The 261,752-nt window shown below is 45.9% G+C and overlaps 11 protein-coding genes, 1 long non-coding RNA gene and 2 other non-coding genes across 24 annotated transcripts; 8 read left to right on the forward strand and 6 right to left on the reverse strand.

The window, feature by feature from the left end:
- The first annotated feature begins 3,966 nt into the window (after positions 1-3,966).
- Positions 3,967-32,875, forward strand: DOC2B (double C2 domain beta). 2 transcript variants are annotated; one of them, XM_019287488.3, is made up of 10 exons: positions 3,967-4,522; positions 14,312-14,391; positions 15,655-15,678; positions 19,539-19,613; positions 21,761-21,870; positions 28,028-28,154; positions 28,361-28,518; positions 29,827-29,908; positions 30,100-30,196; positions 30,814-32,875. In XM_019287488.3, exons 1-10 carry the CDS (start codon positions 4,189-4,191, stop codon positions 30,948-30,950), a joined length of 1,224 nt encoding a protein of 407 aa, XP_019143033.2. In that variant the 5' UTR covers positions 3,967-4,188; the 3' UTR covers positions 30,951-32,875. The 2 variants fall into 2 exon arrangements, with proteins under 2 accessions (XP_019143033.2, XP_039418870.1); XM_039562936.1 differs by lacking the exon at positions 15,655-15,678.
- Positions 32,876-33,417: 542 nt separating this feature from the next.
- LOC104691013 (pinopsin) lies at positions 33,418-37,503 on the forward strand. 2 transcript variants are annotated; one of them, XM_010402356.4, is made up of 5 exons: positions 33,418-33,870; positions 34,412-34,594; positions 35,055-35,200; positions 35,389-35,628; positions 36,089-37,503. In XM_010402356.4, the coding sequence occupies exons 1-5, from the start codon at positions 33,438-33,440 to the stop codon at positions 36,224-36,226; spliced, it is 1,140 nt and encodes a 379-aa protein (XP_010400658.3). In that variant the 5' UTR covers positions 33,418-33,437; the 3' UTR covers positions 36,227-37,503. The 2 variants fall into 2 exon arrangements, with proteins under 2 accessions (XP_010400658.3, XP_019143013.2); XM_019287468.3 differs by lacking the exon at positions 36,089-37,503 and having other exon boundaries at positions 35,389-36,038.
- Positions 37,504-38,719: 1,216 nt separating this feature from the next.
- On the reverse strand, positions 38,720-64,699 carry TEX14 (testis expressed 14, intercellular bridge forming factor). Of its 7 annotated transcripts, none has more exons than XM_039562950.1 (31): positions 64,641-64,699; positions 64,129-64,282; positions 61,104-61,218; positions 60,675-60,840; positions 60,207-60,343; positions 59,509-59,590; positions 58,955-59,085; positions 58,010-58,123; positions 57,587-57,710; positions 57,035-57,213; positions 56,427-56,578; positions 55,573-55,763; positions 55,227-55,377; positions 53,976-54,916; positions 53,202-53,305; positions 52,149-52,228; positions 51,296-51,562; positions 50,626-50,726; positions 50,240-50,353; positions 49,796-49,886; positions 49,010-49,100; positions 47,842-47,904; positions 46,679-46,803; positions 45,772-45,905; positions 44,478-44,529; positions 43,913-43,984; positions 41,410-41,527; positions 41,126-41,221; positions 40,366-40,484; positions 39,912-39,975; positions 38,720-39,726 (listed from the first exon to the last, which is right to left on the reverse strand). In XM_039562950.1, exons 1-31 carry the CDS (start codon positions 64,683-64,685, stop codon positions 39,690-39,692), a joined length of 4,410 nt encoding a protein of 1,469 aa, XP_039418884.1. In that variant the 5' UTR covers positions 64,686-64,699; the 3' UTR covers positions 38,720-39,689. The 7 variants fall into 7 exon arrangements, with proteins under 7 accessions (XP_039418884.1, XP_039418883.1, XP_039418885.1 ...); XM_039562949.1 differs by having other exon boundaries at positions 45,772-45,962; XM_039562951.1 differs by lacking the exon at positions 40,366-40,484 and having other exon boundaries at positions 45,772-45,962.
- On the reverse strand, positions 61,915-62,128 carry LOC120411045. Its single transcript, XR_005603432.1, has one exon. It is a non-coding gene; the product is annotated as a small nucleolar RNA U3 (small nucleolar RNA).
- On the reverse strand, positions 63,143-63,356 carry LOC120411038. The gene has a single exon (XR_005603425.1). It is a non-coding gene; the product is annotated as a small nucleolar RNA U3 (small nucleolar RNA).
- Positions 64,700-64,774: 75 nt separating the features above from the next.
- RAD51C (RAD51 paralog C) lies at positions 64,775-80,910 on the forward strand. The gene is made up of 9 exons (XM_039562955.1): positions 64,775-64,959; positions 65,629-65,887; positions 66,130-66,296; positions 67,286-67,419; positions 69,828-69,959; positions 72,063-72,129; positions 74,798-74,858; positions 77,084-77,144; positions 80,590-80,910. The coding sequence occupies exons 1-9, from the start codon at positions 64,842-64,844 to the stop codon at positions 80,695-80,697; spliced, it is 1,107 nt and encodes a 368-aa protein (XP_039418889.1). The 5' UTR covers positions 64,775-64,841; the 3' UTR covers positions 80,698-80,910.
- Positions 80,911-81,011: 101 nt separating this feature from the next.
- Positions 81,012-88,655, reverse strand: LOC109145006. Of its 2 annotated transcripts, XR_002046121.2 has the most exons (3): positions 88,289-88,655; positions 82,110-82,207; positions 81,012-81,451 (listed from the first exon to the last, which is right to left on the reverse strand). It is a non-coding gene; the product is annotated as an uncharacterized LOC109145006 (long non-coding RNA). The 2 variants fall into 2 exon arrangements; XR_002046122.2 differs by lacking the exon at positions 82,110-82,207.
- A 156-nt stretch (positions 88,656-88,811) lies between these two features.
- Positions 88,812-149,527, forward strand: PPM1E (protein phosphatase, Mg2+/Mn2+ dependent 1E). 2 transcript variants are annotated; one of them, XM_039562722.1, is made up of 7 exons: positions 88,812-89,310; positions 136,999-137,117; positions 141,379-141,578; positions 142,985-143,173; positions 143,684-143,827; positions 144,091-144,184; positions 144,452-149,527. In XM_039562722.1, the coding sequence occupies exons 1-7, from the start codon at positions 88,907-88,909 to the stop codon at positions 145,513-145,515; spliced, it is 2,214 nt and encodes a 737-aa protein (XP_039418656.1). In that variant the 5' UTR covers positions 88,812-88,906; the 3' UTR covers positions 145,516-149,527. The 2 variants fall into 2 exon arrangements, with proteins under 2 accessions (XP_039418656.1, XP_019143143.1); XM_019287598.3 differs by lacking the exon at positions 88,812-89,310 and adding an exon at positions 121,708-121,811.
- An 818-nt stretch (positions 149,528-150,345) lies between these two features.
- On the reverse strand, positions 150,346-171,680 carry TRIM37 (tripartite motif containing 37). The gene is made up of 25 exons (XM_039562721.1): positions 171,494-171,680; positions 170,135-170,236; positions 168,780-168,820; positions 168,090-168,206; positions 167,724-167,811; positions 166,768-166,890; positions 165,503-165,626; positions 164,713-164,780; positions 164,117-164,241; positions 163,376-163,426; positions 163,031-163,112; positions 161,586-161,662; positions 161,000-161,179; positions 160,355-160,469; positions 160,021-160,233; positions 159,499-159,635; positions 158,707-158,804; positions 157,543-157,743; positions 155,606-155,917; positions 154,859-154,987; positions 154,193-154,376; positions 153,418-153,536; positions 151,829-151,981; positions 151,212-151,290; positions 150,346-150,915 (listed from the first exon to the last, which is right to left on the reverse strand). The coding sequence occupies exons 1-25, from the start codon at positions 171,512-171,514 to the stop codon at positions 150,912-150,914; spliced, it is 2,943 nt and encodes a 980-aa protein (XP_039418655.1). The 5' UTR covers positions 171,515-171,680; the 3' UTR covers positions 150,346-150,911.
- A 935-nt stretch (positions 171,681-172,615) lies between these two features.
- SKA2 (spindle and kinetochore associated complex subunit 2) lies at positions 172,616-182,192 on the reverse strand. Its single transcript, XM_039563077.1, has 7 exons — positions 182,085-182,192; positions 177,342-177,431; positions 176,582-176,758; positions 175,329-175,415; positions 174,237-174,276; positions 173,495-173,627; positions 172,616-173,072 (listed from the first exon to the last, which is right to left on the reverse strand). The coding sequence occupies exons 1-7, from the start codon at positions 182,115-182,117 to the stop codon at positions 172,946-172,948; spliced, it is 687 nt and encodes a 228-aa protein (XP_039419011.1). The 5' UTR covers positions 182,118-182,192; the 3' UTR covers positions 172,616-172,945.
- Positions 182,193-182,660: 468 nt separating this feature from the next.
- Positions 182,661-187,378, forward strand: PRR11 (proline rich 11). The gene is made up of 10 exons (XM_039563172.1): positions 182,661-182,808; positions 183,502-183,613; positions 184,032-184,179; positions 184,373-184,495; positions 184,762-185,004; positions 185,145-185,243; positions 185,745-185,854; positions 185,949-186,026; positions 186,115-186,211; positions 186,553-187,378. The coding sequence occupies exons 1-10, from the start codon at positions 182,661-182,663 to the stop codon at positions 186,616-186,618; spliced, it is 1,224 nt and encodes a 407-aa protein (XP_039419106.1). The 3' UTR covers positions 186,619-187,378.
- A 125-nt stretch (positions 187,379-187,503) lies between these two features.
- Positions 187,504-192,252, forward strand: SMG8 (SMG8 nonsense mediated mRNA decay factor). Its single transcript, XM_010402582.3, has 4 exons — positions 187,504-189,188; positions 189,944-190,089; positions 190,476-191,351; positions 191,890-192,252. Exons 1-4 carry the CDS (start codon positions 187,505-187,507, stop codon positions 192,085-192,087), a joined length of 2,904 nt encoding a protein of 967 aa, XP_010400884.2. The 5' UTR covers position 187,504; the 3' UTR covers positions 192,088-192,252.
- Positions 192,253-193,585: 1,333 nt separating this feature from the next.
- Positions 193,586-211,449, forward strand: GDPD1 (glycerophosphodiester phosphodiesterase domain containing 1). Its single transcript, XM_010402351.4, is given in 11 exon segments — positions 193,586-193,828; positions 193,830-193,869; positions 198,104-198,146; positions 201,039-201,174; positions 201,783-201,828; positions 202,377-202,495; positions 203,110-203,199; positions 203,928-204,061; positions 204,570-204,629; positions 205,405-205,456; positions 205,966-211,449. Coding segments are annotated over 11 exon segments (939 nt in total). The 5' UTR covers positions 193,586-193,732; the 3' UTR covers positions 206,089-211,449.
- Positions 211,450-224,703: 13,254 nt separating this feature from the next.
- YPEL2 (yippee like 2) lies at positions 224,704-246,550 on the forward strand. Its single transcript, XM_010402350.4, has 4 exons — positions 224,704-225,003; positions 239,392-239,435; positions 240,167-240,275; positions 241,551-246,550. The coding sequence occupies exons 1-4, from the start codon at positions 224,887-224,889 to the stop codon at positions 241,638-241,640; spliced, it is 360 nt and encodes a 119-aa protein (XP_010400652.2). The 5' UTR covers positions 224,704-224,886; the 3' UTR covers positions 241,641-246,550.
- Positions 246,551-261,752: the final 15,202 nt, after the last annotated feature.

Here is a 261,752-nt window from a genome sequence, read left to right on the forward strand (position 1 = left end):
GAGCCAAGGAGCCAGGCACATGTTGCTTTTCAATTAACCCCCTTCCCATGCACACAGCCATGCTGGAGCTAGGCTCATTGGAAGGAATAAAAAATATGTTTCATAGCTCCCAGCCAGGGGAACTGAAGGCAGTGTCAGTCCTGAGCCACCCTGGAGGGATGGAGGGGTCTCTTCCAGCAGTGTTGGCATCCCCTGGCAGTGTTGATACCCCCCAGTTGATATCCACCAGATTGAGCTGGTGGTATCTGCTGGCACCCTCTCCTGCCTACAGCTGTGGGTACTTTCAGGCTTAAAAATGGTTGGGAAAAGCAAAATCCCAGCTAGGGCTGTGCAGGGTGGTGCTGCCTGTGTCACCTCCCTGGGGACACTGAGAAACCTCCCTGGCCCAGCCCTCCGAGTTCAAGGATGAGATCCAGAGGTAGTGCCTCCAAATGAAGGCTTTAATTTGGCATTATCCCTTTGTGCTCTCTCCAGGCTCTTCTCCAGCAGCACTAGCAGAGCAGGGGGGTTCCAAGAGATTTTGAGTTGACAAAGTAATAAATAAAGAACCAGTGGGTCAATCACTGAATCCCTGGCAAGCAGTGGGATGTGCTTTCCATTTGGAAAGGAATTGGTCAAACTGGAATCAGCCCCTGCTCTCATTGATTCAACCCTGGAACAGCAGAATTTGATGCTTAGCATTTGTAAGAAAATGGGTTGAACTGTGTCCTTTTGGATGCGTGTTTAATCCATGTGCTGCAGTTTTGGGGGCTGTAGGAATATCCCTTCTGTTTGCCCACTTGCAGGGCAGTTCCAGAGGAGGAAGCTGGGCTGTGGCACAGGGAGAGTGAGTGCCACAGGCTTTTTCTGGATGTGCTTTGTGCCCCTGTTCAGGACAACATTGAAATTAAAACCTGGGGGTTTTCGGAGCCTGGGTTGGAGTTGGAGTGATGGTTCCTGCATCCCACGTCCCAAGTACACTGTCACAGGTGCTGAACAGGATCTTGTTTTCTTGGGAGAAAACATGGCTTTTGACAGGCACAATTGCTCTTCCCCCTCATCCCATCCCTGCTTTGATGCTGGCCCTGTGATGGCCACCTCCACCTTCCCTGAAGGATGCCCCCACTTCCTACAGGGATGGATATTCCCTGTCAGAGTGGCTTTGCTTCCTGCCAGGCAGAGCTCTGGGTTAAAACTGGCGTTTTAACATTTAAACTCTGTCTCTTCCCTCTTGGGGGGCTGCTGGGGAAGTCAAATTCCCCCTTTCAGGGCAGCAGAGGCCACATGCGTGGGCACAGCAGCAGCTCTGACTCGCCCTGGCAGAGCCAGGGATCAAATCAAGTCACATTCCAGGGCATTAGACAGACGGTGGGAATTAAGAGCTTTACCTGGAAACTGGCTTTGTATCTGCAAGCCCTGCTTTTGTCTTCCAGCCCAGCTCTCTATTTTTGTCCCTTTCACCTTCCGTGTTGTCGTGTGTGACAGTGTGTGCTGCCAGCCCCAGTCACGCTTGGGGAGCCCTCGGTAGATTTGGGGCTGTGCAGCCCCCAAGGAAACACTCAGGCAGTAAGGGAAGGTAGGAAAAGTGTGGTTTATCAAAACCAAGCTGATCTGGGACTCATTAAAAGCTAAGAAAAGGCTCCAGCTGCTTTCTAGGCTTGGGATAGGGTAGGGATGAGAAATCCCACCTGGGCTATTAGCAGTGAGTCTTGGTTTTTGTTTATCTCAGTCTATGAGGCTGGTGATGGGGTGTTCCTTGAGGCCCACTCTTGCCCTGCTTCAGGGAGTTTGTCTGCTTCAATTCTGCCTTTTTTGTTCCCTTGTTGCTCTTCTGAATCCCTGGGTGAGCTGAGCATCTCTCAGTGGGTGCCGCTGGGCCCTGATCCTGGCTGTGGGCGGTGGATGCAGGAGGAGGAAGAGCTCAGAGGTTCACCTTCATTCCCAGAGCCTCGATTTTCTGTCCTATAGAATAATCCCTGCCTATTTGGGTCTTGTGCTCTTTGAGGAAACATTTGGAATGATGATGACGCTTTTGTAATGGTAGTAACGGCATTAGTCTCTCACACGTAACTTGATTTTATTCATTTATTTATTTGCCCTTTCTGAGAGGAAATTGCTGCAATTTTCTGGGCATCAGGCCCAATTTCTGCCTCGTTCTGTCTGAGTGCACACCACATCCTGGATGCTGCACCCAAAGATGGAGCCTGTGTGGATGAACACACCCGAATACGGAGGCACCTCCTTGCGCTCGCCGTGATGTTCCCACCCGGCATCGGCCCACCTGCAAGATTTTCAGCCTCCATGTGCAAAGCAGGTGGTATTTCCATCTGAATTAATGTCCTGGGAGTCCTTGGATGTGGGGAGGGGATAAAACTGTCTGAGAGTGGATCTGCTGTTAGACCTGCAACAGGCAGGAGCCACCTCCGAGTGAAAATATGGCAGGGACACAAAGGAGCAGTGAGCTGTCTCCTGTTCTCCCAGGTCATTAGAGCGTCCTTAGATGTGCTTCATGTCTAGGTACAGAGCAGTGACAAGTTTGGATGCTTCAGGAGAGAAACAGTCACTTCCCTGTGAGGACTAAATTAGGTTGGTTTGCCTGGTGTCAGCGTGTTATGACTCAGGGACGTGCGTTAACATTTACCAAAATCTGAATGAACTGAGCTCTGCATTAGACAGAAAGGTTGGGTGTCATTTTGTTGGGATTTGGGGGAAATCCTCTGAAGAACAGAGCTTTGTTTTTAATAGACACCTGCATGCCATGCTGCAGGAGACTGCAGCCCTGTGTGCATCGCTAAGGGATGTGCCAGGCTACCTGGTGGGCCAGGCTGTGGGCAGCTGGACATGGTGGTGGGTGACCAGAGCACACCAAGTGTCCCAGCCTCACTCCAGACCCGCCAGAACTGAGCCAGCAGAGAGGCTGCACGGGGGGTGCTGCTCCTCTGAAATATTTCAGACACATTTTCCTGGGCAGGGTGAGTTACCGGGCAACATTTGCACCATTTTCTCACAGTGTTTCTCTTCTGGCACTCCTTGCTAAAAAGTCCACTTCCAGTAGCTTGTGAAGGCACAGATTTATTGATTTGAACGCAGGGGGAGGTGAGTAAAAACAGCAGTTTGAGACCAGCTCCCTGAGCAAAGCACAGCTCAGCATTTTCAGGGGAGCCTGTGGCAGGAGCCTGTCCCTGTCCTGGCTGGTGCTGGGGCCCTGGCCGTGCCCAGGAAGGAGCAGGAGGGGTGCTGAGCATGGCCACACTGGCACTGAGCCCTGGCCCAGCCCACGGCTCGCTCCTCTGTGATGCTGTACCAGCCCCATGGCACAGCCACACGCTGGCTGGCAGAGGCTGTGCCACCCGGGCCACGAGCAGGGACCATGTGTTGCTTCGCCCCTGGTGTGTTTGCAGGAGCTCGTCCAGCTGGTGCTGAGCTCTGGGGGGACACTGCTGTGGGCTGGGGCAGCCAGGGCAGCAGGGATCTGAGTGGGGCTGTCCCTTCCCTGCTGAGCCACGGGGAGCGGGCAGCGGTGCCATCAGGATGTGGCACAGCATCTCCCTGGCACAGCCTGCGAGGAGCCGGGAGGGCAGGGGGGCTGCCACGGTCCCTGGGGGCTCTCAGGGTCTCTGGGGGCTGTCACGGTCCCTCTCCACGGCGCGCCGGGATGCGGCACAGCAGGACGATGGCTCCTGACACTGCCCGGTGACCTCAACCCCCTGCAGGGGTCTGGCAGGGACCAGCCCTGCTCTGGCAGGGAGGTGAATCCAAGCCCACCTCCCCACGCCCCATCACTCCATCTTCTGCCGGCTGCCCCCGGGGGTCCGGGGCTGTGCTGGGGAAGGGGCGGGGGGCCGGCTGCCCACGCTGGTGGCCGTGTGGCCGGGGCGGCGGGCCGGCCACAGCCCTCATTCCTCCGCTGCTGGGTACCGCTTTGTTGCAAGCTGGTGACATCACCCGAGAGCCCACCCCCTGCCTCTTATCCGTCTCTGTGTCTCGCTCATTTATTCCCAGGCAGCGCTGGCAGGATCAGGGGCTGTGCGAACGCCAGGGCTGGCAGCAGCAGCATGCGTGCGGCGACCGAGGCTCAGGGCGCGACAACCACGTAAGGGGCCCGCCGGAGCCTCCCTCCTCACCTGCCTCCGCAGCCCCCGGCAGAAACTTCCCTCTCCCGCACGGTCCGGGCTTCTCCGGCAGGGCTTGGCAGCGACAGCCGCATGCATGACACTCCGAAAAGGAGAGAAAATGACCATAAGTATCCAGGAGCACATGGCCATTGACGTCTGCCCCGGCCCCATCAAACCCATCAAGCAGATCTCCGACTACTTCCCCCGCTTCCCCCGCGGGCTCCCCGCCGCCGTCGGCCGCAGCAGCAGCGCCCTGCGCCCCGCGGTCAGCCAGCCCTCGGTCAGCCCCGCCGAGGCGCCCCGGGAGGATGATGAGGATGTGGACCAGCTCTTTGGAGCCTACGGAACGACGCCCGCAGAGCAGCCGGCCAAGAGCCAAGCGCCCGAGGAGGTGGTGGACCCCGAGGGCTACGAGTCCGACGACTGCAGTAAGTTCCTAAGTTTCCATGGGAGTTTGCTGGGTGCTGAGGGCAAGGGTGGGTGTTAGGGCTGGTTGCCCATCCTGGTGCACCCTTCCAGTCATGCTGGCCGTCCCTGGGATCACACTGCAGCAGTAAGAAGCCCCCAGGTTTAGCCGGGGAGGCTCTCCCTGCGCTGCTCCGGGGTGGAACGGGGCCCTGGGAGTGTCCGTGCCGCAGCCAGGCTGGCTGCTGAACCCGAAGTAGGGAAGTCTCCTAAGAGCCACCAGTTGCTGTTGTGGTTGGTGCACTTCTCTGCCTCGTCCCTGCTCGGCTCCGTGCCTCCAAGGGCTGCCAGCTGGGCTCAGACCCCTTTAATCCGGCTCGGTGGTGCAGGCTGCTCCAGCCACCCTGCTGATGAGCTGGCGATCTGCTCCAGCATCGCCCGGCTCCACATCGGGGAGATTTGTCGGGAATCACATCCTTCCGGGCGATCTCTGCCCTCTCCCTCGGCAAACTCTGGCGTGTCATCTCCCCATTCCTGCAGAACTCTGCAGGAGACCAAGGGAGCCTTTGGAGCAGAAGCCTTTGGTTCTGGAGGATGCAGGTGTTTGCAGCAAGGGTTAACCCCTCCCCACCCAAAACGTCCTTCCCACCCGGCGCCGTGGAGCTGCAAGGCAGCTGCTGCCTGGCTCTGCCAGGCCACCGGGATAACACGATTTCCCTTGGAGTTAGAGAAACCCCAAGGGCTCGGTTCAGCCCAGCCTCCGGGGGCCGGATCCTGCGAGGGGCTGAGCACAAAGTTTGGAGCCGGGAGATGCCGAGGAAGGGAGTGGGTGCTGCTGGGCGCTGCTGCGTGCTCGTCCTGGGGGAAGGGGAGGCTGAGCTGTTTACGGCCCAGCGCCGGGCAGGCGGTGGCTTTGCCTTCGCACAATGTCACAGCCCCTGCCTCGGCATCGCTGCCTCGCTGCCGGCCACTGGGCTGCTGCCATTGATTCCACAGCCCGGAGTGTGGCCCCAAGGAGGGCTCCCCGAAGGGCTCTGCTGCTGCAGGGTTGGCACGGCTCTCCCTGTGCCCCCGAACGGGCACAGCCCCGGGAGAGGCTGGGTGCCAGCCCCGAACTGCCACAGCCTCTGTCCCCACGCCGGTGCTGGGGTCACGCTCTCCGTGGAGAGGCGACAGCTCTGGCACTGCTGGGGAGAACATCTCTGCTAAGCCGTGTTTGTCCCAGCCGGGCAGTTAACGGGGACTTTAACCGGCTTTGGGTCATTTGCTGCTCTAATTATCCCATCGTCTTGGCTCACCCTGGAAGTAGAAACGGGAGCAGCTGGGCTGCAGGCCCAGGGGTGTGTGTGGGAGCCAAAGCACCCGGGGCCCCAGAGTGCAGCGTTTCTCTGGGTGACTCACATGGAAATTGCCCAGGGCGCTGCATTCTGCATTTATCCTTCAGCGATGCTGGATCCTGGATGCAGGATGCTGGATGCTGGAAGCAGCTTGGCTCCATGCCAGGGCCGGCGGGTGTTTCTCTCACCCTGGCTGGTGCTAGGAAGTGTTTCTTGCAGCGTAACAGGTGTCAGGAAAACTGCTGAGGCTGTTTTGCCAGAGGTGCTGGGGTTTCGGCTGGCAAAGGCACAGCGGTGCCAGGAGCAGAGCGGGGAGGTGGCAATGCTGGTGTCACATCTCTGGGGACAGTGCGGGATGGCCCAGACACCCTGAGGACACTGGCTGGCATGAATGTGCAGGATGAGACTGTCACTCCCCCATGTTTAGCAGCCGAGTTGTAAATCCAGGCAAGAGCTCCCTGCACCCATTCCGCAGCCTGGGAGCAGGGAAGGGATCTGTGCAGCGTGACTCGAGCCATCAGCTACGCTGGGGAATGTCGTGGAGCTCTCCCACACCTCTGGAGGGTGATTCAGGGCAGCTGCATTAATCACCTGCACTAAATTTCCCCTGGAGAACCTGTCTGTGCCTGTATGCCAGGACAGCGCTGGGGTTTTGGTGGTGCCAGTCCCCTTGGGTGGCACGCGGGGTTCAGGGAGGTCAGGAGGTCCCCGGGGATGGTGGTGTCGGAGCCCAGGTGCAGCACCCACAAATCGAGGTTTTGCCAGGCACATCTTGCCTCACTCCTCAGAGATGCTCCCAGCCCCAGAGAGGCGCAGGGAGAGGGATTTTGCCGTGGCAGGATCCATCGGGAGGAGGAGGATGAAGATGGAACGGCTCCCCCCTCTTTGTCCCACCTGCCTGCGGGTTTCCCTCCTCCAAAGCCAAGACGATGCTGCCGCTGGCTGGGTGGGAGGAGGAGAGCTGCCCCTGCCTGGAGAAATGCAGCAACTGTCTGGGTTTCCCCAAGCTCCTTCCTGCCTGGAGTTACTGTTCCAGCCTGGGGGTCTTGGGTTTTTCCAGCAGGACCGAAGATGCCATCCCAGCCCGAACTCCAGAACCCTGTCAGGGCTATGGGGAGTGGGTGCGCTAGGTCCTGCCCGGCCCTGCTGCAGCTCACCGGGCTGGTTGTCTGCACCCTGTTCCTTAATCCTTTGCTGAGTTGTGCTCCAGACCCCACCAGCAAACCTTGGAGTGTCTGTGGAGCCAGTGGGAACTGCCTTCTCCCCAGGATCGGGAGTGTCTGCTCCCATCCAAGCAGGGCGGCCTGACCCAGAGATTCGGCATCTTCAGAGAGCAGGGATGTGGCGGGGGGATGCGAGCATGGAATTGGTGCTTTGGAAAACTGAGAATCCCCAGGCTGCAGGAGGTGGGTGGAATCCTTCCAGAGCTGGGCAGGGGCCTGGCTGAGGTGGGAGGACAGGTGGGGCCAGCCATGGGAGGTGGCTGCAGAGGCTCAGCTTTGTGGCTCTGGGCACCTCTCCAGCTGCCTGTTGAATGCAGCGAGAGGCAGGGAACAGGCAGGGCCAGGGAACCAACACAGCATATAATGAGTGGAGACATCTGGGCTGACTCTGGGATCACTGGGAATTGCATGGAGCCAGCTCTTCCCATCAGACCTGCCAGCAGCGCTGCTGTGAGGATTTGCAGGGTTGCGGTGGGCACCTGCTGCCATTCCCTGGGAGAGGGACTCATCACAGGACTCTTCCTGCAGCGGGTTTGTCCCCAACAAAACTGCTGAGGAGGTGGAAGGAATGAGGCAGGAGCAGTGGGAAATGTGTATTTGGTGCAGAAGAGTGGTTTGGTGTTGTTGGACCAGCGTCTGCTGTGAGCTGAGAGGACCGGGCAGGAGGCTGGGAAGGGGGGATTTGCTCCTGCTGCCTCGGGACACATGGCTGTCACCTCATCTTTGGTTCCCCTGGCTGGTGCCCTGTGACAGCAGCAGGTCCCTGGGGTCCCCAGCCACCAGGGATGCTTCCAGTGCACCCAATCAGGCAGCACAGTGCCAGGGAAACTTGGTTTGCAAGGAAAATAAGCAAATGCCAGCTAGATGGCAATGTGCCACCTGCGAGGAGCTGGCTCTCGCCTCCCATCTCCACCGATTTCACCCAAATGCTGCTGCCCCCTCCACTGTCTGCACTTTCCCCTTCATGGCACCAGCAGGAATTTGTACCTGAGGGATTTTTAAAGGTCTCTGGAACCTCTGCACAAGCAGAGGTAGAGACAGTCCCCGTGAGGCAGCACTGCCAGGGCTTCTCTCGCAGGGGACAGCTCTGGAGGGAGCAGCCGTCCTCCTTTAACAATCAAGTTTCCAGCCCTTGGAGAAATGCCCCATTCCCTGAGCTGCTGTTTGGCTTTGGAAAGAGGCTCTGGTCACAATGGAATTTCCTCCCTTCCCAAATGTGTTTGGCTCTGGGTTTTCAGGTGCAGAAAGAGCCTGAGAGCTGGGAGCCGGTATCCCTGGAAATGCTGCCCCATCCTGCTCCTGCCAGCACTCTGGGACTGTTCCTAAATGCACAGACCCAGCCAATTCCACGGCATGCCCGGTTTTATTAATGGAAGAGCAGGCTCCTGGTCTCTGGAGCTGCAGCAGCATGAAAACCACTTCTCCAAAGTGCAGCTGAGAGGCCAGTTCTGGTGCGCGGTGGCTCGTGATGCCTGCAGCGCCACACAAGTTATTTAGGAAGACTCTTATTTTGAGCAAAGAAGATAATTAGGCAGGCAAAGCCATCTTGGAGATATTAATTACTGGCTGCTTGAAGACATAAAGAAGAAGGAAGGTCTGAAGGTGTGCAGGGTTTGCAAGTCACCTGGCAGTGGTTTTGGCCAGACAGGGGGAGGCAGAGGAGACGGCGAGGAACGAGCAGGGTATTTACTTCTGAAACGCAGCTCCTTAGCATATGCTGCAACTGCTATTTATAAGCTTTGAATCGTCTTTTCAATCCAGATAAGGCCAAAAGAAGTATTTTTTTCTTGCTCAGGAAACTAAACAAACTCTGATTTCGGCAGAGCACAGCTTTGCCAAGCAGAGCACAGCCCGAGCTGAAGAAATGTGTGCGGGTACAGGGCAGTGTCACACCCCGGTGTTCCAGGGGAGCCTTGGGGCATCCCATGGGGTGGTAACTGTGGTGACTCTGGATTAGCTCCTCTCTGGTTTCCTGTGGGATAGATGGATATTTGGAATGTGCTGGTGTGGGTGAGCTCTCACTCTTTCCCACTGACCGTCCCAGCAGTGATCCAGGTGCAGCCTGCACATCCTGGTCCCCCAAGGAGCCTTCCTCTTCCCAGGGACTGACCATGGCCAGGGACACCCTGAAGTGCTGGAGAGGAACACGGAGCAGCAGGAGAGGAAAGCACACGAGGCTGAGAAGGGTCTGTCCAGGCATCCCTCCTCCAACATCCACGGAAGGAGCATATGGGCCATGGCCTCTGGCATCTCTGCTAATGAAGGAACCACACAGCTGCTGGATAACGAGGTTCCCTCCTCCCACCAGCCAGCCTGGCTGGCCCTTCACCTTTCCCAGTTTCAGGGTGCAGGAGGAGACACAGAACTGACACCCCTTGCTCCACCATGCTCGAGATCAAGGGGTTCCCAGATCTCTCATCTTTGTATTTAACACTGAAGGCAGTTTTGGGGGGTTGTTAATTGCAATGCTGTATTTCATTAAAGGAGGAGAGAGGGAGAGATTTGAAGGCCATCTCTAAACTGAAATTGCTGAAAGTCTAATTGCTGCTGACATCAGGGACCATTTAGTGCTGTAAAACATAATTGCATCTCTGAACTGTTCTGAGCAGATAAGTGTTCCTCTGAACACTCCTCCTGGAGAAGACAGAAGAGCTGATGAGCATCCATCAACCAACCTCATGAAGAAGCCATGTCTCCAAAACGAAGAAATATTCATTGCTGCAGATTTTAAGTGAAAAACCCATGGCCAGGCAGGGAGCAGTTGCAAGAGAGAGAAGTTGTGTTTGTTCCTTGCTCCTGATCCTGTTGAATTCAGCCACATCCGTGGATCTCCTGAGGAGGGAAGGTCTCCTGCCTGTGTGTTGGATCTGGTCCCTGCCGGGGTTTTTTGTGGGACTGGGAATGTCCTGCCCTGCTGGCAGCAACAGATCACAGGCTGCAGGAATTGATGGTGCTGTTTTCCAGGCATAACCCTGAGGGTTTTCCAGACCTCATGGAGCCAGTCCTCCAGCTCTTCCCCATCGTGTGCCACTGGACCTGGTCAGGACACCAGGGAGGCAGGAGCACACACACGGCCACCCACCAAAACGCTCTTCAGCAGCCCTGCTTGGAAGCAGCAGGAGGTAATTTCTGTTCCTCCCGAGGAGTCATTTACCAACATTTTATATGGGGCTGTAAGTGCACAGAATTACTTGCTGCCTTTCAGGACCTTTAAAATTATCTCCATTGCAAGGTAAAATTAAAGCAGTGGAAGAATAGGGACCTATCTTTTATAGTGCATTAAAAAATACCCAGTCTGAAGGTTACTGAACCTGTGCTTTCTGTAAGGGAGAGCTAATCCAGACAATCCCCAGCAGCCTTTTTACTGCTCCACTCTGATCTCCCTGGCACAAAATCCGTGAGCAGATTATCTCGGGAGCAGCAATGCTGATAAGCAGGGGGACTTAAGGCTTTTGGACTTCTTTTTAATTAGTTCTATAGCGGGGTTTTTGTGTGCACACCTCAACTTCTCCCGGCGTAGAGCTGTGCTGGGCTTTCTGATGGCAGTCACACCTGCCTTGGGAAGGGAAGGAATGTGCTCCATCATCACTTCCAGGCCTTGCTGAAGCTTTTTCTGTGAGTGTCAGTGGCTCTTCCATGTCTTGGGATGAGAAGTTCTTCTCCTTGGAGCATCCCAGGCTACAGAGAGGGTGGATCTGCCACCCAGGCGCCTGCAAGGGCAGGGGCTGGGGAAGGGAGCAGAGCACAGATTTATCACCACGTTTTGCCTCTCATCCCCCAGGTATAGATAGAAGCTCCTTCAGCCTCGTGTCACCCTGGGTGCTGCTGGGAAATGTCAGCAATAAACAATTCCTGCCGACTCTGGCGGGCTGTGCCGGGCTGCCCACGGGCCCGGCCGAGCCCACGGACACATCTGCTGCTTGTGCTGCCCTCTAATAATTTCCCGACCCCCTGAATTAATCAAAACGCCCAAAAGTCAGTGGGAGAAGAGGCCACCTTCCCATGCAAAAGGGATTTATTTTCCCTTTTAGAGCCCGTGTTAAAAGCCAGGCCCTGCCCAGCACCTTCCCATCAATCTCTCCCAGTTCATGAAGAGGAAAGAGGGTCAGAACCTGCTAATGAGTTCAGCTTTCCTAATGGTTATTTTATCATTGGAGCAGAATAATTGTAATAATAATGATACATCCTGCCTACTGTCTGGAGAGCGCCAAGCTGCCTTTGTAATGCCTGACAAAGGCATTTATTTATATTTTTTATTTGCAGCCTCTGTGATTAGAGGGCAGTGTTCAGAATAGCCCAGTCGAGTTAAATAATCCTGCTAACAGCGCTTTGAGTCTAATTGCTGCCCTTTTCTTTTTTAGGTACTTGCTCCCCTAATTAATATCACAATCGAGCTGCATCTCATGTGGCAGCAGGAAAGCAATCAAAGAAGGGGGATTGGGTTGCTCTGCAGAGGTTTTGGGCCCAATTCTGCCAGCTGGGGATGCAGGATTCCCACAGCCAGGGCTGGATGTGCCGCTAGGGTTTGCAGGAGTGGGAGCAGTGAGACAGTGCTGGTGTGGTGGTGGTGGTCACTGTCTCGGTGTGCTGACCATTCCAGGAGCACAGGGCTAAGGAGAGGCTCCTGAGGGTTCACAGGGTGCTGTTATGGGGTGCAGGGGTGGCTCCCACCCCTGGTGCAGCCAGAGGTCTCCTGCCACCTCCTCAGCCCCGAACTGGAGCTCCAGCCTTGTCTCTGCCTTCACGGCTGTGCTGGATCCATCCCTGGCTGCGCATTCCCAGGATGGAACAGAGGCTGTGGGACTGTCACCGTGCCCTTAATGTGTCCCGTGAGTCCTGGGCATCTGCTGGCTCCTGGCTCTGGTGGCAGCGCTCACCTCCAGCTCCACAGCAGCACCTTGGCTGCCAAACCCCAGGTTTTCCCCATCCCGTTTATAATCTCCAAACAGCCACGTTAGCAAATATTGTGCTGATGTTTCCACATCCCTCTGCCCAAAGGCAGACCCTTCCTTGGCAACTGAGACTTACCATCCACCAAAAAAACCCTCTCTGTTTAGAGGGAAACCCCTCCAGGGTGGAGCAGAGCCAGGGCTGGAGCCTGCCAGTGCTGAGGCGAGCCCTGCACCCCTGTCTGTGCCCTCCCATCGCTGTCAGCTCCGGGAGGAATGGGAACTGCGGGATGTTTGCTCATGCACTACCAGTGCTGGGAGCAGGACCCGAGTCCCCACTGCAGAACAAGCTCCAGCTGCTGTGCTAAGGTGATTGTAGGTTTTGCCCATCTTGCTGGAGCAGCACTCCCCGCTGCCCTCACCCCTGGGGCAGGCTGGGGCTTTGTCAGTGTTTCCTGGCCGAACTCTGTTTGCCTGCCAAGCTTTTTAATTCGTTTTATAAATTGCCAAATCCAGCAGGCTGAACCGCGAGCCCCCTCCTGTGATAAAAATAAAATAACAGCTTGAACTCGGAGGGCCGAGCGGTGGGGCTGGCAGGAAGCACTGATTAAAGGGCAGGTGGAAATGATGAGGCTCCGAAACCGGAGGTTTCATCTTCCGCTCTTGAGTGAAAAATGCAGATCTGGGAAGTTTTGCTGGCTTGGTTTGTGGAGCCTCACACTCCTCACACTGCCATCCTTGAGCTCCCTGTCCCCAGAGGCACTGGGGACACTGCTGCTCCTTCTTCCCTGCGGGATGTGCAGGGGGTTTAGCTGGGAATTGCTCTGGGAATGCTCATTTGAGCCATACCCAGAGTATGGTACCGCAGGTTTGGCCTCACCCCTCATCTTTGCCTGGCAGGTAAAACCCCACTGATTTGTGACTTACCCAGACCAGGAGCTAATGTGCCATGAAATTGCTCCACAAAGGAGGCGGGGGGGGGGTACATTATTCTGGCTGAAACCTCTCTGGGTATTTACTCTGCTATGAACTCAAGATATTTGCTTGGGAGAAATGAGGGTTTTTTTGCCAGCGGGCAAACCTGTAGCTCCTTTGCCTTTGGGCTGGGAGATCACTGTGAAATTGCAGCAGGAAGGTTTCAGTCCCCTGAATATCCTTAAACTCCGTGGGTGCCTTGCTGCTATCGATGCTGGGGGGGGAAAAAAGCACCTTATTTCCTGCCATAAAGTTTGTCCAACTCCCCCCAAGGCAGCAAACCCAGCTTTGATATTAAGCAGAACTGTTCCAGGTTTTATTTTGGATTTTTTTTTCACGTTCTGAACGCGGCGGGAGGGTGCAGTTACCTTGGAAACAGTGGTGGGATGCTGTGTGGTGGCAGGGCAGCACTCAGGCAAGCCCCTTTTGGGAAGGTGGGCATGGAAAGGTGGGGGTTTGCTGGGTCCAGAGCCACCCTGGAAGTTCCAGGCTGGTGTCGGGTAAAGCTGGGCCAGGAGAGAGGCTGCTCCATGTCCAGGCTTTGGTGTGCAAATCAGGCCTGGGAGCCTTGGAGAAGGTTAAGCCATGTTTTTGGAAAGCCTGTCTTTTTAAGGCTTTTCCTCTGCTTTGGATTAGTGAGACATGCTCAGACGGTCCAAAGGGAAAGAATTTCTCAAATCAAAAGTACTTTTGCTGCTGAGGCTCCTCTGGTTTTGTTCTGGTCCCCTGCCCCATCCCTGTGTCCCTTCCCTGGAGGTGCTGCCATTCCTGGGTCCTGCGGATGCCATAAAGGAATGCTGCTCTGATTAAAAGCTGTTGGTGTTTTTCATTTTAACCAGAAAAGCATTTCCATCCTCACTGGGTTTAATTTACAGTTTGCAGCCAGATTGGAGCTGGGAAAGGATCCCACTGGTGGCTCATTTGTTTGAAGGTGTCACTATACAAATACACGTTCTGGGAATGCCAGCGGCGCTGGAGGGGAGGATGTGCCAACAGCAGCTCTCGGCTGTGTCCCAGCCATTCCCAAATCTTCCCAGAGGACACCCTTCATCTCCTGGGGGATGGGAAGCTCCTGGCTGCAGTGAGGCTGCTGAGGGATGGGGATAAACCAGGTGAAAGCCCACAGAAGCAAAGCCAGCGCTGGGTGAGCTGTACCAACTCCTCCCTCTCACTCTTCCCCCAGGGCCGTGCCAGCCAACCTGGGAATGGCCACCAGCCTCCCAGCACGAAGCCACGTTTCATAACAGGGCTCCCAGCAGGATGTTTTATGTTTTATAACGTCTGCAGCCTGCTCTTCGGCATCTCCATGCACTCCTTTTGTGCTCAGAGGGAGAGCAGCCCGTGCTTGCTGGGTGCTGCGGGTTAATCACATCTCCTCTCCCTTGCAGCCACGCTGGGGACGTTGGATTTCAGTTTGCTCTACGACCAGGAGAACAACGCTCTCCACTGCACCATCAACAAAGCCAAGGTACGGCTCAGAGCTGGGTGACAGCAAGGACTGGCTGTGCCACAGGAACCCAACCCACGGCTGTGCCAAGCATCCCTGGCTTCCATCGGGGGCTCTGCTCTCTCCGACCGCAGCCACTCCTTTGCCATCCCAACACCTCTGCCCTCTCCTTCCCCTCCACCCCGGCCTCTCAGGGCGTTCCCAGCAGTCGGGAGCCGGCTGCTCATCCCCCGTGACGAGCTGGGATTGATGCTTTTTAGAGCAGCCCATCCCGATGTTGTTATTTACTTGACGCTGTGACCGGCTGTCGGTTTATAAATGGCTCTTTTAAATGCTGCTAATCACGGCCCCAAAGTGCTGCGCCTCAGCGCCTTTGCCGTCTGCGTGATTGAGGCAATTAGGGGCTTTTTGCACATTTGGGAGCAGAAACAGGGAGCTGAGGGCCTGATTCTGCCTCCGGGCCTGTGGAAGGTGCTGCTGGGTTCCTCTCTGCGTCACTCAGCCTGGTGACCAGAGCAACGAGGGCTCCAGGTGGGCTGGGGGGAGAAGACCTCAATCCCTGCGGATCTCGGGAAGAGATGGAGGGTTTTTACAGAAGGCAGGAGAAGAGGCTGTGAACTGAGCCCCAGAGGGTCAGACCACGCTGTTTGCCCTCAGAGGATGCGCCTCTCCCCTCCATGGCAGGTTTGCAGCCCCCACCAAGGTTCTCCATGTCTGGAATACAGCCTGTAGCACCAAAGCTTGGGGATTTTGGGGATGAGCGTGGCAGGATCCGCCCCAGCCCTCCTGGAGCTGCTCCTGGCTAGGGCAGTACCCCCAGCTCCCCGGCAGGACAGCCAGGGCAGGGCTGAGGCAGACACTGGGCTTTGCTTCCCTCCCTGTCTCCTGTGAATCCGCCGGCAGCCTCTGGGTCAGGCTTCCCTCGGCGCACGCGGGAGCCGTGCCAAGGAGGAGATTTCTAATTGGGTTTGGAGTGGGTGGAAGACAGGGAGGAAGGAGAGCTGTGGGCAGCAACTGATAAATCTCACATCAGCGAGAGCACAGGCAGGGCTGACAAAGGAGAGCCCTGGTCCCTGCCGTGCCCACCCAACTGATCCCATCCCAGGGGGTGTGGGGGTACCCCGGCATCGCCCCCGCCCGCAGGGAGGGCAGAGCCCCCCTCGCCACCCTGACATTCAAGCTCTCGAGTCCTGTTCATTTCCATTCTGCTCTCATTCTCCCATTTTTCTCTTTTATTTACATTGCCATCTGCTCGCTCTCATTTCATCTCTCGCCTGGGGAAAGCTGCCAAAACTTGACTACAGAAAGGTAAGGGCCAGGACCCCGCTGCCGGTGGCGGAGCCGGAGCTGGCTCCGGGGGTGTTGCAAGCAGAGCTGGAGAGGAGGAGATGGGGGAGAGCCCCAGCAGTGCTGGGATGTGATTTACCCTTGGACCAGGTCCTGGGTACCTGTCTCAGCCTCCAGGGAAAACGCCCTCGGGATGTGTCCAACTCCAGCAGCTCCTGGAGCCTCGGTTGCTGCCAGCAGCCCTTCAAACCTGGGCTATTTCAGCCACGTGAGACATGTTTTTCTTCCTCTCTGATAACCCCACACAACCTCCCTCTCTCCCTTTATTTCGCTTCTATTTTTTTTTTAATCCCCAGCACACTCATATCTGCTGCTGTTCCTCACGAGTGCTGTTATCAGCTCCTGGGGAGCAGGACAGAGGGGGCAGCCACCAGCAGCAGGTTCAATCCAACCTGTTGTGCCCCACCACCGATTCCCTGCCCTGCAAACCTCAGCTGCTGGAGGCTGGCATAGTCACTCCGTGTGGGAATTTACCCTGGCGCTGACCCTGGGGACGTGTGAGGGGTTTCTCGGTGTCAGTTCACAGCAGGATCTGCGAGATTCTGGGTGTCACCAGACAGGTGGGAGCAGGCAGGAGAAGACAGGAGCAAGCAGGAACAAGGAGGAACAGGCAGGAGCAGCCAGGAAGAGGCAGGAGCAGCCAGGCTGCCAGCAGCCACCTCGCACTGATGGCTCTCGGCGCTGGCAGCAGCCCCGCCTGTCACACTTCAGGCACGGCTGAACTCAGGTTTTGTAGCTCAGCTCGGATCAATAGGAGGATAAATCAGGGCATTGTAGAAGCTCGTTCCTGGACTGCAGAAGCAGCCAGGCTGGCAGGAGGGCTCTCCCTCTCTGCTGCTGCCCTGCACGAGCCCTGGCATTGTGTGGGTCTCTGCTGTCCTGTGTGGGACAGAGCTGGGATGGGCTGGGTGCCATCCCCACCTAGGAAATGGGGTGGAAAAGGATTTGATGAACGTGCAGGCACTGGTTTTGTGCCCTGCCATGCCATGGCTTCGCTGAGGGTCTCACTTTGTGCTCAGTCTTACAGAGCCCAAGCTGCTACAGGGGATTTACAGGGGCGTGCAGCAGCACAGACACAGCAGGCTGTGCTAGCCCATAGCTCCAGTGGTCTCCTGCTTTTGGGAGAAAAGTGCCTGGGACAAGCCTCAGGGGGCTGTAGGGCAATGGTGAAGGAGCTCCTCGCCCCAGACAGGCCATGCCAGGCAGCTGCTGCCTGTGGGAGCTTCCAGAGCTGCTCTCCCTGCACCTCTGGCTGGAAAACACCCAGGAGTTTCCACCCCACTGAGCATTTGGCTGCTCCCTCCCTTCCAGCCGAGGCAGTGCTGGAGGTCTGCACTGAGCATTACTTATGGATTGACTCATAAATATTTATCACTGCAGGGAAGTTCCTCCAGCTGTCTGGCTCCTTGGGGCTGTCAGGGTGGAAACGCAGATTGCCCCCTTTCAGAATGGGATGCCTCAGCCTGGGAGTTATCCAGGCTGGTTTTTGGGCAGGCAGCTCGTTGTGGGGTGAAAGATGGGATGAATCCATCTCCTGTGATCACTGGACGCCTCTAGCGTGGCATTAATCAGCAACCCGATTAGCCCAACTTGTAATTAAATCCTATTGATTAGCTAAATGTCACTGGCACGGGGAGCAGCTGGCAGAGCCTGGATGAAGGAAGCTGTGGGTCTCCTTAGGACTGCGGCAGAGATTTTGGGGTCGGGTAGAGGAAAAGATGAAATGAAATCTCAGCTCCATAAGTCAGTGCAGCAGCAGGAATTGTTGGAGCCAGTTGGATCTGAGGGGAGACTCTGCCTCTGTGCCTTGTCCCTCTCTGCCTCTCATCCCTCTTGGAGAAGCTCCAGGCTGGTGGTCCCTCCACACAGGGGAAGCAACGTGGGCCCTCTTGTGGGAGGGATCATCCCCGCACAGGAGCAGCTTTGCAAAGCAGAGCCCTGTTAAATGCAGCTGTTTGTGCCAAACACGTATCAAGTGACACGGGAGGGAGGTAGACGTGACATTAGGAGCCATTTCCCGGGCTCCTGTCATTCCATCTTCCATAGCACATCTATTAAAAAAGCCTTTAATAGCCTCCTCAGAAGGTAATTTAATTGAGCTGAATTGATGGGTGAATTACAGAGCTGCCTGTCATTCTCCATCCATTTTCCCGGGAATCTGCCTGCTTGGTTCTGATTTCATTTGCTGTGCAGCCCAGGCAGGTTGGGCACCTCTGACCAGGGAGGTTGGGGAGAGCACAAGTGGCTTGTGCAGGTGAATCCCTGAGGAGTGGGGACAGTCCAGCCCCTTCCTGCCCTGTCTGCCCATCCTCAGCATCTCCTGGACCAGGGACATCACCCCAGAGGCTGCAGTTAAAGCAGAGCCGTTTCACCTCCATTCACTGCTGATATTTTTATCCTTTGGCTCTGCTGTAGAAGCAAAATCCTCTTTGCTGGGCACCATTTGGCCTCCCTTGCCCCAGGGCAGCGCATTTGTGTCTGTAGCAGAGCCCTTGCTCCAAATCAGAGACACTCCCAAGGTCAGGAGCATCCTGGACCGAGTTGTACAGCTCAGGGAGCGCCCTGTGGTGCTGTGGGTCAGGCTGGGTGAGTTATCCCCTACCTGGGAAGCATGGAAGTGATTCCCCCAGCATTTCCCTCCTTGGTTTGCCCAAATCCTGGATGATTGCATTCCTTCTGCACACAGCCATTGCACCAGCATTCCATACAAACGCTCCCCTGCCGCTGGATCCCTGGCAGCTGCACACACTCATTATCCAGGCACTCTGCTCATCACAAAAAGGGTGTGAGGACTCTTCAGCATCCCCCAGCCTTGTCTCCTTCCCCGGGCTGGAGCCAGGATTGGATGGGTACCTCTGCAGAGAAACCCTGCTCTGATCCAGGCACAGGATTGCCTTCAGCCAGCCCAGCAGTAATTCCTGCAGGGATCCCACAGCCAGGCTGGAAATAATCCAAGGACTTCCACGATGGAGCCATTCTCATTTCTACTTAGGACTGGTAAAATTTAGGCTCAATTTTTCACGCTCCTGCCTTGCTTCCCTGCCCTGTGGAGTTTTTTTTCCATGCAGCCTGTGCAGGTCTAGCTTTGGGCTGGGTTTGTGCATCACCCCTGGATAATTTTCAGGTGGTTTAAAAGAGGAACAGAGGCACAGCTTGTGTTCTCCCTCCGCCCAAAGCAGGATCAGCTGCTGGGCATCACTATAACCAGCCTGATCCACATCATCCTTTACGGGCTTGTAGAAAATCCATCAGGAATGGCCACAGCCAGTGTTTCCTTGGATTGGTGCTCCTGCAACTCCAGAATTCTCTGCAAACACCACAGCATTTGGCTGGCACCAGCCTCCCACTGGCCTGGAGCTGTTCTTCCTTAATATCTGGGAGTAGGTAGGTGCTATCACACCCTCTGGGAGCGCTTGGAAGTGGCACCACAACAGCAGAGGTGTGTGTTTGCTCTGAGGCAATTATTAAATGACAGAACCCTGTAATTTCAAAGCTGGGAAATCGCTGTGCTGATTTGCTTCACCCCCAAATTAATCGTGATGAGGGTGGCAGAGTCGGCTGCTGGGAGGGAGGAGTGGATGGTGCCACGTGCAGGTGAGGAGCTTCCCACAGCCCCTCCCGGGATCCACAGGCACCGCTGGAATGCTGAGCCTGGATCCTGCAGAATTCATGCTGCCCTTCTTCCCCAGTCCTGGGGAAAGCACAGCTACTCCATGGACCAGCGATATCCCAGGGAAACAGGATGGGCTCAGTGAGGCCACCCTGCCTGCCCAGCATGCCACTGTTATCCTGATTCCTGCTTTTTGCTGTTCCCTCTCCAGGGCCTGAAGCCAATGGACCACAATGGTTTGGCTGATCCTTACGTCAAGCTGCACTTGCTCCCCGGAGCCAGTAAGGTGAGACACTTTTGCACTTCTTCCTTTCCTGGGGCTGCACTTTTTCCTTGGAAATCAGGCCTGGGAGGAGCTCCTCACCCAGAGCTGCACCAGACCTTGAATCTCTTGAGCAAAAGGTGCTTGCAGAGAGCTGGAGGTAGGAATTGGGGTTGAATCCATCCTCATAGGGATAGAAAATGCCTTTCTGGGAAACCACTGGCTGGCAGCCAGGTGCCAGCCCTGATTCCTTACCTTGGGAGCAGGAGGTGGGAATGCTGCAATCCAGGAGCCCCCGGGAAGCACCGAGTGAAACAATCTCAGCTGTAAACAAATCAGACCCTTTTAATTCTCTTTTTTTTTTTTTTTTTTTGCCCTTACTCTTTTGCATTTAAAACCCCTCAGATCATAATAAAACAGAGTATAAATCATAAGGGAAATATTTCCATCTCCTTGGGTTCAGCACTTGCTGGAGAGAAGAGTAATTAAAGATATTGATGTGTGGTGAGAGCTCGGTGCGAGTGATGGGGACGTGGAATTTAAATGCTTGATGTGTGTGTTAGGAATATTAATTGCACTCTTATTCCACGCAAAAGGAAAGACCTTTTTTTTGGGGGAGGTGTATTTACTTGTTACGGTTCAGCTGGATTAATTCCTAATGTTCAGGGTGGCAGAGGGAGTTTTTCACTACATCCCGAGTTTCTGCTGGAAACAGAGCCGGGAGCGCTTTCATCAGCAATATTATCAGTCATTTCCATGTTTTGCAAAGCCATTGATTAGCATTTCTGCTGGAGCTGGTGGAGACTGGAGAGGTGGGAGGGGAGGGGACGCAGGAGCTGCCGGTTCACAAGCCACGGGGGTACCCTGTCCTCACCCCCTCTGCCTCTGGATTGCCCCATCCCTGTGCTTTGTTTCCAAACAGCACTGCCCGGATCTGCCCTGGGAGAGGGGAGCAGCCCTGGGGGCATCGTGGATTTGTCCTGGGCTGGATGCTTCTGCACAGCTGTTCCAGCAGCAGCAGGACAGTCCCTGAGTCTCTCAGGTGTTTCTGTCACACATTTGGGCTCTCAGGCACCTGGGGGTGTGGGAAGCAGGGCTGGGCTCATGCCCCGTGCAGAGCTGGTTGCTGACACCTGAGTCATTCCAAATGGGAGAAAAAGGCACTTCTGGAGCTCAGCTCCTCTGATCTCACTCGTGTCCCTTCCCAGGGCAGCTTTAGCAGCCGGGTGATGCTCATCACGTCACCCCCTTGGCTAAACCCACTTTCCTTCCCAATCCCTGGAGCCCCAGCCCCAGGATCTGGTACCCACAGGTCTGAGCAGGCCATTGGGGCACTTTCCCTGCTGTCCTTGTCACTCAGGGCTCGTGAATCCAAGGTGGGGAAGGCAGAAGCTTCCCATAAACATCCACAAGACAACTTTGAGGTATTGATGTGCTGAGAGTTTCTTATGCCCAGCAGCAGCTGAGGCAGGGATTGAGTTGTCTGACACCTAATTAAAGGGAAAATTGCTGCTCTGCCAGGCTGTGCCAGGCTGGGAGCCTGCTGGAGAAGCCCAATCTGCAGCCTCAGCCTCTTTCTTCTGCTCTCGCCAGAAGTGAGGAGGGCTCAGGGTTTGAGGAGATCAATGTCCCCTGAGCTGGGGAGTGGCTGTGTGCCAGGATGTCCCATCCACGCAGGGGACACAAGCCCTGCTGTCCCCATCCTCCTGCTCAGCAGAGCTGCTGGAAGGAGCTGCTGGTGCTGACAAAATGCCTGTCAAGGAAGTTGTTTGGAGTCAGGCAGGATCAAGAGCTGTGCTGGGAGCAGGAGTGCAAGCAAACAGCCAGAACAGCAAATTGGCATTTTTTGTTGAATCCAAAAAGGATTTTTTCCCCCTCCCTTGCTCTCTCCTACTGCTTTAATGAAATCCTGGTCCGTGCTCTGCCAAGGTTCTCACTTTTCTGGCTGTTTCCAGGATGTGGGATTGGGTTGGGTTGGTTTGGAAATGAGGGAGTTGCTGTGTCCCTGCCCCTCTGGTTTTTGCTGGATTAGGGGTGGATTTGGGTGACAGCACTGGGGCAGAAGAGTGGCAGCACCCATTGCCCCTTCATCTCCAAACTGGGCTTCCTCTCCTGCCCAAACAGCCTCCTGGGGCCCATCCCACTGACCCCCACCTCCTTTGCTTTTCCAGGCAAACAAGCTGAGAACCAAAACGCTGCGCAACACCCTGAACCCCACCTGGAACGAGACCCTCACCTACTACGGCATCACCGACGAGGACATGATCCGCAAGACCCTGCGGTAGGGCCCGATTCTGGGGGGACACAGGTCCCTTCCCCTCCCTCAGCCCTGTGCCAGCTGTCCCTTCCCATCCCAGTGACAATTTCCCACAGGTTCAGCCCCACAGGAGGGTCCTGGAGCTGCTCACAGCAGAGCAGGGCGGAGTTATCCCCCAGCAAAGCTGAGAGTTTGTGTGAGTGCCCTGCACACATCCATCACCCCAGAGCATGATTTACAGGCAGCCTGGGCTGGGATAACCAGTGAGGGGCCTGTTCCTGCTGCATCATTAACTTCAGAGCTCTCTGGCTGGCTCCTGCCTGCAGAGGTGCTGTGGTTTGGGTTTAACCTCTTCATGCCCAGCTCTCACTGGCACACGTTGAGGCTTTGCAGTCGTGTCTCGCTGAGAAAATCTTCTCAGGGCAGTTCTGGGCCCCTTTCAAAGCTGAGCTTTTTGGGAGGAAGCTGGAGGCCTCTGTGAGCTACTGTCCAACTAAACAAAGAGTGCAGGTCTTTATTTTATTATTTTATTCTGTTGGTTCAGTCTGTGCATTCAACATCTCCTGGCAGCATCTCCCAGGGGCTGAGAGAGGTTGTGTGAGGATGGGGAGGGGCAGGGGCAGAGCTTGGAATGATGCTCTGCAGGGATCTGAGTGTGAAGATTTGCATGTTTTGGCCTCTGTCCCACCTGGATGAGGGCAGGAACTGTGGGCAGCCTCGGCTGCTCCATCACCACACTGATCTGCGACCCTGCTGCAGGCTTTGCTGTAAGATCCGCTCTCAAACAAAGGATTCTGCATCTTTCTCCAAGGACTCAGGGCTTTGCCAGCTCCGTGGCTGGAATCCCACCCTCCTCATTTGCAGGTGCCCTGGGAGTTTGTGATTTTCCCTACACCAAGAGCACAAAGCTGCCTTGTGAGAGGTGCTGCTCGGAGGTGAAGCGGGGCAGAACCCACCTGTTGCCTGCAGTGTGCAGGGAGAGGGGAAATTCAGCACCATGGATTATTATTTCACTTGGAAAACGTTAGTCACGCTGCAAGGGCTGCAGGCTGGTGGGGCTGGGAAGCCTTCAGTTTGTTGTTATTATTGGTGGGTATTTTTTCACTCCAGGCTTTGAAGTTTTCAGCCTCCTGAAGCGTGGAAATCGGTTTGTAAGGAGATGTTGGCTGAGTTGTTTGCTGGAAGGCAACAGGGAGCAGGAGGGCTCGACCCCCACTCTTTCAGGGTCCTGGGAGCTGCTTCTCCCTTGGGAAGGGCTGTGATCCTGGAAGCTGTGGGATTGGGGATGCACCAAAATATGTGTGAGGCTAGATTTGCCTTTCTCCCCACAGAAATCCTGTGCTACCCCATCCCATTCCTGCCTGCCAGCCTGGGTGTCATGGAGCTCCTTGTGCCCTCCCCAAAGCTCAAAACTGTTCATGGACCCCTGTACCCCACCTGGGACCCCTCAATCTGCAGGGGAATGTGGCTGGATGGACTTTAAAGATCATCTCATTTGGGCAGGGACACCTTCCACTATCCCAGGCTGCTCTAAACCCTGTCCAGCCTGGCCTTGGACACTGCCAGGGATCCAGGGGCAGCCACAGCTTCTCTGGGCACCCTGTGCCAGGGCCTCCTCACACAGAAGGATTCCTTCCCCATATCCCATCTAAACTGACCATCTGTCAGTGTTTTGGTGTGGCTTGAACTGTTTCTCTTCTATGAGCTGGCCCTTCACTCTCCCAGTGCCGCTTCCTGCAGGACGCATCTCCACACATTGTCCTGCCTTGGGTGCTCTGCTTCACCCATCCATCTTCTCCTCCAAATATCTCCTTTTCCATCAGGAAAAGCCAACTTCAAAGCCAACAGGATGCTGGTTTTCCCTGTGCTAATCAGGAGAGGCTCCTGCCAGGCAGCTGGTGCTACTTGAAAGAGCATTAGTGATGCTTCCCTAGGTCTGGGTGGTGACCATTCCCCAGGAGCCTCCCTGGTGCTGAGCTGGGCAGAGAACTCAATTCCAAAGTCTCTTTAATGTAAAAATAAAGGCAGAGATCAAAGCTGCCGCCAGCCTTCACCTCCCTGCAGCCTGGAGATGTGTCAGGGAAGCTGGAAAAGCACCCAGAACTCTTCCCTGCCCACCTGGTGGGACGTGTCCAGCATGGATTGGCAGGGTGGTGCTGGCATGGGGCACTCTGCCAGCATCTGCAGCCTTTTTGGAGGGGACAAGTGGCATTTGTCAGAGCAGCTGGAGTAGGGACATCCCGGAGAGCTGGGAATTGGATCCCCTCCTGCCCAAGCCCCCCAGCCCCAACCCAGAAAGGTTCTCCCTCATCCCTGTGTGGCCTTGTCCAAACTGGTGGAGTGACTTTGCTGTCACAAACGCCAGGAGCCATCAGGGTTCTCCTCCCCAAGGCGAAGGAGAGGTGAAGGCGGCACTGGCAAGCAGGATTTTGTTAATGAACCAACCCCCTCAAAAAGCACCAGATATTTGGGATTTCGTGGAGCGTGGCAGGTGGGAGGATCTCGAAAGGTCTCATCCATTCACTGAATTAAATATCCCTGAGCGTAGCCCAAGGCTTAGCAGGGATGAAACCACCCACCAGCCTGGGAAAAGGCAGGTTCAGAGCCATGCAGAACACACTGCAGTGCACAGATGGATGGGACTGGGGACAGATTCCCTGCCAGCACTGGGGGGAAATCCCACCCTGGAGCCCCCATTCCCACCTGGACTCCGACCACAGGGTACAATGTCAGGGGAAGGCAGAGAAATGCTGCAGGGGAAACTGGAATAGGCAGAATACAATCGCCTCCATTTAAATAATACATGTAATATGCAATAAATAAATTGCATTCATAATAAATACCCGAGCTGGCCAGATATTGGATACAATTATTCATATCCAGATATATTGGCGAGTTGATGCATTATTCATGGCGTACTCAGCTAGCCCACGAATGCCAGGAATTCTTTGTTTAATCATGTGTTTGACAAACATCATGACTCATTAAATGTATTATTCAGAAAATACTATTCGATCAGGACTAATGAGCGGAGTGCAGCCACTTCAAGGTTTGGGGTCCCAAATTGCTTTACTCTGGATGAATGGGGTTTGCTTGGAATTGCAGGTGCACTTGTAATTATAACTCACTGCTGCTGTGGTTTCTGCACTCAGACTTTGAGGCATTTTGTGATGGAGCCCAGGATGGAATCCTCCTTTTTTTTCTGGCCAACTGGACTTTCCCAAGATATTATTTTTGTCTCCTTGCCTTTGTCTCCTGTCCTTAAACCAAGCCAGCATCACCTGCTCCTCATGGAGAGCCTCCTGTGTTGCCATAAGGGATCTTGGACACAGGGGATGCATCTCAGGCTCTGCTCTGTGTGGTTTGTGTGGAAAAGGGTCCTTGCTGACCCCCATTTCCCCCTTTTCATGCTGGGAAAGAGGCCGAGGAACTTGTGTGAGGGAGCAGAAGCCATGAGTCAGCTGCTGGAGCTGAGCAGTGAGTCAGGACTCTAACCCAGGAGCCCGGGCTGAGTAGGAGGGAGGAGAAGTTTAATGAGCAGTGATTGTTCATTTGCTGCTTAGTTCCCTTCCAATGTGGTTTTCACAGCCCTTAATGTAAAGATCAGGACCCCACAGTGAGGATATCCAACCCAACACCGGGCTGGAGGGATTGGGATTAATAAGGAGAGATGAGAAAGGGGTGATGCTCCAGTTACAGGCCGGGGATGGAAGGTGAATGAGGCTGCCAGAGGCATCTCGTGCTGCTTGTCATGGGGCTGATTTTCTAACCCAAGGCATAAAAATTCCATCACATCGATTTCTTGTAATAAAATCCAAGCTGCTGTGATTGCATTACGCCTTTTCCCAAAGGGAGGGCTGGGGCTGGAGCTTCCTGCTCCTCTCACTCAAAGCTCGCTGCCTTCACTGAAGGGCCAGGGCACTGCAGAGCTGGAAATCCCATTCCAGTGGGGATGAACTGCAGCTAGGAAGAGGAACTGGGACTGGGGGCTGAGCCTGAGGCACTGGGAGAGCTGACACAAAACCCTCTCTGGGCGTCACACACAGATGGGCACAAAATGTGGGGACCCACCTGAGAGGTGACCAGAGGTGCCACAGGGACAACGGGGCTGGGAGGGACCTGGAGGTGTCTCCAGCTCCATTGTGCTGCTCAGGGCAGTTCCCAGGTCCTGCAGATGTGCCAAAACCTACTTCCTAAGGGACTTCCCATGTCCCTGAGGGCACTGAAACAGGGCCCAGTGGGCTCTCTCCCAGTGTGACACTGGAGATGCCTCCCCTACCACCACCACTGGAGTTTTCCATGTTTCTTTCCTGGGCTCTTGCCCATCCTAAGGCTCCTGCGTCTTCACAGCAAGCAGGACATTGTGTTTGGGATCTTGCTGTGCTTCTGGGGTGTATCTGGACATTGTCAGCAGAACCCTTACTCACATTTTTGAGAGTTAAACCATCCCAAATCCTGTCTCCCTGAGTGCCCAGGAGCCAGCACCGCTCCACAACCGCTGGGTGTACACAGAGATCCCGGGCTGCCAGCTCCCTGTGAGGCCATGTTCCCTCCTGTCCCTCCCCATCTCTGCCCAGATGGAGTTCCACGTGCCTGGCAAGTTGACTCTGGAGCTGCTGTTTCTCCTTTGTAGGTTTTGTTCTTTACAAGAAAGACAAGAGGAAATGGGGAATATCGTGCCTGCATTTGAGATTCTCTTTGAGGATTTTACCGTGGTGGTGGGGTGTTTTTTTCGTGGGTATCTATAGTAACGCTGCATCCAGCCACAGTTTTCTGGAGAGCAGCATTCCCTGTTTTCCTACTCGATTTTTTTTTTCCCAAATCCCTTTCCTCTGCTGCTCCCCAGCCTTGATGATCCTTGTCCCGTGGCTTCCTTGCTTCCTTGTTACTCGTTTGTGAGCGTGAGGGTGATCAAACCATCCTTGGATAAGCCACTAAACCATCCACAGATAACCCATCCATGGATAAACCGTGCAGATGCTGAGCAGGCCAAAGATGTGGTGTGCAATTCGTTGCTCTCAGGTGGGATCACAGGGCATTATTTATCTTGAATTGCTTTTCCCCCTTCCCCCAGTGGTCCCTGGGGACAGAGGTGCCACCCATAGGAGATGGAAACCAAAGGGAGTGGGTGAAAGAGGAAACAATCAGGTACCAAAAGGATGAGAAGACTCTGTAAGAGCATTTTTTTTAAAAAGAAGAAAGGATGTAAGGGCAGGGAAAGGAAATGCCTTCATGGGCAGGGAGCCCAGCCAGTCCCTGCATGGCTCCAGAGGGGATGCAGGATGCTCCCTTTGGAGGGGGGTGGGGTGGCTTTCCCCATCACCAGCACTGCTGGGGAACAGCTGCTCCCTCAAGGGACCCTTCTGGCCCTCTCTGGGATTTCGGGAGCTGCAAGCAGAGGCTCTCTACAAGCACTAACTTTGCTCTTCTGTCGTCTCTCCTGACGCCCAGAGCGGGCTGGGAAGCAGCAGAGGAATGACTCATTAGCTGCCAGCTCAGGGAAAGGCATTTATAGCTTTTTCATGGAAAACAGCCTCGGCTCAGCACCACGTCACTGCCCTCGGACGCAGCTGCCGTCACTGGGACCCCAGCGGCGCTGGGAGAGCCTCACCTGGCCGGGGTGTGATGCTTTCCATGGGCTGGGTGTGGAAATCACTGCTGGCATTGCGGGTTTGCTGGGACAGGAGGTGGCAGACCCGCTCTGTGTCCCAGCCAGGTCACCCTGGGAGCTGCCACGCTCCGTGCAGTGCCTGAGCCCCTCGGGAAGGGGCTGTGTGGGAAGCAGGCTTCTCCTGGCCTTGCTGTCCAAGGGAGGCTTGAGGGAGAGCCTCCATGGCGGGGCAAAATGCAGCTCCAGCAACTCCGAATAATTTTGCTTTAGTCACTGATGACTTTGATGTTTTAATGGAGGAGTCATTAGGATGGTTGAGGCTCCAGCTCAGTTTTCTGACAGTGCCTGGGCTGGGATGGGAGTTTAGACCAGCGACTCACACCAAGAGCTGCCCTGGCTGGCCGTGCCAGCAGCTGGATGCATTCCAGCTGCATTCCAGCTGTTTTCCAGCTGCCTGCAGAGGAGGTGCCCTGTCCATGGCCTGGGGAAGGGTGACCTCAGCTCTTCCCTCACTGGGGGGACCTGCAGTGCAGGGGGGCAGCCCCTCCCCTCAGCCTGTGCCCATTGCAGGATCTCGGTGTGTGACGAGGACAAGTTCCGCCACAACGAGTTCATCGGGGAGACACGCATCCCGCTGAAGAAACTGAAGCCCAACCAGACCAAAAACTTCAACATCTGCCTGGAGAAGCAGCTGCCGGTGAGTGAAGGGGGTTCAGAGCCTCACCCCACCATGGAATCACAGATACAGCAGCTTCTCCTGTGGCATGTGGGAACATGGAGCTGTTTGGCCCCTCAAACACCATGAGGGACGGGGAGAGGGGAAGAGCATCCCTTGGCTGAGGAGGTGTCTGGCTGTGGCTGTATCCCAGTACAGCCCCCAGACTGGGTGCATTCCCTCCCCAGATAGATAAAACAGAGGACAAGTCGCTGGAGGAGCGTGGCAGGATCCTCATCTCGCTCAAGTACAGCTCACAGAAGCAGGGCCTGCAGGTGGGCATCATGCGCTGCGCCCACCTGGCTGCCATGGATGCCAATGGCTACTCCGACCCCTACGTCAAAATGTGAGTGTGACAAATGTGAGTGTGACCCACGGCCACCCTGCTGTCCTCTCCCTGCTGTCCCCTCCCGCCTCTGCCCGGAGCAGGAATTAATTGCTCTCATTAGGAGATGCAAATGAGGCCGTCACGGCAGCAGCTTGCCTCCGCCTGGAGCATCATTCCCTGGCAATTATTTTGGCAGAGCTTCCAGGTGAGGTGGGCGCAGGGCTTGGTGGCGTGGGGCTGTCCCTGCTGGTTTGGCCCTGACTCACCACAGCTCCTGGTTTTTGGGGGGATGGCATTTTTCAAATTCTCTGCAAAGAAGGGGTGGCCATGGCGAGGAAGGACCCTGTGCCTGTCCTGCCTCCCTGTCCCCACTGTGCTGACTCAAACTTGGGCACTTTCAGGGATATATTTGCTAAGGCAGAACTACTGGGATAAACCACACCTGGGAGACCAGGAATGGAGTTCAGCAGCAGCACACTTTCACCTTCTTATTGAATTGTTTTTTAGGGGTAGAGGTGTTTGTATAAAAAATCCCTTCTTGCTTTTTTAGATGCCCATGGGAGGCTCAGTCCCTGAGCAACACAATTCCCATCACACCCAGCCAGTTTTGGGTGCCCCCTGTGCCATCCACTGGAGATTGCATTTGCAGGGCTGGGATCAGAGCAGATAGAAAAGTGATGCTACTCAGTACAAGCCCTAATTTCTAAATTATGAGCAAGATGTGGAACGTGTAGCAAGGAAGCAGAACCGATGTTTAAAGGCACAGCACCAGCACAAACCCACAATGGATTGACTTTGGCCTGGCCCATGTTTTGGGTCCCCTCTCTTCCTGGTGACACTGTAATCTCCTTTGCTGTCCAGCTCTGGTGCTGTGCTGCAGAATACCTGCAGAGAACAGCTCAAAGCTGCTCCCTTCTGCTCCCTTTTCCACACTGATGTGGTTCCTGTCTCCTGGAGAGGTTCTGGATGAGCAGGGCGGTCACACACTCCTGAGTGTGCACTGGTCCTGGGCTGGGAGTGATGGATTTGGGGAGCATGTGTGCAGTGCCAGTGTCCCCTAGGGACTGGAGATGGGATAATCGGTGCTCTCTGATTGCAGCCAGCAGCTGGCTCAGTTCTAAGGTGGGGAAATGCTGCCTCCTCCCAGCCATCCCCAGCATTTTGACAGGGGAGAGCAGGGGAGGAGGATCTGGAGGTTCAGGGGGCTCAGCCACCCACCTCACCCTGGCTCTGCTCAGGAGCTGGTCCTGCAGCCACAGATGTCCCCACCCGTGGCCTCCTGCCCTCCTCACTGGGACTCATTGGGCTGCTTTGGTCTCGTTGCAGTTACTTGAAACCAGATGAGGACAAGAAATCCAAGCACAAGACAGCAGTGAAGAAGAAAACGCTGAACCCCGAGTTCAATGAGGTGGGTTTGGGGTGGGTGTGGCTCTCACCAAGGGGCTTTTCTCAACCTCAGACTTAAAAGATAAAGAAACCCCACTTTAGTCACTGTGTGAGGGATTGGGGTTAGGATCCCCATGGGCAGCAAAGCCTGAGGAGGAGGATGGACAGCCCCAGCCCCTGTTTCATCCTGACTCTGCCTCTGCTCCCCCACAGGAGTTTTTCTATGAGATCAAGCACGGTGACCTGGCAAAGAAGACCTTGGAAGTCACCGTGTGGGACTATGATATCGGGAAATCAAACGATTTCATAGGTGAGTGGTACACTCCAGAGGGTGTCCTTGGCCTCTTCTTTATTTATCTTCACTGTCTGTGCCTCCTATTTTTCCTGCACTCCTCCAGCCTCCCGGTTTGTTCTCCATCCCCACATTCATTCTCACTGGGTTTTGTTTCTGCTTTTATCCCTCTCCTGCACCTGAGCCTCTCAAGGAGCATCCAAGCAGGGAGAAAATGTGTCTGCCTCTCCCCTTCTGTTTTCAGATGTTTTCCTCTGAGTAAAAAACATCTTGAACAGGGAGGTTTCATTTATCTCTGTTGGATGTCCTGGCTTGTTGTGATTTTGTTGCTGGGCACTGTGATTTATCACTAACAAGTGCCCGGTACCTCTGACAGCTGCTGTGATTGCAGTGAGCCCTTGGCACAAGGGACAGGGCACTGCCTGGGACAGGGGCACTGCCTGGGACAGGTCCCAGATCACAGCCATGAGGGGGTGGGGAGGATGGGCTCTATTTCGCATCAGGTTGGATGCTGTGAGGATGCTGAATCACCCGGCTCCCTCCAGCATCCCCTGGCATCCCTCGGCATCTCTCAGCATCCCTTGCAGGGCTGATGCTCCCCCCCCACCTCTCCCTCTCTCTGTCTCTCTCCCAAGGCGGAGTCGTGTTAGGAATTAATGCCAAAGGGGAGCGGCTGAAGCACTGGTTTGACTGCCTGAAGAACAAGGACAAGAAAATCGAGCGCTGGCACACGCTGACCAACGAGCTGCCAGGCGCCATCCTCAGCGACTGAGCCCCGCGGGGCTGCAGCTCCACAGCCTTTGGACTCCTCCCAGCTTTGGCTAACGGGGGATCCCGGGACAGCCAGGAGAGCAGGACACCCCACAGCAGGGCCTGGCTGCAGGGAAGCCCTTCCCAGGGGAGAAGGCACAGGTGATTTGCTCCAGCGGCCGCTCCCGGCTCCCAAGGCTTTTCCAAAATGCCTCTTTGCGCCCTGCCACACTCACAGCCCCACTCTCGAGCATGCACGTGCACACACACACACACACAAACACACACAGGTGTGCACCCCTGCATGCACTGCAGTCTGGCTCCTCTCCCAAATCCTGGCTCTACTCAGTTACCTTCTCGCTGCCTTGCAAGTCAGTGGCAACAATGAATGCGTCCGTCTGCGTCCGTGTGTCCGGCATCGGCAAAAGGCGTCCCTAAAAACACACAAAACCCAGAACTGTCTCCTCAAGGCAGCTTGTGCCATATCTCTGGTGGTTTGTCAGTCTCTGTGGTTTGGCCCTAAACAATCTTTTATGCATTTAAAGCTCCTCTGTTGGAATGATCTTGTCCCTGGTAAACCTGGAAGGAGTGTTTGCTTTCCTTCCAGGAATGTTGTGCTCGTCCTCTCCAGTAACTCATGGGAAGTCAGCAGAGCTGTGCAGACCATGGCTTTCCTCCTGGGATCGGGCAGCCTCACGTTTGGGAGGCAAAATAAAAAGCTCAGTGGAGCAGCCTGGCTGTTCCTGCTTCCCAGGATCAGCAGCAGCCGCTCTCCTAATGAAACCATGCCATGCAGCAGCACGGCTGTTTTTCCAGCAAAGCCAGCCTTCAGGCTGAAATTGTGTCATTTTTCCCTTTTTCATCCCTTTCCAATTCATCCGTTAAATAATGAAGATGCTGAGCCTCGGGGCTGAGCTGGGGTTGTGTTTGTGGTTCGGCATGGCCATGAAGTTGATCCGTTTTCTGCCTCAGACAGCATCCAAATCAAATAAATTTCTGTGTATGGCACAGTAATATTAATATGGCACACTAATAATAGATTAATATCATCATAATAATCCCAGATATCATCCTCTGTGATCCACCTTGGCTGGTCTCTTCATCCTCATGCCACCAGACATCTGGTGGGATGAGCTAAAACTTTCTAGGAAATGCTGCACCGTTCCCAAAATTTTTGGAAGCCTTTAAACAATGATTTCTTAGGAAGAGCTGCTCTTTCCCTACAAGTGTCAATCACCCTCAGCTTCCAAGCCCTGTGCACGTGTTGCCAACTTCTTTTATTTTTTTTCCTGGGAAGCAATGGAATCTCTGGAAACCTACGTTTACTATTCCCAGTGAGGATTGTGTTACACCTTGTTTGATATGGGGGGGGGAGAAAAGATAAAAAACCAACGTTCATAGGGGTTTTTTTTTTAATAACTTAATATTTGTAATGCATCCTGCAGATCTGCATGGATTTTATTGGAATGCTGGCAGCCTGTCAAGTCGGATGTTCCCACTAATCCTTTCTGGTCCAGCACCTTAAAACCTGGTTGGGATCTGAGCTTCCAGGGAAGCTCCAGGAGCACCAGGTTTGGCTGTGCCTCCCTTTTCTGGCAAAGTTCCTTTCAATCCATCCTTTGTTCCAGCACCTCAAACTGGTTTATGCCTGAGGTGGAGTAGGACATGTGCGTGTGGGCTCCTTCACTTTGTATCCCAGCCTTTTCTAAGTGGACACTCCGTCCGTCCGTCCGTCTGTCCCAGCTGCATGCAGAGTTGGTGGTTGTCATGCCAGGCCTCGTGAAATGTTTGATACCAATGTTTTGCTACCATGTGAAGGCTGCAGAAACCGTCCTTCCCTGCATCCTGAGAGACTTTTGTATTTCAGTATTACCTATCTGTGTACTTTTGGTCAGGTTTGTTAATATTTATAATAAGAACCGAACATAAAAAGGTTAAAAAATAAAATTAAAAAAAAAAAAAAAAAGGTTGACGCTGGTGCTGCAGCTTTTGAGTTTGGGGGATGGCAAGGATTTGGGGATAAATGGTTTTTAAACCAGAGCATTGGGGGCTGCTTGGCCCAATATAGCATAAATACTATATATGTACTTTAAAGTATTTATAAAAATATATATATGGGGATATCTATATATCTATATGTCTATATCCATATAGATAGATAGAGAGAGAAAATACGTATATATGGCCCAATGAAGTATATATACCACATGTGTACTTATATTTATTTATGTTTATGTTTGTATTTAGTCGCCTTGAAGCCCAGCCAACCCAGGGCACAGGGAACGATGTCCAGTCCCAGGTGCCGAGGCCGGGCTTACAGGAAACTCCAGCTGGAAAGCATGAGGAAAAAAAATATTTACTCAATTAAATTATGCTCTGTTAAGTCATCAGATTTTTGTTTAAGTCACTCTTTATCCCCTTGGGAATAAAGAGCTGATTATAAAAAGAGGGAGGGAGGGAGGGAGGGAGGACAAACCCTTCAGATTAAAATAAAGCTTAAGATATTTGAATGCCCAGCTGCTCTGGGGCACGTCAGACCCTCCTGCTCTATAAAGAGGCTCCGCTTTTGGGGAGGGTCACCTGCTCCAGGTGCTGCTGCTCCATGGACAGCTCCTGGGAGCCCCCAAACAACGGCACCCCGGGGCCTTTCGATGGCCCCCAGTGGCCCCACCAGGCCCCCCGGGCCATGTACCTGGCGGTGGCCGTGCTCATGGGCCTCGTGGTGGCCTCGGCCTCGGTGCTCAACGGCCTGGTCATCGTGGTGTCCATCAGGCACAAGAAGCTCCGCTCGCCCCTGAACTACATCCTGGTGAACCTGGCCATGGCCAACCTGCTGGTGACGCTCTGTGGCAGCTCCGTCAGCCTCTCCAACAACATCAGCGGCTTCTTCGTGTTCGGGAAACGGCTCTGCGAGCTGGAGGGCTTCATGGTGTCCCTGACAGGTAAGGAGATGAACTCTACACCTGCCTTGGGCTGCTGCTTCTGGGTTTAGCAAAGGGGCTTTGGAGATGTTCACCACCTAAAGTCGACGCTTGCATGTTGTGAAACTTGTGTCCTTCAGCTCTTTGTTAGCACAGGGAAGGGCTGGGGAGACTGTTGGCTGTGCCAGGTCACCACATATCCAGTCTTGGTCTTCACAGAGTGGGAAATGCCGCTTGGGGGCATGGGGAATCCTTGTTCGGGATGCATTTCATGGGTGCTGTCTGCTCTGTCAGCACTCATGGGGCTGGCTGTGCACCAGGGACAGGAAACTGTGCAAAACCCCTCCTCGAGGACACTCTGTTGTTGTAACCACCAGGCATCCCAGCCACCCATTGCCATCTTCATTTCTAAGGGCCAAATACCACAGCTCTCCCTGCTGTAAGAAAAAACATCTGACTTCTTGTTCAAACAACATTTACTTGAACTAAATCATCATCTACCCAGTCCCAGCAGAGGCAGCAGAACCTGTCCCTGAGACACGACCCCTCCCTGTCCCCCCAGGCATCGTGGGGCTGTGGTCCCTGGCCATCCTTGCTTTGGAGAGGTACCTGGTGATCTGCAGACCCCTGGGAGACTTTCGGTTCCAGCACCAGCACGCTGCCAGTGGCTGTGCCTTCACCTGGGGCTGGTCCCTGCTCTGGACAACCCCACCACTCCTGGGCTGGAGCAGCTACGTGCCTGAAGGTAGGGGAGGTGACAGACTCCACCGTGTTGTCCTCTGGCATCTTGTTTTCAAGCCTGGGGTAGCTGGAGAGTGTCTGTGCTGGAGTTTAAAGGGCTAATGTCTCCTGTTAATATCTGCTGCTTGCCCAGCCAATAATTCTCTCCTGGAGGCTGTTCTTTGGAAGTTCCCCACCACAGGACACTCTGCAGCCACTCTTATCTGAGTCAGGATCTGCTCTGGCTGCTGGAGCAGCACCCAGCACACACCCAGCCCAAACCTGCTCTTGTAGGGGCTTGGCACAACTCCCCAGCAAATCACAGAGGGCATCTGGCCAGCCAAAACCCCACCGTGCCTGATCTCCAGGCCCTTGGGGATGGAAAAGTGAGAGGTGCTTGGGTGCCATGGCTGTTCTGGAGCCCATTCCTGAGCCTTTATCCAGGCCCGTAACTGGTTCAGGCTCATTCCCGACCTTTATTCCAGGCCTGAGAACCTCCTGCGGGCCCAACTGGTACACGGGTGGCAGCAACAACAGCAGCTACATCCTGGCCTTGTTTGTCACCTGCTTTGTGATGCCCCTCAGCCTGATCCTCTTCTCCTACACCAACCTGCTGCTGACCCTGCGGGCGGTAAGTGCGCCCAGCTCAGGGGAATCCGCGCTGTTCCTCTCCCAAAGCGTCCCCATCGGCATGAAGGGCCTCAGGGCAGGTTTTGGCAGAGCTGGCACCTCCTGGTGCTGCCATCAGGGCTCCCAAGGAATGGAAGTGCTGTTCCAAGCTGCTGACAGGCATCTCCCTCTGTCCCCAACTCCCCGCAGGCCGCGGCGCAGCAGCAGGAGTCGGACACGACGCAGCGGGCGGAGAAGGAGGTGACACGCATGGTGGTGGCCATGGTGGTGGCCTTCCTCACCTGCTGGCTGCCCTACGCCACCTTTGCACTGGTGGTGGCCACCAGCAAGGACATTGTCATCCAGCCAGCCCTGGCATCCCTGCCCTCCTACTTCTCCAAGACAGCCACGGTTTACAACCCCATCATCTACGTCTTCATGAACAAACAGGTGAGAGAGAAAGCTCCAAACAAACAAACAAGCAAACAAATCCACCACAGCTTCACTGGGGCTGCTGGAGAACAGCTTAACAGCCCCAGAAAAACTGGAGGAACTACCTATCCTATCTGGAAGTGTGGCCACAGGCTCGATCCCAGGGTTGCTGTGTAAGCAGCAAGGATTTGGGGAATAAAATGGAAAGGGAGGGAGCAGCCTGCGAGCCCGAACAAGAGCTCATTTTCCGCTTCCATGGTTTTATGGGGTCAGGCAACTTAATGTTGGATCACAGGCTGCTCGTTGAAGGCACTAAGCAAACAGAATGAAACTTTTATTGTCCATAAACTGCAAAGAGTTGGGCTGGGAATAGACAGAGATCTTTCCCAAAATATAACCAGTGTCCAACCCGCCGAGTCTTGAGGTGACGCCGGGTTTCTGTTGCCACAAATAACCTGCTCCTTCCTTCCCTGCCCAGTTCCAGAGCTGCCTGCTGGGAATGCTGTGCTGTGGTTACCACCCCTGGGGGCTGGGGAAAACCTCTCCAGCTGCCCCCAGTCCCCAGGTCGCTGCAGAGGGGCTGAGAAACAAGGTGACACCATTGCATCCTGTGTGACGGCTGCCACATCCTGCCTGCACCAGTGCCAGCTCCAGGATCTGCCTGTTCCACCCACAGCAGCACAGAAGGGATCAGGGTGCAGCTGATGGGGGGCTCTCAGAGGTTGGAGAGGTCCCCAGCAAAAAAAAAGACATGACAGTGTCTTCTTGCTGGAGAGAAGCCATTCCATCATGGGAGAAACTGCAGATTTTCACTATTTCACTCTCCTAAGGAACCCACTCCCTCCCAGCCCCTCTCCTTGGAGCCTTTCAAGAACACAAAATAAAAATTTTTTCCACAGTGCACAACATCCCAGGTTGCTGTTTGGCCCAGAGTTGGGTGGAACGTGGTCTGTCACCATCCCCAGAGAGAGCAAGCCCTGCCTGCATTGCCTGGTCCTGTTGTGAAGTTCAGGGTGATGCTGTAAGTCTGGCATAAATCCAGCAGGAATGTTTAAGAGCCAACTGTGTTAATAAACACCAATAAATACTAAGCAGTTCAGCTGTTTGGTTGACAGAGGGCTGGACAGAAAACACATCCCCTCCTGCTACCAGAGCTGGCACATCCCTCATGTCAAGCGCCACAAACATGGCTACAGAAAACCAGAAAAAACCCAGTGCAAAGACACAAAGTTAATGGGTTTTTTATAGTTAAGGCAATAGGAAAAGGTCTTAGTCCACTGATTTCCCAGCAAGGCTGAAAACACAAGCGGTAACAGCCCCCAAGGCACCACTGCCCATTAACAGCAAACAAAAAATGCCAAAGCCTGAAAGGATAAAATAAAAGATAAAAAACCTCCAGGAGGCTCTGCAGCTTCATACCTCATCTTGAATCTCAAATCACAGTGTTTATCTACCCCAGCTGCAATCACATATCTGGTTTTGGAGGCAGATTCTGTCATTTAGGAACCCAGGAAAGGCTTCTAAAGGCGGTACTGAAGACAGCAAGTCGCTGAAACCGGGTTTCACCCAATTCCTCTGTCTCTAAAAAAGCCTGCCTGCCTTCAGAGTTGTCTTACAGGTTTTTGAGCCTGAACCCCTGAATTGCTTTCAAAATGAGGTGACCCACAGCCAGGCACCCCAGCAATTTGCACTGGGCTGGAGAATTATGAGATCTGGGAGACTGAGGGGTTTGTTTTTTCTCCATCTGAGATCCTCTGCTCCAAACCAAAAACAAAACAAAAATCCCCAAACCAGCCCAGTACAAAGGAATGAAACACGTTCGATGGAGCTTGGGGTGGAATTGAATTATCTTTATGATCCCTTCTGACCCAAACCATTCCATGATTCCATGACCTGGTGTGGGGGGACAGGACACCAATCCCCATCCCCGTGTCTCAGCCTCCTTCTCTCCTGCTGAGCACAACAGCTCAGCTCACAGGGCTCAGAGAGGAATTAGAACAGCTCAGTATCACTGTTTTAATTTAATTAATTGGGCTTTCATTCTCGGGGAAGCTGAAAAGCAGTATTAGATGGGCCCCTCTGATCTCCTCTGCTGTCTTGCACTGGTCCTTGTTTAATTGTTCCTGTTAATTACAGCTTTTGTGCCTTTGCTTTATGTTATCAGGATGATTTACATCCATGCTAAACTTAAATCTGGGAAAGTACAAGCAGCTGAGAAACTGAAATCTCTGTTGTGTTCTGGCCCCGATAAGGAGATCAGACAGGCTATGGGGCTACTTGAAAGGCCCTCCACCAACAGAAATAAAAATTCTGCACATTAAGATTAAAAAAAGATAGGGAGATGGTTCACAGTCTGCTCACCATTTGGTCCCACAGATAAAATAGAACAAGAAATGCAGGAAGCTGAGATTTCACATGTTGCAGCCCAAAATGATGGATAATTCTGTGCGTGTGAAAACGCTCGTGTGCTGCTCTCCTCCACACTGCTGCAAGCCCCACAGGCTTTAGCTACTTTTTATTCAATTGAACAAGGCTGAAACACAACAAAAACATTGCCCAAAGTGAGAGGAAATGACCCTCAGTTCTGAGTCATGAGCCACCAAGGACAGGATCACACAATAAAAATTTGCAATTTAACTTTTGCACTCTGTCCCTGCAGGTAACACAGCCCCAGGGCCATGGGGAGCAGGATCTTGTTCCAGCAGCTCCTACCAGGAATAAAAATCCTTCTGCCTGGAGCACAAAAGTCCCACACAGAGAATCCAGGTTGGTACAAGCCTGGGTTAGAGAATATTAAACCTTTTTTTGGACAGAATTGTGTCACAGCCCGGGGCAAGGCCTGTTCTAGGCCTTGCTGTTATCCTGAGGCACCGTCACTGCCACAACAGGACAAACACATGAAAGATTTTTATTTTCTCTGATCTATCCTCAGAAAGCTCCCCCACCTCTGCAGCATGCTCCCTGGATACTGCAACTGGATTCTCTGTCAGCATCTGGTTGTATCATGGTCTGATGATGGGAAGCAGCGTTAAAAACAAGTAAAAAACCCAACAGAACAACCCCAAAAAAGAACCTCCCAAACCAGAAAAAAACGCACATGGCAGCACAATAACCTTGGAAACTTTTATTAGTGTTGCAAAACCAAATTAACAGGTACAGAACTGGAGCATTTCCTTGCAAAAACAGGAATGAAGATGCAAAACTTGGCACACCCAGATGTACAAAACCAGCTCAAATCCCTGTGTCTGTCACACAGGGAACAGGACAACTTTCACTCCTGCACCTGAACAGTATTTATCACAAGAAATGTTAAATATGAAGTTGCTGTGCCCATCAAAATTCTAATCCAAAACTCAATTATATCCAGGGATTTTTGGGTTTGTTTTTTTGGATGAGGCCTACCAAAAACGGGGTTGAATTAAACATCAGGTGTCTTCATAACAAGCACATTTTTTTCACATTCTTGTCTGATGCTGGCAGGGAACATATTGCTGCACTTGCAATCTCTGGAGAACACTGCCTTTTCCTCATTAGCTTTTTGCACAGCAATTAATCCCTTTAATCAGTCAAATCAGTTCAACACTAGATCACAAAAGCACTAAGTAAAGAGAAAACAAGAAATTACCTTGTTAAATTTAATGAGCAAGGAAAAACAGACACTACATGGGCTGTAACACTCCAGCATGGAAACATTTCAGTGCCTGAGCAGCACCAGCAGCCCACAGAACTACAATCATTTTGTCTTTAATGTGAAAACTGCATAATGCAACAGAGCAAGAAATTCTTTAGCTTCTGAAAAAGTGCACATGCAGAATAAAAAACAGTTTCATAAGGATGTGACTGTAAAAAACAGTTCACTTCTGCAACACTGACACTGCCTGGGCATGCAATAATGGCATAAAACCAGTACAAACCATATCAGAGCATAGAGCATTAGATTTTCTTCTGTACCTGCTGCTGTTAAAGGAAATCTGAGCTTTACAGGTACTTGTGTGGCCAAAAAGGGCTGTAATTCACAGACTAAACACTGTGCAAGCAGCAGCAAGCAGGTGATGTGTAGAACTTATTCACTCTGTGTTTTAATCATGGAGAGAGCTCTCATCCAAAACAATTATCCTGCAGGGGACAAAAAAAAAAAAGGAGGGAAAAAAAGGTTATGCAGTTGTTTTTTTCTGATATAAAACTACCAGTTGAAGGGAATGGGACTTCATACTGCCTCTTTTTCATGGAAAACAGGAATGCAGCTCATGCAACACATAAATTTCTACCACAATTCCAGTTTAACTCACAGAGAGCCTCACCTGAAGGGTGGAGCTGGAGCCAGCTGCTGCTGGGGGTGGGGTTTCTGATCCTCGGGGTGCTCGTCTAAAAAACAGGGAAATTCAGCTCAGAATGTGAAAGCCACACAACACTCCAGAGACAGCAAGTGAATCAAGTGCTACAGGTCTTTCTGCTTGATTCCTTCAGCCACATTTGGAATCAGAACCCAGCCCCAGCTCTGGTGCTCCTGGTGCATCCCACAGGAGCCTCATCATCATCAGAAACCAATCCTCATTTCCATCCCTGAAGCCCAATCCCAGCTCAGTGCTGAGGTCTGACAGAAAACAGGGGCACAGCTGCAAATGCTGTGCAATAACAAGCACACTGATGTCACCTCCCAGACTTCTACCTTTAAAAACTACCATCAATATTTCCAAAAGTCACCAGAGATTTGGGACATTTCAAACTTTGGGTGCATCCAGCAGCTCTACAGACCAAGAGCACCTGCTGAAGTCCCTGCACAGCTTCCTGGTGCTCTGCCTCCAGCCCAGGCTCTGCTCTCCTCTACTCCATTCTTCCTTTCAGCATCTTCTGGATCCTGCAGGCTTGCAGCCCTTGAATGACAGAGTTTTGTGTATCATCCTCATTTTTGTTTTTTTTACAGGATGAAACAGAAAATTCTGATGCCAAACACAAGAATGTCTTATGTTCCTTAGTGAGACAGAAGTTAGGGATGACTTATGGCCACTCACTGTGGAGCTGTTCAGAGTTCCTGGGCTCTGATCTTTAGTTCTAAGAGGAAAAAAGGTTATTTGGGATACAAATTTTTACCTTAAAATGATGTTTAAGTGACTTCTGCCATGTTCTTCAAATTTCCTAATATACTGCCATGAAAGCAGAACCATTTTCACAAACTCTTCTTTATAAAGAGCTTTCATGATTCTGTTCTCTTAATGCACATTTTTTCTACCTCAGAAAATTCTCCCATTCTGTCAAATTATCTCTGGTTTCTGTGAAGACCAAGCCCTGCCTTCCAAGCCTGTTGAAGTATTTGCTTTCTACCCACAGGAAACTGTATTAACAAAACATTATTTTCCCTCTCAGTTTAGTAGGTGAGTTCATACTGATGTCTCCAGGCAAGTTCCCTGACACTACTCCCTAAGGAGTCACAGCCCATTTTCTGAGAAGTGCTGCCCAGATCTGTACACACCACACAAAATAAACCCTTGAACACAAATATAAATTATCAGCTCACCCAAGAGTGAGTCCCCGAGGTTGTTCTTGGATCTCCCCATCTCCAGGAACTACATGGAACATTCTTTCCAAAACATCATCGAGGCTGGAGTGAGCTCTGTTAAATAAAAGATTCAAAAGTGATGGTGACAAAGTTCATGCTGCAAATTTCCAAATAAAACAATCACAATTATCAGGGTATTTAAAGCTTTCTGTAAGCTTTGAATCTTGTTAAAATATGCTGAAAAGAAAATTTTACATCTTTGTAACTCAAAGCCAAACATGCCTTCCCATCCTTTTTCATACCTTTCTGTATCCTCTGCTAGATTAAATGACTCCTTAGTCCATAAACTCTGATTTGTCTTCTCATTTCTCTCAGATTCTTTTTCTGACTCTCTGTTTTCCATTTTAACTTGATCAGGAGCTATTCACATAAACAGCAAGATTTTAGTATCAAAGGAAGACAATAAATACATTAAAATGTTGTTTACTGCACTTGAGGAATTTCCAGTTGCCCACTTCTCAATCACTCTTTCCCCAGTGGCCTGATTTTCTGCCAGTTATACAAAATGCCATTATCTGCAGTCAAAGGTGGCCAGCAGAATAAATATTTCACTCCAACACATTTCCAGATTCACAGGACTCAACATTTTGTTTCCCACTGAAATCAAAAATGTATGTGGAAAGAAATCTTTAATCTTTCCCTTTCCAATCCCAGATATGGGAGAGAAATCAACGGGAAACCTGAGGATGGGAGCTTGGTTAACCTATTTATCAAAATCCAGTGATTTCCCCTCAAAGACTGATTTATCAGCAAGTTCTGATCCCCACAGAAATTAGGGTTAGGGTTGGGTTGAGGGTTGAGAGAGTTAAAGACCCTACAGCTGCAGGAACACTGGGCTGGAAAGGGCATCCCATGGTGATCCAAGCAAGGCCCCAACATTGCTGCTCCTCCAACTTTCGGATCTGGAAATTCATGGTGATGGGGTTAGACTTAGGCTTAGCCTAACGGGGGATATTTCAGCCCCTTCTGCCGGGCTGAGATAAGCAGGAGGCACGAGGCTGCCACAACAAATGGGAGTCTGAAATAGCTGTGCTTTATGCAAAACCACAGTGATTGAGCAGCCAGCAAGAGCCTGCTGCAGTCCTCTCCACCTAAAAACAACAAGCTCCAGTGAACTTCCATCCTTCAGGATAAGATTTAACAAAGCTGTGGGATAACCAAACATGTGCCAGCATCATTCTCAAGTGACTGTGCTATTTAGCTTTTTACAGACTTAACTCATGTTCTGCCTTTTTTTTTGTCTTTTTTTTTTTTTTTTACTGCTGCTCACTTTGTGACTCATTGAGGAGAAAAAAAAAGCACAGCCTATAAACATTTAGGCTTTCTGCTCCTCTGACACGACTTGTTGTACATCTAAAAATGATTCCCACTTAGCACCATTTGCATTTGCAGCAGCACAAAGATTCACCACTCGGCTGTCTTTGTAACAGAGCAGGAAATACAATATTCATTACCCCAGTGGAAGCTATTTTCTTACTCTGTGAAATCAGAGGCATCATCTCATGCTGGAGAATTAGGAACATTAACAGGTAGGGTGCACTGGCCACTTTCTGAACTGAATCACCCTCCCAGAATGGAAACTTCAGTGGTTTTGACATCACCTGCCCACCACCTCTCCTTCTGTGGGTGTTGTCACCTGTGTTTCAACACAGCCCAAGCTACGGTGGCATAATAAAAGCAGAAAATTAATTCTCATGGTTAGACCTGCAAACCTCCCACACCAGCTCCCTGTGGAGTTCAGAGGGAACGCACAGGGAAAGGCAGCAAACACTGGTGGGGGGGGACCAAGCTAAAAAGTGCAGTTTATTGTCACAGCTGAACACACAGTGACAAGGACTCAGAGTCATTTTGCAGCACAGCAAAAGGAATTTTCTATTTTTAATCTCTACATTGGGACTATTAGCAACAAACCATTCATTTGCACTCCAGAGTCTTGGAATCCCATCCCTTTCAAGTCTGGAGAGAGGGAATCTTGCTGCTTTAAGTGTTCTGTTAAAAACAGCATTATTTCCATATTGATCTTGGTTGGCTATACACTAAAGTACCAGATGACTTTATGCACCCAACTCTAGAGGAAAACCTGTACATGAGTTATAATTATTTTATTTATTAACCTACAAACTGCCCCTGACCATCATCAATGGCATCACTGATGATGCCAATCTCCACAGGTTCTTCTTTTGGTGAATGAGGAAATTAAAATAAGCTCAGGATGTGTCTGGGTGTCTCATTTCTGAGAGAGCTGCGGACATTTTAATTATCCCAATGTCTGGTGTTAATTTAGGAAGAGCTCAATGAGGAATAAGGAAAGCAAACTCTTCTCTAACACCCTCCCAGTGAAAAAAAGGCAGAGTTTTTACACTTTCTGCCTGGAGATGTGAGTACGAAAAGAAATGTAAATCACTGAGCTCTGCACAGACACCCGGGGGGGTGCAGCTGCCTCCTCTAATGGGGAACATGAATTGCTCCAGGACACCTTTGAAAAATTCAGTGTACACCAAATTCCTCTCTGTGTTCAACTCCACCTGCACTCAGTGTGCTGTCAGCAGCAGCAAGGAACCACTCAGTGAAATGCAGAGGCTTCAAGAACTGCCAGTTATTTAAGCTGTTGATGCCCAACTTCCTAATCATTGACTGCAACTAATTTGGAAGCTCTTGTGTATTTTGGCAGTGAATTGTTTGGGAGAAATCCTGATTGAGCACAGCTGGAAAGCCTCCCACCGTTTGGGGTGAAGTGCCTCTTACCAATTTCATCCAGCAGCTCTTGGGCTGGTGAAGGCAGCTCATCAATGGTGGGGGGAGATGCCTCTGAGAGTGCTGAGACAGAGAAAAAAAGCATTCTAGTTAATTAGCAGTGATTAATCCTTAATAACTGTGACATAGGCTTACACTCTGATAGCATCTTGCTTACATATTTCATTTAGCAAGAGCCTGGCTCATTCACATTTTATCGAATTTCCTTAAATAATTCCATAATGGAAAAATCATTTCGAGCCACACTCGTACATTCAGCTCTCAATGCTGTATCAGAATTTGGAGGCCAGGAATATTTACACTTCAAACAGAGGTTGATTTAGAGGCCAGAGTTCTTGGTCTGCAGGTGCAAACACAAAATCCACAACCCAATTAGCACCAGCAGTACATGGTTGCGTGCAAAGCGATTTATCCCTCTAAAAAGTGACATCCAGGAGCAAAAAAAGAAGGGGAAAAAAAGGGAAAAATAATTAATAAACTGCAAAATTTCCTTTCAAGTCTGTTTCTCTGTTTATTGAACAATTTATTTTGGCTGGGGTTGGGATAAAAGACTTACCAGGTGCCTGCCTGGTGTTTCTCAGGGATGAAGCAACTGGTGGCAACCCAACCTGTGTGAGATCAACCAGAACGAAACACAAGAAGGTAAATTGAAAAACTGCTGGCCTTCAATCCTCTCCTTCAACATTCTAAATCCAAAACGAGGTAGAACCTTCAATTAAAGCCTGAGCTGACCATTAAGTTTTAAACTAAGCTTTTCAATCTGTTCAGAATATGAACTAGAGTAAGATTGATGTGTCAAAAATTTTGCTTGGGCTGCTGTGCACCCCTATTTTAGCTTTAAGATACCATCAGTTACATAATCTTTATTTCAGTGCTCTGAATGGACAGTTGGATGGGAATTTTCTGACTGGACAGTTCCAAGATTTCTTCAGTTCCCATTCTCTGCTTGGAATCTTTCATTATTAAAGCCAGGACAAAAATTAAAAGCCCCCCAAAATTAAGAATTTGTAACCAGAGGCAAATCCCCACTGCCCTCAGAATGGAAATATGCACTTAATTCTGGAATAAGATTTTGGACAAGAAGCGACACCATCGGCAGAGCCACTTAGGGCAGCTCTGCCTTGTAAATGAACTTAATGAATTCCAAGTGTTCTGGCCCAGGAGCAGCACGACACAGAGCTGCCTGTGCCAGGTCAGCCACACAACGAGCACTCCCTGCTGTCCTGCCCGAGCAAACTCTGATTTCATCTTTAAACGACAACCCCGGCAGTGAAAATAATAAGAAAGGTGAAAAGGCAATTATTTTATACAAAACTGTCTGCAAAGACAACTGAGATAATTCTGTGTGGCTCGGGAACACCTTCAGTGCCAAAAAGATCCCTGGAAATCACTGCAGTGACCTTGGAAACTCTGCACTCCAAAGGGAGGGGTTTTGACAGAACAGAGCTGATGAGATTTGGCACATTTGATGTGCAGGAAAAGGACAAGCCCCTGATAAAAGGGCTCATTCAAGCCAAGCTTTTCACAGGATTTTATCACTTCGCTGTTCTGGCATTCCAAAGGCTGGGAAAGGGCAAGTCCTTACAGCCAGAGAAGGGATGGAGGGCAAGGAAGGGCCACTTGGAGAGCGGCCAACATTTATGAGCAAAAGGAGCCCAAATCTTTGTATAATCAGTGGCAGCACTGACTTTTATCATTTTATCAACAGAGCCACGATTCCAAAATACAGCGACCCACAAGCATTTCTCTACTTGCATTTATTTTTAGGGAAAGTATTTTCAAAAATATTTTCATGGAACATCAAACGAATATTTAAAGTAACTCATGGCACAAGTTATTTTCTGACTTACAGGCTCTTTCAGTCCAAATGGGCAAACTCTTGGAGCCACCACTGGAATTTCCATGCTCCTCTCCCCTTCACAGGCTGTGGTGAAAGTATTGAACACTGTGGAGGAGGTCTCTTGAGAGTCAGAAAAGGAAGAATCTGAAGAAAATTCATGGCAGTGTTTGTATTTCTCAAGGGCTAATGGAATTTTTTCTTCTAGAATTAAAAAAAAAAGGAGAGAAAAAAAAGAAAAGACAGCGAAGCTGGAGAATTATTTTTGGAATTTTTGTATCTCTATCACATTTCAACAGAAGCAGAAAAAAGTTTAAAGGGAACAGGCACCTGCAGAAGAAACTCTTGAGAAACTGTTACCCATAAAAGAGAAATCTGATAACCCAGGAGTTCCACCTCAGACAAAACTTTGCCAACTGAGAAATTTCAGCCACTGTTACACCAAATTAATGAAGCACAAATGTTAATTCATTACCCTTAAGCACTTCAGTTCAACAAACGTTTATCACCTTATTTAACTTCTTTTCCACACTCAAACCACACGGAGTGCTTATTAAATTGCCTTTAAAATGCTGAAATCCACAGGTATCAGTTCGAATTTCAGTGATTTAAACAATTTCTGATTTATGAAGGCTGCCAAGTAAATATCTTCCAGAGACCTTTCAGGCAGGGTTTTTTTCAGCTGTGCCCCTGTAAATTGTCCTTTAATTCAATGTCTTTGGACAATGAGATTTCAAACAGGAACAGCAGCATTTCTTGTGGTTACTCACTGCAAGCCTGACATTTCTGCACGGTGTGAGTGGAGCTTCCATGATTCACCTTGATGATTTGAACATCAAAAAGTCCTGGCAGAAAGGTCTGGCTGGCACAGAGAGGTGAAATCATTCCCTGTGAATCCTCTTTTCCCCTCCCTGCATTACCTGAGCCCAGGGGGGTGCTGACACTGGTGGGAGCGTGGCTCAGCCGAGGTGTTTTACACTCCACACCCCTCTGGAAGTTCTGCTCGCAGGGGATGCTGGACAAATCCTGAATATCTGCCACTGATCTGAATTATTGAGAGATGTTCTGACAGTTAGAATGGCCACTTCCTGCACCTGTGAATCACCAGATCCTGCTATTTTCAGAGTCTTGAAATTTTAATTTCGTGCAGTCTTATCTAGTTCACTGGAACGGAGGGAGATGTTCCCTTTGAAACTTCCCACAGGAATCTGGGAAGGCCCAAAATCACCATCTTCAGGAATGTTGCAGAGGCAGAAAAGGTTAATTATTTGCTTCCCCTTCCTTTCCAGGATTTCTTAAATAATTCTCCTATAGAACCAGCTCAGGAAGCTGCCTCCAGAAAGTGCAGGAAATACAAATGTGAACCAAAAGGTGGAAAAAACTCCCCAAAGCCAAGGGAAGTCCTCAATGGTTAACAAAAATTAATGGGTCATTAATTAAGACTAAATCTAGGTCTTGAGAGCATTTAAAAGAACGACTCTGATAAAGTGAGAGTGCTGAAGATCTGCACAGACACTGACACACACCCAAGTGACAAAAATGAAATCCAAATTAATCAAACCAACATTTTGGGGAGATACACCCTGGATTACATCGTCCTCAAAGAGCCATGAAAAGAACAGACACCTCCTGTAATCAGTAATTACATGCAAATCTCCATTAGCTGTAAAAATAAATTAACGTTATTAGTTGAGTCACAAACATATTCTGCTATTTTTTTTTCCCTGAGAATCACAGGACTATTTCTGCAATAAAATTTATTTGGCTCCACACGAACTATTTGCTCTTTAAAGTGATTTTATTTCCCCATGCCATATGGAGAGAAGAAACGAGGAATCCTCACACTTTAATGGGAAGAAGCACAGACAGATTAACACCACGTTAATTACTTATGAATATGAAAATATTTCACACTAAGGACAACTCATTTACACCAATCTCACAACTTTTCACAGGAAAACACTCTCTCAATGCTCTGGGGCGTTTTCTCTTGGTCTGTCCCATCTCCCTGTCTTGCACCAACACATTATTTTGCAGTTAATGACCAATTTGCTGAAGTTTTGCTATAAAATGTGGCTCTTACACATCTTTTGCTTGGCACTCTTCCTGTGGCTCCCACAGTGTTGCTTCTCGTGCTGCATCCACACTGAAATGAGGGAGGAAAGGTCATTTTCACCCTCAGAAAATGATGGAAATAGAAGGATTTGGTTTCCTTTCTCTCAGGAAGTTTAAGCACTACCTTCTCTCTGAGGTAGACTGAAGCTTTTAAAACTTATTGCTTAAACATGGACAGCAGTAGGAGAAAAAAGTCATTTTCAAGAGATTATGGATTTGTTTTCAGTAAGGAGAAAACTTCTAATTGACATTTGCAGCTTCAGAACAAAGCTGAAATTAAACAAAACAAATCAAAATCTAGGAATACACATCACTCCATTGTTTCATCATCCTTTGATCTGTCTCAGACTGTGCTGAGCCCACTCAAGGTCAAAGAGGATTAGGCAGATGCTCAGAGAGCAACATCCCCTCTGTCCTGCTAGCAAAAGTCCCTAAGTGAAGGGAGCAACCAAAACCATTCTTTTCTATCCCAAAGCCAAGTGATTTCCATTGCTGGTGCCTCCCTTTGGCCCAGGGAACTCAGCTCCTGTGAGGGGAGGAGGGAGCCCAGCACAGGGCTCTGCCCAAATATTCTCCATGCTGGTAAAATACAAAATTTACAGGACAAGAAACCTTCCTGTTTTTCAGAGGAGACAACCAAATCTCCAAGATTTCAGAGGCTGCCAAATCTGATGTTACCCCCAGGCAAGATCCAGTGAACGTTCCTGCACTGGGCTGGGCTGATCCCACTGGAAGGGAGAAGGCAGGATCTTCATTGCACTTGAGCTCCACAACCAAAGCACAACAAAATTAAAGCAGATGACTGAAGCCTTAATTTGAATTATCTTTGCTCTGTTTAAGGCCGTGGTTTATCAGTGGAAAAGGAATTCTGATACGTACATGGCTTTTTCCCCCTATTTTAGCTCCCTCATTAAGGCAAAAAACCCCCACCAAACTCTGCAAAAGACAAAAACCCCTTGAGACTAGTGAAAAACCCTTTCAGTATTTTCTTGGCAAGGAGCTGAGTTATGTAGATAATCATTAAAAACCACCACTGGCATCTCATTTGAATATTAGATATGTAAGCAGAATTAATGAAGAGAGCACACTTTATAAGCTAATTTATGCCTGGAGGAACAATGAAAATCAGTCTCTACCTGGCCACAGGCACTTGGCTCAGCTGATTCACTCCCAGCTTGTTACTGCCACAGCTCTGTGGGCTTGGGCTGCAGAAGGGTATTCTTCCTCCTGAATACAAATAACAAATGTTCCCTGTTACTGGCTTTTGCAAGTACAAAAGAAAACAACACAACTCATTGAGCAGGAAATTGCAACTTTATTAAAATTCTTTTTCTGGTTTTGTTTGAGTTCTTGCGACCCTTGTTGTTATCGAGAGACAAATGTGTTTTAAAGATGCATTTTCATAAACATGGCACAGCTGCCAGACAGTCACTGAAGCACTGGGGAATATCACAACATTTACAAATTCGAGCTAAAAGAGACAAGAGAGTAAGGAAACAACAATGACTCCTCCATTATTCTGCACACGCACTCTGTCAGCTCTCACTGTTTTTAAGCCCAAGATCCTCCCAGCAATGAGAATATTAATGTGTAAATACAACTCTAATTCAGTTTCCAGCTCCACAGCAAGTTGCATAAAAAGATTAAACTTAGCCCCAGGGTAAAAATAAAAAGGTTTCAAATAAGTTTTTGTTTTGGCTTTTTAACTGAAACACAGCAAGTACATAAACACTGCATCTGGAATTATTTCAAACCCAAATCCTGAGTGTCCTGAACTCTCCCAAAAATAATGAGGAATAAGAGATCAATTAAGCCTGAAGAATGAAGGTCCAGTCCTGTGACAGGAGAGCTGCTGGCAAAAATATCAATGCAACCACTCTGTGTCCCTGCCTCAGAAGTGCTTCAAGAAAAAGGACATTTACCTGGAGCCTGAATTCCTGATCCTGCATTTCCAGGTAATTTCTGTAAAAATCCTTCACAAATATCTTCTGCTTTGCCCTCAGTGTTTGAGGCCTGGAAAGGGAAAGGAATTAATTAAATTTTTGACACAGAAGCTGCAAAGGGCAGGACAACCCTCCCAGGATGATGTTCCCAACAATGAGAGTGAAGAGAGAAACTTTTCAGGAGGTCTTCAAACAGCCCAGACGGGATTTAAAAGTAATACAGAAAAGTTTTGCAGCTTCCAGAAATTAATGAAGATTAATTTGCTTACTCTTATCAAAATCTTTATTTGCAGGTCCCATTTCAAAAGAAAAGAATAACAATTAAAAAAAAATCTCTCATTTTCCACAGCTCTCTTCAAACCAAATGGGAGCACAATTAAACCACGTGTTGTGGAACTTATGTCCAAAAAATGTTATTTTTACCTCTGGTTCTGAACTTCCCTCAAGAGTAGGAGGAAGGAAATAATCAGGAGTGAAGAATTCTTCAGTGACATCAGGAGGTGAATTAAGGGAACAATGTAATTCCCTTGAACATCCCTGTGAAAGACATCACCTGAGACGATCCCAGTAACAAATACACACTTCAGCCAACAAAACACTGAAATTCTGAAATTCTATTTAATTTGTTCACTGACTTTCAACCCACCTCCTGCTCCTCGAATTACCTCGGCGGTTGACAGAACAGAACAACATAAAAAGGGGGAAGGAGGAGGGGAATTGTTACTCAGATCAGCACAGGATGCGACACCAGGCTAAAGTTTTCCACGGATAAGCAGCTGCAACTAAATTCCTCGGGTTTCTGTACATACTCTAGAGAGATTCTCAGCTTGCTGAGGAAGGACTGAACTCTTATGAATGGCTGTTCCAGACTCTGCTTGTTCATCTGGTGCTGGGGACTGGCAGCTCCTCCCTAGGATGTCAGAATTGAATAAAATTATTAACCCAAAAAAAAAAAAAAAAAAAAAAAAAAGTGATGTGACGTGAGTGATCTGAGGCACTGCTGGAATATCAGTGAGAGCAGACAGTGACACTAATTGTCTGTCAGGAGCACGGAGAAATAATGACATTTAAATGCTCACCTCATTAATTAATCTAAGCAGGGGAACCTTGCCCTGTTCCTTTGTCCTGAACTTTTTCAAAAGCTTTGCCCACTGAGCTGCTACAGAAGAAGCAGCTGTGTGGTGAGACTGGAAGAAATAAAGTGTGAAAGCACACTCGAGGGTCTGAAAGCTTTGGGTTTCTCATGCTGATAACAACAATCAGTAATGATGAAGGTCTCCAAGTTCTCATTCCCTCCACCTATTAACACCTAATACTCATCTCTGTTTATGCCCATCAAGGAGTGACTGACCTGCTCTGAGATAAAAACTCTGGAAGATAGAATGGACAATTCTTGTAAAAAATCACAGAAGCAAAAATCTGATTGGAAATGGAAAGAGACAAAAAGAGAACAGAGTATTTTTTGTTTCTCAGCCTCACCTGTAGAACTCCTGAGTGAGGGCTCCGGATCACTCTCCCCAGATTCAGTTCTATCCTCACTGCCCAGGTCCCAGGGCTCAGCAGCATCACCTGGCTGCCACCTGCACCTCTGCTGCTCGTGACTTTTTGGGGCTCTAGCAGGGACATGCTGGGAGGTTTCCTTTACACTTTCTGCTTCACTTTCAGACGTGCATTCACTGGCAGGGTACAGACAGCTGAGCCCCAGCCGTCCTGAGGCCGCTCTCCGGGCCATTCGCTTTACTTCAGCTACACAAAAAGAACAAAATTACCACTTCACACCACAGAACCTGGACCTTCAAAGCATCCCCTGTGTTCCATTGTGCCTGCAGACTTGGAAATGCTGGTATGCATTAATGCTCCAGACTTAGAGCTGGTATGAGGACAGCCTTTGTCACGGAAAGAGCTAAACACTTCCTTCCATTTTAAATAAAGCTTAAAACCTGCACAGATTGATATGGACGAGTCTCTACAGGAACCGGGTTTGTTAAGTTTGATTCTCTATTATCCATGCCCGTGCTGCCATCCACTGGGCACTGCCATCCTGCCCTTCCTGAATCCACACACTGCCGAAAACCAGGCTAGAAATTCCTTCAGCTCCACAAACCAAACCACCTCAACGTGCCTGGGATGATTTTATGCCTGGAATGTGCAAGACACGGGATCCCACTCACTTGGTTTCCATCCAAGAAAGACCTCATGGAGCTTCAGCACTAAAGGCACAGAGACCAAGGCACAGAGACCTTCCCTCGTGTTAGGGTTTAATGCAATGCACTGCAGCAACATTTCTGATATTAATGCTGAGTTAACACTGATTTAACACTGATTTACTCACTCCTCCATTCCGACTGCATCACCCTCCTCTTCTCACTGTTTTTTTTGCTGCAGAACTCAGCCCTTGGTTTTGGATAGCACCTGCAATAAATGATTGTGAAATGCACAAACTCCTTCAGAGCACGAGCATATTGTGTCAAGTATTCTCCAGCCAGGAAAAGGCTCCAAGTTGTTTTAACATTAATTAGAGCACGTGTGCTCTCAGCCTTTTAACAACCCGGCAGAACCAGCAGATTGAGCTGCCAGAAGCTTAGAAAGCACCGACAGTTATGTGGGTCTATTACAGATTAACCAGACAAGCTGTACACTCATCTCTGCATCTCAGAGCTGTCAACTGTCTTCAGCTGCTGCAGCTCCAAAACCACACCATGGATGGTGTGGGGATTGTTTTATTGAGGTGATCACAATTTTAGACCTGGACAACAACCACTTTCCCACCAGAGTTCACTCCCTGACCATCACTGACCATGTCAGCACCTGGAATATTTCTGTTCTAACCTTTAGCAACAGGTCTTTCTGATCCAAACAGGTCATGAATCCATTTTAAAACTGCAACAGTTTTCCTGATTTGACCCAAACACTGAAGTAGGCATCTGTCCCCCTCTCTCCAAGATTAATCTGCACAAGTTTTGCCAGGTAATTTTAACGTGTGCTTTCCACTCATGCTTAGAAATACAAAGAGATGACATTAAAAGCATTTCTACTGGGAATTGAAGGAGGCTGTGCCCAGAGAGGAGAACCACCTTTATTAATACCTTCCCAGATTGCTCTCCTTAGGCACTGGTGCAGTTTTGGACCACTGACCTCCATCCCAGAGGCATGTGAAATCTTTTTTAACACCAGTCTTTAACACAAACTGCCCTGTCACAGCAGCTCCCCAGCAGCTCTGCAGCTGACAATGACTCACAGCAGGCTCCTCTCTGTACAGATGGTTTTTGGCTTCCTGAGAAACATTTAATGCCAGCCTTGATCCTGATGTGCCTCCTTCTGACAGTGTCTCTCTCCAGATGAATCTGTCAGAATTAACTCTTCTATGAATAAGATCAAAACTCACCACTTCTCCTCTTCCCTTCTCGCTGCAGGATGTGAATCAGCTCCTCTCTGACACTGCAAGTTGAACTTTTCTTGGCATCTCGCAGACACGTGTGGGAGTAAATGCTGAAATGAGTCCAACAAGCCCTGATTCAGCACACACTGGGCATTCTGCTAATTACTGGCTGAGCTGTCTGTGAGGCAGCCTAAGAACAGGACAGCACAAACTTTATTGCCCAAGTTGTATTTTAGCTGCTCTGCTCAGGAGAAAGGACAACAGCCCCAGGCCTCGGCCTAGCAAAAACCCTGCCCTGCATTTATAGCAGGTTTCAGGTGCAGGCAGGCAATCAAAACATGCAGCTTCCAGGGGGGATGAGTGGACCTGAATGACTCAAGATTGTCCCCACAGGAAATACTTGAATTTCTCTCTTTCTCTTCAGTCTATGTATTTAATAATGAAAGTGATCCAGAAGCCCTTCCCTGTAACAGCTTAGGCCTCAACACAAAAATATTTCTCCACTGGCCTTTCCCTGAGAGTCCCACCTCCATTTTAGTGCAAGATTTGGATTTTAACCCCGCCCTGAGCCACTGGATCAGTGTTGTCCTGGGAGGAGAGGAGAGAAAGAGGAAGTAACACAACTGCACTGCTGAGCTGTTTTCATTCCTGTATATAACATGCATGAATACATTTTAAAGGACAGATTCATCCCTCCTCTTGGACACCACCCATCCCTACATCCCATGGCCTGCTAAGAAATACAGAAATGATAAAAAGGCCTCCTGCTCAACACTTTACCTCCCAGTTTAGGCTCACTTCATCATCCAGGCCCTTCCCCACGCTGCAGCCGGGATCACGATGCTTCATCGCAATTTTACTCTTCCACTTCTCATTTTGAATGGCCTCTATTTCCTTGGCTATCTTGGGAACAGCCTGGAAGCAGTTTCTGCCTGGTGCCTGACACGTTATTGGTGGTGGAATGTAGTCCCTGGATGGTGGAGCTACAGCCTTGTGTAAAAAAAAATCAACTGCAGAAGGAGGGTTGTTGGTATTTTGCGAAGCAGCATCAGACCCATTCCAGTGCCTTCCTTGAAAGCTTTCCTTAGGAAGCAGATTCATCCTGATTTCCTGGAGCAGCTCCTTTTGCTTTCCCGTGGCCTTCAGCCTGTCCAGTTTCTCCCCTGCCCTGCACAGGGAATCTCCTGCCTCCTGCAGCAGGCTCTGCATAATCTTGAGGTTCAGGGCACATTTGCTGATGTGCTGCTCGGTTTGGGAAGGGCTGCTCAGCCTCCTGCCAGCATCTCCTCTCACCTGTGACAGGGCAAAGGCCTCTCTCACCCTTTCCTCTTCTTCTTCCTCCTCTTCTTCCTCCTCCTCCTCCTCTCCAGTGAGCCCTGTGCTGGACCCTGAGGATTCCCATTCCTTCTCACCCTCCCACGGGCTCTGATCTTCCTTTTGCTGCCTTTCTGTATCCTTTAGAGCTTGGCCTAATCCAGGTCCTCCTTCCAGGAAGTCTTGGGGACCTTCTGGATAACTGGCTAAGATTTCATTCATTTCGAAGCTGCACAGGCTGCCATCCACATCACTCTCACTGGAGTGAGAAGCTCTTGTCTGCAGTTGAGAGGACACATCGAGACTTCTGTCCTGTGCAGCTGGCGCTGCGCTGGCTGCTGCCTCTTGCCCCACCAAACCACTGTTCTCCTTGGGAAAAACAGAGTCTTTGGGGGCACAAAAGCCACCTGAAAAATTCAATTTTAAGCATTAAGTCATTTCTCCACAAGTCTGACAACCACGCTGCTTTTGCACACTTAGGAAATTTTTTTAGAAATTTGGAAATGCTGAAAACTGTACCTGAACAAAACAGATTTAGAGCCTTGAGTCTACATTAACAATTAAGTGGTAGCTAAAATCCAAAGCCAACTGCTTCCTATTTTCAACTTACAACATCGTAAAATCTGTGAGTGCCCCCATTTCAATGATTTATGTCAGGCTGTTGTGGGCTGAGGAACACGTGAAGGACACGTTGACACCCTGCTCCAAGAAACTCACCAGCCTTGCTGATCTCTTTTCCCTGGAATTCCACTGTTCTCTTCTGGAAGCTAAAAGCTGATGCCCAGCAGATGTTCACATCTGCAAGAACAGCAGGTCTCTGTGCTTTGGACATTTCATCAGCGTGGCCACTTTCAGATTTAACCAAGTCCTGTAAAACAAAAACAAATGGAATAAAACACAACTGTATTTGACAGCTGTGTGTCCCTGCCTGCTCTTCTGAGGGGGGGGTCAGCTCCATGGTCAGAACACTCAGTGTTGTAGCACTTCCTCTAGATTTAAGCAGAACAACTTGAATCTGAATGGACACAGCGTATCCATCACAGGTGACAATGCTGGGAGGCACCTTTAGGTCGTTTTTCAGGATATATTGAATATCCTGAAGTTTCATGGAACGCTTCCTCTGCTTGGGTTCCAGCCCTGACTTGACAACATCATAATAGATCAGGGGGAGTCTGACATCTGCTTCCAGCTGCTCCCCTGACAGGATGAGCTGCTTAACAGCTGAGTCTTCCACACCTTTCCAGGGAGGGCTCTCTGCAAGACACAAGTACAGAGTTTATGTCACCAGCTGTACATTCATGTTAATGGAAATTAAAAAAAAAAAAAATCACATTATTCCCTGTCCATTCCCTAATTTACAACTGAAAACAAGCACTGGCATCTCCTCCCTGTCTTACTCCAACAGTGGATGCTTTAAAGGGAGCTGACAGAAATATCTGGAGGAGAGTGACACTGCAAACAACCCTGCTCTGGATTCTTCAGTGGGATTAATTTTTAGGGTAGTTGTTTATCCCATTTCACTGTCAGAATAGTCCAAGTGAATACAAAACAGACATTATCTGTAACAACAGCAACAATACATTATAATAATAGAGTAACAATAACTCATCTCTAAGCTAGCACAGAGATCAAAAACATGAAAGCTGCACAAGCTTGTTCTGAACACTGAAAAGATTTAACTGAATGTTTTGCTGTGATGGTAGGAAGAAGAAAAATAAACAGTGACAGAAATACAGAAAATCACTGTACTTCTCCCATATCCACCATTAATTTAATCTTTTAGCCACACAATTTTAAATTTTCTGATCATATTTACAGAAGTTCCCAATAATCTTTGTTATTGTCATTAATTTTTGGGGGTTTTTGCCTGGTTCATTTTTGAAGTTAAACCATCCCAGCCCACAGCTGTGGATTCACCTGTCAAGGCCTCCTGCAGCACTGCACAGAAGCTGAAAACATCTGATTTGACTGTACCAGGTTTCTCCAGGATTATTTCAGGGGAGCACCAGCGAAACAGCTGGACTGGGACAGGAATTCGGGTCAGATCACTGTGCTCTCCACTGTCTTTGCTGCAAAAAGGGAAAAAATTGTAAATTAGGACATAAAACACATTCAACTACAAGGTTTATATTTAGGAATTAAAGACCTGAGTGTGTTACAGCTTTTAGTTTAAATACCTTAAAGGTTAAGGGCACGTCTGCAAACAGAAATGTGCAGTAAATGTCTTTTGGCAGGGAAAGCAACACCTCCTTTAACAAATTTACACTAAAAAGAACTAAAAAAGAGCTGAACATTTCCCATCAGGAGCTTTACAAACAGCCCTTTAGCTTTGACCATGGATAAAACACAGGAAGCCTGTAAAAATTTATATTTCCATGTGTCCAGAGGAGCATTTCAGTAATAATTTACTGAGGTGAAATGAGTGGGGTCTCTCACACTCTTTATCTCACTTAATTACCACCAGTCCAACGAGGTGTTGGACGTTCATCCACACCTTTCACAGCAACCCTGAGGGAGTTTTTCACCTCTCTATCATGTACTCCAGGTTGCAGAGCTTGGCCTCCCCAGAGGACACAATTTGGATGGCATAGGAGGAGAGGGAGCGATGGATAAATCCCCGGGAGTGCAGGAAACGCAGAGCGTCGATGATCTGGAGCAAAATGTGCAGAATGGTCTCAGTCTGCAGCACTGGGAATTCTGTACGCTGGGGAAAAAAACCCAAAAGCACCAAATTTGCATGGCAGGTCTTTAAACTTGATGTAAGAGAAAGTTGTTATTATTTATGATGGTTATTATTTGCTGCAGAAGGCAGCAAAGAGAGCAAACAAAATTAATTGGAGGAAAAAGAGGAAATACATTTGTTTGCTCTCAATACCAAACCAAATAACATCACCTTAAAAAGAAGAGAAAGATATCAAATGACAACAATAAAACACAGATAAATTGATTTAAAGAATAAGGAAAAGAACCAGAAACTCAGATACAGACTGAGGATTTTGTCTTCTTGAGTAAAGATGTCAGATGTAGTCACTAAACTTCTAATTAACTATTATTTAGAATTCAAGCATCCCAGTTACCCTTTCATGGAGGATGCTGTAGAGAGAGCCAAAGTGAACCCTTTCATAGACCAAACGAGTTTTCTCCAGGTCACTGGACAGACAAACAGACATCAACTGCAGCAAGTGAGGGTGGCGGAGTTTGCTGCAAAGGGAGAGGAAAAAGCAAATTTGCAAGGCAAATCTGAGATGAAAAGAAGAAAAGCCCTGGCCTGCTCAGTGTTTTTATCAACAGGACATGAATGTTGGGTTTTCATTGGAATATATTTCAGTGTAAATGCATTTTTCACCGAAACACTCCATTTTAAAAGATCAGGAGCGGGAAGAGACAGAAAATTGTATTTCTGATCTGGGGAAGAAGAGCAATCCCAGACTAACAATTCCCCCAAGGTTAATCCCATTCCTCCCACCCCTGGAGACCCCAAACCCCAGAGCCTTTCCCACCTGCTGTGCTCCTGCTCTGCCAGGAGGAGATCAGCCAGGCGCAGCTTCCAGCTGCTCTGGTGGGGCTGGAAGCTCAGCTCCTTCACTGTCACTCTGCTGCCTCCCCACATCAAGCTGCAAGGAGAAGAGGAATTCCTACCAAATGCTTCCAGCAGTGTTTTTCCCAGTTATGTGGTTATTTACCAAGAATTTTGTGGTGCTCTGGTGCTGCCTCCCGCTGTCAGGAATTTTAATCTGAGGGTCCTGCTCTTTCAAATGGACAATAAATTCATCCTGCTGAAGATTGATGCAGCAGGGCAGGGTCACTGCCCCAAATCCCACCCCTTCCATGACAAGGAATCCCCCTCACCAAAGGCCATCAGCCCCCTGTGACATAAATCAGAGTTTTGGGGACATTAAATCCCCAACCTGTCAATTCTCTGGCTGCCTCTGAGACACACTTGCTTAATACACAATAATTAGACAATAGAATATTATTATAATTGTTACCAATAATTACAACAATTACTGGATACCAAAGTTTTTCAACCAATGCTCAGCCTGCCCTTGCAACTCACATTTCACCACAGGTTTGAGCAAGTGGGCTGAACACCTGGATATCCAGAGGATTTCTTGGACCAACATTTACAAGGATTAAATGCTGAACAACACAATCTGTACAACCCCAAACATTATTTCCCACCACAAAGGGATCAATACTGAAACACTGGCATCAATGATTAGCCATAATTGGGTTAATACTGCCTGTAGGGTTGTTCTTGGCCTCTCAGATAGCAGAGTCTGACTCAGATATTAATCAATGAACAGCAGAAAACAAGGTGCAAAGCAGGAAATGGGGAATAAATATAGAAGAGATGTGGAAAGTTACCCAAACAAAGCACTGGTACAACAATTTGCTGTGTAATAGTAACAGAGAGGGGCTAAAATCCCTTTAATTCCACTTACTTGGTCATGACCATGTAGGGCCCAACGTGGTAAGAAAATGCTGGCTCATCATCAGCCTGAACCACATCTTTCTCCCCAGTAATTGGGAGAGAGGCCAGGTAGCCCAGGTGGCCACTGCCTGCGAGATAGAACTGAAAGAGGGCATCACCAAAAGGAAAATCCCACAGTTCCCAAAATCCAGCAAGTTCATTAACAACCTGAGTGTAATCAAGGGCAGCATTAGCTCAAAGATCACCATGAAATCTGAAAAATCAGTGCCAAAACCTAAACTTCCCAGTGAAGCTGGAACAGGCAAAGCAGAAGTAGCCCTTAGGAACCCCCACAGGGGACATTTAACAGGAATTTCTCCAGTTCCAAACGAAACCAGGACCTGTTAACCACCAAAGGCCTGAATATTTGTGCCCTTCACGGGTTTGTTCCCATCTTTTCAGCAGAAATAAGAATGCACTAAAAGTTAAAAATAGCACAGGTGGGATAATTACTGTGAGGAATAGGAGATTCTGGGAAAAAACTGCTCTGATATCATTGGAAAATCACTCCCCACAGCATCTTACCTTCCCAAAACCAAAGCTGTAAATGTTCTTGGCCACACTGGGTTGTCCTTTCAGTAATTTACCCAGAGGACTGTCAGCAGTTCTAAATATCAAAAACAAAAGCAGTAGGAGTAACTTACTGACTCCAAGGCTTGGAGTAAAATACAAATACAGACAGAGGGAAAAAAGCAGAATTTCTGCCAGAACCCTGCATTTGATTGGTCCCACACACAGCATGTGGATGTTAAAATTCCAAGTTATTGTGCAGCTCATTAAAACTTTTTAGGTGCACTTTCATGATTGTTATTTATTTAAAGCAATATAAATAAATATATATATGCACACACAGAAGCATCCTGCACTGCTTTTTTGTTCACAAGTTTGTATTTTTCCCAACATGTATCTGACACAAAATCCCCTGAAACAGCTGGAAACACCCGCCAAGAAAGATCTGCAGTGACCTTAAAAAGTCAAAACCCAAACTACTTCATGTTACCACTTCAATGCTACTAAAATCCAGTGCTTTTAATGCTGGTTTCGAGTTTATTTAATAAAGTTTCTCTTAATATACAGATATTTACAACTATCAAGTTTCTGTTTGGAACAGTCACGACAGAAATAAAATTTATCACAGTGGATTGAAATCTACTATTGGCAAAAAGACACAAGAACTGGTTAATTCTAAGAAAATAGGATATGGAAATAGAATCTATTGTTACCCTTGGACAAGGCCACCAAACCTCGAGGGGCTGCAGATCAAGGCCTTTGAGGAGCCAGCTTTCCTGAGCAGATCAGAGGGAAAATTCCAAATGGCAGCCTGCATGTGCAGTGTGCACTGCTGGATAAATTCCAGCATCTGGGCAGGAGGAGGAGGGAAAAACAATAAAAATATGGCTTCAGAAGAAGAAAAACCATTTCAGATTCATAAATCAGGACTATTGAAGAAATAACTGGTTACTCGCAGTGTGGAAATGGACATTTTGAGAAATGCATTAAGAGAAAAAACTTGAGGAAAATCAATTACATGACAATGGGAGAAAAGCTGACTTCAAACAGGCCACAAAACTTGAAACTTCACCTACAGAAACTCGTAATTTCGGGTTTCTTTTTAAGAGGAGTGCTGTCATAACAGGAAAGAGGAGTTTTAAATCAATATTGCAGTCAAGAATAAGCCTTGACACAAATACCTGAGCACTGCTTTCCTTCCTGGCTGACAAAGCCCAGTACTGGGGAGTTTTCCCCTCTCTGTCGTGGACTCTGAGATCTCCTCCTTCATCCAGTAACTTGCTGAGGATCCACTGGTTTCCCGAAAAAGCAGCTGCATGGACTGGGGTGCTCCCATCATAGCAGCGACTGGGGAACAGCAAAAAAGGTTCAGCTGCACTCAGCAGGGGGAAAAGCAGTATCCTGGAATGCTTATGCGCTCCCAAATAACAGAATAAACCATGAAGAAAGGAAAATTATTTCTCTATTTACCTCTGAGGAGCTTTGGCTAAAATACCAATGTGCATCTTAAGCACTTGTTCATTTAAGCCCAGGGAATTTTGTGTTTTACACCAACTAAACCCAAAGATTGATTTCTATTTAAAAAAAAAAATAAATGTTTGATACTTAACTGATTGGCATCCGAGCCATATTCCAGCAGCACATCCACTATTTTACCCAGCCCCAGCAGTGCAGCAGTGAAGAGAGAGGTTTGGCCCATGGAATTCACGGCATCCACAAAAATTCCTGCAAGGAAACCGAAGATTCCGAGGTGGTGCTTGTTTTAATAAAAGCAGGTGGTTGATCACCACTCAACTGACTGCTCTGAGGTGCTACAGATACGAAAATACAGCAGCAGAAGTTGAGAAAAAAAAAGAGCAAATGATGTTTTTTGTGACTTTCTATAAGGATTGAAGGCACTGCTCGTTCACGAGGATTTTAAATAAGGGTTGTGTAAGTAACAAATGGTACTTTTATGTGTTGTGTAAGGAAGTAGTAAGTGCTTATACGTACTGTTTAAATCAGAAACATGGATGTATAAGTATATATATAGAGATATATATACATATATATGGATATATGTATCTCCATCATCTATACTCATACAGATGATGGAGATATATATGATGGATATATAAGGAGAGGTGGATGAGCACACAACACAGGAGGACAGAATTAATAAATAAGTAAGGAATTGCTGAGAGCATGGTGCTGATAACACCGAGCTCGTGGGTTCAATCCCCTGCATGGGCCATTTACTGAAGAGATGAACTCTGCTTGTGGGTCCTTTTCCAATCAGAACCCTCTGGGATTTCCAGTGCTCTGTGACTTTGATTTTACTCAAACAGGACAAGGATGGGTCTGACACGCCAGTGGCTGGGAGAGGTGAATTGTGGGAGAATTAATCTGTTTTTAAACCGAGATAAAAAAAAAGGGCCACAAACCACTCAGCCCGTGCTCTCTCCCTCCCGAGCCCCACCACGAGGGCCGGGAACGGTCATCAATGGCGAGCGGCTCCTGCCCAAGCAGCGCCGCACGCCCGCTTCGCGCTCAGGAGAGAACACCCCGCTCCTCCTCGTGGCTTGTGACGCCGGTCAGGTGCGATCACTCTCCTCTAGTGACCAACTACAGAAATGATCCCTGAAAGTATAGTCTTAACCCGCTCCCCGCACACCCACAGCCCCGCCCCGCGCGCACCCGCGCTCAGCACACCGCGACAACCGCACCCCCACTCCCCGCACACCCGCCACGAGCCGGCGCGGCCCCGCCGAGCCCCCGCGGCCGCGGGAACGCGCCCCGAGCCCCTCGGGAGCGCCCCCGCCCCGCGGAACGGCCGCGCGTGGCGCCCGTGCGGGACGCGCCCCCCTGATTTGCATGTTCTGCCTGCGCTGGCCAATCAGAGGCGTCCTCGGCGCCCGGAGAGAAGCGCGGTTCCGCTCCCGCTCTCCGCCCCCCCCACGAGAAGTGGCGCTGCCGCCCGAGCTCGCGCTGTGACGATTGTCGCGACACGACAGAAGGCACCGTCACAGCCCGTGCTGCCGCCGCCCCGCGGCAACAAGAGCCCCGGTAGCATCACCAGCAGCGCGGCACGACTGTCGCCTGCCGCCGCGGCGGTGCACTGGCTCCCAGCCGCTCCCGAGGCTTTCAGGGACACACGCACGAACCCACCACAAGCACCCCACAGAGCATCGTTTAATGAACTCCGGCCTTTACATCTCTGCACTCAGCCAGAGCACCCCGGACACCCGCACCACGGCCGACTGCTCGCTATAAAGAGCACAACATGGAGCGGTTTCTCCCTAACCGCCATCAGAATCTGCAGCCTGAGCGACACCAACTTCCACAAGCGATGAAAGGCAAACCCTGAACAGATTCCCCTCAGTCCCGTGTCACCTTCTGATCATCACCGTTCATCAGAGACGACTCCACCGCCCCCAAGAAGTTCCGCTGCCCTGCACTGATAGATGGATCGGGAATACCATCGGCCTCAACACCCTCACCGGACATTAAAGCCTAAATCCGTGCGGCTGCTCCCGCCCTCTCCGGGGATCGTCCACAGCGAGAAGCGGCGTGTTCCATAGGAGGAGAAGGAAACACCCCTAGCAGGGAACATCCCCCTTTACTCAAAGCAAATCTTTTTTTAGAACCAGAATAAAAAAAAGGGCCACAAACCACTCAGCCCGTGTTCTCTCCCTCCCGAGCCCCACCACGAGGGCCGGGAACGGTCATCAATGGCGAGCGGCTCCTGCCCAAGCAGCGCCGCACGCCCGCTTCGCGCTCAGGAGAGAACACCCCGCTCCTCCTCGTGGCTTGTGACGCCGGTCAGGTGCGATCACTCTCCTCTAGTGACCAACTACAGAAATGATCCCTGAAAGTATAGTCTTAACCCGCTCCCCCCACACCCACAGCCCCGCCCCGCGCGCACCCGCGCTCAGCACACCGCGACACCGCACCCCCACTCCCCGCACACCCGCCACGAGCCGGCGCGGCCCCGCCGAGCCCCCGCGGCCGCGGGAACGCGCCCCGAGCCCCTCGGGAGCGCCCCCGCCCCGCGGGAACGGCCGCGCGTGGCGCCGTGCGGGACGCGCCCCCCTGATTTGCATGTTCTGCCTGCGCTGGCCAATCAGAGGCGCGCCCGGAGGGAAGCGCCCGGCCCCGCACTAAAAACCGGCGGCTCTGGATCAGCACAACCCATTGAGATCTGTGATCCTAAAACCGAACCAGAACGGCACCAGGTATTGGGTTTCATTTACAAAATCCCCTGTTCCTATGTGGTACAAATCTGGTTGTCAAAATCCCCAGTGTCTAAGCCGTCCCTTAAGAATTTGGCAATCCCAATTAAAATCCCATTTAAAGAGAATATTCCAACACCTGACTTTCAGAATTTTAGTTTTACAATGCCTCTATCATTTCCTTATGAGCACTTTACTAATAAAACATCAGTTTTCTTTTCAATTGACTTATTTTAATACATTTTTTGATTCAAGAACTATTCCCAGTTAACTGAAAATGGCAGCTGTAAGTCATTTTGTTAATATATTTCGCTCAGAAAACTGGGTTCTAGAAGCAGTATGCTGACTATTTTTTACCAGAAATAACAGAATACAGGAAAAAGTAAATATTTTCTGCCAGTACTTGTCTAAACTTAGTTTTTACCTTTCTTCAGAAGCTTCTTCACTTTCACATAGTTCCCTTCCCTGACATACTCATGCAGCTCAGCTTCCAGGGAGTCTCCTTTTATACTTCCAAGCTTGACTGGGCATGGAAAAGGGGGAGGGATGGGATGAGCCATCTTCTTTCCTGAACAGAACTGGGGAAAGGTAGGAAACATTATCAAGCTGCAAAGCACTGCAGCTTAAGTAACTTATTTCTGACTTCAGAACCTGTAGTAACTTAAAGTTATGGCTGCTTCCTGCAGGAATATCCAAAGACGGAAGGGAAAAACAGCCTCCTGCCTTCCCTAAGAGGCTCCTCTCGCACCGGCCGGTGCGGGAGCACAGCGGGGACGTGAGAGGCGACAACCGGGGAATCACAGAACCTGCCGGTTGCAGCGGCCTCTCCGCGAGCACACCGGCGGAACGCACCCAGCGGCATTCCCGGGTCGGGAATGACCGCCCAGCCCCTTCCCGGAGCCCGCGGCCACACGCGGCCCACGCGGTCCCGCTCACCCGCCGCTCCAACGGCCCCCGACACGCGGGCAGCGCCCCGCGCATGCGCAGCGGCCCCGGCCCGCCCGGTTCGCGCCAGGGTGGGGCCGGGGGCGGGGCCGGGCGGGGCGGGGCCGGGGCCGGGGCGGGGCCGGTGCCTCTCGGTGCCGCCCGGTGCCTCCCGGTGCCTCCCGGTGCCTCCCGGTGCCTCTCGGTGCCGCCATGCAGCGGGAGGTGGGCACGTTGCCGCTGGCTCCCGCCCTGCGCTCACGCCTCGCCGCCGCCGGCTTCCAGACGGCGCAGGAGCTGCTGGACACCGGCCCCTGCGGCCTGAGCAAAGGTACCGGCGGCCTTCGGCCCCGCGGGGCCTCCCCTGGATATTCCGGGCCCTTCCCCCTTCCCCATCCCGGTCCCTGGGACGCCCCAATGAGGCCTCTGGGAAAGGGGCACAGTGAATAATAATAATAAAAAAAAGACGATTCTGGTAAAAGATCAGCTGACACTGAGTGATGCAGGAAAACGAAAGGGTTCTGTTAGGCTCATTTCCTCTTCTTTCCCCAGCTTCCCTCTTGTTTTTACTATGTGATTTAAACAAAATAAGCTTCTTTGATGTCAGAAAATTGCCGTTTTCAAGGAATGTGTCATGATTCCTCCCTGTGAGGGTGGTGAGGCCCTGGCACAGGGTGCCCAGAGAAGCTGTGGCTGCCCCATCCCTGGAAGTGTCCAAGGCCAGGTTGGATGAAGCTCTGAGCAATCTGGGGTAGTGGAAGGTGTCCTAGGATGGAACTGGGTTGTCTTTCAGGTCCCTTCCAACCCAAACCAGTCTGGGATTTTGATTATGGGTAGCTTTATTATCTATGATAGTAAAAGTTTAAAAATCACACCGTTAGTGCCAGGGCTGTGTGCATGTTGTCCTGAGAGGGTGAATAAGAATCATTTTGTGTCATGCTGCAGAATCAGTCACTGCTTATAAAATAAAGGTGGTGTTTTGTGGTTTTGGCTTCTCTAGAAATTGGAATCTCGAGGGAAGAGGCACTGGAAGCGCTGCAGGTGGTGAGGCAGGAATGTCACAGGGATGCAGCAAGGACGGCTGGGGAATCAGGTGCCACCAGGAGGTGCACAGCCCTGGAGCTTCTGGAAGAAGAGCAAACTCAGGGCTTCATCATCACCTTCTGTTCAGCACTGGACAACATCCTGGGAGGTGGTGTGCAGCTGACAAAAATCACAGAGATCTGCGGAGCACCTGGTGTTGGCAAAACACAGTTGTGGTATTTTATTTTTCCATGATTTCTATGCAAGCAACAATCACTTTTTGTTTCACTCAGCTATGAAATGAGTTCATTTTTCTTGTTGTTGTGCCTGCAATCCCTGATTCTTCTATTCTTGTAAATATAATAATGGCTGTACTGCTCCCTGTTCCGTGTATTCCTCAGCAGGAATATCACTCCAGGAGTGAGTTGGGACAGCTCTGGGGTGTAAATATTCCTTTTTTTCCTGTTTCCCATGGCAGTATGCAGCTGGCAGTCGATGTCCAGATCCCAGAGTGCTTCGGGGGTGTTGCTGGAGAAGCCGTGTTCATTGACACTGAGGGGAGCTTTATGGTGGACAGAGTGGTGGACATTGCAGCTGCCTGTGTGCAGCACTGCCACCTTATTGCTGAGGCTCAGCAAGAAGAAGGTACGTTGCTAAGTCATTTCTTTCTGCCTAGCAGGCAAGGATGGAGTGAAACAAGTGTCTCGTAGGCTGCAGTGTTACTTTTGGAGTGTTTGCTGACAGCTTTTTATTTCCACCTGTGTGTGTCAAACCCTGAACTACATCTGTGTCTGGAGAAGACTGAGCTGGTCTACTTCAAAAATAATTATTTTTCTACATGGAGATTTTGTGATCATTTTGATCTTGGGGGTTTTAGGTGCTGTGTGAGGTTTTGGTGTTTGCTCTTCCTCCCTTCCTCCCTTCTTCCATTTTTTTAATACCTTAATGATCATGTTTGCACCAACACTCAAACCCAACTCTCCTGAGCAAAACTGAGTGTTTTGTTTCAAAACACAGGAACAGGTGGGGAAAGAAAAAAGGAACAGCAGAATTTTATGAGGCAGTGTTGCTGCTGAAGGCCCATACAGTAAAACCATAGCTGGAATTCAGCTCCTCCATAAAGTCAATACAGCCAGGCTGCATTTAGTAAGAGTTTTCTTCTCTAAGTCATCAGTCACTTGGGGATAAGGACACAACTTTTATGTTACTCATGGAGAATTTATGCACCAAACTTCTGTTTGAACTGGGGTAAAAAGACACTGTATTAAACGAGCTACTGCCTGTATATTAAACAAGGGATGATTAAGAGTCCCTGATGTCCTGGTGGTGTTCTGGCTTGAAAATGATTTACTGGAGAAGTTCTTGCTTCAGAAATAAATTTTTCATTGTTGGAGGCCTCCTTTGGAGGCTCCAGTGTGTCTGTGTGCAAATGCTGGGATAGCATGTGCTCACCACCTTCCTGACTTTCAAGCCAGATGGAAAATATGTTTCCACACTCCTTACCTTGCTTGTTCTGTTTCTGGGGGCTTTGCTGTTGCTATGTGTGGAGGGCAGGGTTTGGTGGGATGATGAAAGTAACAATATGCTCGTACAGACTTCTGACTCATTTACTCATCTGTTTGTTTTGTTCTCAGATCATCGGAAAGCTTTGGAGACTTTCTCTCTGGAAAATATCCTCTCTCACATCTATTACTTCCGTTGTCGTGACTACGTAGAGCTGCTGGCCCAGGTCTACCTCCTGCCAGAATTCCTGTCAGAGCATTCCAAGGTAGGGGTTATTGCAGGCTTGTCAGGAGGTGTCACTCATCTTCACGCTGAAGATTTTTGTCTGCTGTAGTAACATGAGTAAACACCTTGGTACCTCGTCAGCTTGGCAGTAAAATATTGGCTGATAGCAGAGTACAAATGTAAAGCCTTCTGCTTGTTTGCCTTTTCATTCCCATCCCAATTACTCTTGAGAGTAATTTGCTTTTGCCGTCCTCCTGAATTTCCACTCTGAGTTGAGGACACTGGGTCTGTGCTGCCACATGTTCCATTTCTGTGAGCACTGAGCTGTGAATCACCACAGAACTGCTCCACACAAGAGCCTCTGAGCCAGGGGGGTGTGTAGTGACCATGAGGGTGGCATCAGAAAGGCTTAGTGCCACTTTTTTTGCCCTAGAAGATCACTGAGGACCAGAGACATCCTGCACCATCTGGAAAGTGACTCTTCTTCTTTACAGTGCATCTTCTGTTGCTACAAGCAACCAGAGCCTGCAGCTTGACTCTTGGGTGGACTGCAGCCAGAAAGTTTCCTAGTACCTAATGTCTTAGAGAAATGCTATTGTAAGGCAGATTTTCACCACCTCCCCTCCAGATTTCTAGGCTCTGCACTGCGGATCACTCCCTGTCAGGATCTGAGGAACATGACTGTGCCTCCTTCTATCAGAGCACAAATCAATGTTGGATTAGATTGTCTTTTGCATATACTCCAAAATTTTTCATTTATGGGAGCTGCTGTGTTCTTGAAAACACAGATGGGAGCCTCACTTTTGCCTGGTGTAGTCTGGTATTTCCCTTTCCCTGCCAGGTACTAACGGTGCCCTGTTGTGTTTGCTCTTGTGGAAAGTACATGGCTTCATTAGCACAGTTCCACTGGGCTGCAGTTCCCTGGAACCATCTGTGCTGATTATAAGGGCTTGGCCTGCAGCCTGGAGTTGGTTGCAGGAGAACCACAAGACCTTCCTCTGATTCTTTGGACAGGCTAAGAGTGACTTGACAGATTGCTCATTGCAGTCCAGCTCTCATTAAAATTAGTCTGATCCCTCTGGAGCCAGGTCTGGGATCACAGGAAGCCTCCAGATTTTAGGGGTTTTTATGAGAGAGACAAAGTTGTAGAGGTTTAAGGATAAAAAAGATGTAGAGTTAGAGATCCAAATGTGCCGTTTGGAAATAAGAATTAGTTTGAGATCTTGTTAATAATATGAGAAAGACTGTTAGAAAATATTCTTGTCATAAAAAACCCAATTCTTTAAGGTCTGCTAGAGCCAAGCTGGCATGGACAAGGCAGGTGTTACCAAGCTCTCTTTATACTTTAAATACTTTAAGTTTTCCTGTCGCCTATCTTAAAACAAGTGCAACTGGGAGAAATTTAACTAAATTGCATCCTACCTGGGCAAATTTGTGATAGCCAAGTTATATAACCATGTATACATACCTGTCCAGCATGTGTCATGTTGATGCTGTTAAACTGGTTGTTCTTAAAGAAATGATACATGAGGAAGATGTACAGACTCATGGGAAAGAATTTGCAGGAAGGAGGGGAAATGAGAATACAGATGAATATCTTCTTTTAATCCCAACTATTTAATCTTCTTTTGCAAATTAAGGGTCTGTTTTTGTCAGCTGGAGGCCCAGGACGATCTCATTGTGATGTTTTTGCAGGCTTGTATGTTCCAGTCATAAAGAGACTTCCCAGTAATGAGTTAAATCAATAATGCAGAAAATCAGGATTCTCGTGTTGTTTCCAATTTGTTATCTTGTGCAGTAATGCAAGAACTTGTAGACATTAAGGATTTGAGTGACATCTGAACATGCAGGCACTGTAAGACCATCCATCTCCCTCCTGTATTTCAAACTTGGGTCATCAAAACAGCCACAACGAATGAAGATAGAATAAATCAAAATCCCAGACTAATGTTTATACAGTGTCTTGAGGGTGATGAGCCAGCAGCTGCAGTGCGCTCTTGACTTCAGCTAATGATTGCTACAAAAGAAATAATTGAGCAAAGCAAACATCTTGAGGCAAGATAGATCCTCAGCTCCAGTGCAGTGTGCCTGGAATATCTTTAGCATCTGTTAAACTCTGTGTTTCCAAGACAGATCACTGATAAGAGCTGAGTTATCTCAGCAGTGGCTTCAGACAGCGTGTATTCTGATTTTGATTTGGATTTGATTTTTTAGGGAGAAGGTGAAATAAATTACTGTTTCTGGAGAGTTGACTGAAGTACAGTTCAGATGTTTAATGAATATTTTCTCCAGCTTCTCCCCTGCAAGGCTTCGAGTCCAGCTTTGCCCATCATATTCACCTAAGTCGGAAACGAAACATTCCACTGCACTTAAAAACAGGTCTGGCTGCTTTTTGTCATTTTTTATAGGATGGTAATGGCAGTTTTTTATCTTTTCTTCTGCATTTAGGTCCGGCTGGTGGTGATTGATGGAATTGCCTTTCCCTTTCGCCACGACTTTGAGGACCTGTCCCTCCGCACGAGGCTGCTGAACGGGCTGGCACAGCAGCTCATCATCATAGCCAACGACCATAAATCAGCAGTAAGTCCAAGGCAGGCTTAAATCCCAAAAGATGCTACTTTTTTTTGCAAATAATCAAGGAGATGTGATTTGCTTTTGTCTCTAAATAGCAAAATAAAACTGCAGTAATGTCCTCTGCCTTCATTCTTGCCAGTTTAAATGTAGAGGGATCACAAAGGCAAAACACCTAAAAGGTGGGAAATTCCTAGACTTGCCCAAATAAGTAAAATTTGCATCAACAGCATCCTGTGGATCTTAAGTAAGTGGTAGAATGGCATTTTTAATGCTGTTTGCCATCATCTCCAATGATTTGGTTGGACAAGGGATGCTCCTCTGATGACTTTACCTACAAAAATACCTCAGAGTATTCAGCAGTTCCAACACAACTTTCCACTCTTTGTTTAAAAATGAACTATGGAACCACTTTATCTGCTGGATTGGCCTTCTCTTCTGGCATCCATGGAAACCCAGAGCTTCCTTCCTGGGCATTGTTTCTACGTCACTGATGGTCTGGAGGCAGCAGAGCCGCAGCCAGCAGATGGCACTGGGAAGCTGCAGCTGTTCCAGAAGTTGTTTTGGAAGTCTCTGGCAGCTCAGAGAAGCATTGTTCCGGAATTAGAGCTTCCCCAGCCCTCAAAATGGTGTTTATGCCTCTAACAGTATCCAGGTGACTTGTGACCTTGTCACCCACAACCCTCTGGCGCAGTTGGCTTTTGTTCCAAGCAGCTAAAAATAAAACTCCCCTTGTGCTTCCTCTGGGAGCTGTGGGAAGGGAAGAGCCCAGCATTCCCAAAGTGTCCTGCCATGAGCTGTGGAGCTCCTTCCTGCTGCTCTGGGCACCAGGGAGATGATGTTCCAGGGTCTGCAAAGCCTCAGGTTTCCTGAGTGCTTTCCATCACAGCTTGGTACCTGGTGACCTTGAACAGCAGCTGCTGTCATTGGACAGTGTTTTTCTTTGGTCAAGGATAAAATATATAAATTATTTATTCTCAACCAGGCAGTAGTTTGGTGCAAACTTGCTAAATAAACTCTTGCTAAAGGAGTCAGAGCTTCAGGAATGGTTTTGCTTGGATTTGCCCTCTTGTTAGTGGTGTCTGAGTTAGTTCCATGAGCTGTGAGCAGGCTAAATCCAGCCTGCATGCCAGGGATTGCTTGTCAGGCAGCCTGGATGCTCTAATATGGAAGGAAGTCAGATCCTAAACCTGGACTTGGAGTGAGGATGCCCAGCCCTTCTCCAGCAGGGAGATGAGGAGGCTATTTGGGGCTGTTACCATGCACTTGTGATGAGTTACTTCTCTAAAATGTGCAATATCTGTGCTGAGCTCCCAGCTGTGTAAATGTTTTAGGGTGTGCTCAGCAGAATTGTTTCCTCTCACACACTTTCCTGAACTGCTCCAGCACGAATCCTCTGAGCATGTCAAACAATGGAACTCTCTAGGGTCTAAGATGGGTACAATTCTTCATTTTTAATGAAGTTTGTGATTAATATTCCTGGCTCTTTTCTGTCTCACCCACCCCCACTTCTACCAGGGATCTAACCTAGACTGTCTGTGAGCCTCCTACAAGTGATTGGGGCTGCGAAAACACTCCCCCGCTCTGTCTGTTCACTTCCATTCTGCTTTGTGTTGTACCCACTTGTGCATTTTTAGACTACAAGGCACAGAAATTCAGTTAATCACCAGGCTAATGCACGCTGTGAGCAGCACCACCAAGTTCATTTACCCCAGGGACTGAGAGCTGGCTCCTCATGGAGCAAGTCACCTGCAGCTAAACATAGATCCAAACAGGATTTAGGACAAATGTTGTGGGATAAATAAGTTGTGTGGGGTTTGCATCCCTTGGAGAGGATGAAATGGAGGTTTCTTTAAAGTCTTGAATGAAAGAAATCTCCCATTCAAACCAAAAATACATTTTGCAGGGTTCTCTTAATTTGTTTTGAAAAGATGAGGCACCTTTACAGTTTCTCCTCATTAACACAGGAGCTTCATCACCGTTGCCAAGAGTTTTGCCTGAGTAACTGCTTCATCAGTAAAAGCTTTTTGAAAATTCCCTCTCTTCCCTCCCACCAGTATGGTGCTTTTCCAGGACATTTTCTTATTTCTTTGCTTCTGCTTCCTCTTTCAGGTGGTTCTGACAAACCAAATGACAACAAGGATTGGACAAAGCCAGTCCACGTTGGTACCTGCTTTAGGTAAGTGTTTAGCTTTGAGTTGAAAATTGATATAGGACTTCCTTTCCTTTGGCTTTATGTACAAAGAAAAATCATCCAAAAAATGTACCTGGGAGGAGTAATCCTGTAGCAGGAATGTGGTGAGGAAGAGGTTAAATCACTAAAAAAGAACCCAGCTTAATGGTTTCATACCCCAAACTAAGCTGCAATTTCCTAAATTCCCTGAGAACCATTCACTGCCTCTCCCAAACAGTTTAAATTGTTTATTTTCCCATTACCCTTGAACATGTTCCATTAATTATTTGCAAAGGCATTTCATATTTGCTGCATCACTGGAATTCTCTGCAGTTATGATGTAGAGGGAAGTTCTATGTGGGATCCTCAGGCACAGCCTGCCCTGAGCCAGGTTAAAGAGTTTTTTTTCTAGCTGCTCAATTTTGCCCTGTAATGAGCAGATACCTCATCCAGACCTTTCTGCTGCAGTCACAGGGGAAAATAAAACAGTTCTGAAGTGGAGATTTCTACAAATTAAGGAAAGGTTCAGCATTTAAATCTTATTTCAGGCTGTAGCTTTGCATTATTTTATGATTCACTTAAAGGGCACAAATTCTTCAGGTTCTGTGAGCTAAGTAATAATTCCCTTGTTCTGGAGAGGAGGGAGAAGGGGACAGTACAAAGGCAAAGATGTTCCCAGAGTCTGTACAGGCACCAAACCATTTGGCACAGATGTAGAGTAAAATGAATAAACACAGCCCATCTCCTGCAGGGATGTGAAGAACATGGAATTTGGAGCTGTGCAGGCAGACCCAGCTCGCAGGATCTGACCCTTTTTGTCAGTTTTGCCTCTTGCTCTCTGATGGATTATTTTTGGCAGCCTTTCTTGCTACAAACTCAATTAAAGCTAATAGAGTCTGTCTTTTTTTCACTGGCCAGCATTGTTTGGGAGATGTTGTGTTTATTGAGTCATGGGGACAGTAAAGAATGTGAAGACATTCAGGGGAGGTTATAATTCACAGATATCCTGCATTGCCTTGTGCATATTTTCTTTCACAAACAATTAATTTGACATGACCTCCCATGGAGCTGACTGTGACTCTCCCCAGTGTGTGTGACCACAGCATTGTTAAACTGAGTAGTGTGAACTCTTCCAAAAATGCAATTTGGTACCAGCTGGTAAAATATTTAACCAAGTGGTTTTGATGCCCTGCTCTGAAGAGATGGTATTTCAAAAGTCTCATCATAAAGGCCTAAAGAGCCTCCCACTCCATGGTTTGGTAGAGCCAAAGGAACTGTTGAGGGAAGGGTCAGCAGCAAATCCCCAAGTAAAATCAATCAATCCTATTGCCTCCACTAAATAGGGTTTTTTTCCCCCATTGATTGGTAAGCCTGAAAAACAGCTTTTTCATGAAAGCATTAATCTCTAAACTCTTATTCAGCTCCTGTGCAGAAGGGAAGATCTTAATTATGGGGGGGAAGGGGGGGGGGAAGAAAAGAAAAAAGCACAGATGCTGCAAGGTATTAAGTCAAGAGCTTTATGAAGGGGACAGCTTTCTTTCCCACTAGTGATAGCTAAGCTGGGTGTTCCTAAACATTTCTACGAAATATATTTAGAAAGGAGGTCAAATATTAATCTACAGGCAGTTCAACTCAGAAATATCTCATTTTACAGTAGCATTTTTCACTCATATTCAATGCAGTTGGAAACGTGCTGGTGTGGAATTTGTAGCCATTGTAAAATGTGTTTTGATCTCTGCCTCAGAGCCATATCTGAGAGCCAAAATCTTTAATCTCAACTCAGATGTAGTGGAGCAAGGTCTGGCAAGATGCCTAGAGGGTCTAGGTCTTCATTACAGTGGGATCATTTTTTTCCTTCTCTGTGCTCTAATAAATACCAGAGCACAGGGGGCACGAGGGGCTGGGGGTGTGGTGGAGGCCAGGGAGGGATGGACAGGAAAGAGCAGGTAGACAGGGGAGACTTGACTGGTTTAAAGTGCAATCCATCTTTGGACTGCTGACAGGGATAAACAGAGGAAAAAGCACCCAATAAAGCTGTCTGTACATTGATTTGTGGTCAGGTGGGAGCTGAAACAAGTGACTGTGCCCCTGAATCAGGATAACAATCCAAACTTCCTTCTCTCTTTCCACCACACTTGCCTACTCCTTGCTTTTGGTTGTGTTATTTTGCATTTTGCTGTCAGAAGCAGAAGACTGCTTCAGGGGCCCTTAATACTTTAATAATCATTGACTTTCTCCCAAAGCTGCTATCCCAAAGGGAGTGATGTTTGCTCATAATTATGCCTGAGAGACAGAATATTGCAGTTCTGAAGTAGGATTTAGACCTCCTCACCAGACTTTTTCAGTAGTAATTAGACACATCTCTTCTTCAAGCTGCCTCTGTTTTCAAGATTTGTCTAGTACCTGTCCTTTATTAGGCATCCATAACATTTTTCTACGAATATGGAAGTATTGCATCAAGATTTCTATAAAACACACTGACTACAGAAGTTATTTCTTGTCTCGGTGTATTTGTTGTGCAATCCTTGCAAGTATGAAAAAGATGTGATGCATCACTGCAAGAAGGACATGTTTTGTTTTAATCATGGGGGGTTTTTGAAGATTAATTTCATTTCAGCTTGCTGACAGTGGTGGTGGTATAAGAGATAATGATCTGTCATTTTGTGTCCCTCAGGAGAAAGCTGGGGACACGCTGCCACCGTCCGTTTAATCTTTCACTGGGACAACAGTCAGAGGTGAGTGAAAACGTGAGGAAAATCCATGTAATGACAAGTGTGGCACTGGAGAATCTTTCAGACTGAAGCATGGGTTTGAATTTGGCTCCTTGCCTTGCTTTGGTTGGTTGTAGCCACTAAAATTTCTTTGGGTAGAATTTTTTTGCTTCAGTGTTTTCATCCCCTGTCAGTCCAAAGCTAGAGATGCCAAGGAAGGCATTAAAACCACCTAGACAGTGACCCTCAGGACAGGCCGCTGACCCTGAGCTTCAGGGGCAGCCACTGGACCCTTCTGCTTTGGAATGCAGCAGGATCCTGCAGAGCTGTGCAATTCCTGGTTCCAGTGACCTGCAGAGAGGCAGAAGGGGCTGCATTGATGGCCAGCACAGGGCTGAGGTGTGGGGGGTGGGTTGAACCCTTCTAAAAACAGTGTGAAATTCTGTCTGTTGCAATGAGATCTCCTCTGTTTCCTGGTTCTCCTTTCCCCTCTTTGCATTGCAAGGTCATTTCTCGTTCCTGGTCAGTTAAATTTGTCCTGTGTATAATATCACCATGCAGCAGCTTGAGATTAAGGAGCTGTGCTGCAATTCCCTAATCTTCTGCAGTGAGCAAAAATGCTGCAGGAATGTTGTTGTGCAGAGTTTTGCTTGTTGAATTTGAAAGAAAAATGCGGTGACACTTTCTTGGGGAGTTTTGTTTTTAAATTCTAAGTTTGAAGGCAATGCAGAATGATTACAGCAGGCTGTTTAATTTGGAATTAAATTAACATCACTGATTAGTTAACAGTCTTTTTAGGACAAGTTGCATCAACATAATGATTGCAGTGAACAAAAGTTAATTTTATATATGAAAAGAACTTTTTTTCTTCTGCAACACAGCTAGGAAGGCTGCAGATAGAAGTTGCAGAAAACAAGCCAAGGATAGACAAACATGGCTTATTTGCTGATGTAAATCTGCAGCTAACATGGAGTGGGGCCTGCAGAAACAGCAATTCTGGATACAACTGTAAAAGCAGAAATAGCTCAATGCTGTCTTATTTTTGCAAAGGCTGCCTATAGCTGATGATCCATTGTGGTTTTGTTGTTTTTATGTCAGGTTATTGGGCACAAAGATCACTTGAGGATCCATTTGCCTTTTTTTAAAAAAAATTTAAAATGTGCTTTGGCCAACTCTGGTACCTGTCTCCTCCTTTCTGTCTACTACTGAAAATATCAGAGCTTAATTCTAAGGGTTCTCTTTGCTGGGAGGAAAGATCCTGTTGAGTCAGAGGCTCCAGCTGAGCTCTTGTGAAAGCCTGGCTTCTGCAGCTCCAGATTTGGGCAATTTTGTCAAGTATAACCCAGCATTTGAGTGTTCTGAGGAATTCCCTGTGTAGCTAACATGAAGTGGCAGCGTTCCTCAGGCTGTAATTACGTGCTCTCTAATAGAATGGCACCTCAGGGAGGAAAAAAACCCCCAAAAATAATTAACAGGATTTTTGGCAGGGTGTCTTGCTATAGAGAGCTGAACACTTTCTAGATTGGCTTATGTAAGTGTGAGTTTTGGGGAGGTGGGCACGGTGCAGACCAGCAGCACTGGCAAGGGTTGAAAACCCCTTTGCTTTTGAGCTGCTTTGCAATTTTCTCTCTGTATTATGCAAGCATTTACTGTAGAACACAAATCAAGGTGTATTGCTTAGAGTCTAAATGCACCAAATCAGGGAAGTGTCAGAGGAGAAATGAAAGGGGAACTACTTTCTCAAGGTTATGCTGTGTGTCAGTGGCAAGGGCAAGCATAGAAATAGAACATCTTCTCCAGCCTCTGGGTTATATTGACAGGCTTGTGAAATCTCTGGAAAAAGCCTCCCTAGAAGTACTGGAATTCTTGAGGGTCTCTCCCAGCTTTGAGAAGTCAGTGAACAAATGATTAATGGAGTAGGGAAGAGTTGTGCTCAAAACCTTTTTTGTTTGCATTTTAAGAAAGTGACATTTGGATTTAATTCATAATGAATATTGTTCCAAAAATGTCATCAAATTCTGTGATGAAACAAGGCTAATTAATCATTCACTCTTTTTAGTAGGTCTAGATTGTGTTTGAGCTGACAGGTCACGTAAGGATGAGAATCCACAGTTTGAATGACCTATATGAAAATACATCCATAAGAATTCCACTGGTACTGTAGGAAAACTTGGGTCTGGTCACTGAGCTATTTGGAATTTTTATTACTCTATTAATTAATCATAATTACCTGGGGTTTCTTTTACCAGGTTGGCCACATTGTACAAATCACCGAGTCAGAAGGAGTCCACCATAGCCTATCACATCACAGTGAGTATTCCGCTGGGGATGGAGATTCACAGATGGGAGCACATTGTCAGCTGTAAAGGAATTTTCAGACAAATCTGAGAATGGTCTTTGCTTTTTTAGTGTTGCTTTTCAGCTGCCTTCTGAAGGGAACCAGTAATACTGGGATATCTCCAGATTTAGGGGTAATTTGCACCTTTTCTCTTTAGAAAAGTGACCCAGTATTTTTTCCTCTCAGAGTTAAAATGCTTTTGATTTCCAGATCAAACTTCCAGGCAGCCTGTCCCCACCTGTTCTGCTGCTAGTGCTGCTTATTTTATCTGCCCTTGGTGTTAACTTTTGGCCTAAGTGCAATTACCAAGAATGATCTTAGCCTTCATTTTGGGAGACCTGAACTGTTTTTTCCCTGGTCAGGTAGGGTGTTGTTTCTCAGGTGGTTCTTTGCATCTGTTCCAGCTGAGTTCATCTTTTTAGGATCAGGATGACCAGAATTCAACCCAGTATTCCAGAGGCCTCACCAGTGCTTTGTTCCATAGGTATTTCCCCATCTCTGCTTTATGTGTGGTATCAACCATGTTGTGTTTATCCTACACTGACCCTACACCAGCCAATATACGCAGAGTTTTCAGCCACTATCATGTAAGGAGCTTCCAGCTTATGGCTGGAGTCCTTATTCGTCCCTAGTTAAATCCTGTGATTATTTCCTATTGTGGAGTGCTTAGATACATATTAATGAGAAGAGATGCTGTCTAAGCTGTATTTAGGTTTGAAAAGACAGCACCACTCAACTCTTATATCCTCAAACATCAGATCCATAGGTACAACTCCGTAACTATTTGCTGCATGTCCTCATGGAAACACGTTGCCATAGCATTTTCTGCAGATTTTAATGCTGCCATCAGGTGAGATCCTCAAACTTTCAAAGAGAAATCAGATTTTTTTTTTTTCCCCCCACTCCTGAATGTGTTCACCTGGACAGAAGAAATACTGCAAATATATACTTTGATAAAGATTGGAAGGGGAAGTGGGATTGCATCCCAAGGTTGTTTGGATCATGTGATGTGAGTCCTTTTTTCTCCAGCTGACAAACAGATGGATTTTATCTCAGACAGTTTAATTGCCTTTTACTTTCACTTTTATGAGCACCATAAAACACCTATGCTCTCTTCTGTGTGAATGCACACAATCTTGAAATAGAGTTGAGAGTGAATCCTAATCAAAGATTAGTTAAAATTTAAGATTATCCCTGTGTTTTTTCCCTTAATCCTGATGAACTGCTTCAGCAGATGATTTCTTAAGTAAAAAATGTATTATCCCCATCTCTTTCATGAAATTCAGGTCTGAGAACAGTCTGCTGTTACCATTTCTCATTCCATAGTAAAACTGGAAGATGTCAATACATCCAGTGTTTCCAAGTCAGATTTGTGTATAACCAGCATACAAAAAAAAGATATTTAAAAACCAAAAAATAAATTCCTTAGGACTTAAAAATGTTCAAATGAGGTGCTTTGGTACCATTGGCAAAGTGGCTGCTCAGTGCCCATGAGCTGATGAGATGTGTAAATTCATGACTGAGCTGTGGGGTTTTTTTTATCCCTGTCCTTTCCAGCACTCTGGCATCAGTCACCACTCTGAGGGGGCTGTGGAACTCCTCTCCCATGAAATCCTTTCTTCCACAGGCTGATAAGGATTCATTCTTAAATGCAGAGTATAGAAATGGAAATTGATTTATGCACAAGGGAGTAAGCTCAGCTGATTCACCTGAATTTCCCAGGAATGTGACCTGATTATTTCATAGTGAAAGACAGAGACCCAGGATCTAAATTCCAGGGAGGAATTGTGTTTCCCTGAGCTGTGGAGGGTCTGCCAGGCCAGCAATGGGAACGCTGCTCAGGTAACAAACCCATCTACCCTTGCCAGTCTTGCTGCAGAGGGTGTAAATCCAGAGGACATTAAGGAACAATTCAAAATGACAAAAGTCTGAGCTTTGTCCTTGGTTCCAGCAGCCGCCTCCTCACCATCTAAAACCCACTCCCGAACCTCACAAATATACACAAAATTCTTGTGTTTTCAAGGTGCCTGCCTGTAACCAAGTACAAGATAACCATCCTGGGCAGTCTACTTTATGTTCTGGCCCTGATAACCCTTGGAATGCTTTCACTGGGAGTCAGCATTCTGGATTAAGTGGATAGTTGGCTACAGATCCACCTTTGTGCCTCAGGGAAATGGCAGAGATTAGATGCAGCGAAACATTAAACTTGAAGATTCCCCATTATGCTCTTTAGAATAACACTTGAGTTGCTTATAAATAGCAGAGGGGCTGCACAGATCCTGCCCTTGTGGCACCTCTTGTTGGTTGTTCCTTTAAAAAACCCGGGTTGGGTGAGGTGAGGCTTTCAGAAATAGAAATACAGGAAGGGGAGACTTAAACAAGACATTTTGCTCGGGTTTGGGATTGATCTTGGTGTGGGACACACTGGCATTTGGGAAGAGTCACGTCTGATGGTAATTCTGCCTGCTTTTTTCACACTGCACCAACCCAAAATGTCAGCATTCCTGAAATGCTCTTGTCCCCACATTGTCTCTACCTGAGCGTTTTGGATCAGCAAAGCAATTTTGTGTTCTGATTAATGCCTTTTCCTCTCTAAGTCTGCACTGAGAGTCTTCACTGAGCTGTCAGCAGTGCTCTCTGCACAGCATTTGTCTGGAGATGGGAATTCAGACAGTTGCAGGCTTCACACAACGTCTCATCATCTCCATCTGCATCCATGACATGTTTAACTAACTGACTTCGAGGTCTTTCATATTTTAAAATGGTTAAAAATTAAATTGTGAGCTACAGTAACAGAAAATATGAGTGGTACTAGGCCAGCTAGAACACTTCAAGCACTCTCCTGGGTAGCAGCATGTAGTTTTCACTTCTACATTTAGTTTTTGGCAGTCAAAGGTTTTCATCCTATTGTGTCCCATAAATTACTATGCTGGAACAGTCTTTGCAGTCTAGAGGCAGATTCAGCTCTGCTGTTCTCTTACAATGTCTCATTGATGTTTTCAGTTCATTAAGTAGGTACATGGAACAAAAATATCCTAGGTTGTAGAAATTCACAGTTTTGTTTCTGAAAATGACTGAGGCAATTAATCCAGTCATCTCCTTGCTTCTGTGGGAGCTGATGGATTTGTCTTTTGATTTATTTAAATAGGCAACATAAGTTAATTTACAGAGAAGCAGTTTTTCATAGCCATAGGGGTGATAAACAGTAAAATGAAAGTGATAGCCTAGTTGGTGAAAATAAAATATCTTTAAAAAACAAAATGAGGCACATGTGTTGTAAAGTATGCAGTGCTGAGCTTAACCTGGTCTGTAAACATAAATGGCAGCATCATCTCTCATTCTGATCTTTTGGGAACTGGTTACTCATGCTTTCTATCCCTACAAGCCTTAGCTCATGCTTTTCCTTCCATCTTCCAGTCCCATGGCTTCCGAGATGTGCAGCCTCCAGCTGTCACTCACAGCACAGAAGGGACTGAGATGAACCCTCGGAAACGGCCACGGACAGAGGAGGAGAAGCAGCAGTGATTCCAAAGTGGAATGTTAAAAACCTGCAGGAGAGCAGTGGCAGAGTGGATGTGCAGCCAAAGGCAGCCTGAGAGACTTTCAACTTCAGTTCCTGCTCTGGACTTTATTTTAATATTAAGACTGCAACGTGCAAGTTTCTGCAGCACAAAATTCCTTTGTGTATGGCATAATTGTACTTTTATAATAAAAATCTATGTTTTCTATAACAAGTGGCTTCAGCTTTGGCGTTGGGTTTTTTTGTTTGGGTTTTTTTTGGGGGGGGGGCTACAACTCCATCTTTTCACACTGGGTAAAAAGACAATGAAATGAGAGCCTTCAGCACAGCACATTTAATGACAGGCATGTGGATCAGTCATCTGGCTTTGTGTGTACCTGAATTTTAAGGAGGTGGATGCAGCACTGTGCTCACCACAGGCTCAGAGCAGGACACAAGCAGTGGATGCTGGAAGAGAAATGCAGCTTTCAGTGCTACACCAGAGTGGGGCTTTAGCCCTCACCTGCTGCAAAGTCCTTGGTCAAGGACAATCAAAGCTCTGCTTTGAACTTCTCATTTATCCTGTAGTGGCAACAACAGAGATGAAAGACTGGATCTGAAGGACAAAGGATTTAATCCAGCACGATAATTTTATGTTCCTGTCTCAGTAAGTGGGAATATTTTACCATGACTCAGGCTTGAACCAAACTGCTGCATAGCTCTGACTTCCATGTTCTTCATTTCATTTCAGGCTGTAATCAGGATCTCTTTTGTTCGTGGCTGTAATAAAAAGGAAACCCAGACTTAGGCACCAGCAATATCAGCAGCTCCAGAATCTAAACCCAGAGAATGAATGTACTCTGAAAGCACAGCAGCTTTTTGTCCTCTTTTTATTAAGAGAAAACAAATCGAGGAGATTATTAGAGGAGAAGAAAGGTGCTGCACTGCAAAATAGTAATTACTTCAATTATGAGAAGTGTTTGTACACATGCACAGAGATGACCCCTTTTGGCAGAGCATTCGGTAATGTTAGAGCTGAGGAAACTCAGCCAGCAGCTAAATGGAGAATTCAAGTTGTGGGAGTCACTATCTTAAATTTTTAATTTAGTATACACTAAACTGACTTTGCCTTGAAACAAAATTCAGTGCTGAATCTGAGTCATAAAATCTCTCTATTCAAAAAAGGCTGCAAAAAAAAAAAAAAAGGCAGTGTTTTTTGCATCATTATAAGGTTTAAATAAAAATTACATAATAAAGTATTAAAGGGAAAAGTATTGAGTTGCCATGCAGCAAACTGGGCTGTGTCAAAATTTAAAAACTGTGAGTCAGGGAGAAGCTCTGAAGCAAGCAGCATGACATAAGGGAAGGGAGGCAGCGGGATCTGTGACTCAGACAAACATTTCAATGCAGAAGACACAGGCAAACAAAAGGATCCTACCGCATGTGATGTCAGCAAGCAAACGCTCCCGTTTGGGAATAAAGGCTTCCTACGTATTGCAGTGCGGGAGGAGGGGGGAGCTGGCACCGAGCTCTTGCCTACGTAGCCACAAGGAAAACCATCCATTAGGAATGTTGGAGCAATATTTTCAGGAGCTCTCCTGGTTCCTGGTGATAGCTGCTATCTAAGGGGTTTGGTAATTATGGAAAAATCCATTTCTCTCAATGCATTGTGCTGGGATTTAACACCCGCCCCACGTCCTTCCATGTGTGAGCAGAGTAACTGTGGCTCCCATATACTATTAATTTCAGCTGACTGTGGTTTTAATTTTGTTTGTAGTAGAGTAGCATCCAAAAGCCCCAGCTGAGATGCTGATCCTGTTATAACAAGATAAATGGTTTTGGCTGAGTAAATGTTAGAGCTTCCAGTGTTATGGGCATCATTATTCAAATAAAAAAGATGCACAGTTACTGGTTAACAGTGGGAGCTACAAAATGTCCAGAGGAAACATTGGAGGCTCTCTATGCTGAGATTTTTAAATTTTTCTCTCTTTTTTTCCTATTGAAGCTATTATAAAAATCAGTTCTGCAGACCAGAACTGAGAGAAGGATCTGTTGGCGGAGACAAAATTAGATTAAATGAGCCAGATTTCGTTCTCATCTGCTGGAGACAAGGAAGCTGTTCCAGGCTCAGAATTGCAGAGAAAGAAAAAATTTGACCATTGCCTCACCAGTAAATCTTCCATGGCAAGTTGGTTTTTTTCCATGTGCGCCTGGAATTCTCATGCATGTCACAGCATCAGTGCCCAACAGCGAGGGGCAGAAGAGAATTTTATTATTGCACAAAAAGTAAGATTCTAAGTAGCCAACCTCATGGCACTGCATCAAAAAGAAAACGGGTTGTTTGATTTGCTGCTTAAGTCCCAGTTTGCTGAAAGCCAAGGGCTTTAACTGTCATGCTGAGTTTGAAATGATTCCATTTTTTGTGGGGACGACATTTACTTGCGGTGGAGGAACTTATTTTGTCACCACAACAAGAATCCAGATCCCACCACAGGCCTTGGCAACAGGCAAACACTGCGGTCACAGGAGAATTCTCAAGCCCTGAGTCCTGCTTCAAAACTCTTTCGTTTGGACAGGGAAAATAACAATTTATTTATTCCTGATTTGATGTGTTCTGCACCTTTTCCATTATGAAATACTGAGGAACCAGCTAGCCTCTAAGTAGAGTAAATATAAGAAAATGTGGAGAAGAAGTAGCTTAACTGGAGGTACAAAGTTGTAGCCAAGGTTCAAGGTAGGAAATCGGTCTCCTATTGAAGTCAATCACAAAGTGATTGATTTGTGTGGAAAGGAGATTTGGCCTCTAACCTGAGTGTTGAGTACAGAGCTGAGAAAAGTACATTTAAAATATAACAACCGTTTTCCTGTTGAATTTCAGTTACTGTTCCTTTACTTATTTTACAGGGGGACTAAATTTAGAATTAGATTTATTCTCAGGTATTTCATGGATTAACAACAAAGGTGAAATCCTTACTGCCTGCTTTTTGAACTCCACCCTTTTTCCTGAACAAAAGAAGATAGGAAAGTTGGAAGGACAAGTCATTGTGCTCCAGCTTCCCAAAAGAGACTGTCTTTACCACGTTCAGGATAATAATTCTTTAGAAAGGCACATTAAGATGTGTTGTACTGGTTAATTCTATGTGAAATATATGTGGTAAAGTTTGAAGTATGGTTTGATGCTTTCTTATCCTTGAAGGAAATGGAATAAACAGAGCGCCGACATGGCACTAACACAAATATTACAGCAGAGCACAGAAGGGAAATAACAGCTTTTTAAAAGGATGAGACCCAGGGAGGTCAGTCTGTGTTCCCAAAGCAGCTCAAGCACAAGGGCCCTGCTAAGAGCTCGCCCAGGGAGCCTGGCTGCAGGGGAATGTGGCGCTGGCACTGTCTGGGAGCAGCCCGGCCAGCCCTCCTCCGCACCAGCCCCTCGGCTCCAGGAACCAGTGCCAGCTGCTACCTGCTCCGGGCTTCCCTCTGCCTGCTCCCCAGCCTGGGCACTCAGTGTCTCGTGGCTCCTGGCCATGCACTCATTTGGGATGATTAGGGTCAGGGGAGTTGGCTTCCCTTGGCTGGAGCAAGATGCCTGCATTAATGTTCTATCCTGAAGAATGAAATCACCGGGAACTGGCCCCTTTCCCAGTACTGAATTTCACCCACAAATGCACCCACTGTTAAACTGTCAGCTCCTGTCTTGCTTCCCACAAGCAAGAAATATTCCTACAATATCCACTATCTATTAGAGAGCCTAAGCTCTACACATTTTTAATTCTATTGAAATAATAAATGGCATTAAAACCAATAGTTCCATCATTACACAAGTAGTAAAAATGTTAGATGATGTGCCAAAGGAATGCATAGAAAAGTGTGTATTTTACTAAGTCATCCTTCAAGAATTATAGCCAATTCTGCTCACTTTATTACAAGAATTACTTGCCATTGATTTAAACAGAGCCAAAGAAGCATCAGGATATTAAAAAAAAATAAATCACATTTCAGTTTCAAACAATGAGAATGGGGAATGTTTAAAATATTTTATAACATATATAGGACAGTAAAAAAGAAACTCTACAGATCCCAACAAATGGTTCTAATTGGATCTGGATGTATTTCTCAAAGGCCACAAATATGCCGTTCGACTCAGTTTGCATTATTTTGGGGGCTTAAATTTCTGACACATATCCTTCTAATACTCTTAATTTATTTAGTGTGAACCGCTGCAAATTTAGCAACACAGTTACAACTACACTCACTCAGTAATTCTTTTTGTATCATATATGTTACTAAATTAAAATGTTTTGGGCTAAAGAACAAGTTGAGTCCTTAGCAAGAAAATAATGCCTATAAAGTGCAGCATGTCAATACTGTAACACTTCCTTTTACTAGATAAGCTTACTGCTTACTATGCTTTTGATAGTAAATGTGCTATGTCACATAAATCTATCTCTCTAAAGTTATTCATTCATTAATTTTTTGAAATGAACACAAGTTTCTGTGGCTAAATCATAGGGTTTGAGACTGTGGAAAGAAGTTAGAATCAGCTGCATCAATGGGATTTGAGGGGGACACTAATTCAAACCACACCCTTTCCTAAACAGGGGTTTGAATGGAAGGCCAAAAATGGAATTTTCCTTTGGGATGGGACTGGAAATTTCCATGACAGCTGGAAGTGGGATTCAGGCCTGAAATCCCGTGTTTTGCGAAGGATGGGGATATTTCAGAATAATCTTTGACTATTAATCTGGAAAAGCTGACTTGACCTGAAAAACTTTGAAGAAAAATAGTAAGAGAAAGAAAAAGAGAGAAGAACTTTGGTGTTTAGGAACACCCCAATACAGTATTTATTATGGTAAAGGAGTCAGTAAAATTGTGGTGACAGAAGTTACTCAGCTTTTTAAAGCTGCAGTTGAACAGACTGAACCTAAGAAAATTAACTGGGGCTTGATGCATGTTGACTCTGTCAACAAGAGTCTTCTTGCTGTATTCCTTACAAATTCTTGCTTCAGTCTTAAGCAACTGAATTATTAAAACTGAATATAGCTTCTAAAATTAATTCAGGTTTACTGCAAAAGCCCTACTTTTTAAAGGAAGAAGCCCTACTTTGAAGAGGCATTTACCATTGGATTTTTCCCATTAAACTCATTTGTATGGTATCAGATCATATATCACAGGTATGCTGAGTATTGTCAAAGCACTCTTCATGACCCTACATGTCTTCTGTTTGTCAGCCCACAGGAATCACTTCCAAAGGTGACAAAGAATTAAAAAGCACTTCTTTTTACCCACCATACAATTCAGGCCACCTCCCCAAGGCCTGTTCAAACCCTGCTTATTTCTCAACAGCAAATGAGAAAGAGGAAGGCATTGTTTTAAGGCTAAATTAAAACAGATTTCTTCCAAAACAATACTGTAAAATGTTCTTTTTTCAAACAAAAAGCAACATGATTAAGCTGAAATGGATACAAACACCCATGTTTCCTTCTCACATCAAGTTCAAACCTTATTCTCCATACGATTTGCAATGGTATCAGACTCACATGTTGTGAATTGTGAGTTTATTCCATCCACTTTCCCTCATCCCATAGGAACCATCCACCCAGCTGCTACCCAGTGATATCCAGAGTGTAGCCAGGCACTCTAAATTTAGCTCCCAGAGTTCCTGAACACTCCAAACATTTCGTAACAGCACCGAGCACAGGCTCTGAGGGATCAGTGGGTAGCACATTGTGCTTAGAGCTTCCTTTTCTGGGCAGCACTGAGGAGCAGGGTGGCTCCTCCTGGGGGAATTGCCCACCCTGGTGGCCCCACAGAGAGCAGGGCCAGCAGGTTCCTCCCGCCTGGCTCAGCCACACCACCCACAGTGACCATATGCTCCACTTTCCAGCTTAATGGGAATGGTTTTCCACCTTTCCCTCCCAGAAACCAACGTCAGCATGGCTGGGAGCCATCAGCTCTCTATTTAATATTAGAGCAAAACAATCCCGACTTGACAGTAGTGCCAAAAGTTGACAAAGTGTCCTGAGTGTGGAGTTCTACTCTATTTCATTTTAATTAGTGTCTTCTGCCACGAGACAAATGATGAAAAGCACATGGGGACTGCCAAGATGAATCAAGGACATCTGGTAACTTTAACATTTCAATAAGAAACGGAGTAGGTATTACTCCCAGATTCTCTTCTGTGCTGTTGGAAACAACTAAAAAATACATAGAATTAACAAAAATTTTAGAGAAAGGCTGCCTAAAAGCTTTTGAATCTCTTCTTAGATAGTTTTAATTGCTGTTTGTCATACAACATGAAGCTGATCTTGCATCTTGTTGAATTAGCTGTTACTTCCCTAAGACATTGTTACAATAGGAATTTTTATAAGTCAGATCATATTACACCAAGGTTATCTGGATTATAGTTTCTTAGAAACTCCAATTGCCTCTGGATTCCTAGTGAAAAACAACTAATCATGAAGTTAAAACTGCTTTGTGATACTTGCATTGCTATTCATCCTCCCAGGGCTTGTGACTCACTGATGATGCAGAACACACAAACATAAAAAAAACCAAACCAAAATCCAGCAATGACATCGTCAGCTGCAACTGGGAGCTCTCTGCTCAAAAAGAACTGCAATGTTTCTTACCCTTCAGTGTTTCTTACCCTTCAAACCTACCTGGCACCCCTAAATAAACAAGTGTTAAACTGAAAATAAAGAAATGGTATAAAGAAAAATATTGCTTAGAGATAACCTTGCAGGAGAAGCGATGTGATTTTCTGTCACTGTCAGCTGTGAAAGACCAAGACTAACAGTGGCAATCACATTTTTAACTGTCAGGGCTTTTACATATTCACAAGATTGCAATATGATCAGCCAATGCAGGTTGCCGGAAATATTCTAAAATTAGTTTGGCTCTAAAATAATTCACCAAATAGAAGACAGATTTACAGGAGCACCTGACATGCAGAGGTAATTACTACAATGCAGAGAACAACAGGTTTCAGCAAGATACTGTCCTTGTTACAATACATAAAAATTTGAGGATCTTTTTTCATATGAGGCTCCTGATTTGACCATTTTTCAAGGTATATCTGACATTAAGGATATCGTTCCCTCCCATGTGTACAAGCTATTCTAAATGTGTGGCAATTATACCTGTTCATTATTGGTATTTATGGACCTGATAGCTCTGAAAATAGCTTCCAGCAGCAATGAATAAAACAAGCCAAAATGCCTTTCACAAATGAAAGACATTCATTAGACAGCAAGAGAATATTCAGTACAGTTTGTCTCCCACTGACGGGCTATCTTTTAAGTTTTGGTTGGAGTAGCATCTTCAGCTTCTCACAAGTTCTCCTTTACCAGAACATGGAATGTGTAGATACTGCATAATACGTAGTTTATCATAGGATCATGGAATGGTTTGGGTTGGAAGGGACCTTAAGGATCATCTATCCAACTCCTGCCATGGGCAGGGACACCTTCCGCTGAACCTGGGTGTTCAGAGCTCCATCCAACCTGGCCTTGGACACTTCCAGGGATGGGGCAGCCACAGCTTCTCCGGACAACCTGTGCCGGGGCCTCCCCACCCTCACAGCGAAGAAGTCCTTCCGAACACCTAAACCAAACCTACCCTCTTCCTTTCTCATGGCCAGTTCCCCTCACGCAAACACGCTCCGATGTCAAACCCGCTCTCCGCGGCTGCTCCTGGCCCCGGCTTGGCGGGACAGCGGCGTCCCCTCACGGCGGGGTGAGCCCGGGCCGCCCCCCGCTGCCGCCCCGGCCCCGCGCACCCTCCGGCAGCCGCGGAGGCGCCGACGGCGGCGGCGGAAGCTCCAGGGAAGCCCCGAAGGAGGCAGGGATTAGGTAACAGGCGATGTGCGCTCAGGTTTCCTCCGGGTTCCTGTGAGGAACCTACGCGTCTGGCTGCCTTCGCATGACTCATCACAGCGGCGCGGCTGCCGCCGCTCCCGCTCCCCCGCCAGCGCCGCGGCCCGAGCCGCCCCCTCGGGCGGCCGCCGGACCCCGCCGGGCCCCCCTCAGCGCCGCGCGCGCTCCCGACGCCCAGGCGGCCCCCCCCGCACCCCCCGCGGCGTGCGCGGCCCCGCGGGCTGGGCTCGGGAGCGCGCGCGCAGGCGGCGGGCGGGAGGGAGGAGGAGGAGGAGGAGGCGGCGGCGGCGGCGGCGGCGGGCAGGGAGCTCTCTGCGGGTGCAGTGCTGATCCGCCGGCGGGCGGCCGGGAATGCGAAGCGATGGCTGCGGGCGGCTCGGGCAGCGGCGGCGGCGGCAGCGCGGAGGAGAAGACCTACCGCCGCTTCCTCGAGCTGTTCCTGGGCGAGTTCCGCGGGCCCTTCGGGGCAGAGCCGGAGCCCGAGCCGGAGCCCGAGTCGGAGCCGGCGGCCCCCTCGCCCGCTGCCGAAGCCGCGGGCGACGCTGACGAGGAGCCCGGGGCAGAGGCAGAAGCGGGAGCGGCCGCCGAGGCGGAGGAGGGAGAAGGACGCGAGGGCGAGGGCGACGCCGGCGACCCTCAGCCGCCCGCCCCGCCGCCGCCGCCCCCGCCGCTGCCCTCGCTGCCCCGGCCGCTCTCGGAGTACATCACGGAGGAGGAGGTGGAAGGCGAGTGCCTGGACCTCTGCCTGCAGCAGCTCTACAAGTAGTGAGTGCCGGGCTGAGGGGAGCGGGGCAGGGCGCGGGGCTGAGGGACCCCCGCGTGTGGGGCTGAGGGGACCCTCCTGTGTGGGGCTGAGGGACTCCCCAGTGTAGGTCTGAGGGACTCTCCAATGTGGGGCTCAGGGGAACCCCCCCAATATGGGGCTGAGGGAGGGAAGAGAGGACAGGGAGGGATCCCCGAGGCAAAAGAGTTCAGGACTTCGGTGGTGCGGAGCAGCCCGGGGTCACAGCGTCCTGCTCTGTGCGGCTGCCCCTGCCCCAAAGAATCGTCTGCTCGGTGCTTTCTCCTTCCCTCTGGCCGGGACAGGCGAAGGGAAGAGACAAGGGAGAACCACGAGCATCCATCTGGAGAGCAGCTTGGTGGAGAGGGAGAGCGGTGGGGGAAATGTCTCACGCTCTGGTGCCAAAGCAGGGGGGGGATTGCCTGTGGTTGATTGTGCTGGGGCTTGAAATTGAAATGTTCCCCCTGTGAGGTTTGTAAATGGGGAAACCTCTGCCAAGAATGGAAAAGAAGGGGCAAGAAAAGAGAGGTGGTTCACCCCACTCACCCTTCCAAAAAACCACCGCACATGGAGAAAACCACACCGTGTATTCACGGAGCCGGGAGAAAAGAGGAGTAGAAAACCTTGGGAGAGAGCTATCCATAATCATGGGGATTTTTCTGCCGTCAGCTGGGGAAAGCCGGCTATACTCGGTTCTGTACGGAGGCAGTTTCCAGATCTGTGCTTTCTAAAGGCTGGTGCATAAAGAGGAAACAGATGGGATCTATTCCCAGTGTGGAAAGTCTGTGGACTGAAACCTAAAGATCAGTTACCAGTGCCTTGTATTGTGCTCAGCTCCGGCTTTGAAGGCTCGAAATAGAAACGGTTGTTAGTGGCGATTCTTTAGGAACCTTTTTAAACTGATGGCACAGGAGGAGACAAATGAAGCTGTGAAAATCTGCACAGCACACCGGGGAGCTTTTCTGCCATTGAGCCGGTAATTGTAATGAGAGGTGTTACTCAGTCGCAGAAATAAATAAATAAAGAGAGAAAAGAACCGGGTTTTACAACTGCATGGTCTGTTTCTATCCAGTTCTCATCTGCCCTCTGCGTTTGTGGACGGTAGAGACAACACAATGATAGCTGCAGAGGACAAAGCTCTCCTATTCACACATGCTCGCCCTGCCACCTTTGGAAAGTCTCTGGAATACAGCAGCACATTCATAGGATGTGGTAGAGAGCAGTGAGGCAAGTCCCTTCTACCTATTTAGGACGTGTTTTGTTGGGTTATTTTTAAACAGGCTTGTGAAATCCAAAGTCACGTTAGTGGGAATAAAGTTTTAGACGTGGAGCAGATTATTTGAAAGTATTATTTGAAGTATACCTATGAAATGAACTGGAATTCCTCCCCCATCCCTTGTCTCTGCCTGTCCCCATACTCCAGATTCCCCAGTTTCTGAAGCTTGTATTCATGGCTGAAATTAATAAGCAAAAAATAAAAAAAGACATTTTGAGAGGTTTCTTTTTATAGAGACAGCTCATGCCAGGTTGTGGTTCTTTGGGTCGTTTCAGCCTTCAGTATAAATCTTTGGATGGCCACTGAATGAAGCATCCCTTGGCTTTGTTTGTGGTGAAATCAATGCAGGCTTCCTTCTCTAGACAAAAATCAAGGTCCACCTCAAAATTAGGGGAGCAGGGGATCATGTTGTAAGAAAATAGTTTCCTATTTAATAATATTATAAGACAAATTGAACAACTTCTAAGACAGAGCTAAACTGAAATAGCTTTTTCTTGAATGATGGTGGAATCTGAGGTAAGTGCAAATATGCAAAAGTATTCTTCAGGTAAGGTACTGTATTTTTAGTTCACTCTCCAGTCGCCAGAGAAACTTAAAATGTGATAAGACTATAAAAGAGGCAAAAGCAGAATGTTTTCACCCTTTACAGCCAAGGGTTCAACTGGTCAGATGCTTCCAGAGGTGGGAAACTTCATGCATATGAGTAAAGCTGCTCTTGAGCCAAACAGCTGTGATAGTGTAAAAAAAAAAAAAAAAAAAAAAAAAAAAAAAAAAAAAAAGCAGATTAAAACTCATGTAAAAGGGACTATTTCCTTGGTTTGTCATTAGCAGGAGAGACTATTCTGAAGGCATGTTTGCTGCAACTATATATTAGTCAAATGACTGGTTTGCATTCTATGTAGCATGAGGATAAAACCCATTGCTGTGAAAAATCCAACAGCTGTTTTTCAGCTATTTTAAGCACAGGGCTTTAGATCTTTTTGAGGAAAGTAAGACCATCTCAGAAATGAGAACATATTGCTAATCATGACAAAATATAATGGTTTTCTGCCACTGTGTAGATCAGTATCAAAGAGTTCTTATTTATGAGATTTTCCTGCCCTTTTCCAAAAGACTCATGTTCCCCTTTGAGGTTTCCAGTTCCTGTTATTTTTTCCTAGAGGCAACATATGCTTGGAAAATTAGATTAATGTAATCTTTGTATCTGTCTAAATGCCACAAAATGGGCACTGTGTATTTTCTTAGTGACCCTCCACAGGATGAAACCCATCAATAGGAGGTGCGTTAGATGGAGAAAATAGTTAAAAAGGGATTGCCTTGGAACCTTGGCTGATAACCACAAAATGAGCTTTCAGGCTATAGCTATACCATGCTATTCAAGAGAAAAATACATAATTTACATGGTTTCTTTGTAGAAACAAACATACCAAGGCCTTAAAACTTTAACTCTGAGACCTCATCACTTGCTCCTGCTGAATCAGGAGCAGACCTGATTTCTGACTCATTTTAAAGGAAGTTACTAACTCGATGTAACAAAGTTACGTATCATGCACTCTTCTCTTCCTCCTGATACTTCTATTAAATCTGATGCATTTAAAAATCTGGTTCTCGACAAGACCTCTGAAAAACAAGTCAGCAAAGTTGTGCTTGCCAAGAGAGGACACAGCCAGACTCTTACAAGTTGTGTCACCAGGAAGAACAAATTTGTCTTGCTGCTATGCTTTTTTTCCTGTGCAAATGAAATACTTTTTAAAATTCAACTGTATATTCTTCTTGCTTTTCTTTTTCTCTTTTTCCCCCCAAGCTTTGATGGGAATAGACATAGTTGGTATCATTTCTAGGTTCAGGTTTACTTACAGTGATTTTGGTGGTTCAACAGTTTTGCTTTCAAATGTTCACTTAGGAATTCCAATTTCATTTGAACAAGCTTAGGAAGTAGCCCTGCTTCTCCAGTGTTGAGTTTGCAGAAGATGGTAAGTAAGATAAAACTAAAATTTATTGTTCTGTCATCTTAAGTGCTTAACTAAGTCCCTGATGACAACGTGATTATTTTGAGGACTGCAAAAATCTTGCTTTGACTTGGAACATGAAAAGAAAAACTTCTAAGCACTGCCCTTTTTGATTTCTTCACAGAATGCTGTGCAACATTCACAGAATACTTAGATTCCAATAAAATGCAGTATTTGAAGTTGGTTTTTTAATTGATCCTTTCTCTTAAAGAGAGAAAACATTTTTTGGTTATGGATTTCCCACAGTCTTACTATAAAAAGAAATCAAGAAAGGCAATGTAGGCTCACCCTTTTAACACTGGAGTTACATAAAATGTGGGCACTAAATGAGAATGGAGGTTTTGCCCCTCAAATTGCAATTTTAAATTAAAGAAGACCTTCTCATGGTAATTTTCCATGAGCAGAAATCCTTTTATTTATAAAGTAAGCTCTTGAAAACTGTTCTTCCTGCCGTCTCCATCTCTTGAGTGGAGAGATGGAATTCTCTCCCTTTAAAAAGCAGATACACATGTTTTAAACTTGCTCTCTTAACCCCTATCATATGAAAGCTGTTGTCACTTTAAGTTGAAATTCATATATGGTGCTGGATTGGCTTTCTTAGCATCATATTAAATAGGCTGTGATATTTTACTCCTTCATAATTTGTCTTTTATAATCAATTCTATTGATTGCAATCTCAAAGCCCTTTTAAGAAATATAATTAACTACTTGCCATGTCTAATATTAATCACAGGGACCAACAAAAAAGTCATTGCATCCTTTTTAACATAGTGCTTTTTTCATCATCTTTTGTGAGGTTTTACAATAGAAATGATAATGTTGGCCTGTGCCCACAATGAATGGCAGGAGTGGATATTGGGTGCACCTGGTTGGGGCATTTTCTATGGTTAATGAGATTGGATCGAGAACATTCAATTTAGACTCCATATTAGGAATATTTAGACTCCATATTAGGAATATTTAGTCTAAACTTGGTTTGGATTAGATATTAGGGAGAAATTGTTCCCTATGAGGGTGGTGAGGCCCTGGCACAGGTTGCCCAGAGAAGCTGGGGCTGCCCCTGGATCCCTGGAAGTGTCCCAGGCCAGGTTGGATGGGGCTTGGAGCAGCCTGGGACAGTGGAAGGTGTCCCTGCCATGGCAGGGGTGGCACTGGATGGGCTTTAAGGTCCCTTCCAACCCAAACCAGTCTGGGATTTCCCATCCCCAGGTTGTAGCTGTGCTAACATCTCCCAGGAGCCCCTCCATGATTAGGAATCCCTTCCAGAGGGTGGTTGTTGAGCTGGCTGGGTATGGCTGAGAATGCTGACATCAGACCCAAGGGATTTTGGTGCTAGAAATCCAGTGTTTCTCTGTAAAGAAATCCTAAATCATCCCACAGGAGTGTGTGCAGAAACTCAAGAGCTTCAGTATTGCTGTTAGTGCGTTGTCACTCTCAAAAAGAACCCGTGTGCTGGATGCTGGTGATGTCATGGCAGACACATTTCATCCCCTCTAGCCTGGAAATCATTATAAAAAGAGGTGGTGTTTAGAAATAAACATTTCAAAACACAACTAATTCTCTACACATTGAGGGATTCTTCTTGTTGTTTCTATTCAGCTCGTGCTCCCACGCTTTTAAAAATACTGAAGGAAATAAAATATTTTGATACTCATTTTAAAAAAAGGAATATCAGCTCAAATGAGCTATCCAAATTGCAGATTTACATTTCGTAATGGTTAACATATAAGGTGACATTTCAAAACTTTCTACTTAATGATTAAAAGGATGCTGAGTTTTTCAAGCATGAGGGTGACTATGCTTGGAAGTTGCTTTATATAGCATTAAAAAAATCATTCTTGGTGAACAGATTATGGAAATATATTCATTCCAGTGCTTTTATTTCAATGAACGTTGCTGGTAGTACAACACATTAAAGGGAATTAATGTTGTTAGGAGCTTTTCACACCAAGATTTTTTTTGACCCAAGAGCAATTTGCACAGTTTCTGCTCCTCCTAAGTGAGGCTGTTTGCTTTTGAGCACAAACTGACTGAACAATTAGATCTGTGCTAACACATTCTTTTTTTGGACCTTACACAACCACTTTTGAAACTAAAATCTTATTGGCCATCGTGTGAAACTGCTTTTGACTCTACCTTTTGGATGTGATGAGCTTCATTCCTCTGGAGAGTTTGTTTGGTAATTCTTTTTTGCACAAAATACTCTGCATAGAACAATTTTATCCTTAAAATCCCTCATTGTAATTGCCTTCAGCAGTGGCAGAGTATTTTTCCACCTGTTCTTTGAAGAACTTAGTTGTTGTTCTTTTCATATGCGCTGGTTAAACTTTTAGAAGGTTAAATTTTTAGTTTGCTTTGCATTATGTGAGCAGAAGTTTCACTGCCTTGGCTGCTGTGTCGGTGATGTTTGGTCTCATTCACTTTTGTTGTCTGGCTAAATTGCTTACATGATCACATTAAAAGCAAAAGCAACAGAGCATGCAGTACACAGGTAATGAGAATACTATTTATTACTATATTTGATACTCTGAAATATTCTCTGGCTGTTCCACACCATTTTCTTTCTTCCCATTGTTTGGTGCCTGCTTGTTTTTGGTTTTTTTTCTTCTCGCTGTCTAGGAAAGACGTGAGAAATGGGATGAAATGGAGTTAGCAGTTTAAAACATTAGATGTTCTTTGAAGCATGCTGCAAGACTGTCTTATGCAATGCAATCACAATTATGTAATGCAAATTATTATAAAAGTAAATGTATCCTGGACAATATGTGTGTGTGACATGTTAGAAACCCATGACACCGCTAAATGGTCATTGCTATGTGTTGTAGTTTATGCCTCCTGTTTGGCTTGGCTGAAATCTCAATTACTAACCAAATATTCCAGATTTTTGTTGTTATAACACGCTAGTGATTAGATAAAATGATTGCAGACTGTGGACTTGTTTTACAGAAACATTTCTGCCATGCCTTTGTACTTCATTAGGAAGAAACAACATTACCCGCCTTTAATAAGACATTTCATAAAGAAGTAATCATCAGAGCCATAAATTAGGAGTGCGTGGGAAATAGCTGCCCTTGGGTACTTCTATAATTAATACAGAAGTTAAACAAGTTAACCAGATTGGAGGATTACCTCAGTTTATGTTTATATTGGATGGAAAACAGCTGAGGGCAAGTAATGATTGAGTAACTGAAGTAGCATTTGAAGCTGTGGTGCTGCTCACAGCTCTGAACTCTCTGTGCACTCTGAAGCTGGATGGGTTTTGGTGGCGGAGCAGGATTACAAAGTGGGCTGCTAAACTTTGATCATGGGGAAATGGGCTTGGGTGCACACAAACCTGAAGTGGGAAACTGTAATTACAAGAAAAGGAATGTTTGATTAATTGGGTAAAATTGTGGGCAGCTCCTTCATTTTCTCAGAGGATATGATTTTGAAGCTGTTTTTGCTGGCCTTTGATGATCCAGTAAAGCCTGTTAAATTGTACATACCAATTTTTCCAGTTTATTTTCTCCTGCTCTTCATTTACAGTGAAGAATTTGAGTACTTTCTCTCATTTGAGAATATGATTTTTTCATAGGCTCTGTACTTCCATCACGGTGTAACTAAAAATAGAAGCAGCGTGTAAAAATAGGCCCTTGGCATTTTAACTTCTTGGCACTGTCTCAAGGGCTGTTCCTTTCACCTCAGGCTACGACCTTCTTACTGAGGTTCAGAGAGCTGAAATGAACATGGTGAGTTGTTCCTCGTTAGTGTTACAAACACAGTGCTCTGCATGTTAGATTAATTAGCTGCCAGAATGATTCTGTTCCTTTCAGTCCTAACTCAAAGTTCTGCGAGGCTGAAACCCCCATGCTCTAGTTGAGAATTCAACACGTTTTTGTTGTTTTCTTTTTCTCAACAAAATAAATGTTAAAAATCAGGTGTTTGGTTTGTTGGTTTGTAATAGATCACCTGAAAATCCAGGGAAACATTCAGTTCCTATTGGAACCTCTGGGACCAGCTGACAACAGTGATAAATTATCTAAAATTCCAACCTGCATAAAAAGTAGGAATTTAGTAAGTTATAAACTAATGGTACACAACATGACATTTATTTTAAACTAAGCCTTTTCCAAACTTTTCCTATAACTGGTGTCATTCTGTTTGTCATCTCATTGTTGTGTTTAAGGCAAATATGATTGAATTAATGTATTTCTTTATAAAGATCCCTGTCTAAAAAGAGTTTATGCTCTCAGCTCTTTTATTACCACTTTCTTCTGAAAAGCTGGGTAAAAACCTAAATGTTTGGTAATGAGAAGTCAGAAGCTCAATATTTCTGGTGATTAGAGCAACAGTCCTGTTTGGGACAGATGCATTTCGTGCTTGCAGAACATGGGGGTGTTGGGTTGTTCTTAGTTCTGCTTTCTCACTGAAGTTTGCTCCTCAGAGAGTGAGGGATCTACCTGGTGTAACATGAACTTCATGTCTCCCCTTCTTGGCACTCCAAAAAATTCAGATTCTAAAATATACAAAGTACCAGGTTTTAGCAGAAAATTAATTGATCCAAAGCTGAAATGAATTGTTGGTCAAAGTGTCCCCAGTAGAAATAAGCATTGATAAAACAGAAGTGTGAGCTTTTAACCTTTTACCTCAGTGGTACAAACTGTGTAAATCAATGGAAATAATTATCTTCTATATAAACAGAGAGTGAGAGTTATCACTGTGTAAAACTGGTGCAATTCCCGCTGGGGTGAGTGGGAAATGCAGCTGCAGGTTCTGGGGATGTGTGTCCAGGCTGGAGAGGAGCCAAGCCTGCATTAAGTAACTGCTCCCCTTCCCCAGTGCATTGCTCAGCTGAGAACCAATTTGAAATGCTTTAAACTTTCCTCATTGCTGTCAACCTCTCTCAGTTTGGCTGATTGGGAATGACCCAAGTGATCATACAGGATGCTTCAAATCTCACTAATTACATTGTATACTAATTTTAGAGAAGCATTTTTGGCTTTCAGATACTTTTGGTTTAGCGCCTCACAATTCACATTCACATTGTTTTCCTAAGTGCTGATGCTGTCCATGACATGCAATAAAGTCATCTCCAAAAATGTGAGCCAAGCCACAAAGTTCTAAATCTGGCTCTGGGGATTAGAGAAAAAATAGTTTATCCTACAAAGTTACTAAATAACCTAAAAATATTTCTCTCCTCCCCCAAATTGTACAAACTCTTCCTGTGTCTTGGGAGATGCAAGTAGAAAGGTTTGTCAACAGGGAGTATATAGAGTAGAATACAGTAAGTCTGAAAAATACTTCTTTAATTCATCCTAGTTGAAAATTCAGTGCAGAACACAATGAACTCTAAATATTTAGGTTATCATTCTTTTAAAAAGCTGTTCTGCCATTTCTGTTAATGTAATTCTATGTTAAATAGCTTTAAAAAACCAATTACAATATATATTTTTTATATATTAGAAAATATATGGTTTACTTAATAAAAAGCTGGTTTTGCATTAATATATTAAAAACTATTCAATTTAATTTATTGTCCTCTGAAAACTGATGAAGTTGTGCAATTCCTGTTTCCATGCTCTGTCTGTGCATCTTAACAGGAATAAACCCCTAAAATATTAAATCTGGAATTTACGCCTTGTGGAGACAGTATTATTTTTTGGTTTTCTGAAATAGAGATAACAAAGAACATCTGTTGAGGAAGTACAGAAAGAAAAAGGAAAGCACTTTGAGGAAGTCTGTTTTATGTTTGTAAAGATATGAAAGCCAGCTCATCAAGGTAGTGTGAAATAATAAAACAGAAAGAGGAAGAAAGAGTTAAATAATACCACAAACCTGACCCACCCATTCGTTCCTTAGAGAATCACTGTCAGTCTGTGAAAGGGGTTTGCAAAATAGAGAAACTCCTCAATTTCTTTGTCATGGCCAAGTTCCTGAGCTGAAGTTGGTTACCCAGGGCTGTGTTTGTACTTTGACATCACTGTGAGGTATCGGGGCTCTGCTGTTATTTTAATTTGGAGAAGGATCTGGTGCTTTTTCATGCTCTTGCTTTCATGGGGTTTGCTATTAATATCCTGCTACCAGCTCCAGATGCTTTTCAGGCTGCACTCTAAGGTTTTTTGGAAAGACTGATAAAATAATTCAACTGTCTCCTTTCAGTGGTGTACGAGGTATGACAGTGTTCTTTTTGCCTGTGGCTGTCTGGCAGATAGAACAGAAAACATTCAGAGGTGTTAAACCTGGTAGTGATCCTGGTAGCAACAATAAACCTGGGAAGTTCCAGGAAAATGCCAAGCTACACAGTGTGTGTGTAAGTTAATCCGCATTGTTAGCATGTCAAGGACTTCCAAGTTATGTCAAAGGAAGTTTGGGCTAAATAAAAAGGCACAGGATATGACCCTCAAAAATTGCTGCTTTTAAATCCAAGAATAAACTAACACATCCTCCAGTTTCATAAAGCCTTATGTCTCAGAACTGAGTTAATTAATTTACTCTATATTTATCCTTTATTTTAAGGAAGATGATTTGTTTTACTTTTCTAGGAAAAAGGAAGGATAAATACATAAAGCAGGGCAGGAGGTTGGAAAAATTTATAGGGGAAAAAAAAAAGAAAAGAGCAAGTCAGTTTTGGTTTAAAAGTAAACATTCAAAAATTCTTCTCCACTTAAGAAAATCCTTTTAATTCTTGATCTTTTCTTCCCGCCCTCTTCCTGTTCCATGATAAAGTTTTCATGCCTTTCTGTAGTTATAAATTAAATGATAATTATATTGTGCTGCTGCTACAAATACTAATCCAGTTGGGAGTCTTGTTTGACAAGACTCTAGAAGAGTCCCATATAAAAATGGCATTAAAAAATGCCTTAAAAATTCCTACAACCAGAATGTGCAAAAGAAAAGGTGAGTTAGAAAGTGCTGCCAAACTAAGTAATCACTGTATCACAACTTAGCTCAAAATGATACAACTGATGTAAATTTAAAATAATTGAGAAGAAACTCTGGTGTTGGGTTTGCTTCTGAAAAATGTACTTCGAAGCATTTTAGACTTTTACTCTGCAATCAAAGAGCTTGGAAACTTGCCTTAAAAAAAGAACAGTCTGAAATGTCAGTGGGGTTGTTTTCCAACAGACATGGCAGTCACCAATTAACACTTCAAGAAGAAAGGGGCAGAATGAGAAAATGTAATAGACACAGTGTCAATTGAAAATAATTTTAAAAATAAAATTGTGAGAGTAATTAGACCTGAAATGTTGGATCAGCTCAGACAATTAAAAGGATGATCACTTCAGTTACCTGCCAGCTCCTCACCTAACAGGCTGTGTTTAAACCTCCCAGTAAAACACTGATTGCACCTAATCACCCAATCAGTTCCAGTTAAAGGCTGGACAGCTGAAATCGATACAAACTACAGCACTTCTCCCTCTGCAAGGTGAAAAATTGGATATTGTTTGATTCCTTGGGGAAAGCTGCACCTTTTCCCCAACCATACTCCTTAGTCAATGATGTAGCTGTAGTGCAACAGCTGAAATATCATAACTATGGATTTGTAGAGTTGTCATCTTCCTTAAGTTTCACCATTCTCTTTTGCCAGAGTTAAGTGTTTCTTCCGTGGCAAAGGAAGTCTGACAAGGTAAACAGATGGTCCAAATTGTCTTGTTCATTCAGTGTTTCTGTGGTCTAAGCAGCTATAGATGCTTTTAGATTTCCAGGAGTAGCTTGAAAAGATAAATCTATCGCTCTCTACCAGTTCCTATTGTTGTTTTATACATGGGAAATAAGAATTTCTCATATATTGGAAATCTCATAACAAACAGAAGGACATTGACATGGCAAGTTACCCCTGAATGTGGTGCTGATGAACTCACACCAGTTCGGATGGGATTGGTCATTTGTTCTTTCTGATATCTAAGAGGAGTTGGTAATTATTAGATTTCTTCTTCCTCCTTTGTAAGGGATCTGGTTCTCTGCTTGTTGCTGGCAGAACTGAAGTGTGGAATGATGTGTTGACTTAATATCAAAATAAGGAATTTGCAGTATTAAGTATATTTATATAGTATATACTCTATATAGTATAGTATATTAAGTATATTTGTAACTCCCCCAATTCCATTTTTCTTTTACAGGATATCCAACATATCCTGTAAAAGAAAACATTCCACAAGTATTATTCTTCTCCACAGATTCATCTGTTCTTTTCCACCTCCTGGATCCAAAGATAGTTTACACATCTCTGTTGTGTGAATGCATTCAATTGTATGAGGATGATGCCTCTCTGTATTTGCTTGCAAAGGTTTATTATTCATTTGTTGTAACCATAATCTGAGAAAAACCAAAATACATGCATGATAAGGCAGTATTTTTAAAACAGATACAAGGCTGATTAATTTTACTGACACTTTTACTGCTGCTTTCTGTGTGTAGTTATAAAACCACTGTAGTACTATCTGTGAAAAGAGGAGAGACTACTACTGCGAGTATGAGTAGCAAATACAAGCTGCCAGTCTCACTTAGAGCAAGGGGAAGTGACATGATAAGGAAATTTTACACTGAAGTGTCTAAAATCGTTGCCCTCATCATAACACTGGTAGGAACAACCAGGAAAGTTCATGAAAAATGGCAGCATAAACAAAGCACTTTGGGAAGTGTTGCCCTTGAGATCAGGCTTGAAAATATCGTTCTGATTATTTTATCTCTGTAAAATATTGGCCGTGGTGTTCAATAATAAGAAAAAAAGCACACAAATGCACAGCCCTGCTCCTGTCTGTAACAGCTTTTATCTGTAGCCAACAAGCTTTTCCATGAGCCACCAGTGAGATCAAATGAGTTTTCTTAGTTAAAAATAACCTGATTGGAAGCTTATTAAAAATATAGAATCGGTTAAATGATGCGTTGGCGTGTGTATGTGCAAGGTCTTGTGGTGGGTTTTTTGTTCTGAATTAAGAATGCAGGAGAATTGTGACGTTTTCCTCTCCATTGTGTCTCAGGGAATGCCGTAGGAACTGAAATAAGCTGACCATGCTCTAAGGTGATTTAGAGTAAATGTGAGGGAGTAAGGAGTCAGAGGTGATGGCTTGGTCAAGATTTAGGCCTTAACACCAGCAAGGAACAGAACTCTCCCAATAAAGTGTATGAGGCACCTTATGGAATGTCCATTTATGTAAAAAACAGTGATAATCTGTGGGACTCTAAATCCATTTACTGTGCTCTTCAACTTCACCAGATTTGCTCCTGTGATAACTCTGAGCTGTCATTTCCCTGTTCCTGAAAGATACCAAAACCTGAAGAATCCAATCTGGCTGGCACGTAATCCTAAATGGCCACATTGGATATGGATTCTGCCTATCAGTTCTCTCCCTGTTTGTCTGGATAAGTTTCATTCAAGCCCTATTGATCACAATTAAGGGTTGAAATTAGAAATTGACTTTCATTAGCTCAAGGCAAATTAATCTCAAGGCACTGGAGGAGGTTGTACTCACTTTCTGTTAGTGAAGTTGACAGTCAGGTTCAGCTGGAATCCAAAAGTGCAGTGGGAAGGCTGTATCCCAATATCTTAATGTGACAGCTACCAAGGGAATTACTTTCAGAAGCAGAAGAAGGGAAACTGGAAACACTGAGGGGGTGGATGCAGACAGATATGACAGGATTCTAAGAACCTGGGATTCCTGACAGCGTAGGCCTTCAGAGCCCACCCACTGAGCTTTGGCAGGTAATAATCTAGGCAATTATAATACACTTATTTTAAGAGAATCTGTTGAGATGTTTGATCCGAGATCTTCATTACACATACAGCAAGGCTTTTGCTGCTGGAGCTCTGTTAATTTTCCCAATTATATTGAAGGCAAGAAGAGATTTCAGAATGGATTTCGTAATGGTGTAGCATCCAGTGAAGTGAGCACAAGTCTGACCACATTCTGCAGAACCTATCATCGTGGTATTCCTGTAGGAGAAAAATGTTCAGTCAACTTAGATGTGCTGCTCCTGAATGGAGCTGGCTGGGATCCTTGTGCTCTGCGTGTGGGTAATGATAACGCAAAAACCTGGCACGGGGAGGAATCACTGCAACTAAAGAGCTGAGATTGAACCCCCCAACTGCAGTGTTTCTCCACAAACTCCTCATCTCAACAGAGCAACCCTGTGCAAATGATGGGAATGAAATGTTTACAAACGGTGGAATTTGTGTTGTACTACTCAGCTCATTCCTCTGACACAAAGCCACCGGACAGCTTTGTCTTACAGCTCACCAGATTAAGCACAGGGCTGGATCTCTGTGTGCTCTTGCAGAAGCCTTCCATCTCCCCTGCCTCCAGATCTTTGAATATATTCTGAATCTGGAATATAAAGCAGTGTGTATGTAATTGGGGAAAGAAATGGAATATATTTACTGGTGACAGGGGAGTTCAGGCTCTGGTGGGACAAATGGCAGCGCCTTTAATGAGCTTCACGGTGCAAGATTTAGTGGTATCGTGGAGGAATTCCTGTCAGAGTGGGGCTCTGATAGGACTTATCAAAAGTACATGCTACTTATCTGTCTTAGGCAGGGAACTCTAACTCCCTTTAACTGTCAGCACATCTATAATCCTTCCAAGTCTGGAATTGTTGATAGAGTGCCAAATATCTTGGGTTATGGATTGCCAGAAAGAGGGAGATCTGTGTTTGTAATCTCAAACAAAGCAAATGCAGCTATTTAATGAAATTCTGCTGAGCTTTCAATATGCCATAATGTAAGCGTGGTTTGTTGTGGGTTTTTTCAGTATTGTTGTGGAGATAAAACAGAGGGATTGGGATATAGAGAGATTTGGGGATTATAGCTACCTATCTACAGATAGATAGCACAGGCAAACCCAGCCATTTATGTTGTTATTTTTGCATGATGGAAGTCTTAATACACACACTGGAATGTTCTGGTCAATTAGTACCTTTGTGGCATTATGAACATGGTGTTAAAGGACACTGGAGATGAGACAATGTTGTAGCATTCAGCAATGAAAAAGTAACATCAAATAGGACAAAACAGCCTCGTGCTGAATGGTGTAATCAGCAAGGAGGCAATTTTAATTCTAACTCTCCATGAATCAACATCTGTCTGCTTGCTGGTTTATCTTTAAAGGGATACACACACAGATGTGCATGCACAGGCTCTGGAAAGAAATATATGTTAATTTCGGGCTGATTGAGGCTGTGGTTTCACTCCTGAAACCCAAGTCCTCTGCTAAATCTCAGCACAATTTCTGCCAGCTGCAGTACCAGGGGTTAGCTCAGCGTTCCTGCTCCCCTTCCCCAGTCAGTGCTCATCTAAAATTTCACACCACTGGCACTTCTGCTGGTGATTTACGTGGTACTGACAGTGGCACATGAAGAGCCACAACAACGTCACCAATTCCTGACTTCTCAGTTCCTTGTCAAGTGAGCAGAAGCTCATCACTTTCAGCTCTCTTGATGCAGCTCCCATTAACTTTGGAGGTTCTTATTGTGAGGGGCAGTGCACCTTCTGCCCTCACCCTGCTGGAAGATATGGCTGTTAACAAGAATAATTACAGCAGATGAGTAATTCTTGTTCCCTGATAAAAACAGAAAAACAAAACAGAAGGGTTATCAAGCACTGGCACAGGCCGCCCAGGGAAGTGGCTGAGTCACTGTCCCTGGAGGGATTTAAAAGCAATGTGGATGTGACACTTGGGGACATGGGTTAGTGGTGGCCTTGGCAGTGCTGCGGAACAGTTGGACTTAATCTTTAAAGTCTTTTCCAACCTAAATGATTCCATTACTTTTTTTTTCCTTCATCCTTAACAAAGCCCTTGGGAGAACAGCTCCTACAAGCCTACATTTTTCTTCATTTCCTTTTCAACTCAAGAGTAATAGCAGTTAAATCTAGTAAAATAAATGTTGATTGATGGAGTTTATTCATCATGCCAGGCTAATGAGGCATCATAAATATATTTGTGAATGTGTAAAATCCATTGGGGGCAATGGCTTCAGTTGGATAAAAAATACAAATCTTCTTGTTTCACTTGTCTTGGAGGGAGGAACCAGCTGAGCGTGTCAGTGTTGATTCAGATTTTTTCAACCTTCACTGGTGCAAATAGGTTCTTTTTCAAAATTCTCCAGAGGAGAAACATGACAAAGCAAGCCTGTCTGGTTTTTGAGTTTATCCCCAGAGATGCAGTCAAACAGCAGAATCAGATCCTGAATTTCAAGAAGGAAAATACATGAACATTTCCATTTTCCTTCTGCTGACATATTTTGTTTACAGAGTTGTGGCTGACAGGACTTCTGTGGCTCATCAGTGTCCTTGTTTCATTAACCCATGTTTGCTGTAGAGCTGGTTTCTGTTCTATAGGAAAAGAAAAGGGTTCCTATATATACATATCATAGTGTATACTGATAGTAAACCAGGGATCTTGACCTAAAAAAATCTGAAAATCTGCAGTTAGTGGTTAGAAAATGTCTGCCTGTGTTTAGAAATGTTTGTCATAATACAGGAAATTACAAAGGCAGTTGGTAGGCTGGAATTCCTTTCACGTGGGCTGCTCGTTTGCATTTTAATGAGATGCTTTCTCATTAGTCCAAGAAATGCAGGTCAAAGAACCCGGGCAAAATCTGGTAATTTTGCTTCTTTGTATCCCTGTTCATCTCAGGAAATTTGGTTTGAGTGAGTGAATATGGACTGTCTGTTAATTATCAATATTATTTGTGCAGAGAGGAGCAAATTAACCTTTCCTTGCAAAAATACCTCACCACAGTATCAGTGCGTTAAATCAGTGAAAGGTTTGTTATTTGTGTTGATATCTCACTGTGTTTGGCAAAGTTCAAGAGAAGAATATTTCAATATCATATTCCTTTGGGGATGGTGATTGTGCTAGTTAAAATTTCCTGTAAATTGAAATGTTACTTTTAAGGTCATTATTCTTCATGCATAAGAATGGAAAGAACATGATGCATTTGTAATGGAACAGAGTATTGCTGTGGAAAATGTCAGGGTAAATTGTTCCTCTCGTGTACACAGAGGTACTGATGTCAAAGGTAAATGTTCTGCTATTAAATGGAATTTCTTTAGCTACAGAAAATGTTCTTAGACTCAACCATTGTCTTCCGAGGATCAGCTTGTCTGATCTGGGACTCAGCTCCGAGAGCCTGACACTCACATTTATCATGAGTAGCAAAGCCAGAGCAAGTGGCAACATCCTGACTTGCCAGAGGAAATTTTCTTCCTGTCCTTCTTCCAGTCAGGTTTTTAATGACCCTTCTGTCCTGGGAGAAGTGTTCAGGTGTCCTCCTGGCCCGGCCACAGAACAAACAACTCCATGCAATAAACAAAGGAGGGCTCTTATACTGGATTTTAAGGTAGTTCAGGTGATCATTTTCCATTAGCAAAAACTGGAACTATATCCGACTGGTTTGACCCTAATTTTCCTGAGATGTGACCATGGAACTGAGACATTTACACTGAATTGTGCTAAGTTCTGTGCTGACTGCCCTAGTTTGGCTTTGCCACCACAAATGGGCTGCATCCCATAACATTCCTGACTGGAAAAGGCCCATGGCATTCCTACCCACATTCCTGAGAGCTGGAGCCTGAACATGAATTATTGGACTGTGTGAAACACAGATTAAACCTGCAATTAATGTGATGGGGTGAGCACACTGGAGGGGAACTGCATTTTTAAGCTCTGAAAATGTTCTCAAGACTTAGGTAAATCTTTGTCAGTCTGTCAAGTTTAAACATTAGCTCCTAGATCCCAAAACTTGTTTCTGCCAAATTCCAATTAACATTTTTTGAGGGGAAAGGTTGAATTTTGGGTTTGCCTTACAGAGGCATGCAAGAGCACACAGCATATCCAATATATTTACTTTTTAAACTGTATAAACTCTTAGTTCTGCCTCCAAGAGCAGATATTCTACTCCTTTCATGGTTTATTATTGCCTTCTGTGTACTTTTTGCTGTCTGTACTGGGAGGGGAAGTTGTAAGGAGAGAAGCTGGACTGAGATCCCAATCAGAGACAATATTCACGCAGGGTTTATAAAGTAGGATAACAACATCCCTGTTTCCAGTAACTGCCACCACTCTGTTGGCTTTATTTTCCTTTAGTGAAGAGTAAACTGCCTTTTTAATAGACCTATTCATTATAACTCAGAAGAATGCTTCTCCCAAGAGGCAATACTCTGTTCAGAGCCCACTGTTTTGTATGTGAATTTAGGATGGATGTTTCTTCCCCTCATGCATCCCTTTACATTAATCTACAGTGTGATTTTCCTGCCACTTTGTCACCCTCACCCAACAGCATGACATTTTTGCCACTAAGTTTATTCTACCCTGAGTAAATATTATATTAATAAATGTCGCTTAAGAGAAGGTGTGTATAGCACTGTTTAACTTTTAAATGCTTAACAGATCAAAATAATGAAAATAAATTGCTCCTGAGTTAAGTATAGGAGGAGGCCCATGAATTTTAAACAACTGGCCTCAGTTATCCTTCCTCCTGTGGTGCTTCCATTCAGATAAGCCCGCAGCAAAGCACTTGGCCTAAAGATGTTCATATGCTGTGGTCTCTCCATGGAAACAGTCTTAAACCAGAGAAAACAATTCCATTTTTAAAAAGGCTGAATCTCCTTTCCAGTTGGCTCCTAAAATAACTTTGAGCTCAGCCTCACACGTGCTAACTGCAAGTTAACTCGGCAAAGGCTGAGGCATGTTGTTAGAACCATTTTAAGGAAAAGTTGGGGACTCTGCTGTGACAATCACTTCAGCTGCCAGTGTGGCCTTAAAGAATGATCTGTTCCTTTACCACTGCATTTTAATGTGGCAGCCCTTTTGGAAACCTGGGGATTATGAGCTTTCCTAAACTCATATTGTGGAATCCTGTCACCAGTTAACCATTTGCATGCATGCAAGTTCAGGTTCTTCCTTTGAGCTCTTTCAGCAGCTGAAGGTGAATGACCTTGTCTGTACTTCCCTGTTCTCTCCAGACAAACCCAAATTTTATCAAACACATAGGAAAGGGAAGGAATCAACACTTTGGTTTAGTCATAATTAGCCTGAAAATTAAGCCAAACAGAGAGTTTCAGTATCTATTAGAATTAAATATGTATTGTAAGTTCCCTTGGAACTGATTCATTTTGTGTAATTTTCCCCTCCATAGCTCTTGCAGTAAATTTGCCTTAAGAGAAGGTTGTATTTAAGAAAACAACCTAAATTATTCTGACCATATGTCAGGGATACCCAGCGATGTGTATTTTACAGAAATGACAGCTTTATCCAAAAGACATAAAAAAGTCATTCTTGTTTTGGTGATTTTTGGCAGTGAGTGCTGTTGTGAACAACCTGGCTATGTGGCAATACACTGGTGCCACACAAAGCCCCCACTGTTCACAGGGTTGGGAACTGGGACAAAAAGATAAGTCAAGACTTTCCTGACTGGATGCCAAATCCTTTGTGAACTGTCTGAAATGCCCAGATTATGTTGATTCCTTATCACCAGGAGAAATAGCAAATGCTGTACAATTGCTTCACTCACGTTGCCAGGACATTACATCCTTTGGGTAAATTATGTATCCTTTTGGAATCCAAATTATTTTCATCCTAATTTTCAAGGTTCTATCTTATTTTAGTCAATTTGTTTCCTCTCTGTTGATGACCTGTGCTGTGCCAGCTTCCTGCAGGCTGATGTTCCCTTGTGCAGCCATCAGTCTGTTCACCTTTCAGACCCTCTGTGCCCATTATACCCTCTCTGATCTTTGATGATTCTGTTTTCCTCTCATCCTTTAGCTTTCTTCAAGATTAATGTTTCCATCAGCCTTCCATTGCTGACTCATTCCTGATCTCCTCACTGACCTGCTCCCACAAACTGTAATATGTCAACCTATGAAAATAATTTACTTGAGAGAAAGAATGACCAGGAAAATAGATGGATAATTAGATAATCTTATCATTTCTCTTGCTGTTCTGTCTGTCAGGTGTCCTCCCCACAAAGTTTAAAGCTACACCCTATTTTTACCCGTATTACTGCACATATCCAGCCATGGGCCTACAGAACTGAGGCTTCATTTGCTCTTTTTTTGGAGATTATTATCCTTTGTTCACAAGCTGTACAGCTCCTTTCCTTCCTGACAATTCTGGACATTTTTCAAGTGTTTCTCATCCAAGAGTTTTCAAACTCATCATTCATCTCCATGACTATCCCTACTCACATGGATTAAATTTTGTCTTGAGTTATTTCTTAGCATGGGGAAAAATAGGATTCTGGAATTGATTGGTTTACCAAAGAAAACCTGTATTAAAGCTGAGCACAAGCCTGAGTTTTCTTAACTTCCTATCCTGGCTGCTATACTTTCTTCCTATGCCAAGCTAAGACCTAGCAAATAAAATTCCAAAGGGTTTCTTGGGTTTGGTTACACAAATTTTAGCATCATTTTTGTCCTGGGGGAATATTGTCTCTCTGTTTACTCTGAGATACTTGGAATCTCTCAGGAAAATTAAATCATGTTGCTTCCTGTTTTTCTTCCTTGACTTCTTTTGTGTTTCCATAACCTGGGAGGGCTGAATAAATCTGGAAATGATTGTCAGCCTGAAGGACTTGTTGGACCTGGAATCAGAGAATTTGTGAAGAGTGAGCACTTCATGCTTTGGTTCTGTTGTTCAGGTGTCCTGGGGATCAAATTGGGGTGCAGTGATGCCAGCCTGCCTTCAGAGGTTTGATGGTGGCAAAGGGACTGCAGGATGAGGAAAGTAATTTATCTTCATTAAGGTTTTTTCAGTGGCTAGCAAGTGAAAACTTCCTCTGAGGAGCAGGGTGATAACAGGAGATGGAAGCCAGTATGTTCAGTTTTGGATGGCTACTGGAGCTGCTGCTGCAGCCATCTGGAAAGAGAGATTTCAAGTCTGCAGCAGGAGAATGAGCAGGAGATGAGGAGATAGAAAGAGTGAGAACTGAGGCCCCAAAGTGTCCTGCTGTGTCTCTACTCCTAAATACCCTGGCCTGTGAGTAGAGGAGGAGGTAAGAGGAAACCTCTACAGCTGGAGCTGCCCTTTGAATTGATATTTCACTTCCCAGGCCAGTGCTTTTCACATGCCCTAAAATTTAAAACAAATTGGAAATATTTCAGAACTGTGAGTATACACAGCCTAATCTGTTTAATTGCTGTCTGACAATATGAAATCAGTTCTGAATGTATACCATTCAGTAAAATAATAATTACCATAGCAACACACACTACATCTGAAACATAGCTCTTCCCTACAAAAACCCAGAAACAGAAAGCCTGAACTCTTCACACAGCTCTGAGAGCAATTAGCGAGGTTTCTTCTCCCCTTTCAAATCACTGTATTTGAAAGAGGCCGACAGATGTCGAAAGGTAAATAACAATCAAATGTTGTTTCTTTACTTCATCCTTAATTAGGGATAAATCAGTGCATTGTATCTTTCATGGCAGAGATTGTAACTAATTCTGTGCCCCAAAGAAATAAGTGCAGTAGGGACAGGAGGGCAGCAGGACACCATCCTGGTGCTTCTCAAGTCCTGCTCCCATTTGACCCAAAGGAAAATACATTTTCTGGTACCATTTCCCCAGGTTCTTTGTTGCAATTATTCTGCTCCTGGCTCAGAACTGGCAGTGAAGGTGCCCACCAGGATGTTCAATGGGAATGTTTGTTGCACATTAGAATTTGAAACTGTATTTCTGGAGATACAGTGGTTCAAATAGAGAGGTGACTGTATTTTACTGGGGCACTTTTGTGTTCTTCTATATATAAAGCCTTGGCTTTGTGTGTGTGTAGCTAAAGTAGATTGGAAAACAGGGTGGCTTTCTGTGAGTATCCTCACAAAATGAGGTAAAATGCTTCAGTTTGAAAAATCATATGAATTTTCCTTCACCTGTTTTTTTCTTTTTCCCCGCAAAAAAAGACCCATTAGATCCTGCTAAGTTCCATGTTTCTATTTCTGAGTTTTACTAAAAGAGTATTAAGGAGTTTGACAGGAATTTGGAGCTAAAGGTGTGTGCAAGAGCATAGAATCAACAAACCAAAGTTAATACCAGTAACTGAGTGCAGTTCAGTCTTTTTCTGTAACTACAATGATAACACCTCTGTGAATATTGCTTGATTTTTATTTATTTATGTACAAATGTATGTGCATGAAGAGTTCAGTGATTTTCCTTAACTGGTACCATTACTGTCAGCACAGTTCAGATCCCTGAGTTCAGAGTTCCCAGCCACAAAATCCTCGATGCGATTACACAAAATGACTTAAAAATTTGGTCTAAGAAAGAATAACCCCCTAGTCTGAGGTGTGTGATTTGTTCCCTTCTGTGGTTTAAAATGACAGAAGTGAGGATGAAGAGGCTTTGCCCTGCAGGGAGTAAAAAGCTCCTGAGCTGGGTGAGTGATGGATGGCTGCAGTAAAAATGGTTTTCTTTCCAGAATGAATTTAGAAGTCACTGGGTCCATAATGTGAACTCTGTGGTCTGCTGCCCTTGGGGGATTTTTTTTGGTGTTTTGTTTTGGTGAGGAAGAGAAACTGTTTTCAAAGATTAGCTAATTTAGAGAAGTGCTTATTGGATGTGTGCAGTTGATTTCCTGCCCATTATTCCATCAGCAGCAGTAATTGTTCAGTAGGTGCAGGCAGGATGTTTGGTGCTAAAACCGCTGAGGATTCAATGACAATCTACCCCCTGAATATTTAGAATTGATGAGAAACCCTCTCTTGTCTTCTTGTTGATTTACATGTGCAGATGATCTTTGCTACAAGTGAAAAATCCATTTTTTTTCTTTCTCAAGCAGTGGAAAGGTGTTTTCAGTGCAGGCACCTCTGTCCTTCTGTAGGGAAAGGGACACTTTTGGGTGCTCTTCCCTAAAGGATCCATCCTGATCCTGAACTGACGAGTTCCAGGATACCTGAGCAGTGCAGATTATCCAGATACATAAGAGCATTATGCCATTAGCAGGACTGATTTGTGCCATTTCATTGAGCATTCTACCTAATGGTAGAATGAGAATTTTAAAGCCAAACTTGGTTATATCTGTGCACTTAATTACCATTCTTTTTGATGCAACTTAGGGTTGTGTCAGGAAATATATTTTAATTAACTTTTCATGTGCAAAGCACTATAGACTAATAGATAATGGAGATTTTTGCAGTCTATTCTGCATATTCAGAGTAGCTTTGTATAAAACAACCAATATTTCATAAGTCATTTATGTTCAGAGAACAGAATTATTTCTTTGGCTACCTGCTCAAAATGTATGAAATGCAAATACAAATGTGGGAGAGGAGCAGAGAACTATTTTTCTCCAGATAAATACAGAATCCTGTCCTTTCCCACCGCTCTATTGATTACTTAAAACAGAATGTCTGAAGTTTTCTGCATTTTCAGCAAACTGCTTCTTTGTGGGTGTGAAAACAACACTTTGATAACTCCATCTGTTTTTTTTATTCCTTGTCCTGTTTATTATTTTGTTACAGTGGATTTCAAATTTTATATCTGTGTTTCTCTGGGGAAGAATTTGTAGTTTTCAGTTGCTTGGATGCGCAGCATCAACAAAATCCTTTGGAAGGACTTTTTCCGGGAAGCAAGGACATGTTTATACTTGCAGTTGAAATTGCTTCTTTATTCACTTTTCTTTTTCCTAGCCTGGGCTTTCTGGGTTTCCATAACAACACCAAAACTCTTTCTATAGTGCCTTAGTATTTTCTCAACAAAATACTTGTTTTGTTTCCCCTCTTTTCTCCTCTTATTTTTTTTTTTTTTATTCATCTCAAAATGAGCATAAATTGGAACCAACAGTGGGAGGAACTTCTTTTAGTAAGGAATTTGTAGGTCAGGATTGCTGCTGACTTCCTGTGATCAAATATGTTTTTTCCAGGGAACATGCCCGCAATCTTCACATTTTCCACTTTTTTTTTTCTATTATTCCATAGAAATATATCAGAGCAACCCAGCCTCCAGCCAGAGAGATCTGGGAAGAGCTTCCAGCACTTCTGGGAGCTCTGACAGGAGGGGATGGCTCAGGACAGACCCAGGAGGTTTAGGAACACTCTGGGCTCATTAAGTGGGATCCTTCCCAGTCAGAGTGGCCAGGCCTTGGAATCAGTGTTGGCCTTCACTGGATGCACCTTTTGGCAATGCTTTCTGATTAAAAAGGCTTAATTTTATTATTTTTAACCACTCTTGTCAGTTTGAAGGCATTAATTGAATTTTCCCAATGTGTTTATATCTCCAGAGAGATTATTTGTGACGTGAAGGATGGAACACTGAGAAATTTCATGGCTTTCCACTGATTTCTTTTTCCCCCCAAGCTATCCTCTGTTCTTATTTCTGCTTTAAATTTCTTTAAACCCTAGATTTCTTAAATAGCATTAAATTTATGTTGCAACTTTTGATTTCAGCTTGAGGATCACATAGTAATTGGGAACAGAGAGCAATGTCATCTTGAAGTCACTAGGTTAGAATTTTTTTCTTTGGTTTTGATATTAAACAATTCATCTGGAAAAACAGCAGTAAAGAGATTTACTAATGCTGTGGTGTTACTTTGATCCTTTTGTTTAAAGGTAGCTTTTCAGAATTTCAGCACATGGGGGATCATTGTCACTCGTGTTTTGAATGCTGGTGGTCTGCAAATGAGGAAAATTCAAGTGTTTTCTATCATGTTGAGGCCTAATTCAAGGTCAGTCACTGTTGGCAGCAATCCTCTCTCTGCAATTCAAACCCTCACAGGGAAGAATTCCTTCCCAACACCCATTCTAAACCTCTCTCTTCCTTTTCTAACATATGTATTTTTTCTAACATTTGTGCATAAGCTTTTAACTTTTAAAACATTCATAAAATCACCAAGAATATTAAACCAAAGGTATTTATAGTGCCTGCAAGAGTTTTGTATTTGTGGGTGCAAATTCTAATGCCTGAGCAGATGGTAGCACCTGCAGGGTTACAGATGTTTGTATCCCTCTGTGCAAAACCCAAGTCCTGTTGTGTTTCTAAAGATTGATTGCTGAGAGTTTACTTCCAAAACCCATTGTAACAGCCACAGTAAATATAAATAGTAGACAGGAAAGGCCACATTTTGGGAAGGTTATCCAAGAAGATGTGTGTGAAGGTTACTACAAAGAAAGACCAGTTCATTTTCTCTGTGTTTTGCTCTCGTTTTGTGTGTTAAAGCTGCAAACTACACTGTTAAACTGTGAGTGTATTGAAGTAATTTGCTTTACAGGATGTGTTAAAAGGTTTTGCTGCATATAGATCTTCTTTCACGTGGTGTTAAAATGTTTCTTTCAGTTCCTCAAAATTCAGTGTGGTTGTTGTTGAAGACTTCTCCACCAGGCTTTGGCTCTGATCACTATTCCTTACTCCATTTCATTTTCCACTTTCACTAGGTTCATTAAGTATCTCGAGATGAGGATTTAAAAGATGGGTTGGAGGTCACATCATCCTCACCAATTTGTAATTATGTCCCTATTATCTCTAAAATCAAGACTGATCTTATTAAGTAAGGAGATTTCCCTCCCACTCCCTTGGGCATGCTAACCTGATTAACACAAGGTCATTCTCCAATTCTTTAAGTTGCTTGAACTACTTGTTTTTTGCAATATCCTAACAAATAAGTTGCTTTCCACTCCCTGCCCATCCTGTCACATCCCTACACTTTGCTGGGTCTGTTGGCCTCATATTTTGAAGATCAACAGAGCAATCAATTAATGAGTGGCCCTTCAGGTGAGCCTTCACATGGATCCTGAATCCTGGGACAGAATTTCTCTACTTTGTCCTGGCTGCATTCCAAGGCAGTTTTATTCTCTGTGTTATTTTCCTTTATTCCCTTACTACCAACAGCAAAGCATCCAGGTGCTCCTCAGCCTGGCAGAGTTCAGATATTAAATTTCAATTGTTTCATATCCCTGCTCTTAATCTTTTTTTAGGGCTTGGTTTGTTCTGTTAGAGAATTGTTGAAAAACTACTGCCTTGGGCCTTTTAGTCTCTACTTTCTGTGCTGCTTCCTGCATTGTGGATAAACCTGCATGGAAATCACTCCTAAGCTGAGCACTGTGTCCAATTCTCCAGCACACAATTTAAACACAGACTCCAGTAGGCCTGAACAAAAGGTCACACTTCAAAGCCTGGAATTCCTGTCCAAGAGATGAACAGCAGCACCAAGCATGTTCTTTGATATTTACTGGGTAATCGAATGCTTCTCCTCTCTTCAGGAAGCTCTCCAATAAATTCAGCTTAGAAAGTGTCAACAAAACTATTGTCTGCCACTGGGCTGTAAATCTCCTTGACATCCAAGTCATACTCAGTACTTTTGCAGTGGGAACTCGTGCATCTTGATATGGTGAGCAATCAGCTGGAAGCAACTTATTAAGAAAAATTTTGAGACTGGTTTTGCCTTTTGTGTTGCAAACTGTTGCTTTAAACTGTAGGCGTCTGTCTGAACATGAAGTGTCCTGGGGTGAAGCACTGGCAATTTACCTGTCTCTGCATGAAATTGGTAATTATTGATCAGCACATGCAATAGGAACAGTTCTGTGCTGGTTTAGAAGTTGTGTAGGTGTTGAATGCATTTACAGTAATTATGTATTTACAGCTAAAGTCAGAAAGAAAAAAGAGACAGGACCCTGCTCACAAAATGTCATGCCCTCCTCTCTTTTGTTTGAAAAATAAAGCAAATATTCTCCTAAACCCTGCACCCCAGCATAGGTGCAGTTCCTGTCTTTGTGTAACGCATATATTGTGTATTTGCAACATCCCAGTGGAGTCTCTGTGCTATCTCTGTTTCTGATTTCAGTTAATCAGTACCAGGTCTTTTTGGAAACAGCAGGAGGGAATTTTTCAGGAATCCACGTAGCCTTTTGTGACTCCTTGTACTCTGAAAGGCTCTGCACCACTGGAGGCTGCTGCGCTTGGAGGTGCAGTGATGCAGCTTCCAGCAGGCTCTCCCCACACATGGGAGCAGTGCTTTGTAATCAGCATCAGGATACAGCTCATTCTTCCCTAATCCTCAAACAATTCACTCCAGGGATTCGTGCTAATGATCCTATATTCTAAATTATGTGCAATAATAATAATAATATTAATAAATACATCCTGCACAACATAAAGTGGAGTTTTCAACTAAAATGGCCTTCTCTCAATGCCAATTTGGGTGTTGCCTGGTTGCCTGAACCCCAAATTTCTCCTTCCAGTCTTACAGATATCTGTAATTTGGGGACAAGATTACACAAAGCCTAATCCTGCAAGGTGCTGGGAGAGCTCAGTTATTTATGGAGAAAACTGTGTGTTCATCACTGACTTGATTTGCTGCTTTTATTGTATGAGAAAGTTTTGTAGAGAAGGATGAGAAAGGTTGTCTGTTACATTTTCGATGGATTTGGGCAGCTCAGAATGCTGGATGTTCCCAGGTGCCTGACACACCTCATTCTACAGGAAATTGCAAGTCAGACTCTTGGTCTTCTGTACTGGTAAATTTTAGACAAATTTCAAGTACAAAGGTGGCATCTCCTGAGATCAGAGATCTCATTTTTAAAGACTTGTTGTGCCCTTGTTGTTCCAGTGCTAAATGTGGGAGGAGGAGGTGTCTGTGCATGGGGGAGTGTGAGACACTCACTGCTTTTTATCGAATTGTTGCTTGATTTACAGTTTTGCCATGTAATCCATGTTTTATACCAGATTATTCAGCTACTGAGCCTGCTGGGCTCTGACATTTGTCATTATATTAAAAGCTTGTTCAAAGGCAGCAAATAAAACACTTTTTCTTTCACTAAGTGAAATTCAGACAGACAAATCCAGCTGTTGCCTGTAAAAATAGCTACAGATGTCCTCAACAGGAAAAAGGTTTTCATGCGTTGTTATAGCAACAGAAATTCAGGAGAACTTTAAGATTAGGTATTGGCTATTTTTTCAAAATTCCCATTAAAAATACCCATCACAAATAATTTGCTTTTTAAAGAACCACTCTGATTTAATAGGAAGAAATTCCGCAATATAAAATGAATTCCAACTTGCAGGTTATATCTACCACTTTTAGATTACATGAAACATGATCTGTTTTTAATAAGTGGTCCAGTATCAGCTTGAAATATACTTCATGTTACCTGTGTGGCATTTTTTAGATGTCTTGATGTGGGACGTCTGTTAATTCTACTCTCACTAATTGTTAACACGCACACACAAAATTGTGTAATCACGTTTTTCACAGAAATAGTTGTGTTGTGGCTGAAAGTCTGGAAATACAATGAGGGATTTATGCAGATATTTGGCTTTTCGAGTCTGGTATTCTGACTTGAAAGCATAAATATTTCTCCTCTGATTAATGGACTTTTTTTAGCAAGTGTCAAATCAGCTCATTTTTTGCTTTGCAGCTGCTTTTGCCTTGAGTCCAATTTATATTCTGGGTGTTCCTTTCCCTAAGTTTAGGGATTGACATATGTGGCAGCAAGACTAATATTTCATTAGAAATCTTATCATTCTGAGTGCTGCTAATTTGTAGCACAGTTTGGTTGTGGATTAGACCTCTGTGTTTGGAAGTTGCTCTTGTTACCTGTCCTAATTTCATAATAACAATCTAAACAATATTTGAATAGAAATCAACATCCCAAAGAGTGGAACTAACCTGGGAGGCAAATCATTATTCTTTTCATGCCTTTAGTGCTTCACTTCTCTTGCCCTTCTTTCCTCTCCTTTTGACTGACAATTTCAATATTGAAATTGTAACTTCCTCGGGTCATGAAGCATTTTCTGCAGGGCTCAGTAGCCACCACTTGCAATTCCAATGGAATGCAAGAAAAGACAGCCCAGATCCCGGATCTTCCAACACATATCTGTGTATTCCTGGACTTCTAGGGGGGACTAGGGCTTTCCATCACCACCATCCCTTGCTCCTGCTTTGCCTTTATTGCTCCTTTACCCTGTTCAGCATTTGGAAAGTGCTGTTGCACTTGGTGTGCTCCTCATTATTGTGGAGGTGACAGGGATGGTGTCCTCAGAAGTGCTGAGTGACAAAGATGACATCATTGGGATTCTTGTCACTGCCACCTGCCAAACTCACGGACAGAGCTGCAGAAGGGCTGCAAGGGGCACATGCAGAAGTAAAGAGGGCGAGGAGGCAGCACAAGAACCAAGTGCTGCTCTGTTATGCTCATACACAGCCCAATTTCTTTGTGGTGACCTTATTTACAGAGCTACCTCAGGAATTTGTGAGAATGGTAACAAAAAAAATATGGCAAACTCCTACAGAGAATTCCAATTAAATATCCAAGTGCTGTGCCATTTGAAAGGTCTTTGCTCTTGTGTCCAAACAAACAATTATCAACTACCTAATACCTGGAAAATGAATGTTTGAGACCTAACTGGAGACTATTAAGCACATTTTAGTGCCTCTTCAGTGTCACATTGCAGCAGCAAGTTTGTGTATTTACACTGCTTTCTTTTTTTCATTCGGATTTGTTTCCTTAAGAGACTTAATCTTGGAAATTTTTTATGACTAATGAAGGTAATGGTACTCCTTAGGTCATCACCTGAGAGAGCTTAGGTCAGCCTTGTACACTGTAGGAACATTAAATTGAATCATCTGAGCAAAAATAGATCATCAGAGAACAGCAGATGAATCCATTACCAGGAAATCTGCTGCTCTTTCCAGTCTGGACAGGAGAGTAACAACCTCAGCTGAGGGCATATTACAAAGCCGGGAGAGGAGAGAGACGAGGCCATGGGAGAGAAAGGAACACCAGCAACTGATGTGAGAAGAACTGGATATATCCCTTTTTAAATAAACGTCTGTAGAGGAAGATAATGCATCAGTTCTCCTGATAAAACCAAACCTCATGAACCTCTGAGATCATCTGCCATAAGAACCAATTTATGGCAAATATCCATGTGGTCCTGGTTTTCTGACAGTTCTGTGGTGCTGTAGCTGTGCAATGTTTGATTTTATGTAGAAAAGGAAGCTGAAAATGAAGTATGAGAATCCAGGGTTGTGGTAATACCACGTTGTCTTTGTGGATTGTGAGAGCTCCTACTCTTGTGTCTGGATACCTTCATGAATCAGCAAAAGACTCTTCCAAGAACAGAAATTGCTTCTAGTTCTTCCATTTGAGATATCTGTGTGTTTGTGGTTATCTGTGATCAGGGTCATAAAGTAATCCTGGGTGAGTTAGGAAAGTGTTCCGTATGCCTCTGAGTCCAGAGAAGAACTGGCTTTGCAATCAGGCTCCTCTCAGGTAATAGCTTTTTATCTCTGCAGTTTGATTCCCTTTCTGTGTCATGAGGACATAAAGATGAAGGTAAGAACCTTTTGGAAATCAGTAAAAACTTGTATTTACTTCTTGCCTTGCATCCTTGTGTAATTACCTTTTAAAGCCTTTAGCTTAAAATAATAGAATTAATTCATTTTTATACATACAGCAAGTGGTTAAAAATAACAACCAGTTTTCAAATTAGTGTTGACCATACAGTTAAATAAACAGATGAGTTCTAGGCCTGTTGAACTGTTAGAAAACAAACAGTTAATGAAAATGGGGTGCATAAAGGAAGGGGATATAAAAAACACACAGTTACTTGACTACTTAGCCTTATAAATAGCACAGAAATCATGTTACACGGAGTTGCATACGAAATAAAGCAAAAATATGCAAATGCTTGCCTTGAAAAGACCCAAGCATGAAAATAGCTTTCCTTTTCTTCTGTTCCCTCCTATCCAGAATGGTTTTTCTCCAGAATGTTTACTCTCTTCTACGTTGTTCATCAAGGCTTTCATGAACAGCATGGATTTTTCTATTTAGATCTGGTTCACATGAGGATAGTCCATCAGAGACATCCTGCCTGGCATGTAATTAAAACAGTGTCCTACCTGAGAAAGGATCCAATCCTAGCTGAGGGCTGGGCCTGATTCTGTGGAATCACTCTGCACCTTGGGAAGGATGTTGCCAGATCCAGTTCAGTGTCATATTCTCAATCAATGGCCTTGTGTTGCTTTTCTCATTCCATGCCTTTATTAGAAATTAATAGTCCAGTTTACAAATACTGGTAAATATTCCCTTTAAAACAAAATCAGTAAAGAAGCATTAAAATCTACTTCCAGTTAAATATTGAATGCAGTTGCAGTTAATGCTGTCATGTTCATTCAGTGGGACCTTGCCCAGTGCTTAGTAAACAAATCTAAACAAATGGGTGTGCGAGCTTTCAGGGTGAAGCTCTCCTGGATTGCCTGCCAGGCTTTCCATTACTCATAATCAAGGTATTTTTTTTTTAATAAGTTGACCTGTTTAATGATAAAAATGCCTTTGAGTATAATTAAATTGAATTCTGTGTTTAAAGTGACCCTCTGATTCATGGGCATTTGCAGCAGAAAGAGCAAAAATAAAATTAAATCCTTATTGAAAGGTGCAGTAATTAAGTCTCTCAGTTCTGGCTCTCAGCAGCTGGGATGAGAGCAGGGGATCAGCAAAGGGTGTTGCCTGTAATGCACCCAAAGATCTGCCTGTGTGGGAGATGCTACCCTAAAACAATGATTTAAAATATTTTTTTTAATAGGGCAGAGAAGTCTTAGAAGAATTGAAATCATTACAGAATGATTCTTTACAAAGAGATGTAGAAGAGCTGGTTCTTCAGTCCTGTAGCATTTTACAGCCATAAATGAGCAGCCCTGACTGAGAACAACCCCAAAATGTTACAGCCAGTGCAGATGCCTCGTGGATTTTGCTTTGACTGAGGGTTGGCTTCTCTTCCCTTGGGAGTTCAGTGGAAATGTGAGACTCTGGGCCTCAGAAAAAGATGCCTTTTCCCAGGCAGTCAATATATTATTGGGGGCCTGTTTTGAATTATTAAGCAGCTAATCGGATTCCAAAGGCATGTCTTTCTATTGCTTTGGATTAAAGGCCTGATTACAATTCCTAATTAGTCACCTCGATTCCCATTGATTTCCCAGAGTTAGGCCACACCACTCTCTTTGTGATCCAGCTCCACATTCCGTAGGCAGAAGACACCAGAATGTAGGGCAGGTGCTGGAGGGGGAGTGCACCACACTGCGCAATGTGACTGCAGGTTACGTTATGAGGTTAATTAATTAAGGACTATGCTCTGGAGATCCGGTGTCTCTTGAATTACCCTCCTTGCTTTAAGGAAAAGAGCTAAGGGAAATTTCACATGTTTTAATAGAATAGAAAAACCATAGAAAATAGGGCTGAAAAGCAGCTCAGGAGGTCATTGAGTCCATGTTTCTACCTCAAGGTAGAACTCACTAAATCTAAACCCATCCTGGGAGCTCCTTTTCTGACCTCACCTCAAATCCTGGCAGTGGAGATCCCACAACGTCCTTTTGCAAGGCTATTCCAGGTCTTGGTGATGGGAGTTACAGGTGGAAAGTTTTCCTAGTGCCCAGTCTGAATCCCTCCTGTTAATTTTGTCAATCATGTTTATCCCTTCCTCATTAGCACAGGAAACAATATCAAATCTTCCTCGGTCTCATTGTTCCATGGGAATTCTGGTGTTTTCCTTGGCCATCATCATTTATTCATGGGCAACATTTTCTAAACTTTAGGTCCTTCTCACTGCTCTCTGATTTGCATTCATAAAGTTAAAATCTTTATTGCAGCTGAAGTAATTTAGTTGGAGAACAAAATATCAGAAAATAGACATTATCCTTGAATCCTGTAGGATGCATGGAATGGCTGCAGCTTGAGGAGTGAGGAAGCACAGCCTGTGCAAGGCCTCTCCTCTCCAGCACACGTGGGACAATCCGTGATCCTTGGGCTGGAAGTCACTGGAGGGGCTCTGCTGGCGTCACTGGCGTTGGAACGAGACCAGGGGCCCAGGAGTGAACTGGGGCGTGCAGGCACTCTTCAGCCATCTGTTGTTTTTTATTGCAGCCTCCAAAGCCTTCATACATTCATCTTACACGTTTCTTTTCAAATCTGAATGTGGTTTGTTTTTTTTTTTTTGTTCCCCCAAAGGGAAATGAAATTGTAACCAGAAAAAAGATGGGAGTGGCTGGAAGAACACACCTTGCACAGGAGTTGTCTGGCTGTGAGGATTGTGGTGCATGTCTGGGTCTTGTTCTGCCACTTTCTCTCTGTCCCTTTGGTAAACTCTTCACCAGGTATTGCTGGGTGTGCTCCTTCCTATTTCCATCTTGGATCTCTTAGAAATTGTTCGTCGAATGTTGGGATTTTTGTGCCAAAAAAGCAAATGGATGATTCTTTTAAATCTCTTCTGCGTTTGGCAAGCTGAGAACCTTGGTATCTTTTGGTGAGTGTCTTATGCTTCACCTGGGTCTTTACCAGATGAATTTCTTATAGAAGAATTATTAGAATTTGAATTTACTGGCCATTATGAGGAAAAAATCCTAAGTTATTACCTATTCCACTGTATGATGATGCACTATATCAAGTTGAGTCTAGCAGAACTCTTAAATAAATTCCACTATCCATTTTGAAAATTGTGTGTAGTTTTGCATTAAATTATATTAACTGCTGAGTGTTGCTGTGATATGTGTACTGCTCCTTTTAAAAGGGTAAAAATCATATCATATCAGGAATGGCATGGAGTCATATTTAAAATTTGTGTGGCAATGATAAAATGGACTTAAAAGCAAGGTAAAATAATAACTTAGAGTTGGGGCATATTGTGTATGAACAACATGTAAATATTGTGCTAATGTTGTAAAGGGGCGGGCAATGATTGAATTTAAGGACATCCTCTGAAGTTAATTATGAATTTTTGCCTGAGACTCAGCGCTGTGTCTGTCTGCAGCCTGGAGTAATTTCTACTGGAAGACTCAATCCCAACCATGCAGTGCCATGGACTTACTCTAACAGCATTTTTCTGTCTCAAATTTATGTAAATCCAAGTGTCTCCCTGACTACTCCCACTTACTAAGGGTTTCATCAGGAAACAACCTCGTATTAAATACATGGAGTGAGAAATCTGGGGGTTTACTTTCCTTTTTTTTTTTTTAATTGGTTGCTGCTTTTGATTTTTAAGAATGTGGTATTTCAACAGGCATTTTATTCCAATAGGGAGACTTCGAAGGAAATAGATATAGACTGATTATTGGAACAACCTGGAGTACAGCCAGGGGTTTTACTCCTCTAATTTCCCCTATTTCCTGACCATTTCACATCCCGTGCCTTTTTCTGCACCATCACTTCACAACAATCCCTTTTGGAGGGAAGAGGTCTGGCTGGAAGGATGTGCAAGGAAAATGTTGGGAGGTCTCTGTTAATTGTCATCCTTGGGTAACACAAGGCAGAGCTGATTTGAATTGTGTGGGCAAGGGCTGGGATGTGGGAGGGTGAAAAGATCCATAGAAAAGACAGAGAGGAGAAATGTCCAATTCCTGTTGCCATCTTGCTCCTTTATCAAAGGTAGATCCAGGATGCAGAATTCTTTGCAATCCTGACTAAATGTTATTCACTGTTTCTTGCTCTTATCAGTCTTCTGCACTATTTTCCTTCAATATAGTCCAGAGTGGCTGAAATGGAAGAGAAATCCATTCTAACTTGGAAGTAAAATATATCAGTGTGTCAATCTCCCTCATGAATGGGATGCCTGAGACATTCTCATGATAAGAAAGAGGTCTTTAATTACTGTAGCAGCAAGTAGGCAAATTAATCTCAATCATTCCATTAATTTTTTCCTTTCTTTCTATTTCTTTCTTTCTCTCTTGGTGAGGTTTTGCAGATATGAGAACCTGAGCAGTTACTCAGATGTGTCTTATTGGACTTTATTGTTCTTTTCCCTGCAAATTTTTCATGTCCTCTGTTCTTTTCTCTGCTAATTTTTCTTGTTCCCTGCATCAGAGAAGAGCTTTGATCAGTGAGGTGTTAAAATCAGTAATATTCACTTTTGTTTTCGACCGAGATCACATTAAACTGAACACATGTACTTGAAGGGCCACATATATTCCTTTTTTAGCCTAAATGAAACTTGCTATCAAAATGGGCATTTTCTTTCTTACAAGATTAGATCTGTGTTTAAGAAATGGCTATAAATGCTAATTATTTCTTTTCAGCTTTTCCAGTTTCCTTGCTAGGAAGATTGGGGCAATACATTTTGCAGGAGGAAGAATCCTAAAGGAATATCCCTTTCTTCCTTTAAGCCATTTCTGCAGGAAAGTACCAGAGATACAAAGTTCTCCATCAAACATGGAAACCTCTTTCCCTCATGCCCAGGAATATGATTGATCCCTGTGAAGATTAATGACATTCTCATAGTTCTTTTAAAAAAGGGAAGATGTGAGAAATACAACCATAAATAAATACATAAATAACGTGGTCCCTTAAAGGCTACATGAGACCTTAAAAAAACCAGGTAATTTACTCTTCTGTGCTGTCTAAATGAAGCTCACCTTTCCCTAATGTGATGGTGACTCAGAGCTGAAGGCTCAGGAGGAACTGTGCAATTGTTCTTGACAAGTTCTTCTAAATATCAAGAAGAATCCAATATCCCTGGAAACAGGGAGCCTGGGAAGTTTCCCTAATTGGATTTCTCAGCCTTCCTGCCACAGGCTGTCCCTGTGGGTGAGAGAGCTTGGTCTGTCTGGGCTCTCAGTGGCAGAGTGAGGTCAATTCCACTCTGCTGGGCATCAGTTTTTATTTTCTTTGGTGGTTTCTTATGTCTCTATTTTATTTTCCTGAGCATTTTCCTTTGCTGCCATCTCAGCCAGGTGAAAGTAAATCAGTGCTCAGGCTCCAGCCTTGCTGAGCTTTATTTGGGAATGAAGTGATTGTCTCCCTGTCTTTGGTACTTCTAAAAATCTACAAATCAAATGAATGATTTCAGCAAAAATGTGGGATGGCTGATGATGATATAAACAGCCCTGATCAAAGAAACCATATTAAATATTAGAAAACACCAAGTTTTGATAAAAGTGAGCGTTTTGCCATCAGTCCATTATTGTTTTTTAACATCTCTAAGTCAAGAAGTGCTGTGGAATCGTGAACTGAAACAGGACAGAAACAGATGAGAATTCACTGAACAAAATACAGAAATATTTTATGAGGCAGTGGTAACTTTGTAAATACCTTGTCATTCCCCAGCACCTTCTGCCCAAGGATTAAAGCATAGTTTTCAGGTATTAATAAATTAAATTTCATGGTATTCTTCCAAAGTTTTAAGGCAATAAACCTCTTTGACTCCTAGATGGATGGATGTGCAGGGATTAAATGATTTGCTGGCAGAGGTGTCATTTGTCAGCCCCAGAACTGGGAGCAGTGCTCAGGCTCCTATCACGTTACATCTTCCAATTTACCACTGCTGGGTTATTATAACTCAAATCTTGCTTTAGCAGTAACTTCTCCTGTGTTATCTCAGAGCTCAGCTGGTGTTCCTAATCTTTAGTTTTATCTTGCTATATTATTTTCAATCTAACCCGTTGCAGTTGTGTCTCTTGTGTCGCTTCCATGCCTCATTAAAAAGCTCACTCAGGCGGGTGCACCACCTGTATTTTGATTTGAAAACTCTCTGCCCTTGAGGAATCTTGGTGCTGCCTGACTGTACGTGTGATAGATCCAATTGTGTGCTATTAGCAGTGTTTTACAGATAAACCCAGCAAAAATAATTCATTGTCATTTCCAGTGTGGATTTGGAATACTGATTTTATTTTTTACGTTTGGTGCTTTGTTGACCAATAAAAATTCTTGCACTTTCATGGCTCTTCTCCAAACTCTTTCACAGAAATCTCTGCTCCAACTAAGAAAACCTAGTTGTATTTGATCTTTCCTTGATTGCCTCCTCCTGAATTTGTTCTTTTATGTGTATATAATTATTACTCTAATTTACTGCTGCCCTTAATCCAGAGCTGTGCCTTGCAGAGGCCCATTTGTTTCTTTATTTTTTTAATCATTGTTAGAAGATTTTATCTACCAATACCATTACCATAGTGTGTTTTGGAGACAGAATTGATCGAATTTATTTTCAAAACATTACTTAGCCCAGAGTTCTAATAATTTCTGAGTTAGCTACGTGGGTTTGTGTGACCTTCGATGTTCTACCTGCTCTAGGAATCTTCCTTCTTCCTTTTCCCAAGGAATCTGTGGTGATTGCTTATATTTAAATACATATATGTGTGTATATATATATAAAATGTATTTCAGCTGCAGATGTTGAGTATTTTCCTTCAAGGCAGTGTCTCAGTATGGTGCTAAAGAATGATGAAAGAAGGATGATGGAGACTGAGGATGAGATATCAAGGCAGACAGTTCTAATTTATATCCCACCACAAGTGTAGAAAATCAAGGTAATATTCACATTATTCTGGTTAAATTTTAGCCTCAATTTCTGTGTAGAGTCCTGCTGTTCTTTCCAGCATGGTTCATTTCTTGCTGTTTGTTCAAAACAGTTGTGTAATATTGCTATCCATGGTTAGCAATTTGCTGCTTTTCATCCAAGGTAGCTTGGATGTCAGTGCTGGTAGAAGTAATAATTTATTTTTAGATTCTAAATCCTTTGGGAATGCACAAAGCACTGTAGACATAGAAGATAATAATTTGTCTCCAAAGGTTCCTTATTTTTTATTGATGTTTTGATTTTGTATTCTCTCTGTCTGGTATCCCTGCATATCCTGCATATCCTTACATATCCCTGAATATGTATTACCGGGGTAATTGATAGTGTGGCTCCTGAGGAACTCTCTTAACTGTTGATTAGAGCTGTGACACTGCTCCATTGGAAGCAGCTTTGAGCCTCCTCATCACGGGGGTGAGTCAGTCCTCACCAGTGCATTATTTACAATCCGGGTTCAGGCAGCTTCAAACAAGTCCTCCTTGTGTTTGAGGAAGATTTCTTCTGATCTCAGTAAATTTCTGCCACATCCTGAATCAACTTCCAGATAATGTCACCTGTTTGCATTTGTTTATCTTCCACAGAGATAAACCCTTAAGTTTTGCACATGATTCCATGTTCTCTGTGGGTTTGGCTCTGCACAGGATGGACCCAAGGCCTGGCACTGGGCAATGTCACAGATTTCCCTCCCTTTTCCACTCTTGATGGACTCAGGCTCATGTTGTCTACAGGCTGTTGTGTGCTGCCTCCTTGCTCAGGGTATTATGTAACAGATTCTTTCTTATATTTAGAGCTCGTCCCTCTTCTGAAGAGATCACAGGTTTGATAATAAGCTTAGGGGAAAAGTTGGCAATCTTCTTTGTGGAGGGGGAGAGGGAAAGCAGAGCTGTTGGGTAATTCTTACATGAGCTGCACTGGATTGAGGCAGAGTTGTCACCTCTGAAATGGGTGATTTGAAGGTGTTAATCTCATAGAAAATCAAATGCAACAAATAAGACTTAAAGACAAGACTGATTATGCTGCATAAACAAAGTCCCAAATTTTGGTGAATAGGCAGGATTTGTGTGGGAGAATTTGTGTAGTGTTGGAAGTCCATGGTAAAGAACCAACATCCATAATCTGGTGAGATTTGTAATGTCACAGCTATAAAAGGTGACAGATCTTTTTTTTTCAGTTGACCTTATAACAGTGATTGGAAAATGTGCAGAGATTTGTTTTTAAATGGGGCTGGGAATAATTTTAAGACATGTCTCCCAAATTTTAAATAATCCCCTGTACCTTCCAGGACAGGAGAGAGGCCACAGCACTGCAGGATTGATCTCCAGTTTGTTGGGAATCAATTCCTAGAGCCTTTGTGAGCAAAAAGAGCTAAATTTAGCTGTGTACTGCAGGCAGGCTCTGTGTTCCACGGGCTCAGGACCTGCCTGGCCCCATGGAAAACCACATTTCTCAGCTTTGGACCTCACAGAATCTTCCCCACCTTGGTAACCTCAGAGTGTGGATCCTCAATAAACCTCGGAACTGGGAGAGGAGGGAGGCTGAGCCAAGGAAGGGGGAGCAGGGAAGCACAGAGATCCTGTCACTTGAGCCTGCCCCTCCCTGGGATGCTGTGCCTCATTCCTACAGTCTGACATGTCATGGAGCCACTTCCAGAGGCCTTAATAACCTGACATTGCCTCCAAGTGTTATTCCTCCTCCATTTCATCAGTATTTGGTAGGAGAAAGTCTGGTTGGATTTTTACCTCTCCAGATTTTCTTTTCTTTTGTTATTTTTTAATTCTTTTTACTCCTTAGAGATGCTACAATTTGCAGCATTTCCTGCTGTAAATAGATCCATATAGAAAGTGGAAGGTGAGCTATAAAAGGAAAACTGTGTGGTTGAAGCTTATGTTGCTACAACTACTCCCCCAGTTCTTCTCCCTGCAGCATCTGAGTGTAAATCTCTCCTTGGCGTTTGTGGGCACAATTGTCCTTGTGAATCTGTTGTACAGTGAATTTCCCGCTGGTGCAGTCCCCTGTGATGTCAGCACAAGGTGGAAAAGTCAGATATTCCCACAAATTTCCACCCAGGCACTGCCCAGCAGAGGCACATTATCCCAGCAACCCATCAGGACAGATACTGGAATGCATCTTTTAAGCTACAAAGAACATTAAACTCAACATCTGTGTGTAACATAATTTGTCAAGTTAATGTCAAGATAATTTCTGTCCCTGTTGTTTTCTGTGTGTTCAATGTTTCATGATGTGGCCTCTTAAAAAGGAGTGACAGGGGCTGGGATTGCCATGCTCCAGCCTGGAATGGGAAGTTGGATTTGCCGTTGTAAAATGTAGGTGATATTTTTCCAGCTGAATGGAAGGGGGATTATAGGCAAAGGGAGAAGAGAAACATTTAAATTTGACACTATTTTAAATAATTTACTGGAAGATTTAGATCCATGCTAAATGATATGTAAATAAGTAAGTTCTGCTTATTTATAATAATTTAGGATTAATCCTAAGTAGCCATTTAACCTGTCCAGTGAAATCGAGCTTTCTGCCAGTGCTGTATTTGGGAGAGTCTCTCACCTGCTGTTCATGACTGTGATTATTGAAGATGGACGGCTGGACGTTTGGCTGCTGCCTCTTTAGGAAATCTTTTAAACCAGGATTGGTAACAGGATATTTTACAGCCTGGTGAAAAACATCTAAAGGCTGCCATTGTGTCGTTCAGGCCAGAACAACCCAAAGCCCTAACGTATTTTATCTGCTGTTCTCTTCCTCAACACTATAAATAATTCAGATCTGTTGGCTTAACTACTACTGGCAACTGTTATTTATTAAGAATGACTGAAATAACTATGTGGCTGAGTAGAACAGAATGCATTAGGGACTGTAATGTGAAACAGAATAGCTAAAACATTTTGATTATCCTTTAAAGAAAAAGCCTAAACCCCTAAACCTGCCATTATCCTTTGCAATTTTGCAAAGGACAAGTGACAGTGGGAATTAGGATGGGATCTTTCTGAGTGACTAAAGGGTTTTTCCTTTAAAGGAGCACTCACCCCAATCATAGAGCCTCTTTTATCCCTCTAGCATCTTGTTCCGTGGGCATCAATGTCAGTAATTGTGAATTTGAGGTTCCAGTAAAGTCTTTAATGTGCCCCACTGTGTAATCTTTGAATCTGCTTGTAGTTACATATCTGCCTGCAAAATTATTTTTAGAGGTACTGCATTGTTTATTCATGTTTGCTTTAATTTCTTTCTCTTGCATGTTGTGCACAAGAGCAGCAGGATTTTCTGGGAATCAGTGCACGGGAATTGCTGTTCTCTTGCTCCATCCCCACTTTAGGTTTAATTAATAATATCTGGCACTTCATCATTGGCTTTGAAATTGCTTTCCAGAGGTCAATAGCATTGTCCCTGTTTTGCAGACACAAAATTCCGTGCTGGGAAGGGCTGACATCAGGCAGGCCATTGGTACAGCACAAACACAGCGTGTTCCCGCACGGAATTACATCCCGAGATGTATCACTGCAGAACACCAGAATGCTTTTGCAAGTCCACTGATTATAAATGGAGCATTTGGAATAAATTTTTTACCACCAAAAAGAGTTGACATCCAGGACTTGGATGAGTAATTATCTAATCTTACATCTGGCATAAACACCCAAGCCATTTGTGTGATGAAGTGCATTGCACAGCAGTGAGAAGGCAGCGAGGGAACATTCGCTGCTGACTCAGTGGCCATAAATCTTCCGGGGTGTGTTTTGCCTTATATTTGATATTTGTTCAGTGGGTTGAAAGAAGTTAAGTGATCAAATGTCATTTGGAAATCCTGGCCTGTAGCTCTTATTTTTTCTCAGTTACATGAAGACAAATGTTACAACAGGAGCACAGAGCTTTGGGGCCTGGCTCTGTGGGGTGTTACTGAGAGCTGGGTGTTTGAACAGGCACCATCTTCACCCTTTTTTAAAAAGTCATTTTACGTTTGTTTGCCTTAATGATGATCTGCAGGAGAGAGCAGGGGATGTGTTGCTGTGGAGCGTTTTATTTCATTTATTTGAAATTAAGTCATTAGCTATAACAGCAAAATGCATTTTTCTTTTTGACAGAGGACTTGGGTGTGTTAATCTGATCTCTAATAAAACAGAGGCTCTGCATTGGGGGATTCTTATTTAATTTGTATTTCTGGACATATCAGATCTGTATGGAATATTCCTTCCTCTTAAGGGAAGTATCAGTGAAAGTTTATTTATAACAGAGAGAAAAAATCAGGGCATGAATCAGTGGTAAGTAAATGATGTGCCTGAACTCTTCTGCAAGTTTGCTGCAACATGAACTTTTCTAGAGACTGTGTCATTAATATTTTATAGCAAGGAGAGAAATCATCAAAAACTCCAGCTAGGACATAAAATATCTGAAATAATAAGAATGTATATAAGTACCTTCAGAGTGAGCTTGGATACTCTCATTGATTTTAGACAGCATCTCATTCTGGCTTGACAAAACGCAGAATTCATAAATTAAATCTGATGTATACAGTGTACGCTTTTATGCTGATGTTGGCACACTTTCAGATGTAAAATTAAATTACTTTTTCCAATAAGGCAGCATAGATTGAAGCATGGAATCCTTTCTTTGCTAATGGAACCAGGAGAAAGATATTGAATTATGCTGACTTTCAAACTGACTGAGCACCAAAGAGAGAAAAATCAATGACATTTTTAATGTCCTGTGGAGCTTTTAAACAGGCCTTGGTCTGGCAGGGAAACTCAGTGTGAGGTAACTGCTGTTGACACTGGGTTTCCAGTGAAGAAATTTACTTCTCCAGGGAAGCAGCACCTGGCACTGATGTGGCTTTGTCCCCATTCCAGTCCCAGCAGTGCCAAGTGGGCACTGAGTGGGTTTTGGAGCACTCTGGACACGCTCACACCCTGAGCAGAGAATGTGCTGTGTAAACATGCAGGATAATCCTTGTGAAACAACAACAAAATCCAAAAGGATCTTTCCTCTCAGTATAAATCCCTGAAAGTCACATGAGTGGGTAATACCAATAAATTACCTTTCTTTTGATGAATTAATGATAGGGTAAACACAGATTTATTTTCACTATGTGTTTGCATTTGCAAAGCTGAATACTAAGGATCTAAGCTGCACAATCAATGCCCATCAAATAAGTGGCTTGCTGGGGTTTTTTATATTTTATAATAATATTTTTATAATTTTGTAAAGGGCATTTCATAGCAGCAATTAAAATTTTATTAGAAAACTATCCTGATCCCTCAGAATCTTGCTCCTCAGAAAATATTCTGATTTAGATGGGGGAGAGTCTATATTGGTACATCCTCAACATCTTGGTGTTATACCAAAGGTTCATGGATTGTGGTCCATTTTTCTCTGCATTTCTTCAAAGCCCAGGTTTCCCTTTCTTTTAATAACAGATGGATACAATCTGGCTGTGAAGTGCTGGGATATGATTTTCAACAGCAAACTTTGTATCTTCAGCTCTTTGCTGTAATGAAGAAAACCATCCCACAGTCACTTCTGAGAATTCAATTTCTTGCAGTTACTTGGCTTCCAGCTCCTGGCAGATCCATGCTCGGTTTTTAGGGGTTGTTGGTGCTACAGGAGGTGATTTCTGTCATTTTTAAAGCAGCCATGCCATCAGCCCCAGAGACTGGAATATGAGTAACCTCAGAACTTCCATGCTGTGAGGATGAGTGAAAGAATAGAATTTGGTTTCAAAGATAATACCCAGGCAATTTATCCAGCCAGGAGCTTGGGAGAGGCTGGTTTGTGTGGTTTGGATTCTTCACAGTTCACCTCTGCAGGGTCAATGGTGTTTTATTGACAGTCATTAAATCACAAATGCTTATGAGTGGTTTGTGGGCAGCAAGCATTTATATTTTAGATACATGCTGCCCTTCATGACATTGTACCTCATCAAAGAGACAAAGGTGACCTTTTTATTTTGTCTTGCTCGCATTTTGGTGGTTTTATGTACTGTCGTGTGCACTTCACCCTCTGGAGAAGGGAATGCTACACAGCAGAAAGTGCATTAGAGGTCTGAGCCTAATTCACGTGTTGAGAACAGTGTGGTAAAATCCAAGAGTTTCCCCTGGTGAAGCATCTTAATCCAGCTGTGGCAGAGGTTTTCTGATGAGCAGTGCACCTCTGGTTTGGTTATTTTTTAACATCCAGTTTAGATAGACTTAACTACAGGAACATATCTGTATAACATTGGTCTAGAAAATGTCAGTGAGCAGAATGCAGAAGGTTAAATATTTGGTAAATGCAGTGTCTGCACAGACATGGGTATGATAAATGTACCTCAAACAGTGTCTTTTTGCAATGCTTGTGTATTATATTTCTGTTGCTTACAACTGTCAGCACAAGGACAGGATCGCTGGGGATGTGAGCAGGCAGCTGTCTCTGGGAAGCCTATAGATAGCAGCTTCCTTGGGTAGCACGTTTGCAGCTCCTTCAAACAGATTTATCAAGCATCTTTACTGTCTCACCACTGCCAGCTCAAATGACTTCTCAAGGAGCTTTGGTTATGCAAGCTTTTAAAAGGTGCATTGTTTTTTCTATTTGTTTCTTTTTGTGTTTGTGTGTGTGTGTGTGCCAGGGTTTTTTTAGTAACTCACTGCAGCAGATAAAATCTAGTGCAGGGTTTCGCCATGTGTTAGGGGAAAAAAAATAATACTCCATTTGTCCACCGTGACCAGGCTTTAAATAAGCATCAAAACTTCCAGCAGCTGTGCAGAGCAGCAGAACAGCACAGGTCAGAGAGTTGCTCTGGGAGTGAGGAGAGGAGAACCTGCAGAGATGGGAGCTGGAAATAGCATCCGCTTGGCAGAACCAGAGGATGCATCCATAATCATTTTGGGGTCTTGGAATGCTTCACAGAATATTCCCCTCTGAGTCCTGGGTGACCTGGAGGAGTTTGGAGACAAACAGGAGCCCCTCAGCTGCCTCCAAGTCCCTCTGGATGGCCACGGAAACAGGAGGTGGAGGAAGGGAGGGCTGGGGAAACAGCCAAAGGAGCTTCCCAAAGAATTTCTCTGCTCGTTACTGCTGCACTTCACAGCATGGGAACTTTCAGTAATAAAGATTTCAAAGGCTTCTTCAAAGAGCTTCCAGGCCATATCCAAGGCTCCATCTGGAAGAAGTCTCATGAGACTTTGGAATGTTTTGTAAATACAGGCAGGGGACAAACTAGGTTTTTCTTAAACTGAATCTAACAAAAGTTGCTTTCTAACAAGAGCTTGCAACAGGCCACGTGAGCGGGAGTGTTTCCCAAACTGCATCCCTGGTGGAAGGTCTTTTGGAAAGGGTGCCGTCAGCTTGTCATCCCTACAAAGTCTTTTACTAACACAGTAAATTATAGGCCTTTGGGGAATGTGCTGTACTTGGTTCTTTTCAGGTCATGTTCTTGGTCTTGGATTGCTGTGTGAAACCAAATATGCTGCTTTATCCTGTTTGCCTGTGGATTTGTTTTGTGTTCAGCAGATTGAATAGCATTTCTATTTCAATCATTCCTCATTCTAACTAAAACAATTGCTGTTCTGTGGTGTCAGGGGATTCCTGAGGTAACAGGAACACTGTACCTTTTGTGATTTACTGCCCATTTTGCCCCTTGAAAGCCCCAGTTCGTTTCGGTCCATTTTCCCTGCTTTGTTTGGGTTAGTGATGCCTCATCAGCTACCCCAGACCATGACAGCCTTTGGGATTTTCAGCACTGGTGGCCCTCGTTGTGGATTTTAGGCAGGGGCTGCAACATCATTTTCCCATCAGCAGTGCTAATGCTCCAGAACTACAAGTTTTAAGAACTTGAGGTCTCTCTTTGCTGGTTTTCCCCTTTCCTGCAGCTGTTGATGACACTGTGAGTTATCCAGAGCTGTTGTTTGCCTGTGTGTTCCACTTAGCACTTCTGGCAGTGTATGAGAAAAGAGTGAGAAAAAGCTAGGAAGGCTATCAAAAGTATGAAAGTATAAATCTTCTATAGATTGAAAATATCTCCCACTCTCGTCTTTGTGTTTTTCCCTTCAGTTGTGCTCTTATCAAGAAATTCCAGAATACATCACAAACACAGATTTAGGCCTTCTACAGCCTTCCTCCTCCTTCTCCTCTCGCCGAGGGAATGACATTCTCATCCCTTGTTTGCAGATGAGGAATGAAGGTCTGAGTGGTGAAGTGACTCGTCCAAGGTCAGCTGCTGAGTTAGTGGCACAGCTATGAATAGACAAAGGCATTTAGCTCTCAGCTCTCTGCTAAACAAGACAGAGCCCTCCCAGTTTCAAACTTCATGACTATTAACATTTGAGCATCTAGAATGTGGCAGAAGAATTTATTTTCAGTAGCCAGCAGGTAATCCCAGGGTGGAAGCTCCTCCCTGTTCCCATGGATCCTGGTGATACTTTCTGGGTTTTGTGAGGAGAGGGGAGAACTGCCCTCCTTGGATTGCTGTTTTGTGGGATGCTGTAGCTGCTCACCTGAGTGCTCACTTTGGTGATGGAAACAGAGATCCAGAGCTGTCTCTTCATTTGTCTTGGTGTAGCAGTAATGAAGTGTCCTTAGAGCAGTTTGCCTTCAACAGCTATTTTAAACCTCCAGTGCAATCTGCTGTTCCTTGAAGGGAAAAAGTAATTCGACTAAAAGTGCTCTGAGGAGCCAAGTGAGAGAAGTAAATGTTGAGTGGTGCTAATCAGGAAGAGGAAGTCATCTGTCTGCGTGTGGTCACTTCCCTGCTCACATGGCACAGCCCTGGAACAGCTGCATAAGAAGCTTTGTGATCAACAAATGTCAAGGGCAATTAATTCTTTGGCCAGCAGCTGCTATTATTAGGACAGAGAGTGGCCAGACATAGAAGGAAAGCCTTCAGCTGATTTATTTTCTCTGCCTTTCCCCTCGAAATTGATCAGTTGCTCAAACCCCCGTGGTGAAACTCCCATGCAATAAGAATTTAAAATTTGCCATCTCTTTTTTTTTCAGTAGGAGAGTTTGTATTAGATTCAGAGCACAGAGGAATAGCTCAGGGAAGGCGTTTGGAAAGTCCTCCCCACTTTAATGCTATCAGGATGGAGAGGAGTTGTGTGTTAAGCTGGTAACATAATAATATGTGGGCTGAGTTAAACCCACCTCAGACTGGTTTTCTCAAACTTAATTAATGGAAGCAGAGCACTTTTAGGCTTGATTTAATACCTTCCTAGAGTTATTTCAGGATTGCTGCAATGCAACTGTGGGTGGTCTAAACACACCTACGCTGCCAGAGAATCAGGAAGGATGTACTTAAAATCCTCTAATTTATCTAATAACATCTTTAGCGGCTTTTTGTGTAGGTTTAGCATTGTAATGGAAATGCACTCTTTGGCTGGATAAAGAGCTGCTGTGTGGAACTGCTGGCTCTGGCTGTGAGGACACGTGAATAGCACATGGAGCTGGTGGGGAAAATACTCTGACCGGCTACACCCCCTGTAAATGCACCTTTCAGTTGTGTCATCGGTCACTGCAGTTAAAATAGTATCTCAAATTTCAGATACAAGTGTTCATGGCTCTGGGTATCCAAAGACATTGCTGTCCCCCCTCCCAGGCAGAGTTCCTCATGTTAGGGATATTTTTTTTCTCTGCTGTTTAGATGCTGAGTCTCTATTTTAGGCGCTGTTGTTGCCCCAGTTCTTAACCAGGCTCCCTCTTTGCCCAGTGGATGTTCCTGAGGGGTTGTTTGTAAGTGACACAAAACAAGTTTGGTTTTTCTAAAGAGTTTCAGCACTGAGCTGCTCAGGGGAAGCCTTGGACTGGAAACAAGCTCAGATTCCTGCGGGTGCCCTGCTGGTAACTGCTGGCATAATTATTCTATCCCGGGCATTGCAATTTCTCCCTTTTTGGAGGGAATCTCCTGTAACATGAGCAGAACCAGCATCACTGCATGAAAAACCTGCTCTTTTTGAGCTAAATAAAGACAGAAAAGACAAGACAGAAAATCAGCTCCTCCACGTGCCAGAAGCAAGGGATATCCCGGTGTGTTTTCCTGTGGCTCATCGCTCCTACACCGGGAATTGCCGGATGTAAGTAGGATCAGAGCTGAGCTCTGCTGGGACGAGTCGGCCCTAAGGCAGCTGATTTCCGCCAGCAGCGGAGCTTCCTGAGCGCTGCTGAGGCTGGAGCGGAATGCCCGGCTGCGAATTCCAGGGAAAACCTTAGGATGGGGCCGCAACGAGGTGTGAGTGGCTCTCTGTGTGACTTCAAGGGCCAGAGCTTGTCTCATGACAATGTTGGACAAAGCTATTTATTGCTAATCTTATCCTTCAATCATTTATCGTTATGTTAAACAGAAGGAATAGGTTAAGGAATGTTTGTGTTCATTGCCTGTTCCCTGGATTTCTGACATGGAATTCTGTGGCTGATGGACAATTTCTGGGCTGAAATCGGCCCTGTGCCTCTCTGTGACCCTGTGACAGTAGAATGTCTTGGGAAAGACATTGTTACCCCAATAATATCTGTGGAAACTGGAGGTTTCACGCTGTGTCAGCAGGAGACACCTGGAGAAATTCAGGCTGACCAATGGGAAATGCAAAGTCATACATAAATTAAGAGGTATTAAATTCCTCTTGAATGAGAGAATGTACATTAAAGTGGCCTTGGCTTGCTATAGATTAATTAACCTTGGGGGATACCAGGTGTAATTAAGCTAGAGTGAGTTAAAGCCACTTTGCTCTGGATAGAAATCATTCCTGAGGAAGCTTTTTAACCTTATGCACATCAGCTCCCTATGGGTTAAACTTAACTTTCAGTGCCCCTTGGAGAGGCTTTGGACACTTTGAAATCTGACGAATTCTGGAATCCTGACTCCAATTCTTAGGAGAAACTGGACTTGAGTTAAAAGTGTATCATACATATGTAAAAAATGTACAGTCATGTGACAGACTCTGGAGGGCTCAATCTAGATTTGAAAAGAATTTAAATAGAGGTTATGAATTGAAACATTAAAACTTAAGAAACAGGGAACACAGGAGTGAAAGAGGGCAACTGAAATCCATCAGAGAGTTTGAGGTCTTGCTGCGGGGTTGTGGTGCTGTCTGGCGAAGAAGAACCTTGGTGAAAAATACCTCTATGTTACCTTACTGAATCACACTAAAACATCTTTTTGTGGATTTCTCTTTTTCTTTTCCAGTAATTGCCCTTCATTCCTGGCCTCTGCTTTAGCCAGAGCAACTTCAGATGAAGTCCTGCAGAGCGACCTCTCGGCGCATTTCCTGCCCAAGCATGTGGACAACGCCGACGGCATCATCCGTAAGTGCCACCTAAAGGAACCTGGACAGGATTTCTGGTACAGGAACATCCCTTGTCGATGTAAAAAGGTTAATGGAGAGCTCTCCACCACTCCTGATAGAGCTGGAGGTCTAATTTCTCAGTCAAAGCTTTCTCAGCTTTGGAATCACTCTTTTAAGTGCAGCTTCATGGCTGTATCTGATGGTCCTGAATCTCTCTCTCAGCACTTTATACAATGTGGTTCTGCTGGCAAGTGCCAGTTGTCCTCCCTCATCCTTGGAGCAAAGTCAAATATATGTGGGAAGAGATAATTTAATTCTGAATTATTTCAGTCAGTGTGGTTTTTACTATGGCTTGTAAGTTTTTTATATGGTTTTAGCAAAAGGTAGTATAAAGAGATTTCATTATTAAAAGGAAGAAAATTCCTTTTCCTCATTTATCTGTGTTGGCTGACAAGATTTTTGCAGCATCTAGCTCAAGGTCATGCACCCTAAATCATTTCAGGACTCTGCTGGCCTAACTAACCTTGAAAATTGGCTGGGTTGTTCATTACAACAAAGACCAAGGTATTGACAGAAATTCTGTCATTTGATCTTGAAAATACAGTCCCCAAACCACTTTGTCCATTCCTTCCTTTTTTGATTAAAAAACCCCCTGTAAATTATTCTGGGGATAAGGAGGATCTATAAATCTGGCTCTTCAAAAAGGAAGATGCTGCTGTGTTCCCCAGAGGCCCTTGGAAACCTGAGAAACAGAAAAACATGCTCTGAGTTCCCTTTCTGTAGGTATTGCTGCCTCCTCCTGCTGAGCAGGTAAATGGAATAGATTTGTCATTGTTCTGGCTGAGCAGCCTTCATTAATTTCAAAATTGAGATCTCTGAAACTTGCATAAATATTTGACAGTCTCCAAGAAAATGTTGACTAAGCCTCCACACAGAATATCTACAGAATTCAACAAAAAAAAGGGAAAAAAGAAAGGAAAAAACCCTCACACCTACAGAATTGCCATTTAAATATATCTAAGTCTGTAAGACACAGATGCAAACATAGATTAAGATGGGACCAGGCTGGAGCAGGCACTAAGCACAGAGCTCCAGATGCAGTTTGTTGAGGTGAATTGTCATAATGAGGGTACTTGGAAATAAAATATCCCTTTGCTGATGCAATGTGAAGTGTTAAATTGTGAGGCTTTAAGGGGAGAGGAAGAGAGAGAACATCTTCTGGCCTGTAGTAAAGCAACAGTTTCATAAAAACCCTGCCATTTCAAATAATCTAAGCGATAATTTTCCAAAACAGAACATCAGCTCAAGTGTCATAGAAATGACAGAATGGTTTGGGACATTAAAGATCAAGTCCCACCCCCTGCCATGGGCAGGGACACCTTCCACTATCCCACATTGCTCCAAGCCCCGTCCAACCTGGCCTTGGACACTTCCAGGGATGGGGCAGCCACAGCTGCTCTGGGCACCCTGTGCTCCATCAGTGCTTCATCAGCCACGGGTGCAAGGTTTGGCCTAGAAAACCCAAACAAAACCGGGGGGAGCAGCAGCTCCATCCTAGAGAACCTTCCCAGGGGAGTCCCTTGAGAAACCTGGGCTGGTGCTGAGAGGAGGTCTGCCCTCAGTGGTAGCATACAGGGAGACTTTCATGCTTTGGAAGAAAGCAGAGGGAAGTGTGGCAGGTGGTGAAAATGGGATTTCTACATCTTGAAGTTTGATGCTCAGAGTTCGCTGTGCCCTGATGCTGTTCGAGCTGCTGCAGAATGTGAAACCAAGCTGAATTTAGCTGGCTGGCTTTAATATCCAGTTCTGTGTCAGGTTTTTTTATGAACCCAGAAAGATTTTTACTCTGTGTAATACAAGGAGACATTTACCTGATTTGCCTCAAGTTTGAATTTGCTGGAAGATAAAAAAAAAAGCTATTTCAAATTTCCTTAGTGGCACATTTCACTCTGAGAATTGCAACGTGACAAATCATGTCCTGTACTTAGGAGAGTTCTTGGTGTGCTGGTGGAAAGGAAATGAGAAGCTCCATGACAGAAGAATGCAAATCTTAGAAGAAGGAGAACTGGCTGGAGTCCACAAATACAGGATTGCAAGAATAGGGGTCTTTTATATCTGGGGTGACCATGTGTCTTTGAATATCTGAGTCACAGGCCATGACTCTTCCAGCTGCACTGGAGAGGAGCAAGAGATTTTCCATGAGAACTGAATGATGTTGGATTTCTTTTTGGAAAGGTCAGGTTAAGGACATTTAGGTTTGGGGTTTTTTTGTGGAGGAAGAGAATCACATGGAAGTTTGCCATTGTTAAGGAGCCACCAAAGAGGATGGATAGCAGGACCGTGTGACCTAGTGGTGGTATCAAATATCCAGGAGATGTCACAAAGCAAATCATAATGTCCCATTACCCAGTTGTTCCAGGTTCTAGGAGATAGATCCTAGAGATCTCCAAAGAAATCTAGAGTTCCTGGATTAAGGAAAACCTTGGCTGTTGGTTCTGACCCTTGTTGTCACACTGTCCATGTTTTCAACACAGCTCACGAAATATGGCACTACAAAGCAGGATCTGATTCCCCGTATTCTTTTCATCCTGGTTCAGCCCTGCCATCTTTGGGAGCAGCAATGCCTGGGCTGGATTTGCCACTCACTGTGGTGCAGCTCAGCATTACTTCCAACCTTGGGGATTTGGGAGCAGCAGGAGGGAAATGAAATTCTCCGTGACACAACCGCAGTGACAGCTGAGTCAGCTCTGGCTCAGCACGGCAACATTAACAATTGATGAGTAATTTCCAGCTGTGAGGGGGTGGTTTTTATTGTGGTATTTTATTATTCTCCTGTTTTAACCTCACGAGCAGTTACTGATGATGCTGACAGCACGCAGGGTCCCCTGGGAAGGGTGTTAGGATCTCAGCAGGGCCACTGGGTTCACTGCCATCCTCCTGCAGAGGTGCCACAGCCACGTGACTCTGACATGTGCCCACTTCCCTTCACCTCTGCCCACTGGGGAGAAATCGGACAGCAAAATCTGTGGGCTTTCCTCTGGAAAATAGCACTTGGACACATCAGGCTGGATGAGTTCCCTCTTTAAATACATTACCCAAAGAGATTTCTGGTGGCACCAGGGAGAGCAGTACAGGGGGGGTGAGGAACCCCCACACTGTGGCAGTGGTGGGATGAGCCAGTGGTTTGATTTCCACCCCTTGGTTTTAAAGCTGTGTGATCAAGGAGCCAAGACTCCTTTTGGTTATTTATCCAGTGTATTTCCAGCTTAATGCCTCTTGATTGAACCAGCTCATAATCAACAGAGCTGGGACAGTATCTTGTTCCTAATGGTCTTGGCCCCTTGGTCACTGCAGACCTAGGACAGAAATTAGTAAACGCTGCTTTTAGGCTCTTCACAGAATTCCTGTGAACGGAGAGATGCTGTTAACTCTCCCCTCTCCTCCCTGCATGTGAGCCCCTCCTCCTCCAGCAGTGATTGGCACCCCTGGATTGCTGCTGTTTAGCTTTGAAGATCCCTGGCTTTGGTGAGCGATCATGAACAAAGAGATTTGGATGTGTTCAGCTCTGATGCTGACTTCCTGTTTTCCTCTCCTGGATTTCAGAACAAATGTCAAGTGCCTGAGTTTTCATGTTTTAAAATGACAATTTCTCAGGAGTGACAGTTCAGCATTTTCTTAAATGTGAGGCCTTTATGGTTTTCTCATTTGCTCTTGCAGATTTCTCTGACACACCGTTGTCAGGAATATGGGAATAATATGAAATCTGGAAATAGCTAAGAAGGCACCTGTGCACTGCTGAAAGTGCACAAAACATCTTAAAATGACTCTACTAATTCCTGCAGATTTTTTCCACTGTCTTGCCTCAGCTCTGCAGTGCAATGGTGTTTAGAATAGAGAATTTGGTCCAAACCCAGTGTGTCATTGTTATGGAGGGGGGGTTTTGTAGGTGGCACCCTGTGCCATGACAAAGTCCCTGTCAGGGCCACGTGAGGGATCCAATGCCTTTCGTGCCTTTCATTTTCTGTGCTGCTGCAAATGAGTTCCCCAAAGGCATGGGGAAATGTTTAAGTTAAAAAGACAAACAAACAATGAGCTGCTTACTGATGAATGCTGATTATGGTGAGTTTGGCTTCCTCTTTTCATGCATCAGAGCCCAGAATTTCCCTGCTGACATCAACTGCTTGGCTAAAACGGTTTTGTTTCATCTTTATAATGTATGCAAGGGAGAAAACTCTGACTTTATAACATTCTCAAGGCTTTGTGGTTTGTGCCTTCCCTAGAGATCGAGACAGTGAAGTTGGCCCGTTTAGTTTACAGCAAACTGCACGAGATCTGCAGCAATTGGGTGAAAGATTTCCCTCTGCAGCCCAAGCCCCACCGCTACTACGAGACCTCCATCCACGCCATCAAGAACATGCGCAGGAAGATGGAGGACAAGCACGTCTGCATCCCTGACTTCAACATGCTCTTCAACCTTGAGGTAAGCACAGAGCACGTGGGAGACACAGATTCTATGAGCAGTGGTTTCCATTCTGGGAAACCAGGCAGTTTTCCACTGAAAGGAAGTGAAAGGTGATGGACCTGAGGAGGGTTGGCAGTTGGTGTTGACCAGGTCACCTCACAGTTCATCTCTGAAGCCACTTGGCAGCTGGGGGTGGGTCTGCTCTGCTCTTCAACCCTTCCTCCTGGCAGGAAGAAGCCAAAAGCAAAAATAAGGAAAGAAAGTAAAAAAACCCCAAACCAAACCCAAAACTTACAGGACTGTGGGGTGCAGCTCACACACAGTTCTAGCAATGTGAGTAGTTTGGTGGAACTGGGGCCTGTCTTTCCTTCCATTACTCTCTTGATGTGGCCATTGGTCAGACACTCATTCTTGCTCTCCCTTGAGATATAAAACTGGACACTGAGGAATGGGAAATATAAGGAAGTGGCAAGAATTTTACCTTAAGGATTAAATTGCTGCATAATTGCTTCTTTATTACACCCTGTCACTTTAATAACCATCTTCTGCCCCATCCACATTCTTACCTTTAAATGATATTAATGCAAACAGAGGCAGATGTTTCCTTTGCCTGTCAGTTGTCAGCTTTCTTATTCCAATTTGTGTTGGAGCCCATTACCTAAAAATTACAATGTGCAAATATTCCAGTCACTGAGCTGGCTGTCAAGGTTGAATTGGCTCTGTCAGTGGGTTGGTGTTGTGTGTGTGAATAGGCACAGGAGTTTCTGTCTCCTGGTACTGCGTTGTTTCTCTGAGCAGAGATGGGGAAGCTGAGAAAACTGCCTTGAGGATGAGTGATTTTGCTGTATTTGATTTGTGAATGTAATCACAATTTTCTGATGAGAGAGCACATACAGTTTTTTTAAAACACAGGCATCTAAGATGATATGTTTTAGAATTAAGAAAAAAGAAGAGTGAAAGCAGAGGCTGGCTGGCTTCACATTTTAACTGTACTGGCATTTCATCCCCGGTGGATTCCAATCATGATGTAGACTTCATGCAAACCGTATTGGATGTTATTCTCTCTGTGTGGTTTTCGCAGTCACAAAATCTCCTGCACAATTTGATGAGAATGGCACTTCCTATTTGAGTTGTGTGACTGAGCTGTAACAAATGGGACCTAAGGAGAACTGAGAGCACTGCACAGGGGATTCTGGCAGGGCATCTCTTGCACTTTGCAGGTAGAATTCAACAACAAGGTGGAAATTTCCCATTGATGCAAGTGCAGGTGGTCAGGGTACTTTGCTTTTCCAGTGGAGACGCTGTCTCTAATTGCAATTTAATGAGGACACCACAAATCCCAAGTTCAAAGGTTTAAGACAATCCAGTGAGCTGCTTGCATTGCTTTCCCCTGAGTTTTTTCCTCCCTGTGTTTCCACTGGCAGGACCAAGAAGAACAAGCTTATTTTGCGGTGTTTGATGGTCATGGAGGAGTGGATGCTGCCATCTATGCCTCCATCCACCTGCACGTGAACATGGTCCACCAGGAGATGTTCCAGCACGACCCAGCCGAGGCTCTGTGCCGAGCCTTCCGCGTGACTGACGAGCGCTTTGTGCAGAAGGCAGCCAGGGAGGTGAGGGGCTCCCAAAGCGTTAACCTCTACATTCTGCCTGTGTCAGAGGGGGGCTCCAAGCACAGCCCAGGGTCAGCACAGAGCTGTCCATGCACTGGTCCCCACTGGTGGCTTTCTGTCCATAGCTTCACATCCCATAAAAATGTCAGCTCCTGCTTCTGACAGCATCCAGCTCCTCTTAAGGATGCTACTGCCATTCCCACACTCACCTGCTGACCAGGCTCAGTCCTTGGGTTCAGTAACACACAGGTGTTCCTGTCAGTGGCAGGAGGCAGCCAGAGCAGTCCCAGCAGTGCCCAGCTCCTGGCAGGTGGGTCCCATGCAGGGATGTCATGGGGAAAATTCGTGCTCAGCCAGGTTGGCTCCAAGGGGCTGTTATTGAGCAGTCGTAGCCGTAGGGAAAGCACTGCCTGTTCCTCCCTGGGAATAGGCTCTGTGCTGCAGTTTCAACGTGTTCTGTCCCTGAGTTAAGTAAGAAAATGCTTTGAAATGGAAATGTATTTTTTCCAGAGTCTGCGCTGTGGAACCACCGGGGTGGTGACTTTCATCCGAGGGAATATGCTGCATGTGGCTTGGCTTGGGGACTCCCAGGTCATGCTCGTGAGGAGAGGCCAAGCTGTGGAACTGATGAAACCTCACAAACCAGATCGAGAGGTGAGAATGGCCTGCCTAAACACTCCTGGGCAGTGACACCACAGGTACCAGCTTTGGGGGAGTGCTGCCATGCCAGGATCTCTTGGAGCAGCAGTGTGTGTTCCACTTAGCCTGCTTTGTTTGGATCTGTAAATCCAAACAATGCAAATCCTTTGTCTCATGGGGCCTGCTGTGTCTGTGAAAAACCAAGTACTTACAGGAGAGTTGAGTGTGTGATGCAGCTCTGACTGCTCTGTCCAAACCTCTCTTGTGTTGCTGTTCAGGATGAGAAGAAGCGCATCGAGGCCCTGGGTGGCTGCGTGGTATGGTTTGGAGCCTGGAGGGTGAACGGGAGCCTCTCTGTCTCCAGAGCTATTGGTGAGTGGGCTTCCATTCCTTTTTGAGACTTTCTTTGCTTTTTAACTATAAAATTTTTATTTTCTAGTCATCAAAATTTGAAATACAGCTGAAGATAGACCTATGAGCAATAACCTCAATTTTTCCCCCTACAGTCTAAGGGAATAATTCCCACATAATTGCTTTAACTTGGGGTAAGAGTCATTGGCTCCACACTGAGTTCATAAAGGGCTGATGGAAGCTGTGGCTGCAAACCCACAGTTGTGTTTCTCTGCTGCTTTTCCACAGGGGATGCTGAGCACAAGCCATACATCTGTGGGGACGCAGACTCTGCCTCCACGGTGCTGGATGGCTCTGAAGACTACCTCATTCTGGCCTGCGACGGCTTCTATGACACAGTCAACCCCGATGAGGCAGTCAAAGTGGTGGCTGACCATCTGAAGGAGAATAATGGTGACAGCAGCATGGTAGCACATAAATTGGTGGCATCTGCTCGGGATGCCGGCTCCAGCGACAACATCACCGTCATTGTGGTGTTTCTCAGGGACATGAACGCGGCGGTCGCGGTCAGCGAGGAGTCGGACTGGACAGAGAACTCTTTCCAAGGTGGGCAAGAAGACAATGGGGAAGACAAGGAGAACCATGGAGACTGCAAACGGCCGTGGCCCCAGCACCAGTGCTCAGCACCTGCAGATTTAGGCTATGAAGGACGAGTGGATTCCTTCACCGACAGAACTAGCTTAAGCATAGGGTCCAGCGTTAACCCCTTGGATGATCAAGGCTATTTAGACCTGACAAAAACAGAAACTAGTACACCTCAGAGTGCCAAATGTCTGCCACCAGTCCAAGTGTTTAGTCCTGGCATACCAAAGAGTGCGGATTCGATCAGCAGCTCCCCGGTGAAGAGCGAGTCCCCGGAGCTCAGCGCGTCCTCGGGCTGCGGACAGAGCGATCCCAGGGAGGACGAGGCCCCTCTGAGCTCGGGTGCTGCAGGGCAGGGCATCTACAGGGTCAGGGGTTTATCCCCCGTCTTCTTTGGGCTGGAAGATGAACTGTTCAAATCCTTGGGAAAACGAGCTGCGTTCCCTCACTTCCGGCTCTGCAACGGGAAGAGGCGGCGAGGAGCCAGGCTCAAACCAAAGTTTCACACGCCGCTCTCGGCTCACGAGCCTTCCCAGGGAGAAGGATCCAGCCTGGCCTTCCCTGCCCGGGGCCGCAGGAGCAGGAGGGCGTTGGCCCGACCCTCCCCGTGGCGGAGGCTGCCCAGCCACGACTCTTACAGCGAGTGTTTGATGCGAAGACAAAGTCGTTGTATACCAGACCCACACCTTCATCAATGCTGTAAAATGTAACCACCCCCTCGTGTTCCCCTGTCAGACTCCCAAAGTAGACATTCCCAAAATAAAACTGGCATCATCAGAAAGCGAAAAAAAAGAGGTGGGCATTTCCGAACTGTACTCCAGTCCCCTGCCAAGCTCAACCCCTGTGTAAATAGATCTAGGAATTAACCAATGTAGTTGTTTCAATCTCTAATAAAGTTTGGTGGTGGTGCCACCCCGAGCAATGCCGCAGCCGCCCGACCACCCGCACACACGAGTGTCCAGCCACATCCAGCAGGGAGAGCCCAGCAGCCGCTGCACGTGGACAGACAACGCCAGGGCACGGCCCCTAAACACGCAGAAGGTTGCACCTGCCTGAGAAATGTCTGTGGAGCAATACTCAAAGAACGATCTGGGTTAGAACTGCCAAATTTTTTTAGAGCGGGGGGAAGTTTCCATAGAGTCGAGGTGTGGGGTTTTTCGGTTTTTTGTTTTTCTTTTTGTGTTCTGCTTTCTGTTTATTCCAGGTGAGCGTTAAGATGAATTAGAAAATTGCATCCACTTTTGCAGGTAGATGACTAAAAGCCATACAGGGTTTACCAGGTACCTTAGGAATGGACACACTAAGCTCCTGCTGCTCTGGTCTCAGACTCCCATCGAGGTACAGACTCATAATTTACCTTTTTTTTTTTTCTCATGTAATATAAAATGCGGAGTATGAAGAAAATTTTTCTTGCAGTTTAAAAAAAAAAATTAATTCCTATGGCTGGAGGTGCAGTGTAGGGAATTTCGTATCTTTCTGGTGCTTTTAGTGGCATTTTTCTCATTTCTCAGTTTAGGAAATTGTTCTCAATGAGTTGAACATGATTGTGCTTAATGCTTTGAGCCAACCTCTTCCCACCTTAACTTCATCTCAGGTCTTAAGAGAACCCAACCCGTGGAGGTGTCCAGTCCCACCCTCTGTCCCTGCACCCGTCCCAGCAGAGATCAGGAGCTGTTGGATGAGCTGTGTGGTTCTGGTGAGGATTCCCAGGTGGCAAAGGCAGCATTTCACATCCAATGGCAGCAGGAAGGATGCAGCACCACGGCTGCCATGGGGTGTGTTCGGGGTGTGTAGGGATGGATGCTGAAGCAATCCAAAGAGGATGGAAAGGCCGAGGATGCAGCAGAGCAGGGGCTGCGCTGGGCCTTCAGCGGAGAGGGTGGAATTCCCTGCCCGGGCAGGGCTCTGCTCTGGCTCCCCCGGGTCCAGGAGGGCCAGGGAGGAACTCAGCTGCCCTTCTTTGCATAAGCAGCGGCCACCAGCCCCTCCCCGCTCCCGAGGTGAGGTCACACCCTCAGGGGAGCCGCTAATTGGGACATAAATAAAGAGCCCGATTCCCATCAGCTCCACTAAGTCCAGATCCTGTTACTACCCTTTGTCACAGGGATGCATTGGGAGGAGTATGAATAAAGTAAGTCTTCATAGGCACTTAGTGAACAATTCATATCATTTTAGCAGTAACAATAGCAGTATTAGTGTTTAGCTAGAATTTGCGAAGTATTTTAATATTAAGTAGTCAAGAAAATTATTCTACACGACGAGATGGCGAGGCTTGAATTCTGCCAATTTCCGCTGCTTCTCTCTTTGATGCACTATTTTAAAAGCAATCTGATGAACAGCAAAAGGCTTTGTGAGCAACCAGGAGTTGGAGTGTGGCTTTAGATTCCTTTGATCTTTTTCAGACTTTGTTTTAATCTTACGGGATCATTGGCTCTTATCTGCCATCTTATTCTGCCTTAGCTGTTGTCAACGTTCTCTTTAGCTGCAGCTTCTGTTCCAAGTCAGATTTACCGAGGAAATTTGAGAAACCATGAAATGGTAAAATATGCAACCCTGGGGCATCTCTGTGGTGCCTTTGTTTTAAATTATTCACAGTAATAATGACTCATTGAAAGTCCATCTTTAGCTGACTGTCGTATTCCGGAGAGAAAGGTGGTGTAAGTGCAATTCTTGACGTGAGTAAATTAGAATGCAAACCCGTCACGGATGATAAAACTTCTTCCCAGTCTGCAGGAGCAGTTGAAGAGCACTGGACTGCATGTGTGCTGTTTTGGGAAGGATCTAGCTTTTTTAGGTGTGGATTCATAAATGGTAATTCTGCGACTCATCCCATTTATCTTGCTAGGAGAAAAAAAATCCACCATCGTAGTTGCAGTGTGGTCAGGTAAAACCATTGTATAGATAGAGCAAGTGTTCATTTCTTCACTAACTGCATATTTATAGAGTAGATAGGAACCATTTGTAAGGTAAGTCCTTTAAAGTTCTATAATATTAAAAGTAGTGGTTATTGGTCTGATTATGCTGCTCTTGATTCTACACACTAGACAAAAAGCAGTGCTTGTGAAATGCAGTGTTTTCTCTTAATGCCACTGGTGATAGGAAGTAGTTCCTTCAGTTCAAACTCCTGTGCCCTTATCTGCTGCTTGCTGACGTAAGCAATAATCCCTCTCTAACGGTATCTAAGTGTTCTGTATCTCGTACCTTGATCGTCTATCTGGTGACAGTGTAAAATATTAGGCTAATAGAGAAGTATCTCATTGTATTTATTAACTGTTGATACTGAGATTCAGTCTGTGACCTGTGTTTTGTATTTTTATCGTGTATCTTAGTGGTGGTGAAAATTTGTACAACGAATCTTTCCAATAAAGAGCTGAAGTATCCCTTTTCCGCGTTCACACAACCCCGCATCCCTCTCGGTCGACGCGGTGACCGTGGTTGCAGAACCAGGAGGTAGCAGTGACAACATGACTTTATTTTTGTTCTGTTTCAGTTGTGGTGGTTTTGAGGAAGGGGCTCAGGGCTGGTTTGCCTGGAGCTGCTCAAAACTCGCTCGGAAGCTCTTCACTGTGAGCACCGCGGGGCTCCCGTGCGGGAGGGGCCGCTGTGCTGTCCCAGCTCTGAGGAATGTGTGCGGTGCAGAGAGCAGAATAGCACCAGAGCAGGGAGCTCTTAACCCATTCCATTTGCACTAGAGGTGGGTGGAAACGCACGTGTGGAACTTTTCTTTACCTAGAAGTGCCATCCATTGTCCTTGCGAGTGAGAACCGTTCCGTAGCTGAGCTGTTGGGTTCGGTGGCGCCGCGGCGCCGAAGGACAATGGCCAAGCAGACTTTAACTTACACCACGTTGCTGGTGGTGCAGCATCCTAGAAACTCCGCCTGTTTTCGGAGCACTGTGTGTCAGTTGTCCCATGGGCAGATGAGGCACAACGAGTTGTGTGCATAGACATGGCTGCTGTAGTTCAGGTCCACTCTCTCCTCACCAAATCCTCCCGACCCCAAGATTCTGCAGGAATAAAGCAAAATGAGAAAGATTGGTCTAAATTAGGGGCTGTTTTAGCACAATTTCGTCACTCAGCACTTAGTCACATAAACAAAGCCATCCAAGGGGATACTGCAGCTTTGTTCATGTCTGTAATTTAGGGCAATCTTTCTTTAATTCACATCCTCTTTGCAACAGGAACAAAACTTTCTACCCTTGTATCATGTGCAATAATAAGGAAGCATTAACACGACTTCTGATTCCAATGTCCGTGCCCCGCTCCAGCCCTGGCACCCCAGCCATGGCACTGCCCTTGCCAGCGTTAAAGCTAAAGAAAAACAACCCCCACCTGTCAGGGTCTCATACAACCCTTGTCGTGTCCGGTTTTTCCTCTCCTTCCCTCTGGAAGACACCTCGGGACGAGACCAGGGGAGGTGGCTGAGCTCACCCCGAGTGCTGCTGCTCGTGGCCAGCCAGGCGCGTCTCAGCTCCTGGGTGCTCCTGCTGACCTTTCTGTAGTACCTTGTTCATGAAACATGTTCTTTATCAAGTGAATAAATTCAAGCTGAATCATGTACCAGTGTTGGGACTTTTCCATTTGCAATCTTGTTCTACAGTTCACCCGCGAGTTTAGTTCTAACCATGTATTAGTCATCCATATTTTATTTATGAAAGCTGTTTATACAGGAAAAACTGTTGGAGTTTTACCAATATCTTAATAAAACAGTAATTTAAACCATACTCCAGATAGCCTGGTTATTTAAGAGCTAACAAAGGCAGCGAGCAGCTGTGCCTTTACTGTGCTGAAAGGGGGTTTCCGTTGTGGGATATGGACGTGGAATTACTCTGTTGAGCTCTGGCTTCCATGTGGTTGCCCAGGACCCAGTGTGGCCCAGCTCTGCTGTTTCACAGCCCAAAAGGGAGGGGCTGTTACAGCACAGCCCAAGGAGATCAATGTCTTCAAGCCTCTTTTCGCCCCTGTTCTTCACAAACCAACTCTAAAGAAGTTGTCCATAAGGTGAGCAAATCAACAGCTCCCCCCTTGCCCCTCCAACAGCTGGACACGGCCCCGAGTGCAGCCCCTGTGCCTCAGCAGTCATTTCCTTCAGCTTGGGCCTCTCATTGAGAGTAAAGCAGCTGCAAGTGCTGAAGAGGCAGAGCGCCATGATTAACCTAATTAAGCTGTGTGCAGTAATCACCACACAGCCCCAAACACGCACAAGGCACCTCCAGGGTGTGGGGCCTGGCCCTGGCCCCCAGCAGGCTCAGCACTGGAACAGGCTCTGCTTCCTCTGCCGCTGAGAAACATAAATCAACTTTGGGGAAAAACTCCGCATCCTTCTCAATTCCTGTTTGAATCGAGATTTAAGCATTTCCTCTGGCTTCTACAAACGGAATCCCAGAGGGGGTTTAAGTGCTTCTCACTGAATAATTAAGGAAAAAAGTGACAGGTGGATGGCAGGAAAAAGTCCCTCCATGAGCAGCCAGGCATTGCAGCAAGTGGAGCTGACCCTGACAGCCTCCACCCTTTTACTTATCCACACACAAACACCTAAGACTGAAGATTTCAACATTCATTTTATTAACAAAGTGCAAACAGTTTTAAACTAGGAGTTGTAGAGCACATTCACACGGACACAGGGCACAGGCAGCCACACGAGGACAACACCGGGCTCATGCTTTGTCACTAACCAGGCATCAGCTCCCAGAGGAGCTTCACAAGGATTTCAGCAGCTCAAAATGCAACGAACAAAGAGTTTGGCAATGGCTGTGGTTGGTCCACGTCACCAACTGGGGAAAACAACTGGAGTGGTGGCTGTTTTCCCCCAGCATTCCCAAGGACAGTCACACACTCATTCCAGCAGCACAGCAGGACACTCATGCCCCCCCCCGGGGACGGGGCTCAGCACCTTCCCCACCACTCCTCAGAGCAGCTGAGGCTGGTGGAGCACGAGTGCACCCTTCAGTGCTGGGCCTGCAAAGGTCGTTGTGCCCCAGGACAGGGTTAAGACAATGGCAGAAGAACCAGGCAGCCAGGGACAGCGGCCTCGGGCTCAGCTCCAGGGAATGCACAGCCCTCTCCCCAGGGATGCAGCCGTGGGTCTTCAGGCCTCAAGCCCATGCTCTACCTGCTCCAAACAAAGTCAGTTTGAACTGAAAACGCTCCTGCTGGAGCAGTTTTAAGGCTTCAAACACAATCTTACGAGTTAAAATTTTATGCCAGCTACTTCAACCCACTCAGTTTTGTACTGATTATGGAAGTGTTCAGAGCTCAACCCTCCCTCCCTCCTCCCAGACTGCCTCAGAGCCGGAGGGAGCTCAGGATCCTGACACAGGATGAGCAGTGGCTCCGTGGCTGCAGCTCCTGGAGCAGCACAGGGAAGGTGCAGCCCCAGGGCTGGCCAAGGAGAACCTTCCCAGTTACCTGGTGCTGTCCTCTCCAGGAACAAAGCTGGGATCGTCAGAATTGGCTTGATCCCCATCTGGTAACACCGAGGAGTGCTCTGAGGGTGAAAACAACACCAGAAAAACCCAGTCACCCTCACCAGTTAGCACTGGAACAGCCAGGGAATGCTCCCTCCCCTCACTCAGGCCAACACTTCACCCCCATGGCCTCACGGCTTTGATCCATTGGACTGGAAGTGAAAGCTTAACCAGAGGACTTTCTGAAGCTCCTCTGAACTGCTGGAAGCACATTCCTGCCAATTAAGATGCAAATCCATGTCTAAGGCAGTGGTTACCTCCCTGGAATTAGCCTACTTAGAGTGCCAATCCTGGCATACAGGGAGTTCCAACTGGGAACTGGAGCTATGGGTTTTCCAACCCTTCCCAGGAGACTCACCTAAACTGACTTCTCAAGGCTAGCAAGTGTTTCCCTCTCCTGTTTTGAGCTGTTTTAATTGGGATCCCAAGAGAAGAGTTCCAAATCTTACTGGCAGTTTCTTGAGCTTGAACACCTCCACAGCCCCTCCCAGGGATCTGTACCCAAGGAGCTCTGGGAAGACTGGGAATGTTTGGGAAGAGAGGCTCTATCAGCTCTACCTTCGCTGGGGGGCTGGACAGAGAAGGCCTGGTTGAACACCTCTGAGGGAGAGGTGGCATCTTCCTGCTCCTCGTTTTCCGTGTCACATTCGATGTCACTGTCACTGCTCATCCCTGGCAGGAGGTGAAGGACGTGCTTCTGACACACCCCAGCTGCAAGAGAAACCAGAGGCACCCAGGGCAAAATGAGGCAGCAGGATCTGCACAGCTGAAACGTCTGACTTTGTCCCATGGAAGAGTTCCTGCCAGCTCTTGGGATTTGATATCAGGAGAACTGAGGGAAGGAGCACTTTCCAAGCACTCAGGGGTCTGGCAGAACACTGGGTACCAGCCCTGAACACAACTGGATTTGTCCTGTATGCCACCAGCTGAGCTGCTCAGTCTACTCAGCAACTGGGACAGACAATAAAAGTTGCTTTTCTAGGAGCTAAAAGGCAACACAACCTGGGGGGTAGATGGACCTACCAGAGCCTTCAAGCAGCAATAGTGTATTTGAGTCTCACACAACAAATTTCCCCTCCAAAGCAGAACCAGAGCTGTTGGTGTCTCCAGGTGGTGACCCTGGGTGGGCACTGGGCAGCCAGAACTCTCTGTGGACAACACAGGGTCTGCTTGGCTCAGCCTCTTAAGAGCTGATACTCATTGCTAAGAAAAAGCAAAGTGAGGGGCCAACTCTACTGTAGTTTTTCCTCTGAAGGGAAAAAAATTGTAATATTTGCTTCCTGGGGTTTTTAACAATGAAGTATTTCAGTTTCTAAAGCGTTTTCCTATTGGGCTCCCTGCTCTGAGAGCAGAACTGCAGGAGCACATCATGATCACGCTGCAGTGACTAAGAGCAGAAATTCAGTTTTGTCACTGAGAGACCTTCTGTAAATGCCAACTCCCACACAATATTGCACACTGCAGCTCGAGATGGATGCTGGCACCTTAATATAGGCTTTGCGCTACAATCCAGTCATTGAAATTCAAATTAGTGCAGGGGTGGAAGGCAGGAGAGTTTTAGCAAGATAAGAAGAACTCTGTGTGGACTTTCAGAAGGAAAAAAAAAAAAAAAAAAGCAGTGTTATTTTTTTCCAGCATGGAAAGGATGCAGGAAGGGAGGAGGAAAACTTTCCTTCAAGTCTCTAAGGAAACTGGATTATGTACAACACCCAGCATGAATGAGGTGCTGGAGAGGCTCTCGTGTGGCTGTGGAGAAAGTTACCACGGGGGGTTGTCCCTGAAGGCAGCAGAATTACAAGCCAAGGTCACTGACTGCTATTTTAATTAGGTAAGAAATTCTTCTCAAGGCCACTCCACTGAACAGCAAAGCAGAGACCTGGAGCTGTCTCAAGGTACAAAAAGCAGCTGCTTGTCCAGAGAGTGATGGCCCCACGTGACAGCCCCGATCCTGCCCCGACAGCAGCCACACCGAGCTCTTCTCTCCTCACTCAGATTTATTCTCCAGCTGCCAAATTACAGCAAAGTTCAGCAGCCATGGAAGCAGCTTTTGGGGGTGGTTTTCTCTCGTTCTTTCCCGCTCCAGAGGCGGAGCAGCAGCGCCCGGAGCGCGGCCACGCTGCACCTGCCCCCCACAACGTCCAATTTACCTTCCTCTGGTCCTGCAGAGGCACCTTCAGAGCCCATCCCCTGCAGCTCCCCGGGCTCAGAGCTGCTCTCCAGGCCACCAGACTGGGCTCCTTCCATCCGACATCCCTTGGAGTTTGAACTTGGGGAGAAATACAAGACCCCACGTTAGAAATTCAGCCTTAACTCAGTGGTGGAAACAAAGCCTTTTAGCACCACATTGAGTTTTACTCCTTATTTAAGTCTCCTACACACCCACTTAAACTTCCAGCTTTTTTTTTTTAGCATTTTAATATTTCTAAATCAATCGAAAAACCTTGAAAAGTTTGAATATTTTCCCAAAAAAGGTGACTCTACTTATTTAGAAAGAATAACCTGAAAACTCCATTGCTCTTTGCTTAGCTGGCCAACAGAGAATTATCATGAAACAGCTGAAAAATCGAGTTAAGAGCAAAAAGCATCATCTTAAATGAGGAAATCAAAAGTGATTAAATTTCAGTTAGAGGGTAAGTGGGAAAACAGACCTGGACTGCCTTTCAATTCCAAGTGTCAAACTCCAGCCAGAGCTGATCAAAAAAAGAGAAAAATGGAAAAAAAGAAGGAAAAAGGAAAAAAGACAACTTGTAACCTAGTTATAAACCCAAAAATTGCTGTCCAGAGGGAACAGCATCAACCAAGTAAACTTCAAAGTAATTTTTCTTTCATGCTGCAAGCACCTGGTTTTAGGAGATTGTGGCATTTTTGTAGACCAAGGGAAGGTGGGGGAGGAGATAAGAGGAAAAATGAAGAAACCCTTACCCCAGAGCACCAACTTTTCTGTTCTTCTCTACAGCAGCCAAGCCATTCAAGCCAGAAGCTCCCAGCTCAGAATCTGATCCCTCACAGGGTCTCTCCTCCTGCTTTGGCAGCGCCTCGGCAGCCCCGGGGCCAGCCAGGGCCCGAGCGTGGGGCCGAGCACTCAGCTTGGAGCTCCCCAGGCCTCCTGAGCAGAGAGAGCACAAATGTGACCCACACGACCCTCCCCTCCTTCCCTAAGTGCTGGAGAGAGGCAAAATTCCAATTTCTGTGGTAGAGGTTTTCTTGTGCTTGCACTAAGGGAAGGGCATCGTGCAACTCAGGAGCAGCACTACCATAAAATTCTTACTGGAGTTTCCTTGAGTTCCCTCTAAGCTAAATCACAATTTAAACCTGGCTCAGTGCTGTTTGATCCGGGATTTTCACTGTCAAGTTCACTCCTGAAGTATTTGCTGAGACACCAGAACATAACACATCTATTTATGTTCTGGTAAGTGAATGTGAGGTGCTGCCTCCCAGCTCAGCTATCAAAGGTACAGTAACACTCCGTGGGAGAAAGGATCCATGCAAGTTTAAGGGAAACTCCAGCTGCCAAATAAAAGACTCCTTGAAAAGCTTTAGTACAAGAGATGCCAATTCCATCCCACCCAGGTGACAGTGCCCAGGTACCCTCAGCAGGGTGGCTGTCCCCCTTCAGGCGCAGGTTCCCGTCCCCGCTGTCCATGGCTCTCCTCAGGGACAGGCTCCCGGCTGCTCCTGAGCGAAGGGGCTTGCCTGAGGTGCTTTTCTTACTGGCAGCTGCAAAAAAAGTGTAAAGATGTGACAAGTGTTCACTCAAAGCACTGCTGGACCCTGGCCTTATGCTTGTTGTAAGTGAAGCTCCACATTATTCTCATTTTTCATTAACTCCCACTCCTGCACAGATCCTGCCACACCTTCCTGTCAAAGGCCTGGCCTGGAGGGAAGCCTGGCCAAGACTGCACAAGTCATGTTCACCTGCCTTGCACTGAAACATCCTTCAGAAAGCTTCCTTCAGCCAGCATGAGATTATAAAGGATAGACAAACCTAAATCCTGGCTTACTTGTATTTTAGATTCCAGCAAGTCTGGACTGTTTTAATTTGTTCCCTGCAACAGCCTCAAGTTCCCAGATGGGCCTGATGCAGAGCAGTCAAGGGAGTGACCAGCTCAGACCAGTCAGAGCCTGGGTTAAACCTCAGAACATTGTCACTGCATCAGGTTTGGCAGTGGCTGTGGGGTGAAGTTTTGGTGTTTTACAGAGAAGGGCTGAAATCAGTTTCAGCAACTCAATGGCAGAGCAGGTTTACATTTCTGATCTCCAGCTGAACCCAAGTTTGAAGAACTGCTGGGGACATGAACCACCTGTAAAGATGATTTAAATCCTCCATGCACTTACAATTCCTTATGTAACAGCTGGTGACTGAAGACTTGGTCAGGAGCTCCATCCCTATTTCCTGCAGTTTGCTGCAGCTGTCAGTGCCACAGGCAGCCAGGGCCCCCTGCTCGATGGAGAAGAAGCTGGGCTGTCCCTCCCCTGAGCCAGCATTGCTGCTCCTCACTTCAGACAGCTGGTTCTTCACATCAGACATTTTGCTTCGAACTTCAGCCATCTGGGTTTTGAGTCTTTTCAGCATCTTCAGATCGGGGGGCACCCTCCACATGGCCTGGTGCCTCCGCTGGTCTCGATCCTTCAGGGAATAGGACGAGGCTTTGCCAAAGGAAAAGGCAGAGAACACAGCAGGTAAGGAAAACTATTCTCAAATAAACGTGGAGAGCTAAGAATTGTACCTTTTGTCCTGCTATAAAAGCGAGGGACACACATTCTGTCCTGGCACAGCACCACACTGAGGCTGCAAGCACTGCCAAGCTGCTGGGACAGCAGGGCTTGTTCCCTGTCGTGGAAGAAGGTTCCCAGTCCTGCTCACTGGGAGAAGCCAGGCTCCCAGTACTGCTGCAGGAATTCTGGTGACACCTGAGCTACCACCTTGCCAGCCAGGCTGCCAGGTCATCTCAAATTTTTATAAAACTTGTTGACTGTGTCTAGAAGATTCTCAGACCACCAACATCTCGTAACACAGAGAACTCAAAGAAATCTGAAAATAGGGAAGGAGTTCTCTTAATTACCTCACAGCAGAAGATCAGGTTGAGCAGCTAATACCTGAATAAGCCTCTGTGTTGCTCAGCTGGAATTAGATCAACCTGGATCTATCTGGAGTGTTATAAATTCTGGTTTTCACTGCAAATTCAGCTGTTCCAAACTCTAAAGTCAAGTGGCTCTTAGAAACCTTCACCTCAGGAGGTGAGGTCTGGCAAACTCCAAATGGAACAGCAGCTTTGTCTTTACTGACCAACTTCAGTAAGCTCTGGGAACAGTCAAATCCCAAGGGAAGCTCCACAAACCAGGTGATTTTGGCTGTGTGTTCAGTAGCTAAAGATTCACACAACTCAGCACAACAGGAGAGCTTCACCTGCTTGAGTGGCACAGCACAAAGTGCAGTGCCCTCTCCTGAGCTCCTTTTGTCCAGGGCTTTTTCCAAAAGCAAAACAGAACTGGGACTCACAGTTCATGTGCTGCTCCCTTTTTTTTTTTGTACTTCTGGAAGTGACTTCCACTTTTGGAAATATGGATTACACTCACTGAAAATTCATGACTGTTTATGTAACAACATTTAAAAAGCTAATGACAAAGGAACAAAGAGTTGGAGTTAAATTCAGTACCACCAATGGCATTGTGGCAGCAAACCCAAGCATCGCTTGGAGCAAAGGGACAATTATTTCTCTTTTGTTCTACAAAGTCACCAAATGGTTGTGAGCCAGCAGCTCAAATAAGTGTCAATCATGACCAAATCCAATCAAACCTCAATAATACATTTAATTTCTCACTACCAGAGGAACAAGCAACCTCCAGGAAGAGCCAGGGGTGCCAGGACTGCCAGCTCTGCTGCTGCTGCACATGGAGTTAATTGCTGTTTTCGGGTCAAGAGTCCCAACTGAACCACAAATATTCCTCAATTATTTAAATACCATCACTATTTTTGGCTTCTAACATTTTGATCCATTTTCTTTTTTTTCCTTTTCCAGCCTTACAATCAGTCATATTTTTCTAGTTCTAATGGCCTCTAAATTCCAGGATTTATTTTGTTGGTTTGCACCGTGCTCCAAGTACTTCCAGCCACTCCAGCTGTATGCAGGGAGAGGTGAAGCTGCTGCCTCAGCACAGAATTGTGTTTTGTGTTGGCTTCCAGTGCCAACCCCTTCCAGGAAAGGGGCTTTTCAGTCATCCCACAGCATTTCCAGGCTGGAATTAAACCATCAGATGCATGGTGTAGTTACCTCTGTTCTGCAGAAGAGAGGCAGGAGGACGTGGCTGAAGGCCCCAAAGGTTTTCCATGCCATTTCTGTCTTTTAGGTCCAACAAGTGGATTAAAATTAAGGGATCTATATCCAGCAGACTGCTGCTGGCTGTGGAGCCCAGGGCGCTGGCTCCCCGCCGCGAGGGTCTCCCACTGGCACTGCTGTAGCTGTGGCTGGTGCCTGACCAGGAGAGACACAAAGGTGGCATGTGTGGGACACAGGCACGCATTATTCCCTGGGAAAAATAAAAAGACTTACACAAGCAGATTAGGAATGAAAGCATCCCATGAAACATAAGGAGACACCAGTATTTCATGGATTTCTGGGTGCTGAAAGCAATCAGATATGCTTCTAATTGAAGAGTAAAATAAAAACAACTGGAAAGGGGGAAGTGCTCCACTTCCTACCTTTTATAAAAATCTCTTCATAAACAGATTTGTTAACAGATCAAGACAAAGATTAGACTTACTCTAAAGGAGTAAGGAGACAAACATGTCTGTCTCTGAACTTCAGAACTTTCAAATAGGGAGTTCTGTCGTTCAAGCACCAACAGACTTGTACAGCAGCACAAATACCAATTCCAGAGAATGCCGCTTCTGGCATCTTTGTCCTAAATTCCATAATATATCTCTGTGTTCCATATAGATATGTTTCTTTCAGAATCTTATGGCTAATTTGGGCTGTGATCATCTCTAGGCTGCAAAAAATCCCAGAACACCTTTCTGTGTTGCATTTAAAATGTATTTCTGCTTGACTTGTGAGGATTCTTTACCTTATTCCCTCCAGATTCTTTGGGTTTTGCAGTGCACTAAGCCCCAAGTGAATGTGTCACCCACTCAGAGGTCACACAGACATCAGTAAAAATTCCTTCTCAGGAATTTCAGAGACACAAAGCTGCCCTCCAAACTTTGACATCATTTTTAAACCAGCACCTTCAGATGATTCCCCCCCCCCTTTTTTTTTTATTGAACCAATGAAGTGTTTCTGCTACACTGCAATAATCAGTACAAACCACATGATGCAGCAGTTCCCAAAATAGAACTGCCTGCAGAACACGCAGCTTGGAGTCGCTTCCAAGAGGAGCAGGGGAAGGAATCCAGCAGCGTTCCGCTTTTATGGGAATTCTGGAGTCGTTTTTCATACCTGATGCTCCAGGAGTAGCAGCAGCTGCTGCATCCTCCATGAGATCTCCATCTTCCAGCTCCATAGTACTGCTGTACTCCACATCATTCTCTCCAGACCTTCGGGGATGATCAGGGTGGGAAAAGGAGAATACAACTGTTAGCTTTCCTCAGATCTTGTTAAATGTTATGGCACAAAAAAACAACATAAAGTGCTGTAAATTGTATTTCCTGCGTTCCAAGCTACCCAAACTGAACAAATGAAGTGTAGTAATTAAATGACTGACTCATTAACCAAGAGGCCAGAAGTGCCATATGTACCTAGACTGCAAAATCTGATCCTGCAACTCCTGTATTTGTAAGTGTTGCAGCACATTCTCACGTTTTAATTAAGATTCCAGGATTTGACATCAGCTCTGCTCAGCCTTGAATTCCCTAATTTAAATACCTGTCCTTATCATCACTCTCCTACTACTACAACACTTCCCAATACCAGACCTCTGTTCTGTTACAGTGCTGAGACAGATTTCTTAATAGTGTTTTGGGAAAGAACCTTCACAGATTATCACTTGTCAAAGACAGAATGCAGCACTAACATAAATAAAGAGATCAGAAAGACAGTAATTAGCTGACCAAAAATTCAATGTTTAGCACTAACTCTATCAGTTCATGTTGCTCCCAGTATAGGAACCACCTCTCAAATCACACTGGAATCCCACACACCCCAGCAAATTACTCAGTTTCCACTGGAATTGGGATGATTACCCTGGGTACAAGGCACAGGATGATCTGAAAGGCATTTAAAGTTACTTACATAGTTTCTTCATCAATATCATTTTCTTCAGTGTTACTGGTTGCTGTTGAACTTGCTGAAGAGCTGCTGCCATCAAGGTGGTTCACCTCGTCTTCACCAGCAAGATCTATATCCAGGTCACCATCTGAGAGCTCATGCTACAGGAAAAACAGGAGGTTTTTGATAAAGAAACATTCACTTGCACCTTGATGCATCCCCAAAAGCTATGAGCAGACACTCTCTGTCCCTTGTGTCACTATCACACAGCAGTGAGGGGGCTCTCAAAGCACATTAAAGGCTGGGAACAAACACAAGTCAGATTTTTCAGCTGCAACTTGGAGAATTTTTTGTGGTGGGATCTTTTAAGCTCTGTTCTGGAACATCTCTCTGGAGTCACCTCTCACAGCTTTCAAGTGTGTCAGCTCCTATTTCCATAGCAAGGATAATAAACCTCATTTACAATTCAGAAGCTCCCCTGTTTCTATTGCTGCCTTATCACAGAAAGCTACATATAAACAGAGGCAGGAAACAGAGAATTCCTACATTGAAGTCTTCCTGCTGGGTCTTCTCTTCCTCCTCTTCCTTGTTCTCCCGTGCTAATCCTGGAGCAGTGAAATTCTCCAGCAGTGCTTCAATGCTTTGTCCAGGTTTCTTTGCTCTTGTCTCTGTGCCCTCATCGTTCTGGGGACTGAGGTGAGTGTCTGGAGGGGAAACCCCTCGGGATTTCTGAGTCCGGGACAGTTCAATCGCAAGCCTCTAAAAGGTGAGAAAAATAACAGAGAAGACAACAATGGAGCAGCATCACCAAATCAAGCACCTTTGTTAACTTGCAGCTACACTCTAACAGGTGATTTACATTCACAAACATCCCACTTACTTCTTTTAGGTTATTTATTTGCTGGATATAACTTGTCTGAGCTGCTTCCAGTTGAGCAATGTACCAGTGCTGATCCCGGCACTTTTGGAAGAAGGTTGGTGAGCGCACTTGGAACCTTCAAAGGAACATTCAAAAGGGGTTTTCTGAAGGAGTTTGTTTGGTTTGGGGTTTGTTTCTAAAATGTCCCTTCCTCCATCCAAAAAAGCCCTGCAGAAAAACCTTAAAACTTAAAATCTAGTGGTGAAATAAACTTAACAGACAACAGGTCCTTGTGGACTCAGTGTCCTGAACACCCTGACTGTCCACAGTGAGTTCTGTAGGAGAGACTCACAGACTTCCTTTATTCCCAAAGTTCTCCAATGCTCACTACAACTGGTTCTAAAGAGAGGGAGAAAGCATCTTTTTCCTTTAATTCTGGTAGCTACAGGTCTCTAACCCTCATTAGTGCCAGGAGCAGCTACTCCTCCAAGAAAGATAACATTTCCACAACTCCCTTTGGCACATTTCCGTCTTTAAAGCTGCTGACAGTGAAATCCATTTAGAGCAAAACACATCACTAATCTTTTAAATTCAACCGGTTAATTATTCCCTATTTCAGCAGTAGATTGGTGATGATACTTTGAAAGGAGAGCAGGGAAGCCCCACCTGAGGATCACGGTGTCATTCTGTCGGTTCAAGTAGCCCTCGTTGGCCAGCAGGTCCAGGCGGAAGAATCGGTTGTAACCCCAACATTCCCCAACTTCAAAATCAGAGGCAAACTCCCGAATGATGTTTTTGGTGGGATCATTGGTGGATTGATGGACCATTTCTACACGGTATTCATACCTGCCCAGGGGAAAGGCACAGGGATTAGGGCCAAAAGGTGTCCGAATTTCTGAGTGGGTCAGGTTTAAGAGCTGCACTTCCCTGCCCAGCTGAATGGGTGAGTCAGGCTTACAATTTTACTGAACACTTAAATAAACAAGGAAATGGAAAAGGAAAAGGAAAAGGAAAACGGAGTAGAGAACTCCAAGACCAAACTACCACACAGATACTCTTATCAGTTCTTTTGCCACCTTCTTTTTTATCTCAAGAAAGCCACTGAGTAACAACTTTAAAATATTATCTCTGTGCCTGATTCAAAGCTCAATGGACAACAGAAGTCTCACCATTCTTTTCCCAAGGGCTCTGCAGTCTCTGCAAACACTGACAGAAAAACCCCACCATCTGTCCTTACTGCAGGTTTGCTTACTTGGATGTCTCTGGCAACCCAGCAGACAGCTCCAGGAACACTGACAGGTAGTAGCCCCGAACTACTCCATTTCCATCCTTGAAATGAAATTGAGAGGTTCATTAAAAATAGAAAGGAAAAAACAGAAAAAATAAAAAAAACCAAAGCACTGATACAGAAGACTTAGAAAAGTTTAGAAAATAGCTTCAATCAACACTGGATTTGCAGCAGGAATCTACTTTGGATGTTACAGTTGTGATTTTTAGACTTCAGTGGCCTCCTACTGTAACATGAATCAACAAGAAGCACATACACAGTGCAGTGCTGGTATCTCAGATATAAATCTCAAGACAAAGCTTTAATTACTCTAATAGCACTTTAGGTATTTGATTAAGTGGAAGTCTGAATAGACAAACACTTAATGTACCAGAAAAATATTATTTCAGGTTAAACATTAGTTCTGAAATATTTTACATACAGTCACATTTCAAAGCTACTTATTTTTTGAGAAAAGAGCAATTTGTTCAGAAAAAAATCCCATGCAACATGAAAAGTTAGGGCAGTTAACTAAGCAACAATATTAGAGTCACCAGAAGTCAAGAAAAAATACAGCAAAACCTCCATTACACTCACCTGAATCAAGGATGAAGAATGGCTCAACTTGAATCCTCCAGCTTGAAGAAACATTTCAACTTACCATTGAAAAAATAAATTTTAATGCCTTCTGACAGCACAGCTCATGGAGCTAATCCTGAATTTACAGTACTCTGGAAACTTCCACACAGTTCCACCTCTGCACTGCAATAATACAATTCTGGGCATCCATGGGCTTCACTTACAGAGTCAATTCTCCAAGGATGCCACAAAAATCACTAAGACAGAGCTGGTGCTCCACCACCAAACTCCTCCTTCTCCACACAGCTGCAGGAGCAGCACTGACCAGAGCAGGGAATGTGGAAAGATCCCAGCTTGGGGGTCAACATTCCAACATGGACAAAGCTTCAGAAACTGGAATATTCGGCCCACTGAAGGGACATAGCAAAATACACATTTTAATGTCCAGTTTGAGAATTAAATGCAAAGTCAACAACTAATACTTGGTCCTCCTCCCACCTTCCCCAGTAAGTATTACTCAAACATAGAGTAAGTTACTCTGTACCTCAGTTCTGTAAGGAACATCTGCAAAAAACACTGAGGCATTAAAATATCTATTAAGGTTCCTATGCCATATTAGTAGGACCCATCTTTAATTGCTTTTAAATTAACCAGACAAACTATACTGAGAATGTTCTCACTGGAGATCTGGAGGCAGAGAGGGAATTCCCCAGTGGTTGGTGATCAATTCTTAAAATGTTCTTTTCCTACAGCTTTTCATATACAGCATGAGACAAACTGATGATTCCTCACTGGAAAACCTGGGAATGAACTGGGATGGAATAAAAACTGCAGTTGAAGACAAAACTCACCGGGTAAACTTTTAATCTCCAGCACAGTCCTGACACCTGCAGGGGAGGGCTGTACACGGGATCCGCTCGCTGGCGCAGGGTACTGGTGAGAGAGGAGGAAAAATATTTGGTACTGGGACAAAGCAAACCCCTCATGGAGCCATGAGCTGCACAGGCAATTGTCCTTCTCATGGAAAATAATTGTTCACCTGGTAAACAAGAGATTGTTAATGGAATTTCTGTAGTTTAGTCCACATCTCACAGTTTTCTGTGGAGATTATTCTGTGTTTTAAATAACATTTCTCATGTAGAGAAGGAACAGAAGGATGTTCCCAATATTCACAGTAATTTAAGATACATTCTTACCTGAAGTTTTCCAAGACAAATGTAGTTGAGTCATAGGCTGGAACCAATTCACTGTGGGGGAAAAGAATAAACACATTACACTTGAATAACATGGCATTAAAAATCCCAACTTTCACAATCTGTAGAAGAATTTTAGATGATTTAGGTCACCAGAGCCACTGCAATTCACCAGGACTACACTGGGTTATTGCAGTGTAATTCCATTTATAAGCCTCCTTAGGAGGAGATACCTTGGTGCCACTAGAAAATGAACATTCAGATTTAAACCAAGACACAGCCAAACCAATTTTTGCTGAGGAATTCTTGAGACTTCTCTGACTTTCCATTTTTTGAAGACATTTTTTCAGCACAGGCTCCCTCAGAACCCAGCACCAGCAGCATTCTCCTGATGCAGAATTGTGCTATGAAGTGGTTTTGGCTGTATATTCTGAATTAAGGTGACCTGCAGAGGCATCTCATGAGAGCCTGGCAATTATATACTGAATGACCCAATAATAAGAGAAAAAAGGACAAATCAGTAAACTAAGTGTAAAAGAGAAAAAAAAAAAACTTGTGAGCTGGAAACCACTGTCCTGACTCCCCAGCAGGGACTACAGACACAAAATGAGCCCTGCTGGGACAGAAAAGCCTACTTGCAGCACAGGTTACTACCAGGAGTAAGCTAAGAGGAAAACTCTCCTCTCAAGTACTTTAAATATGTTTTTAAACACTGAACAAACAGAACAGAAATGCAACACTCACCTTGTGAAGTCTGGGGGGACAGGAGTGGTGACAAACGAGGCCATGGGCTTCCGATGGACCTGCTGGAACATCATCAGGATCTCTGAGCTTTTGGATATCAGCTCACTCTTGCTGCAGGACCGTAACTATACAGGGAAAAAAGGAAGGAAAAAAATCCTTAGCTGAGCAAAAATCAGATGTTTTATCCACTTTTCTTTTTAAACAACTAAATTGCACGTTTGTCACAGCTTCAGAAAGTTTCCCCACGACACAACGTAAAAGGGAGCTTGGAGGTTTTGGGTTTTGGTTATTTTGTTTTCCAGAATTCCACAATGAAAGTTACAACAACTAGTGTGTATTTCCCTTAGGTTAAACTAATTTATATACAACTGGGTAGTTTTGTACGATATTGCCACTAATCCCTGTACTAGTTTTTCAAGCAATACAACACCTTTTGAGTGTTTCTAGAAGACGTACTTGTTTTTAAGAAGAAATCGTGCAACCTAAGGCCACTTCAGTGAAGAGATATCCTCCAGAAATCTCCATCAATTAATAGTTTTAAAATGAAAAAGAAATCAAGAAAAGCCAACTGAGGAGGGATCTCTTTTCATAATCACCTGATGTTCTACTTCTTGAAGCAGGGTTTCTAGAAGTTCAGTTTCTTGAGTAAGTGATGTTTTTTGACCTGTTTAAAGAAAAGACATGGTAAAAACCCCCAAAACCACATACTATTTCTTAAGAAAGTGTACTTTTCATTTTCTTTTTTCCCTCACATGGAAGCTGCCCCAGAACATACTAAGGTAAAGGATTTCTAAATATACCAAGGTTGATTGAGAAAGCATTTGAAAAGCAAGTCTACGTTTTTAATTAGAGCTGTAGTGAAGAACTCATTTGAGGTTAAGTCAGTAACGAAACCCTCTGTGTCCCAGAAACAGCAGAATTGTTGTTTTGGGGTGCTTTTTTGGACACAAAAAAAAGCAGTTTTGACTCTTATCCAGACAAGCCTCACTCATATTAAAATTACACTAAAAGGAGCATTTATCACAAAGATGTAATTTTCAAACTTTTCTAATTAGAAAGATCCACTTCTTGACCAACATAAATGATGAAGTAAAAGCACTTTAGTTGAAAGGTGCTAAACATCCTCCAGCTAGATGGGAATGTTTTCCAAGATATTATATAGGAGTTTTTAATAGAATATAATCAGGTTATGTCAAATTTAGAACTTATCACAGTAACTACCTCATTAACCAAAAGCTTTGCTGCAGGTGGAAGTTTTCTACCAGCAGTGAGCTTGCTCAACACCAGGCAGCGTGGAAGGAGTCATGCTCCCAGGAAAACAGTTTCTCAGCGGATTTATACATTGTTAACAAATTTCTCCTCCTCCTCACAGAGGCCAATACCCACCCATCAAAGTGATGAGCTTGTTCTTGAGCTGGGTGTCCAGGCGGGCGATCATCATCTCCACGGCGTTGCGGATCTCCCGCACGCGCTCGTCCTTGGCGCTGCGCACGGCCTCCACGTTCCGCTCCTGAACGCGGCAGGAAAAACATGGACAAAAGCCTTCACACATCTGCATCTTCCACTCATTCACACCTTAACTCCACTCTCTCAGATCCCAGAAATGCTTATGTCTCCCTAAATCCCCCATGAGGAAAAACAGGAGCTTTGGTTTTGAGCGTTGCTCCTGGAGCAGCCAGGATTTCACCAGGTCCCTCAGCGTGCCCAAAGGTTAATTGGGAAGCTGAGCAACATTGTCTCATCACACAGGGATTTGTCATATGGGGATTCTTTAGTATCAGACCTGTAAATGCAGCTGCCAGTTTCTCTTCTGCAACTTGTGCAGCACAGAAAAATTATTTTTGTGGTAACAAGAATGATGTGATAAAAACAGAAAAGCTCTTTGTGGTAACAATAATGGATAAAACCAGCATCTATCTCCCTGGCAGGGGAAGGCCACAAACTCTCAGCATTTTATAAACACAAGTGGCCCATGTGGTGATAAAGTCACATCTGAGCTGGAGCAGAGCAAAACTATCAGTGCATGTGGCAAACAACCACCTGAACAACAGGCAAAAATCATACAGAAACTCAATCAAAAAATTTCTGATTTTATCTGCACAAAGACTACACATCATAAATGTAACACAAAAGTAATCCTTCCTGGGAACCAAGAAACTGCATCAAATTGCTGGAATTCCCACTGAAACTGCCCAAGCTGAATGTGCCAATATTTGTATCTGACACGTTCACAGGGAAGAAAAAGGAGATACACGAACAAATCTCCAACTGGTGAGCTGCTCATCCTGCAGACTCAAATGCATTTACAGATTATTATCCTAGGAAAAGGAAAACAAGCTGCTAGAATAAAGCACTTTTATTCTTATTTAGCCTGACAGAATGTACTTTAAGTGTTGACAAAAACACATCTTTCAAAGTACTGTGCAACTCCAGCTTTTAAACAGCACTCACCAAAAGAAAAATTGTATTACCTAACTCTAAACCAGAGCTGAGAATATTTTGATCTTTTCACATTGTATAAGAAGAGTCAAATGAAAAAGCAAAAAGATCTCACTGTGGAATAATCCCATCACCTTCTAACAGGTACTACTTCCACTTCCCACTTTACAGTTACCCTTTGCCACTGGAATACTACAGGAAAACTTCCTTACCACTTCCTGCACCAAACTGATCAATTCCATGAGTCTTCTCCTAAGCTTTGCCACTTCTTCATTTACTTTTGTGACGTGCTGCTCGTAGATTTCTGCCAGTGGTTTAAAAGTGTGTCCTCCATGCTGTTCAAAGAGAAAAAGGGGGAGGAGGAGGAGGTGGTGAGTAACAGAGCATCTCTTTTCCACTTTATTCCACTCCTATTAAATTCCTGAAAGAGAAGGGAAGAAAGCCTATGAGTGTATCACTCGTTCTGGAAAGGTTCCAAAGCAGATTGTATGTAGGAAGTCAGTCTTTCGCTTCCCTTTGTAAGAAGTCATGAATTTGGCTCTCATTCCATCAAAACTTCCTGTCAGGAGTTATTTGGAGTCTCAAGAGTCCTCCAAAAATAAACTGCTTCATTCACTGTACAGTCCTTTACCAAATCAAATATTGATAGAAGGTTTATTTTTATCATTATTATTAAAACACCCTTCCCAAACAAAGGCAGCACACTGTTAACCACTTACATTCCAGACAGCAACAGCTGTTTCTCCTTGAAATACCCAGCTGGATGGATAAACTCTGAGGAACTGTGCTACAGCTTTGGAGATTAGAGGCCAGGGCAGTTAAATAACAAGTGTTATCTGTGTTTTTTGAGCAAGGCTTCTTCCTTTGCCCACAAAACTCTCTCCATCACACAGAATTTGTCCAAGACATCATGAAGGTTATAACAAGGAAGGCAATTCTGACCTGCTTTTGGCAAAAATTCAATTTCCTTCTCTAACTACAAACAAAAAGTATTGTGTTTCACAAGCAATGTCATTAAGTAATAAATACACATAAAACTGCAGGATTTGCATGGCAATCCAACAGCTGTAACAGCAGTTTCACAGCATTTCTAGTTCTTCAAAACCACTGTCAGACACAAAGCCTGAAGTCTCTCACACCATGTGCATTCCAGCAAGTCTCCTCTTACCATTCCTCCCCAAAGTGCACACTGGTGGCAGATACACTTCTTGCAGGTCCAGCAGAAAACACTGAGCTTCTCATGATGATTTTCACACCTTAAACCAAAAAATACACATATCACCAACAGAAAACAGCAATGAATTTTCTACAAACTCAATTTAATATTTTCACTTGTTTTGCTACACAATCCTGCAAGTAAAGCACAAAACATCTTTTGCAAGAACAGTTACATTCAGTAAAAACCTTCTGTAAGATTAATGTTGCTTTTAGTATTCTCTCAAGAAGCACTTCACAGATACAGAGAGTACATTACTAAAATTGGCTCCTAGAACGCAAGCCACAAAACACTTCATGCAAAGAACACTCCATTTACTTGTCCTTTTCATTCTCTTCATGCTTTGTGAGGCTGCAGAGCTGAAGTGTGTCCAGCTGCTGTGTGACCTCCTCTGCCCAGCGACAGTTGACAAGCTCTCGGAGCTGCAGGGGGGCTCTGCAAGAAGGATGGCATAGTTAGAGCAGGAATTTGGCTCCAGGAGCCAAAGGAGAAGCACTGAAGTGAATTCAGTTCAATTCTACACTACTAGAAGAGACACAGGCAAAAAAAAAAAAGCAGAAATTGTAATAGTTATTCCAAGGGAAAAAAAGTCAATTAGCTCATTTGAGGACTGGGGAGAGGTAGGATACAGGATAGCTGCATGAGCACATCACACAAATTACAGGCATAAAAAATGGACACTTTCACACTGAAAACTGAAGCTTCTGGGCTCTGACTTTTGTAAGAAGAATATAAAGAGGAATTCCCTCTAGTTACTCTTATTACACCAGCTACGTACACAGCAGTGTTATGTGGGAAGAACAAAGATCCTGCTTAGCTTGTCACAAAACTAGAACACATTTTACAATAAGTATTATACCAGGGCCAATTTTTATAGAAACAGCAGGCAGGTCTCAAAAAAAAAAAAAAAAAAAAATCAAGCTTAAAAATATAGTGCAACCTGCACTGAAAAAGAGATTGATCATAACAGGACAATCCACTCAATTCCTGATATTAAAAATACCTTACCTGCAATGAGGGCACTGAGCTCTTTGTTCAGTCAGCCAACGCTGTGATGAAAAAAGGAAAAACCTTTTTAAACAGAGTGGAATGAAAGAACTGCAGGCAAACATGTTCCATCATTAATTAAGAGTTACTTATTTTTATTATAGCTTTCCTATATTTTTTTCCTTTTTTCAACAAATTTTCAATTTAACTGTTCAACCACTTAGTCACAGAAGAAGCTGCTACTTGTGTCTTAGTAACAAGCAACCACTTGGCTTCAGATGTCAGAGATGCTTCAGTTAAAATTATACAGAGAATTTTGAGGTACCAAATATTGCATTAGAAACCACCCACCTGGCAGATTCCCAGAGTCTTAGACTAAAGAGTGTGTTTCAATAAAGGAAAGAAAAAGACACCACAAGTATCTTTTTCAGAGTCTAATTAGTCTTCAAGATAATTTATTTCTTCCTCTTGGGTTATTTATAGACAAATTAAATACCTGAAGTTCAGTGATCAAATCCACAAGGAGCCTGGGAATGTTTCTCTTCCAGAAAGCTCCAGGGACAAACAGCTGAGCAAAGAACTTCACCTGCCCACTACAGCTCACAAGTGTAAAAGCTCAGCAGTTGATGGGTTTATATTTGTCAGCTCTCTACTACATTTAAAGAGTCTCATGAATAATCTCTCACCACCCAGCAACAATATGTCATCTACAATCCTTAATATGCAGCACAAATCCTTCACCTACAGCTCTTGTCAGAGCTTCCAGAGCGAAGGATGAACGTCTGTTCCAATTTCTGGAAATACTACTGGAGGTCTGGAAACCTCAGCTGAACCTTTTGCTGCTACACCAACACAAAACAGCATCTGGATTTGGAACTGGAGCGTGATACACTGGGAACCACGGCCTCAACAAAGGAATGAGGACTGAGATGCTGCCTCAGACTCCCCTGAGAAAGATTTAGCCCCAGCTGATCACACCACACCAGCCTGACAAGCATTATAAAACACCTCCAGGATACAGGAGGTGATGCTATGACCTTACCAGATGCAAAGTCAGCATCTGATTTCTGTCCCAACTTTTGTCTTCCATGCAGGCATCGCCAACTCTCAGGAGGTGCTAAAGAAGGGATCATTGTGTGTCTCTTCCTTAAAGCAATTATTCCAGATGGTGCCTATAATTAGCACCACTGAAGGCAATGCACAGCCTGCCTACTTCTTCCTCAGGGGTGTTATAAAAGGTTTTGAAAGGGAAACTAAAGGAGGAAATAAAAAAAAAAAAAAAAAGGAATCCTTGGAACTCCAGGAAAAGAATGTCTTCATAAGCTCAGTTTTCAGTTCGAACATTTGAAAGAATAAACCAAACCAAGCAAACTCACACGGATACAGCTGAAACAGCAGAGCTTGGAGCAGTGAGGGCACAGGCGGGCATCCCGCAGCTTCTCCATACAAATAAAACATCGGAACACCTCGGCAATGCTCTGCAAAGGGGGATTATCACTATTGTTAAACATGCTTCAAACACACCAGGGCTGCATTTGTTTTCCAGGCACAGTGCCAGGTTTCAGTTCCGTTCCAAACAGCGCATCTCCGAGGGAGACATAACGTGGACATAACAACTCTCCCCCTCAGCTTCTCCTACACTGCACCAGCTCCCAGCACCCATTTTAAAACACTATTCTCCTTCTTCAAGGAACAGCTTCTATTTGTCTTATCTCTTTTGGAGCAGTCCTTCCTGTAGCCAAGATATTCCTGCTTGTGATCGAGCGGTTGCCAGAAGAAACGGTGTTGTACCTGCAGACAGTGGACTGGCACTAAACTATTTCTGAATTGTGGTAAGTGCATGTACGTGTTACAAACAAGAGGGCTTGAATTGAATTGGGTATTTTTTTTATTTTTAAAAGACTTATTTTTTTTTAAGGTCTACCATTAGCACCAGCTCTATAATTTCTACACTCTCTTCTACCCCATTTAATCAATCCTGGGTGATAAAAACATTTCTCAAACAAGAAAGGTATTTTGAAAGCAATGTTTGCTTTCCATATTGATAGATAGTTAACTGATAAAGAAGTTTTACCTTCTGTATCATACAGGAGCTATAACCCTTCTGGTTTTAACTATGGAACTTCATAAGGTCCTTCAGAGGTGCTAATTTTTCTCCCCACATCATTGAGATTGTGAATCAGCACAAAAGCACGACATCTTTAATTTTAAAGATACCACAGTATCTCCCATATATTAATGTCTTCTTTAACAGTTGCGAGCCATTGAAACGCACCATATGCGTTTACAGGAGGCGATCACAGCCGGTCTTTTACATTCTTCCCCAGCCTGGCTGTGACACAGCCCCCAGCAGGTGTTTGAGCTGCCGGGTTACAGCCACGGTGCCAAGGCGGGTTCCGTGTGTGCCAGGTCTCTTCCCACCCACCCACCCATCCATCCCTAGATCCATCCACCTCCGGAACTGGCACCTGCGGAGCTCCGCCAGCTCATTTCCGACCCCCTCCCCACCTGCCGCCTCCCTGCCCACCCGAGCCAAGCCCCGCAGCGCCGCAGGCTGTTCCCAGCGCCCGGGCCGCCGCCGCTTGGTACCACTCGGCCTTTTTCCCCCGCTCACACAGGGGACAGGGACCCTCCGAGGGGCCCCGGCAAACCGGGAGGGTGCGGAGGAGAAGCCGCAGCCGCTGCCCCCTCACCGCCCTGAGGGAGCGCGCGCCGCCCGCCCGCCCGCCGCTCACCTCCACGCTCTGCTCGTCCATGGCTGCGGCCCCGCCGGCGGAGGGAGCGGGGACGGCTGTCCCCGGCCTCCCTCTCCGTGCCCGCGGGTGAGGAGCGGAGGCTCCAGGAGAGTTGTTTTTTAGGAGCGGACTCGGCGCTCCGGCCCCGCGCACCCGCCGGGCCGTGACCGCGGCAGCGCGGCCGCCCCGCCCCGCCCGTGCTGCGCATGCGCGGGGCCGCCCGCAGGGGGCGTGGCGGCGCGAGGGGCGCGCGGGAGGAGCGGCAGCGCCTGAGGGGAGCCGGCGGAGCGGGAGCCTCGGGCTTGGATTTTCCTTTATTTTTCGTTATTTTCTCTTATTTTTCTTCATTATTTCTATTAATTCCTCCTTGCCGGCGAGGTTTCAGGAGCGGGGATGGGTTTCGGCTATTTTCAGTTGTTATAAGCAGCGTTCACCAATAAATTAAATGTTTAACGCTGCTGAGTGTAGTGGCAGCAAGGATCGAGACCTCTATTGGAAGTAGATCAGTGTGATTAAAAACTACTAAATAAAGTTTGTGAAACCGATTAATTGCTTGAAGCTGATAAGTTACTCGTAGGTAAACGGGCACACTTGGCAGCACACATCAAAAAATCAAGTTGTTCCTGTTCTTTTCAATACCCAGCCTGTTTCTTTTCCCATCAAACCCTAAAGCAGTTCACAGATGAGCTCAGAAACCAGCCTTTCCCTGCCTAAGAGCACTAATTCAAACTTTCTCTCCTTTGACAGACACAACTTTTCATAGGAAAAAAACTGAATACAACTTCAGGTATCTTACTCTCTCAAATTAGGCTGAAATATAACAAGATCAATGTAAAAAATAAGATATAAAATATCTATATTACATATATAAAAACACAAAAATATAGAAATATTAAACATAAGAATGGTTTTCACTGTTAGGGTGGCCAAACAGTGTAACAGAGGTTGTGAACTCTTCATCCTTGGGAATTTTCAGGACCCTGCCCTGAGCTGCAGTCCAGGCGCTTGGACTGGACAGTGCCCAGAAATCCCTTCTGACCCCAGCTGGACTGTAAAAAACCCAAAGGATTTCACATCAAAGGAAAATTAATCAGGTCAGGGAGCAGGTTCAGGGGTCAGGAGTCACATAAACAAAAGTATAATAAATCTTTATTCAGGAATGCAAGTACAATTAAGAGGCTTTAGAAACCCCTCAGGAATGCAGCAAGGAAGTGGAAGTGTCACAACATTCCTCAAAAATGCATCAACCATAATCCTTTAAACAGGCAAGGTAAAGTGCCAACCTCAGTGTTTTTGAACTCTCCAATTCCAAGTATTATCAACAGAATGTGTATACAGAAACATTAACAACTTCCCAACAGTGGACTTTAAACTCTTGTTCCAGAGAAATTCTTGTTCCTTAATAACCCAGGAGCTGTGACCAAGATGCTTCTGTAACAGATGAGCTTTCATTTACACAGCTAATTTAACATTTCCTTGTTTGTTGAGTTCCACAATCCCGAGTTCTTTCAGGATCTGAATTCTTGAGTCAGTGGCTTTCATATTCATCTTGTTCATCTGTGAAATACTCAGTGCTGCTCTGTAAGACAAAAACAATTTAGTAAAACATCAGGTCTGGCAGAAAAAGGCTAAAACGCACATGCTATTTAATCAATGATTTTTGTAAGTGCTCTGTAAATCTCAAACTTATTCATATTACCATCAACTTTTCTGTGATACCTCAAATCATAGCAGTCATTTCTAATCTTAGGGTTAAAGAGAGAATTTCTGAGTCAAAAACTTCCTGGTTTTGTAATATCAGCCTGTAAGAAATCCCCAGCACTCACCCCAGAGAGGGGTCAGAGAGGGGAGAGCAGAGTTTGGGCTCCCAGTTTAGTGTCAGGGCTTTTTGAAGTTACAATATGGCAGTGAATGCTTAAATTGCTGGCTTTATTTAATTTGAAAAGGCTGAAATTCTTTACAGTTTATAAAATTCTTTTAATGAATGGCTTTGAGTCTTACCTGTTCTTCTTTACAACGAAGTGGTTAAATAACCCCTTGTACAAATAGTTCAAGTCTGCTAATTTGACAGTGCTTCTGACGCTCCTAGGCACACTCATAAATGTTTCCTCAGTCAATGGTTTGAACTGGGGGTCTAAAAAGTTGGAAATAGAAGATATTTGTTAAAAAAACTGGAAATGGAAAATATTTGTTTCTTAAGAAATTGGGTCAAAGATAGAAAGTACTTCCATTACTGTTCAATCACCCCCCTAAGTGGGACTAAAGGAAGATTTTCCAGCAAGAGAAAGGAAAGAAGAAACAATCACTGTACCTGGAGGCTTAGTAAAAAATCGTTTAATTTGAGATCTGATGAGAATTGATAAATTTGGTCTGTCAATGACTAGTTGGTCTTGTTTTTTGAAAAAAAAAACTAAACCAACTGTGCAAATTCCTTTCTCAAAGCAGGGATAAATGGATTTAAAAAGAGCTATTTCTAAGGTAAGATTAGTGCACCATTTCTTCCAGACCATAAACACAACAGTTTTCCACTTCAGTCCCATCAAAAGCAAGGAAAAAAAAAATCCCAGAAACACAACAACTACTCATGGAATGTAACTAAGGGGTCAGGTCCTTCTAGTAAAGTCTAAATTCTTCACATAAAACCAGTAGATACTGGTGCTTGAGACTGAAAACAGTGAATTTACTGCCTATCACAGCTTCTATGAGAAGAAAACAGTTGGAAGTTTATTTTTTCAGCACCCACCTTCAGCTGAGTCAGGGACTGTAGGTCCTGGACAGGATGGCTAAAAATAAACAATAATGTCAGTATTTGTTAGTATTTCGCCTAGAAATCATTTTTTACACTTTCACTTCTGCCTGAAATTGACATTAATTACATTTTACCATTGGATAACCAAAGATCTTGCTATGATCTGAAGTCAACAGCAAAATCTTAGGGATTAAACACAGTTTCAAATAAATTAAGTTTAAAATGGATACAGAAAGATTTATATGCAAGTCAGATGAGCGTCTCCAGCTTTCCAGCATGGATCTGAAAGCACTGCACATGATTTAGAATTAATAATGGACATAAATTGAGAGCATTTATCAAGGGAGGAGCCCATATTTGCAAACAAAGAGGGAGTGAAGCTGCAGGAATTGGACAGGTTTCATGCAAACCAACAAGCAACAAAGGGACAGAAAATGAGGTCTCCTGTGACAGTGGGCAGTGAGGAGAAGTAGAAAAAGAAAAGGTCCATCAGAGAAACACCCTCTGTTAAGCTTATTTAATATTTTTAATATGAGACCCAGAGCAAATATTTGCAGATAATGATACTGGCTAATTACATATTGAGCTATGGGAGAAGATCTGACTTTTTAACAAGTATTAATTTAGATCTATGTTCTATTGCATTGCAGTTAGAATAGATTGTTACTCATATCCCAAAATTTGTTGAATATTTCACAGGAAATTAAGTTTCTCCCCACTTTGAGATACTTTGGTTTGAATCAATGACATTCCTCACTCCCACCCAAATGTTTCTTTATCAAGAAGATCAACAAGAGCAACCAACTGCATCTCTGACAAGAAACATAAACACATCCCAATTAAAAAATAACAGGAACAAAGTCTTCTCAAAGCTAATTTTTCCTTTGTGGACCATCTAATTGGAACAATTAAAAAAGCTTAATCTGTATAGAATAAAAATGAAAAAGTCTGTTAAAGAACTTAATCCCATTTCTGAAAAATTCCATTCATTCGAGAGGTATTAAATCACCAAATCAGCCCCTTCTGCATTCAGCTGCACTCGGGATTAAAGGTTTCTGGAATACTGACACTCCATGCCCTAATTACCTCTTCCACTGGCAATTCCACTTCTTTTCCAGTTTGCAAGTTTAACTGCTGAGCTGCAGTCTGTTCTTCTGCTGACAGAGGCAAGCTCTGGAAAAAAAAAAAAGCAAACACAGAGAAGTCTGATACTTCAGTTCCCGAGGTGATGATATTTACAGAAGGACTCAATGCTTGTGCAGCCTTTTGCTCATGGAAACTGACAGTAGACTCCTGATTTCCTTCCACTGAAAGCAAATGTACAAGCTAAGTATTTCTGAAAAATCAACCATAATCTTCCTCTAGTACCAATGCTATAAATTAGTCAAGTAAGATAAATTTTTCAATTAAAAAAAAGAAGACTTACATTTCTCCAGAAGTTTAATCCACCTTTGGTTTAGGAAATACAGAAAGTACAAGAAAATCTTTACCTAAAGCTCTACATATAACTCAAGAAAAGGATCTTCCACTTTAAGAAAATCCCAAGTATAAAATTATTCTGGGGAGAATATCCTTGAAACACAGTGAGATATGATCTGTTTTCCTTTCTGTGACATATAACCACTGTCTTTTAAATCATGATACAGCCCATTTTGTCTATAAAAAGTTACCAGTAACTTGCCCAGAGCTGTTGACAGATTAAACCCAATCTCCAGGTACTGTCATTAGAATATTGATCTAAATCACCTTATTTGTAAAGGGACAAAATTAATGCTTTCACAATCTCTTCAGTAATGAAGCAGTGTCTGAAGACCACTTATGAAAATGTTGTTTGTTGTTGGGTTTTTTAACAACTTAAACATTATCTTAGGAAAAACAGCTTTGGACTAACAGCAATCCCAGGGTGTTTGTTACAATGGTTTTAACTTTCTCCCTTCAGGCAGTGAAAATACATTTGCCATTTAAAAGCTTTTTAGCCTTTTAAAACTGGCTTCACTTTCTATTTTCTTTAAGGTGTCTACTTCCAAAAGCTGTCAGTGTGGCCCTGGGACACAGCTGTGCACAGAGGTGTTGATTCCTATGAAATGACCCAAACTGTGCCACTATTCACACTCCTCAGCTCCAAATCTGACCACCACCAGTTGTAACTGCTGGGGGGATTGGGATTTACAGGAGGAGCTTCAATCCTGCCAGCATTCCTTCTGGGAAACTGTCTCCTTATCTTCTAAGAGTCTGCACAAACAACAGTTTCCAATGGAACCACTCGTGCTACATAAAGGTTACAAAGCTCATGTTCGTTCCCGGGAGTGAAAACAAACTGATTTAAATGAAAATACCACCTCCAGTTCAGTTCGTTGCTGCAGTGCCTGAACTATCTCCATTGTTTTCTCCAGGGCAGCACGGATGCTCTCCATGGATTCCTTCTGCTCCATGGAAATTTTTTCCATCTGCACACACAGGGATTTGTAACGGGATTTCAGCACTGGGAGTTCTTTCAGGAGAGCAACTGGATTCTCCTGTGTGAGTAGAATATTTAAATTATGTAAGATGATAAAATTAATGTGGCCACAAATCAATTAAAAGTGCAGCTGTTGGAGACACCAAAATTTAACAAGAAATGACCCTTTACAATGAAAATGTACCAGAGAAAAGGACTTATTTATAAAATCCTTTACATTATGTCATTTATTGTTTTCTTCTCATCTCTCTCCCAAAGCTGAATTTGGTCATTGCTTGTTGGCAAGTTCATCTTGGATCTCAGAGCAAGGGTGAGTTTTAGCTCAGATTGGAATCTGTGGCCTGAATTTAGGTGTTAACACCACTAATTTCTCAGAGCAGAAAATGGGAGAATTTCACTATCCCAAGAAACCAAAGGAGTTTGGTTTGAATTCATGTTAGGCCACTTATCTTGATACATGACACAGCAAATACTTAACAATAATAATAATAATAATAACAATAATAATAATAATAACAATAATAATAATAAAAGCCTGACAATAGATGAAAGAACAGCCACATATATTTCAGGTTTAAAGAAAAATATCCATTTATTACCAACTTCATGCAAAAAAATTGAATTTAATCTGAAAATACTACCTCTGCTGCTGTATCATCAGGAAGACTTTTCAATATTTCAAACTCCACTCTGTGCTGAATATAATCCAGATCAGATTCTGCTTTCTGGAACTAAAATATTTAAGGTCAGGCACAGTATATTAAAAACCAAAAACTGCAGACAAACCCCAAACTGTGTTTCAGGAAAGCAGGAGGCAGCTGCCTCCCTTTGAAAGGTTCAGGGACCATAAAAGTTTTCAAATTTAACTTTTTCAAATATTAAGAGTTCTGTCAGCAAAAGTACAACACTCAGTTATTTACACAGAGGAGGTTATGAGTAAATTCAGGATCCAAGAGTATCATCAGAGCTTTTATTAATAATCATATTAGGGATGTGTTCTTTCAGATGGTTTTAATACCCACAAAACATTTTATTATTCCCTGATAAAACAGACTGACTAACAGCTCATAAAATTGATGACATCACTTTTCTTTCCTTGGGATAAATAAGCCACCAGAGAATTGTCTAATTGCCTTGTAAAACAGTCTGCTGATAGCATTACTACTTAATTAATTTTAGTCTGCAATTTTAATATCTATTAAAGACTTCCACTTTCAAGAAAGGCAGTTTTCCCAGCTCCCAAGCAACTCATTAATTCTTTGACATAATAACTCAGTGATTTCACAGTCACAGAAGAGACAATGATGAAAGCAAGTTTAAAATGGTTGTGACTTCCTTAACTTGGTTTTCACTGTTTATATTGAGATTAACCCCAAAGTAACCATTCTGATTTTTTTTTTAAGGATCAAAGTAAGGCTGCATTTGTTACAGGCAGTGCTACAAAACAACAAATATTCACAGTCTGTGGTCAGGCTGGGATTCCAAAGGGAAATTTATGTTTTAAACATCAGCCTTGGGATCCACCTTCAGGAATGGCCATTAATGCCTTTGAGGATCTGGAAACTCAGCCTGAAGGAATGGGATTCGATCCAGGATACTCTGCAGTGAAAGCCTCTTTCTGAGGGAGTGAAGATGGATGATGTTTCATACACCTCCAGTACATTTTCAAATAATAGCTTAAGAAAAGGAAAATAAATCTAGTGAAGAGCCTGTGCATCTATAAATCAAGGGGAAAGCTTTCACCCAGTACTGCCATAATTCACCATCTGCCCAAGAAAACTCCTTCCTACACCTGCCCCAGAAACCAGCCAGGACAAAATCCAAGAATAAAATACTTTTCAGTACACTGTACATTTTTAAAGAGTTCATGAGGGATTTCTTCCCCGACTGCTCAATGGTTTCTGTTCTCCTCCACTAAGAAATATTTGTAGGTTTTCATTTCCACAGCAGGCACCCCCAAAAGAACATTTTTTGCTTTTTTCTAGCTCCTCCATTTTATCAGTTTTTGGGAAAGCAGACAACAAAGATGAGCTGCTTTCAAAATGAGCCATTAAATATTCAATACTGATAACCCGAGACTTCCACAAGGAGCTAACTAACATCCTGCTACTACTGTGATTCAGGACATTAAAAACTGGATGTGAAGCTAAATGTGGCTAGAATATTAAGATTTGTGACAAGATTAACACAGTTCAGTAGGACTGGTTTTATTTTATAAATATTTATTTCTTGCTGCATTTCAGGAAACATCCACCTGCAAAAATCTCCCCTTAATGTTCCAGGTCAGAAGCATTTGTAGGATGATTATTTCATGGCAACCACATAGAAAATGCAGGGTTTGAAGTGTAAATTTGTAATTTACTCACAGGCTTAGAAGAAAATGTTAGAAACTGAGGCAAGAGTGAGGCCAGTGCTGAGGGCTCTGCTCTCAGATGCTTTGACAATACTATTGCACTGCTCTCTGTATAGTACAGTAGTGCAATAAAGTCAGAGCACTCGTTAGCAGCAACAATTCTGGGCAACAATCAATCACACACTCACCAAAAAAAAAAGGAAAAAACCACATCAACTCAGCCAGAGGTTTCTGTGGATCGTGAAGAGTTGGATAAGGTTAAAGCTCACCAAGTCCTAACACGCACATACAAAAACTCACATTGTTATTATTCATAATCTGTCATTCCACTGATCAAGAGGGGAAAAAAACCCAACCACTCAATAAAATGCTCAACAGATCTGTCAGAAATTCAATTTCAAACTCCTTGGTTCTTTTTAAACTGGAAATTCCATTTTCCAAGTGTATTTATTGCTTGGATTTGCCTCGTAGCAAGCTAAGATTCTAAACTGCCATCACACAGATGTTCTTAAACTGCATTACAGGGAATATCTTCTAGACAGCCAAGTTTGTTCTTTATAATTTACAGGTGCTGAATCACATTAAAATGAACTTAAGCACTCCTTTCCCAACTCTGGGGATGTCCTTTACCACTGGAGTGTGAGAGCACCATCACAGGGAGGGTGTATTCCATAAACCTCAGTGAAGGTGGGGTTTTTTAACACAACAGTAACTTGTTTACTTTACTGAGAGCTTGAGAACTCTCGGGGTTTGAAGGTGCTGAGATCCTTAACAAAATGCAAAGAAACCTGGGAATGGAGTGGAGAGAGGGGGATGTTTGCTGATGTACACAGAGCTGAGTCACCTGGACCATTTCTAAGACACAGAGATGATGGCATTTGTCATTAAATGACAGTCAATGTTTCTCCTTGGCAAGTGAGTAGAAGACAATGAGTAAGAAAAAACAAACCAGTGGCAATCTAATTTTACAGCTGTTTTGCAAATCACCTTCTGGTCTCAGACAGTGACTTGGGATGTGACTGTAACCACAGTAAGAATACAGAGTAATGCAGATTGTATTGCTGGCCAATGCCCTTTTAACATTGCACTGCTTTTTGTGCATCATCACCAGTAGTACAACATAAAAAGGGCACTGGACAGACACCACACAGGGACAGAGGAGGTGCAGTATCCCAAAAAACAGGGACAGCAATGAATCGAATTGCTCTGAATGAAGCACTTGCAGCTCATCTGAGAGTTTAACCATTTGTTATCCGGTTTTGGCAAATGGATCTCCACAAAGTTTCCCTCAGTGCAGGCTGGGCATTAAAGGTAAATGAGATGATTGTGCACAAGGATGCTCTGTGTATTCATTGCAGGCCTGACTGTGCCTCTTGAAGCTGCTGGAAAGATCCCAAATCCCAGCTGACTCCAAGGAACTTGTGCAGCCCAGTCCTGAGTCCTGAAATACAGCGCCTGGAGTTCAGGGAATCATGGAATGGGTTGGGTGGGAAGGGACCTTAAAGCTCATCCCATTCCACCCCTGCCATGGGCAGGGACACCTCCCACTAAATGAGGTTGCTCCGACCTGGCTTCGACATATTCTTATTTAAATTAGCAGTTTTATGATCTTTTCCATAATTAATCTAATACTGTAGATGTTATGGTGCTCCTGTCACAAATAACCATTGATTACCTGGTATTTTCATACCCATTGTTCTCTTCAAGCTCCCACTAATTACTTTATCCCTGCTTCCATGCGACTAAAAAGAAGCTTTCCATGAAATTCATGTCAAAACCTCCAGGGAAACTAGAAGTGTTATTTTATCACACTTCTGTGGAGAGAGCTGACTTCACAGGAAATCCAGGACGAGGAAACAACAAAGCAGAAGGAAAAGCAAGAGGCACAAAGCTGTGAGATGTGAGATTATTCTGAATTCCAGAATAAAAGCACCCGTTAACTTAAAGGGAGCACAACCACCTCCCTGTTCACATGTCCTAAAATGAGAATCACTTTCAATAAAACACAAAAACAAACCATTACTATAAATAAATAAATAAAGCCTCTAACCCAAGTATCTCTAAACATATTTCTGAATTAAACTAGCCTTAAAAAAGAAAAAGGATACTAATATATGGGGAGATCAAGCTTACACTATGGGGCACAAATGTAAAAATATTATTTAGAAGCAAGACCAAGGTTTGAGGGAGAGCACAAAGAACTTGGCTGGTTGGACACAGCTTCGCAGTGCCCCTCCAATGAGGGGAAACACAGCACAGCTCTTTTTCGGGAGGTTAATTTTTGCCTTTTTTCACTTTTCCAGGAGTGGGGCAGGCAGAGAGGCTACCATTACATATGGGACAGCCCCGTCGTGCTTCGGGGGGCTGCCTCAGAGCACTGGAAAGGAGCGAAAGGCTGGAAAAACTACAGGAATTTGGGGCTCGGGAAGGGAGGGCCGAGGGGGCCATCGCCCCGCTTCCCCCGCGCGCCCGCGCCAATGGACCAGCCCAGCCCGCCTCTCCCCCCCGCAGCGAAAACGGTCCAGCCCAGGTGAGCGCTCCACCCTCGCCCCCCGCTGGGAGAAAATGGACTAGTCCGGGAGCTCCACTCTGCCCCGCGCCCCCCCTCCCGCCGCGGGGACATGGACGGCCCGGCCGCGTCCCCCCGCAAGGCGGGCAATGAGCGCGCCCACCCCCACCGCTCCCCCCAGGTGCGCGGGAAATGGCCGCGCCCTGCCCCGTGCCGAGGGGTGAATGGAGCGGCGCAAGCCCCGCCCCTCGGGGGGGCGGCGGAATGGACCGGCCCGGCCGAACCCGCCTGACCCGGACGCGGCCGGCGGGCGCCCCATCGAGGGCGGCGCGGGCCGCGCTCAGGGCCCGGATGGGGAACGCGGGCGCGGCTGAGCGGCCGCTCTTCCGTCGCGCCGCGCCCGCGCCCCCGCTCTCCCTCCCTTCCTCCCTCCCTCCCGCGGCGGCCCCGCGCCCTCCGAGGCGCCGCCGCCACCGGCCCGCGGCGCGGCCGCCCCTCAGCGCGGCCGCCGCCCGCCCTCACCAGGGTCTCGAGCCTGGTAACCGCCGTCTCCATGTTGAATAGTTGACATTCCTCAGGCGGCGGCGGGGAGATCCCCACCCCCCGCGCCGCGGCACGGGAGAGTCGGCGGCGCCCATTGGCCAGCTGTCACTCGCCGCGCGCCTCCCATTGGCTCGCGGCTCGCGGGGCGCGCTCGCCATTGGCCCGCGGAGAATGTAAACCCGCTCCGAGGTACGGCCGAGCCCATTGGCCCGGAGTGGGCTCCGGCGGTGATTGGCCGGGGCGGGGCGCGCGGCGCTGGCGGGAAGCGGCGCGGGCCCGTCTGTTGCGGCTCTGAGGGGGCGGGGGCGCCGCTCCCCCTTCCCGCTCCTCTCCCGGTTGCGCCGGTGGCCCCGGCGGGGCCGCTGCTCTCCCCGTTCACCCCACCGGCCTTCCCCAGGCGATCGCTGCCCGCAGCCGATTGGCGGGACCGAACCGCTCGTCCAATGGCGGCGGCGCTCGCCTCAGCGCGCCCGGGACGGGGCGGGGCAGCGCCGGCCCCTCTCCCGTAGAGCGCGGGCGCGCCTCGACGCGACGGCCAATCAGCGCGCGGCTTACATGCGCCGCGTGGGGGGGCCGGCAGAGAGCGGCGCTGCCATTGGCTGGGCGCGGCGCGGGGAGCGGTTTGAATCGGCGGCGGCGGCGGGCGCGGAGCGCGGCCGGGGGACTGGGCGGCCCCGGGACACCCCCGGGGATACCCCCACAGGTGTGTGTAGGTGCGGGTGTGAGAGAGCGAGAGGGAGAGGGAGGGAGAGGAGAGGAGAGGAGTCCCCGCTCTTGCGGGGTCCTAGGTGAGCAGGGCTGAGGTGTTACCGGTCACCGGTCAGTGACCGGCCCGGGCCGCCCTCAGCATCCTTCCCTGGACTCTTCGTGTCTTTTGTCACCGTTCTCCCCAGGCGTCATTTTCCCCAAATTCAGTACTTGTCACGTCAGGATAAAGAAAAACTGAACGTCCGTTTATTTATTAATAGTTATGACGTTTCTGTTTCGTTTATAATATTTCTAATTACGTCTTTATTTATGTGTGTATCTATAATATTATTTATAATATATTTATGTATGTATTTAATTCACTCATATTTTTACTGTATTTATAATAGCTATTTATTAATGCTATCTATCTATGGTATAAATAGAAAAGGGAAAAAGAAGTTCATGTAAAATGGTGCTTTCTGCATTCACTACTCGTGCACAAACACATCTCCATGGATCATACTAAATTAAGGATATGGTTTTTATCACTGGTACATGATAATTCCACCAAGGCAGCAGTGACTAACCTCTGACTGACTGGCTTTCTGAGGTGCAGCGCACGTTATTCTCTTTGGTGGCATCTCTGTCCCAATGTACAATTTGGTTTAGCTCTCTACATTCATTTTAAATTTGTCTTTTTCACCAGCAATGGCAAGGTATAAGAAATGCAAACGAAAACGAAGAGCCCGAGCAAATTTTCGACTGGAAAAAAAGAGAAATGCTGTAACCCCTCAGGGCTCAGTTTGTTCCTCTCCACGGTAAGACGCTCAGCTCGAACTTTGCCTTCTCACTCCATCCCTGGGTTTGCTGTTTGCTCCCAATGGTTCATGGAAAAGAGGGAAGGATTTGTGCCAAGTAGATGTGGCACTTCATATCTTTCGGTGTTATTCAGTTGAAGGCTGGACATGATGACCTTGGAGGTCTTTTCCAACCTTAATGTTTCTATGATTAGTAACCAGGAAAAGCAATTTGAATAAAAAAGTGTTTCAAATAGGATTCCCCCCTCTCCTTTATTGATATGTATCTTGGCCTTTCCAGGTTTCTGTGATCACATTTACTCTGTTGTTACCTGCTGGTACCTACCTGTAGTTTCCAGATGATTGGTCACAGTTAACTTTTTTAGAGGCTGACATGGTAAATAAAGTTCTGGCCTCATTCTGAAATGTTCTGTTGCAGGTCACCAGCTCATCTCCCTCTGAACACATCACCAGTCCCAAGGTGCTCCCTCTGGTCCTTAGCCTTGCCCAGCGTAAAAAATGTGGTAAAACCCTTGACAACAGCAGCATCATTTCTGTACTGGTGGTGCCAGAGCAGGGTTGCACAGGTATATCCTTTCTCTGATATTAGATTTTTCTGTTTCAAAGAGGGATTAATGCTGTTTACTTTGTGGAAATACTTCATTGTACCAATTTCTTTTGTTCTGTTAGTACCCCTCCTAAAATTCAGATTGATCTTTAGAAACATCTGAAGAAAGTCAACACACAAATATACATAATCTGCTTTCTTTTTGTGCTTAGAGCTTTAAGGTGGTTAAAGACACCATATTTCCATCACAAGTCTACCTAAGGGAACTAAATATGTTCAGGGAGAAGCTGGAGAAGTTGGAAAGTGAATTTTCCAAGCTACAAGGAGCACTCCAGGTCAGTCTCAGTCCGGCTGGGGCAGGGGAACGTTGGCCTGGGTGAGAATGTGAGGAACTGTGGTCAGTGCAGATACACTGAAATCTGAGCAGCTCCTCAGGGGCATTCTCTGCACTCAGAGCTGCTAAACTGCTGCTACCTCACAGCAGGAGGGAACTGTTTATATCCTTATAGCTCAATCTTAGCCAGCACCTTTGTTGTCTAAAATCCCGCCTACTTTTGCCAGCAGATTTAATGTTCTCTTTATTTATTTGTGTCGCTTTCAGATGAACAGAGTGGCAGCTTTGTCTTCAGAAAGTTCTCTTTGCCAAAGGTGTCATAAGCCAGTTCTGGGTGCTCCTGTGGGGACAGAGATGGATCCACCACCATCAACATCCGTGCCATCCATACCCCCTCCTCCTCCTCCTCCTCCTCCTCCTCCTCCTCCTCCTCCACCGCCGCTGCCCCCACCAAAACTGCCTCCAGCACCTCTCCTCCTCCAACGGGGCACAGCCTCCAAACCACTGCTGGTAGGGAATCAGAAAGTTCCTCTATTTTTGATTTCATGTCTGCATTCTCTTTGGACCTGGATTCATCGGGAATGAGCCTCTCCGTGAGCGCTCAGTCACTTTCCCATCCTAATTTCCCTTCCAAACCCCTTTGCTTTCAGGCACCACCAGTGAAAAAGGATGGGCCCATGCACATCACCCTCAAAGACCTCCTGAATGTTAAACTGAAGAAGACAAACAGCAACCTGAGAATGGACAAGGTAAACTGGAGGACACGGGGATGAATAGGTGGTGGTGTATCAAGGGAAAATCCACCCTGGAACTGCTGTATTTCCTGCAAAATTGATGCTCATCCAAACACCCAGTGATCAGTTTCAAGTAACCATTCTAATTCTGCACCTGGGCTTTGGAAGGGAAGAAATAAAGTGACAAACTCCAATCTCACCTGGCACTCAGGACAGCTCTAATTTTACATTTAAGGGTGTGGGGCTTTCATGTAGCTTTGCATATTATCAGTAGATTTTGGACTTGCTTTTGCCCAGCTGGAATTTTGTTTGCAGAAGTGTTTAGGGGTTTTTTTTTTGGTTTTTTTCCTAAATAAATCTATTTTTATCCAAGACATATTCAAATCTTAATAATTCAAAAAAAGCATAAAAGCCATAAACCACAAAAATCTTTCAGAGTATAAATATTAAATGGATTTCAGGGTAGTGAGACTTTCTGAAGTTTTATTTGGGGTAACATTTCTTTCCTTGCTTTAGGAACAATCACCAGTGAAGCCATGCAGGGCATTAATTACAGTCACAGATCTACAGAGCGTTAGTCTGAGACCTAAATCCAAGCCATCAGCTCATGCTACAAAATCTTTAATGTAAGATGTTTCTTCCTTATTTTGATATTAGATTTTTCTGTTTTAAACAGTGGTTAACATTTTTTACTGAGTGGAAAATATTTCATTGTACCAGTTTCTTTTGTTCTCTTAGTACCTCCCCTAAAAATCAGATTGATCTTCGGAAACATCTGAAGAAAGTCGATATACAAAGGTCTGCTCCTTTTTATTCTCTTGAATTCTATTTTTCTAATCTAGAAAAAATAGAGAACCAATCAAACTCATCATGATTCCCCTTTCAGAAGTCCTGGTGGCACTCCTCTAAATAATAAAGAAAACACTGAAAGTGGCTCTGGGCTGACACCGATAATGACACAGGCACTACGGCGCAAATTTCAGGCAAGTCACTCTGTTTCTCTTCTTGGAATCATAAGGTGGCTTTAAAATCCACAGAATTCCTTACTGATTGAAGGACACTGCAGAATGGACATTCCATGGCAGATTGTTTGACAATCCCAAGAGGAAAAATTGCTTTTTTGGTGGCCATTTGGGTGCCTCAATGCTGACTTTAAAAGTCATAGTTCCACTTTGCAGAAGAAGAAAATGGGAGGGTTGATAGCATCTCTTGTTTGAATGATTTGCTGTGTCTGTTTCATGGTTTCAGCTATGAATTGCACTGTTTTACCTCAGTGATGATGAGTTCAGATATCCAGGTTCTGACCCTTCCCTTCTTTTGACAGATGGCTCACCCAAAGAGTCCCTCGCCTGCACGGTTGAGTGCTGCAAACAGCTTTGATGAAAAGTAAAAAGGAAAGTAGGTTTATGGAACAATGTATTTTCCATTTGTGGTCAGGAAGCCACTTGAATCCCATTTTTAGCACACTCAGGCACATGTATTTGTAAGTAAATCTAGTGCACAGGAAAACGGGCCATTATGAAACCCTGTAAAGCAGATTGTGCTTTTTAGCTCTCTCTAATGTCTCTCGATTTGGTTGCATCTTCATTCATAATGGAGGAAAAAAATAGGAAATTTCCCAAGTCTTTTGACACCTGGGTGCTGCTGAAGCAGGGACTATTATGTTCCCAGCACTGGTGCTGCTTGTCATACAAATATGTGTGTGTTTGCTGAAATTCAGTTATTTTTATATCTTTTATATCTTTTTTTAACAAAAAATATCTTGACGGTATTTGTACAGTTTCAAAGAAAAGCAACAGTTTAATGCACTAATGTTATTAAAGTGGAAAGCTGCAAGATTCAACAAACAGTTCAAGTCTGTGGCTACAAATGTACGAAGCCGCTGCACCGTGTATCACTGCTGGCTGGTGTCTGATCACTATTAAAAGGCTGCACTGCTTAAAGACAAGCAACTCAAAGCCTCCTTCCAAGTCCAGTTCAGGGGTGGGCAGAGGTTGTGCCTGTACCGCGGCTCAGCTCAGGACACGGACCAGGACAAGGGCAGACCGTGAGTCCCGGTGGCACAGCCCTGAGCGCGCATCCCGCTCCCACCGCGCGGACCCGGACCCGAACCGCGGGGCCGGTGTTGGCTGTGCGGTCACACCCTCGGCGCGGTGCCGCGCCCGCAGCCCCCGCTCCCTGCGCCGTGTCCCGCCCTCCGGGGCGGGGCCGCTCATGCGCGGGGCCGGGCCCGGGGCTCCGCCGCTTCCGGGCGGGAGCGGAGCCGGGGCCGGGCGATGCCGCTGCCCGGGACCGGGCCGCCCGGGGCCATGGGCACGGCCGTGGGGCCCATGAGCCTGCGGGAGCTGCTGCTGGCGGCCGAGGCGGGCGGCGCGGCGGGCGGCGAGGAGGAGGTGTGCGTGGTGGGCATCTTCGGCAAAACCGCGCTGCAGCTGTGCTCCGAGAAGGAGGCCCTGGTGAGCACCGTGTGCGACCGGCAGGTGTTCCCGCTGTTCCCGGAGGAGGATCCCGAACTGGCGGACGGCGCCGCGGGGCAGGAGGGTGACCCGGCGACAAAGGACTACAACCAGCTGCAGGCGTACTACAGCCAGGAGAGCCGCGTGCTGTACCTGGTGCTCACCTCCATCTGCGACACCCCGCAGCTGCTGCGCGCCTGCAGGGACCTGGCGGCGGCCGAGAACCGGGAGGCCGGGCCCGGCCACCCCTCCGGCGGCCCGGCCCCGCTGCCCCACGCCGAGGCGCACGAGTTCTGGAAGCACCAGGAGAAGCTGCACTGCCTGAGCCTCCTCTACCTCTTCTCCGTCTGCCACATCCTGCTGCTGGTGCATCCCACCTGCTCCTTCGACATCACCTACGACCGCGTGTTCAGGGCGCTGGACGGTCTGCGGCAGAAGGTGCTGCCCTCCCTGAAGGCTGCCATCAAGGACTGCCCGGTCGGCAAGGAGTGGAAGCTCAACTGCAGGCCATGCCCTCCACGCCTCCTCTTCCTCTTCCAGCTCAACGGGGCTTTGAAGGTGGATCCGCTGCCAAGCAGGGGCCAGGACCCCTGTGGTCACCTGGAAAAGCCGCCCCCCAAGAAGCATTCCCCCAAGAGGAGGCTGCAGCACGCTCTGGAGGATCAGATCTACCGCATCTTCCGCAAGAGCAGGGTGCTGACCAACCAGAGCATCAACTGCCTGTTCACCGTGCCAGCCAACCAGGCTTTCGTGTACATTGTGGCCGGTGGGCCCCAGGATGGAGATGATCCCGTGGCCATGCTTCTCGACCAGCTGAGGAGCAACTGCACTATGAGAGAGACTGACTCGCTGCTGGCTCCCACCCTGTCGGGAGCCAGGAGGTATCAGATGATGAGGCACGGCCGGCAGCAGCTCTCCTTCCACGCAGAGAGCACCAGCAGCAGCTCCAGCTCCTCTGGGCAGCTCGTGGACTGCACCCTCAAGGAGTTCTTGTGGCAGCACGTGGAGCTGGTGCTCAGCAAGAAGGGCTTCGAAGACAGTGTGGGGAGGAACCCACAGCCCTCTCACTTTGAGCTCCCAACCTACCAGAAGTGGGTGGCTGCAGCTCTAAAACTGTATGAAGTGACCATCGAAGGCAAAGACGATGACCCCACCTGTGGTGAGCTGAGCTCAAAAATCATGAGCAGCATCAAAGTTTTGGAAGGCTACTTAGACATAGACACCAAGTTCTCCGAAAACCGTTGCCAGAAGGCTCTGCCCATGGCCCACAGTGCCTACCAGTCCAACCTGCCCCACAATTACACCATGACAGTGCACAAGAACCAGCTGGCCCAGGCCCTGCGCGTGTACAGCCAGCACGCCCGGGGCCCAGCCTTCCACAAATACGCCATGCAGCTCAACGAGGACTGCTACAAGTTCTGGAGCAACGGGCACCAGCTCTGCGAGGAGCGGAGCTTGACCGACCAGCACTGCGTGCACAAGTTCCATCTGCTCCCCAAAGCAGGTAAAGATGCTCACTTGTGCTTTGGTGTCATGGTTTAGTTTTGTATCTGCTTTAAAATGTCTTAGGCTGAAAGCACCGACTCTGAAATGTTGTGCAAGATGAAAGTTTGCAGTTCAAGGACTGGATGTGGCACTCGGTGCTCTGCTCTAACTGATGAGGTGGTGACCAGGCAAAGGTTGGACTCGATGATCTCAGAGGTCTTTTCCAACCCAAATGATTCTGTCATCATCTCTGTACAGTGGGATCATAGCAGAGCTGCTGTGCAGGTTTCCTTTATGTTGTGTAATGTTTAGGAGCCAGTCCACTGTGAGTAATAACTCTGATTTTTGTAGTTACTCTGATGTTCTGATTTAGTGGTAACTCTGGTTCTGTCTTGCTAATTAGAAGCATTACACCGGAATCCTTCTAGTAAGAGGGGTGTAAGAACAAAGTTCTCTAAAAAGCATAAGTGTCCCCCTTTGTTTTAAATAATTGGTTGATCAGGGAGTCAAAACTGACTTCTGCACGTTTATTGTAGGCAGAAGAACTTTGAGCCTTCAGGAGGAGGTTGTAGAAACAAAGACTATTTGGTTTAGTGGTATAAACTCCGCTAGAACTTTGTATTATTAAAAGTGGGAAAGGGAGGAGTTGCTTGACAAACTGGTGGCAAATCACTTTGTGTATGTGTATAGCAGGGAGGGAGCAATGGATGAAGGGAATAAAAAGGTTTTGAATGGTGAGCAATTTACCCAAGGTTTGATTGATTTTGCTTTTAGGGGAAAAGCCAGAAGCAGACAGAAATCCTCCGATTCTGTACCACAACAGCCGGGCTCGTTCCACTGGTGCCTGTAACTGCGGAAGGAAACAAGCTCCTCGGGAGGACCCCTTTGATATCAAAGCAGCTAATTATGATTTTTACCAGGTAACTGTTAGGTCTATTGGTACTTGAAGCAGTGCTTTTGTTTCATCTGCAGAGTCTGTATTCTGAAGTGACCACAAGTTTCCTCTTAACCTTATCAACTTGTTGCTTGGGGAAGACATTTCTGGGAGCAGAAATGGGCTGACCAGGCTGGGCAGTTCCAGTCTTCACCAGTGCACACACACAGGAGCACCTGTTTATGTACCTGTTTACACTTTGTGTTGGTTCACGTGAATTCTAAATATACAGGTCTGTGGGCTGTGTTCCCACTGCTGCTTTGGTTCTCACATGGTGCAAACCTCTTGAATCTTAATTGTAGCTGCTCAGTGTTGTGACTCTGAGCTCCCTCGTCTCGGGGTGGATACTAAACCACGTTTTCTTTCTCGTAGTTGCTGGAAGAGAAGTGCTGTGGAAAACTGGAGCACATCAACTTCCCCATATTTCAGCCAAGCACACCTGACCCAGCGCCTGCTCGGGATGAATCATCACCCGCCCCTCCGGAAGGCGAGATCGAGAAACTCAAAGAGAAAGAACCTCAGACTCAGGGAGAGAGCACAGGCCTGAGCTTAGCCCTGAGCCTGGGCCAGTCCACGGGCAGCCTGGGCACTTACCCACCCGATGCCCAGGGCGGAGGGGACAATGCAGAAAGCCACGGGCAGAGCGGGGACTCCAAGAGTGAGAAGAGGCCGAGCCTGGTTGATCGCCAGGCATCTACTGTTGAGTACCTCCCCGGGATGCTCCATTCCAATTGCCCCAAAGGCCTTCTGCCCAAATTCTCCAGTTGGTCACTGGTCAAGCTGGGGCCTGCTAAGGCTTACAACTTCCACACAGGCTTAGATCAACAGGGCTTTATCCCAGGAACAAACTATTTAATGCCTTGGGACATTGTCATCAGGACGAGAACTGAAGATGAAGGAGACTTAGACACCAATTCCTGGCCTGCACCCAACAAGGCTGTTCCTGGGAAGAGAAGCGCGGTGGTGATGGGAAGAGGCCGGCGGAGGGACGACATCGCTCGAGCTTTTGTGGGGTTTGAATATGAAGATGCACGTGGGAGGAGGTTCATGTGTTCAGGGCCTGATAAGGTGATGAAGGTGATGGGAGGGGGGCCAAAGGAATCTGCCCTCAAAGCGCTCAATTCCGACATGCCCCTGTACATCCTGTCCTCGACGCAGGGACGGGGCCTCAAGCCCCACTATGCCCAGTTCATGAGGCTCTTCGTGGTGGTTCCTGATGCTCCTCTGCAGATCACCTTAACGCCTCAGGTAAGAAGTGCAGGAGGGAATCTGAGAACAGCAGAGGCAGGGGTGGTTGTGGAAACATTATTTGACATGGGTGACAGGAAAAGAGTCTCAAGAAACTCCAACTCAAACCAACTTCAGCCAAGACAGTCATTTCCAAAAGTATTTGTTACATAAGCACTTGGGATTTCTTAAACTTCAAGATGCCAAATTTATTCTTTGTATAAAGTAAGTTTAAAAAAATGTTTTATCAAGGATGAGTTATTGGCATTCCCTACTGTAATAATGGCTTTTTTTTTTAAAAAAAAAAAGCTAACAATGACTCTGTAAGAATGACTTTGTCATTTTAAATGTCATGGAGAAAAGCAGTGACTTATTGCTCAGATAGTTATTATTAGTTACCGTTTGAATTTAGGAGGCAAAAGAATGTTGGTTTTCTTAACTCTTCACCATTTTCTCCATTTTTCTAATACACATTTGAAAAAGCTCCATTTGCATTTTTTTACCTTTTTGAGGTAGTAATGATGTTTGATTACCTACGCATGTTTTCTTCCGGTTTTAGGTTCAACCAGGGCCACCACCCTGTCCTATATTTTACCCTGAGAAGCAGGAAATCACCCTTCCCTCTGATGGACTCTGGGTGCTGAGGTTTCCCTACGCATATGTGACAGAACGGGGGCCCTGCTTCCCTCCCAAAGAAAGCCAACAGTTAATGAGCTACAAAGTTCTCCGAGGAATACTGAAAGCAATTACACAATGAGAATGGTTTGGGCTGGACCTGTTTTAGTTTAAGAAGGCTGTCTTCTGTCTAATTCATGGGTTTTGGTTACCCAACAGTTGTCACTGCAATTGTGTGAAGCCCCCACTATTTCACTGGAACACGGTCAGATTGGAAATAAAGTTGATATCAAAGCAGGAAAAGGAATCTGAGGCATGTAAATTTTCCTTTTAATAAGTTTTCATATGTAAAAAATAAAAGCTGGTTTTCGTAAAGTGCTCATCCTGTATTACTAGATGTTTTGATGACAGTGCTTTACCCCATCCTATCTTTTTACATACCTATTTAGGAATATTCAAAAATTAGCATTGCCTTAAATCAAGAGTTTACTTTGTCATATTGAGGCAGTGATGAGCAAAATATTTTCTGGTTTTCTGAACAAGCTATTTGTATGTAGATGATGCTTTTAATGTGATGATGGGAGAAATCGTCTTTAGAAAAAAAAAAGATACTGCAGTTCTGATGTGTATTAACAGCAAATGCTGCTCACCTGTATCAAGTGCCTCTTGGTGCCAAGAAATCAGCCACAGTAAATCAACTTTTAACTGAGGTAAGATGTATTAGTGACAGCAGCTGTATGCTGAGACCTAATTTAATTTCTAGAATATTTGTTTCTAATTAGTATGCACACAAAATTTAATTTGCCAGTTTGCTATAGTACAGTAATATACTTCATGACCAGAGCTGAGACCTGGTTTCTGCTCAGATATGACATCTCTGAGGGGCTGGGTGAAGAAAATGCGTCCCTTCATTTGGAATACAACATTAGGGGTTGGATTAGACGGTCTTTAAAGATCCTTTCCAAGCATTCCTTGATTCTGTGATCTCTCGGGCTGGGTGTGGGAAAAGTGTCCCTCCCCTTTGGAATACGACGTTGCTGAGGGGCTGGATGAAGGAAACACCTCCCTGCGTTTGGAATATGACATCTCTGGGGAGCTGGGTGTGGGAAATGCATCTCTTCTGTACGGAATACGACAGTAGGGGCCGGACTCGATGATCTTTAAAGATCCAACCCAACCATTCCATCATTCTATGATCTCTGAGGGGCTGTGTGGGGAAAGAGCATCCCTCCGCTTTGGAATATGACGTCTCTGAGGGGGGGAAAACCACATCCCTTCGTTGGGAATACGACATCTGAGGAGCTGGGTGTGGGAAACGCATCCTTCCACCTTTGAGGAGAGAGCCGGCGCAACCAGGTGGAAAACGAAAGCGTGTAATTAAGATATACCCCACAGCATTTGCGAAGTGCTTTTTGACACTACCAGCCCCGCCCGTGAGGCGGGCGCTGGGCGGGGGTGCGGAAAACACATCCCTCCACCTGCGAGCAGGGGGCCAGGAGGGCGCGGTGGGCTACAAAAGAGCGTAATTGCGACTTGCCCCCACAGCGATTGTGAAGCGGCCGCGGCTGCGGGCAGCCCCTCACGGCCGGCTGGGAAAGGGCGCGGGGCTGCCGCGCCTGCGCGCTGCGCTCCCCCGGGCGCCGGGGCGGCTGCGCGGGCGCAGAGGCTCCGCTGCCTCAGAGCCTCCGGGTCCCGCAGCGGCTCCGCCTCGCCGCGAGCCGGCTGCGGGCTGGGACAGGGACACGGACCGCGGCAGGACGGCCGGGGCAGCCGGTGACAGGCGCAGGATGTCGGCCACGCTCTACGTGCTCTCCACGCTGGGTGGATACGTCCTCACCTCCGCTCTCCTCCTCAAGTGCCCGGGGCTGCTCCACCGGCCCAAGCCGGCAGCGCTTTCGTTGCCGGCACATCTCGCACCGCGGCGGTGAGTGAGGGGGCGCGGGATGGAGGGGAGGGGATGCGGGAGCCTTCCTGCTCTCAGCCGCTCCTGAGGGATGGTCCCCGCCTGGCTCCCGGCGCCCAGGGCTCCGCGGCCCCCGGGCGATGCTCCCTCACGGCCCCGGGGCGCTGCTCTGTCCCCCGGGGCACGGGAGGGTCGTGAGGGGCTGCGCGGTGTCTGTGGTTTGCAGCGGGCTCCCTTTAAACCTTCCTCCCACAGCCTAATTTTAGGTGCCACCTGCTGACCAGTGCCTCGGTTCAGCGCGGAATTAATCTCCGAAGTCCAGCCGCGCCAGCCGAAATCAGCTTTGGTTTTTGCGTGGGGCGTGATGTTTTCCCTCTCAAACGCGTCTGTATTTTTTTCCTCTAACGATTCTGTATCCTGGTATTTCTCTCCCCAACCAGAGGGGTGTCTGGCTTTTGCTTGGATCAGGTACAAGAGATCAATCTTCTTGCCTGTGACCGCCTGTTTGCTTTGCTTTCTGTTTCAGGGGAAACAGAATTTGCTGTGACTCTGTTCTTGCTCCCCTTGGTGTTGCAGGCAGACAGTGAATGGCTCAGTGCCCTGGTAAAACCGATCCCATTTGAGAGTCAGGCATGTTGATTCTGTCTAAAAGAGCTAAAATAGGTTTTTAAGTTTCTTCTACCTTTTCCAAAGCGTTGGGAGGGAGAAAATGCAGCAAGTTGTGTCTTCCTTTTCTGTAGAGATCAGTTCTGTGCTTTTCCCTGCTGCCTCACTTAATTTTTGAAAATAGGCAGCTTTCTAGTAAGTATCTTTTGATATTCTGTGGGAGAGATGTCTGATGCTGCATTTAAACAGTTCTCAATATCATACTTAGTGCCAGTTTATGCAGGGGTTGATCACAGTTTTAGCCAGTGGTCCTTAACTACTGCTGCTGCCTTGAATTATCAAAATAAAAAATCTAGAGCTGATCTCTTAATGATTTTATTCCTGGCACTTCTTTCATTTAGTTTATTCAACAGTTTAAGTTTCTTTATAATTATAGCCTTAAGTATAGCATAAAATGTGCCTTTTGGTGTGGAATGTGTGTACTATCTGTTTCTTGGTATGTATATTATTCCTTCAACGAGAGAAAAGGCTCTTAATTTTGAGGATTTCCTGGTTTGTTTTTTTTATTATTTGTAAGTGGTTAAAAACTTGCAGGTGGCTTTGTTGGAACTTGGTATGATCCCCTTAATCTTCTGTTCTCACTCCTTTGCAAGGAACTTAGTTAAGATACACTGCCCTAAGCCTCGAATGAGAGTGCTTGGGCCAGTTGCTCTAAGCTCCATCGGAACAGCAGGAAAGCCTCACTTAAGGGAGGATTATTCCTCAGGCATTCAAAGTTCACTGTCTGTGAATTGTTCTGCGTCCTGTGAAATCCACCTGAGGCAGGAGCACAGCCCTGAACGTTGCAGCAGCTTCTTGCTCATCCGAGGCTGAAGATCACTCATGCTTTACTCTCCGTGGTGTTTACCCTGTAACATAAATTCCTGTGGGACTTGAGTTCTCCTTTAGTCATGCTGTAGCTTTAGACTTAGTGTCAGGTTTCCTATTGCATTACTCCAATTAACTTCGGAGATCAAGGTAACACTTAACTTTGTTTGGCTTTTTCCTCTCTGAGATGAAACCTTGTACAGTGAAGTTTTTTAAGTCTGAGGGGTTTGATTTCACTTGCTTTTTCATTCAAGAATTTTCTCACCTCATTTTGTAGAATCATCCCTGAATTATTTCTGCACTTTGCATAATTTTAAAATTGGTCATTTCTGAGAATAATTACTAAGTCTTGATATTTTGTGCTGGAGTGCTCTGTCAATGCCAGCAGCCCTGGATTGCAGGGTCTCTGAGAAAGGGTGGCACGATGATTTTTATAGAGAATAGTTCAGATTGGAAAATCATCTGAACTGAAGTTCATCTCATCTGACCAGAGCAGGTCCTGGTCCAGTTAGGTTTTGAATACATCCAGGGATGAAGTCTCCACAACCTCTCCAGGAAGCCAATTCCAAAGTTTGATCCCTCTTGCAATAAAAAAGGGGGGTTTTTTTCTTATATTTATAAACTGAAATGTCTGTATTTAAATTTGTTCTCATTCCTCTTGTCCTTTCCCTGGGCACCACCAAGAAGAGTTTGCCTGAGTCTTCTTTACTCCCTCCCATCTGGTATTTACCGGTGTAGGATCCTCCCCAGCCTCTGTTCTCCAAACAAAACAATTCCAGCACCCTCAGCCTCTCATTGTACACAAGAATCTCTCATCCCTTAATTTTCACAGCCCTTCCTTGGGCTTACTCCAGTAGATCCCTATCAGTCTTGTGCTTTGGAGCCCAGAACTGGATGTGGTGCTCCAGGAGTGGTTTCACCAGTGCTGAGCAGAGGGCAATGATTACCTCCCTTGACCTGCTGGCCCCAAAAACTTCTGAGGGTCATCTCCTTGCGCCAGTGCTTGGTGTTGGCTCTCTCTTGGCCGTGGTGGTGCTTTCAGAGTGCAAACGTGCCCTCACAATGTCTGGATGTGCCCATTTCGGCTGGGAAAGGTCGGTTCCACGTAGGGAATGCAACAGCACATGAAGGTGGAGGAGCGTTTGAAGAACTGTCAGAAGCCCTTTGGTCAGCCCAGCCTTCTCACTTTTCAGGGGACAAAATTACTTGGATCAAATAACTTGTGTAGTTCCCTTTTCTGTGTGTGGTTGCTGATTTAGAATTCTTGTTTCAGCTGACCTCTCAACTTTGTTCCTTATTTCCCCCAAGTGCTACTAGTCAGGCATTTGACTCACCATCCCTGGCTCTTGACCTCCTCCCTGACATGTGATTTGTCAGATCAGCCACTTAAAAGTTTTATGTTTGGAACTTTCTGCCCAGGAATGTTAGGATACTCTTGCTTCGTTCACAAGTTGAAGACCTGACTCAGGTGTTTTTGCCCTTCCCTCACCGTTCAGGATGTATGGGCTGTATTGCCACAGCTGATCAGTTATCTAAAAACCTCAATTATTATTGCAGTTAATTTGTAACTAATCAGCCAGGTCCTGTGCAGGGGTGTCCCATTTGTTAGGCAATCAGCAGATGGATGCCATGAGCTTCTCGTGCTCTCCTTTGTCCCTTGGTTCACTTTTGCCACTCAGCCAATTCCTAGTTCTGCAATCAAATCCCATAAAATATTGGTGAATGTCTGATCAGAGATGCTGCTCTGGACTCGCCATATTGTTTTACATTAAAGCCTGCAGATTTTTGTCATCATGGTTCTAAGTTAAGTCTTCCATTTTGTAAACCTACCTGAGAACAACAATTTTTAATTGATAGTTGTGCATTGTTTTAATTAACTGAACAGGTTTAGGTAAGTATGTCCTGGTGAGGCCTTGTTAATAGGCAAGGCCTTAATTGGAGCTCTTATAATTGCTGTTTACAAAGTCTGTCATTCATTACTGTCAAAGAGCAGTTAAAATTTGCATAGATATCTTCATCAGCACACGTATCATCCTGAGGTTGTTTTGTTTTTCAGTTTATAATATTGCCTATTTTCTGAGGTAAGGAGAAGGCACAACCTTTTCCAGTCCCTAATCAGACTGATTTTTAAAGAATTTTTTTTTTTTTTGCAGAGAATGCTGGTTTAGGAGTTGCAGAGTTTACTGTTGCCTGAGAGAAAATTAAATTTGCTTGTCCTTTCATTTCTGAACTAAAATTGATGTGTGTTTCATTCCTCATGTGTGAGACCTCCTTTTTCCAGCAGCACAAACCTTTATTGACAGATCTGTGCTGCTGGGGAATGTCCTTGTACTGAAAAAAGAGGTTGTCACCTCTTTGAGCATCAGCTGGGGTATACATTTAGGGAGTGTCAGTTTTAGAGTGTCTTGGGTGTTTTTATTCATAGTTTTTTGTTTGTGTTTTTTTCTCATTACTTGTCCCACCAACTCTTAAATAGATTTTTGCATATACTGTGCATGTGGGGCTTATTTTCTTAGCTATACCTCTGGTAAAATAAACACTTTGTTATGACTATTCAAAGTGTTACACAAATCCAAGATAAGTTCTTTCCTAAAATCATTCTACCTGGAGAACGTTGTGTCTCTCCAGTAGGTTGGTGGCAACAGGGACTTCTGCCTTGAGCTTCATACTCATTTCTCAAAATAAGTACATTTTAAAATCTGTTATTTTTAAAATTTATTTTCAGTGGGATTGAGAGGAGGAAAAGGATTTTGTGTAAGTTTTATTTTTGTTATTTCTGCAGGTGCTGGGGAGAACCTGGAGAATACAATGGCAGCCTTTCACCAGTGAGTACAAAAGGATGGGAATGCCTAAATTAGGTGTTCTCAGTGTCTTTATCGAGTGCAGCAATCAAGGGAGGTGGGATTTCATCAGTTCTTTGGGGTTACAGTGTCCTGTTTCTGAAAGTCAGCTCTCCTCTGGGTGACTCATGGATTGCCAAACATACACTCCAGTTTCACCAGAAGGAGTTGAGATACCACAAATTACGGTCTGTGCACAAGAACAAATGGAAACAAACCCCTGAGGCCCGATCTGTGTTAGCCAATAAAACAGAAACAATACTGTGCTTAATGGTGGTTATTTCTATTAATTTATTTATCATTATAAAGCTAAAAATGCTGCTGTTTGTTTTTTTTCCTGCACACACACTGCAGTCACGCAATGTGTGAAAGCCTCTTACCCAGGGGTTTAGAATGGGGTTGGGACCAGAAAGCCTTTTTAAGCTTCCAGCATTTAAGTAGTGAATTTTAACAAGGTTCTCAAAGGCATTTGGAAAAGAAGCATATCTGAAACTCCAGCTGCTGCTGAGAAGGGACCCCATTATGTGAGCTCCTCTTTGTCTTGTTTGGGATTTTTCTAACTTGCTTTGTGCTTTGGAGCCTCATCAGTTTGCTGTTTCCCTGCAGCCTGAGGGGTGCCAGCTTTCCCAACCAAATAAAAGAAACACTGCACTATTTTCTATCTCCATGGAAGCTCAGTGTAGTTTTGTGTGGCTTTTTGGTTGTTTTTTTTTTTCTGCTGGCCTGCTTTTTTTCAAGGCAATGGAAACTCTTCTGGCTCCTTCTGGGAAGGGGTAAAAAGGCTTTGTCCTTCACATTTGCTCATTCCCATCTCCATGAGTGAGGTAGCAAAAGGAGTGGGGTAGAAGATCGCTGATCTAGTTGGTGAAAATTTATCAGGATTGGCTCAAACAGCTGGTGTGAGCTGATCAGTTTATAATCCATCAGATTCAGTGTGAAGCCAAGCAGGGTGTGTCTGCAGGAGCTGTTCCTGCAGGTTTGCACAAGCAGGAATATTGGCTGTTGCTGTCGTTGAATCCAGAAGAGAATGTGTGTATGGGGGGATGAGGCCTTGTTTCTATACTGCTTAATTTACAAATATTCTGGACAGAAATTACAAGCTTTTTGTACCAATGACAATATTTTGATTTGTTTTCTTTATTTAGGTAAAGTGCATAATAGATGGGGGGGGCTGTAATCTTGTTCTACCATATTTAAATGCTTCTGTGGTGGTTTTAGATTATAAAATAACAGCTTTTAAGCAAGAGCATTCTCATCCTCATTTGCAAATGTGAGCCTGCCTCACATCTTGAGTTCTGGAGCAGTCGGATCTGAATCCACAACGATGTTCTGAGTCTGGAGCCTTCTCTGGAGCAGTGTGAATTTGACAGAGCAAACTGATTTCCAGCTGGGAAAGCTCAGCACTTGAGGAAGCTTATTTAGCAGTGAGCTGCTTGTAAGGGCCTGGCAGAGTCTCAAATTTGTTAACAAGGAAAGTTGTTGTTCTCCCTTTTCCATGCAATGTCAGCCCTGACTTTCTTAAGCAAGAAATATTGCTAATAAAATTTGCTGTTGAAATGATAAAACCTGGTACTACATGGGAACATCTACAAATTTGGCAAATCTCCTGTGGCAGATTTGGAGATGCTTTCCCTCAGGAGAAAAAAAATCACCCAGTACAGCCTGTGATTCTTCCATATGTAACAGGATTTTGTTCCTCTCCTAATTCTTAATTAGCAGCACTGGAAAACAGTTTACAAATTGGCTTTAATTTGACAACCCTTCTTGATCATTATCCCAGCTGGACCAGAAATTGTGTTAAACACTTTGGGGAGTACGTTCTGGTGGTTTTTTTTGTTTGTTTGTTACTGCATTTGTGGATGTTCATGGCTTGTGTTCAGCAGCCAATAAAGCCCATAAGGAAAAACCTGTTACTGAATTTACAGAGCTTTGATTCTCAGGTAGACACAACTCACAGGGTGGTGTAGGTTTGCTCAGAGATGGATAAAAAGAAGGTTTTGAAGGAACAGTTCAGACTTCTATCTGTCTGCTGGAATGACACCTCTTTTCTAATTAAATGAGCAATTCAGTGCTTGTTGCAGTAAAGCTTTTTTTTTTTTATTCTGGCGTCAGGTTTCTTGTACTTGTTTTTCATCAATGTCGTTATCACTTTCTGGTTTCTTTACTCCTGTGGGCTAAACTCCATGGAATGGATTTGGGATTGGATTAGAGCTTTTCAAAGAAGGGTGTTGGAACAGGAATAGCTATTTTGCTTTGAAAAATATGACTGGATGTTTAGTGGTTTATTTCTTTTTCAATTTAAATGAAAAATTTTCATGAAAATAATAATTTCTTCAGGTTGTTTTGCTGCCCAAAAGAAAGCCAAAAGCCTGAAAGCCCCACTGCTAATTTCCTGATTCATCTCTTCCTGATTAATGTAAATCAAGTAAAAAAAAAAAAAAAAAAAAAAGGCAGCTTTCACATCCGTGTCATTTTTTGTTTCTTACCGTAAATTTGATTACTTTTTTTCAAAACCTCACTTCTTCCAGTGGGCAGATGTGCTGCTGCAAATAAACACCCCACTCCAAATCTTCAACCAGTCCTTTAGGAGTAGGTTTCTCAATCCTGGGGTGGCAGGCTGCAAGCCATAGGTTTGCTTCCTGATTCCTATGGGAGACAGAGCCAAAAATCCCATCTCTGCTTCATGAGATGTTTTTTATTCTTGTGTCAGCTTCCCACTGCAGCAGAGTTGTTTGCTCCTTGCTCTGCAGCAGGATTGTGAGGATTCCTTGCACCATAAAGCATCCAAAGTACTTCCAGTGGGATTAGTTTATGGAATGTGTTGGGTTTGGAGCTGCACAAAGAACTCGAGTGGTTCAAGGCAGACTTTCCTTGCAGCGCAGTTAATTTGGGGACAGACATGTTGGAGCTGGATTGTCACCTGACAAAAGATGAGCAAGTGGTTGTGTCCCATGATGAGAACCTGAAGAGATCAACAGGAGTTGATGTCAACATATCTGACCTCAAATACTCGGTGAGTTGAGGAGAAAATGGGCTCTGGGGGGTGTTGAAAAATGCATTTGTGGGGTGGGCAGGGGGCTGTGTGCATGTCTGTGTGTGCCTGGTGCCCAAAACCAAAGGGGAGGATTCATCTTAATAAAAAAACCAAACAAACCACCCCCAAAGTTCACTAAACTCCCTGGGCAGTCAGAGGATCAAACCTGGCACATTCCAAAGGGTGATTAACTCCTCCAGTATCAGGTTGGATGAATGGCTCTGGAGCTGGGATGTTTTGCCACACTGATGACAGAGGAAGATTAATCAACAAGCTCTTCCTGGTGTGACCAGCTTCTTAGTGGGAAAACCGGGAGATGATTCCCTCCTGCCTTGACACTGGAATTTTCAGAATTCTCAGAAAGGCATCTGGGAATGTTTTGCCTTATTCAACTACAGGTGACAAAAATCTAACAATGCCAGATAGTTCAATTAATACTGAAAGTGGTGCTACTAAATCACTTTCGTGGGTGAAAAGACTTTAAAGGTAAGTGGCTTATGAATTACGATTTTTTTTGCCTTTCTGGAGGAGGGTCATGATTATATCCCTGCATGTGAATTAATGTTCCATTTCTCTTTGTTTTTAAGGAACTTCCACCCTATCTCTGCAAGTTGGATGTCACATTTCAGAAAGGTGAGATGTTTGTCTCTTGCTGTTTCACTTTTCCATTTTGTAGTGTGGCAGTTTCCTGCTTTGGCAAAGGGAGTAGAAAAGTGCATTTGCTTCTCTCAATATCATGATGAGAGAAGTTTCAAAAGAAAAATACAATCCTGGCTGTAGAAACCAGTACAGTAGTTACTGTAGGTATAACTTGGAGTTCAGAAGGAAATTTTGTCCTTATTTGGTCTTTTTCATATTTATCTTGTTGCATTTGGTGTGTGGTAACTGAGCCTGTCTTTGCTATTTCAGGATTTTAACTTTGCCTGCACTCCTACTGTTGCTAAATAATGAGTGAATTTCATGAAGTTAAAACATGAATGTGCAACATGCTCAGGGCATTTTCATTATGGAAATGAGCTTGTCATAGTTAATTACAGCTGAATGAATTTTTTTGTTTAAAAACGTGATAATCCTAGGAACTTTATAAAAAGTTTTAAGTTAATGAGTGCTCTGACATTTCTGGTTTTATCTGTGGTTTGTTAAAAATGGCTACAGCAGTGACAAGTTTCTTGTTTCCCCAGAATGTCAGTGTGAGGGGAAGGACAATCGTATCCCACTCCTGCAAGAGGTGTTTGAGGCATTTCCAGAAACTCCTGTCAACATTGACATCAAAATGAACAACAACGTATTGATCAAAAAGGTACGTGAGAATCTCTGCTGAACTGAGAGTGAAGGCAGTGGAATGATGCTGATATTCCAAAAGTTTTTTTGGAGTTGTGGCGGTTTGTGATACCAAGATCTGTTCTTGGACTGCTTCACCCTTCACGTGTTGGGTCTTGCTCTGTGTGTGAGGTAATAAAGGAGACAGAGAAAGGATCTTGTGCAAGATACTCAGTAAAAGCTCTTTAGGACCCTTCATCTGGGTGAGAAACTGCTCCAGCACAGCTGGAGACATGTTTGGTTTGTACTTCCTGGGGAGGATGTTCTTAGGGACTGTTGCTCCCCAAAGCAGCATAAAAACATGATGTTATTGTGTAGATGTGTTCAGCACAGAGAAGGAAATCTTTCCAGCAAATGCTATTTTGTCATTTAGGTTTCTTGAATTCTTTAGGGCTTTTTGTAGGTGTAATGGTCTTCTATCATTGTCCTGAACACCTGTTTATTTCCCATCAAAGCACCACAACCACTTTATGATGGGAGAGAGTAGAGAACTCTCTTCTATAATGATCTCCAAAGCAAGTAGAGTTCCAGTTCAGTAATGCTGCACTTAATTTCCAGTGACTCCATGTGAGAGTTGTGCTTTCTGTGCTGCAGGTCTCAGAGCTGGTGAGTCAGTACAAGAGAGAGCATCTGACCGTGTGGGGGAATGTCAATTATGAGATTGTATCTAAGTGCTTCAAGGAGGTAAGGCTGAGTCCAGCTAAGCTTTGTTACTGTGTGCTGACAAAACCTACAGAAAAGCACCCTGCAAATCAAGATTTTACCAGCTAGGCCAGGCTCCTACTTGTGGTGAGAAATTCTGTGCTCAGATTGTATTCTGCTTGCCATACTGCTGAAATAAGACAAGCACAGTTAACACTCCTCTACCCTGCCATAAAATACTTGAGGAATTATGCTTACTCGTGCTTTATTCTTGTTTTATGAAATATAGGACATGGCAATTTTATGCCAGGGGTTCTTAGAGCCTCTTTTGCACATCGTTCATCTGATAAAAAGCAATTTTTTCCAAGGATTGCTTATTGTCTGTTTCTTTGCATGAAAATAATGGATGTGGCCACTAGTGGAGACAGTTGCATCAGCATAAAGCTATTGTTTCACAGCTATAATTCTCAAACTCCTTTTTGTGCTGATGAATTTTACAATTTAGAATTAAATTAAAACTGTGCTTATAAGTCCAAGGGAGTTATGCACCTGAGTGAAATTCATCTTGTTGATAGTTCAGTCTAGTTGATTATTTCAATTTATCTGTGCAGGACAACACCCCGTTTCCTACCTGAAGAGCAGTTAGATTTATTCATATAAAGCAGTTTAATCTTAGGCTGAACTTGAGACATGCATTGATGAGTAAGTCTAATTGCAACAGACTCAAAAACTACCAAGATAACTGAGAATCTCTTCCCTGCTTCCTGCAGAACTCTGACATTCCCATCATCTTCTGTGCCCAGCGTGTCCTCCTGCTTCTTGGCCTGTTCTACACTGGTCTGCTGCCATTCATTCCCTTCAAGGAGGAATTCTTTGAGATTCCCATGCCTTCCATCATCCTCAAGTGAGTTACAGCCCATCAGTGGGTGCTGCACTGGCATCAGTGTAAAGCAGGTGAACCACGATGCCTCCCTGAGCACTGGTTTTGTTGGTGTCCTTGGGCTGAGGTTACTGTTCTGTTGGTTTAGGCACTTTTGGATATTCCTGAGGGAATTCTGTGCATGGTAATACACAGCAGTTCTGTACTTACAACTAATGCTTGCTCTTTTCTCCTCTTTTCTTAGAACAAATTAGTCTGATAGGGCCAGAAGACAAGTCAGCAGTAGGATGGATATGAGATTTCACAATCTTTCTCATCTTCACTCAAAGTGCTGCAGAATTCTCATCTCTGCTGCTTCTCTTAAATGTAGCTCACTTCTCTTGTATAACCCAGTTCTAAGTCACTGTCTTGAGCAGTGAAATTACTGCTCTAATTTGAGCAAGATTAATTCCTCATGTTCCTTTTGCAGGAACATCTCAACTAAGATTTTAATCTGTGCTCTGGTAATTTTTGGTTTCCTTTTCCTCAACAGGCTGAAAGAACCAGAGAAGATGTCAAGAAGCCAGAAATTTATTATCTGGCTGGCTGACACGTAAGATTCTCATCTGATTATATTTTTATTTATATTTTGCCTTTAGATTAACAGTTGACTCAAGCAACTAAGACTAGCTATTTCTACATCTATGCATTATATTTTTTCAGGCGTTTTTTTTTGTCAGTGCAGGATAAATCATATTCAAATCTTACATAGGTGTGCTTTATGCTGTTTATTTTCCATACACTGAAGCATCCTAAGGTGCAGTAGCAGTGGGCATTATTCCAATTGTCTGTGAAGCTTCTGTCCTTAAGTGTGCTCAGCTAATTAACATGCGGTTAGATGCAGAATGCAGATTTCATGGATGTGACTGTTCCACAATGTTATCAGAGGAGAGACACTGTTTGCCTTACAAGGAACACTTTGCATTTTAAGAATATCTGTGCTTCAGAGGGAATTTAGTCATAGGTTTTCAGTGACTGCAGTGTCTCCTGGCTCTTGCTCCTGTCTCTGACATCTGTTAGTTTAATTTCTCCAGTGGCCAGGATATTTTCATGTCTTTTGAAGGATAAAATCTCTCTGAAAGCAGAGTGCTTGGTTCATCAGACATGGTATAAGGTCCCTTTAGGATGAAGGATTTAGCTGCTGGATTTGATCTTCAGCAGAGTTAATACTTGAATTGCTTAAACTAGGAGTTTCCTAGAATTAGCTTTCTCTTGTGGAAAACATTGACTCTACACACTTTATGGGAACTTCATTGCAGGACATCAACAGACACTGAAAACTCCATATATACTTGAAGTTATTAATTAATCTCCCTCTCCTTCCCCAGGCTGCTGATGAGGAAGGCACTGTTTGACCACCTCACGGCTCGGGGCATCCAGGTACAGTAGGGCAAAGCTAAAGTGAGAATTCAAACCAGACAGACACAGCCTTAAAAGGGGTTCCTGATCCCCCCAGCATGTTCTTTGTGTTTCTGGGACTGTAAGTTGCTGTTTAGTTCCTAAGCAAAAGCTGCTGCTGTTATATTTGCAGTGCTCTGATTGCAAAGGAAGATTCGTGCATTTGGAAAAAGATTTTTTTTCATTGAAATCCTTTAAGTTTAGGGATTTTTTTTCCCCCACTTCAAACTTAAGCCTATAAAATACGCAAAACTGGTTATCTGTTGTGGGGCTTTCACAAAATAACATTTTGACTTTTAGAAGGACCTGAAGTCTCAGGTAGTGGAGTTGGAGTCACCACTAAAAAATGTCCCTTTTGGAAGGTGAGGAGGAAAAGTTGGGTATGTTTGTATGCAGCAGCATCTCTCTCAGATAAAACAATTTAGGTCAAAAGTCACCTTTTAAAACAACTGTTTCCTGTAATTAATTGGTTCTTCTATCCCATTTCATAGGTGTACATTTGGGTACTGAATGAAGAGCAAGAATACAAGAGAGCATTTGATCTTGGAGCTACTGGAGTGATGACAGACTATCCAACAAAACTGAAGGAGTTCTTACATAATTACCCAGCCTAAAGGAGGAAAACTGAGAAAGTCCTTCCAGAACAGATTGTGAGCCAAGGATTTTCCTCATTAAAAAAATAATTGAGGGCAGCATGCAGAGATCATTTTTGTTGGAAAGATATAATTGATGATCTGTTACCTTATCAAGTCACTACCTAATGTAAAGGTTGTCTATTTATTTTAAAACTTTGATTACATAGTTTACATTTGTAAATAGCTCATTTAGCAACAGGACGCTTCACAAATGGTGATGATTAGGGAGAAAGTTGCCTGATAAGGTACCTGTAGATAATAAGCATTATCTTACCTGTCACAAGTGTTCCTAAGCAGCTGTCAAGACATGTCAGTTATTCCAGTTATATTCTAGTGAGCAGAAACTGAAGAATTTCTGAAAGTGTAGCCTGTGTGTTTGCATTTCTTGTGTTGCTTTTAGATTTCAGATAACTTCTAGAGGGGAAAAAAAAAAATAGAAAAAGAGGCACAGGAGAAATAGCAAAGCAGACCCTGTGGCTGGCCAGGTAGTGAAGTGTACTCAGTGAAGGTGGTCACTTTTTAGCCAAAATTAACTCAGTATAAATTGACTCCATTATTCTCACTGACAAGAATGTTGACTTTGAGTTGGAATTGGATTTAGACCCTTCCTGAGGTGATGGCAACACTGTGGCTTGTTGGTTCAGGATTTACATCAGGACCTGGGTTTGACACTGAGTTCCACTGCAGGGTCCAGGCTTGCCCCTGGTTCTGGCCTGCCTGTCAGGCATGGCAGTAGCTGGATTTCCAGGATGGAAAATTGCACTTATTACAGGTTGCACTCACTTTGAAATAGCCTTTTCACAGTGTCCTAAAAGTCTTTTGCACATTTGTGGTTCTTGATGAACGAGAAGTTGTTTCTAGGGTGAGGGACCAAAGAAGACTTAAATTTGGTCGGGAGTTTTAGGGACAAATGAAAATGTTCCTATTAAATGAATTCACCCAAAGTAGATCTATATGTATATTTATAAAGGGAGGGAGTGTCAATCTAGAATGTGTGTAGACTTTAGTCTTTTTTCTCCACAAAAATACATCCAATATCCATTAAGTTTATGTGCATGGACATGGAAATAACTGGCAAAAGCCTGGAAACCCCAGGTGTGCTGGAATGGGGTTAGGCAGGAAGGTATTTCTAGAAGCTTCCCATGCTGTTCTGTCCTTGTGATCAGGAGTTACCCATGTGTCAGACAGGTTGGAGCCTGCAGTGCCTGTGTGCCTTGGTGTGCTCATGTCATGGTTGGGAGTCCAGGAGGAGTTTGATTACTGTGGCTTAATTACATCCAATGTATAGAGCTCAGTCACTGAATCATCAGATGCTCTCTCTAAACAAGAGTTTTGTTCAGTTTCTCGAAGGAGCTTCATGTGAAAATGATAGATCTTAATAATAAACACAGTAACCAATGTGTATTTACTGCAAGGTGCACCCACTGTGCTAAAAACTGATTTTTAAGTAATTTTTTTCCCCTTTGTAGCTCAGATTTGGGAGGGTTCTTGTTTCACCCCCCTGGCTGCTGTGCCATATTTATAATTGTGGAGCATCTTTGCTGTTCCACTGCCTGTCAGGAGGCTGTGAAATTGCCAGATCCATCTGCATGGAGAGTGTTTGTTTCTGCACCCCAGTTCCTTTCTGAGGAATATGTCTGTCTGAAATGGAAAAAAACTACTGCATTTAGGATTCCAGGGAACATGTGGTGATGGGGGCAAATGAGTTAATGTTGTCCTTTTGAATATCTGCCTGGTGAAGATGACTGCAGATTCAATTTCCTCCTAATTTAATCAGCCTTGTTGCTTATTGAATGGAAGAGAGGAAAATGTAACTTCCTAACTGTTCATGGGGGGAAAAGGATGAAATTATTTATTAGGTACTAAGCTTTCTGTTTCCCTTTCAGACCAGTTCTGTCTGGTCACATAAGTGCTAATAATCAGTCAAGTCACAGCTCTGCCTGCTTTTTAGAAGTCACAGAATAGTTACCGAAGATGTTTCACACACAGCTCAGTAAGTAAATTTAAAAATTCCACCTTTCTGTCCTAATCCTGGGTTATTACCTGTTTGTAGGTCCAGATAGTTATTATGCTGTGTGGTTTTTATAAACTCAATTTTATTGCTATTGAATTTTTGACACACACACCGATATTAAGATGCAAATACAATTCTGGTTTTAGAGAATACCATCAAATAGCTCTTATACATTAAAACATTTTTGTTTAGGTTAGCTATACAAAACTTTTCTGTTTTGTTAGGAAGAGCTAAGTTTTAAAATACCAGTTTTGATCTCTGAGTTTGTCTCAAGTTTCCCTCACCACTCAATAGTTTTCCATTATTCTATATTGAATGACAAAACACAGGTACTGAAGTGACAGTGGTTTATATTTAATTTTAATATTTTTATTCTCTCTCTAGTAGTAGAGATGGAAATTTTTGGCTTCTAAGATTTTTCAACCACGTTTTTGTCAGACCACCAGTGTTCTTACATCTGATGTAGCTTCTGACTGTGCTGTTTATACACTGACCTCTCTTGGATAAATCTGTTGCTCAATATCTGAAATTTGATTGGGAAGGGAAAGGGTCCAGTGCTGGAAAGGCTGCTGGATTTATTCATTCACCTGTTTGGGTGAGTAGAGGAGCTCAAGTTTGATCTCTTGAGACAGATAATGTGCCATGGACAAATCCCAGCACCAATGCACAGGGCTTAGGCCATGATAACTGTTTGTAACAAAATAACATGGAATTGGGGTTACTGTAAAACATTTGTTGTATCAAATCCTTGTTTTGAATATTCCAGAACTCACTGTGTGATTTTTTTTTTTTTTTTTTTTAAAAACCACTTGTACAGAAAAGCTTTTGTTGAGAACTTGCACAACTGTCCAGGAGGATGTTCAGTTAATCTCTCTCTCTGAGGAGAGATTCTTTTCAGGTACTTTTAACTCTAATTATTGTTTTAACACTGTGTTCTCAACCCTGTTGCAGACTATTTTATGTATGATGGATGATGCATGTATTTCATGCACTTTTAATTTGCAGAAAGTCTCGTGGACCTCTCTAGCTCCAAAGCTATGAAGTGATTTTTCTTTTCATGTGAAGAAAGATGTGATGCTCTTGAAATGTGGCACATTAAAACATCTTTGCTCATAAAAGATCTAAAACTGAATGCTTGTTAGCTGTGACTTCTTTCCCTAAAAACCTAATTTCTGAGACTGATTTTGTGTTTACAGTGTAGTTGGTTTGAGTTTGTATTCCACAGGAATTCCACTTGCAGCAAGTTTCTGTCCTTTCTGATGATCAGCAGGATAACATTTCCTCTAGTCCTAGAGGTAAACTTCCAGCTTTCCTACTGGATTGCCATTAAATTACATTAAATACTAGGTTTTAAGGTCGAGTGTAATTTTAGAACCTTGAGGGTTCATATTGAGGTAAGAGAGGTGAAGTAGGGGTTTGTATGTTAGTGTTTAGTAACTTTGAAAGGATTTTTCCAGCGTGATGAGAGGATTCTCCAGATGGCTCTGGATGCTGTTTGATTTCTTAAAATACATCCTAAATGTCTGGTAAATCAGAAAAGGGAATTGGGGGACATTAAAGTGTCTTTGAACTCTTCACTTCAGGTGGTGTAACCTGTCATAAATCTGCAGCTCAAACAGAATATTCAGAAAAACTTCAGAACAATTCCCAGCACTTTATCCAAAGCAAGAAGGCTCGAGGTGCTGATTATTTTAAGGAATTCTCAGAATATATTTTTTTTTTACTCCGGTTTGCCCCTGGAATTCTCAGTGTACCCCTGGAGAAGGGATGAATTTTGGTAGGAAAGCTGAATAAATCAGAATCTCCGGCCCCTGCTCGCTCCTGCCGCGGGAGGCCGCCACAGCCCGCACATTCCCGATGGATTTCCAGAGGGATCCGTCTTCCACACAGCGATTCCCAGAGCCAGGCGGGATGAGGAACCCGCAGTGCAGAGCTGGATTAAAAAGAAATGCTCCTTCGGTCCCAGATTCTCAGTTTTGCCATCGGTTTATTAAAGCTGGATTTATGGAAGGGGGAGTTCCTAATTGTAAAATCTGGAATATTGCTATGGAAAGGAAAATGAGGGATGAGTTGTAGGTGTTGAGTTTTACAGCTGCACAGTCATGCATGGCTTGGTGATTTTTGGGGCAGGATAAAGCACTGGGAGATGCTGGCTGGTTTCTTGTTGGACCAAAAATAGTGATGCTGCAAATTGGGGGAAAAAAAACCTAATTCTGTTAATGATGGAAACACCTGAAGGATGCTTCCTCATGTCTCTAAAAAATGTAAAGTATTCCCATTTTACAAATAAAGAAAAAGGGCAGCATCACCTGATATATCTTGATTACAAGGCCATTAACACCTGCTGCAGATACAATTTGGGAATGCCAAGAAACTGAGATTTTTATCAGATTTAAACGCATTTAATTCCCAAGATGTTGAGGCAGTAGCTCAGTGGGTGATCTGGTATTTCTTCCCCTCTCAGTATTGCCATGGCAAAAGTTTCCCCCAGGCTGTGATGCTTTATCAGCTAGGCTTTTCTTGTTAAAATGATAATTAAGGTTTAAACTGATGTCTGACTGAGCAGGGAAAAACAGTAGCTGTACTGCTCAGGCTCCAAAAAATGACTGTTTGCAAATAGTGAAATTAAAAATCCCGTTCAGTTGAAAGCCAAGTTGTCGAATATTGTAGAGCCGAAATTCAGGGGTTTTTAAGAAAAAAATCAATAGATATCCTCAAAGCTCAGCCCAGTAAAAGTTTTCATGGTGCTGCTCAAGCTGTGCTTGCAAAGTTTGCAACCAGACTCTGTAACCCAGAATCAAATGTGAAAATGGGGCTTGAAGCTTTAGTAAGGAGCATTTAATCCAACCAGCATTTTATTTTGCAAAAGTGAGTGAAATTCTGCTGGTAAAACACTGTTATCCCTAAAAACCTTCAAATTTTTGTAAATCATAGGGGTTAGAACATAAAGAAGAAATTTTGGCTTTTTTATGGTGGTATTTTACTACAACTTCAAAGCTGTGTGAGCCCCCAGATTTCCATGGCAATGCTGACATTAAAGCAATATAATTCCAATTGATCCGCATCCTAAACCAACCTTATTCCAACAGAAACCTTTGTGTGTGTGTGTATATATATATATAAAAAGAATATTGATGTGCACCGTATAAATAATAATGTATTTTTATTATGAAACTGAAAATTCTGCTGCACAGGTGGAGGGAAAAAAAAATAATTTCACTGCTGTGCAGCAGCCTCTTGATGATGTAAATTTGTTTTGCTGATGGTTTCTTGTGGTTTCTGGGTGATTTAAAGTTCAAGTAAATTCTGTCACCACTTCCTGCTGATAACCTTGTCTACATCTGTTAAATACAGAACTTTTAGCACCGAGGGAGAGGGGCTGAAAATGTGGTGTTTGCTCTTTGCTGCTGGCAGGGGAAGGAAGGAGGTTATCTAAGACAAGAAGCTTAAAGTAAGCCTTCAAAGCAGGCTCCTCTTGCAGCTGTCTAAAGATAAGACAGCAATTTTCCTCTTTATTGGGTGTATTTAATAGCTGCTAACTACCCTGGTGCTTGAGTCTTTGTTACCAGCGTGTTTCAATTGTACCACGAGTGTACAGGGGGTGGAAAAAAAAAATGTCATTTAGTATTTAAAATCTCCTTGTGGAATTCCTTAACCAGCTGCCAGCTGGCTTAGTATTGTGATCCAGAGGGGTTGGGGTTGGCTTGTGTCGAAGGGAAATAGTTTATAGCACAAGGTAGAATGTTGTTTTACCCACAAGAAGTGTCCCAGTTAATAGAAATATTGCCTTATTCGTCCATATACTTAACATTTGAACCAGACCATTGCCCTTGCCGTTACCAGGAATTACCAGTTAAGGAATTCTGCAGTAAAATACTGCTAAGAATTTGCTTAAGCAGAGAGTGTTAGAACAGGAATAATCTCATAAAGCAAATATATTTCATCCCCGAAGATGTAGAACATTAATCCTTGGGTGTGAGAAATGGACAGATAGAAAATACTAATTAAATATTTTTAATATTGGAAGTGTCCAAGGCCAGGTTCGAGCAACCTTGGGATAGTGGGAAGTGTCCCTGCCCCTGGCAGAGGGGTGGAATGTGATGGGCTTTCAAGTCCCTTCCACCCCAAACCATTCTGGGAGTATTAAACGTGTACTTTACACACTGAATTATTGTTATTAGCCCTCAAAGGCTGGGCTGGGAATAAAAACGTGCAGGGGGAAGCCTTCGAATTACCTCGGCCTGAGCTGCTGGCTGCTCGTGTCTTAATTACAGAGCTTTGAGGGGATGGCATTTAATTGGGGTTTGCTGTGTGTGTGCTCAGGCTCTGTGAGCACATCTGCAGATGTTTGGGTATAAAATTGCCAAGACCTCGCCTGGAAAAATTCATGGCAAGGGCAGGGATGGAGATTTCCAGGAGCAATATGGAATATCCTCATTTTTGCAGTTAGCCCGTGGTGCGTTGGAGAAGCTGCATTAGCGCTGCTGGATTTGGGGGTTAACACTGGTGAATTTTGGGGCTAGTATTGGTGGATTTGGGGGTTAATATTAGTGAATTTTGAGGTTACTATAGGTGGATTTTGTGTCTGTGCTCTGCCACTGCTCCCTCGGGGGCACCCCAAGAGCCCACCCCACGCACCAGACACCGCTAATTACCGCCGTTTATTAACGGCCGCTAATTACCTGCGCGGGGAAAGACGGAAATAACGCACAAACTATGCGAAAGAGACCACAGCCGCCCCCCTTCCCCTGCGCCGTGGCGCTGACACCCGGGGACGCGCAGACCCCCGCGCATCCTGCGCGCACCCCGGGCGGGCGCGGCGCCTTTAAGAGGCCGCGCCGTGTTTGTTGTGCGGCCGCGCGAGCCGCGCTCCCATTGGCTGCCGCCGCCGCAGCCGCTGCGTGCGGGCCCGGCGGTGCGCGCGGGGGGGGGGAGGGGGCGGGAGCGCCGCGCCAGCGCCGCGCACTGAATGGCTCGGCAAAAATGGGCTGCGGCCGGCGACAGCCAATCCGCGGCGTGTTGCTATGTGCCGGTGGGCGCTGATTGGCTCGGGGCGGTGTCGTTCAGTGCCGGCAGGGTATAAGGGGAGGGAGCAGGCGGTGGGCGGGGGAGGCGCTGCGGGCTCTGTGCGCGTCGGCGGCCGCCGCGCTCGGTCCGCGCCGGGACGCGCTCGGTGCGGCCGCGGTGAGTGAGGGCGGCACGGAGAGCGTGAGGGCGTGAGGGGCGAGCGGCCGCCGAGGAGAAACGTCCCGGCCCGCGCGCGGCGGGGCCGGGGCTGGGCGGCCGGGCGCAGCTGCGCCACAGCCGCATCTGTGTCCGTGTGTCCCTGTGTTTCCCCCCTCCATCCACCCCGCGGCTGCGTGAATCCGGGGGAACATCCCCGGGAGGCTCTATCGGGACCGGTAGAGGAGGTGGGGGAGCCCCCGGTGCTGGTGGTGGGAGAGCCGGGCTGGGCGAGCGGCGGCCTTTGTGTGTGCGGCCGGGCGAGGGGATGGAGGCCGGGGGGCAACAGGTCCGGCCGGGAGGGGTTCGGTCCCACCGACCCGGGGATCAACAAGGAGACGCCGGGGGAGGACGAGGAGGAGGAGGAGCAGAGGTGGCCCTTCCTCGCCACCCATCTCGCTGTGGCGATGAACGCGCTGTACACCCTGACCCCGCAGGTGGGACGGGGCGTGCGGGGGGCTCGGGCGGTGACCCCGCCGAGGTGCAGCGTCTTCCCTCGGGGCTCCGGGGCAGCAGCTCCGTTTGCCAGCGGTGCTGCGAGTCCCCGGAGCCCGGGCCGTGCCCAGCTGTGTCTCTGCTACAGCGCTGACATCGTGCCCGGGGGGGCACAGGGATTGCAGGGCGCCCTGGGGATGCCCCTCCCAGGGCAGTTCTGGCACACGGAGCGCCGGAACCGGGCGCAGGGTAACTCAGCTGGTCTGTGTTGTTGCTGTCGCCTGTGATAAGGGTGTAGCAGCTTCCTCTTCTGCGGAGCTCCGCCGAGGGCCAGGGCTGAGGGTGAAATGGTAACGGGGTTCTGCATCTCCATAGAAACATCTGGGTTTGATCCAGAAAAGCCAGAGAAATTCGAGGTGGCAGAAGTAGCCACGGGTCCATAGCTTCAGGTTTTAATGCTGATTTTTGAAGCCAAACTGACTTGAAATGCTCCTGTTTAAAATGTGATTTTTAACGGGGTAGGGAAAAAAAGAAGTGGAATCCTTGCCTCCTTACCCTACGATTTACTGGAGTGGCTTTGTCCCCACGTTTTTCTGTCTTAGAAAACAGCCCGAGGAAGGCCTGTCAGACCAGTGTTCCTCGCGTGCAGTTGGGCAAGGGCGGGACAGAGCACAGCACCTGCCTTCCTGCACTGCCTTCCTCAGGGCCTGCTCCAGATAAGGATTTTTCCTAATGCGTTTATGGTTACTTAAAGCTGGGCAGTGCAGGGAGGCCTGTGCTGAGCGAGAGGGTTGTAAACAAGCAGATACTGAGGGAGCTTGCCTTGTAATCCGTGAGAGGATTCTGCCTGGAAAGGATGTGTTTTGTGACTTCATCCTCACAGAGCACTCCCACTGATTCTGTTCAAGATCTCATCGTGTTGGATCCCCACCTCTGGTTCCTTGTAAACATTGTTTGCTGTGTGTGGAACAGGGAATTGAGATGTTCTCCTTTTCTCCGTGGATCCCTGATTCCTGTTCCCTGCTGAAAGGCCATGTGAAAGTGAGGGCTGTGCTTTGAAGCTGAAGTTGGGAATACTGTAGGGAGGCCAGAGATGTTGCTTTCATCTGATGGAGATGTCAAGTGCTTCTCTTACTTATTTATTATTTTAGTTTTCTTTGCAGGTGTCTCTTTCCCAGTGCCAAGATTGGAATAACTGGCAAAACTGTGTTGGTCCTTGAGCTCCCTCGTGTCCTCTGGATCCATAGATTCTGAATAAATTATTTCCTTTCCTTGCTGCTCGGTGTGTGCAGTTGAGTCAGGGTTGTATTGAAGAAGACAGTATCCCTACCTGTAAATCCACATTCCCTCAAAGGCTCCTTGACTCATGGATTGAATACCTGTTGCTGAGAGGGAATTTAATTAAGGAACTGGTCACTCTGGGTCCTGGCTGGCAGTTTAGAAAGTGGGAGCTCCTTCATCTGGTGTGGTACTACAAAAGCATTTCAGGGATTGCAGAGGAGTAAAAAACCATTTATTTCTAGTTCTTGCATCACGGCCTTGCCTTTGACCGTGTGTGTGGAAGAAGAGACACCAGTAAAGCCAGGCTTTGGTCATTACCTGGCAGAGCTTTGTTGGCTTGAGCTTAAGCAGAGTCTTCATTAGAGGTCAGCTGTGGAGTGCTGGAGCACAGGGATCACAGAGTGGAGTCTGGAATGGGGAAATTGAGAGTTCAGTTCGCTGGGCTGTTCTGAAGCTGATCAGGATGTCCAAGATGTAGCAGAGTGTAGTTATTGCTTGGAAACCAGGATACACAGCTGCCTTTTTTCCCCTCCTTGATAGAGACCTGTGAGTTGGTCCTTCAGGATGTTCCCTCTTTTCTGTGCCTGTTTATTTGCAGGTCTTGTCTTTTAGATCTAGTCACAGTAGCTAATGGCTAAGGACAGGTTTTCTTTTCCTTCCAGAAGCCAAGAGGAGTCCATAGAAGAGAGGGACTATTCTGACTCAAAGATTTTTCATTTCTTTAGAGCAGATCTTAGGTGGTAAATCAGTGTCCGTTGGTCGTGTGATGCTGGTTGAGAATGTGGATTTCTTATAGTTTGTCTTTTTTGGGGGGATAAAAAGTTTTCCAGGAGTGCTGTGCACTGGGCCTGAATCATGTTCCCTGTTGCCCCTATTGGTCCTGGTTTTCCCTTCCCTGGAATTTGGAGTCAGTTACCTCCGAGTCTGGTTTTTGCCATGTCATTTTGCCTTTTTGCCCCTGTTTGTCAGGGTCTGTGGCTGTCCTGCAGCACATAAGCTGATTGGTTTTGATTCTTCTCCTTCTCTGCAACCCTTTACTGGACAGCCCCATCTTCCAGGCCTGTGTGGGAGTGTTTCCACCCTCTGATGTGGGATGTGTTGGCCATCGGGAGCAGCTCCGTCTCCGGAAGCGTCACTGGACTGGCCAAGCTACTTAAGGCTGCAGGAAATAACATAATTAATGAGACTTAGTTCTCCCACATCTTGTACCTGACAATCTCAAGTCACTTGACAATGCTAATTAAAGCTAATCACGCTCCTCTGTTTTTAGTAAATAGCTATTATCCCTGCTTCACTCTTGCTTTAACAAATGATAGTGCCAGGCACTGTGAGTCACTGGAAGTTATGGGAATGCAACCGAGCTGCCTTCCGGTCTCCTCACTGACATGTCCATCTAGAGATTGGTTCTTTTACACCTGCCCAGGTGTTGGTGGAGAATGTTAGAGTGTGAGATGTTCTGCTGACTCACAAAAATACATCACTTTTAGACTCCTTTTTCACTGCCGTCGTGACTTGTACAGAACGAAATTCCCGCAGTCGAGCAAAGGCTACTAAAAGTTCCAAAAGCTGAGGATGCTTTGAATTTGCCCTTCAGAGAACTTTCTGATCTGCTGAGAGAGAAGGCAGAGTGGTGCCACTTCTCCTGTTTCACATTGGCACCATGAGGACAAAACATAGCATGGTGTGACCTGGGCATTACACGGCTCAGCCGTGGAGCTCCAGAAGAAACTCTGAGGTTTCACTGATGAAATATGGCTGGAGCAAGATGTTACTAAAAACAGACTGTCCAGCATCACAAACAAAAAAAGATGGGGTGAATTATTAACTGTGGGGAAATAAGAAATCTTCACGAGGATCCCAGGAACTCCCAGCTCAAACATGTGTCAGTAGGCGCAGAACTGTGCGAGGTGAGTCAGTTCACCTACCTTGCCAGGCTAGAGGGGATATCCAGGAGGAACTAATGACAAAACCTGGCAAGGTAACAGCTGACTTGACCTTCTTAAACTAGATTCAGTTTTAAAGTATCTGTCATGTGAAGATTCAAGCTCTAAATCCTCACCTGACTTTGCCACCTTGACACACGGCGCTGCTAAAGGAAAGCAAGAAGGGTGGTGGCTGAAGTGCTGCAGTTTGTCCCTTGTTAATGCAGGAACTGTTGCATTAAAAGTGTTTCTGACAGAGATGGGTCAGAATTCACCATCTTATCCTTTGCTTTACTCAGAAAAGAGTCAGATGTACCAGGGTAGAAAATAAAGTCCCTGTCTGTCCCATGACAGATGAGCTGCTGGGCAGAGCAGGGCCAGGCTAAAGATGTTCCTGGGAAGAACCCTCTGAGCAGGTGGGGTTTGTGGGCAGGTGAAAATTTAGGAATTTGATAAGGAGAGCTTGTAGTAGTGAGTCATGGCAGGCAGCTCTAGCAAACCCTTATTTAATGTCTTTGAGGATATTGGAATGATCCTTGCAATAGATAAATGTTCTCACTGTGTTCCCTGGCTTTATCAGGGAGAAATGGATGATCCATCCAGCAGCCCCAGGTAATTGAATCCTGGTCATACCTACGTTTGCCAGAGAGGGAGATAATAAAGTGATCTGAGGAACACTACAGCAAATGAAACGATACGAGATTGATTTGGACAGCCAGACTGTTTTGCAATTAAAGCAAATCAAGCTGAGAAGTTGGGATGATGAAGAGCGTTTCCATTTTTTGTCAGTAAGTGATTGGTTGGATGGGAAGAGCTTTTCCTTGATGCTTTTAGTTCGGGATGGTGTTAGAATAACAAGGCAAGGGTCTTGTTTCATTTTGTGGAACACACTGGCAAAGTCCTTGATCTGGGGCTCCAGATGTGACCTTCACCTTGAACGTGTGGCTTGGCTCAGCACGAGGGTGGGTCTGAAACGAGGAGCTGCAGCCCAGCCAGTTCCGCTGCAGAGCTCTTACCCTTCCTGGGGCTGCTGGAGCTTTGCAAAATGTAGAGGAGGAAATGGAGTCACTTGTGTGTTAAATTAGTCCAGCTTGCAGCTTTTATTTGTGGCACGAGTGGGATTTGCTGGTGGGAGCAGACGGAAGCGCTGCCTCGTTCGGAATCGCGCTGCTTCTCCAGGCGACTTTTCCTGCTCTGTTTGGTACCACTGGAGTGGCCGCTGCTGGAATTGGGCCCTGGATTTGGCTGGAGGGACCTGAAGGTGGGCAGCTTGCAGCTGTAATCTCACCCTGCTGCTCCTTAGCAGCAGCACAGGCTCTTCTGCATTGCAAAGATATCGCTGCCAGGCAACTCGGGAGAGTGGGAAGAGAATTCAGCCAGAGGTGTCAGTCATTCCTTGGAGAGGCTGAATCTTGCAGTCCCTGCTTTATGTGGTTTCAGAGACAGGCCTGGAAAAAGTAATAAATTATAATCTTTCAGTAATACCTTTAAATAAAAAAAGGCTTAAATAAACCTTCTGTAATAAATTATGAAGCCAGGTGATGTCTGTCCTAGCTTGTCCCCTGCCTTTTTGAGATGCAATTGTAAAGGAAAGGCTTTGATTAAAATATCCAGAATTATTTCCCTTCTCTGCTTCCCAGTGTTGTCTGATGATGCTTTGAGTCGTGGGGAGAGATGAGTGAGCAGTGCTGACACTGAATGGTCCAAGCCCAGCCTTAGGCTGTAAAGAAACTCAGAAAATTCTCATTGTCTCCTGCTCTCTGTAGTCAGGAGACAGAGAACAGCACCTCTGCACCATCTTCACTGAGTTATTTTAACCTGTTCTTTCCCTTTCCAGTTGGCTGAACGCTGTAATTCACACAAGAATTCCTGCTTGGAATGCAGGAGCCCTGTGGACTTGCTTCTTGCATTTGGGAACCTGAAGATGCACTGGTGTGGGTTATGAAAATAAGTGAAACTTTTAAATTTGATTTAATCTCCAAATTGGCAGAACATAAATCAACTATGTAAAGAACCATTTTTTAAAAATATTTTTAATATTTATTTTTAATAAGCTTAATGGGTTTTTACTGGATTACAGTGACAAAACTACACAGACTTAAACAAAATTCTAACCCGAAGTGAGTTTTAAAATTTGCTCTTTGTTGCTTTTAAGTTCAGCTCATTTTCCTGTACTTTCCAGATGACCTTTATAGGAAGCCTGTCCATCAGAGACACCCCGGGGGGTTTGTTGTGGGGTGTTGTGTCTGTTTTTGATGGGAAGAGTTGTGATAGATATGGAGTGATGGTCTTAAAGAGCGAAAAAACCACCAAACCCCAGCCTTTCAAAGGTGATTAATATAATCAGCCTGGCAGTTCTGCCGGGTTTGGTGGTGGGAGCTGTTCAGCAGGATAACACGGGGTTTTTCCTGCCAGGCTGGCTGTGGAATGTGGAGCACGGCAGGTGCAGCAGGGTTGGCATCCTGCCCGTCCCGGATTCCCTGTGGCCGGCTGGAGAGTCTGGGATTGCCTCCTGCTGCAGCTCTTCCTGATGCCCTCTAGTGGTTTCCTGGCAGGTGTCTGGAATGCTGTTTGCTATCAGTATCACCTTTATCCATCCATCCATCCATCCATCCATCCATCCATCCATCCCTCCATCCATCCCCTTTTTCCCAAAACCATGAAGTGCTTCCTCGCAGTGCAGGAAGACATGAAGTCACTTGCTAGGAGACACCCAGAGGAGGAAAAGGGGTTAAATATTATTATTTGTGTTGCAGTTGTGTCCATGCAGCTGATAGAAGTGCAAAAGGTTCCTGTTCCACATATTCTCATGTTCTTTTCCTGCTTCCAGGGTCTGGAGGATGAGCTGAGGGAGTGCAGGTGTTAGAGAAGGACAGTCAGGGATGAGTGGTGCTGCTGAGCTCTTTGCAGTGTCACCTTAGCCAGGGTTTGAAATTGGTGCATTTCAGAAACTCGATGCTGAAGGAGTGAAGCACATTGTGTTCACCCGTCTGCTATTTCAGCTCCTTTCTTGGCTTTCCCCTGTGTTCCCTGTTTAAACTGGGGATGCTCATCCTTCCTCCCAGACCTTCCACAAGGTACATCCCACCCTCCCACCTTCAGACGATCCAGTTCATCTTTCCCAGAACTGAGGATCTCCACACTGCCCCAAACCAGGATTTTTTGTCACCATCAGAGTATAAAATGCTCCTTTAGCAGTGCCAGGTGTCTCTGAGGGTCCAACACTTGACACTGGTAACTTCTATTCCATAGGAAAGCAAAACTGGGCATCAAACCCAGACTCCAATTAGAGACCAGCCTTCCTTCTTTAAGCTTCAGTAAGGAATATTAAGGCAGTTTTTGTGAAGAAAACCCTGGTAAGTGGCTGTACTTACCTTGAGAACCTGGAGCAACCCAGGCTGCCACACCTTAGACACAGAAAACTCTACAAACCCAGCTCCTCTTGTGCTTTCCTCACACTGGCAATCAGCACAGCTCAAACTCTTTCTATATTAATGAGAAGAGACCCACCAAGGAAGAAAAGTTGGGTTTCCAAATATCTGGATTGTTTCAGAGCTGCAGCAAACAGCTTTCTATAGCATTTGCTGTATTTCAATAAGTATTTCACAGGCTGAAATTTATCTTTAAAATGGAATAATCCCTAAAACAAACTCTCAGACCCAACAAACCTGTTGTTTGTCCTGCCACAATGAACATTTGCATCTGAGCCGCATTGCAAATGGATTTTATTCAAAATTAGACTTGTGTGTGATGGTTTTATTCTCTGGCATATGGACTTGTACACGCAGTGGCCTTGTCTGGCAGGTGCTTGGCACAGACTTCCTCCCTTTTTTTGTGTTTCCTGAATTGCTGACAGCTTTGTGTGGAAAGTGGGTGTTGGACACCCACAGGTGGAGGGTGGATTCTGAACCAAGAAATTGTCCAAATGGCAAAATGTGTGGCGTGATTTTTCCATCAGGAAGTTGGTATCTGCTCAAAACTCAGCAGGATGAAGCAGGACAGCCCAACACACCCAGTGCAGGCAAGCAGAACATTCAGCTGATTCTCTCACTGATAACCCACAATAAATGATGTTGAAAGCTTTTTCTTTAGAATTCCTTCCTTTTGTCTAAACCAGCTTTCTGACTTGTGAATTAATTAATAGGCACAAATTTCTCTTCCATTGAATTGAGTGAATCCCATCCCAGAGATAAATTTCTCCTGAATGAGAAAAGAAAAATAATGGATGATGTTGCTGGTGACAGATACTCATCTCTCTGACAGTACTGGGCATGATGATAAAGTGAGCAAACCCTCTTTTGTTCTGTTTTAAAGTGAGTGGAATGACTCCACTGATGCCCACTGCCTATGATGCTGATGCACATGAACTCATCATTCTGAAAACCAGAGGCACAGCCCAAATTCATCCTCGTGCCTTTGTTCTGCAGCAGAACAAATGCACTGCTAGCTGGTAATTGTCTCTTAATTCAAATGTAGTTGTCATTAGGATATGAAAAATCCAAGGGGTTGGGTTTTGCATTGCTGGGAGCCACTGAATACATTTCAAAATTATATTTAAGACAGAAATTGGTCCTTACAAGCTGCTGGCTGTGCTTGTAGGATGTCAGAATACGTTTCCTGTAGGTTTTCCCTCCTCTCCCACACTTGGATGAGGACAGAGCTCTTGGTAGACAATGCACATGTGATCAGACTGTGTGAAAGTGCTGTCTTGATAAATTATAGCTGCCGTAGCTGAGCTTATCTGAAGTTTTTATTCAAGGCATTTTCTTAACGAGGCTTCCCACCAAGATCTTGGCTCACAAATCTTTATTCTCTGCCCTGCCTGAAGCAGAGAGATCGAGTTTGCCTTCTCAGCACAGCCCTGAGAACAGGAATTGCAGTTCCTCTGATACCATCTCGCCTGAATATTTTTTTTTTGTCTGCTTTTAAAAGGTCAAATGTTTTTTGCTGATGTTCAGTGTGTTATGAGGTCAAATAAATGAATGCTCATGAAATGCCTTTGCAGAAAGCTGTGTGCAGCAGATAATTCCTGAGTGTGTTCATTGCTCTGTCAGATAAATGCAGCTGTAGTATTTCCTGCTTTATTCATTGTTCTGGAGCATTGATGCTTAGCAGGCCTGGACAGAGGGGTCAGCAAACAACAAATTAAGGGATTGCTGTGATATTATTCTGGTTGGGGTTTATTTATCTCTCCACTGGGCTCTGGGGGTGCCTGTGGATTACCTTCTCCAGCTGATCAGGAAAGGAAAGTTTGGCACGACAGGATGGAAGTGGTAAAAGTGGTGATGAGCATTTTACTGATCCATGCTGAAGTGAAGGAGAGAGGGGTTTGCACCATTTCATTACAAATCACTCAAGTTTAAGGTTTAGACACAGTCTGGATTCTCATTCAGGAATCAGTGATTGCCAGTCCTTCCTGGTGCTTTCCTCCAGGTGCTCTGTCCAAGGGAATCTGTCTCCAGACAGGGCTTGGTGCCTTGGGATGCAGTTGCATTTGGCCCCAGGAAGGGCACACTTGGTCTCCTGCTTCCCTGCACTTGGATGTTCACAGATTCCAGGTTCTGGGATGCCTTAGGGCTGGCATAAAACACGTCAGCTGCTCAATCAGGGCCTTGGAATTCGGGGATGGTTTTGTATCAGCTGAAAATGAGGATTCTGCTTTGGTTTATGTCTGGTTTCTGCCCTGTTGCAAATTTAGGGTGCAGTCCTTGAGTGTGTCTCACCTGGGATGGGAAAACAATGCTGATTAATGCAGAACTCTGTTCTGTCAAAATTCTGGTGCACACAGAGAACTGGGGCAGGATACAGGTGGAGACTGATTTATCTTCCTTCTCTGATGAGTGTAAAAAGCAAATCTTGTTGAAATCCAGAGCTGCAGCTGTGGAGCAAACAATGCCCAGCCCTTAGCAGCTGGCCAGGTAAATTCTTGGCAAGACCCCCTTTGGGCTGAACAAGAGAGGGGTGAGTTCCTAACAAGCTGGGAAATGAACCCTTCTGTGCCACGATGGGTCCTGCTTAGCTGTGGCTGTAACTTGAATTGGAAAAGGTTAATCTTGATTAGTTGGTGTTTGCAGAAAGCTTTAGGAATGAGCACTGCTGTGGAAGTGCTGACTGTTATGATCATGATAGATATGCTTTATCAGCAGTTTGCCTGATGAGCAAGATGCTTTTTTCCCATTTGACTGTGAGGAAGCTGCCTCCTGGACAGCAGAAGAAAAATATTTCAGAAAAAAAGGAACAAAAAAATGGGTATCCTGTTGTGTGTCTCCTATTTACTGGATTCTGCCTCCTTTTGAGCACTGTGTGTGGTCATGGTCCCTCTGGTACTTGCAGGGAGCTACAAGACAGAGAGAAAGGGACCATTTATAGGAACAGGGAGTGACAGGACAAGGGGGATGGCTTCACACTGACAGAGAGGAGGTTTAGGGTAGGTATCACCAAAAAATCCTTCCCTGTGAGGGTGGTGAGGCCTGGCCAAGAAGCTGTGGCTGCCCCATCCTTGGAATTGTCCAAGGCCAGGTTGGACAGAGCTCTGAATGCCCTGGGATGGTGGAAAGTGTCTCTGCCCATGGCTTGGATACCTTGAATCTGCCTTGTCAACTGTGACAAGGCTCGGGGAAAGTGTTGGAGGCAGGGTTTTCATGGGTGCCTAAGATGTTGTTTCTTGTTTTCTTTATTTTGGGGATGGGTGGTGGTGGTAGTGGGGAAGCTGGTGGTGTTCCATGTTTGATACACAAAGTGCAGGCTCAGAAACTGAGCAGAACTACGTGTCTTATGGAAAGGAAAATCCTCCTGGGAGGAGCAGTCAGAGTTCACGATTAATTTGTAGAGCACACATGCATGCCGTGGATCCGGGAGGGAGGAGAGCTTGCTTCCTTTATGCTTTTCCATCCTCAAAAGGAACACTTGTAGCTGGTAAGACTTTTATAGGTGTGGGATCTGAAAACTCCATTTCTGCCAACAAAAAGAGACCCAGACTTGAGCTGCCTTGCAGGTGCTGTCAGATGATGTCAGAGTGTGAAATGGTGTTTCCTTCCTGAATAGGGTTTTTAACTGTCTCTTGCTATCAGGAGTAGTCTTCAGAGGCTGCTGTCAGATGTTCAGATTAAAAAAAAATAAAATACTGGAGTGCGGTTTATAGAGTAGCTTCTACCTTCAGAGCTTGCAGGGAGTTATAAAGGAGAGTGTAATGAAGGAATCCTGCATTTCCCATGTGGAAAGTAAGGCAGAATGGGGAGAAAAACTGGTTTGGTGACTCATATCCTTACCTGGTGGCTCAGAAAACCCAGGTCCAGCTCCCAGTTTTCCCATGGGCTTCTGGGGTGTCACAGCAGTGACTCAGACAGGGGACAGCAGGGAAAGTCTTCCGACCTCTGCTCCTCACTTTCTCCCTGGGTGGCAGAGCCCGGGGCGGTGCCGAGTTCCCCAGAGGGGTTTGGGAGACCAGGCTCGATGGAAATCATCCCAGCATCTTCACACCTCTGCAGTCATTTCCAGAGCCATTAAGTGCTGGAAGAATGGATGGAGATAACAGCAGCAGGGAGGTTTGAGGGCAGCCAGCAAGCAAATAAATCTCCATCCTGCTGATCTAATTCCCAGGCATCACTCCTGTCTCCTGCTCCTCAATCCAACCCTAAATCCCTGTGCGGGCTGGGACAGCGCTGTCACCTCTGCGAGCTGAGTGTTCTGTCTGTTTTCCACCACAGGTTTGTGTGAAATCCCCGCTTCCTCTGCCCACATCTCTTCCTCTGGAGCATCACCAGCGTGTGGAGCCTGCCCCACACACCCATCCCCTGCCAAACCACGGCCTTTACCTGCGTGTTCCGGTGTTTCCCGTGCGACCCGTCCTGCGGGAGCGCCTCCTGGGCCACCCCGGAGTTCAGCCAGCGCTCAGTGGCTCCAATGGTGAAGATGACAAGGTCCAAGACTTTCCAGGCATATCTGCCTTCGTGCCACAGGACCTACAGCTGCATCCACTGCAGGGCCCACCTGGCCAACCACGATGAGCTCATTTCCAAGGTAGGTGCTCCCAGGAGCGGACGGTTTGCTCACCTTGCAGATCAGTGGCTGTGGAAGTGCTTGGCCTTATCCAGCTGCCTTTTTCCTTGGGAAATGGGCTCTCAGCCCAAAGGATCTATTTGTGAGCTGCTATTTGTTTTAACTGATTGGGGTCTTCAATATCCTCACAGGTTGCAGTGGAGGGGCTGGTACTGATCCCTTCAGTCTCATGACCAGGGAATGGATGGAGCTGAGTCAGGGGAGGTTTAGGTTGGATATCAGGAGAATGTTTTTCACCCAGAGGGTGATTGAGCACTGGAAAGAGGTTCCCTGGGGTTTGGTCACAGCATCAAACCTGTCTGAATTCCAGAAACATTTGGACAAAGCTCTCAGGCACAGGGTGGGATTCTTGGGGTGTGCTGTGCAGGAGGTGGACTCCGATCCTGGTGGGTCCCTTCCAGCTCCTGAGGGGTGTTAGGATAAGCTAAATTAAAAGCTCTCAGAGCCAATAAGTGTTTTGATGCAGAAGGAGCAGGCCAGTAAGAGGACCTTGTTCTGAAGTGGGAAAACTAAACTTTCACAGTGTCTGCTGGAGCCTGCAGTGCCTGGCTGTGGTCAGGCGTCGAGTTCCCAGGTCTCGGCTGCCTTGGAATAACTGTTCCGTAAAGTTTATTCAGCTTATAAAGTCTGTGTTCAGAAAAAACAGGCACAGCCAGAGATTTACGAGCTGAGCTGAGTGGAAATGCTGCTGTGAGCTCTGTGTGTGCAGCTGAAACAGTTCAGCTTCTTGGAGCAGCCTGGAAAGGCTGGGATCGACAGGGACAGAGGTGCTGTGCCCAGTTGGAAAGGGGTGTGAAGTGTAAATGAAACAGCATCTGTGCCCTCGAGGTGAAATTGCTTCACCTTTGGGGGCAGCTGGGTGACTCCAGACTCCTGTGCCCAGTTGAGATGGGGGAGTGACTCCCTGGATTTTCATTTGGTACCCTGGATTTTGTGTTGGGACACAGAAGGTGCTTTACTGGATGAGGAAAGAAGCTTGTTTTACTTGCTGTTTTTACAGTAGATTAGCGTTTGTGCTCTGCTTTTTTTTTCTCGACACAGCTGGTCCCCAGCCAGGGAAAAACAAGGCTGTACATTCCCAGTGCTTTCACCTTTGATGCTTCCTTCCCCTCCTTGTTCCATGTCCATGCTCCAATGCAGCCAGCTTTGCAGGTTAAGTAGCTTCCAGCAGGGCAATGCCAGTGCTGCCAACTGCTTGGAATTTGAGCTTCTAGCCCAAGGCAGGCAGAAACTGCTCAGGAATGCTGACTGCTAAAATACAGACAGGAGAGGAAAGGAGGAAAGCAAAATGTGAGGGTGTGTGTGACTTGTGGAAGTGTGCTGTGGGATCTGCTCCTTCAAAAAGTTCGTTCTAGACCAAGGTGTAAATAGTTGGGTCCTCACTGCTGGTGGAGCCACTAGCAAGTCATGGAATTTCAATGCAAAGGGTTTGGGGTTTCAGGGTTTGTTTCTCAGGGTTGTAAACATGAATAAAAACACATTCTTTGTGTAATTGGAAACCTTATAGAAGTAGTTGTGCAATCGTGGCTTGTACAAGTGGCTGTTTGACAGAACAGAAGGGCAGTCCCTGCCTCAAGGGGCTTCCAAAATGTGGAGGAACTTTCCCAGGCAAACTTAAATTGTTGCCTTTTTATCTGTTTGAGTTCAGTTTGCAGAAAGCCTCGGGGAAATGTTTCAGTTCTTTCATCACAGCCTTACTTTCACATCCCTGAACCAGGCACTGCTTGTTTTCCATATGAAAACGTGGCAGAGGAAAAGGGAGGAACGAGGATGGGAAAGGGAGTGGGAGATTCTGCAAACGGGGGCGTTTCTCAGGCTGTGGAGCAGCTCATCCTGAACCTGACTGTGCCACTCGAATCCAAACAGCCCAAATGACACCATCCTTGGGAACATTCCCAAGAAAACAGGCTTTTATGGAACAGCAGGGTGTTGGTGATTTGCCTCCATGAAATTAATTCCTCTGCTCCTTTTGCCCCGAGCTGTGCAGAGACCACACGAGAGCTGGGCTGCTCTGCACTCCAGGAGCTTTTAGCTCCTTTGGATGCACACAAGTTGCAGCACTGGCTCGAGCTGTTGGATGAAGCACAAGCTGGAGGTGATTCCCAGGATTGTTCTGTGTCAGTCCATACTTTCATTTCCTCTCCATCTCCCAAGTTTCCCCTCCCAGCCCTTCAGCACCAGTGTTAACTTAACTCTGGCTTCAAAGTGTTTTGCCAGGACCAGGTATCCAAAACTCTTTGACAAATATGCCTTGGCAGGGCAGTTTTTGCTCCTTTCTCTACTTCAGGAAAACCTTGTGCTTGTGCAGGAGTAGAGAAGGTTTCTCAATAAACCACTGCTATTTAAAGAAAACAATCGATGCCGAGGCTTTTAAGAAAATCCAAAGCTGTTACATGAAGCCAGTTACCAAAATGTTTCTTACTTGGCCTTTTATCTCCTGCAGCCTGAGGGAAAAAGTGGTTTAGTGTGTCTGATTTGTAACAAGATCTGAATTGTAGGTTGGACTGTCTGGCCAAGAAAGGCCTTATTGACTTAGAAATATTAAGGTGATCAGATAAATTGGGTGGAGTGAGTAGTTTTCCTTTCTGTGTTCCTTTGGTGTCTGGGTTAGCATGAGTGGAGGTTCTTGTTCCCTTGGAGCAATGCATCATTTAAAAGGCTGTGCCAAATTTAGTACATACTCTTGTTTCATTGCTTTTTCCAGTGCTTAAGTGGGCTGAGACTTTGGGAACTCAACCCTGCCCTGCAACAGATTCCTGTGTGACCTTGAGGAAGTCACTGGATGTCTTTATTCCTTCTTCTCCCCACCTGAAATGCTGCTGCTTTGTCCACTCTGCTTGGAAGAGTTTGGAGCAGGTCCTGTCTGCTCCTCCAAATTAGTACAGGGTGTCCCAATCTTCTTTGATTGTAATGTAAAAACAAAACCACTGTGCCAGGCAACTGTACTTAAAAAGCACATTTCAATGCCAAAAAATAAGTGAAAGGTACTTCTTGTTACAGGCACAACATCCCATGGTTTTTAGAATGCTTAAGAAAAAAATATATTCCATAATCAATGTCACCAGGAAGGAGTCACAGGAGGTTTTCTTTTGCATCATTTTCTGGTGGGGCCTGAGGGAACAGCCAACAAAATAGACACTTAACAAGGTAAAGTTAAACAAGTTTCTCCAACTGGCAGGGGTGATGCTGATTTCTACCTCCTCTGTGCCATTCCAACTCTTTGTGTGCCTTTTCTGTTTGAATCCACACGTCCTTGGTGCCCTTCAAGGAGGTTGGGAACAAGAGCAGAAAGATCCAGGTCGAAGATGGCACTGGAGTGTCTTGGGTGCTGGTTTTTTGTGCTATGTGAGCAGTAATTCAGCAGAAATGTCCCTGATTATGGAAATATGTGGAGAATGTCTTGTGGGCGTCCTGCAGTTTCTTTTTTTCCACGAATTGCTGTGATCCAACTGCTAAACATTATGCAGTGATGTATCCTCTGAAGTTAGCCCGAGGCTTGCCGGGGAAGTTTAATGTTTTCCTTTGATGTCTGCATGGAACCTCGCTGAACATGAATGGGAAATTCTTCAGCACAAAAGGCTGCAGCTCCTCCAGCACTGAGAATTTAGGAAAAATAGAGGACTTCTGTGTGCCTGACTTTCTTATTTGGGGTTGGGTTGTTAATGAGGGAGCACTTAGAAGCTCTTTTTGATCTTCTCAGTCGGGAGTTGGGAGGTTTATCAGGAAAATTCCCTCCCAGTCCTTCTGGCCTCTCTCTTCCCTGGCTGCTGGAGACTGAGCCTGGTGGTTCAGCAGCCTCTTGGTGAGATTTATGGCTCGCTGAAAGCTTCAAACTTTGCTCCATGTTGCAACTGGAGGATCTGAAAAGGATTTGAAGCTTTGGTGCTTCCAGAGAACTTTTGGAGGAATTCAGCTGCTTGGAAGTATTTGATGCACCACATACAGGTGAAAGGAGCGGCAGTTGTTGGGTTTTTTGGTTTGGCTCTTTGCTTTTTTTTTCTTTTTTCTTTCTTTCATGTGGACAAGGCAGTGTTTAATGTTCTTCAGGGCTTTACATGTCAGGAACCAGCTGATATTTGTAGTTCAGTTCACTCTGAAGATGTGAAGTTATTTGCTGGCTGGGGGCAACGTGCACAGAAGGTAGAAGAATAATCTTAAAATTACAACGTGGTAATCTTTGACTTAATGGAAAAATAGGCATTTTATAGGTGTCCAAGACAAGTCTGATGAAAATCCTGCATTTCCATCATAGGAAAAAGCAGTGTATGAGGTGAGATGGGTATTCCCTTCTCAAGGGTGAAGTTCTTATATTTCATTACACAGGTTTTATTCTTGCTTTAAAGTAGATCTTGTTCCTTCCCAAATATGAATTTAAGTTCCCAGCTCCACAGTAATGAACTCTTAGGGCCAGGAGGAGCCATCACATCATCACACTTGACCTCTGGAGCATGGGCCAGTGGATTTCACCAGGATTGCAGCAATTCTTGCAGGAAAAGCATTTAGTCTCCATTTGAAGACTTCGAGAGGGAAAATTCACTGCTCCCTTTGGTCATTTTTTTTCCCAGTGGTTAATCATCCTTACTATTAAAAATCAGAGACTTTGAACTTAGATTTGTCTGACTTGTGCTGCCTGTCACTGGCCATTATTTTATTTCTTTTGCTAATAAAATACATCTCTAGTCCCAATAAAATACATCTCTAGTCCCTACTCTTCTCCCTGTAAAAGGTCTGCAGTAACCAAAGTCACTCTTGATCGCTTTTTGGATAGACTAAACAGATTCAGCTCTGTCATGGTGCAATTTGATTTTTTCCAGTTCCATATAATTTTTGTGGTTCTCTTCTACATTTTTAGCATTTCAGTATCTTTTTTAGGGATGGGAACAGGGCTGATCTCATTGTTGCAGCCTCACACTCAGCAGCAGCATCTTTTCAGCTCACACGTTTCATAATTGTATCAGTCTCACTGGCTCAGCACTGCACAGAAATCTTCTGTTCATTTATTTGCTGTGAGCTCTTCATGCACCAGATTTATCAATTTTATGCACATTTCTAGAAGCTGTCCAGTAGCTTTTGGATCCTCATTTCCAGCTCTTGTTCCCTAATGAATTTGCCACTTCCAGGCATTATTCAGAGCTTGCTCTTAATTGCAAGTATTAGAGTTCAAGCAGTAAATGATAAACAGCAAAGCAGCTCCGGGAGAAGTCATTAGGAGTTTTTTAGCTTCCCATTTCACTGCTGTGAACGTGAGAGGGGAGGCACCTTGTAATTCTGGGCTTCCATGAAGTTTAAAATTAAATGCAGGTCGAGAGGATTTCAATCCTCAGTAGAACAATGTGTCATCAAAGCTGTTCAATGGGCCTTTTCCTTCAGCAGGAGATGGAGCCTTGATTAGACTTTTCCAGACAAATCCATCCCCAGAACCCTTTCCAGGCAAGTTGGTGTTTGCAGGGAGGAGGGCAGAGGGTCTAAGGTTGCTATTTGAGTCCCTCAGCTCTGTGTTTGGGAGGGAATAAACAAACAACAAGTGCCCTTTGCAGGAAAAAGTCAGGATGTGAAATCCGAGCTGAGCGATGAGAATTTGTGGTGCCCATTCCATAATGCAGCCACCTAAATTAGATCCTTCTGTCCTGTGGAATTGCTTCCTCTGGGGTTTATCCTACAAGTGACTGTGTTCCCTCAGATCCTACTGTCCATAAAGGGACTGAAGAGAGTCAGGATCAGCCTTTCATGTAGTCAGGTTATGGTTGTTTAATAGAACGAGCCCAAGGTAATTTGTAGCTCCTTGCATAATTGTGTTTATACAGCAATTAACTGCTGTGCGATTTTAAAAATATTTCATTCTGTTCCAAAAAAAAGAAGGGAAAAGACAATAAATCATAAGAGTTTAGAATTCCCTTTCAAGGAGGAGGAACAGGGTAAAAATGGATTTTTCTAATCCATCACTTTCTTCATGGAAACAGCTCTCCTTTTATCTGCTGCTTCCTCTGCCTTAGAATTGATGACCTGGGCATAAATAAAATATTGTTCCCATTTATTATCCAGGGAGCTGCCAGGGACAAAGGACAGTTGAATCATCAGAGTTTTTGCTGCAACTGCTGCAAATCCTGAACAACTGGAGCTCGGAGCTGGTGAGGTCTGAGCCTTCCTGGGGGTTTCAGCTGTTGGCCCTTGCAGCTGGAAAAGGAGGGAATTCCAGCAGGCTCCAAGGCTTGCTCCTGCAAGGAGCTGCCCTGGGAATTTCCCTTGCAGGTGTGTGGTTTTAATCTGGTTTATCGTGGTAGGAGCAGCCCAGGAACAACAGAGAGCTCTGGTTTAATCTGTAATTTAATCACCCACACAAATAAGGGGGCAATGCACGGGGGCTTTTCCCACCTGCTGCCTTTGGGGAGAAGACCCTGAGGGGTCCCTGATGATAATTCCTATTTTAGAGTAGTAGGAAATGCTGTCAGAGGGCTTCTCACATCTGCTTTAGGGGAGCTGTTGTGTCTGCCAGGCAGCAGCACATCCCTGTAGGAGTCTGTAGGAGCCTGTCCTCCCTGGAGCAGCATCTGCAGTTTTCCTCATCCAGCAGGACTGGAATGGGCAAGGATTGAAGCTCAGGGAGACAAAGAAACTCCCACCCAGAGTCTCCTCTCTTAAAATGCACAGTGGGAATCACAACTGGCAGGATAAGTAGCAATAACAAAGGTAGAAACTGGGGCTGAATACCTGGAATTGGGGAGATTTCCAATGATCCCTTTCAGCAATGATTGCCATGGAAAAAATGAGTTAAAATCTGATTGAACTGGAGCATCTCAAATAAAAACACCTGGATTCCAGCTCAGCTCTGAGGACACATCCACAGGAATAAAATAGATTCCAGTACCAAAACTTGTTTTGACAAGAGACAAACACTGAGAATTTAGGTGATGGATTAAACAGGGAAGGATAACTCGAAATTCTCAGTCATGAGGTGTTTGATGGCTTCATCTCCCTGCAGTGGATCTTCCCCAGGGACACAGGGGAGCTGCTGCCCTGGACAGATCTGCTTTTGCTGAGAAGCAAGTCTGCCCTCACTGTCAGCATTGCTGCTATTATGGGCTGCATTAATGGCAAACAGTGCTCCACTGATACGTGGGCACTCACTATTATGCTGCTAATTAAATAACTCGTTGCATTAGCAGTTTCCATCTTCCATCCCAGCTCTGTGTTTATCTCCAAAACCCATGCAGCAGCAATAATTAATGTGGAAATAAAGGGCTTTATTCTCCCCCTGCTGCTGCTTTTTAAAATGACTGGATTGGTGGATGCTTTGAGCCTACAGGAAAACAGCAGCACTCAAAAGTGGGGGATAAAACCCACAGGAAAAATCACATTTTCCATCCCTGTCTATCCAGAAAGGGCTTCATTGTCACCCTCTGTAGTATTTCACAGTAAATAACAAAATTCTCTTCTGCATGCCAAATGTAAATGGCTGTCACTGGTGACTGAAGTGCCAGAGGTGCCAAACTCATCTCAACTCCAGCTCTCAACCAGGGAATGCTGGTGCCTGTTGGGAATGAGGCCATGGAAGTGCAGGGATCAGGGTTAACCAATGCCCAGGCTCCCTGCCCTTCTGGGATTCATAATCACACACATCTCTCCTCGCTGCCTGGGCTGCAGAGAACGGGGATCTGCCTCCTGGAGCTGCTCTGCTTTTCTCTGCCCCTAAATAAATTGGAGTAATTGCTTTTAAAAGTAAACACTCCATCTGCTCTTTCTCCCCACAGTATTTTCATCCTTTTTCATCTTAAAGTCAAGTTTTGAAGCACAACAGCAGCAGTAACCAGAGACTGTGGAAATCACAAGAGAAGCTCCAAAATATTGTGAAGTTTTATAGAAGTAATAAATTTGATGTATTTCTTTTATTTGCCTTCAGTAGTTTGCGCCCTTAGCATTCACATTTTGAAATTTCCCTTTGAAGTCTGTGAGCTGGAAACTCATTTAAAAATAAATAAGAACAGAGTCCAGGAGCCTAGGGCTTCAGGAAGGAGGGGGAATAGCACTGGGCTTGTGATAACACGAGGAGAATTCAATGTGAAGTGAGTCAGAACAGCCTGGCCGGCACATGAGGGACAAGGGGACAGAGCAGTTCACAACTATTTTGTGAATTTTGACATTTTTATAGAGTTTGGCTCAGGATTTAGCTCAGCAGAGCAGTGTCTTAATCTGTGTTCGAAATCCAAGTGCTCGAGGAAAAGCCACCCCCTCGATTTTAGGCAGTTTGTACTTCCCTGAGTGCTGCTCTTCATTAATTGCAGAGCCTCAGATGAGATTCTGTCTCTCCCTTTTGCAACTGCAATATGAAATTTCCCCTTCGAGAGACATCCCCTGCCCTGCCCTCTGGTTATGGATTGCTAACTGGGAATGTGCCCCTGGATCCTGACCCATTTAAATCCATTCATGAAGCCCCACGTGCCTGTTGGTTTTCCATCTTCCTGGGCAGAGTGACATTCCAGAGATAATGCTGGATGCCCACTGTGCTTCATGATACTTCAGCATTTTCACAGAATCTTCTGAAAATGAGGATTTTTCTTGGCTCCAGCCCCCAGAAGTGTGAGAGGATGGGAGATTTGAAAACCAAACCAAACTGAACCAAAAAAGTCCTTCTTGAAAAGAATTTAAAAATGAACCGTTCCTTAGCTTCGCCTGAGGATTTTAAGGATCAGGAGCTGTTGTATGTCACTGGAACACTGGGATTTTGGAGCCCAAGGATTCTTGTGGGTTGGAGTGGGGCTAGGAGTTGGGAGGCAGAATAAAAAATTGCAATGGTATCTCCCATCAGAATAAAACCAGACAAAAAGCCTTTCATCTGTGCACCTTCCTGCTCACAGGCTGCATAACCTGAGCCACAAAATCCATGTGAGCTGCTGGGATGGAGCTGTTCCAAGGATGGAATGCAGCAGATCCTGGTTATTCCCTGTGTTTTTGCACTGTGACATAAACTGCAGGGGAATAAAGGCCGTGCTGAATTAATTGAATTATTTCAGAGATGAGTTTGGTCCGCTAATTCCATATCGACTTTGGGCTTTAAATAGCATTAAGGACCCGTGTTAAAACTCAATTAAAACTCAGGAATGCAGCTGGAACAGGGTAAGGTCACATCTGTGCACAAGGTGGAATAATGGAACCTGTTCCCTTGACATGGGTCTGTGTCTTGTGTAATAGGAGCAAAATTGAATCTCTGTTTAATCTGATCATGGGCTGCCCCTTCTGTGAGGGAGAACAAGGTGGAATTAATGAACCCTGAGGAGGTCTCTGTAGTCTGTGTGGATACAGGGACCAAGTAATTGAACTCCTGCTCCCATGGGAAACGCTGGAGTGTGATGTGAGTGGATGTTTGGAATGGCTGGTGCAGGAATCTGCAGCAGGAATTTTCAGAGTTTTATTTTCCAGTTTCCTCCCTGCTGCTCAGTGACTCACGCGGAAACTCCTCACGGAGCCGTCGTACACCTGGTGCTGTTACATGAAGTGGTTCCTTTACACACATTCCAGGGCTCATCTTTTTTAATCAAATCAGATCAAATAGGGCTTGAAAGGTGCCGTGAAGGCCGAGCTTTGTGTGGGATGTGGGAAAGCAGCAGGTAGGAGTTGGGATTAAGTGCATGAGCATGAGGGAACCTGGGATTTGGGGCACATCTTGGTACTCAGACTCGTGTCACGTTGGATTGACGTCACATTTTGTCTTACTTAAAGATGTCCTCTCCCTGTTCAAGCTGTATTTTATGAGAACATCTCATCTTTGATGGGTTTAAGGGTTAAACCAGCAGCAAGAATGGATAAAGCTTCCAGTCAGTGTTGTGCTGTGGCTGGAGTAACTCAAACCCAAAAGCTGGGAAATCGGTGATCCCAGATCTCTCTGGAGAGGTCGTTGGGTGGATTTCTCAGGCACAGACTCAGTGCCTGAGGGTTTGTAACATCCCTTCTCTCACTGAAATATCACAGGGAACGTGTCCTGTTTGGGCAGTCCTGGTTCCTGTGCTCGTTTGGCTCCTCCTGACACGGCCGTTCCGCATTGCCCAGGACGTGCCACGGCCGTGGCTCTCCGGGGTGGCTTTGGGCCCTCAGTTCCATTTGCATCCCTGCAGTGGGAATTATTTCAGGAGCAGAGCGTGAAGGGGCACACGCTGTTCCTTTTCCCTTTTGGACCTCTTTGGGACCAGTTGCCTTTTCATTTCTGTTTTATTGGATTGTTAAAAGGCTGCCAGCTGGATATAGGTAAGTGGGGGTTTTCTCTGCTGCAGTCTGCAGGGAACAAGCATCACTGTGGAGCCATTTAGTCCTGGCAACTGCTTCCTCTTTTTCCAGATGATTCCAGCAGCTCTTTTTGTGTTTAGCCTATTGTCAAATACCGTCACAAAGACTTGGGGTATTAATCCTGTCATCTGCTCAGAGAGTGGAACTGCTGAGTGGGCTGTGCTGTGAATGAGGAGCTGGAGGTGCAGGGGGAAGCAGGACGGTGTTTTTAGAGTTTGTGCCTTTCCCTGGCATCACTGATGGAATGTCAGAATTGCCTCCTGTGTCACCAGAGAGGGGAATGTGCCAGAGCAAAGGTCTGGAGGTGGAACAGGGAGCAGGCTGGAGGGGTGGAAGGGCAGAGCCCCGCTCTGCGTGGCTCTGCCGAGGGGAGCTCAGAGTGGGTTCAGCACTTTGGGCTGAGAGCAGAGTGTAACAAATGGACTCACCCAGACCAGCAGCTCCCAAGGTCATGGCTGCTGAATAGAGCAGGATTCAGGGTCCTGCAGGCTGGGTCCATCCCTGGTGAGCAGGACCTGTCTGCCCCAGAGGAGCTGGATGTGGGTGCAGGTCCCACTTGCTCCTGCAGCAGGGCTGGTTGAGCAGCGTCTGTGAAACCCCAAATCCCTCTCTGCACACTCAGTCTCTCACCAGAGCTGCAGTTCTGCACTCTGCCTCTCTGCCAAAGCATGTAGAGAACTCCCTGCTCCACAGGCCCCCACACTGTGGCCAGGAAGCACTCCCTGGGATTGTCCTGGATAACGGGGTAAAGAGGGAAAAGCCACTTCCCTCAAACCCACCCCACCCCTTGCAAAACATTTGTATTTTTTAAAACAACGATTTCACAGCTCTGATTTGGGATCAGCACAGCTGAGGGGCCATAACAAGTGCCTGCAAACTGGGTGGCAGGAGCTTCTTAAACCAGAGCAGCTGGCAAAGCATCTTAACATGGAGCTTCTGCCATGAGGAGAGAGCTTGGCAGGCTGGGATCTGCTCCAAACTGCTGACTCCAGGCTTGTGGCTCCCCACCTGGATACTCCAATCAGCCCTCCTCAGGCCCTGCAGCTTTTGGATGCCTCTCTTCTGAGCAGCCCAGGAGTGGGGAAGGTTCCTGAGCTGGGTGTCAGGAGGAATGAGCTGTCGTGCATCTCAAATCCCAACAGCTCGTGTTGTCTTTTGGAGGGCTCAGGCAGGATGGGGAGGGAGGGTTGTGTTGCTGGCATGTCCAGATGTGTTTCCAGCCAGACTCTGAGCATTAGCAGTGCAGGAAAAAATCTGTGCTTGGGCTTCCAGTGAGAAACAACAACAGAAAGATCCTTTCCATTTTTTTCAGCTGGAAAGTGATGCCAGGAGCTGTTATTTCAGAGAGCAAGAAGTCTGGATTTCTGTGGGAGGCGGGGTGAGATGCACCTTTGAATGTGTATCAGGAAAATCTACACAGAGAAAATGCAGAGCACAGAAAGTAGGTCTGGCTGTTGGCTGTCACTTCAGTGAAAATCAAGTGTCTTGTGGAAATCTTTGCGTGTCTCTTAGAAAAACAAACAAAACAACAAAAACAAACACAGCAGCATCTGCTCGTGTATAAATATACCTGGTTTTTTCTGATTTTGTAGCTCCCATTACAGCATATGCCAGTTTCTCTGGCGTGCCAGAGGAGCAGGAACATCTCCAGGAAATGCTCAGGTTACAACACTGAGATAAAAGCTGCCTGTGCCACCTTTGTAAAGATACAGCCAGCTGAGTTTTACAGAGGGCAAATGCACCGGGGAACTTGTGGTTACCAGACTTCTCTCCCTTCTTTTTACATGTTTTGCCAAATCCTTTGCTGGCTGCAGGGTGACTTTAAGATGGCACTGAAAGCTGAGCAGTGGTTTGTTGAAAACTTCTGCTTGGGCAGGGGATAAATACTGTGATTTTTTTTTTTTTTCCAGTGACCACCCTTAGATACCCTCAAGCACTGGCTTGAGCTGGAAGGAAGGGCAGGCACCTCTGGAAGGACGCTACTGTCCCTGGGAGTGGAACAATGTCCAGTGGGCCCCAGCACAGCTGATGGGATTGGGTTTGTTGTTTATTAAAGACAGGCCTTTGTACAGCAGGAATGGAAAATCCTATTTCTGTACCAATAAAAACTCTGCTCCCATAGTTGCTGTTACTGGCAAACTCAGCCACTTTGGTGTTTATGGAAAAGTGTTTACTGGGGAGGACTGGATGGTGAGCAAGCTTCATCTGCTTTCATTTTGCTCTGATGGCACACACGTTGCTGTGGGACTTTGTGTTTCATCCCTGAACTCTTTTCCAGGGCATCCCAGTCGTGCAGCAGGGACAGGCAGTGCCCTCCTGTTTGCTGCAGCCAGGTCTGGCTTGAACCCTCCTTTCTGGCCAGGGAATCATCATTTGATTTCCCCCCAGGACACCGGGATGGTGCAGGGTGTGTTTGGGAGCAGCCAGGCTGGTTGGATGGGGGGTATGACAGCAGCAGGAGCACAGAGCCCGAGTTCTGCAGAGGGATTAAAAGCAGCTTCTCTAATAAATGCAATTACACAAACATGCTTGAGCCGTGTGTCCTATTTAATTCCTTCCCAAGAAAAGAGGCATTCCTCGGGGCACTGCTTTTGTCTGAGTCAAAGAGATATCCCAGTGCCTCGGGCATCCTCTCTGAATCCACAGTGGCTCTTCTGTGCCCTGGGTGGCAACTAATATTGGGCTTCAGATTGCTCTGAAGAACAGTTATTCCTGCAGGACCGAGGGAATTCTGTGCCAGGCAGGGAATTTATAGCTGGCAGAGCCCTTGCTGCCATGCAGACCTCACAGGCAGCTGGCACTGCTGGCTGTGGCTCCCTGCCCGGGTGCCCTGTGGCATTTTTGCCCTCTGAGGTGCCTCTGCTCTGTGGAAAGGATCCTTTTGCCATTGGGGATCTTCCCAAGGAAGCTGTCAGGGCTTTGACTTTGCTGCTCCACGAGGCAGGAGTTGGGCAGGTGCAGGAGTGGAATGGGACGACCCAGGGAGGGCAGGGACCCCCCCGAGATTGTTTAATGTGATGTGGGGTTGCTCTTAACCAAATAAATGACCATTGTTAGAGGGCCAGGGAGGTAAAACATGAATGTTTCTCTTTCCTCAAAACCCTGTCCCCCCTTTTAAGGGTTTTTGGTCTGAAATCATCAGCTGAGGTTTTAAGAAAACCACTGAACATTCCAAGGTTCCTGGTGAGGTGCAAAGGATTAAATGGTCCAGAAAAGCAGCTTTTTGACTTCCCCAGCTCCTGCCCCTCAGTGCAGGCATTCCCTGAGGTGTCCCACAAGGTAACCTGTGTACAGACAGCCCAGCTCTCGCTCAAGCACCAAATGTTTAATTCAGTGTGTGCTTGTCAAAGCACATTAAAAATGCAGGTGGCACTTGGTGCCTGTCAGCCAGGCACTGTCACAGACATGGCACACTGGGATCTGCTGGGAAGTGCTGGGAGTGCCTGCAGTGTCCTGCCAGGCTGGCACTGCCCTGCTCCCTCCAAAACGCTGCCTTTCCATGGTGATGCTCAAAGATCCTGAGGAAATGTGAGGCAGAGAGGATGGGCCCGGATTATCTGGGGTGGTTTGGCTGCTCCGTGCTTCTCTTGTCCATCTTCCTCTCGATCTCCTACTGTGTTTAACCCCAGTCCTGAAGATCTCCCAGGCCCCAGTAGGAGTATGAGGCTTGCACCTCAGGGCTGAGGCTTTTGTGAAATCCCTGGAATTGTGTTTGTGTGCCATAGCTCCTGGAACAGATAGATCCCAATCCCTCAGCTTGGTTCAGCATCTGGCTGTGCAATTCCCAAGGGGAATTAGTGTGCAAGTGCAGTTTGAAAAGAGATTCAAACCAATTTTTGGCAGCCTTCAGGTGAGGCTGAGGTGTGGTGTGAAGTTCACAAGCACTGAATGGGTGAGAAGGGATTTTGCTGGGACGCAAGAGTGAAAACTCAACTCTTGAGCAGCACATTGGGCCTGTATGAGAACACTGGTGATTCCAGGTGTGTCCTGAGAAAAGGGCAGGTGTTAGAGCTGGATAACAGTTGCCTCTTTCCTCTCAAGCAGCCAACTGAGCTTTGTTTTCTTGCCTTCCAGTCCTTCCAGGGCAGCCAAGGACGAGCGTACCTCTTCAACTCCGTGTGAGTACCCCGCGCGCGCCGCATCGCTCGGGGCGGATTTAACAAAACCCTCCTGAAAAAGGAAAAAAAACCCATAGTTTTTGTCAGAAAACCTCTGCCTGGGGCTTGGGAGCTTCCTGAAAAGTTGGAGAAAGAGGCAGAAATAGCCCCTGATTCATATTTGAGTCGTGTAGAGGTTTCAGATAAGCAGCAAGGAAAAGGTGATTTTTTTCGTCATCAGGTTGAGCAATCAGAGCTAATGGCTGAGTCATTCTCTTCTCCCAGGGTGTAGTTGGACCAAAGAGCCAGAGTTTTGTAAATGTGGAGTTATCTAAATATGCACTTCATGAAAACTAAGTATAATTTTCCCAGTGACTGGAAATAGTGTTGGGGAGGTCACTGCTGGTCTCTCTTTCAGCAGAACTGCTGATTTCAGTCACATTTTTCAATTTTCCATTTGGGAAAGTAAAAGTACCATTTTATCAATTTGAGAATGAAAATCTTTCTCAAATGCCTAATTAGCACAAGTGACTGGAGTGTTATTAATCTTCTGTTCAAAGCTTTGAATAAAAATCCTATTTTACCTTTTCATTCTGCTCTGGAACTGTGGGAGAGCTTTGTTCTGGGCACAGCTGGGAAACTCAGAACCTCCTGCTCATGTTTTCAAACACTGCAATGAAATCATTGTCAGCTTTATTGGAGCATCTTGATGGGGAAAGGCACTAATGGGGAGCATCTGTGCTTTGTCCCAGAGTTAACGTGGGCTGTGGCCCTGCAGAAGAGCGGGTGTTGTTAACAGGATTGCACGCCGTGGCAGATATTTACTGTGAAAACTGCAAAACCACGCTGGGCTGGAAATATGTGAGTATTTGTGTCCCTGGCTTTGCCCCTGGGCAGCTTTGCTCCAGCTGAGGGGGTGGAAAGACCGTTTTGGGAACCCAAAATGCAGGTTTTCATCTGTAACCATCTATTTTCCTCCTGCCTTGTGTGTGTTGTGCTTGGAGCATCAGCTTTAATGTAGTTGTTTTTTTACTAATAGTTTACACCTGGTTTTGGTGAGTGCCCCTCAGTGACATTTAACATAAATGAGGATCATTTCAGTCTTGTGGTTCACACTGTCTTCTTTCTATTATTCTGGTAGATGTTATCAGAATAATAGAATGCTCCATTAATGCTGTGTTCTTCTCACTGGACATGCTGTTGAACATGAGTTTATCTGTTTGCTCTTCATAAATTCAATTACCTCCCAATAAAATCTGATGTTAATCCTAATTTCTGCTTCTGGACAAAACCATTTTGTCCAAACATTTTCACCAGTGTCTAAACAAATCCTAGTTTCTATCTGTGGCCTCTGGGCAGAAATATTCTTCACTAAATCAGTTGAAAGGCTGTAAAAAACAAAGCATCAAAAATTGATGGGGTAGGAATCCATGCAGAAACACATTGTGGGTCTCTCAAATAGAGCAAGGCACTCAGGGCATCAACTGAGTAAAGGAAAACACAGAATTCCATGAACAGCAAGGAATGACCTCCTGCCAGGTGAGTTTCAGGTGCACAGGGAGAGCACCTGAGCAGAGCTGAGTTGGTTTGGAGATGCAGCCTCAGTAAGGGGAGTCCCTCCTGCCTCAGGGATGTTGGCAATCCCAGAGGTTTCCTGGGTTTCCACAGCTGCAGGCATGGATCTGTGCAGAGTGGGATCTTCACATGGGATTCCATTTCCACATTTAATTCCCCATAATCCATCCCATTCTCAGTGAGAACCACTTCATCTCTAACAAACTTTAATAAATTCCCACACCACCCTGGAGAGAGGTGGATTTTACCACCAGTGATCCCTACATCCTGGTCCATGGAGAGTTGCCATTGGCCTACAGAAATCTGCATGTTCCATGCTGCCAATTCCTTTTTCCCAGCCTGTAAAGACAGCTAGTAGTAGGATTTAAGGTTCTAGAAGTAGGATTTAAGACTTTTTTCCCCTCATAGTTTTCCTGAAAGCCAACAGGAAGACCTGCAGTTGACTTTTTCTCTGGAGGCAAGGCTCAGACTTGCACCAGCATTCCCAGATCTGATCCATAACGTGCTTTACATCCAAATATCACCTTGATCTCACTCTTCCTCCTTGTTTTTTTTTTTCAGGAACACGCTTTTGAAAGCAGCCAGAAGTATAAAGAAGGCAAATACATCATTGAACTAGCTCACATGATCAAGGATAATGGCTGGGATTGAGTGGGAAGAGCCCAGCCCTAGCAGCGTGTAAGAGAATGCCATCCAACCGAACATTATATCCAAGAGTGAGAGAGTGACTGAACGCTTGGTTCCATGCATTTAGAGGCTCTGCAATCCGGGAGCATCTTCACACCCTTCTCCATCTTTATTGGTGACTGGCCTCTAAATTTCTGTCTCTCTGTCTCTTTGCTTTGTCTCTGTTTGTGAGTTGACCCTGGCTGCTTCTCTCTCTGTTCTGGCGTTGGCTCAGAGAATGCACCGAATGCCCGACAGCCATTCCATGTGCCCAGTGCTCGATCCAGCCTGACCTGGGCTCTCCTGGCACCTCCCCAGGTGCAGGAGGAACACCCCGAGGTTTGGGCAGGAGAAGGTGGGAGAGGGGTGGGGGAGTGGGCCCGCAGGAGAACCATCAGAAGGTGACGCTGTGCTTCTCCTTTCAGTCCTGGTTAAGCAAGGCTTGAAACCATCTCCATGTCTAAAAGGACAGAGAAATCTCTCCTTGTCTAAAAGGACAGAAATTACCTCACGGCTGCGTTTTCTCTCCGAGTCCCGAATCCACCGGCGGAGCCTCAGCCCGAGCCGGCTGAGCCCGAGGCAGAACCAGTTCCCCCACAATCTGTGTTTTGTTTGCTATTTATGAACTTGTTGTTTGAGGGGGCAGGACCTGGAGGCTGGAGAGATTCCCTGCCTCTCCTTTTTCTTGCTGGTTCAGGGTAGGGAGGCCGAAGGTCCCAACAGGCTGTGGGGAGCGTCCTCAGAGCTGGAGAAACCAAATCCTGACTCTTGAGCCCTTCAGAGAGGAGGAGAAAACCACTGCAGGCAAGAGGAGGCTGGAGCTGCAGCTTAGAAAATGTGGCAGGGGTGACTAAAGGCACGTGCAAGGCAAGGAAGAGGAAATTCCGTAGAGGAGGATGGGGACAAACAGTAACAGAGGGTACCCCTGGATTTCCTGGCCTCCCCTGAGCACCCTGGGCGGTGTTTTACCAACCTTTCACAAGTGCAAATGGGAAAATGCTGTTACAGAACCTTTTCCTTGAATCCCAGGCCCCACTGTGGGAGCCTGGCACAGAAATGGTGTGAGAGTGGGGCGAGGAGGGAGCCGAGTTCCTGGCGGTTGTGTTGCACAGGTGGATATTTCAAGCCCTGAGGTATCCTCCCCAAATCCTTCCCCCCCCTTTTCCCAATCCCAGCAGCCTGGTGCAGGCACAGGGAGAGTGGGAAAGAAAAAAAAAAAAAAGAGATGAAACATCTTCCCACCACCCCTGGAATGATCTATGCCTTTTGGGGGGGTAGATGTGGGTGTCAAAACTGCAAGGGACAACAAGTCCTTCCCATTTTAATTTTCCATTGTGATTCCTGGGCACCTTCCCAAGGTGGGTGTTGGGGAAGGGGCGTCGTGGGCGAGAGGGAAACTGTGTGAGGCCAGAATGACAACACGGAGTTTGCTCTGCAACAGTCCAGCCAGTACCTGGTGCATAACCCGAGACTAAGGAGCTGAACTTGTTTATCTCTCCCTCTGTGCGTTTTTCTTTCTGTTTGCAGAATTCTTTCAAGTCAGTTAATCCATGGGGGGAAATCTTTCTTAATCCAGAAGGAAGGAGTATTGTGCAGGGGGTGGTGACTCCTTATGAAACAGAAGCTTTGGAGCTGATGTAATCTGTTGTCTCTGGCCCCCACCCCTGAGAGATTCCAGGGGGCTGTGGAAGAGTCATTTGGTGTGAAGTTGGCAGGGAATGGGAATAGAGACTCTCCTTAAGGATCAGGGTGGAATTTAGTGTGGGATCCTTGTGCTGAAACCCAAACCTGATGAAGCAGAGGTGGTTTTTTTTCTCTCTCAAAGCTCTGTTCTTGACAACCTTGGAGAAATGAGGTGGAGTTGGCCAGGCTCCTGCAGGGGATGGAGTTGGATCCATTTGTGACCAGCCTGTCCAGAGGTGGCTTCTGCCCTCACCCTTCTGCTCTGGCTGTGTAACAATTGCTTCAGCTTTTGTTTGGGATTGTCTCTGCTTCCATCAGCCACATTCCCTCCAGTGACAAATCCAGTAGAAATCAAAGATTCCACAGCACCTCTTGTCCTGTGGACTCTGGCACTGACCTGGTGCCATTTCCCTGTCCTGTGGTTGAGGATCCGTGGCAATTTATTGAGTTTTGACTAGAGGGAAGTGATTCCTGTTCTTCAAAGAGCTCTTTAGTCTCCACAGAGCCTTTAAAGGAGCTGGGAGAGGGAAGGGATCATCCCAAATCCTATGAGGTCGAGAAGAGCACACAGAGCTTGTGGTTTGATGTTGGTATTTGGAGTGACTGCTGATGAAAAAGCGATATAAAAGGCAGGGCTGTGCAGAGAACTGCTCTGAGAAATTAACAGCTCCAGAGAGCTGCCAGGTGGGAATGTTTTTATCCATTTATTTGGGACAAAAAAGGACAGTGCCCATCAGACCTGGCTGGATTTTACTGGGCGCAGGTGTTGGGCTTTGATGGCAACCAGTCCCAGCTTGAATAGGGCAAGGTCTTAATCTGCTTTTAACTGGTTTTGTCCCATCAGCATTGGCAGAGCCCGGCCTCGAGCCCTGCTGGGAACCGGTGTGTGTGACTGTGGCTGTCCCCAGCACCCAGAGGATTCCCTGGGGAGGGACTGGGATGCCCTGCATAGGTGGATGAGGAGAAATGGGCTTGTGCAGCTCCTGGGTGTGTCCAGGAAGCAGGAAGAGCTTTAGTTGGCTGCTGATTGCCCTGGGAGCTGCTGTGCTGGGGGCTGGCAGGAATGTGGGATCTGTGCTCCTGGGGCTCCCACAGCAGCACAGGGAGAAGTGGGGGAGTCCCAGAGTGACACACTCAGAGATAACCAAAGAACTTCCATGCTGAGCTGAGCCAGGTGGGGCCTTTTCCCAGGAGAAATGGACATGTGGCCCATGGGAGCTGCCTCCTGAGCACTTGGTGCTGTTTTCCATGGGCAGCATCCTCGGGAAAACACGGACAGCAGCGAGTTTTCCCTCTTTTTTGGATGTCCAGCCTTGTGTCTGGGCAGCTGCGAGCACCCTCGAGTTTACATCCCCTCCTCTACCCCAAAGCTCAGACTTGAGTAAGTTTTAAATTGTTCTTGCTCTGGTGAATTGTCTGGTGTGAAATCCTGACCCCTGTAAGAAATATTCAGATGATAATATATACAAAGCTGAAAAAATAACCCCCAGGCGTTATCTTGTGAAATATACGTTTGTAAATAATATTTAATTTTTTTTAAAAGAAATAATATATTTGGTGCTGTTTTCTCAGAGCCCCTCCCTGAGAGCACTTTTTTTGTTGTTGCTGTTTATGATGATCCTGTTGCCTTCTGTATTTGTTGGAAAATATGTTTAAAGGGAAACAAAAATCATAATTTACATTGTCCTCTGAAGTGGATCCGTGTTTCCTCTGGATGTGGCAGGAGACGGGACTCGCTCCCACTCCCAGCTGGCAGATTTGGGGCTGGGTTGGGGACAGCAGCCCCCAGGGTATTTGGGATGGGAGGGGCTGCAGGCACTCAGGAGGGCTCCAGTTTCCCTCTGGGTTTCCCTGGGGCCGAGCCCAGCGTCACCTCGTGCTCCCACCAGGAATTCCCTGGAGCCCGGTGGGGCTCCCGACTTTGCCTGGATTGTAGGATCCAGGCCTGGAACTTTGTCTTGCACCAGTATTGGCTGGAGTGAAGCAGATCCGGAGCTGTAGGAATTGGGATTGGGCAGGAGCTGCAGCCTCGGATTCGCTGTTGCTCGGGGACAGCAGGGATGGAGGATGGAGCTTTTTAAAAACTCGATGTTGTTTTTAACCTAAACCATAAATCTTTGGATCCTGGTTTTATTTTTGAGGGGAGTTTTTTTGTTGTTTATTATTTGTTTTAAACCAGGCTGCTACATAACAAATTAGAGTAAAAGTTTACCTCTCTTGGCAGTAAAGTTCATTTATTTTGTTCTCCTTTCTGTCTTTAATCTCCCCCCTTCTCGCCCTTCTTCATTTTTATTTCATTTGGTCTCTTGTTTATCCCAAAGTGGACCAACAGCACAAACCACTGGACTGTGTTTTGCTGAGCAAGGAGCTTTTCAAGAACTGTTGCAGGCTCTTGAATTCTCTGGGTTTGGTGCACACGACTTCAAAACACCCAGGAACAAAACAAACCCTGCGAAATAAAACCTGATGTTCTCGTGGCAATCAAGTGAGAATTTTCTCTGTATGCATTTTTCTAACTGGTCTGTGAGAGTGTGAATCATGCATTTCACTGCACTTCCCTGTTTCCAGAGGAGCTTCCACAGGAAGCAGTTTTGGGATGAAGAGGGGACACCAAACACCAAGCTCAGCTCAGTGGGAAGGAGCTCTTCCCACCACAGGAGGGGCCTCAGTGCTCAGAAACAATCAGGTTAGACAGAGATTTTTCTGCAGAAATCCTGGTGAAAAAGAACAAGCAGAAGAGGGGAAACAAAATCATCTTGAATTCAGAAAAAAAAAATTTAAAAACCAACATATTTAAATGCAAGCAGAATGGCATTGTGTAAGGTACAACCACAAATGAGCTGTTCTCATCGTTACAACTGTGTGTATCCTTTGTTTTGTTCTTCCTAAGGAAATGGGAATGCTTTCCCCACTGACAAAACTAAGGACAATATTTCCAATACCAGCCTGTCTCTGGATGCTCTTGTGTTTACAAATTGTGTATACTTTTATTTCTTTGATCTTATTTTAATTTTTTTTTTTTTGGCATATTCTTTCAGGTCGTTTGCTTCAGTCATAAATGCAATTGTTTGTTTTCAAATAATTGTTTTTCACCTTTTCATGTATTTGTACATTGTATATAGTTCTTCAGTATTAGAGGGAGGCGTATTGTTTGTCATATTTACAATATGTGTTGGTGCTCATTTGAGAAAATAAAATTTTCAAGTACTAAAGCTGCTGGTCCAAATTTCTGCTCTGTTCTGTGCAAATCCCTGAAATCCAGAGCTGCTCCCAGGGGATGGGATACAGCAATTCCTGCTGCCTCCACCTCAAATCCAAGCACGGACAGGTGGAAGGCAGTGCTTTATTCGGGTTTTTCGGGATGGGCTGATGCAATCCCTGTTCATCCCACTGCTGGAGGTGGCAGGGCCCTGTCCCCGTGCCCTGTCCCCGTGCCCTGTGCCCGTGCCCTGTCCCCGTGCCCTGTGCCACTGCTCCATGCTGCTGCGTGCCCTTAATTCCCCACGGGACCGAAAAAGCAACTTAACCCTCTTTGGAGAGCGCGGGGCCCTGAACTCTGAGCCCTGAACTCTGAGCTCAGGCCACGGCCAGAAAAGCTGCACCTGGGAGGAGCTGGGGGTGTGGGAGGTGAGGAGAAGCCGGGGGATTCCTGGGAGGTGGGAAAGGACCAAGGAAGATGTGACCGGGCACCGACATCCCATGGCCTGGGCAGCTGGACACTCCATGCACTGCGGTCAGGGTGGTCGGAGCTTTGGTTTCACCAACACCTTAATTCGCTGTTCTTGGCACCTCACCAGCCTGGATGTGTCCCTAAGAGACGGGAGAGTCAGGCACTGCCTCCGCCCTGGGGACAATGGCATCGCCAAAAAATGACCTTCAGGCCCCTGTGCAGGCTCCCGGCACTGGGCTTGTTCCTACAACCCCCGGAGCTGCTGCCGGGGCACTCGGGAAGCCCAAAGGTTTTAACCCTGTGTGGTGTGGGCAGTGGGAATCCCTTGGGGTGGGGAGGGGACCCGCAGATGAGGCTGCTGCTCTCCGATGGGAGCGTTCCTCGTTCACCATCACAGTTGTGTGCGCGGCTCCTCACCCGCCCAGCTGCGAGTCCTGCAGGGAAAATTCCCCCAGGAAAAAGCGTCGTGCTCAGTATTTCCCACCCCGAGCATCCGAGTGACAACAGGAGGGACGACTCAAGGCTGTCCCTGAGCAGTGGCCTTGGGAAGAGCCTCCAAATCTTTATCAGGCCGTTGGGATGGAGGTGGAAAAGCGCCAGGACCGCGGCAGCCCCGGCGTGGAACGACCCCCGGGGCTGGGGGGCGGGACCGGGACCCGGCGGCTCCCGCATCCCGGAGCTGTTCCCAGCCGGGGCGAGGAGGGAGAAGCTGCGGTTCGGGATGCGGGGCAGCCTCTCCCCGACTGTTTCATTAACCTGCAATTAGAGCGGGGCCGAGCCGAGCAGCAGCTATTAATAGCCCGGCAGATAAAGCTGACTCAGGCAGCAGGAGCCCCGGGCTCCGGCAGCGGCTCTGCAAGAGGGAGGGATGGGTGGATGGGTGGATGGATGGATGGATGGATGGATGGATGGGTGGATGGGTGGATGGGTGGATGGGTGGATGGATGGATGGATGGATGGGTGGATGGGTGGATGGATGGATGGGTGGATGGATGGATGGGTGGATGGGTGGATGGATGGATGGGTGGATGGGTCCCCGGTCCCCGCGAGGTGACAGTGCTGCAGGAGTCACCGTGACCTTTCCCGTGGCCAGAGGACGGGCCATAAAGAGCGGCGGGGCCGAGCTTGGGGCAGCTCCCGACTCCTCTCCCATCCCACCGGCCACAATGAGGGTTGGTTTTTTTTTTTTTTTCCCCAAAGGATGATCACGAAGCTAAAAATACAGCAGCGCCAGTGGCCTTTAATCCCGGTTCAAGAGCGATCTGACACTCCTGCTCTGCTTCCCAGCCGGCTTTTTGGGACGCTGGCACCGGCCAGGGATGCTGCCAGCTGCTGCTCCATGGGTTCACTTGATCCCTTTCCTCCTCCGCTCGGGGTCCAACCTCACGGATGCCCCTGGGCTTCCCCCAGCACCTCCTCTCCCGGCGGGACCCCGGCTCCGACCCGAGCAGGATTCTCTTGCTGACAGGGAGGATTTGCAGTAGCGTGTTCAGGCTGCCAAACATGCCGGGGTTATTTTTACCCGGCTCCAGGGTGGGGTATAAATAGAGCCGAGGCCGTTCTCTGTTGCTGACCGAGAAATGTCCCACAGAATCGGGCCAGGCACGAAGGAAATGTCACCCAGAACGTGGTCACCCCTTCAGGGACCCTGCCCCGGCTGCAGAGAGGGGAAATAACAGAGCCCTGGTGCCACCCCTCTTCATGTGGCCCCCAAAAACCACGGAGCCAGGCAGGTTTCTGCTCTGTTTTGGGGAATCTGGGGGAGTTGTGAGCACAAACTTTGTCCAGGGATGGGCATCTCTAATTAAATCTCTCCAGGATTAAATCCCTTCATCCCTCAGGGCACCCCAAGTCTGTCAGAGGGGATCAGCCCTGTGAGGGCAGGCACTGGGGGACTCAGGGAAAGGCTGCTGGAAGGACAGCAGGGACAGGGGGTGACAGACATCACCAGCTCGACTTCTGTGAAAAAAAAAAACCATGGAAGCTTTCCAGCCTGGCCTGTTATTTATGGCTCGGGATCAAGCAGCTGCTCCCGGCGGGGGCTGCCCCGCTCTGCTCCACAGGGAAGGCTCCTGCAGACAGTTTGTTCCCAATGTATGGAAACTTCTGATGAGGTGAAGTGAAATGCTGGGGGAAAAAATCATAAAATCCTTTAGCAGGGGCCCGACCTCGCCCCGTGGAGCTGTGCCACTGGGTGAAGGGCTCTGAGCGAGGCTTTGGATGCCTGACAGAAACAGCAAATGCTATAGGAGCGCTTTTATAGAGCTCTGCTTCCTTGTGAAAGCCAGACTGGTGTTTTCTTTTCCACTTGGACAAGGATTTTCCCATAATTGTGCTATTTTTATGGAGGTTTCAGACAGAAACAGAGGGCCTCTCCCAGCCAAGCCCTGGTGCTGGAGGAGCTGGAGCACTGGAGGGTTCAGCCTCTGACGCAGGTTCCCTGTCTTTGCCAAGTCCCTTTGCTGGCAGATGTCTCACCCTGTGGAAATGGGGGATTTGCTCCATCTCTGCTTCACAGGGATTTTTTTTTTTTTTTTTGAGTTCCCTGCCTAGAAATGAACTGTGGTACAGATGCTGCCCGAACCAGGGGGAAGCAGAGGAGCCTTTGTGGCACAAAATGGGAGCTCAGCCAAAATTCCCTCTCTGAGGACACAAAAATTAACACCTCACCAGTCAATATCAATTTCTGACAGAGAAGGAGCCCTTATCTCCCCCAGGGCAGCTCATCAACACCCCAATTACTGCTGAAGAGATAAAGGGTAAGGAAGCACCAGGAGTGATAGCTGAGGTGCCCCTGAGGAGGTACCAGCTGTGCCCATCACCAGGGCCTCCCCCAGTCCCCAGGTTTTGCTGGTTTCTGGACATATTTTTCCTGGGAGGGAGCTTTTTGGGGGAGTGGTGGTGCTGCTGGAACCTCAGCTGGGTTTTGCTGCTCAGTCTTGCTGGGTGTTGCAGCAGGTCAGTGGGAAGGAGCCAGGTGGGAGCAGGTTTTATGGGGAGGAAATGAAGTGGCTGAAGGGATGAGCCTCTGTTATCTCTAATCTGAGTGGGATTTCTGCCCGACTGCGGGATTGGAGCTGCTATTGAGCTGCTGTGCCTCCGTGTGCCCGGTCACTGGGGCTGCACAGGAGGCTGGCACTGGGACTGTGATGGGGGACTGTTGATGCAAATCCTTTTGCAGGCTTGTGGAGGTGAATTTAATCTTTAGAACACTGAAGCCTGGTGGGAATGAGCTGGGCTGGGCTGGGAGCTGCCAGCAGCCGGACGGCTCCGCTGCCGGCGCCCGGAGCCATTAGCACGGCACTAATAATGTCCTTTATTAAATCATAGCCACGTCATCAGCTGCACTTGGGGATGTGACTGCTTGCACGTCCCTTCCCAACCTGCCTGCTCCTCTGCGTGCTGTGGGAGATGATTTTTTCTGTGGGCTTTCAGCAGTTCTTTGCTCTGGGGATCCATCCTACAGAAGGGGCTGGTTTTTACTCAATTTATCCCCAGGTCCTGATGGCCTCAGAGACACAGGGAGTTTCTTTGTCTGCATTTAATATTGGCAGAAAGGGTCTGCACATTGCCCCCTGTGAGCTCCTGAGTGAAATCCCTTGTACCAAACCTGAATTTCCCCCAAATACAGATAATTCAGCCCAAACTGGGCTCCTGTGCTCTTTGTACCTGCCTTGCACCAGGCCAGGCTTTGCTTGGATTTACTGGAGCTGCTTCCATGAATCCCCACCACAACCCAGCTCTGACCATGTGCATTCCATGCCCTGGGTTCTCAATCCCAAAATATTTTGGAACCAGGCAAGGTTCAAGCCTTAGGAAAACCCCACCCCTGCTGGAAGTGCTGGATAATGGGGACAGGGCTCCTTTTGGATTAGTTGCCCACAAGCAAGAAAAGCTATTTTGAACCAGAAGCTGGGAATGTTTGAGCTAATCCCAGGTGGAAGCTGATTAAGGGCTCGTGGGGGGAGATTTGGAGCAGATCCTGGTGGCACAGGGAGCCCGGCCACGTCCCCTGGCTGCTCTGCCCAGCCAAACCACCCCAATCTCCAATGAGTGAGAGGAGGCGAAGCTCAGGGCAGCCTTTCCCGAGGTGTTGGAGGGGATTTCATTGCACAAACCCTTGCCAAGGTCTGTGGAGCTCAACCCTGACCTTTGGCAGGGAAGGGGAGAACTCTGTGCTCCTTTCCAGGCTGGTGAGCAAAGGGATCACAGGGGGCACCTTCCTGAGCCCTTCAGCCCCATGTTACCCACACCAGGGAGCTGGCAGTGTGTTCATCCTGTCATATCCCAGGGAAATATTTGGATTTTGGCCACCATTTTCAGGGGCTTGTAAGTTTTTCTGTGGGAGATTCCCACCCTGGGCTGGGTGAGCTCTTGCTCCATGCTCTGAGTGGGCAGTGGCTGTGCCTGGAAACAAAGGGTGCAGGATTTGGGTGGGATTTTGAGGAGGAATTGCACAGATACAGCTTTCCCCAGGGAAGGTGCTGCATGGCTCATTCCCATGGGTTTCTCCATTCTGCTGTGCCAAGCACGGGGATGTCACATGTGACACCCAGCATCGCTGCATCTGGTACAGGACGGTGGCACAAACAGCAAATTTTGGGTCAGGTGCCTTCGAGCACTTGGGGGAGGAAATCTTAAAGGCAGACGTGGGGCATCTTCCCAACAAGCAGAGCAAACTCATCACGGTGGGAAGAGTCCTGCAGGCCAGAGCTGCAGCTTGGGCCCTGCTGAATTCAATATTTGGGTTTTATTCACCTTGCCCAACAGCAGCCCCTTGTTTGAGACTCACAGAAACACGACCCAGGTCCTGTGCCTTGCAGCTCCTGAAACCACAGAGCTTCCTCCACACAAACCCTGAATTCTTCCCCACATCCTGCCCTGGGCAAACACAGAGCAGGACTGAGAGCAGCGCTCAGCAAACAGCAGCAGGAGTAAACACGGCGGCGTTTCCTCTCCAGGAAAATATTGACTTGCCTCTCTGATCACTCCTGGACTGAAAGCACATTTGGAGCAGCTTTTAAGGAATTGCTTACATTTGATTTTCCTTATATTTTTTTCCACGTGGAGCCCCACAGCAGCAGCATTATGGCGAAGCCTGAGGTGTTTTTAAAGACCCTGTTTCAGGTGTTTAGGTGCTGCTGCACATAAATCACACCTCAAACCATGAGCCCTTGTCTGCTCATGGGCCCTCAGTGCTCCAGATATTCCTGAGGCTGAGCCCTTCCTGCCCAAGGACCCCCAAAATATCTTCCTGCCTCCTTCCTCTGAGCCTGACCATCCCCAAACCCCCACCCCAAATTTACCTGCTGCATGGGGGGAGCACCAAACGCTGGGCTTGTTCTGGGAATTAAGGGAGTTTTCCTGCCAGCACGGAAGGAAGTCCCAGGCGAGCTCTGTATGTAAATTTTTCATGCATATATTTGCATATATCTGATCGCTGGGAAAGCTGGGAGCAAAGTTTCTGTGTAATGATGCTCAGCCCCCCTGCTGTGGGTGTCTGGGAGAGGGGAACTGCAGGGAGAGCCCAGCATGTGCCCCTCTCCTCATGTTATCCCTGTTTCACCGCTGGGATAAGGCCAGGGAAGTATTTTCCAAGGATTTGGAGGGAGAGGCTGTGTGCCCTGGGCAGTGTGGGGGCAGGTGGTCACTGCAGTGCTCACAGAGGTTTTTGGGGACAGAACATCCTTTGCTCCTTTAGATGAGAAATTCCTTCCAGGAATTAATTCTGTTGTCTCCTTGGAAGATTACAGATTAACTCGCTCCAATCACTGTTTTCCTTCCCTTAAAAGTGGAGAGTATTGGCAAATCTTGTTTTTCAGAAGTCCAGGCTGTAATCTGGGACTGCTGGCCCCTTTTTCTCCTCTTTCCCACAGTGGGGTACAGGATCAGAGCATCCCAAAAGTGGCTGTAGGCAGGCACACAAAGCCTGGATCTGAGAGTGGAGCTGGGGAAGGAGACACTGGGATCTGCAGCCACGGGGTTGAAGAAACATTTCTGGAACCCTACACTGAACCCTGTTCCCTCCTGCTTGTCGTGTGTCCATTTTCCTTTGGAATGCACCCAAAAGCTGGGGAAGCACAACTGCAGGTTCTGTCCATGGAGCCGAGCCGTGCCTGCCAGTGGTGACGTCACAATTTGTGTCCGGATTAAAGGGAAATTAAAATTAATCCTCAGGGTCCAGGGAGATCTCTGGGGTTTAGCATTTTTTTTCCCTGATCATTCAGTATTTTTAGCAGATGCTTTTTTATTTTTAGTTCCTCGCAGAGGCAGCAGGTACAGGAAATCCCATCCCTGTCCCAGCAGCCTCATCATCTGTGCAGGGGAGTGATGGGAGGAAGGATGGTACCAGGGAAAATAAAACTGGCTGGGGTTGGCTGTGCCACGCAGAGCTCCTCAGAAGGGAGAGAATAAAACCCCAGTAATTAAGCAAGTGTAAAGAATCTGAGCCGTGCTGTGCTGTGAAACTCTGCTGGGAATGTGCTGCTGGTTGGGGTGAGACCCCCAGACCCCAGAGATCCTGTGGGATCCCCCTGCAAGGAGCCGCTGGCTCTGGCACTGCTGGGCTGGGGTGAATCCCAACAAAACCAGGGAAAGAGGAAATGGATCAGGGGTTGCATCAGGCCAGGAGCAACCATCAATCCTCCCCAATGAACAAGAAGTTCAGATAAACCCTTTGCTGTGCTCAGCCTCGCAGCATCCTGAAAATTGCAACAAAAAAGTGAGGTTAATATTTAATTAACTTCTCTCCTTCGGATCACTGCCGCCATGCACGGTGTCACGTCGGAGCAGATCCCAGTGCCCTCAGGATTTATATTTAATTCCACAGGGTTTGCAGAGGCAGGAGGTGCATGAGGGGCTGTGTTGGTGTTGGTGGGAATGGGTGAAACCACTTTGCTGCAAATACAAATCCCTTCCCACCGAGTCCAGCCGGGCACACGAGGGCCCGCCGTGCCTGGCATCTGTGTCAGGTGGCTGAAAAACACATGGAAAAACTGTTGGCTGAGCAGGGCACAGGCACGGGGCTGTGCAGGGATCTTAATTAAATCACTTACAGCTGGATTTGGGAATGAGCCCTGGCATGCACCGCTCCCAAATTCCACTTATAATTCCACTCTGTGCAGGGCGAGGGACACTCGGGCCCTCCCCGCCCGAGACGCCGCACCCGCGGCTTTGGGGTGGCGTGAAAAATTGATTTCTTGATTAAAGTCTAATGTGTGGTATAATTAAGGAAATCCTCCCGGTTCACAAAGTCATTAGGAGATGATTAATTAGGATGAGGCTGGGAGCTGTCTCCTGCCCAGGAGCAGGCGCGTGGCTGCCGCACCGCCTGGACCCCAGGGCAGCGGGGTCATCGTCACACACGGGATGGAGCCTGGCCTTCCCTGGCAAACCCATCCCGGGAATCTCTGCAAACACAGCCTGGCCAGCTGAATTTGAGATCCTCTAAGCCGCTGCTGATGCTCCTTCCATTTGCAGTTTAAGGTCTTTTACTTCAAAACATTTAATTAAATGGTCACGGTTTAGCTGCAGAGCCCAAGGAAGTTCCTCCAGAGATGATCCATCCCCCTCCATGCCCATCCTGCACCTCCCAGATGCCCACAACACAGCCCTGACCAGAACATTTTGCTTTTTCCGCGATTATCTCCCCAGTTCTTGCATTAGTTTTATTTGTGATAATGAGAGCAGAGGCAGCAGCTGCTCCAAGGGGTTTTTCATTGCCTTCCAGAGACCTGGGGTTGATGCAGACACCAGGAGTTCATGCTGGGGACTGGTGTCTGCATCACAAGCTGGTTTTAGTCTTGAAATGGTAATTGAATACTAAATGGTAGATCTGTCAAATAGATTGGGTGAAAAGATCAATTTGCTTTAGATAGAGGAGACCATATTTCATGGCAGAAAAAAGGAATTAGGGAGAATCAGTAACTCAGCCTGTCAGTGTGCACCGGTGGGAGTTATTATGTGTGTCTCAGACGTGTCTGATGAGTCTGAGGGTGAAAATTATTATGGTTGAAGGAAATTTTGGTCACACAGCTGCTTTAGTGGCTTGTTTGTAAACAGTTCTGCTATGCTTGACACATAGATGTGAGCTAGTTTAGGCTCAATGAATGAGTATTGAATGAGGGGGAAATGTTTTTCTGCAGTCCAGTAGTGAGAATTTTCTATTTTCTTTTCATTTCCCTTTTTCTTTTGAGAGGGGAAGCAAAGTCTGGAGAGCTGGAGAAGTGTCTGACACGGCACTCATAGGACAGGGGTAGCGAGGTATCTTTTTTTATGTCCACACTGAAATTGTGTTCTGAATGTTTTAAGAAATGGGTTTAATGAGCTCTGTGCACCCCCAAAATCGCCCCACAAGGGCACCAAAAGGTGTTCAGGTGCTGATCTCCCCCCACACTGATTACAATTTGCTAATTAACCTCCTCCCCTCCAGGAACTGCAGCAGGGGAGAAGATGCCCTGCACTGCCAGCCTGCCCTCCCTCGTGCCCTGCAGGGCTGTTTTCTCTTTGTAAGTTAAGGAAAGAAAAAAATGAAGTACTAGGGAGTAAAATTAAATCTACCATGAAAATGCACCACTCTGGCAAACAGTAACTGCAATTACATCCCCAGCCTCACCCTGTCCAAAGGACGAGGTGGCTGGAAGTGCTGCTCACGCCAGCTCATGTGTCCTGGAGGGGAATTAAGTCTGGTTTTGCTGTGGTATTTTACAATCCTCATTCATTTCTCCAGTGAGAGAATAAATACTCTTTAAAAACATCAGGTTGCTCAGAGCTACATCCCACCTGGCCTTGAGCACTTCCAAGGGTGAGGCAGCCACAGTTTTTCAGGGTAACACTTCCTCAGCACCCTCACAGGTTCTTGCCCCAAAAGAATCTCTACTCTGAGCAGTTCAAGCACTCCTCTTGTGCCTGTGAGCATGTGGAGGGAACAGAGTGCACAGCATCAGCTGTCAGGGAGCAAATCTAGTTCAAACACACAGTTCTTATGCTGAAGTCGTTAAATCTTTGGCTAAACTAAAAAGGCAGAGTGAATAATGTTTTTAATATGCTCAGGAAATCCTCCACACTGGATGAGATCAGAAGAAGCCATTAGCGAGGATGGACAGGGATTCTTCTCCAAACAAAGGCCGATACTGAGTAATTGCAATTCTATAAACAGAGCATCACTTCAAAAACTCAATGGCTGCCCCAGCAGCCGGGGAAGCATCAAACCCTGGGGTTTAATGTGAAGGTAGATGGATGGAAAATAATTAGGAGCCTTACAGTTCCAAGCTTATTTTTCCAATCCACATTGTCCTCGAGCCATTATATATTTAACGGGTTTGCTCTGCACTAATGGGAATGGAATTGCCAAATTCCATCTGCACTCGAGGACCAGCCTTCCCCAGCTTTGTTCCTGGGAATTAAAGGACAGAGACGAGGCTTTTTTTTTCTGAATACACTCGGTTTTATTTTTCGCAAAGCTAAAGAGCTGCTTGCTTTATAGATTAGATTTTTTTCTGACATCAAATTGCTGCAAAAAAACCCAGCAAAAACTGTAACTTAATATAATAACTAAGACAGTGCAGGGTTTTATTAGCTGCCAACAACTGAGGAGCATCCAAGGGGTTCTCAAACATCAGTTAACCCTCAGAACACCATTAACCACGAGTGCTGTGATAATAATTTTATGGGGAGCAAAGAGGTGGGGCAATTTATTCACCAGTCCATGAATTTCTGTCTCCAAGTGCCTTCCCAGGTTAGCTGTTAGTCACCCTGCAATACGTCTCCTTCATTTAATGTCGAGTTATAAATCCCAGCCTTTAATTTAAGGAGCAGGTCCGTGCTGGGCTAGCAGTCATCATTTGCTAGTAATGGACTCAAGCTGCAAAATTTGGCTTCAAAGCTCAGAGCTGTGTGGATTTAGGGTTTTAGCTCGCCCGTTATAGAAATAAGAAACAGATGGGATTTGCAGGCCTGGTTCGGACTCGGTGCTTCTCATCAGGTCAGTGTTGTTTAAGTCAAATCAGATTTTCAGCCTGATTCCCTCCTGCCCCTGCCTGGTGCTCTGATGGCACACAAACTATCCCCAGGGCTGGAATCTTTAGAATACTGGGTATGTTCTGTACATCTTGGAAAAGAAATATTACCACTGGTTCTGCAAGTGGTGTGGAATTAGAGGCAACTGGGAACATTTGTAGTTAGCCCCAGCAAGGTCCTCAACATGGATTTATATATCAAAGTTCTCATATTTTTAGAGCTGAGAACTGTACAATATTTCTTTCTCATCTAATAAGGGTTCTGTGAGACGCATGGAAGGGCTGGGTTTGAGATCTTCTTAGCAATTTACACAAACAGAGCATCTTGCCTCAGATGATTCCTCAGGGATGGTTTCCAAGGGAAATGGTGGCTTACTCCTCTATCCAGACTGAGTCTGGGTATCTTCCCTTTGGAAGCCTCCCTTCAGCTGAACAAATTATTAAATTTAGTAGTGAAAGAACAGGCTCAAACCGCAGTTTGCAGAAGGTGAGATGAGAGTAGCTCATGGTCCTGTCTGGTTTTTAACCCAAGTGTCATTTAAAATAGGGCTGTTCAGCATCTCAGAGTTTGTGGTGGTGCAGAACCGTCTGTGGTTTGCTCTTGTGTGCCACTCATCAGGAATTCCTTGGAAAGGAGAATTTCCTGAAGGGCTTTCACTCCTTCCTGATGGCTTGTGGAGATGGTTTTAGCTGGAAAAAGGGATTTATAAAAGCATGGTGCTAAAGACTCGCAGACAGGCGTTGCCTCAATCAGCACTGCACAACTCATACGCACACCACGAGATTGCCAGATCGTGGGCAAAATAAAGAGCTGCTGTTCCCAGGCTGCCTGTGCAGCAGCCCTGCTGCTTTTGCCAGGGATGCACAGAACTGGAGGATCTAATAAGAAAACACTTTCATGTTGGTTGAACTTCAGTGCCAGCCCAGCTGAGACTAGGGCAGTGCCTGGGGACAGGCAGCCACGGTGCTGCTGCGGAGAATGAAAAGCAAAGGAGGGCAAATGTTCAGTCTATAAAGGCCTCCAGCCTAATGTAGGATTAGTGGAAAGAGAATGGACTGCACATTAAAATTCACGAAGGAGTACGATTTAAGATCCATGAATAACAGAGCCACAGTTATGCGGGACCAGGGATTTGGGTTTGTTTTTGTTTTTTTCCAGAGCTGGTGGAAGAAGTGAAGTCATTACCAGGACGTGGTGTGTGGCTGCCGCGTGCTCTGCCCTCCTTGCTGGATGTTGTGGGCACACAGAGCTGATGATACTGAAAGGTTTAACACAGGGACAAGAGGGAATGGGAGAGGTTGTAGAATCCCAGACAAAATATGAGGAGGTTTTTGTGGTCTGTTTGATAGGCTGTTTGTCCCTGGGTCTTGAGGCCGTCTCTGGTAAGGAAAAGTTTTAACACTTGTTTGGTCTGGACAGATCTCTCAAGTTTGGGGGATGTGGCACTTGGGTATTTGTCACTCTGGACACCTTCTCCGACCCAGAGCCTTGGTCAAGCCACTTGATCTCCTGGAGCTCAGCTCCCTCTTCCAAAATGAGCCCACCCAGAGGGGTGTAAGGGATGAGTTCATTACTGGGAGGTAGTTAGGGATAAAGGGTTTCAAACCTGCTTTTTTCTTCTCAATTAAACCACATGAACCTCATCTCCTTCAAAACAAGGCTGTGGAAGGAAATCACAGGTGAGCCTGGACCTACAGTGGGGACCATGGGAAGGGGAGGAAGGCAACCCCCAGCTCATCAACCGCCAGTTTTTTGTTACTTAATGCGCGAGAGCATCAAGGAGATCTGGTCTTTCTTAATGACTTAGCATGAGAAAAGCTCATGCTGGGGTTTGATTCTTCATCCTGTGTTCCCCTCCACGAGGACAGAGGCTGGGAAGTCAGCTGCTGTTATTCCATGGTCTTAATATAGAACAAAAGAGTAGTATTTTGTCCTAGATCTAACAGCTGGAGAAATAAAACTACTTTGGGTGGCAGGAGATGCTGTCACATGTCAGAGGACATTTCCAGGGTAGTTTAGGATATCTGCTTGTTCTACAGTCACAGAAATATATTTAAATCACAGCCATGGTGCACTCTAATGGGAATGTAGAGCCTAAGTGAATTATTGATTGTTTTGCACATTTGATAAGGGAGTCAGAAGAGGAAGGATGTCTGATATACAGAAATAGATTGGGAGCCTCCCATGGGTTGTAACAGAAGTGCAAGCATGAGAAGGTCTTAAAATAGCCAACAGCATTCACTACTGCAGGTACAAAAGGCCTTGAATCAGTGAAATACTTCAGGTGGAGATCCAGGGAGATGGATCTGCTCCATGCCTCTGGATTTTTTTTCCCTGCTTGCTCTCAGTGTATGTGCTAAGTGCCCATAAGCTGCCTTCCTTCATCTCCTTAGGTAAGCGTGGGATGAAAATGTTCCAATTTAACATGAAAACCACAGACACCATTTAGAGATTTAGGTATTCTCCAATCTGCCCTACCCCAGTCTCCAGGGAGACTGTTCCCATGCCATTCTGCATTTATATTTCTGCACAGATAATTTCACTGATCCGAGGGCTGCTTGGAGGATTGCTGGGGAGCTTTTTTTAAACCACAGACACCGTGTAGTGGCTTTGTATGAGCGTCACTGAATTGTTTCCAATATTCAGCTCCTCACCTGTCTGGATGGTGTGTGAGGGCTGACAGACAGATGGATGGACAGACTGTGCTCTGTGTGAGAATGCAAACAGCTGAGCCAAAGCTTAATCCTTTCCCCAGCCCGTGACCTTTTTTATTCATGCTTGCACCTGGCAGGAGCAGCAATCATTCATGGATGTGGCCTCAGAAACAGCTGCAGATCTGACACTGGAGTTAAATTTAAAAAGGGTGATGCAGGCGAATGTCTGAGGGGGGCAAATTAACAAAATCACTTCCTAGACCAACTTTAAAAAGAAAACAGGGCTTTTAAGGATATCAGTTGAGGCCTGCAGTGAGTATGCCAGGTCTCTTCTGCTGAACACAATGATGTTTGTGCAGAAACGTTTGCAGAACTGGGGCACAGAGACCTGAGTGTGTGACTGTGACTCACTGCAGGTCTGGGCCATGGGCAGACACAGCTCCAGCGCCTCGGAGCAGCTGGGAAGGGGAATGGGACCGGCCTCAGTGTGAGCTGGGCAGGGCTGTCTGGCCAACAGCAAGAGGAGGAGCAGTTGCTGTGGCAGTTCTCTCCCCCTTTGTGCCGGCGTAGCTCAGTGAGACCTGGCTGAGGAGCTTCTCAACGCTGCAGTCGAGATGGGCTCTCAGCAGAGAACTGCAAATCCCTCTCCAGCACGGAAATATTTTATTCCACCAGAGCAATTCCCAGCCTGGATCTGGCCGGACACTGCCCACCTGCAGAACAAACCAAGATAAACCAGTGCAGATTCCCGCCAGTGCTGTATTTCCTGCAGCCTTTTTTTTATCAGAAACCTGGGAGTGCAGTTAGGAGTAACCTGGCTGTCCTGGCAGAAGGCTGCACCGTAGGAATTGTTGCTTTCCATGGAGCTAAACACAAGGAAAATAAATTCATTATGGAGGAGGAAGGCTAAATGTCTGATTCTGTCTTCAAAAACAAGCAATTTTTAACAAGCGGAGCAAGATTTGCAATAAAACTTGTCAATTTGTAAATGTTTGGTAGCAAGGCACTGTAAGACAGCAGATGGAGGTGTGAAAGGGGTTTGGGTTTTTTCCTGTCTAACACCTCCTTTCTCCAGCACTCTTCCTCTGTTTTAAGAATAACACTTCTTCAATAATGACTCACAGCCAGTGCCACAAAAATCCTGGCTGTCAGAAAAACTGCTGGGTGGCTGACAGGAGTGCGGCTTGCAGGGAACATTGGTTTCTTCTGTCTCTGCTGAAATCACAGCTCGGGGATTGTTCTTCTAGAAAGTGGCCCTACTTAGAGATTCCAGGCACAAGGCAATTACCTGTCTTTCCTTGCTGGATGTAATTAATAGATGTGGTTTTCTTCACAGGCACCGAGGGATGCCATGTTCGTCATGGAATGGACCACATTGTCCAGAGCCAGGAGATGAAAATTCCCTAGGAAATCAGGCCTCTCTTCTGGGAAGATGGATAAACCCCACGGTGTACCAGTAGGGACTGGAATATTCCCCACATCCTGCTAGATCTCTGCTAATCGGAAAAGAAAAGAGATCCTCTGCTCAGAGGGAATAAAGACATCCTGAGGGATAATCCAGCAGAGGAAGCTGGCGGGGCCGCAGCCTTCTATCACCTCACAGAACTTGCAGTTATGTGGGGAGCTAAACGTCAGGAAAAGAGCAATTTCAGATTTCCTGGATGGCCTGAAGGTAACAGTGCTGCCCCGTGCAACGCAGTTACTGCCAGAGCAGCTGCAGGGGTAGGAACACATTTCTGGGTTATTGGAGCAGGGAATTGTGCTAGGATTGCTGGGTTCTTCCCCCAGCTCTTTGATTTGTGGTGTGTGCAGACCCCTTAATTTGTTTCTGTTTTCCCCATCTGTGAAACTGAGATAAGATCACAGGGGAATTGTAAAGTGTGGTTCATTAATGTTTATTAGACAGAGGGAAATCCTTAAATGAATGGCACTGTATTCCAGGAGGACAAAGTTCAAGACTGCAAAGGGGTTGATTAAAACCAAATCTGCTATTCCCAGCCTGGGAGGATAAAATAAAAAAAGAGAATTGAAAAACCTTACCTAGCCCTATGTCTGCCAAAAGCAGGATGTGAT

This window comes from Corvus cornix, chromosome 19 (assembly GCF_000738735.6).
Source record: "Corvus cornix cornix isolate S_Up_H32 chromosome 19, ASM73873v5, whole genome shotgun sequence".
Taxonomy (NCBI): Eukaryota; Metazoa; Chordata; class Aves; order Passeriformes; family Corvidae; genus Corvus; species Corvus cornix.

What these genes read in the sequence shown, in the direction of transcription:
- DOC2B (XM_019287488.3), top strand. Translation starts at nt 4,189, where the DNA reads ATGACACTCCGAAAAGGAGAGAAAATGACCATAAGTATCCAGGAGCAC. An exon ending in ATGATCCGCAAGACCCTGCG is followed by an intron (nt 21,871 to 28,027) that starts GTAGGGCCCGAT and finishes TGCCCATTGCAG; the next exon opens with GATCTCGGTGTGTGACGAGG. An exon ending in GCCTGGAGAAGCAGCTGCCG is followed by an intron (nt 28,155 to 28,360) that starts GTGAGTGAAGGG and finishes TTCCCTCCCCAG; the next exon opens with ATAGATAAAACAGAGGACAA.
- LOC104691013 (XM_019287468.3), top strand. Translation starts at nt 33,438, where the DNA reads ATGCCCAGCTGCTCTGGGGCACGTCAGACCCTCCTGCTCTATAAAGAG. An exon ending in CTTCATGGTGTCCCTGACAG is followed by an intron (nt 33,871 to 34,411) that starts GTAAGGAGATGA and finishes CTGTCCCCCCAG; the next exon opens with GCATCGTGGGGCTGTGGTCC. An exon ending in GAGCAGCTACGTGCCTGAAG is followed by an intron (nt 34,595 to 35,054) that starts GTAGGGGAGGTG and finishes CCTTTATTCCAG; the next exon opens with GCCTGAGAACCTCCTGCGGG.
- TEX14 (XM_039562949.1), bottom strand. Translation starts at nt 64,685, where the DNA reads ATGCGCGGGGCGCTGCCCGCGTGTCGGGGGCCGTTGGAGCGGCGG. An exon ending in GAAGAAGCTTCTGAAGAAAG is followed by an intron (nt 61,219 to 64,128) that starts GTAAAAACTAAG and finishes GTTTCCTTGCAG; the next exon opens with GAATTTTTGTGGATGCCGTG. An exon ending in ATCAGGAATTCAGGCTCCAG is followed by an intron (nt 49,101 to 49,795) that starts GTAAATGTCCTT and finishes ATTTGTATTCAG; the next exon opens with GAGGAAGAATACCCTTCTGC.
- RAD51C (XM_039562955.1), top strand. Translation starts at nt 64,842, where the DNA reads ATGCAGCGGGAGGTGGGCACGTTGCCGCTGGCTCCCGCCCTGCGCTCA. An exon ending in GTTGGCAAAACACAGTTGTG is followed by an intron (nt 65,888 to 66,129) that starts GTATTTTATTTT and finishes TTCCCATGGCAG; the next exon opens with TATGCAGCTGGCAGTCGATG. An exon ending in CACGTTGGTACCTGCTTTAG is followed by an intron (nt 72,130 to 74,797) that starts GTAAGTGTTTAG and finishes TGTGTCCCTCAG; the next exon opens with GAGAAAGCTGGGGACACGCT.
- PPM1E (XM_039562722.1), top strand. Translation starts at nt 88,907, where the DNA reads ATGGCTGCGGGCGGCTCGGGCAGCGGCGGCGGCGGCAGCGCGGAGGAG. An exon ending in TGCAGAAGGCAGCCAGGGAG is followed by an intron (nt 143,174 to 143,683) that starts GTGAGGGGCTCC and finishes TATTTTTTCCAG; the next exon opens with AGTCTGCGCTGTGGAACCAC. An exon ending in CTCTGTCTCCAGAGCTATTG is followed by an intron (nt 144,185 to 144,451) that starts GTGAGTGGGCTT and finishes GCTTTTCCACAG; the next exon opens with GGGATGCTGAGCACAAGCCA.
- TRIM37 (XM_039562721.1), bottom strand. Translation starts at nt 171,514, where the DNA reads ATGGACGAGCAGAGCGTGGAG. An exon ending in CTCTCTTCTGCAGAACAGAG is followed by an intron (nt 155,918 to 157,542) that starts GTAACTACACCA and finishes CCTTTGGCAAAG; the next exon opens with CCTCGTCCTATTCCCTGAAG. An exon ending in CTCTGCAGGACCAGAGGAAG is followed by an intron (nt 151,982 to 153,417) that starts GTAAATTGGACG and finishes TTTCTCTTGCAG; the next exon opens with CTGGGGTGTGTCAGAAGCAC.
- SKA2 (XM_039563077.1), bottom strand. Translation starts at nt 182,117, where the DNA reads ATGGAGACGGCGGTTACCAGGCTCGAGACCCTG. An exon ending in CTGATGATACAGCAGCAGAG is followed by an intron (nt 176,759 to 177,341) that starts GTAGTATTTTCA and finishes CTACTCACACAG; the next exon opens with GAGAATCCAGTTGCTCTCCT. An exon ending in TTCGTTGTAAAGAAGAACAG is followed by an intron (nt 173,073 to 173,494) that starts GTAAGACTCAAA and finishes TTTGTCTTACAG; the next exon opens with AGCAGCACTGAGTATTTCAC.
- PRR11 (XM_039563172.1), top strand. Translation starts at nt 182,661, where the DNA reads ATGCGCCGCGTGGGGGGGCCGGCAGAGAGCGGCGCTGCCATTGGCTGG. An exon ending in CAGCCTCCAAACCACTGCTG is followed by an intron (nt 185,005 to 185,144) that starts GTAGGGAATCAG and finishes CTTTGCTTTCAG; the next exon opens with GCACCACCAGTGAAAAAGGA. An exon ending in GCAACCTGAGAATGGACAAG is followed by an intron (nt 185,244 to 185,744) that starts GTAAACTGGAGG and finishes TCCTTGCTTTAG; the next exon opens with GAACAATCACCAGTGAAGCC.
- SMG8 (XM_010402582.3), top strand. Translation starts at nt 187,505, where the DNA reads ATGCCGCTGCCCGGGACCGGGCCGCCCGGGGCCATGGGCACGGCCGTG. An exon ending in CCATCTGCTCCCCAAAGCAG is followed by an intron (nt 189,189 to 189,943) that starts GTAAAGATGCTC and finishes TTTTGCTTTTAG; the next exon opens with GGGAAAAGCCAGAAGCAGAC. An exon ending in AGATCACCTTAACGCCTCAG is followed by an intron (nt 191,352 to 191,889) that starts GTAAGAAGTGCA and finishes TTCCGGTTTTAG; the next exon opens with GTTCAACCAGGGCCACCACC.
- YPEL2 (XM_010402350.4), top strand. Translation starts at nt 224,887, where the DNA reads ATGGTGAAGATGACAAGGTCCAAGACTTTCCAGGCATATCTGCCTTCG. An exon ending in GCGTACCTCTTCAACTCCGT is followed by an intron (nt 239,436 to 240,166) that starts GTGAGTACCCCG and finishes GCTTTGTCCCAG; the next exon opens with AGTTAACGTGGGCTGTGGCC. An exon ending in CCACGCTGGGCTGGAAATAT is followed by an intron (nt 240,276 to 241,550) that starts GTGAGTATTTGT and finishes TTTTTTTTTCAG; the next exon opens with GAACACGCTTTTGAAAGCAG.